The sequence below is a fragment of the Ornithodoros turicata genome, chromosome 3, assembly GCF_037126465.1.
Source record: "Ornithodoros turicata isolate Travis chromosome 3, ASM3712646v1, whole genome shotgun sequence".
In the NCBI taxonomy this organism is placed as follows: Eukaryota; Metazoa; Arthropoda; class Arachnida; order Ixodida; family Argasidae; genus Ornithodoros; species Ornithodoros turicata.
In genome coordinates, this window is record NC_088203.1 from 74406252 (window position 1) to 74694609 (window position 288358).

The following is a 288358-nucleotide window of genomic DNA, read 5'->3' on the forward strand; positions in this document are numbered from 1 at the left end:
TTAACAGCATATAAAACCTTAGTTCAACCTCGTTTAGTGTATGCATCTGCAATCTGGGTCACTACACATGCACGCTATCCGAAAAAATAGAGAAAGTACAAAGATCTGCTGCCCTGCTTATCTTGTCTAGGTTTCGAAGGACTTCTTCGGTTACATGTCTGTTGCAAGAACTAAATTTAGATTCACCTGCACATAGGCGAAAAGTAAATAAACTAAAACTGTTCTTTCTCCTATACAATGGTCAGTTGATTGTCAGAAACAATAATACATTGTTAAAATTTATCCACATTCAACAGGAATAAATAATCGAAAAATGTCATTAATTTATTTTTTATTTATTTGCCAAGAATGTTTAATACTTGAAATCAATTATTATTTGACAAAGTGGGTTAGCATGAGGAATGTGTTTACGAGCAAACGGGTTACACGCAGTTAAATGTTGCTTAGGATAACGGCATTTAGAACTCCGGCGTTCAACACTCCAAGTGAACCAATAAAAAATCGATCAAACGACCGCTGCCGTTTCGATCTTCGATTAAATGTCTTTCGACCAAATCATATGTCGGCACAGTTCCTATAGAAGTCGACCAGGATGCACATTCCCCAAGGCCGTCAGTCATGACGTTGCCCACCTCTGTGAGGCCAACAACGGCGAGACCTTTCATCGTCACCACAGTGAATTAAATTCGCCTACCTGAGGCATTAAGGCCCTACATTAAACTGAATATATGTTAGAGGTTCAACGATAACACCCAGTGAGCTTGAACTAGCGGTGCAGGAAGGAGGATTGACGCTGCACAGCGTCGCAGTCAGGCACTGGCGTCATCGAATGGTTCTGTAGCATTCGCTACAGTTCCACAGTATAAAGTCTGCGTCGTGAAGCGTACATTAGAAGTAGTTTTGGCATGTGCTACAACGTGTCTGTTTTTGCATGTTCTTGCCTGTTTAGGTTTTTTTTTTGTCTAAATATCTGTCTATTTTCATGGTTTTGGCACGTAAATTTCCGAGTTCTACTTATAAGAGGAAATAATGTTGTTCTTGAATGCCTAAAACGGTGAGCAAACAGAAATGAGTTGAAAACCAATCATCCAAAGAACCAAACCAGTCATCTTCCAGACCGAAGGTAGAATAACTATAGGAGCGAGAATGTGTAGAGCATGTTGGATGGAGTTTCGGAAAAAAATAGTCCCGGAAAAGTTCGTCCCGGAAAAATTTGTCCCTGGTTGCGCGCGGTTCCGTGCGCCCAAAAATACAGGAGCGTCGTTGTGGACATCTGATAAACCAAATCATAGCCAATAAAGTGCTATCATTCGCACTCCTCATTTGTTCGAAATTGGAAGACATGCTTTTTTAAATTAGCATTAATCTTAATGAACAATAAATGCTCTACGCCATTTAATGAGGAACATAAAAGCGGTTCCATTTGCTGCACCGCTTGTATTGTACAAATTGCGTCTGTTCTTTCTGTTCCTCTCTTTATTTTGCGGAGTACAGACAACGCGACAAGATCATGAAGCAGTTCTGCAATGTCTGCTACCTTCTCCTAAAAGTGAAAAAAAAAAAAAAAAAAAGGAAGAGTCGTCTTTCTGCAGAACGAAAATTCAAATCTCAGTTCTTTCTTATTCTCACTGATCAGGCCATATCTTCTGTTTTGTCAACCAACTCGTGGAGTGGTAAAAGTTGTTTGGATTTCTGTAAAACGCTAACAACTTGGGGCAGCGTCAATGGGAACTTGAACTGGAGAATCGCAGCAAAATTTTTGAAGTAAAAATGGTAGACATCGATGCCAGCGAACTTATAATGGAATATCCTTTTGTGTCATTGAGAAAAAGAGAGGACGCCAAACAAAGAGACGCCAAACAATTTTTAACGTACACGATGCATTTGCGTCAGCACTCTATTTTCTGACCACACCAGCTACTGTCGCTGATGCTGAAAGAAGTCTCAGCACAATGAAAGTGACCGATCAAGAATATCCTGTGCTCAATTAACCATAAGAGATGTCAGGCTTTCTGAGTTCGTAGTCAACCGAAAACATGGTTATCATATCTCTGGACTATGATGCATTGATTAACCAACTTGCGAAGAACAAGGCTCGAAAGAAGGATGAAAGATGAAAGTCACTGAAAAGGTTGGCCAGCTGTAGGGATCGAACCCACATCTTCTGGATTACCTTCCTGGTTTCTCTCTTGTTCGAAAGAAGGGTTTTGCGCAAATGTTCACTGCAGGCCTATGTATGCATAATATAAACCCTATATAAATATCGTATTCCAACTTCTGCACTGTAAGTGAACCCGGACATATGTTCGGAGGGGACCACGCTTTTTGTTGCTACAGCCCTGGGAGCCGAGTGCCTTTCGAGCTAGAATCATGTCTTTTGTCCTGGGCTGCCTCCATGTCTATGAAAATAAAGCTCAAATTGAAATCCATAAACGAGAAGGCGCTATTCGTTCTGGCTACATACAAGCAGGACCAAGCTGTTACATAACCTTCAAACTGACACATTAAGCGGTCTTGGTAATCGCCATTCATTCCACCTTTCTCACCCTATGACCTTGTTCCAAATGCGGGAGAGGAAGACCCGGCCTTTGTGGTCGCCCGCCTTTCGGTGCATATGAGCATTCGGATGTTCTGGACGTTTGGTGCTTATGAGCAGCTACTCCCCTCCTGCTCATTTCCACCAAACGCTCAAAACCACCAACTTTTTTTCGGTGCATATGAGCGTTCGGAGGTTTTGAGCGTTTGGAGGTTATGAGCATTTGGTGCATATGAGGCACAACCCTCAAATAACAAGTGTTATTTTGTTGTTGTTGTTGTTGCCGACACAGCAGTGGTTCGCAGCAACACTGCGTGTTACAGATCTGCATTCCCCGTACAACGTTGCATAGTTGCTACGTTGCGACGTCAGGTACACGCTGTACTCGTTCACTCATCGTATACACTCTTTAATACCCTGGTCAGGGCAGGGTGTCGAACCGAAACGTTTTTCGTTCCGGTTTTCGTTCCGGTTATATCATAAACGATCCGGTACCGGTTCTGCTCCGGAGCAAAAAAATAACGGTTCATACCGGTTTTTAACCGGTTCCGCTTCTGCTGCGAATATTCATCCCCCCAACAAAAAATAAATGTTACAAAATGTAAGCCCGTTTATTCCGCATACATGGTATTTAATATTAATAGACAGCTGTGAAATTGGTAGCTCCTGGTTCCTGTAGGTTACTGTCTGTTCAAATGGGCTTTCTCCTTTCTTGAAGCGCATGCTACAAACGGACTTGTTTGTCGTGATGTCATACGTAAAGTACTTTCTTGCTGGGTTGGAGCGATCGCGTCCCATCCGTCTGTTGCTACTGTCTAGCCAGCAAGCACCACCGCACGAGTACGACGCAAATCGAGGAACACCTTCACTCACAAACGCGCTCGACGGCTCCGTTTTATTTTCTTCGTGTCCTGTCCACAAAAGAGTTGCCACTTCGCACGGGCTTGCCCTCGCGTATACGTAAATGTATTCAACTTAGCTGCTCTCAAACAAGGGACGCGTTGCGCGACATTACCGATAAAGAAGCCGCTATGCAGCCCTATTGGGTCCAGTGATTTCCCCAGAAATTCACTGCTGAGGGGGTGCCGAGCTTTCAAGGGGGGGGGGGTATGCTTGGTGAAGGTTCCACTTGCGGAATTTTTCTTTGACACGGAAATAATCGTGGCACAATGCTGACATATCTGGACAGCTTTCCCGCTTTATTTGTACATGTTATTACGTTAGAACACAGTATATTAGAATACAGATTCATTATGAACGGCATTTCAACATTAAGATGCATAATCACACGACCGACAAAGAAAAAAGACCAGCGCCTTGTCTCACGAAGCTCAATGAATACCTAATAGATAGAATGAATACCTAATAATAGAGTTTGAGGGGATCATATTAAAACGAACACTACGGCACATTGCGAGAGAGTCACATGTACCTCTAAGTCTGTGTGCGTGCGCGAACGATAAACCATTACAAAGAGAGCCTAAGGGTCATAGTATACCGACATACATTTCACCGTAACCGTAACCCTCGTATAGTATTCATGACATGACTTCAGAGCACACGACGTCTGTTTCATTAGCCTATCCGTAGTTGAAACCAGCGAAGTTTTTTCTTGTACCGAAAACCGTTAAATATATTTTTCGGTTTCCCTCCTGAGCGAAAAAAACGTATACGGTTTCGATTCCGTTCCGGTTCGCATCAAAATAGCGGTTTTTTTCGGTTTTCGGTTCCGGTTTTCGGTTCGCTCCGACACCCTGGGTCAGGGACTGGCCGTTATTTTCACAGCCCAAAATATTATTTACAGAATAAGAGAATTATGACAATGTTTTAGCGCTGTCCTTCACGGCAAGTGTTCGTCAGCGGAGCTAACGGTCACTGACCTCACAAGAACAAGAAACAAAAGCAACTTCGTAATCGCAACTGTGCCACCTAACATCACCTAGTGTGCACGCTCAGTGTTGGCTCAGGCCCGTTGAACCAAACGGCGAATTCCTGAACGCGCAGTCAAACGCTACTTTTTCTCCTTTGGGAGCAAGAAATTTGACTCGCCATAGCACGATCCCCAACACAATTGTGTTTATGATGTCATTTGGGATGTCATACCTCGCGCACTTAGATTGCAGTTTTGTTTTGTTCAATTTAGGTTTCGAATTTGTTTGGCAACGCGGCTCAATCCGCTGTGTAAATCCTAGTTCTGATCTCCCACAACGCACATTACGTCTGAACCGTTTCGCGAACCTGTAATCGACGTAATTTTTTTTCGGTTCAGTCCCGGTTCAACATGACAAAAATATTTTGGTTCGGTTCAGTTCCGGTTCAACGAAAAACGTGGGTTTTTAGGGGTTTTCGGTTCGGGTTCTGTTTCAGCTCCGATCCCTGTTTGAGACCGTGCACATCCAGGAACGAAATATACAAAAGATGCAAATCCGCGATCTGGTCATCGCCTTTTGGAAATACAAATAAAGAGGCACACGTCCCCCAAGCGGTAACATACACAGAAATTCGGCGTATCTTGTTGACAACAAAAATCATTTATTGCTCAGTGGAACGCGAAAATCATGAGCTGCCACATATGCGCATGAATACGCAAACAGCGAACCAATTTAGGATGAAGGCAGGGCTCCGACCATTTGAACCCTATCGATATCATTTGTGATGTCCTGAAAATTAACAACATTGAACGTATAATGGGCCCTTCACAGCTCCATTTTACGTCCGAGCTCAAAGTTCCGTCGTACGACCTGCTGGTTGGAAGGTCTTGCAACAGCCATGGGGTCCCGTTGGAGTTAAGTTCTATGAGTACCCCGAGCTGTGGATGCCTGTTGGGGAGTTGGTCCCGAAGTATATTACACCATCCATAAACGACATTTGTCGTTCGAGGACCAACTTCCCCGAACTGAGTTCTGGAAGTATGCAGAGAAGCATTGGAGCTGACCATCAGCCACGGCCTTCCAGTTCTGTGATGTGCACTGATTAGGTCACGAGCGTAGTGCAGCCTGAATAGGCGATTTCAGATATTGCCCTTGTGCTCCGCACGGGGGCCCTCCGTCGCCCAAGTCACGCGTATCGCGCAATGCGTCGTGGGAAATGGTTTACATTCGTGCTCGTCTGCCTGTTGCTCGAAGGTGCTGGAGGTGAAGGAGAGAGAAAACCGAAACCGTTTGCGCTCTTCTTCTTCTCTCTGACTCATGAAAACTAAATCCCAAGGTGCAGCGGGGCTTTCGCAACACTGCGCTCCCTGGTGGGCCATCCATGCAATTTCTGAAACCGTCTATTCATATGGCACGAACAAAAGGTTCCGTACCCGTGAGAACCACAACAATCATGTCTCCTCTATGCGGTGGTTTATTAGGTAAAATTTCATATGGATTAAAAAAAAAATGATGAAGCGCCGTGTTCAATTTCGATGTGGTACTAAGTGCTATGTGTAACGCAAAGTGCTTGTTTATTAGATAAGACGATTTATTGCTCTTTTTTCCTTACAAACAAACAAACAAACAGACAGACAGACAGACGAACGAACGAACGAACGAACGAACGAACGAACGAACGAACGAACGAACGAACGAACGAACGAACGAACGAACGAACGAACGAACGAACGAACGAACGAACGAACGAACGAACGAACGAACGAACGAACGAATTATTGCCCTACATGTCTTATATCCTCTCACTCCAAGCGCGAGCCCGGACATTTCAAATTTCGGATGGATAAAAAAATGATGAAGGGAATAAATACCGGTTTCTGGATGATGGTGAATGACCAAGCCGGATGGATGACACGGCACGGTGGATGATGCATCCTGTTGGATGACCTTGCACGATGGATGAGGTGGCACGGTGGAAGACCTGGCATGTCGTCTAATCAGCTCAGAATGGATGAGGCAGCTCGATGGACAAAACGACACGATGGATGATATGGCACGGTGGATGAGGTGGCACGAAATTGGATGAGGTGGCACGGTGGATGAGATGGCACGTTGGATGAGGCGGCCACAAACGACCACAAAGGCACGGTCTTCCTCTCCCGCATTTGAAAGAAGGTCATAGGGTGAGAAAGGTGGAATGAATGGCGACTACCAAGGTCGCTTAATGTGTCAGTTGGAAGTTTATGTAAAAGCTTGGTCCTGGGGGCTTGTATGTAGTCAGAACGAATTTTTATGGAAGTTTATTTTTATCTTTATAAACGAAGTTTATGAAGTTCGAATTTGACTGAATGTGTGGGTTGAATGAGGTTATCGTGAGTCAATGGGTGTTTGAACGTGACAAACACGTCCGCCGTGGTGTCCGCCCATTTGGACGAACGCCGTTTGATCGAAGGCGTTTGATCGAATGCCGCTTGGTCGAAAACCGTTTGATCGAAAGCCGTTTGTTCGAAAGCAGTTCAAAACTGCATGCACTGTGTCATCCGCACCTCTTGTTCTGTAACTTTTGACTCGAGCATACGAAGCGGACAATCAGTGTCCTCTGCTTTTTTAATTTTTATTATTATTATTATTTTATTTTTTTGCAGGGAGACCACTGGTTATTTGCAGATGTTTGTCATTTACGAACCAGTAGGACATATGTTAAAGAAAGTTGCCCCAAGTTGGGAGCAGCCGATAGTCTGTGCTTCTTCTGGGCACCCTTCTCATTGCTGGTGACATATTTAAAGGAAACGGTCTGAAACGGGATAGCCATATGTGCGCGAAAGCCACTCGAATATCTGTGGATGCTAAGAAGGAAATTTCCCCATGGCACAACGAAAGATATTAAATTAACAGCATATAAAACCTTAGTTCGACCTCGTTTAGTGTATGTATCTGCAGTCTGGAGTCACTACACATGCACGCTATCCGAAAAAATAGAGAAACACAGATCTGCTGCCCTGCTTACCTTATCTAGGTTTCGAAGGACTTCCCCTAAACGGAACAAAACTTCCCATTGTGTTCCTGGGGATATTTCCCTTTCCCGGAAATTCGGATCTCCCTGGGAGACAGACATTTTTCCGGCGGAGGTCCCCTACATCTCCGGGTGGCCACGGTTTGGACTTCCCACAAATATCCGTCGTTTGTCCTAACAGGAAGTTACACGGAGATACCCGGACGTTGCACGGACTTACTTGCGTACGTGCTCAGGGCCCTGTATTTTCTCATTATTATTCATACTGCTTTATTGAGTTGCCGCGTAAGTGGACGGAGTTTTACTAGGCCCGTAGGTGTTTTTTCCGTAGGTGTTGTTTCGGGTTCGGCCACTGCATCGTCGCTCCTTTCAGTTTTTTTCTCGTATTTCCGTTAAGGATAATGAGCATGAAGTTTTAAAAAGCAAAAATAATGGCGTACATATACAATCTCCTAGATTCATGAAGTGGGCAGTGGCATACCTTTCCAGGCGAAAACAGGTACTATATTGCTTGTCTCGCGAGCTTCCACAAATTCGAAAGTCCAGTTTGCCTGCGAGTCAAACTAAAAGGGTGGGGGGGGGGGGGGTGTTTAAGTTTAACGTGATTGCGTATACCAATAACAGTGGACTGAAGAACTGTTTTGCGCATTAACTCATTTTCATGCAACATTTGTGTTTCTTACTCCTTTTGGTGTAAAGCGTTTAGTTCGTTCATCGAAAGTCGAACTCACGCCGCGATGCGCCTTGCCATGTTTCTCTCTCTCCTGTGATAATGTTCCACGTAACATCCCGTCAGGGACCCTATTTGGACAATTCTTCAACCTGCACACAGGCGAAAAATAAATAAAACTCATTATAAAAACTCATATATATAAAACTCAAAGTCATTAATTTATTTTTTATTTATTTGCCAAAAATGTTTAATACTTGAAATAAATTATTATTTGACAAAGGGTTGGGGGATTAACATGTACGGCATGTTTAGTCACTATGTGTCAGAGCGGAAAAGCCTATCAGGTTGTCGAACGGGCTAGCGCGCAACATGGGCCCTTGGACCGCTTCTTGGACACGAAAAACTGGGTTAGCATGAGGAATGTGCTTACGATTAAGCGGGTTGCACATAGTTAAATGTTGCTTAGGATAACGGCATTTAGAACTCCGGCTTTGTTTTTTGTTCTTGTTTTCTTTTTTCTTTCTTTTTTTCTTTTTCAACACTCCAAGTGAACCAATAAAAAATTCGATCAAACGGCCGCTGCCGTTTCGATCTTCGATGAAATGCCTTTCGACCAAATCATATGTCGGCACAGTTCCTTTAGAAGTCGGCCAGGATACACATTCCCCCAGGCCGTCAGTCGTGACGTTGCCCACCTCTGCGAGGCCAACAACGGCGAGACCTTTCATCGCCATTACAGTGAATTAAATTCGCCTACCTGAGGTAGAGTGTGGCTGACAAAACGTCTAAGAGAAAATGTGGCCGATGGACGGATATCAACATGGAACGCCGTCTACTCCAGTGCCTAAAGCAACATAAACGAGTAAACCTAAGAGAAAACGAGTAGTAAGAAACTGAAGAAATAAACTGAAATAAAATTAAACTGAATACATACACTCTTAAAAATGAACTTCACCGCGTAGCACGCTCCTAGTCAACCATAATCTCGAATGATATCGTTATCTGCCTTGATTTGTTGAAAACGGGAGGCGTACGCCTTTTTTGTGACACTTATGCTGTTCATAATTGTCACAAAAACTGCGTATGCCTCCTGTTTTCAAGCGGAAGCGGAAGTCTGTCTGTCAGGTAGGTATAGCGTCACGCGCGAAAATGTGACCGACCCTTTATAGCACCTACTCTGTAGTAGTCTGTACTTAGCGCGTTAGTCAAATTACATCTTTACTGGCTGCGTCCACCTCTCTGTGAGTGCCTCTTCCGATTGACACTAAGCACAGCAGGGCTTATAATCTAGGCACGAATTGTTAGCTTACGTCAACAACGTTTCGAACTGCGGCAAAATCACTTCCACAAATGTAACCAAACCTGTAACCTGTGCCATAGGCGCCGACTGTATGGGGCCTCGGTGTCCCCAGCCCTCAGACCCCCCCGGAACTTTCACATGGGGGGCCTGGCCCCCTCCGAGAAGTTTACCCTGCTGACAGTCAAGGTGAACGTTATGATAGATAGCAGACAAATTGTATGCTTCGTGCGAATAAACATTTACAAAAAAAGAAAAGAAAAGCCTAATGACACGGAATCCCATACACCCCGTTTGACCCCTGTGCATGAAGTGGGGGCTATGCTTAGCGCCGCTGTACGATTCATGGCTCACTTCATTCGGTGAAACCCATGTTTTGTCTTGATTTATCCTTTACGTGTATCCTGTACTGCAGAAGATCCAGGATTTTTTCTGAGGGTAGGGCACCGATCTTGGACAACATGCTATACGAATGTGCTACCTAAGGCCAATTGAAGCGCTATTTATCGACAGAAACTGAGGGGGACCAGGCCATGCACCCCTCTTAGGTCCACCCCTGATTCGTGTACGAAGCAATTCAGAAATGTAAAAATCAACCCGATAGTAGCATTATTTCTTGATACAGTCGTTTTAGTTGATTGTTCCAGACATGCGTCTACGAACTGCCTGCTTCTTAAATACATACGTTTCATTGGCTATCTAAATTAGAAAACACATATTCTTATAACAGCTTATGGAATGCGATATATTCCTGGAATCTGCCATTCGAGTTTCTCTCTCTGCAGTGTGCGACAGACTCAGATGGTGTGAACCTTCCCATACGAACATGATGATAGCGATGTCCATTCTATGACAGAGTTGCCTCCGATGTAAAGAGTTTTCTCTTCTTCTTGAAATCTGTGTGAGTTCATCTTCAGATTTGGTTTGGCTGACCTAACCTAATTCCCAACTACACCCAACCTAGCCTAGAAAGCCACGAGAAAAAGCGAACGTGCTATGGGCATTTGTGAGGTAGACTTCACACCGACATGTTTGTCGTCTTTCTTTCTCCCACTTTTTACTCCGTGTTTGACAGTGCACTCCTCGAAGCATCATTTGCTAGCGATGCCAATACCATTGCTGCTGAGAGCTGAAGCTCCAGTTGGCCATAATAAGTAACTGCATGGTCTATGGGACAGTTGCAATACTATTCCCAAGTACTCATGTTTTCACCCTGTCAGCTTGTAAAATCTGCAGGAAAAAATTAAAATTTCGTTCATCGACAGCGGCGCGCCGACCAGCCGAACCAGCGGCATAGCGATTCAAGGAACTCGGCGGCAGCGGCGTGGCGCATATCTCTGCATATCTCTAAGACCGAAACCGGAACCACCCTCAACACTACTTGGCTTGGAGACTGCAAGTTCAGAGGTTCTGTGGATGTGACTTTGTTTGGGATCCAATCCAAAGTCTAATCCGGCGTGCGGGTCGTTGTGGAAGGCATGGCGTTTCTGTCCATGTGCGCGAAGTTCGCTTTTGCACCGAAGTGCTGTGAAAGAATTACGGTGTGTCACATCTGTGTTGTAAGAACGTGATGAACTGTGTGCGGAGCTTTCTAGAACCTCACAATGCAATTTGGGTGTATGTCAAACTGTTACACTTTTCTAGAACGTTGCGCGTCCTCCGTGTCGTCGCACATAAGCCAGATTAGGCCGAAGTTTTTTGCCCGTCCTTTTATGCTTCGGGAGATCAGAGTGCACGGAAATCTTTTGCCAGATTTCCAAACGGAACAGAATGTGGAAACTAAACTAGCAGAAGTGAGTGCCAGTACATTTTCTCGCTTTGGGATAGCTGGGTAGAGGAAACATTGGACTATCGCGCAAATGTCAACTTTAACTGTCAGCACGGCTGTGCATGGAGAATGTTCAGTAGTCTGCGCAAAGATACTGATGTATAGCTCATATTGCCATTTTTTAAGTCTCCTGTTTCCACTTCACGCTCACTTTCAGTCCTTTCAGTGGCCCCTGCTCTCTCTTCTTTTTAGCGATTCTGCCTGGGAACAAAAGCCATCAATCAAATGGGGTAACACTTTGCCTGACGTGTACCTTTGAATTGCACTTCGGTTGCCAATCCAACCATATCCTGGAGTTGGATTTGGTGGGCCTTTGGGCTCATATTGTTAAGATTTTCGTGATAAGGGCCCCAAGGATATCCTCCTGAGGTTTAGCATCCGTTTTTCTTTTTTTGTTTTCGAATTGGCTTACGCTTAACTTAGCATGCTCACTAACTCACTAATGTAAATGCCAACTAGCAGTAACCTTTGAAAGTGTGTTTCCTAACTATTTGTAGTTCAAGCGTTATAATTTTGTCTATCGTGTCTTTTAACTGGCATCATATTTATTTCTAAGTAGTTGCAATTTCACCACAGTTTTGGCTCACTATGACCGTAGTTGTCTGTGTGCCAAAAAAAAGAAAAAAGAAAAACCAGTCATCATCTTCTGACACATAATCCAGTAATGGGATAATGATGAATTTGTTGAGTTTGCATCTGTTATGTCATCTTGAATTTGTAACATTATTTTATGGTACAGAGGCATCTTTGCAAGTTATTTCATGTACTGCATGCAGTGCGGTTGTCTTAAATCAGCACTCCTTGGTTTACCCCATCTCAAAATCTCAAGCTCTTTCTCTCTCAAGGTGGTGCAAGATCATTTATTTCAAGTACGAAACATTTTCAGCATATGGTCCGCCTTTAAACACAATATTGGCACAACGTCTTCGATGGCAGCCAAGGGATATTTGCTGCAGAACTACGTCAGGCGATTTCAAACAACCGTGTCGCAAGCAGTACAAACTTGATAAACAAGGTTTTAATGAACATGTCAATTATAATGGCTGATATTCAGCTGTTGAAGTCTATACAGGGTGTCCACGCTAAGTGTGAACAGAATTTTTAAAAATATATATAACACTTTTTCCAAGATGAAATCAATTGCAATATAGCATATGCTAAAGGGCACTCCCTAGCAGGGCATTAGCAAAGTCCAAAGGCAATGTCTTAATTAACTTTCATTAATTAACTTTTTAATTATAAAAGCTACAAAGTTGTCCCAATGAGAACATCTGTTCCTTTCGGTCACCTGATATCGTAGCCGTTTTCAGAACAAAAATCCGTTCGATAGATCGCCCGCAAAAAATTCGTGAAGGAACGCCATTTTTTCTTTGTTTTGTTAATTGCGCTTCTTAGAAGACGCGTCTTTCTTTCACCCCCAATGTGAGAGGGAGAAAGAGCACACTATCGCCTCGCGTCCTGGAAAAAGATTAAAAGGAAACAGAAAATGCATCCCAAGATAAGGCCAGTTCCGATAGAGTCACCCGATACATTTGTTTTTGTTTTGTTTCCGCAAGTTAAAGCTCATCTTCGACGCATGAGGCGGCACTGTGCTCCTTCCCCCTCTCCCGTCGGGGATGAAGGAAATACGCGTCTTCTAAGAAGCGCAATGAACAAAATAACGAAAGAAATGGCGTTCCTTCACGAATTTTTTACGGGCGATCTATCGAACGGATTTTTGTTCTGAAAACGGCTACGATATCAGGTGACCGAACGGAACAGATGTTCTCATTGGGACAACTTTGTATCTTTTATAATTAAAAAGTTAATTAATGAAAGTTAATTAAGACATTGCCTTTGGACTTTGCTAATGCCCTGCTAGGGAGTGCCCTTCAGCATATGCTATATTGCAATTGATTTCATCTTGGAAAAAGTGTTATATATACAGGGTGTGTGCAGAAAAACATGACCCGCATTTTTACATGTAACTCGTTTTCTACTTAGCCGAGGAACTTCCGGTGGCGCACGACGGCGCATTTATGCGTGCGAAACCTGTAGAAAAATTGTGGAAGCCATACCCAGCTTAAAAAATAAACGGAACAACGAAAACGTCGGCTTCCGTGCATCAGAATAGGGCAACATGGTGGACAATAGGGTGTATGTGAAAGGGCAACGTGGTGCACGTAGGAGAGTTGTGTTCAAGTACCGCTAGGGGAGCTATCGGTGCATAAATCGAAACGATGTCCCACATGGATGCTCATCGGCAGTACCCCTAGCGGTGCCTGCACATAACTCTCATGAGACCGAAATGCACTACCATGCACTGTCATGACCGCCCTATTCTAATGCATGGAAGCCCATGTTTTCGCGCTCAGTAATTTTTTTACACTGAGTATGGCTTCCAGGATTTTTCTGTAGCTTTCGCACGCATAAATACGCCGTCTTGCGCCACCGGAAGTTCCTCGGCTAAGTAGACAACGAGTTACATGTAAAAATGCGGGTCATGTTTTTCTGCACACACCCTGTATTTTTGAAAAATCTGTTCACACTTAGCATGGACACCCTGTATACACTTTACTTGCATTCGTACATGAACAGTGTCAGTAGCGGGTCAAATACCAGATACCATTATTAGTGCACACACACTAGCATATTTCGAGGAAATACATTCTCGAAACAGCTGACACTCTTCGTTATGTACAACATACTTTTGTGGTGTGTACTCCTTCAGACACAGGTCATGTATTTTATTTACCTCTTAATAATGTCTTCTACAACTACTGCTTTGAAGTAAAATGAACTTTGTTGGTCACATCAAAAATAACTTTTCAGATTTAGACCTGAATAATTACCTTCTATATTTAATAAATAACATTTGTTCTAATGAACGTTGTAGCCTACAAGCATAACAGTGTTATTGTTCGACAAAGCCCAGCAATGTATGTTGAGTTGAGTACATATAGTCTGTGAATATGTGTACGCAGTGCGCCTTCAGTCCTGTTTTTATTTATCTAGTCTAACCTCTGCCTTACGTGCCTCTAAAAATTGCACAGCTGGAAGCCAGCCTCGAGGTGTTTGGGGTTCAAACCAGACTGAGGGTATCAGCAACTTGGTGGTGAGGTAAAAGTTGCTCTCACGTGCATCGTCCCGTGAGGGACGTAAATATGGTGTGCCATTGTGCCAAGGGTTCGTTGTATGTTAGAGAGACCTCTGGTGGGCAAAATCAATCCACAGACCGACCACTGTGATGTCGCTCATGATCATCATTGTCTCGCAACATAACGCAGCAAATTATTCTGAATTATTATCGTTGCAGATAAATACGCACTAAGAACTCTGGAGATACGCATGCAACTATGCACTAGAAATGTATGTAGTATATATGCAGTGCAATATATGCAGTGTTTTTCCTCATTCTTTGTATGAAAGCAGGGCATTGAATGCATATTTGACAAGATTTTAGCACTCTATTAGGGATCACACGGTAAAATAAAGCCTCATTCTGTAAGAGCACATAAGAAGGATAACTTGCGCAGCAGGTCTTAAATTACACCGCTGAAGGCCGCACTGCGTCACTGACTAAAATACGAAAGCTGCCTGTCATGATAACGGTACAGAAAGCAACTTAGGCAAACTACGGCATTATTGACGACTGCGTGAAGGCTTCAGGGCTTGAGCCCCCTCATCCCCCACACAGCGATTTCCTGTGGGGGGATGGGGGGCAGGCCCTCTCTGAGAAGTCTACCCAGCAGACACTCAAGGTGAACATCATGAGGGATATCCGAAACATAGCATGCTTGATGCGAATGACCATCACAATATCGTGAAAATTTGCCTGATGCACAGAATACCAAACACCCTGTTGGACCTTCGTGCCTGAAACAGGGAGGTTGTGCCCCAGCCACATCCAGCAGATGGAAAACTCTCCGCCTATGAAGTACGGCCTGTCGAACATGCAATGAACATACGCCAATGCAGGACAATGCTGGACGTACCCTTGAGTGCAGAGCTGCGACGTGGCGGCTGAACACCACAACCATTTGAAATATAGAAAATGTTCCACTTTGACTGTAATTTTTGCGAAACGAAATGAAAGAAAAGAGGACGCAAGCTTTCGCACCAGCCCATAGGGAAACGGGGTTTTGATTTTGACGTTGAACGTAACAAAAAAAAAGGAGAAACTGAATTAATCATGACACAACTTCTGCTGCTACCATAATGAGCCCCTAGATGAATGAACCCCACAAAATGGAAAAAGCGAAGGAAATAGAAATATATCTCCCATCCCTCTGCATCCCGAACTGCATGTGCACAAGCATATCTGTATTCCCTACAAGTGAACAGAATCGTGACAAACTAAAACTGGAACAAGGAACTCCACGACAGATGCCTAGCACGTGGGTTTCCACAGGGTTTACTAGGTTGTCTGGACGACGCCTTTTTCCTCCGAGCGCCGCCCTCGTGCCCCTCCACTTAGAGGTCGACATTGTGCCTCCGGAGCCTCTGCAGCTGTGGAAGCAGTGCCGATCTTCAAATCAGTTTATTTAATATCTAAGCACATAGATGGGTTTCCGGATGCAACCGTCCCTTTAATTCCCCTGTCACATGGCAAACCGAATGGCATACCCAGCAAATGACAGTTGCACCAAACATCATTCGCTTGTCTTACATCGAGCTACACGAAGAAACAGAATGTCATTCGCAAATGACGTCAGTGACGATAATTAAGACATCAGGCCTGAACATATGAAGCATTATACAGGTATTTTAGTTATATTTTTATTTCTTTTGCTCGAAACTATCGAAACATTAGATTATTTCACAAAATCGTTGGTTCTTCAAAGACATTTATGGCTGAGTACCACAAGCAAAGACAACTAAAAAGCCTATCTGCACCGCACTTGGCATCATGGTGACTGGGAACGAGGGTAGTTCTCCGAAAAACAGTCTTTGGCCTTTCTACCTTGGTATCAAAAGTGATCAAATTCGTGATAAAATATTGGAGTACAACTTTTCATTCGTCTTTCATTTCTTCAAAAGGTTTATCGTGGTTGTCTTTGCTACCTCTCTACTGCGAGGGTACGCTGTCGGTGCGAGAGGGAAAAGCAAATGAGTTCCTCGAACTCATTCGCTGGGAGAACATCATTCGCATGTATTGCCATTTGATTTCATTGTGTGACACGAAACAAATGTCGTTCAGTGCGAATATCATTCGCTGGGAATGACATTCAGTTTGCCGTGTGACAGGGGTATAAGGCACTTAAGGAATGGTACCAGTTCCCATGGCTTACTGGATAAGATAAGCTTACCGCACCGTGGCTGGGAGGTGACCTGGGTTTAAATTGCGGCATACAGTTTTATACTTGGAATGACATATTCCATTTATGAAATGATGACATAAAACTGAAATTATTTTATATTATGTTCCTCATTCGTATCCTTAGGTAACGTCCTGTTCTGCAGTATGTGTAATCCACGCGTGTGAGCAGCTGTAAAACACTTCAAATTGAGTGATACCACGTTAAAGACCAGACCTTCAGTGCTGAGTGTGATGTCTTTATCATTCTTCAGTGGCAACATGGGTGATTGAATTTGCACTTCAGAGAGTTTCGTTTCCGGCTGTTTTCAGGCTTTATCACACCTGCCAAGGATGCAAATCAAAGGAGTGTGTTTGGGGATAGGTGGGAGTGAAAACAGGCTTTACCAGGTTCAACCCTAAAATGCAGGGCACTACACCCACTCAACCCCCCACTCACCATCATTCCTGTAATGTGGTTTTTATCTCATTTTAGTGCGCTAACGGACTGCGAAGTACAAGACCTCTAAAGAAAAGTGTGGTGAAGTAAAAAGGTCACCGTCCATCGTAATCATATTTCACTCATTGGATGATTATGTTGAACGACAACTGACTCACTTTGGAAACTTCGGAGAAAGTCAACACTACGGATGGACACAGAGGGCCAACTTCTGTGACACCCACGTGAGTATGTCTCCTTCTGTCAGTCTCTAAGACTGCAGCCTGCAAAATTTGGGAGTTTTCATAGTGAGGAGGTCTTTGAGCTCTGCCATCCCTCTGAGGAAGCTTTGAGAAAGCGACTTTCTCAGAAAGAAAGAAAATTTGAAAAAAAAGCAATAACCCAATTAAGCGGGCATACCAGCTCTATGTCCCAATGTATTTCCTACAGAACATATTTTATGCTTTTTCTCGACAACCACTGCGCAGATTTAAACGCGCGTGGTTTCACTCTAAGGAGGAAGACAAGATGAATTAAATAACGCATAAACATTGCCGATACATGTCGTATGTATTTTAAGGCGACGTCACGAATGTGAAAAAGTACACAATTTTCCTCGTCCCTCTCTGAACAGGTTTTTATTAAATTTCTGTAGCCATTTCTAAAAAAACTTCCGATTTAATTTCTCTCAAAATATTTCAGGGATCGATACACACGAAATTTATATGTCTACCAGTTTTCGATTTTAGAAAAAAGCATGAAATATGAGTACATACACACACCGACCGAAAGCCCAATGAACCATGTCACTCTGTGGCGCCATCTGCTGTTGCACAGGAAAAACTGCGCGGACCGTATCCACCTGCCTAGCAAGCGCTACGCACGCGCAGCATAGTGCTGGCGGGTGCCAATAGTGCTCGTATGGGTGGCGTGGGGGTGTGGATGACATCATGCTGGTTCCTGCATCCTCTTTCTCTCTCTCTCCTCTTTACTTTGATGGCACACTGACTTAGGATGGCATAGCATGCCCTTGGAGACCAGTACAAAAGGTTGCTTAGCTGCTCGTAAAGGGATTATCTTCTGCGCCTGCATAGTCATGGCCTGTGTAATGTAAAGAGAAAAGACACTGAGACCAACAACCCTCTGCTTTTTTTCTCTCTCTTTGCGCACGGTGTGAGCATTTATTAGCTTCACGTGAAACATCAATTTGCCCGATTTTGCCGGTTCCAGTTTGTGCAAGTTCAGGAACTGTTTGAACTGCCTCATAAGGCTAACAAGAATCTCTCGTATTTCCGGTTAGTGCAAGCGGGGCTTTACAGCCATTCCAGTAACATTCAACAAAACTGTCCTGTAATCTTCGTAATGCTGAAGTTCTTAGAAATACTACCGTCGCTTCCCATAATAATAATTCGCAGTTTTCTGTTCTTTTTGCTTAGAGTGCATGCCTCAAATAGTTCCGAACCTCTGAAGCTTTCAGGAGGACCTCGATGTTCCCGGTTGCGAAATCCCCGATCTCGAAAAGTGGTCCCTGGTTGTGTTGACGGAAAAAATGGTACTGCAAGCACCTGCGGTGTCAAAAATACAAGGGCATAGCTGCAGATAGCCGAGGAAGCACATCACAGCCAATCGAGTGTTATAATCGAGAAATCGCTAAAAAATCAATATAATTCGCTGCACTAGTTCGCTAGTGATATCGCCCTGTGGATGTTAGTATTTTTCTACAGCTAGCCACGCACAGATTTGAGAGTTGTCCCCTGCATCTTTTTTATGTCGATTTATTTTTTGTTTCATGGCGTACAACTCCGCTTCTGCTGAAGATATGGCTCATCGAGATAGAAAGTACTAGAGAATAGGTGGAGATTTGGGCAAATTGGTACATAACTACGTAAAAACGTAATGAAAGTAAAGCTTCAGTTGCTAGTCAGTGCTCTGTGTGTGCACTTCTTTCTTCTTCGTGTCCCGTCTCTGCGCTGTTTTTGCGTTGTATTAGAGAACAACTGCAAAGTCTGTGTCTGAACAAGAATAGGAAAATACGATACAGGAGATATGATATGCGATATAGGAGTATCACTCAGTGAGCATAATCCAGAGATGTCATTTATTTATTTGTCAAAAATATTTATTACTTAATTTATTTAAGTAATAAATATATAACTCATTAATATTTATTACTTGATATCAGTATTTATCAGTTATTACTTGGAAAAAGGGTTGGGGATTAGGGATGAAAGACATGTATGGCATGTTTAGGGTTATTCGTTTTTGGGTTTTATGATTTTTCAAATTCGGGATGGAAAAATCGGGTGCTACGATCTCTATCTCTGTTTGATATGTCATCGAGGAATTTTTCAGGTGAAACGAAAGTCATATGAAACAAGCTGCTGGTGTGACACTGGGACGAGAGACAAGAATCTTTATATATTTGTGCTCGGAACTGGAGCAGTGAATGACCCTAATATTGAAACACTGGGCCGAGCTCCATAACAGCTCGCCTATGAACTCCTGCGGCAGGGGATTATAAAAGGAGGACAAATAGGTTGTCACAAATAGCTCTCTTTGCTGATATTATGATTCACTTTTCGGACAGTTTACCCCGAGCGACAAGTTGAAGGACTGCAAGGATTTCTTGTAGATATCGGGATTTACCCGAATTCTTGAAAATTTGTTCGGAGGGGAACTATCGTGAAAAATTGAGTTTAACCTGAAAACAAAGAACCCTAGGCCTGTTTAGTCACTATGTGTCAGAGCGCGAAAACCTATCAAGTTGCCGAATGGGCTATGGTGAACAACCGGGCCCTTGGACCGCTTTCTGGGTGCGAAAAAGGGGGTTAGCATGAGGAATGTGTTTACGAGCAAGTGGATTACACACAGATAAATGTTCCTTCCTCCATTTACAGCTGCAGCTTTCTTCGTTTTCCTCTTTGTTTCTTTTTTTCTTTTTCATCGTCGCTCCAGGTGAACCAATAAGAAAAATCAATCACGTGACCACTGCTGTTTCGATCAGAAGGCTTTTGATCAAATGGCTTTCGACCAGATGTCCCGCGTTCGATCAAATGGCTCGTGTCATAGTCAAGATTTATTTTTTGTTGGAGAATTGCTTCCTAATCTTGCCGAGTTGTCTGTACCGTAATTTCACGCATATAAGCCGCACCGCAGATAAGCCGCAGGACGCGTTTTTAGGAACGTTTTGAAAATTTTCTGGCAGATAAGCTGTACTGGCAGATAAGCCGCAGGCAATACGAGACGACTGGTTTGTGTGACAAGGGAGCCCATAGAGAAGGCCATAAACCCTGTGGTCCATACTCCGGGGTCGGCATATTGTATAACAAAGCAGGTCAGCTCTAGAGTTCTACCAATATCGGATTGTGCCCTTTTTGGGTGTTTTTCATGGATTGATGGGTCAGTGGTCTTCCAGAAGACGTGAATCACTGTCACCACAATAATATAGAGGGAGAGAGGAACAGAAAGAACAGATGCAATCTGCACAAGACAAGCGGCGCAGCGAATGTAACCACTTTTATATTTGTCGTTCAATGGCTTGCAGCTTTTATTTTTCATTAAAATCAATGTTCATTAAAAAAGCCTCTGTCCCAATTTCAACAAATAAAGAGGGCAAACATAGCACTTGATCGTGTATGATCTGTTCCCTCAGTTGTTCACAATGATGCTCCTGTATTTTTCGGCCGACCAAAAGGCCGAAAAATCATAACGTCGAACTATTAGAAGGCCGAAAGCCAAAAGCCCGGAAAATCGTAACGGCAAACTATCAGAAGGCCGAAAGCCAAAAGACTGAAAAATCATAACGCCGAACTGTCAGAAGGCCAAACAGCAGAAGGCTGGCAGTGGAAAGGCCAAAGAGACACAGGGTGAACACCCCAGTGAATGACCACTGAATGGGATGGTGTAGATTATGAAAAAGTTTTGTGGCTGTTGTATTAGAAATCAAATAACTGGAACGCATAGCATTTCGTGCTCGGAAATAAACTAGCCAGAGAAGATAAAAAAATAAAAATAATAATCTGCAACATGTGTACTACGAAAAGAAAGTGTTTGGTGGGTGAATGGCAAGCCACTGAATGAACTGTAGAGGAGATTGTGTTTCTCTGCATTTGTGAGTTCCCGAACGTGAATTGAACAAGTAACCGTCTGAATCGCTTGCTCTACAAAATAAACTTGCATAGGATCTCTATGACAAGATCTGTAGGTTTTGTGTTTTTTTTTTTTCTTTTCTTTTTTTTTTTGCTTCGCCTGCAACTTTCTGTAACATTCAGTTTCAACAAGTGTATAATGACCATGCTGGTCCCCTGACACAGGAGCACATATTTGATTTCTTCCAGAATGACAATTCACTTGTCCCAGGTCATTCACTCAGCTGCTCACCCTACTTATTGAAAGGCGGAACAATTAGGTGCGGTTTTGAGTCGGAGCTGATGATACGGAACTAGTTCTAGGAATGTCCTCAGTTGAAGCTGTTGTTGAAAATGGGATGAAAATGGGAATTGTCGTCGGATAGCTCATAATTTTTCATTTTAGCGTAGTGCCGTTGTGTACAATAACACAGTGGTTCGTATGTTTCCTCCTCCTCCCAAGTGATCGAAAGCACGTTATTAACGCGAGGTTCGGCGAAATAATTTATTTGCTGTATTAATTCACAAGAAGTTTATCCTACTTAATTTGCTAATTTGCTAATTTATCCTACTTAAGAGCTAATTTTTAATTGCACTTGGAATAACAGTTTCCGTATCTTGAGTTCTTTATTTTTCGGCCTTTCGATAAATCAGTTTTCTGACTTTTCGGTCTTCTGATAGCTCGATTTTCTGAATTTTTGGCCGTGGGATTGTTCAGTATATTGATTTTTCGGCATTTTCAGTTTTGGCCTTCTGGTAATTCTGCCTTATGACTGTCAGCCTTATGAATGCCACCCTACATTTTTTTACTTTTTTTTTCTTTTCGTGTTAGCACCGTGAAGCAACTGTGGCTATGAGCGACGTACAGGAGTGCGGACAGATGGAGAAAGGACAGATGGAAGGAGTATGGGACAGAGGGGTTAGTATCCTACCTGGGCTGACTTCAGGGAGAACTGTGCCGACATTCGTCTGGAAAGTCTTCGGTAGACCCAGGGAAAACCTCAGACAGCACAGCCAGTGCTTCCCACAAAGATTGCTTTGTGCCTGCTCTTTTATTGGTTTGCGCTTGTTGGCAACACAGTTTTTAATACCGTGTACACACTGTGTTCACTAAAGTGCGGGTAATTGTGCACTAAAAGTCCCTGAAATATAGATGCAACTGCACTGAACTGAAATCTAGACAGCCGATGAAGTACATCACAGCCGACCGCGTGTTATCATTCGCTCTGCGGATTTGTTGAAATTGGGAGACCTGGGGTTTTCCATTTCTTTTTTTCATGTGTGAATGAATAATTAAATCGACATTCCATTCAATGAGCAAATATATAAAGTCGATATAATTGGTTGCATTAGTTCGCTAGCGATATCGTTCGCTGGATGCTAGTACAGTCGACCCCCGTTTATCTGGACTTCATTTATCCGGATCCCGCGGTATCCGGACAAAAGGCACGGGAACAGATTTTCCTCCATGTATTTTGTTCTCGTTTATCCGGACTTCAGCTTCCGAACTCGGACAAGAATTCCAAGGAACGAAAGTCGAAAATTCTTGTAATCCTGCTTCAGTTATCCGGACTACCGTGAGTAAGATGAGACTCTGACCCCGCTTCGTCACTCTTTTCGCTGTGTTGGTGTTATTCCCATCACACGTCAGGGACCTACATTCCTCCGAAGGGGAGACAACCGTGCACGGTGGCCCCCTTTTCTATTTGTGTGCGTTGGGTCACGTTGACCAGTCGAGTCATTTGGAAATATCTCCAGCAACTGTCCGGTTCTAGAGGGGAAAACTCCAACCCGAGGGCTTGCAGCTTACGGCCCGTTGGCCGATGAAGACATTCCCCTAGCTGAGCTGCGATCCCTGACGCCGAGGCTCACTGCGACTGCCGTAGATGATGCTGCGGTTTCTGACTACGTTGACGTTGACAAGGATGATGACGCATGTGCAGCTATGGCTGATGACGGTGTGAGTGTGATTGCTGCTGTTGCCTCCGATTATGTGCAGCAAGACGGTGCCGATGACGCCAGTGAGAAACAAGGCTCCGACATGGACACTTTGCGTCCGCACTGACATTCTTCGAGCAGCGCAACAGCGTGGCTCAACTCTACGCAATTAGCAAAAGTTTGCAGGAATCGAGTGCCTACACTACTATGTTACAGCTGTCATTGACGAGATTTCTGTGTTTTAATTAAACCTTGCTCTGTAGGACGTTTCTATTCGGTCGTTTCATTTATCCGGATGCCCTGGTATCCGGACGATTTCGCCGGGAACGGCACCGTCTGGATAAACGGCGGTCGACTGTATTTCTACTGTTGGTCAGACACAGGTTTTACAGTTGTCTCCTGCATCTTTTCTGTGTTGATGTTTATGGGTTATAAAAGCTCTACACCCACTTATTCAGTTGTTTTATTGCCCTTACAACTCTGCTTCAGTTGACAATACAGTTAGAGACATAGACAAGATAGAAAGTATTAGAGAATAACTACAACATCACTGTCTTACCAACAACAGCAAAAAAAAAACTATATATGAAAGTACTAGTATTCCGGTTGAGTTGGGAACTACATCCAATGACATCCACGTTCAGTGAGTGTAAAGTCAGAGCCTCAGGATAGTGAGCATATGCGTTTCATTTCATTGGTACGAATAGAGAAGGTAATGTGTCTGTGGCGACCACCTACCGTCGACGACGACGATGTCCATCGCAATAGTGGGCACGCGCTACGCGCCCGAATAAACAGTTGACCTCTGGGCTTCCTCCTGTGTGGCTGCCTGCTAGCTAGTTCCCACAGTTGGTGACCCGAACATTCGAACACCTCGGACTATTCGGCCTTCTTACCACAGATGTAATCCTCGCAATGCAAGCGGTGCTGCAGGTGTAACCTCATTTCTGTTCCTCATTCAATGGCGTTACAGTCAAACTCCTTTATAGTGAACACCTTTTTAACGAAAATACCACTACAGCAAATTCTTTTGCGGCCCCGCTGGAGCCCTATAGGTCCAATAATGGACATCCTTTTTAACGAAAATACCTTTACTGCGAATTTTTTTTTGCTGTCCCCTGAGTTTCGTTGTAAAGGAGTTTGACTGTACTATTCATTAACATGAAATCCCACCTCCCAACTTAAACAAATAATGTGGGCAAATGATAGCACTTGATCGGCTATGGTCCGTTTCCTCAGCTGTTCGCAATGGCGTTTCTGTAATTTTCGGCACATGAAACCACGCGGGACCATTATTTCTGCCCATGTAATCAGGGACGATTTTTTTCTGGAACCCAAATTCATGTTCCAGAAACAAGGCAAATCAATGAGAATGCTCGATTGCTTCAGAGGATTATATGCCGTGTTTAAAAATCCAACATCACTATTTACCACATTCATTTCACGGAATTTCGATGTCTGTCCAAGCATATGTAGGACAGTCGTCGTTTGTCGCATGAAGGAAGGTGGTACCCCAAAGCGTAACTCTGGATCGACCTTGATCGATTATATGAAATAACTTCTCCATGATCATTCCTTCAGTTGGCAGTTGACTAGCGCTCAGATTCATCTCTTGAAACCCCCATTTTGTAATTCTGTCTGTGTCTGTGTTGCCCACTTGACCTACAAGAATAGTGATTCGCCTAAAACGCGTAAACTTGGCTCACAAGGTGTCCCATTCTTCAGCTTTTTCCACGACCGAATTACACGTTTTCAGGTTTGCATTGAATTAACTGAGACATCAGCATCCAACATGACGAAATCTGGAGGAAAAAATTTACGCTTCAGGAGTTCTTTTACAAAAAAAGGAAGAAGCTTTTCCACATGAAATATAAGGAGGTCAAACTGAAATGTTTCCTACACTGAAACAACATGTTATGTTGTCAAGTGACCGTTATTACTATTTTTTTGCTCAATGTCCTTGTCGCATGTCCTTGTTGTATTATTTGTCGCATTGTTCTTCTTGGTGTCCAAGGGGGCAAAAGATAAGTCTGTGTTGGAAATATCACGACTCCCGCTGCGAGGCCCCACCATTCAACCTTTGCTGGTTTCGTGTTGTGGGTTGGCTCTGCTGCGTTAGCAGTGGGTGTGTTTTTACAGCCAGGAACGTAACAGCATGTTCCACACGACATGATGGTGTCAGTACTCACACTCGCAGGTGAAAGTCTGCGTACTTACTGAGAACTGTTCACTTAGAAAGAAAGAAGACTGTTGAGAGCATCTAAATTTTAATGAGATGAGGCTTTCATGCAGCCGGCTGCACTTCAGGTCTGACATCAAGTTACAAAATTCCAGAACATATAAGACATTAACGAAGAAAGATGGAAGTCACTGAAAAGGGTATGCCAGCTGTAGGACTTGAACCCACATCTTCTGGATTACCGGTTCAGGGCTCTACCAATTGAGATAAGCTAACTCACCTCTCCAGCGACTTGCAAGGGCGCATCATCTGAAGCAACAAACCAACCACTCTCTCTCTCACTCATCCTCCTTTCACTCTTACATTTTTCTCACTCATACACACATACGACAGGATCGACGCAAGTGGCATCTGTTGAACATGAGACACTTGAACATGAGAGGACATGTTGTAAGGTAGAGAGCAAGAATTGGTACGAGCATGAAAACAAAAATACAAACATATACAGGGTGTCCCAGCTGAATGCGAACATATTTTTGAGATATAGATATAACTTTTCCCAAGATGAAAACAGTTGCAATATAGCATATGCTGAAGGGCACTCCTTAGCAGGGCATTAGCAAACTGCAAAGGCAATGTCTTAATTAGCTTTCAATAAACTTTTTAATTATAAAAGCTACAAAGTTGTCCTAATGAGAACACCTGGTCCCTTCGGTTACCTGATACCGAAGCCGTTTTCAGAACAAAAATCCGTTCGACAGGTTGTCCACAAAAAATTTGTGAAAGAACATCTTTTTTTTTTTTCTTCTCTATTTTGTTTATCGTGCATCTTCGGAGACGCGTCTTTCGTTCACCCCAATGTGAGAGGGTGAAAGAGCACACTATCGCGTCTTGCGTCCTGGAAGAAGGTTAAAAGAAAGCAGAAAATGCAACCCAAGATAAGGGCAGTTCCGACAGAGTCTCCCGATAAATTTCTTTTTGTTTTGTTTCTGCAAGCTAAAGCTCATCTTCAACGCATGAGGCGGCACTGTGTTTCTTCACCCTCTCACATTGAGGGTGAAGGAAAGACGCGACTCCCAAGATGCGCAATGAACAAAATAAAGAAAAAAATGCTGTTCCTTCAAAAAAAATTTGCGAATGATCTATCGAACATATTTTTGTTCTTAACAAGGCTCTTGTATCATGTGACCGAAGGGACCAAATGTTCTCATTGGGACAACTTCGTAGCTTTTATAATTAAAAAGTTAATTATTTGAAAGTTAATTAAGACATTGCCTTAGGAGTCTTCTAATGCCCTTCTATGGGAAGCCCTTCAGCATGTGCTATATTGCAATTGATTTCATCTTGGAAAAAGTAATATATATATTCTTAAAAAATATGTTTGCATTTAGCTGGGACACCCTGTATAATTAAAAGGGGTATGACTCCATTAGTCTCAGTCGAGGGATGAGTTGACAAGACACTGTAGCATAATACATGAATGGCCACAGTGGCGAGGTCAGTACTTGGCACAAAAGGCATTCATGTGTGACTTTCAGGGAAACAGGGCTTAAGATGTGTGGAAATGAGGACACATAACCTACCTGGCATTCTGTGAATCTGTTCACCGTGGGGGAATGGAGCAGTTACATGCAAAACGTAGGGAATGAAAAGAAAAATAAATATAGCTAAATCGGTGTGGCAGTGATCAAATGGTAGAAAATATTGGAGAAAAGAAGGAAAGACTATGTGTGTGTGAGGTGGGTTTGGCAGACATGAAAGCTAAAGTTTGAAGGACCGTAATGGGCCACCAAGAGAGTTCATTTCGTGTTGTCGCAGCATCGCGAATTTGGAAATAAAGTAAGCTTCTCTGTTCCTTTGTTTGATGTCATTGATGGTCCCAGATTCTAATATGACAATGGTTAAAGGGACTATCGCATCTGTCCTGGTCTATTCTGGAACTGTAGTGCCGTTTTACTCCGCGTTCATCACTGATAATAACGCCGAAACCCCGACGCGAATTGGTGGCATTGTTCCTGTGCAGTTTGCTATAACATTTGGCAAGAGCAGACGATGCATTCTGGGATTCCCTCTTTGGAAACATCACACGGACGAGGCCAATCACTGCGTGCCCTTTGGCGCGGAGGAGACCAATCATGGAGCGGCCAGAGGAATCTTGGTAGCCTTGGCGACCGACAGACAGGCGGGCGAACGAGACGGAATTCTAGGGGTCGGCGTCTTTGATGTGATCGGCTCGCAGAATGTTGTTCCTGGTTAGCGTCGAACGTGGTCGTACAGCCAGGAGCGTAACACTGTGTTTCACGCAACATGGTTGCGTCAGGACTCACACTGGTTAGCGAAAGTCAGCGTATTCACCGATGACTCATTGCGATGCGAACGCCAAGCAGACACCCTTGGAGACAATCGCCTCCACTGCGCTCCCATTCGTGTGCCTGGCTTATGTCATCATCATGTTGGCTGCAGATGGAATGCGAACCTTTAAAACTCGTTTATTTAATATGTAAGCTGTTTGTGGGAGAGAAGTTTGACCAAATTGATTCTGAAGTGGTGACAAACATTACCCTATCGGTATCATATATGCGTTCCCGAATGCGATAGTCCCTTTAAATTAGAGTTTAGGTCATGACCTGGTAGGTTGAAATGTACAGATATTGGGGTCATGCGATTGTCAACAATGCCTCATTTATGACCATATAATCTTCCACGAATGGTGTTGCATGTTTCGCCGATGTGTTGCTTGTTACATAGTTTACACGCAATTAGATAGCAAAGATTAAAGAAGTTGCAGTGTAAAGCTTGTCTAATTTGGAAGCTAAAGTGATTAACAGGGATGGAGATAACGGTGGATGGTGGAATAATATGGCAGGTTTGGCAGCGATTACTGTTGCAAAGCGTGCAGCCAGAAATAGGCTGGCTGCAGTGGGAGGAGGTGAGTAAGTCCCGTATATTGCATGACCTACGGAATATGATCCCTGGAGCATCAGGGAAAATTTCTTTCAGTTTTTTGCCACCGTGCAATATGTCGATGTGATGTTTAAATATAAACCTCACGTTACCCCCCCACCCCCCCACCCCCCCAGCCACACCCAAGCACAAACACGTAGTGGTTTCCTTGTTCCCTTTGATATCTACCATTTGGTCACTGCCTCTTTTTTTCTCCTTCACTCTCTACATTTCTCATGTAACTCCATACAGTCGATCAACACTGTTCAATTGCTCCACTTTTAACCCATGTAATGACCCTTGTGGTCTTTTAGGTATTTTGTATAATAATAATAATGATAATAATAATACCAATCCCCCAAGTTCAACAGATTTATGGAATGCCAAGTGGGTTATGTGTCCTGATTTCCACACCCTTGAGCCCTGTTTTTCCTGAATGTTGCGCTTAAATGCCTTTTGTACCAAGTACTGAGCTCACCACCGTGGTCATTCATGTATTATGATCCAGTGCCTAGTAAACTCATCCTTTATCTTTTTGAAACTGATGAAGTTATACTCCCTCTTTATTATATATGTTCATGTTTTTATTTTTGTTTGTACCAACCCATGCTAACTAACTAACTAGTACTAACTACTGCTAACATGTCATATATATTATGGAATTTTGTAACTTGATGTTAAACCTGAAGAAGTGCAGCCCTCTGCATGAAAGAACACGACGAAACACGCAACACTTCCCCTGCCTTCGTTGAAACATAACCCGACCCAGAACAAGAGCAGGGCTCTATTAATCTAGAGCTAGATAGAATGATTTTATGCTATAAACATATGTACATGATCAGTGGCATTCTACTTTGTTGACATGGTCCTAGAGTAATACAGTCAAACTCCTTTATAATGAAACTCAGGAGACTGAGAACAAAATTCATTCTCAAAGTAATTTTGTTAAAGATGATACGGACTCGATGAAGGTTCATATCAGCAGGTAAAGAGGACCGTGATTCGTGCTAAGCTATCTCAATTACAGTAGCGTGTCTTGCGTGTGACATTAGATCTGCAGAAAACGACTATATATGGTGCACAAAATGAAGTTTCACAAGTGCATCACAAAGCTCACACAAGAGCAACAAAAGAAAAATGAGCCCTACTTTTCTGCTATTTTGAGTTACAGATAGTCTTACAGTTACAAATATAGTCTAAACGTTACAAAATAAAGCTTGTAAGTCACACAAAATGCTGTCAAAGTGCACCCATTGTATCGCTACCAATGAAATGACGGCATTATTTGTTTTGTTTACGACGGTATTGCACAAATACAAAGACTGGTGGCACTAGCGTCACCCGTAGTGGTTTCGGTATCATAGAATTAGACATGGATTTCAAAAGAATCAGGAGAGTGCTCGTTTTGCCTATGCACATTTATTTGCATGTGAAGAATTCAGTTAACTTTTTCTGCACCAGGACCCTGACAGCGCTTTGCGTGCAGAGCATTCTCAAACTGCCCAAGTTTCTAAACTGCGCTTCAGGAATGCCAGGGCAGGAGGAAAAAAGACACTGCAGTTTTTCAATTAGTCGGGCAGCTTCCACTGCAAATACCATTACTGGTTCCAATTCTTCATCATCATCACTTTCTTCATCGTGATTTTCTTCCGCTGGTCGTGCTTTTCCACCTCCACCTTTTTCCACCTCCGCAAAAATGTCCGCATCCGATATTTGTGGGCGCACAATCACATGGTCGTCCGCAGCTGCGAAGACCTCCGGAGCGATTGTTTGCGTAATGTAGAAAGCACTTGCGTAGGTTCCCCGTGTCTCAAGAAAGGATTCATTGTTGTCAGGGCACAAGGCTTCTTCCTGTGGTGACTCCTCCAGTGGCGATGGCAGTACGAATCCAGCCTTCCGCCAACAGTTTTGTATAACCTCCCTCTTTACACTTCACCAAGCACCAGTTATCATTTACATTGCTTGTTTGACGTCGATCTTGGTAGGCTTGGAGACCTTGCAGTTGATGTTGAGCAAGACCCTGCCGATCATCCGCCATCTGTAGTGAGACATCGCTGAGCAGATTATGTCCTGGTCGAGTGGTTGGAGAATAGAAGTGCAGTTCGGAGGAAAAAGCAGCACTTTCACATGGCTCATTTTTGGAAGCTTGGAATGGGCAGAGCAATTGTCCACGATGAGCATGATGTGTTTGCTCTTGGCTTTCATCGTCTGGTCCAGTTGAATCAGCCATTCCGTGAAGATCGATGCCGTCATCGACACATTCTTGTTGAAGAAATAGTCAGCGGGTCGACTGTGCATGTTCCTGAAGCAGTGCGGTTTGCCGGCTCTTCTGACCACATGAGGCCTCAACTTAACTGTCCCAGTCATATTGCAGTGAAGTAGAACTGTTATCCTATCCCTACACTTCTTGCCGCCTTTACACTTATCCCACTTGACCGTCAGTGTCCGCTTGGGTAGGAGCTTGAAGAAAAGCGCGGTCTCGTTGGCGTTGAAGATGTCATCAGCGTCACATTCAGACAGTATCTTCACCCTTTTCTTTCTCTCCAGCCCGGGGCAAAGTCTTGTGGAGCTGATTTTTCTTCACCGCTAACTCCTTTGAATATGACATCATGCCTTAAACCTATCGTCCACGCCATAGATGACAGCGAAGTCTTTTGCCTTTGCGCAAAGCATGGGACCAGGTACGGGGGTGTCCTGAGCTCTTACCTCTAAAAACCACTTGAACTTGGCCTTCTCAACATCTTCAAAGTTTGCAGCTCTTATTCTTTTCCGTGTGGGCGCACCGTCATCCTTTTCGTAGTACTCTCGCTACATCTTGCCACGGTCCTTGATGAATGTTGACAGCATAGATGCACTTATGCCAAAGTCCTTGGCAATGTCACCTTTTTTTCTGTCTGCTGTCCACTTCCTTGACGATGGAAACCTTTTCTCCCAGGGTAAACTGTCGCCGCTTCGCAGTCGTCCTGGAGTAATAGCAGCCATAATGCCTTCAGGTCTCACAGAAGGGTCCAACTTGTCCCAGCATGTCGTCCAGAAATGTGCTTTCAGTGTTGCATGGGGTCTTATAGTGGCCACATGACAGCATGCACAGACCTATGTCTTACGACGTCATGTTACAGACGCCAAGGTCAAGAACGCCTAATTTACGGGTCACCTCGTTGTGGGGGTCAGTGCGCCCGGGAAGGCTGCTCCCAGCGTTCGCGTATCTCGGATTAACGGAGCGCGTGGGGACCATTATTATCCACAAAAGTAAGGAAAGTTTTCGTTATATGGGTTAAAACTTAGTGGAACAGACTGTGAAATCAGTTCGTTAAATCAGTACGTTCGATCTAAAGAGGTTCGTTGTAAATTACATTAGTACCCATGGGAGCATTACAAGACTGAAAAAAAATTCGTTGTAGCAGTTTTTTCGTTAAAAGGGAGTTCGTTCTAAAGGAGTCTGTCTGTACTCTGATACTATAACAATTGGAGTTCGCGTTTCCATCAGTGTCATTATAACATGCTTGACTGTTGCTCATGAAATGTATGATCGAAACAATGCAAAATTGTTTTTGGTATCCTCCAATGATTACTACATTTGTCCATGCACTATTTTACTAACCTTGAGTGATAGTACCTTGTCTTTTTCAGTATACCACAAGGGCCAGTGTAGCGCGGACAGTACTGGTGGTTGTGCTGTGCAGTGTGGACAGCTGAAACTTTTTTATGAGGAACATTGTGCCACATCACCATGGCTGGATACTTTACGTGTGTTTCGTGCTACCTATACATCATGCGAAATTAACATGGAAATCTTACTGAAGAATGGAAAAGGTAAGTGCAACAGCCTACCGTGCCTCTTGTTCTGTCAAGCACTATTACCAATGAGCAGCTTCCTTGAACTGTTTCGTAACAGTAACTGTACATATTCTGAAATTCTGGAATGCAGCCACAAGCAGGCTTGCAGAGCAAACCAAACCGAAAACTGGAAAAAAAATTATCTTTGGGTGAACCGGAATGGAGTGACAACCAAAACAAAATGTTACGTTTCGGAGAGAAACTGAAAATGTTTTCAGAAACAAAACACAGAACAAAAAAACCTTTCGGTTCAACACCCTGGCCACAAGTCTTACAGTGGACGGCTAAATGTCCTGAGTGTGTTCCTGTTAGGACGGCATGGTGTTGTCTCGGCCTAATGTTGAGACACCTTCCTGTCTGCCCCTCATACTTTTTCCCACATGGCAGAGGGATGGAATATACTGTACATTGTTCTTACAACCTACAAACTTACTCATTTGCTTGATCTGACACTCCCTCAGTGAAGCTGTACTGTTTACAACTGAACATAGCCTGCCCAATTTTTTTAGTGCCAAAAACATCACTGGTACCTGGAACTTGTTGGCCACCTTTGATATTGTGCACTGTCCACTATTTAAGATAGCTTGGGCAATGCTGTCTACCAGACATGTTATGTACTCAGCGTTCTGTGATCTTCCAACTTGCTTCGGAAATGTGGCTTCCGTAACGTGTACACAGGAACGATTTCATGCAGCGTTTAGGCAGGAGTTCAGAATACCTTTCTTTGCCGTCTTCGAATGGGCAAATCTAAATGGGAGTCAGTGATTTTTCCTGTGTCAGTCGTGTCTTGTGCTTTTCTCTTGTCTGTGTTCTTCACGCTGTATTCCCATAGATGCATTACACCAACACACCCAGATCAACACGCTGATCAAGGTAGCAGTCCACTTTGTGTGTGACAGCCGTTGTTGCAGTGGGAGAGTTTGACTTACCTGAAATGATAAATGAAAGGATGAACTTCATTCATCTTTGTTTTTGTCACGATCACAGCTCTGCTAGTACAGACTGGCATAGTATATCCTGACAAGTTTTTGCCGTGGGTGAGCGCTGAACTTCATAAATCTGGTGCGTTGGATGAAAGGCACCACACACTTGTGAAAACGTTGGTGCTCTCTGCATATGTCCAATCTACCCGTTCCACTTGCAGTGGAGATTGAACTGGGGCGGGAACCGACTGGTGAGATGAGGGCAGGAGGAAATGTTCTACCCTTGAGTCTTGTTGACTCTGCGGTTCACACCCAGTAAGAAGGCATTAATACTGCTACAATTTGGATACTCCAGCTGCCAATCTGGAAAGTCAGGGGTACGTGCCAGAGTTTTTTCCACTACGTGGGTGGAACTTCTGCGCTGTAGGGCACTCTGAGGTAGACATCCAGCTTATTCTCTTTCCGGCAGTGAACAGTGACAAGCCCCCTTGGAATATCCACCACGTGTCACCCTAGAAGGTATTGCACAAAGCTTCAGGTCACCAGAATTAACAGTTTGTACCAGAATATTTATTGCGCAGATAAAATATTGCACTCTGCTATTTGCTATACTTATATGTACACTGAAACCACATTCTGGAGCTTTTCAGTCATCTAGCGGAATTCTTGGCAAAATAAATTCTTTGAAAAAGCTGGTGATTTTCTCAATGTTAACACCAAAACTCCTCATCTTTGTAGTAACATCCCTCCATGCTCAACAAACATATAGAAAAAAATAGCACTGTTCAGTTGTGTAGGGGTTGCGATGCAATTGTGTTTGCAGCTTATAATAATACCTCTGCGACTTCTTTAGTGTGCTTTCATGGGAGAGGCAAACGCTAGCTTCTTTCTGCCCTTCTACAACCAAGACTGCAGGTTCAACATCCCTCAGTCTATGCAAGCACTTGTGGGATTCCGCCCCCTTTAATCCCACGCGGGGTTGAATCCAACCCGTCTCTCCCTAATACCACACCCAGGTACACTAACAGCCAGTTGCTAGAAAACCGTTTAATGCCAACTTAATTCCAACAAACAACTTACATCGTGGTGCGCGATCTCTCCCGCTCGTTCGCTCACCTCCTCTCTCTCCCCACGACCACCGAACATCCGCTTATCACTGCTTCCCTCAGCATTACAGGCATGCAACGCAACATACTCAACATTATTCAACATGCGCACCCTCTCAGGCACGTTACATAACACGGACGCCCTCCTTGGGTCCCTGTCGCCGAGCGTGACACCACACACTTCACTTCTGCCGTCATTGGGGAGTGACAGTCACACTCGCAAAGTCTGTCAGGGCTGCACGTCAGGAATGGAAAGGTTCGGTCTATCATGAGCCCGCATCATGACAATCTTGCATTTACATGTGAAGGTCACAGAATGTCGACCAGCCTCTCTTTTGCATTATTTTCATTTTCTATTCCGTACTTTACACAGCCAAGGCATTAATCACACCAGGCCGCAAAATTTTCTTTGTCAGAGACTGTGCCTTTTTTATGCGTGATGCACACACATTAGACCTGCGCGAATAGCAAAATTTCCATTGCAAATACTGTACAAATATATCACTTGCACTGCAAATCGATTAATATCTTCAAACGGCAAATCGAATTTAACTAATCAGAAAAGACCAAATTCAAATAATTTTGAATACCTCATGGTGTGGTGCTGTGCTTGTTTGATGATGCTCTGCTCCAAACTTGTTAGGCTTTTCACCCAGCATAACATATAATTTGAGAAGGGTCTTTCTGCGTTGTGTGTGGTAGACTACATTAGTGGGATGAACTGCACTGAGAGTTAGTCAACATGTTCCATGCAATAAAAAGAAAGAAAGCGAGCTGGTGGCAGATATCTAATGAAAACCCGAGATCAGGGGAGAATAAATAAAAGTAGAAAAGGACGCTATTTTTGTTGTTGTTCTTGTATTTATTTGCCAAAAAATTGCTACACTTAGCAAGGGAGTCCCTGTGGCAGAGCTAGAAGAGGGGCCTCCGAGCACTAGACACAGTAAACACTGGTCAATACAAATACAATGTGAAGACAAGAAACATAGCAACACGTGAAATGATGGCAGGTGACAACGTACGTTTCAGGCAGTAGAAGAAAAACAACATCACAAAGGCACAAACAGTGTAAGGAATTGTGAGTCTATGACACAGCAGGATGTGAATATGAAATGTTTGAGAACAAATAGTTTTTTCAGGGAGGAACGAAAATGATGAGAGATCCCTGACGTTTTTATAACTCACTCTCTGAGGCATGCTTGCGGCAACATAAATAAGTGAGTGAACAATCTCTTCAACCATAACGGAGGGATGCGGATCCAGGAATCGCAAATGTTGTAGCAACATGTTAATGAGTGGTAACTGTTTTAACATTTTTAGCAGGTGCTTCGTAGTCGTAACATAGAATGCTTTAACAGCAGCCCTAAAAGCTTGGGGGGACCAGTTGCACATTTCTTCTCCTGTTTCAAGCCCCACTTCAGGAACTTGCTTCAGGCCCTCGGCCACTCTAACATCAAGCTGTTGAAGTTCCGCACCAGTCACTGTTGCATACACCTCATGCCTTATGAAGCGACTCAGCAGCATTTTGACTAGGCAAAGGGATTGTAAGTGGACGATGTGGATGAGCGGTTCTTGTTTCGGGAAGAGTGCCTGGAACCCAGCAAACAGTTCAGCTGTGTTCCTAAGGAACAGCATTTCAGCTAGCATCTTTTTGTCTACAAATGTGGCTGCCAACCGTTTTTGAAGGACAGAGCATGTTGGTCTGACATCCACCTCGGTATGAAAGTAAGCTTTCAGGGCAGTGTACTCCTCTAGCAGTCGTTCGAGGCTCTCTTGAAAGGTTAGCCACCTGTTGCTAACGTGCCGAAGAAGGACATGCTCCAGGATACCAAGAATCTTCTGCTGCACCGGAAGATGGGATGATCAAACAGCATACTTAGAAATATAATAAATGTCGATGACTAGTTGCTCCACATCACTGCCAAAGGCATTCAGGCCTGCCTGAACCGAAGACATTGTGCACTTTGTGGAGGTTGCATTCTCCAATGTCCAAAAGCTTCGAATTGACAGACTCCTTCAGTTTTTTTAAACACTTTTCATTGTATTGGGTCCAAGAAACTACACATGGAGCCTTTATTAAGTTCATGGTACATACACATGTCTATAAAATGCCCAACCTCAATCATTCAAAAATGCTATAGAAATACACTTCCGAGCGTGAACTTGGACTGTGTTACCGTATCATGCGGGGTGCACGCGTACATAATTTACGTGGTCACGGCACGGCTAACCGAACTATTTCAGTGGTAGTTTCACACTAAAGTGTCGGGCCCCACAAAAATGCTCTACCAATATTGATTTTCATAGTGTATCATATGGTGGAGTTTGAGTATGTGCATTGAGTGGAGCCAACCAGACAGCAGGGACACTCGCTCGATTGGATCCGTCAACAGCATGTAAACGTGGTCGGGTCATTTTGCGGCTGCCACGTTTGCGACCTAGATCAGAAACACTAATCAACGACAGCCCCACTATTACAATTCTACTGGACACAGGACGATCGGCGATCGACACCCACCAAGTTCCCTTAAAAACAGTTGGGTTAAGTTCAAATCCAGTTGACACTCGGCTTGACCCACTCGTGCAGAGCCCACGTAAGCAGAGCTGCTGAATACTACTAAACCGTAAAACAGACAAGCAGTGACGTCCCTATCTGTTGGTAATCCAAAACAGTGTGCAACTACAGGCCTTCGAGAATGTACACAATGATTACACAATAATCCCATTTTCCATGCTAAGTACTTCAGTCTGGATGATTGATACACAAGATTATGTAAGTTGCACTATCTTTGCCATACTACAAAACGGTGCACATTGCGTGTACCGATGCACATTATAAACAAGGGAGGAACTTTTTTTCGTCGCGTCCACACACTCTCTGCTCGAAGGGCTCAAGTCGTTTTCAAGTCGTGGATCGAATTGGCAGTAACAGGAACGCACAGACGAGCGTGCTCATGCAAGCATCGCATATGATGAAGAAAGGAGGAAATCTCACCCTCTCTCCAGTCAGTGCCCTCCAGTGGCTCCATCCGCTGGCAGCTGCTGGCAGCCACAATTGGCCAGATGTGAGAAGGCGAAGCTTGAAGCACACAGATAGCAGACCTCGTCGATGCTCCGTTTTCAGCACTTTGGCGCAAAATTAAAGATTTTTATCAGAATGGCACAAGAAATACCGCTTGGCGCGAAATGGCGCATTTGACGCAGGAGTGATGGTGTGAGGAGTGAGGTGTTGGTCTGTTTTTACACCTATAAAAGTAACAGTATGTGTAGGCCTTTCGTTTTCATTATTCAAATTTAGATTAGACATGGCTGGTAATTTCTTATGTCAACTGTGGGAAATTATGAACTCTGTTTTATTCGTGTTACTTTTTAGTTTATTTCTGTCGCACCAGCTCGCAACATTGCTGACGTTAGCATTAGGCTTATTGAGTAGTGACACTCAATATCTCTGACAGATAAATAAATGGATGTATCATTGGCGTACAAGATACAATCGGAGTATCAAAGAGAACTAGGGAGATAATTAATGTATACAAGGCATGGAATGGATAGATCCCTGTGGGACACCATGATTAGAGACAACTGGTTTAGAAAGGTTATTATTGATGTTTACTATCTGATGTGTATTAGAAAGGTAACTCGCTATTAAAGGAGCATGGAAGTAACATCTAACATGGCTTGAAACCCTGCTTCATCTGTGAAGCTGTCCACCAGGAGTCGCCATGCAAAATATTTTTGCTCTGTAGTGTATTGTCACTGCACAATAAAATTTACAAGAGACAGTGGATGAGAGAGACGGGCCTCGCGCGATGTTGAAACTGCTCAGTGCCTTTTTCTCTTTGTTTTTTTCTTCTCGGCTCATGCACCACTTACACATGCTTGAGCCATGCTGTTGGACGTCACTGGTCACGTGCCGGAGCCCGTGATATGTCATGTCGTCTTCTCGTTCACCGATGCGCTCTTTGCATGCGTTCTTTAAAGGTGTGCGGAACAGAGCCTTGCGCATGCTCTATGGGTCACCTGCGCTTATTGTTCTTTCGCAGGAGCTCGTTTTATTCGTTGCACAGGATGCCGCAGCGAAAGACCAAAATATTTTAGGGGTGACTTCCATTCCCCTTTAAACAATTTGCAGGATCACAAACGCGGTAACTATTTAGCTTGGACAAAAGGGTGGCAAGATTTGTAGTGTCGAATGCCCTACTAAGATCTATTAGCACGGCAGTGGTGACCGACTGAGAATTAATTGCATTTCTAAACTTCTCGATGAGTTCTAACGCAGCGGATTTTGTGGAGAAATTCTTCCTAAAGCTGAATTGATATGGTGTAAGTAAATTAAATTTATTAAAGTAACCTTCAAGGCGAAGTGCCAGGTGCTTTTCGGATACCTTGCTAAAATATGGAAGAATAGCAATAGGGCGACAGTTCTCAATCTGTGATCGAATACCTTTTTCATGAACCGGGGTAACCTTAGCAAGTTTCAGGGCTGATGGGAAAGTGCCCGATTTGAACATGAGATTGTAAATGTGTGATAAAACAGGATATGCTTTGCAAGCTTAATGTGTGGAGAGTTGAGGCCGTCTAAGCCTGGAGTCATGTCACACATACCCGATACTGTATCTAGAACCTCGTCAGGGGGTGTGGGACGCAGGAAAAATGAATGACAAAATCTAGGTATGTGTGGAACAGTCATAGGCGGAGTCTCGAGCTAGATGCCTGTGCAAAGTGGGAACAGAAAGCATGATCCTTTTCTTTGTCATCCTTATATACATTGTTACCAAAGGTCATTACAGTAGGAAATGATTCAGTATTGTTTTTGCCAAAAAATCTGTTTATGAAATTCCAGTTCTTTTTGGAGTTACTTGTATTTTTTTTTGCTTTCGCACTAAAATAGTATTCGCATTTGCACGCTTGAGCAGCAAGGCTAGACAATTCGAGAATCTTTGTTATTCTTCTTCCAAGCTTGCATTATGTGGATAATGCTTAGCCTTGTTGTAAAGATAGCTTTTCGTTCTAATGGAATTTAGGAGGCTCGGTGTAATCCAGGAATTAATAGGGGAGGAGTACCTGCTCTGGAATGACTTAGCAGTAGTAGTGACTGATAGAACACTGATAATGCGAGTAAAACTTATCAGCTAGGCCAATCTATGCCGCGAAGCATGTCGCAGAACTGATGCTCATCAAGGGATGCCCTCATGGCAGGCTGGTGGACGTGATTCAGATGACCAAAGACTTAGTGAAGATGGGATAGTGATCAGTGATGCCGTGAAGTGCCATTCCTGAAATGAGATCTCCATTAAAGTTTGTGAAGTTGTGATCGATGCTGCTGCTTCAGGTATCAGTTACTCGAGTTGGAACATTGATTAAAAGGGTTGAGACAGGTCATCCCACATTAACAAAGATAAAACGTAAAGGATGGTTCTTTGCATCAATATAAACCTGCATTAAAAGTTTAACAGCGAAAAGAGTAATAGGAGCGGAGAAAATGGGCACTGTGAATACTGAAACTCATGCGGCTCTGGCATCACAGCACACGAGAAGTCACGTGCTTACAGCTGCCAATGAGAATGGACGCAACTGTGAGCACTCTGACGTCGGCTCTTTGCTGGGGAGTGTGTTGGAGAGCTTGTATCTCGCTAAGTAAGATAGAGTTGGGTCGTTCGCAAATGATTCGTTCGCAGCGAACGAATCATAAGAGTGAATCACGGGAACCGCTTCTTCGTCCCGCAAATCCTCGTTCAGTTAGGTTAGAGCACTAGGTTCAGTAGTTACACCGCGCCATGTATCGGCGCTCCTCTGAAGCTTGAACCAATCGTCGTCCGGCAGCAGACAGCGCCACTACGCCAACTAAGCACTCAATCGCCTGTGGCTGTGGAGCAGTGGAAGGACACAACCCAGAGGACAGAGGGGAACAAACACACTGACGACACTGCGGGTGGGTGAGGGGGGATTCGACGGCACCTTGGAGCAGGGGCGGATCCAGGGAAGATCCTCGGGGGGGGGTGGGGGGGTCGCCATGTAAAACGGCGAGCTGCTCTGCTTTCATTTCACACCAGAACTTTATTTATGATCTACATGTTGCAAAGCTTAGCAAGCTGTAGAGGAACGCCACCTTAGACCCTTACAGAAACATGCTCTTAGTCTGTTCAAAACAACGCATAACTGAAGGTGCTTTCTTCCTAATTATGAAGTCAGCTTATTAGAGATACAATGGCAGCCTCCGCTTCGCACCGTGAGCGAACCGATCAATTACGTTGTACGTTCACGCAAATATCCCGATGAGCCGCCAGCAAGGCAAGACCGAGCAACCGCTCTTCGCACATGGTTCACCGTATCCACGTTTTCAGCCTCCGTAGTGTAGAGAAGGACCTCTCGGCTGTCGCGACGCTGATCGGCAGTGTTGCCAACAGTTTTCGCAGAACGTGGAGGGTAGGAAACATGTCCTTGTCACAAGCACTCAACGCGTCGAGGGCCGTCGGCGGAAGTGTTGTGCCACGTTTCTCTTCTCGGCACCACTTTGTAGCCCAGATTTGGAGCTCACCGCGGAGAGCCTTTTCAGCACCAGTTTCTGCCACGCCAAGGACGCGGCCATACCTCTTCGCAAGGTTCTTACAAATTCGGCTAGTTTTTGACGTGTTGTGAGCATTTGCTGATGCTGAAGAAGGTAGCAAAGCAAAAAGGTTAAATATGTCCAGCGTTTGAGACGGAAATCTTTGAGCGATGTCTTCGAGGGTGTTGTCCAACATGGGCAAGTAGACAGTTTGCCTGAAGTTAGCAGGAATATCACTCGTGGACAAATTTTGGCAGCAGGCTTGTCGTTTTGCTACACGTTGTAGCCGAATTTCAGTCCCCATCTCACAAGCGAGAGTAGTGGCCTCTTTGAAAAGATCAGCAAATTCATTTTCGCTGTTACATCGCTTCTCACGCAGGACAGACAACGTGTCCCTCACAGCTGCCTGGGCCGTTGGAAGGTCTATCGATGTTTTCTGGAATGCCTTGCTCAGTGGATAGGTGTGAGACAATAAATCATGTAATGATACCAGCTACAATGAAGTGACTGTCAGAGACCGCAGTGAGGAGTGTCATAGCCTTGGGGGTACTTTGTCTTTCCCTCCAGTGGCTGATCTCTTCCAACGCTTCGGCTATCTTTGGAAGAGCTGTGCGGAATTGCTCAACACAATGATGGCGTTCCACCCATCTATTTTCACAGAGGCTCGTGAGTTGCTTTGCGAGTATTTGTTTCAGGATCACATTTCTTTTAGACGAAGCTGTGAAGAACGTACCACTTGCACTTGAACTCCATGCTTGCAACGGACATCGCCGCTTTGAAGGTTAATGTTCTAACGGGCATTGTGGTCGCTGCTCCTTAGAATGACGGCAAATAGTGATAGCTTGTTGTTTCATTTAGCGGGATAACGGGACGGCGGTAAAAAGGACACACTTAAATACATCGATGTTTTCTTTATTCAGAAATAAATGTTACACACGCAATATATGTATATGTACAAACTCAATATGTAAATAAACTCGTGCACTAATTGATAGCAAGTAAGAGTAACAAACAGAACAAACCAAATCAATATATTCAAGAGGTTAATAAAAGCAAACCGAGGAAACAAGTGAAAGGTTAATATGGTTAGCAAAATATAATAACGGAAAAGCTGCTTTCTGTGCAGGTAAATTTACATCACTGCATGTTTGCATCCAGAAATAGCACTTTCGAAACCTTGCTGTGCCCAAGGCGGTTTCTTCTCTCCGTCACGATTTGTCCAGCTTTCGAGAAGATTCTTTCACATGGGACTGACGTTGCGACGACACACAGCCTACTCTTCATTACTTCAAAACGACGTCACGACCGCGACGTGAAGCTGCGACGACGAGGTCAAGAATGCGGTCCCATCATGACTGCTACGCCGATAAAGATTTCTACACTGCTGGCATCCAAGCCCTCGTGAAACGCTGGCACAAGTGCATTAGTGCAGCTGGAGATTATGTTGAAACATAAACCTAATTTTTCGCCTGTAAGTTCATTTTACCCATGAAGAAGACCGAGAAACACGGACACAGAAGACGACACACGTAGGTTCTCAGACACAGCAATAAAATTTATTAGTTCATCTCAACTTAAAAGCTAAAAATCTTCGAAGGGGTGCGAGAGGGATAAAAGACGCATTGCTAACTACGTTTCCCCTGGTGGCAATCTCCAAGGATTCCCGAAACAACCTTCGGTGTGCGTAGGGTTCCCACGCAAGCACTGTAGTGTCCTTGAAGCAAGGCTGGCAACCTCTACAATCCCGTAAATGATCTACCAGTTCCGAAGACCCGGCCATTCTTTCAACATTTGCTGCATGTTCCCTAATCCGGTCATTGAGGCACCGGCGCGTCTGGCCAACGTACACAAAGCTGCACTCAAGGGGAATAGAATACACAACGTTCTGCTTGCAAGGAACAAAAGGCTTCCTGTGCCTCACGCCACAAGATTCAGATTTAGAGCTGAAGGGGGTCAAACGACTTAATTTAAAGGCATTGGAAAAAACAACTTTGATATTATAGTATTTAGCGCAGCAAGAATGTTGTGAGCAACTGCATGAAAATAGGGAATAACAACTACATTACGAGAGTTTCCATCATTCCATGGTCTACACTGTGAACTTTCAAGCAATTTCATGGCCCTCTTCGCAATCAATTGGTTGTCATACCCGGCCTGCGTGAGTCTTCACATTGCTTCCGCAAACTACTCCAAACAAAATGAAAACAGCTTTTCTTCGTTGCAGCATTCAAGAGGGATGTACAAACACCGAACTTAACAAGTTTAGAATGTGCGCTTGAGTAGGGCAGGACCGGCTTGCAGTTTTCTTTTCCATATGACCAACAAAAACCCGGGTTACAATGAAATGTGAGGTCCAGGAACCTCAGCATCCCATGAGAGGGTTGCTCTACACAAAACTTTAACTCGGGTGCTACTGTACTAACGGCCTGTAAGGTAGAATCCACACATATAGAACCAGCATCAGAGATAACAATGATATCATCAACAAACCGACGAATCAAAACACGCTTTTGACTCCCATAACTCGTAAGCTTGCCCAGCTCAATGTCCAAGGTATTTAGATAAATTTCTGATAAGACAGGAGCGACCGCGGATCCAATGCATACACCATTTTTCTGAACGAACAAACAATTGTCAACAGAGATAACCGTAGATTTCAAATAACACTCTAGAATACTGAGAAAATCATCACAGGAAAGACGAACTTCAGACTGAAAAACAACCAACTGATCTTCAATAGAATGTTTGACTGTCCTGAGTAGAACCTTTACGTTCAGCGAGTAATACAAATCTTTTATATCAAGGGAAAACATAGTTACCAGAGCACCGTGGAAGGGCTCTAAGTAGAGCGCTGCACCATCCGCGGATGGAAGCGGATATCCGCGGATATCCGCAATATACTTGCGGATTCGGATGAAAATTTAGCACTTTCTGCGGTGTGCGGATCGGATGCGGATGGCTCGAGGTCGGATGCGGATCGGATGCGGATACGAAGGCAGCGGATCGGTAGCGGATCGGATGCGGTTATACCGCGTGCTGTCATTTTTCCACCCGCAATTTATTTGTATTGCGCGCCGACAGCCGACAGCGAGCGCATGCTCTGGTTCACCTCTGACCATGCACGGCGCCAAGACGGGAGAGGAGGCATTCAGGCGTCTCGAACCGCGCGAGCACCGACGAGGTAGCGTTCCACGCGTTCCAAAAGTCTCTCCATATCCCGTTTGTTGAAAGGTTTACCTTTGCGTGTCGTCATGACTGAGTCCTTCCGTGACAGCATGGAGGCATCCGAAATTATACCAACATGCTTCCGGCGGTCTTTACGCGTCTTTCGAAATGTGCGGATTTTTGCGGATCGGATGCGGATGGTGCGTTTTGCTCAGCGGATCGGATGCGGATGTAAACTGTTGTGTCTGGTTGCGGATGCGGTCGGATGCGGATAACGTGTGCGCGGATGCGGGTCGGATGCGGATGCCAAAAACCTCATCCGCGCAGGGCTCTAGCTCTAAGCTCTCGATCAGTTCCTCAGAATTCCGTAGCGAGAGAGAACCAGGAAGCTGTAGAACTTTTAGTCCGCGTTGGACAAATTTTACTTTTACGAAAAATGAAAAGTCCCAGTTTGTCTTGAACACCCCTCGTATACTTATATCACTGCATGTTTGCATTCAGAAATAGCACTTTCGAAACCTTGCAGTGCCAAGGCGATTTCTTCTCTCCGTCACGATTTGTCCAGCTTTCGAGAAGATTCTTTCACATGGGACTGACGTTGCGACGATACACAGCCTACTCTTCATTACTTCAAAACGACGTTATGGTTACTAGAAGGGGGAGGTTTGAAAACCGCCGGAGCAAAGCTGGCCCCAGCGCGCGAGCCTGCCGCGTTGTGGCGCTGCTCACAGCGGCGCCGTCACTTCTGTGCGGAGGCACTGCCGGCGAAGCGTGAAGTTCGCCGTTTCTTGGTTATTTCTTTGCATCAAAAACAAAAAAGGACGTTCGCGCTTCCGAATACCGAATGCCATGGCAAGTCATTGAAATTAGAACGTGGGCTGATCATTTTCTTCCGTTTGTTTCAGCCGCCCAAACGGGAAGCTATCGGTGGCTGTGTTGTTAGACACATTGAAGACATCAAGTGATGTGTCCTTGAAATAATTATATTGCTTTTAATGTTTACCTATAAATCAAAAGTCATTTGCCAAGTAATGCATAAACACAGAATGCTTAATTTATTTACAGTTTATTTACAAAAATACACAAGTCTTAATTCTACAGGTAGGGCTCCGGGTTCTCAGTGCTTTTTTTATATATACACAACGGCAGAAAAATAGTGAAAACTGAAAACCCTGTCTAAGGGCATCAAAGGGCGCTCTCTACAGGGCATCGAAAAAATGGTATATGCACTACAGCACGCACGGTTTAGCCCTTTCGGATTTCCTTTCATTTTCTTTCTGGTTTTGGCCTTTAAAGGTACTGTAAAGCAGTAGACAAGCATGATATGCCGGTGATGTGACTAGAGACTTTGTTGCTTCTAAATACCATATGCGGAACCATACGACCGACAACGCGCTATAAATATTTTTAACTTGCCATGAAAAATGCGGCGTAGTGGAGCGGTGGGACGCCTGGTGTCAGACAACACCCTGTACAGCGGGCAACACTGAAAATTGGTATTACAGACTATTTCATCGGAACTTCGTTATTTTATCAAAATGGCAGAATGGGCCTGTTGGTACATGACTGAATTAAAACCGGAGCACGGAACACGGACAAGAACACACAGACGACACTTGCTCCACTATCAACACATTTTTTAATGGCAGCAATCCTTAAATAGGGGTTGCCGAAGGGAAAGGGGGAAAACCACCGTGGACGACAGCGAATTTCCCACTGAAGCAGCAGTAGTGGTTATGGACCATGCTGGATATGCAGAACAATGCAGTGATGCACGTTTAGTGTATTACATTGCAGGATACGTGTCCAGGAAACGTGTGCTTCCAACAAACTGGCTTTCCCCCTTTCCCCTCGGCAACCCCTATTTAAGGATTGCTGCCATTAAAAAATGTGTTGATAGTGGAGCAAGTGTCGTCTGCGTGTTCTTGTCCGTGTTCCGTGCTCCGGTTTTAATTCATTCGTTATTTTAGTAACCATATTATTACGAAAGGAAAGTTAGGTAGCAAGCGAGCTGGAGGTGCCGTTCCATGACTTGAAAACCCGAGACGAGGTAGGGACAAAAACAGACAAACAATTTTGTCCATACCTCGTCTCGGGTTTTCAAGTCATGGACCATATTATTAGTTTCCCTGTTTACTTATGCATTCTGAAACCCCTGTTAACTGTTTTTTGCGAAGTAACCCAGCGCTGGCCGCTGTTCGATGGAGGTTCTCTCTACTTCTCTGCTGCGCAGTGCCGGATTTAGGGGAGGGCAGACGGGGCACTTGCCCCGGTGCCCCCACCACAAAGGCCCCCACCAGTAAAGGTCTTGTCCAAGGGAAATCTGTTTTGCATGCCTGAAACGCGTCCCTGAAACGGAAACTTGGTAAGAATCTGTCCTGCGTCCACGCATATCGACCCCGAATAACACATTGGATAGACATAGAATACACGAGGGAGCCCCACAGCACAGTGACCCGGGGCCCCCACCACAGTAAATCCGGCACTGCTGCTGCGCCTGCGCACTCTTTCTGTTCGCGGCCCCTTTCGAAAGAACAAACTCTCTCTGTGAACCTCTGTGAACAAACAAGTCCCGACGCTGTCTGACTTCTTTAACGTCTGTCACATTTTTTTCAACGGCTCAGCATTTCATTTCAGTTTGCTTATCCGTTTATCCTCAGATGTGGATCGTTGTGTGGATTGCAAGGGCGGATTTTATGGTGGATTGCTATGTCGGGCCCAGTGTTATACGCACGCAATGTGGTTGCCGCCGTATGTGGCAGGAGTACGGATTCATTTCGAATACCTAATACAGTGTTGTCCGTAATCTTTAATTGTAATTTTCTAATTAATTCCACCGTCGATTGGAATGAAACCTGCGCAGTTTTTGTCCTGGTGGCTTGGACTATCGAATAGCCACACTAAATGACATTTGATCGATGCTGCTTTACGGTACCTTGAAGGAAAAAATGTATTCGTGTGATGCAGAAAAAAACGTGAAACTGACTTGGTGAGTTCAGGAGAGTGCATGTCACAACCAATCTGCAGAAAATTGCCTATAAGCAGCAATATATCAGTAACGGCTTTAGCGTGCAGCCGCGTGGTGCTAAACGAATGCGTTATCCTGTTTTCTAGTGTCACAATTAGAGCATACAGTGATGGAGATGGGTATAGCAGTCCACCCATGTCCCACTGTTTACAGGCTTCTGCAGCCAGTTCCTCTGAGGCACATTCCCTTGTCACAATACAGGCGTTCTTGCATTCTTGGCAGTTTGTTGAAAGCACACGTTTCCTGGACACGTATACTGCAATGTAATACACTAAACGTGCATCACTGCATTGTCCTGCATATCCAGCATGGTCCCTAACCACTTCTGCTGTTTCAGTGGGAAATTCGCTGTCTTCCACGGTGGGATCCTCGTCCTCATTTTCTTGTTCGTGTAGTAGCCGTTCCACGGAGAGTAGGGACTCCAAAAGACCCTGCGACACGTTTGCATCCTTTGGGCTCTTAGCTAAGCTGTAGAAACTGATGCACCTGCAGGCAGCAAAGTATCATCACAATTTCATCAGCAAGTTCCCTCCGGGTTGCTTCTATGGCTCAATAACGCAGAGACCTATAGGAATACCTGATGATGATGAGAAATTGCGCAGGAGTTGGGTGATCATTTGCGCCACTGGCCTGTCGCACAATGCCAAAAGATCGTTCCCGGCAGTCTTGACTGAGGTGACTGGTCATCAGGTAACTGAACCTGACCTTTTCAGTAAGGTAAATCAAAAGGTCCTTTGTTGAATGAATTGTGACACGTAGGCCATCTGCAATACTCTTGCTGAGGAAGCCAAGTCCCTTTGCGTGTGCCTCCCACTCATCCAGGAAAGTTAGGACCATGTCAAGCTCAGCTTCTTTAGCACTGCCCCGCCTGAAAATACACATGAGGGAGAAGAATGAGGCCTGGCCGACGTAAGAGGAGAGCGGTTTTATTTCGCGATCAGCGCGACCGGCTGGTCTAGACTGTGCGCTCAACGGAACTGATTACCGAGCGTGGCGCGCGGTAGCGATGTTGATGAGGCTGGCCGCGTTGCGTAGGCATCGTCGTCACGACATGGCTCCCCCCTTGACTGGACCGAGTCCTTGGGGTAAAAGTGGCTGGTCACCAGGTGGGTCGACCAGTGCACGTGAGGTCGCCTGGATTTGCATGGTAGGGTGGGAGCGGCAGGGGGAACGGGGTGGTGCAGAGGGGCTGACGAGGTCACAGTAGCCAGAGGTGGTGGGTCTGCGATGTAAGCTGGCTTCAGCCTGTCGATAGCGATGACGTCGTGACGGCGTCCGACGTCGACGACGTATGTCTTGATGTTACGCTTGACGACGAGGTAAGGGCCATCGTAGCGAGGATCGAGGGGCTTCCGGAAGGCATCGCGGCGCACAAAGACATGGGTGCACGTCTTCAGGTCTTGACTGACGAAAACGTGGGTGGCAGGTGGTGTCCGGGGGGGTACAGGGCGTAGTTTGGACATGGTGTCACGGAGGGCCTCGGCGTACTGCTGCGGGTCGGGAAGGCCGGTGCAGAGTCGCGGTGAAGAGCTTTGGAAGAATTCTCCGGGTAAACGTATGGTGTCACCGTATACTAATTCGGCTGACGAGCATTGGAGGTCGGTCTTCAAGGCGGACCGAATACCAAGGAGGACCATTGGCAAGGTCTCGGTCCAACGAGTTGAGTGGTGTGCGCGGAGAGAGGTTTTCAACTGACGGTGAAAACGTTCCACCATCCCGTTGGCTGCAGGGTGGTAGGCAGTCGTGCGTACTCGAGTTATTCCTAGGGTCTTCATGAGGTCGGCGAATAGGCGAGACTCGAACTGACGTCCGCGATCTGTAATGATGGTGGTGGGGACGCCAAAACGCGCTATCCAACCGGCGACGAAAGCTTGAGCGACGACTGCTGCAGTGATGTCCTGTATGGGGAACGCTTCGGGCCAACGGGTGAACCTGTGTACGCAAGTAAGGAGGTACGTGAACCCGTTGGATGGTGGTAGGGGGCCCACAAGGTCCAGATGAATGTGGTCAAAACGACGTGTGGGAAGCGGTATGTTTGACACAGGTGTGGTGGTGTGGCGCTGAATTTTCGTTTGCTGACAGTGAATACATGCTCGTGTCCAGGCTCTGATGTCGGCGTTCATCTTGGACCAAACAAATCGTGCGGTGATGAGCTTTTGAGTGGCCCGAACTCCTGGGTGAGACAGACCATGAAGGGCGTCGAAAATGAGACGACGGAACTTGTGCGGGACAAATGGTCGTGGAGAGCCGGTGGACGTGTCGCAGACGAGACGGGTGTCTTAATATGGGACAGAACGTTCTTCGGAACGTAAGGAGGATGACGAACGTAGGTCAGCGAGCTCCTGACATTCCTGATGGGGAGCCATGACAGCGAAATCGACTCGGAGGAGGCCAGGAACGTGGAGGCTGTTGATGTGGACGCGAGAGAGAGCGTCGGCGACAGCATTGTCCCGTCCATGAACGTGACGGATGTCTGAAGTGAACTCGGAAATAAAGGCGAGTTGTCGGAGTTCACGAGGAGAGTAACCAACTGCATTAGTTGACAGAGCGAAGGTGAGCGGTTTGTGATCTGTGAGCACGAAAAATGGGCGGCCTTCAACGAAAAATCTGAACTGCTTGATGGCGAGGTAGATAGCGAGGAGTTCCCTGCCGAAGGTACTGTAGCGGACTTGTCTTGGTGATAGTGATTTAGAGAAGAACTCGAGCGGGGACCATTGACCTTCTAGGTGTTGTTGCAGGACAGCGCCTACAGCGGTGTTCGACGCATCAACCATGATGCTTGTGGGAGCGTCCGGTTTCGGGTGGACGAGAAGCGTGGCACGAGATAGCTTGTCCTTGAGTTCAGCGAATGCAGCGGCGGCAGAGTCCGTCCAGGTGAAAGTAGGGGCTGCCGCGCGTTTGTGGCGGAGAAGGTCGTGCAATGGCTGTAAAATCTGCGCACATCCAGGAATAAACCGGCGGTAAAAATTTACCAGCCCTAGAAATTCCCGCAGCTGCCAAAGGTTGGTTGGGGCGGGGAACTTCTGGATGGCTTACACTTTGCACTGGAGAGGGGTGATACCGTGCCTGTCGACGTGGTGGCCGAGAAAGTCGAGTTGTGAGACTGCAAATTTACTCTTGGAAATGTTAATGACAATGCCATGAGCGTCGAGTCGTTCGCAGAGCAACCGGAGGTGCTGTTCATGCTCTGCTTCGGATGTGCTTGCGATGAGAATGTCGTCCAAATATGCGAAGCAGAAATCCAGGCCGCGAAGTACTTGGTAGACAAAACGCTGAAATGATTGGGCGGCGTTGCGGAGACCGAATGGCATGCGAACGAACTCAAATAGCCCAAATGGGGTGATGATCGCCGTTTTTGGGATGTCTTCGGGAGCTACAGGGATTTGATGATACGCGCGCACAAGATCGATTTTTGAGAAGCAGGTTGCACCATGTAGGTTGGCTGCAAAGTCTCGGAGATTGGGCAGCGGGTAACGGTCTGGGATGGTTACTTTGTTCAGGGCTCTATAATCGCCACACGGGCGCCAATCTCCGGTCTTTTTCGGAACGAGGTGGAGTGGAGATGCCCAAGTGCTGGATGACGGTCGAATCAGTCCACGGTCCAGCATATGTTGAAATTCCTGCCGAGCGACGCGAAGCTTCTCAGGAGCGAGGCGGCGAGCTCGAGCGTATACCGGAGGCCCTGTCGTAGCAATGTAATGCTGGACGTCGTGCTTGACTGGGCGTTCGGTGTTGGGGGACGGCGCGAGGTTTGGGAAACTTCGGACGATAGCTTCAAATCTAGATTTGGGAGCTGGGCGGACCAGTACGGGACTTAGCAGAGATGGAGAAGACTGAATGCCATACACTGTAAGGTTCGTCTGAGTGTCCAAAAGGCGGCGTCTGTTCATATCGACGAGAAGGCAAAAATGTGCCAAAAAATCGGCGCCAATGATGGGATGCTTAACCTGGGCAACAAGAAACACCCATCGAAAGTTTCGACGGAGACCAAGGTCAAGGGTACCCAAGCGCTCGCCGTATGTGGGGATGGGACAGCCGTTGGCGGCTTCGAGAAATTTCATTTCCTCCTGACGATTTTAAAGGGACTCTGACCAGAAGTTCGACAAATATTTCGTTTGCATCTATTACGAAGGTATAATATGCCTCCAAGCCACACGCGAAATATTTTGGCTGTGCGCGGAGGCAAAGTTTGCCAAACAGGGAGCTGAAAACCGGCTTCGCTTTTCCCCCTCAACTCGCGCAATCGGGGCCGAAATCTAGCCTCTTTGCAGTGGACATCCGCCAATTTCCGTGTGTGTGACGAAGTCACGAGGGCCACGTTTCATTGGGCGCCCGGACCGGAAGTTCTGTTGTTAGTGAGTTTGTGAGAGCGCCGGCATCCGTCCGGAAAGCGATCTTCAATATGGACGTCGAAGGCAGAAATGCGGAGACTTCGAGCCCGGAACTTCTTTCTGACCTTTCTGCGATCGAGACATCGAGAAGAAAATTCTGCGTGCTGAACAGCTCGGTAGGCTTTCGAAACGTCGCCGATGCCGCGAATGCGAGACGAAGTTAGAGCTCTACGAACATCAGTTACAGATGAAGCAAACAGCATGAGTCGACTGTCTTCAGGTAAGCGATGAGCTTTTTAACGCACACTGTGATCGAACATGTAAACGTTCTCAGAAATTTCGTGTTCTGATATCTAATGCGCACTTGCTGTTCATGGTGCTGGTGTGTCATAATGCCGAAGGAGATCGAATGCTTGTGCTGCAAGGAGCTCGAAAACACTGCCGAATGACTGCAGTATGAGTGCATTACAACCCACAAAGATTTCCAACTTCTATTCTTCAATATGACTGTCCTGAAGGTCGCATATTGAACTCCGTGGGCAGCGCGAACCTATGAGCGACTGTATTCACAAGTAAGTCACATGTGTCCTTGTCGAACGATGTTAAAATTTGGGCGTCCAAACCGGGTTTGGTCCTGCAATAGAGTCGTTAAAAACTCCAGTACAGGGCGCAGCACATAAAAAGGCTATACAGTACACGACTCTGAACTGGAGAAAACCAATATAGGCAGTTTTGTAATTGTCAGTGTGCTGTGTCCTGAGCCACGTTTTTTATGTATTGCCCTGTGCATAAGGTTTTAGCGTAGGTTTTTAGCGATATTGAGTGTTCTTAATTGTCGATTCAGTGAAAAGCAAAACAATTTTGGGTTCTAAAAGAACACAGCATGTGTAGTAATGTACAAGGTGTGGGCAGGTAAACTGCAGTTACTCTCAGGTACATGTACAAATGACAATGCACACACACTGTACTGTAACCGGTTACCTATTTGCCTAAACTATATTTTATGTACATCTGTGTAGACGATGCAGATACACTGCGTATCGCCAGTTTGCAAGGTGAGTATGGCACAAGCTTGGAAAAAACAAGATCATGGTCATCCCAGCCTGTGCAGTGAAGAGGGTCTGGCAAGCCTTTCCCACAGAAAATGCCACAGGCTTCAAGTACCCAAGATCCTAACTGGGGGTACCTCTTCGCACAGCTCGTCTATCACATTTAAAATAATTCAGCATCTGTATTTAGGATGATCTATAGCTCTCAGGATGATGCATGGTTCATGAGTTCAACATGTTGTGTTGAAACACAACACTAGTCCTTTTTAATGAGTCTTGCGGAACGATAGATGAGCACTCCTTTCGTGACATTGTGTACCATTGCTACAGTGAACAATTTCTTGAGCAAGACTGATGAACAAACAAAAAATAGAGTCTTGTCTTCCAAATATGTATGTTCCTTGTAACTTCCGTATTTGTTAAGTGACCCATGTTGATGTCCCCCCTCATGTAATGCTAGCAATGGCCTTTGAGACATATTCATAAATAAATAAATATCAAAACCGGAAAAAGATGTAACACGTATCCTCTCTTTGTGTGAATGATACATAGACATTCTCAGAAGATTTGTACATAGTCACACTTTGCCTCATTTTGCATAAAGCCTAGTTCCACCTCTTACATCATCTCCACAATCTCCAAAGCAGTACAAGGCTAAAGTAATCAGCTACTACATAAAAAGAAGGGGGGGAGGAAAACAAATGCTGGCACATCTAAAATTCGAAGAAACCCTGGTACTTTCACGGGGCTACTCACGGCTCAGTGCTGGATCAGATCCCGATGGAAAACAGCTTTTCTGAGCCTCAGTGATTGATTCCCTTGATTGCACTGACTGTGAGGCACATCTCATTGACTTGGTGGCAAGTGGGCTTGCGTCTGATAGTAAGATTTGGAAGAAAGGGAGCAAGGAACATCTCTCTACGGTCTTAAGAAGGATATCAACGTTACCTGTCAAGGTACAGCATTTCATGTTGCTTTCAGTAAGTACAACACTCCTCATAGCAGTTACCATTCGTGTTGAGAAAGCATGCTGAAGTTAGCTCAGGCAGTGCATCCAGAACTGTGAATCGGGTTCATAGAGAGCACCTGGTGAGAGGGACAGCAACAGTGTCCAGTAAAGACTCTCCAGGAATTTTGTGCAGGTTTGGGGGTCACACCTTTTAATAGTGTTGATGGAAAGCAGGGTGTGTGAAACACTGACTTCTGGTAGATGAATTCTTGTTATTTATAACCAGGTACCCATGTTCTAGTAATCTAGAAAAAGCCTTGGCTCTCTTAGAGGAAATTGCTAATGAATCTGAGTGTCTTTTGTGGAAACAGGTTGTAACTGCCTTTCTATCCACCCTTCTTAGTTGCCCTAGCAAAAGCAAATATGTAATGCTGTACACCATATCTGATGCTAGCACACTAATTGCTTTGAGTGTTCTCAGGCTTCTGAAATGGAGCTACCTCGTACATACGCTGTGCCATGTCGGCAAGAACATAAATCAGACTGCCTTTACTTTTTAAATTGGCCCTTCAGTGCTTCATGTGACTGCTAGAATGGCACCCCCAAAACAATAGGGAACAAGAATGATTTCTGCAATGTATTGAGCTTTGTAAAACAACGACTTTATTTGAAAATATATTCCAAAAGCCGGGTGACAACCTCATAATGTAGCGTCCTTTACTGCAAACACCGCTCAACACAACGAATAAAAACAGAGCGTAAACGTTTTGTCGCCTATCCGGGTGGCATCATCAGTACAACAGAGGCCAAAGATGAGCACATCAGCCTATCTAAGAGGGAATCTTACACACCCGATAGGGGGCCACGGTATGTATTACAGGCTGAAGCATTAAGCCTGATAAAGCAGGATTCTAAGAACTTTCTAGGGTCCCATCGCTAGTCATGAGCAAAGGTTACTGCACCATCAAAATATATGTCCCCTAGGACAGCAGTGGTAGACTGATTCGGTCCTGTTTAGTTAAGCTAAGCATTAGTAGCCCTGGCAACTGGCTCTTTTAGTCTTGTCCCGAGTCTTTTGTCTATCTCGCCAATGTAGGTTGCATCAGATTCTATGCACTCAACTTGATATGCACAGTCAAAATGCCTGATGTGCACAGTGCCCTCCAAATAGCGTATGAAATACATTGGATGAAAGGAATGCGGACCACCGATTTGACTCCTTTGATGTTGTTTTTGATTGTTCTCTGTTGGAGGGATGATGCCACCTGGATAGGCAATGAAACGTTTACTCTCTTTATTCTTAATTGTTGTGTTAAGCCAGTGTTCTGAGTAAAGCATTTTACATTATGAACTTTGTTTGAATGATGATTAGTGGCGAGCTTCATACCCTGGGCCACTACTCTAACAATTGCTTGTGGTAGTGTGGCGAAATGGAATAACGAGCCTTGTAGACAATTTACTTGGCAATATATTTATTTCTCTCTCATAGGTTGAAGAACCCAGTGTGGTGTTACATAACGGAGGGGCACGTAATTATACAAGACCGATCACCAAAAGGCCTTGCTTTTGACTAGATTAAAATGTGAAGCGATTGTAATATAACAAATGCTGCATGGTGGCGATATGATAGGTTCTCCTCACGAGATGTCGCCACAGTTACGGTTAGTTGAGAAACTGCATATCCAGGTAGCAGGATCAAATTTTAATTAGGCTACTTTGGCCAACACGCGAGCGTAGAGCACAGTGTCAAAAGCCCTTACAAAATAAAAAGAATACTACATCTACATGGACCCAGAAATCAAGACAGTTTGAAATGCTGTGAACGTGTAGAGGAGGTGGTGTCCCTCTACATGAGTCCTGACCGGCGATGATGGAATGTCCCAGCGGGCAGATGGACGTGGCCTCACGCTAGGACGGTGCAGGTAGAACTGCCGTGCCAGCGCCGTAGCGCGTGGCAGCAGAGGCACGTCTTCGTCATCACACACGGGCCGCCACATCACTCCCCCCCTCAGACGCGGAGCGGTGTAGAGCTGGCGGTTGAGATTCCGCGTCGATACAGGAAGAGGAGGAAGACGGGCGACACGCAGTACAGGGACGGCTGGTCTTGCGTCTTGTGATGAGTGGGCAGAAGTGGCGGGCTGAACGGTGCGGACAAGAACTGGCCGGGAGGGTTCCAGCGGCGGGCCAAAGCGGAGAGCATGCATGTAGGCCGAAGTGATAAGAGAGTGGGGCGACAGAACCGCGACGTGTTCGTGAGCGTTGAGCTCGTAGTGTTGTCACCACGGAGAGTGCGGGGGAGGACCATCGTGAAGCACGTGGAGACCGGGAGTAAAACTCACTGTGGCCTCCGTGCGTGTCCCCGGTGGAACGTTGGTCCCGGAGCCTCTTGACCGCATCTGGACGAGCTGCCAGTGTCTTGTATGGAAGCCTGGTGGGAAGGCGAGGCGGGCAGGGTTCTTGGACCGCAAGCGTAGCGGATGCGTGTGGGGCGGTCGACAGCAGCGTACCGCGACCGGTACAGGAGCGTGATGCTCGGGAAGGTGCCGCTGGTGGAAGCCCGAGGAGTGCCATCACGAAGCGTGTGGCGACGTGATGTGGAGTGTGGGACCATTGCGACGTGAGCTGGGTAGATGGGTACAACCACGGTGTTTCGCGGCCGGGCGTTGCGATGAGTAGAGCCGCGGTGAATTGACGTCGTAGCCTAGCGGTTCCTCGGTAGAACGTTGCACCGTACCTTCGGAGGTGGGCTTGCAGTAATTTGGGATGGTGCTTGGCCGAATTATGCCGAACATGGTGTTCGTTGTTCGGGTCACCAAATGTAGAGGAGGTGGTGTCCCTCTACATGAGTCCTGACCGGCGATGATGGAATGTCCCAGCGGGCAGATGGACGTGGCCTCACGCTAGGACGGTGCCGGTAGAACTGCCGTGCCAGCGCCGTAGCGCGTGGAAGCAGAGGCACGTCTTTGTCATCACACACGGGCCGCCACATCACTCCCCCCCTCAGACGCGGAGCGGTGTAGAGCTGGCGGTTGAGATTCCGCGTCGATACAGGAAGAGGAGGAAGACGGGCGACACGCAGTACAGGGACGGCTGGTCTTGCGTCTTGTGATGAGTGGGCAGAAGTGGCGGGCTGAACGGTGCGGACAAGAACTGGCCGGGAGGGTTCCAGCGGCGGGCCAAAGCGGAGAGCATGCATGTAGGCCGAAGTGATAAGAGAGTGGGGCGACAGAACCGCGACGTGTTCGTGAGCGTTGAGCTCGTAGTGTTGTCACCACGGAGAGTGCGGGGGAGGACCATCGTGAAGCACGTGGAGACCGGGAGTAAAACTCACTGTGGCCTCCGTGCGTGTCCCCGGTGGAACGTTGGTCCCGGAGCCTCTTGACCGCATCTGGACGAGCTGCCAGTGTCTTGTATGGAAGCCTGGTGGGAAGGCGAGGCGGGCAGGGTTCTTGGACCGCAAGCGTAGCGGATGCGTGTGGGGCGGTCGACAGCGGCGTACCGCGACCGGTACAGGAGCGTGATGCTCGGGAAGGTGCCGCTGGTGGAAGCCCGAGGAGTGCCATCACGAAGCGTGTGGCGACGTGACGTGGAGTGTGGGACCATTGCGACGTGAGCTGGGTAGATGGGTACAACCACGGTGTTTCGCGGCCGGGCGTTGCGATGAGTAGAGCCGCGGTGAATTGACGTCGTAGCCTAGCGGTTCCTCGGTAGAACGTTGCACCGTACCTTCGGAGGTGGGCTTGCAGTAATTTGGGATGGTGCTTGGCCGAATTCTGCCGAACATGGTGTTCGTTGTTCGGGTCACCAAATGTAGAGGAGGTGGTGTCCCTCTACATGAGTCCTGACCGGCGATGATGGAATGTCCCAGCGGGCAGATGGACGTGGCCTCACGCTAGGACGGTGCCGGTAGAACTGCCGTGCCAGCGCCGTAGCGCGTGGCAGCAGAGGCACGTCTTCGTCATCACACACGGGCCGCCACAAACGAATTCCACTACGTTAGTTTTGCCTGAATACCCTTTTCTAAAGCCATGCTGGAATTTAAAAAAAAGAAATTGACAGAGTCAACTTGGTTGACAACGTGGTAGTACATGATGTGCTCCATTAGTTTACAGGGAACCCTAAAAAGTGGAGCTGGTTAATAGATAGAAGGAGCATAGTTGTCACCTCTTCTGAAGACAGGAATAAGCTTGAGACCTATGTCCTCGACTCGCACACATACTAAGAACCTTTGACACAGATTAACGTATCTTCATTCCAGCTCTTTCACTTTCAGATGTTCATCTCTGTTGAGTGGTCTGTCATTCTGTAATACAGATTGGAATTGAAATGCAGGTGCATAAGGGATGCTCTGAAAGAAAAGTTTTTGGTTTTAGTCCTCTTAATGTTTCTGAAAACGAAAACAAACTTCACGGTGACTATTCTTCTGAAATGAGCAATTCCAGGATGACAGCAAAAAAATATATCTTGCCATATCATTATATCCACCTGGCACTTCAATTGAATAATGGCAGTTGAAGATGACGATGATTCAATTTAATGACGCATAAGCAACTCGGGCTATAGTGTGCCAAAACCATGGTAAAACTGTGACTTGTTAAATATCAGACGATTATACTAAAATAATATACTTTGTTGGTTGGTAAATTGAGATATAGACAAAAACATGATATGATAAAAATAAGCAATTGAAGAAAAGGCAATTGTTGGCTTTGTGTGACTGACGTCGAGTTTGCCACACTACGTGTTGAATAATAATGTACGCTGATACGCTGTAGCATATAAAGTACAATCATACACACGCTCAATATGTGGTGGATATGTGAAACCAATATACACATACTTACATTTCAAACTTTCTTGAAAAAGGCAGTCCAAGTCTGTCGGATATGCCAGACACTACACAAAGCCAGTAAGCACAGTGTGGAACGACTGATTCATCTTTCGAAGGCAGAGGTGCAGCTAGCACGACGCTTCGTCATCTCAATGCTTCGGAGCGGCATAGCCTAGTAAGAAGCCATCAGAAGGATCTCATAACGATAACTTGGTCGAAAAAGTGGAGGGTTCTATGGGATATGTAAGAAAGCATACGCGTTACACAACAGCTACGAGAATGATCGACTGCACCTGCATGGTTTTCAGTACGTAGACTTGGAACTGAAAAATAAATGTGCTAACCTTGTTGATACTACTTTTCCGTCAGGACCACACGAGAGCACATTTGGTTTCTTTAGTTGAAGGTATCATCAGGTCCCCATGCTCCTTTGAGATGCAGCAGACAGAAGTTCGCTGAGGCGAGTGACTGCCGTTGCGATTCGTCGCTTCGTCGCTTCGCAGCAGATCAAAAACAGTACACCGCAACGATAGGTGAAACGTTCAGAATATGGTGACCAACTCCAACACCAACCCAATGACCCGAACAAAGAGGATGAACCGGGAGTCACACAAGTTCGCAGTTCGCAAGCTCGGTATACGGCATCCATTACAGCTGACCGGATACGGAAGCATATATCGAACGCCGTGTACAGATTGAAAAGAAAATCGTAGAAACTGTTGCAGGTGATAAATGCAGGGTATATTTTTCTTTTTGAGGCTCTGTAACAAAAACATATTAACGTAGAAATGCCATTTCATGAAGGAAATTGACAGATATTGCGTGACCACGTGACGCGTTTGAGCCAATTGTGGGTGTTGCGAGTGGCCCCCGTGTTGACGTCATCTTGATGGTGGACCGGGGTGGATATTCTATATAAACGTATGTTTTCTCGGTTTGACGCTAGGCGTGCTGCACTCGGATGAAGTCGAATGTTTAAAATTCGAGTTTAGAGAAACCGTGGGGTTTTAATGCGTGAATTTTCGCATGGAGAGTCCTTGTTGGGTGCTTTATCGACTACAGGTACGAAAGAGCTCCCACAGTTTCTGGTCAGAGTCCCTTTAAGCACACGTACTTCAAGGCTTCTGCCGGGAACCTCAATGTCATGGCTTGAATTATCTGAGCCATCATATCGACGAAGGTCCTTGTTGGCTCCAGGTTGGGATACTGTACCTCGATTTGTTCCTTATATAAAGGTTCATGCCGTGCACAACTGCAGCACTGAAAACGTTGAAGGCAAGATTGACCCTCATTTTCTCAAATCCATTGGGATATATGTGGGATCTCGTCAGCTTAGGTGCCACTTTCAAGGTGACTGCATCGTTGTCAAGCATCCACATTGTTGCGACATGTTCCCAAGTAGCCTGCGCAATAATAGTACATTGTTAGAAATTAGCTATGTCGTTATTATTTCAGGAGAAGGTAATGCAGCAAACATACACGGTCTCTGTGCGTGTTGAAGCCATGCTTTACCACAGAGCGTCGAACCGAAACGTTTTCCGGTTCAGGTTCGGGTTCGGGTCGGCTGTAACGGTTAGGTTCCGGTTCAGTTCCGGATTTCACATATACCGGTTCGATTAACCGGTTCGGAGGCAATAAACCGGCTCGGAACCGGTTCGCTGATCAAATATACTGCAGAATTATAGTCAGGACTTAAAATGATACAAGGTCTCTCAATTACGTTTTTCATGCATTTATTCTTGTTTTTCCACCAACAGGATGTGATTTAAATTGCGAAAAATAAAAATAAACATGAAGCCATACACCGAAAGAATAACGACAACACATCGTCTATAAGTGAAATGTTCGTGTAACTACTGACCAGAGCCTGAAATATACCTTATACTTAGTAGCACAATATCAACGTGTAGCCATACACTGTGCTTACACTCTCAGTGACAGCAAAAGCATGATATCATCTAGTGTGTCCGTGCAAAGACATCCTCTTTGTGGAGACAGGATGTATCTCAGTCCAGAGAAAGCTCTTTCGACGCTTACTTGCGTTGCAGGAACAGCCAGCGCGACTCCAGCTAACTGAAAGAGTTGTGGCGTTTTAAACTCTTTTCCAGTATTCTAGAATGTTTACCTCCTTCTTGATGCGCGCCTCGCACGAGAACAGCTCCAGAAGGTGCATAAGCTTCTTCGTCTCACTTGTCAGGGAACGTCAACCCACGGCAGCTGACTGTTCCTGCTCGTTCAGGAAAACCTCAAGCTCGTCGGAATGGGAAGTTCCTGGCTGTGGCGTATCAGACGCTTCCGCTGGTGCTCCAGATGAATCCTGAACTACCCGCTTCATAGTGCTCCAAACGCTACAGAGACGCTGCTTTGCCCTTTCTTTCTCGATATCCGTTAACAGGACTCGGTACCGAGAATCAAGGAATACCGCAGAGCAGAAGATGTCGTTTTTCAACAAGGTCTTTTGACGTTTATCCATGGACGATGCCAGCGCAGTAGCCAGCGGTGTTGCCATCTTAGCAGATTCAATGCGGCATTTCAGCCACACTCCCAGGAAATCTCCCATTAAAAGCTGCTCGCTTTGTAGACGCTTGGTTGCCTCTTCTGCTGGAGCCAGCGCATGGATAATACATTCTGCGTTAGTCCAGTCATCCGATGTGAACGAGTTGGGCTGAGTGAGCAAGTCGTCGCATAGTTCCAACAACCGTCTTATTCCCTTAGTTCCAACAACCGTCTTATCATTCGCGACGTTGACATCCATCGGGTCGGGGTGTCAATGACCGGCTTCTTCAGTTGCAGTTTTCGGATCAAGGACATCATTGTCTGCGTCCGCAGCAGTTTTGTGAGCGCGCGGCACTTTCCAACTGTTTCTTGGGCCTCTTCATTTTTCAAAGCGTCGTGAACAGCCAGCTGTAACGTGTGTGCGGCACACCTCACGCCTTGTACTAGTGGCTCATCGCTATTCGCAGACCCAGCTTGGTCAAGATCGCTTAAGTAATCCCCTGTTTGTGCAGAATCTTCTTCCTCGTCATCATTTGCTAGTAGAGCGGTCTCTTCAAGCTCCTCCTCTCTCAGAAGCTCGACAGCCTTGATCATGTTGGCACCATTGTCGGTCGTTATGCTGTATACCTGCACGGCTCGAACTCCGTACATGGACAGCACATCCAAGACCTCCGACTTCAGGTATTTCCCAGTGTGGCGTTCTAAAAGCTCTCTCATTGCAAGTGTCTGGAGCACCAATTTTCCGTCCTCTATGTACTGGACATTCACTCCCAAGACGGTTTGCGCAGTCTATTTTTAGGGATATCAGCCGATCCTGTAGCTTATGCGCAAGAACCTTTCTAGCATCACTAGCTTCTTGAGTGACACAGTTTTTAATCATTTCCGCGTTAATTCGAAGTTTTCCACCAAATGCTTTCAGAATTGGATCCAGAATTTTTCTGAAACCAGAGTCCTCAACCGCTGCAAAAGGCCGCCCATTTTTTGTGACCATTTCAACACATTCTTGGATCACATCATTTTCTTGAATTTGGACGTTGGCAGACAATCCCTGCATGTGATCAATCCGCTTTGCCGGCGCAGCGCCTTTCACGTCGCTTCCACCGCGCTCGTTGCTGTTGGCCTTTTGTGCTTGAAGTTCAGCGTACTCATCTTTATGGTGACGCTACATGTGCCGCTCCAAGTTGGCTGCATGATTTCCTGCTATGGTTGTCCCACAACCACCAATACGACACGTTGATTTATTTGTTGCAACGTTGTACGTAAAAGAGTTCCGAACTGGGTTTTCTTTAGGTCGTCAAATCTTTAGCGTACCTGCCCAAGGGTGGAAACACCAAACCTTAGTAGCAGATCAGCAATGAGCACGGACACGAAGAAAGAATGTCAGAGCCATACGGAGCTTCTGGGATTTTCTAATGTCGCACCCTCGTAGGGCAAATGAACTACATAGTCACAATATTGCTCAAAGAAATCTTCCACCACTCCGCCGAAGTATCGAAATAGTTGGAGGGATTTCACTCACCGAAAGTGGCATTCACCTTCCTCTTCCTTGGTGTCAAGCGTTCTGACAGACTGCCAGAACTTCGGCCAGCGTCTGCCAACTCTAAAACCGAAACTATTGAGGTGCGCCCAGTGGGTGCGCCGCTGTCGGCGCCGAGACGCTTGGGAGAGCCGAGGCGTTTGGCTGTGCCATTTCTTCGCGGGATTCTTGAATAGGGTCGTCCTTTACCCTGTTCCCATGTTGGCTTTTTTTTCCATCTGGCCTTGGTATAATTCTTGATTTGATTTGATTTGATCTTTTCTTCAAGGTAAAAAGTCACAAAAACTGAGTGGTCCCTTAGCAGAGGCTAGTGATGGGTCCACTAAAGACGTTCATCAATGACATTGGCAACAGTGACAGCAAAAAAGAAAGAAAGAAATGTCTAGAAAAATCACTGTAAAGTACAGCACATAACCACAAAATACAGCACATAGCCACAAAATACAGTCACTGTAAAATAGAGCAACCATTCGTTGTAATCGGCATATTACGGATTTACCATATATGTATTCGATCCTCCGACAGAATGAAGTCCTGTAATGAATTTGAGAACAGCTGGGTGTTTCTTACTTCTAACGGCAACTGGTTCCAAATGCGCACTCCCAAATGCTGAAGAGTCCTGGTACCATAGACATTTTTAGCACTTGAAATGATAAGCTTTTTATCTGTTTGCCTCCTAGTTGGTCTACGCGGTTTCTGCAAGCTGGAAACGTCAATTGGAATGTTGGTTCTGATTACGTTATTCATTATTTGAGCCCATCGTTGAACCACTAACTGCTCCAAAGTAAGAAACTGCAGGGTATTGAAAAGTACCTTGGACGGGCAACGGTTATTGGTACCTGTTATAATCCTAACCGCACGTGTTTCTGTAACGTTATTAGTACCCTTAGATATGTGTGGTATGTACTACCCCATGTTTCCAAACAGTAGGTGAGGTGACTCTGACCGAGCATACATCCTGCATACTTAACAACCTCGGTAGGTGCTGTACGTGAACAAGCCTCCCTCGTGAGCTTACAGATACAGTCGTGTCTTGTGTAATGACAACAGCCTTATTCACATTCACTACGCCACCGGCCTCTTCCAGCAGCTAAAAGATGATCGATCCTTCGCCATGCTTCACAGACCATGATTCAAACATCGAGCGCGCCTGCATCTCAGCAAACCAGGACTGACATTCGAGCATGGCACCTGGGTCTCTACTCGTGTCAACATCGACGTCTTCCCCCGCTTGCTCGTCCTCCTCGTTTTCTGGTTTGGAAGTGACTGTACTACTCACTCGTTCTTTTGGCGGTTTCTTCCGACGTTTTGTGCTGGTTGGCTTTGAGAGATAAGACGGATTGTTCGGAAATAGACGGGGCACAGCGCCCTTTCTCAGTGTCCATCTGTCTCGCGGAATTCTCACTACCTGACCTTCAGTGACGTGCTCGTAGTGGGTCAGTATGTCCTCTGCCTCAAAGTGAAGATCACAGATGTACGTCTTGGCTGTAACCATCAAATTCTTGCGTGGAATGGCACATTCCCACGCTTTGAGAACGTCGGGCTCGTTTGTAGGCTTAAAGAAATGCCGTGGCACAGAAGTTTCCCCTGCTGACTTGTAGCCGCTTTTGCAACCGGGAGCACAGAATGTCGGCATGGTACTTCACCACCGTTACCTTCATACAGGAAGAAATCACAACTGCCGAAACAAAACTCGCTCCATACGACGCAGCTCCGTAAGCAGCGAATACGAGAAGCCGGCGACCTCGATCTCAAAGCGCTGTCAGCGACATCCCGCGGAGAGCCAATGAAAAGGGGCCGCCTCAGGCGCCGAGTTTCCCAACTGTGTAGAAGTAAGGAGGCCGATCTCTCCCCGAGCGCTGTTAGGAGAGTTTCGTACCTAATTCATCTAATATTTGTGGCCGTGTGGCGGCGCTCGCGAACTGACTGAGGCTGGCACAGCGGCCCCTCCCGTAGTTACGCCTTGGTTAGCGCTATTTATTCCGGTTACGAAAAAAAACCTTCGAAACAAGAGCTCAAGGATAGCTTAATGACGAAACACGTCCATCTTGTGTCCATGCAATTTTCAATCTACGCCTTTTGTCTCGCGATGCATTTTATTTAACTCGCAATACCTTTTTCTGTGCGCCTTGTGGGAAAGCCGCCGTTACGGGACTCGCAGAGGTGTGTAGAGTGTGTAGAACAGCTAAGGGGGGGGGGGGGGTCAACTGAAACAGCCTCGGTGAGCTTCATTTCATCCATGAGTAAAGCACCTGTAATTTTTTGGGTTAAGGATTTTTTTCCCTTTTTGTCGCTAACTTATTTGTTCTTTTTAATTTATGGTAGGTTGCCCTGTATCAAGGCAGTCATCTTTAGATGTTGCTTCACTTTACATTGAATACGTCAAAACAAACTGTATTTTAGAGCCTCCAATTGCTACAGTTGGCGTGGTCCAAGCCATACTGAGCACCGGAAGAAATGGGTTTAAGTCACAAAGTTGAAATAACAAGCAGAACTGCTAAAAGCTGGATAGTTTTCACCATCACAGTAGTTATTGGAAGCTTGAGCAAAATGTTTGCTCCAGTTCATGGTGTTAGTTATCACTGGAACACATATGCCACGTAACACATCGTCAGTGGCACTTTTTTGAATACACAACTAGCTTCGTGAAAAACGAGTAACATAGCGTGCCTTTCTTCTGAGGCCATACTGCTTGCTTTCACTCTGATGCACTCAAAAATGCTATCTTGAAAGCCATAGATGCCTTTAAGCTCGCTGATGTAGGCATTGATTGTATCTACACAAGGCAGGGGAAGGATTTCACGAGCCCTCAGATGCTTGTAGAGTTTTGGGCTTTTGATTTTCGTCAAAAGGCATTCAGAGATCCATTCTACTATATAGCGACGTCCCTTAGGGCCCTTTCTCCTTGAAGCATCAAAGCACTGTCTCACTGCTTCTTTCTGTGCTTCAGGAAGGTCACGGAGCAATTCTTCGATAGCCTGGGCCTTCATTTCGGCACATTTTGCTTTTATTTTGTTGACGTTCTGCTTCAGCTTGAGTACCTTCAGGGCAAAAAGAACGAGGAGAGAGAGCTGTTTATATTAAACATACACAGGGGTCGTGCTCATTGTCCTATGGCTCTTGCATATGATTACCATTTTTCTGAGGTAGTGCCTGCTCCTAACTACATTCCTTTTACTGTGCTTTGCAGGCCTCCCTCTTTTTGCACTCTTTGCGTGGCTGCTTTGGCGTGCTCTGTCGCGGCTCCGTTTGCCGTTTTGCCTCCAGTAGAAGCACCTTGATATCTTGGGCCCGGGTTCCTTATCATCCTTCTCCGTGTAGAAGCCAAGACATTGTTCTGAACGGCTGTGAATGAACAAAATCTGTACGCAATTCCACTGTTCCGCTTAGTGATGTACAGTGGTGTTCAGCCTAGAGCTGTTGCTTTTCCTCGTACTGTAGCGTATTCCTGGGCATGGAAGAAGGCCATCCATACACTGCAAAATTGCCACAATGTCATGTTTAGACTGGGGAAGGATGACTAGATGCTTTGGCAGTTGCACAGGCTTATCTTCTACGAATACTTTCACTTCAAGCTGGTGTGTGATTATCAGACGTTTTGTCACGTTGTAGTCCCTCGCTATGTACACAAAAGCTACAAAGTGTTTTGTCAACATCTACTGCGGCAGCCCACTAACTGTTTGGCCTCTGTATGCTTTTTACATCACTCAAGAGCACATTAGACAGTGGTTCTTCTTGCCTTGGGTCGTCGTCATCATCTGGCATTTCCTCAAAGTCTCCTAAGGTATATGGCATGTCCTCAAAGTCTCGTAAGCTGACGGAATCAGGATCATCATGTGAGCAGCTGGGTATTGGCTCATCGCTTGGCTTGAGAGCTGTGGTCGACTTCCTCTTTGCTGCACTTTTCTCTGCAGCTGCATCTCGGTCAATTGGGGCTTTTCGCTTTTTCGTAGAGGAGCTTAGGTAGGATGGAAGACCAGGAAACACGGATGGGATAGCACTTGGCTTTAAAATGGGCCGTGTCCTTTCAATCCTTTCCACAGTCCCGTCTTTAAGGGAGATGGTATAGAACCGTTCAATATCGTCCTCTTGGAAGTGCTGCTCACACACTTTGTCCTTTTCTGTGTACTCCCTGTCCTTCCGTGGGATTTTCTGTCGCCATTTTTCAAAGACATTGGGGTCTTGTGAAGCCAATATTAACATTTAGAATGTGCTCCTTACTGATAATGATGTCACTTCAGCTTCAGCAACTGTACATGTGTCAAGTTCTGTTTTAGCCAACGGGAGGCAGAGTCAAAGCAGTAAGCACAGGCCATAAAAATTATTTTTCATACTCTTGTCAGGTGTCTGCACTATACTTTTTCCAACAACAAAAAGTTAACTGCTGAGTACACATACAACAGTGAAATAAGAAAGAGAGAAGGGTGTACTGACATCGGTGGTGGGAGTAAAAAGGGAGGTTCGGGGGCCGGGACGTTTTGAGCACCAAGCTCTTATTCGTACGGGAAACGAATAAAGAAAGGGAGTGAGGACGGCATGGTCTGCTAGGGGGCCAGGACTTGTGGTTGTGCCGCCATGCACCGCGATCCTCCAAAGGAAAAAGAAACTGATCACAAACCGAAAAGTAACCTATCGTTGAGTCCCCAGGATGACTAGAGACAGGAAGGTAGATAAGACGACTGTCGTTTGATTATTGAATCCTGATCTAATCGCAACTTTAAACAGCCGGGAGCCTCACAGGGGAATGCACCACTTTGCTGTAACCAGTCTGGCGTCTGCAGTCGGCTATGGACCAAAAGGGGCCTTAGGATCTGAGGTTGTGTAAGGGTTATAGCAGCAAGTTTAGAGACATGCCCGGCAGCAGCAAGATCTGACACACTGAATGTAATTTGCCTAAGCAAGGGGAGGGTGGAGGGGTGGAACTCTGCTACAAGAGGAAGTGTAGCACCCCTGTCTAAGGAAGACGGATTTTTTATCCTTGTTTTTCTTAGGACTGGAGCGCATGCTTTCACAACCGCACGTGCAAGTGCTGGCCCCCTAGCCGACCATGCTGTCGCCATCCTCACACCTTTCTTTATTCGTTTCCCGTCCGAAGGAGAGCTTGGTGCTCGAAACGTCAAGGCCCCTGATCCCCCCTTTTTACTCTCACCACCCATGCTAGTGCACCCTTCTCTCTTTTTTATTCCACTATATTTTTTCCACCAGTGTTCCATCACTTACTGATCTCCAACATACTGGAAGGAAATAAAATGGGGGGATATGTTTATTAAAGAAAAATAAAAATAAAATAAAATGGTCAAAGCACATTATAGGCGTAATTGAAACTCCATTAACAATTCGGTTTAACAACAGTCGCTCCTGAACACCGCGATGCATCTATGATCTCCACTAACCTTACTTATTATTGTTGCCTTCATTCATTACTATATCACTATGCGTACAGCAGCGTTTTCACCTAACTGCGTCCGTATCGTCAAGTGTCTGAACAGACGTGTGAAATGGATAATCTGGTGTTGTAGTTCTTTACATTCTCCCAACCACAGTAAGCTGATTTGGAAACTGATGCTGTCAACTGGAAAGCAACATCAGCGACAGTTGTTCCCGAACACGAAGTGTAAACAGTCTCTCCCACTTCCGTATGTTTCTGGCCCGCTGTGTTTCTGTTCCCTTTATAGATTTTGAGTCTAGGGTCGAAATCTTCTTGATCGAGTTTGTTTTCACTTTTTTGAAACGGATGTACCTGTACATTCAAGCTGCTGCTAGTGCTGCTAGATGCTGCTACCGGTTGACGTTGTGTCCATACTTTATCCTGTGCTGAAAGGTCCGCAGGACGCGTCTTCCTTTGGTTAAAAAAGCATTCGTGCGTTTAGCTAGCTTTTCGGCAACTGCGTTGCTGACCAAAGAGTAGTAGTGGACTTGGATGAACGGGTACATTCCAAATGAAGCGGGATGCCTCTACCGTCAACGAACTCCAGCCCGTTATTGTTGCACTGAGCTTGGAGGTTGTCGTTGCACAGCTGGATCATGTGGAGGATGTCTCGGCCCATGTGTGTGACTTCTGGGACGGTGCATATCTGGATGGATGCGTCCGGGAAGGTCATGGCTAAGGCTCTTATTTCATACTGGACACTTTCAGGGTCGTTCATGTTGAGGATGTCATTCAATCCTCCATGTACACTGATTGATATGTTTTCACCGGCTTCCTTGAGGGATGACTCTCTGCTCAGCGTGTCGCGGACGGATTTTAGGCCTTTTCCCGGCAGGGCGATGACTTTCACATCTTGTTGGTGATAGTGTTGCCCGAGGTATCTGTTTAAGCGCTTCACGTTCGAGTCGCCGATGATAATGGCCCTTCTCGGAGTAGGTCTTTTGGGTAGTGTTGGTACCGCTTGCGATCCGTGCTGTTGGTCCTCCGCGGTTGGTGTCGCTGTACTGTTTTCATTCCCGGGACCCACTTGCACGATAGCTGTGTTTTCCACTTGGGGTTCCTCCGCTGGCTTATCATTACTTGTTGTGTGTTCGGGTTGCGATGCGTCTCCTGCTCGCCGTTGTTCGTTCACCATCGGCGGCGGGCGTTTTCTACCACAAGATTCAACAGGAGAGTGCGCGAAAACGAATGTGGTTCGAAACACTCGGTTATTAGATATAGCAGTCGTGTCGTGTGTGCTGAATTCATTTTGCTGCCCATGACTACGAATATGCCGTAGAAGGCGAATTGCGAAGACGTAACGAAGCACACTGATGCTCAGTACCCAGTGATTTTGGTTCACCGAGGTGACGAGTTCAACACAACGTCTTAGGTACGTACAGGCGTCACACATGTATAAATTATAATATTGCAATGACGTATTCCATTTAACTTATGTTATCCTACTTGTCCCGTACACAACATCGACAAATTTAATTTTAGGGGTCTTCCGGTGTTGAAGTGGCGCAAGACTGCTTCGTGTGTGTGTGATCCAGGCACTCAAGTTGACATGACAGAAATAGCTGAAAGCAGGTATACAAAGTCCACATATGGAAGCACTAGATTTGTTATGTGTTGCAGACTTTGTGACAGTTTTTTGGAGTCTTTGGACAGGTGCAGAACATTAGTATGACGTCAACAATAGGAGAAGAAACCGATGAGTACTACTAGCTTGTTTGAAGGGTACAAGAATACTTCCTGTTGAGGTGTAGGTATGACTTTATGACTAAGGAACGCTAATTAATTTTCTAGAGATGCATCCTCTACACTTGACTGCCCAATGAAACAACGAACGTTCATTGTCTTTGAAGCCACACTACTGGCATTGTTCAATGTGTGTCAGAGCTGTAGTGAGCCATGCAAGATTACCACATCATATTGGTCCTAAATTTGCAGAGTTCCCCTATCTGGGACGCAACTGTCATTTCTCTTTATTGCTCTTCCGATCCAACCTTCTCAGAGATCAGTGTGGCTCACCATACACTGCATGGGCACTGCCTTTCTCTACTCATGCTTTCGGTTTCTTGTTCTGTTGAATAAATCTTCACTTGAGTTTGCAGCCATCACGCTGTCTAGTGTGTTTGCCGCTCATCTATATTGATGTGCTATAACGATATAGCACATCAACATGCCAACAACCTACCAACAACTTCCAAACAACCTTGCCTAGTCCTACTTTTGGATGGAAACTACACGATGTGGTAACATCCACATACAGGGTGTCCAAGCTAAGTGTATACAGATTTTAAAAAAATATATATAACACTTTTTCCAAGATGAAATCAATTGATATATAGCATATGCTGAAGGGCACTCCCTAAGAGGGCGTTAGCAAGGTCCAAAGGCAATGTCTTAATTAACTTTCATTAATTAACTTGTTAATTATAAAAGCTACAAAGTTGTCCCAATGAGAGCATCTGTTCATTTCGGTCACCTGATATCGTAGCCGTTTTCAGAACAAAAATCCGTTCCATAGATCGCCCGCAAAAAAATCGTGAAGGAACGCCATTTTTTTTCTTTATTTTGTTCATTGCGCATCTTCGCAGACGCGTATTTCCTTCATCCCCAACATGAGAGGGGGAAGGAGCAGAGTGCCGCCTCATGCGTCGAAGATGACCTTTAACTTGCGGAAACAAAACAAAAACAAATGTATCAGGTGACGCTATCGGAACTGGCCTTATCTTGGGTTGCATGTTCTGTTTCCTTTTAATCTTTTTCTAGGACGCGAGAGGCGATAATGTGCTCTTTCTCCCTCTCACATTAGGGATGAAGGAAAGACGCGTTTTCTAAGACGCGCAATGAACAGAATAAAGAAAAAAAATGGCGTTCCTTCACGAATTTTTTGCGGGCGATCTATCGAACGGATTTTTGTTCTGGAAACGGCTACGATATCAGGTGACCGAAAGGAACAGATGTTCTCATCGGGACAACTTTGTAGCTTTTATAATTAACAAGTTAATTAAGAGATTGCCTTTGGACTTTGTAAAAAAAAAAGTGTATACACTTAGCTGGGACACCCTGTATATAAATTTTTAGTCGACTGAGATTTGCTGTTTTTGTACAACCTTCATTGTACATTTCTTTTGTTTCACTTAGCATGCCTGAAGAAATGCTCTCATCTTCATCAAGATGACAGGTCATTGTTTGATCTGCAGCATTATTGTTCCCGTAATCTTTTCACCAACAGTATACAAAAGCGAACAAATGGTAAAATATAACTAGCTTGTTAAATTCAAAAGCAAAAGGCAAAACTGTTTACACGCCTCTTGTTTAGTTTGTTGCAGGTTTTACAACTCTATCAAGTACGTCAAAACATCAGAAGGCAGGAAGTCCTACTCTGTTTCCTAAATCCCTGGACGATAAAAAAGAAAGATATAGTGACAAAACGTTGCGTCTGCTCTTTTATTATATTTCAGTCAAATGTTCAGTGATGCATTTGTAGTGTACACTGAAGCCAGTTTCAATTTGCAGGGCAGTCAAAAGTACTTTACAAAAGTACATCTCAATTACAGTAACAGAGAACTTATGCAATAAAATATTTAGCCATTTTGGAGTACTATGTACACCAATGGTGCATGGTTAACTTTGAACCCAGATAAAGGGTTAAGAGGGGATACGAGTGAGGCGGCATCTCCGATTCACGATTTTTTCGCTCGTAGGTGGCGCCACACGAACATACGGGTCTCAGCCTGGAGGAAGCTGTAACCATTACCCTTAGTACAAATAACTCACTCCTCCGCAGGATTGTGTAGTCCCAAAAACACGTGTGACCTCCTTGACTATTGAGATGCAGGGATCTCACGTCATGTTTGGGTTGCCAAGGTCAACTCAGCTACAAAGAAAGAAGGAGGTCTCGACGAAAGCCAATTCTTCCCTTTTGTCCCTTTGTGGATTGCATCTGGTGACTTCTTGATGTTTTGCTATCTTAGCTTGTCTGACTTTCTTGACGCAGCGCGGAGTCCAAATGTTATATTTCGTTGGCCCTCGCTTATTTATATTCACCTGCTGATTTTTCTTTGGCGCCGAGTTCTCACACTAGAACATTTTGCGGACGCGTTTTGTATTTAACTGACTATTCTGATTTAGTGTAGTTACCTTGCGTTTGTGTGCAAGTGAATCGGAATTTATTTGTCGCTACAAACATTAACCGAATAAGTCCTCCGAAACCTAGACAAGATAAGCCGTGCAGCAGACCTTTGCATTTTGTCTTCTTTATTTGTTTTTTTTTTTCTCGGACAGCGTGGATGTGCAGAGATCCAAGACTGCAGATGCATACTCTAAATGAGGGGAACTAATGTTTTGATTGTAGATGGGTAGAAATCCAGCGAACCGGTAGAGATGTAGGAAGGGAGTTGCCTCAGGACAGCAGCCGCCGATATTTCGAACAGAGACTGTTGAAGAAGAACAGTCTCAGAAGAACAGAAGAAGAACAGTCTCTGTTCGAAATATCGGCGGCTTCTGTCCTGAGGCAACTCCCCTCCTAGTGTTTTGATTGATTGATTTGTAAAAGAAAAAAATTGAGATGTTAGTCCCGAGCCACTCGGAACTAATGCTTTATATGCTGTTAATTTAATATGTTTTGTTGTACCATGGCGAAATTTCCTTCTTATAGTTTCCACAGACGAGCGGCTTTCGCACACACATGGATATCCGATTTCAGAACTTTCCCTTTAAATTTGCCGCCAGCAATGAGAAGGGTGCCCAGAAGAAGCACAGACTGTCGGCTGCTCCCAACGTCAGGCCATATTCTTCAATATGTGCAATCCGTCGGATTGTACCCACTTTTCTGTTCAGCTGTGTTGTTCGTAAATGACAAAGGTCTTAAAATAACCAGTGGCCTCCCCTCTTTGGCTGAACAAAGCAACCAAATAAATAAAAAAGCAGAGGACACTGATTGCCTGCACCGTATGCTCGAATCAAAACTTACGGAAAAACAGGTGCGTACGTTTCACTCCACGGAGCATTGAACTCCTTTCAAAACAAACGCCTTTCCAACAAACGGCGTCGATCAAACGGCATTCGACCAAACGATTTTCGATGAAATGGGCGGACACCCAGTTTTAGTTTATTTACTTTGCGCCTATTAGCAGGTGAACCTAAATTTGGTCCTTACAACATACATGTATCCTTCGAAACCTAGACAAGATATCAGAAGGTCGAAACTTAAAAGGCCGAAAAATTAAAACATCGAACGATCAGAAGGCTGAAAATTCAGAAAACCGAACTATCAGCAGGCCGGAAAGCCAGAAAACCGAATTACCGTAAAGTCGAAAAGTAAGGAAGCCAAGATACGGAAATTGTTATTCCAACTGCGATAAAAAATGAGCTCTACAAAGTAAGTAGAATAGAATTGTTGAGAATTAATACAGGGAATAAATCGTTTCACCAAACTTCCCTTTAGATAACGTACTTTCGATCACTTAGGCAGAAAACAAAAAGTAAAAGTAGAGATGTCTGTGTTATTGCAAGTGTTTATTGTACACGACGACAATCACGTTCGGGTTGCCAAATATATAGAGCGACACCATCTCCTCTAAAATTCATTGAGTGGGTAGTACAAGTCATTCACTGGCAATCACCCACCAGGCACTTTCTTTTTGTAAACATGTCCCCAAGAGTATAGGCAGCTAAGACGCTCAGACTTGCAAATGCAGGTTGCAGTACATCAGTGCAAATAGTGTTCCGTGAATTTTGGGAACAAGCCTTTTTTTTTTTCAGAACTTGCCATTTTTTGAGTCAATATACCCAATAAGCACCCTTCTTTTGGGTGTAATATGTGACACCCCTGTTACACCCATCATTTGACCCCGAGCCCGAGAACTCGGAAGACTCAACTATCGAAAGGCAGAGGCCACCAAGAAAGGAAAAATATATATTCGACAAGTTACATCTGCTACATCAGGTAGATCCACAACGCTGTGCTCAGAACAGGTATTGGGAATTAATGTGCTAAATGCTTTTTATGCATGCCAGCGCATGCCACTTTTTGGCAGCATCCCTCGTGTACTGGGGTTGATCTTACAGCTGTGAAAGAGCTTCTTTTGAAAAAGTTCTGTTAAAAAGTGAATTTCTACGTGGAGTCTTTTTCAACGTTTTATTCATAAATTATTTATTTCGCAGACATCCTCTTGGAATTCCTTATTTTTCGGCCTTTCCATAATCCAGTCTTTGACTGTTTGATATTACGTCATTAAGAAAAGAAAGAGAACTGTCTTCCAATTTCAACACATCGGGAGAGCGAATGATAACACCACTCGGTCTCACTGTGCCTCACCTCCCCTAACCCTACCGTTCTTTTTACTGCATGCGATGCGAGACGAATATTGTGTGGCTGTGTAGCAAAGCTTTCCTGGTCTATGCCGCCTATTCTCCCTATTCTCACTCAAGGCCTTCCCATTATTTTGCGACGACCTACTCAACGTGGATCTCTTCAGACAGGTTTCACGACCTCAATTTCGCGCTTCCGCTGCCTGGGAAACCCCTTCTGGGATAGGGTGCCAGAACAGTGACTGCATTCCGCGGAACGATATGAAGTTCTCTTCTGACCAGCAATGTGGCGCTACTGTACGATGGCAAGACGGGGCAGTTCACGGAGCCGTACATACTTTAAGTTTTTTCAATATTGTAAACAACTGGAGGCATGGACAGATATGACATGGACACGTAAATATTCAAGAAAGAATTCCGCGTAAATGCTACTGATTACATTTCACATATGTGCTACATTAAACGAGCTACGAACTTCCAAAAGCGAGAGACGGAACTTACAAATTTTTTTGCAGCTTTCGTAAGGTTTTTAAAAACTTCTGAAAAAAAAATTGCAAATGTCTCCAATGCGAATTTTTTGAAATTCTAAAATCTATCGAACAAGGCCATTTTGGTCCAAATCGGTTCAGTATTAGCTGCAAAAGATCGCATTGTTTCGCCCATAGAGAATACATGGGGCCGCCGGAGGTCGTATCCCCTCTTAATAATAATTGAAGTCAGCCTTCAAGTCCTTCTTTACAAATGTTAGTTGGTGACGTGATAATGAATCAGTTACAAGTACTCCGTTTAGTAAAACAGAGTTAATTAAGCGTTAAATCCCAATCTTGGTTCAAATGTTAATTGACATTTGGAAACGTGGTCACTAAGCAGTACACTAAAAGGTTATGAACACAGTTCAACTGAATGACACTGATGAAAATTATCTTACTTACTCGTCACATATAGAATTGAGACATGAGTATAACCTACAAATACATCTATGCCCACAGGTTACTTAACCCTCCAGGAACAAACTAGTAATTATAATATGCTGTGACGGCAGAGAAAAAGCAAGGAGAAAAACTTGCAGCAAGCACGAAATGAAAATATGCTGACATCAACATTTCTACAAGTCTGCGCACTGATGGGAAAGCATCCCTAATTGCATGCATGACGCAGATCGAGATCCAGTGGAGTATTTTCTATTGTATTTTCTCGGAGCACCCGATATCCCTCTTGTGAATGGAAGACAGGTGGTATAACGGAATTTCCTGCAGAAATAAGGGTTTTCCGTCCAGTTTGCCTTCAAGTACCGCGTAAAGACCACACGGCGTTGCCGTGTATGTTGCCATCCACTTCGGTTTCTCGAATGTATGTATAAGGCACTTGCAGTACTTCGGTGTCAAGGCACAGTATTTCGAAATATTCGTTAGTTCTGACGCAATTGTCTGTCTGCCTTCCACACGCATTCTCTACCTCTCGACAGCAAAAACCGTAGTATCCATCCGTAGTATCCGTCGGTTTGCATTTCACACATGAACACCTGCACGACGAAAAAACAGCACTTGTTTCGGCTTACACAAGTGCTTCTTCCTGATACATGGAAATTTCACAAAGCAGTTCATGTTCACGGCACGGTGAGCTACTGCTGAGGACGAATGTGACTCCGACTAATCTCCAGACGAGGAATCTTCTGCTGCGAAGAACACACTTTCCACCACGCTAACGCACGAACAACAGTTCTGTGTGAGCGACAGTCCTCGAATGCGGAATTCCAGCGCACTAGTGTTCAAGAGGCTCGACATTCTCGACGTAGAGAATGGTCACAAACAGGTCCCCCAAGGTCGCCATTTTCCCGTGTGTTTGTTCCTATCCCGATGCGTGCAATGCCAGAGGCCGCCCTTAGATACCCCATTGTTACCAGACGTTGGCTTGCGTTGAATTGTAGCGCGCTAAAGATCCAGTTGAAGCACAATCCAAGCCAGGCCAAGTCGCCAAAGGAGAAATGGACGACTGCGCCTGCGGCGCCTGGTACGACAGGTACGCTATGTGATGCACGCAGCCGTGCACTAGATCCTTCCGATCGCTCAACACGTTTAAAAACGGGGCCAGAAAGTGAAACACGGCACAGAAAGTTGTTATACGCGTTTTATTTGGACGTATAAAGACTAGATTCATTCGCAGAAACAACAAAAACATTTTGCCGCTAAACTTAGCGCGCTGAAGTGATCCGGAACGGGGCAACAGTGGGGTATCTAGTGGCGGCCTTCTTCGTTGCACGCTTTACCGAAGTGAGTTTGGGGGACCTGGTCACAAATGCCAACTGCCATTTTCGTTTTCGCCGGATTAGCGCCCGGAAGTGCGCGTATTAGTTAGTTAGTTCCAGTTCCTATTCCCTTTTGCGACAGGGCGGGCGTTCTTTTTAGAACGCCTCAGGAAAAAAAAAAAAAAAACACGCACACACGATACAAAAAACACTACACTATCTTGAACACTAACATATAGTCTTTGCAGTCCCAGTTCCTCTCTTCAAGGATTGTGTTGTTCTGTCCCACTCTCACAGATGGCGCTTGGTGTGGTGGATGGGGTGAGTGGGGCGCTGAGGGGAAGGCGGCGCGCGGGGGCTCCGGTCTCCACAGCTTTCCAATGGCACTGTATCACATTCGTTGTTCGTTGAGGTGCAAGGAGCGGCGTCCGTTACGATTGGGCGAAAGTCACTGAAACCCAAAAGCATGGCTTTATTCTCCTGATGTTTGAGGAGTTCCCCTCGGGTGTCCAGGCTGTTTAATGCGTCGCATCGGAATAAAATATGGTCGATGTCTTCCTCCTCTTTGCCGCAGAGGAGGCACACAGGGTCCCCCCTCTCCGAAGAGCTCAAAGATCCTCTTTTGGGTAAGGAGGGATCCTGTCCTTGCCTGGAAGAGCAGAGCGCTGTCCCTATCGCCTCTATACTCCGCTGCTGGGGCCGGGATCTCCTTGCAAGCTGCGTAGTTGTCCAGGCTCTTTCTTTTCCAGTGACTCGCGCCAGAGTATCTGTTCTTTTGCTCGTACTTCCTTCTTTACCTTCCGAGACCATTCCTTTTCGGACTTAGACAGGTGTCGCGTGGTGCCCGCGCTATAGGTTCTGTCCAGGGCGGCTATCCTTCGGACGCAGTTTGTCCTCACGCCGCGGTATCTTACGTGCCGGTGAATTCTGGTGGCATAGTTACGGTCTGGCAGGTGAGTCAGCCTGCCGAGGTACGTCAGCTTCGACCGAGCGTCGCGCTCCCCGAATGTCGACGAGCCCACCTCGCCCGTCACCGCCAGTCGAGCTGTCGCGAAATTGCCGCCAAGAACCCACCGGCCAAGGTCATACTGGTGTCTATCCAGAGCTTTCAGTGTTGGGGGCTGGTATACCAGCACGTCATTTGCGTGGGTGGCACCTGGGACGGCCACTGTCTTCCAGAGGATGCGTCCAACCGTGTACGGGTTATAGGAATTTCTGGCCAGGTTCCAGGTGTACCCTTTCAATTGAATTGACTTAAGTACTAAATTCCTCTCATGGGCGTCTGAGTATTGCGGTTCATTCGTGATCGTGACCCCGAGGTACTTGTACGAAGTGCACGTTACAACGGTCTTTTCTTGTAGTAGCAAGGTTGGTTGGTCAACAACGTTGAAACCCATCCATTGGGACTTCTCCTGGCTGAATCTAAATCCATCCTCCCCGGCTACAGTTGTGTAGATGTCTAACAGCTCTTGCATGTTTCTTTCTGTGCTCGAGAGAAGTACGATATCGCCTGCGAACGCTAGACATGGTATCCTTGTCGTCTCGAGCTTGTTGTCTTTGGTAACTGTGGAAAATAGGAGACCTGGGCCGGTTGTTTCGAGCGCCGTTAACAGGTCGTCCATGTATATATTAAACAGCGTCGGTGAAAGGGGGCAGCCCTGCCTTAGTCCTGTGGTAATAGGCAGTTCCTTTGTGGTGTAATCTCCTAAGCAGTAAATACCCGTGCAGTCAGAATAAACATTCCGTAGCAAGTCGACGGTGTTGCGGTCGAGGCCGATTGCAAGTAGTTTGCTCCAGAGTCTGTTGTGCGGAATTCGATCATAGGCCTTTTCTAGATCTAAGAATGTGAGATGGAGTTGGGATTTGTCAGCCAACGACAACTCGATCACCTGCGTTAGTGTGAAGATATTGTCTGAGCCCCGACGGCCTCTCCTAAAACCATTTTGGGCCTCACTGAAGACGCCTTTTTGTTGACACCAGTCTCTGATCCTTTCGTTTAGGATGCACATGAAGAGCTTATAGATGTTGCTTAACAGCGCTATCGGTCTATACGAGTCCAGTTTTCTGCTGTCTTTGCCGTTTCCTTTGTGTATCAGTTTGACCCTTGTCTTCTTCCAATCCCGTGGACACTGTTTTGTGGCTAGTACAGCGTTGAGTTGGGTCCTGAGAGCGTTCACGGTGCACGGGCTCAGGGACTTCAATATTTCGTTTGGTACCTCATCTGTACCCGTGGCTTTCCCGCATGCGAGCTTCGCGATATGGCGATTTATCTCGCGCGCACTTATCGGAGCCTTAAGGGGGGAGGAGTGGTTCTGTTGGTCTTGGATAGGCCTTGCTGTACGTTCGGGACGTTTACCGTTAAGCGTTGTTGAAGGTTCCGGTAGAAGTCGGTCATGTATGACTCTATTTCGGCTTGGCTTTCCAGAGGTACTGCGCCAGTGTCGACAATGCTTGGGTTCGCCGGCTCAGGCTCGTCTTGCGTGGAACGGAAATAGTTCCAGAACTTGTTACCAGCCTTTCTTTCTGCCGCCAGTATATCCTCTTCCTGCTTCTTATGTCCTTCTTGTACCTTGCGTCCAACCAGCTCTCGCACTTTTTCCTTCTGCCTCTTTTATGCTTCCCATAGATCATCCGCTCCTCTTCTTTTTGCAGCCCTGTGGTCCCTGTTCAGTTTTCTTCGTATGTGAATTTCCTCTTTCAATTCCTTGTCGAACCAGAAGCAGGTTTTCTTTCGCGTCCTCCCTCTACTTCTGCCAATTATTCGCTCAGCGGTTTCGGCTAGTCTGGAGTAAAATTCATCGTACGTTGTTGTTGGCTTAGTCTCGATCATCTTATCAAATTCAGAGGCGAAGAGCTCTAATTTTTCTTGGTTCCCAACCTTCCATGACCCTCTTGTCTGTCGTTTTCTGGTAATCCTAGGGTTTCTCCGCTTGCTTCCGACAGAAGGCTTATCTTTACGCGGTTATGATCGCTGCCGCAACTTTTTATCCCGTCTTCGTCAATGTTCACCCTTACTGACAGCGTATTACATGCGTCCTCGACAGATGGCGCGGGGTCATGCAATTGTTGACAGACTGCTCGGTTTCCTACTAGGTCCCTGGACATGCAATTATGGAAAATTCGATTACAAAAAAACTACAGCGATTTCAGCGGAGTTCTTTGATATTTGAACTTTTGAAGGTTCAAGCTTTTCGCTGAACATAAAGTTTCGATAGGTTTATATTCACTTTTCAGTCCCTTTAAAAGAGGCCCACCATTTGTGCGCATCGCACTTTTGGCGTCACTGTCGAATTCGATAGATATTGGCTATATGCTGATATTAGCTTATTTAGATGATTGGTATTACAGCTTAATGTATTACAGCGTTGTATTAGCCTCATTTAAAGAAAACTGGTAAGGAATGGGCGTGAGCTGATGGGAAATAAGCTGCATAATACATGAGTGAACTCAGCTGCTTTTCGTGCTTCAGTTGGTGAATTGGCTGTTGGTGAATTGGCTTCAGTTGGCTGTTTCTGTTAGAGTTTTCTCTCTGTGCTACAACATAATTTATGTTGTAGCACAGAAAGAAAACTATGCCATACACTGAATCTAACAAAACCAATGCAATGGCTCCACTACTCAAAGGCTCATCATGAACAACGGCTCAGCTTCATGTGTAGTTTCTTTTTCCGTCGCGTTTCTCGTGGTTGGTCGAGGCCTTTTACATAAAAATGCAGTCTTGCTATAACATAAAACTTGACTGGTTCTGTCGTCAGTACATCTGTATGTTCACCACAGCCTAAAGCATAAGCAAAGCGTGATTTCACCAGCATCGTCACGTCAATTATACTGTCCCTGCGCAGCTTCTCTTCACCGAAGAATGACGTAAATATATCTTCCAGTTCTTTTGCTGCTGGGAGAAGAGTTTCAGACGGATACAACAGTCTGTCTTTGTCACAAAGTACTGTGTACTCTGCGTCCTTGCTCTTCTCAGGACTGTTCTCCAAAAGAAAGTCGCGGCACTCTGAGCAGTTGTTGCGAGAAAGAAATTTGCGGGCCACGTAGCCTGCCATGTAGTGGATTACTCGACCATCACCCTTCTGTTTCACATAGCCTCTGTGTTCTGTAGGAATGCCATCAAGCATGCTTTCTGCAGATTCAAGGTTCCCCGCCTCGATGAACCTGTCGAGGTTAACTTGTAGGCTGGGGCCGTCACATGCATCAAGCAAGGAATTAATTTCTTCACTCAGTTATGCATTGCCAGAGGTCACTCTCTTTGCTAGGTTATAAAATGACAAGCAATTCACAACAAGCAAGAACTGTGTTGGTGTTGGGTGATCATTTGCGCCACACGATTGCCTGACGATAAAAAAAAAAAAATCATGGAGATCCTGCCTCAGTCGAGATGTCATAAGATACTTAAAGCCTTGTGTTGAAAGGTAGTCCAAGAGTGCCAAGGTGCTACACTGTTAGAAAAATCTATACCTTTTAAGGTGTAAACGGCTTGTCCCAGGGCACATACATTTTGAGGTATAAACGCTATACCCCCTTCGAGGTATAGTAACTTTATACCTGCAAGAAGGTATATTATTTGCACCTCGTGGTATAAACATATATCCCCTTCAGGGTATATTTTAAAACCCGGGGTGTAATCTTCGAAAACTGGAATATTCGATTATTTCAGCACTACGTACGAGTGGCACTTTCCTGATGCAGCTCGTCTCGGAGTTAGAAACAAAATGATATTTAGCGACAAGTGATTTAATAACAACAACTACCGTGAGAAGGAAAGAAAGAAAGAAAATATCTGGACACGCACGCACACAAACGTACCCACAAACTCATATTCACTAAGTGCAAAGTCTAAATGTAGAGGAGAGCTCATGCAGATTACTCGCCACGCAAGAAGCAACGTGGGAGGATTTGGTGGAGAACAGATACTGATATAATACATCGTGGCTTCGCAAAATGTGGGGCGCCTTCGCCCGGCGAGCAACTATATTAGTGAGGACGAGAAGATTTGGTCACTTCACTTCAGGAACAAATATCACGCTGCTATAAACCATTCCCCCTATTACTGACTGTGTATTACTGACTGTGTTTCCTAATTAAATTACTGCTTAGCTGCGATGGTACTGTCTCCACCACAAATTAATGTGGTACCACAGGTTCGTATCTAAAAGTATACAAAATACCGAAGGTATAAACGTAAGAGAGAAGTACCTTATTATACCCTCAACTGGCGTGGGAGGTACACTCAGAGAAAAATCTATACCTTTAGAGGTATAGATCGCCTGGTCAATAACTTAGCCCTTCTTAGGTATTATTTTATACCTCGCTTACAGGTATAAAAAAATATTCCTCAACAAAGGGCTATGTGTCATACCTTTAGGGGTACAGCTCTACACCAATGTGAGCGTCGGCAAGAGTACCATCATGGTATTAAATCACACCTAGGCATAGGCATTTTTAGAGGAGGAAACTAGAAAAATCACCTTTGGAGGGAAGAAAAGTCTTTGACATACACGCACAAACGTACTACAAACACACGCGAACGCATATGGTTGTGAAGTAGAAAGCAAAGCTCGTGCACATTACCCTCCATGTAAAAAAAAAGATTAAAATATTAAGTTAAAAACTAAAGAACATTTTCGAGGAGCAGGATCGCTCCGCGCAGTCATCAAGTGTGCATCGCGATGTATCGCGAGATAGATATTTACAGAGCAACAAATACTGATATACCGGTGTCGGCTTGGCAACATGTGGAGCAGCTTTCGTCTGGTACGCAACCCTAAGGGTGAGGACGTCTAGATTCAACATTCCAGCAATACAGATGTTATACAGCCATAAACTAACCATGTGGATTCAGATAGTACTGTACTGATGTCTGTGTTTCTTAATTAAATATCCGTTTAACTCAGCTGATACCGTCTCAAGAAAAAATAATAATGATGTGATACAGCACGTTGCGGAAGTAAAGGTATAAAAAACCATAAAGGTATAAAGAAACAGAAGGTATAGCAGCCTCATCTATACCGTGAAAGGCATAGCCTGGTGATATATATTCCAGGTACCGGATATAAACGCGTGGTGATGAGGCATAAATATGGTACATTAGCCCTCCTTTACACCTCTTTCATACCCTTGAGAAGGGTTGGAGGTATAAATAGGAAATTTGTACCTCTTCTATACCCTCCAAAGGTATATATCTGAAGCAGAAGGTATAAAAGAGGTATAAGAGCACATTATTATACCTTATTTATACCTTTTTTTCTAACAGTATAGCCTCAGCGATTTATACCTCCCACATTGTTTAAACGGAGGTTGTTGACGAGGTATAAATATGGTGGTTTAGTCCTGGTTTATACCTTTGTTATACCTCTTTACCTTTTCTTCTAATAGTGTAGATATAGTAACCCTAAGGCCATCTGCTGTTGAACTACTCAAAAATCCCCCTACTCCTTTCACATGAGACTCCCAACGAGACAAAAACTCAAAGAAGTCCTTCAGGTTCTGCACATCCTTGAAGCCTGGCCGCAAGGCTTTCGCAGTGAAGCGTGATGTCATTATCTTAATCAGGGAGTTGATGGTCCTGAAAGGAAAGATACATGTGTACTGAAGCTCTTCCTTTTTTAGGGAAGGTTAAGATAGGACCAATAGTTCAGTGGTTTGCACTGGGACAATGCATGAAAAATAAGCCAGTTGCGGCTTTCAATGTACCTGAAAAAGCATGTTGTTGCATCAATGTTACCCCACGATGTCTCCTACTGATGCTCGTAAAACTGCAGGCCGTTGAGAACTCGATCTCCAAAAAGTTGAAAGCATAGGTCACCGCCATCTTTTCAAAGTTATTCAGCTGCCAATCAAACTTTGCGTAATAAAATCGTTAGCAACGAACTTCGATCCCTGTATTTCCAATGGGATGTTGGCAGTGTAGCACAGTTGCATCGCCCTATCGGTGGGGGTACCACTCATGCAAAAACCAAATGAGATCTGGTACATCTAGTGGTAGCTAGACGCAACTGTGCCGTATTGCCATATTGACTTCTGCATAGGAAAATCGATATGCACGGAGAGCAGTGTTTGTATGGATAACGTTTTTGCCATGTGGAGTTTGGTTACTACTAGTAGGGCGCTATCGCACGCAGCAACCACTTTTTTCTTATCCAATAGAAGCCAATTCTAAGTCAGTTCTAAGCCAAAATCCAGTTCTAATCCAACACAATCCAGTTCTAATTCAACACAAGTCAATTGTAAGCCACCTGAATGGTCGATCGTAGTTCCGCCCCTTTATGCTAATGAGCTGGCTTGGCTCCGCCCATTCACGCTGATTGGTCCGCTCCAAACCTACTGACCGTTGATTGGTTGGCCATAGCTCCACCTCTTATGCTAATGAGCTGGCTTAGCTATGCCCCGTCGCGCTCATTGTTCCACTGCAGGCCCGCCACTTTATGCTAATGAGCGGGCGTGGCTCCACCCCTTCATGCTGATTGGTCCATGCCAAGCATACTGATCGCTGATTGGCTGGTCGTAGTTCCCCCCTTTTTACTAGCTCCGCCCACTTCATGCTGATTGGTCCATTCTAAGCATAACCATCACCCTCAACATCTTCTAGACTTATAAGCCCTGTGATTGGTCCACACTAAGCCTACTGATTGCCCCTTCACACTGATTGGTTGGCCATAGCTCCACCTCTTATGCTAATGAGCTGGCTTAGCTATGCCCCGTCGCACTCATTATTCCACTGCAGGCCCGCCACTTTACGCTAATGAGCGGGCATGGCTCCACCCCTTCATGCTGATTGGTCCATGCCAAGCATACTGATCGCTGATTCGCTGGTCGTAGTTCCCCCTTTTTACTAGCTCCGCCCACTTCATGCTGATTGGTCCATTCTAAGCCTACCGATCGCTGGCCCTGTTATTGTTCTGCCTCTTCAAGCTGATTGGTCCACGCTAAGCCTACTGAACATTGATTGGCTAGCCTGCATTTGTCACTCTTAAGCCGGTACGGCATAGGTTCCACCCAGGCTGCTGGGCAGCAGCTTAGACAAGACACGAGATAAGACACAGATCTCTACATGAGATAAGTTTAGCCAGGGTTATTGGAACATTCTTCCATAAGACAAGTTTAGTGGTGGTCATTGGAACTTTGTGCCCAATTGGTTCACATGTCTAGACGGTCACTTTCACTTACATTGAGATTTCTACTTCACTGTTTATTGATTCATACTTCTAGCCTGTCCCTTCCATGATCTCTAGAGCTCCCTCTTAGGCGGGTAGACTCCAACTGCTATTGGCCCATGCTAACTGCCTGCCACTCAATTGGCCACATCTCTAAGTTCCAAGAATCCCGGCGCCGGCTGTGCTGTCTGGGGTTTTTCCTGGACTTCCATGAGACACTTTCAGACTCATGTCGGCATGGTTCCCTTAGAAGTCGGCCCAGGACACACATCCTCCCAGGGCGTCAGTCGTGATGTTGCCCACCGATGTGAAGCTGACCACGGCGAGCCCTTTCACCAGCAGCACCACCACTACAGTTCCTACCCAGCTGCTCACTGGTTCACAGTGGGCCTTCTTCACAATGCTTCTGCGCATGCTCTGCGGCCCGACGAAGACGGTTCCCCACGTGTTCAATACATGGGGTCAACTGTAGGGTGTCTCGATACTACTGCAAAGAAGGCTAAGGCGCTCTAGCTGGCTGTGTTTTGGCGCGCGCCGATCGTGTTTCGCCGGACAGCCGCTAGGATACGACGTGTGTTTTAAAAAGGAGCTCCATTCTAACTGCAAGCCACTCATTTGTTACTCATTTCTACCCAACTGCTCATTGGTTCATACTTCTAGCTAGAGAGCCGGTCACTTCCACAGCGTTAGAAGGCTAAACCGCTGCTGAACAATACAAACAATAAAATAGCTTACGTCAACGTGTTTGGTGCTGCTGCCTGAAGGTAGCCACCTTCCTGCTGTTCACACTGCTCATAGCCCCAGTTGCTTCGTGGTGTTAAAGGGAAATTAAAAAACATGTTCAGGTACGACGTGTACATCTCAAAACACACTATCCATCTCTCCATTGAACACAAGAACATGTGCATGGGGAAGCCGACCTCTGGGAACAAGCTTAGGATTGTTATAGTGTGTGCTGTGAATTTCATCATAAAAATGTTGTTTTCATCATGTTTTTGTTTGAAGTTTATTCTGAAGATACAAACATTCAAAAGCGTGCCTTCTATATCACGATCTACTTTTCGGCATGAAAAGGTCCAAAACATGTCACACAGAGTGGGACCTGGCACAACTTGGAGATGAAAGTGTCCTCATCTCTCTTTCCTTTGTGGAGCACCATTTGCACCTCCGGCGGCTTGCGACCATTTGGGGGTGGTGATCAGCTCCCTGGAACCTCACCTCCTCAGGCACAGTTACCATTTTTTGCCCACTTTGGCGATCGCGCTTTCTCCCCAGAAAAGCCTGTGTTGTCTTCTTCTGTTTGAATGTGTTTCCATAATCAGCTGTCTGCCAAGCTGCAACCTGTACCACATGTATCCATTCTTGTGTTCTTGTGTTAGAAAATTGAATGAATCAGTTCACAACTGCTGCGTCAAGCAAGTAGTAAAACATTCTGTACCACCACTTTTTTTACCTTCGGTCTGACACGTACGAGTTCCTTTTCTGATCAGAGGTCAACGCCCCCCATGTATTTGTTGTAATCAGATACAACCTTGGGGCATGTTACACCAACCTTTGCGCCACTTGCAAGTGTACGGGACACCTCAACCACTTCATTCGGATCTTGAAAATTTGACATCATGAGAACATTTCGGTTGTCCCGCTACATGTATGCCGAGAGAGATTCCTTCGCCATCCGAACGTAGTCTCTTCGTTGCAGCTTCTGGGCCTGCGTTTACTTCTTTAGGAACATCCTTACGGTTTTGGCGGAGGGTTCCTGCAGCTAGGATGTTTTTGTGTTTTAGCTTCTGCAACAGCTTCGTTGTGGTAAAGAAGTTATCGAAGGAAACTTCGGTCTCTGGTTCCACATTCTCGCACAGTGAAAGGACAACGTGCTCGCCCAGTGTTAGGTCAGAAGGGCGATCGGAAGCCTTCCCTTCGTAGATCCTGAATTCGCAGAGGTAGCCGGTTGCAGAGTCAGCCCTGCACCAAACTTTATACCCTCTCTTGATGGGTTTCATTGGACAATACTGCTTCAGGGCTGACCTCCCCTTGAACCGTATCATGCTTTCATCAATGGCCTGGTGATTTGATGGCTTGTACTCTTCCAGGAAGTGCTTGTTCAAGGCGTCCACCAGCGGCCTTACTTTCGCTAACCTGTCATATCCATCCTCTCCTCTCTTTTTTTGCGGCTTCATTGTCGGCAATGTGAAGGCAGTTCATGATCGCCTGGAACCTTTTGAATGTCATCACTGTTGAGATCTCTTCAACATTGAAGAGTTTGTCTGCACTCCAGTACAGGTACAAATGATGGGACGGGTTGACGCTCATCAGAAACAAAATGCCCATGTACGCTTTTAGTGCATCCTTGGTGATATCATACCACCCAGATCGTTTCTCCTGGACTGCGTATCTGTTAGTTTCTCTCACGATCATGTCGAGCACGTCATCATCAAAGTAGAGTCCGAACGCGTCACTACCCTTAGCTGACGGTCCCAGCTTATTCGAGTACTGTGGCTCTCGGCTGTCCACACTACGACTGACCGCATGCGGTGGAGTGTCCGTCCATGATCCCTCTGATGAGATGGACGTTGCGTTGCCCAGGTCTGCGGCCGCCTCCGCTTCATCGTCCTCTTCCGTCACGGGACGAACGACATGACGTTTACGTCGGTTTGGCTTTTTCCTGACATACGATTTCTTCCGTTTTTTTTTTTGTTGCCGTGCTCGTTGACGGTACATCAGCATCAGACCCCGAGTCTTGCTGCGCCGGCGCTAGCTCCGGCACGAAGTCTTCATCAATGTCTGAATCATCGCAGATATCGCTCTCTGCTGGGTCGTCCGGAAGGGTGAACAGAAGTTCAACGACCTCCTCTGAGGAGAGGGACCTCCCTGCAAGGTGTTTCAAAAAAGAAAATCACATTCACTGCCTCTTTGTTACCGTGGTCAGCCTCAAGTAACAGCCGTAAAACAAGGCACTTCTTACAGCGAACAAGATTCCTTATAACTAACGCTGTGGAGAGGCCTCAAAAGTTGGCAGAAGCATGTTGAAAGCTTACTGAACAATAAATAAAAATCCGCAACTTACTTGTCATGCCTGATATTCACACGAGAACCCCAAAAACAGGCGAAGTTACACGGCGAACTGAAAGTTGCGGAACAAACTTCGGCGACGTCTCACCCGTTGCCATCTGGTGTGCGACAGCGCGACGAGTAGTAAACCGCTTCTATAAACATCCAAGAGGTGGCAGAACACTTTAAAGCGGGGCACGGATATCCCACTGCTGCACAAGGACACATTTTCCGAAAAGGACATGTAAAAGGATATGTCCCGCTGTCCCACAAAGGGCTACAAACTGATCGAGTAAGCTCACAGCGGTTGGTGCTGTGCAGTGAAGCTCCGCACGTACTCAATCTTAAAAAGAATTGTACTCAACCCAAGCTGAGTATGAAGAAACACAATTTCACATTGCCTTCAGAGCTATATCCCAGAACATTCTGTGCGTGCATCACAAACATATCGAGTGTATATTTCATGCAACACACCTCTTTTCGACGTGATCTGCACACGTTCCTTCAAACCAGTACGCAAGGCACTACTGAACAGTAAGAAGCACCACCACGAATAGGATGCCAGAGAAACACAATGAAGCAATTCCAATCTGCGTGCGTCGTAGCACAGGCGTCGGAAGTGCTGCATTACGTCAGCACGTAATAGGGCATCCGTTTTCAGGTACAATGCATTATAATCCCTCAGATTCGAGCATCCAAAACTCTCAAATACGTGCAGCGCATACTGGTAGTCTTCGTCGCTTATATCTTCCCCCGTCAGATCGTTTCGGAAGGCAGATTTTGCCAGCAGAGGCCATTCATCGTACACCTCGAAAGAATTAACGTGTTTGCACAGAAATACAGCTTTATGAAGCTAGATTTCGTAGTCGTCTCCAAATACCTGCCTCAGGCATTGGAATGCCTGTGCCCCCATGGATTTGACGGTTTCCACGAGCTCTCCCAGCGATGAATTTAGGTACTGCATGTTATTCCTGAATGGGAAGGTGCCAATTTGGAGCGTTCGAATTTTTTCCATGGAACTGGACACGATAAATGGAGCTCGCTTCCGCCCGAGAACACGGATATCTTGTTTTTGTATTCGAATTCATCCAGATCAGAGTAGGAAATGGGGAAGCGGCTAGGCCACCAGTACCCTGCTGCGTAGTTTTTATATTTTTTGCCATCTATTCCTTTCCTGCGGGTGCAGGAGGGTGAGTGTATTGTATTTAAAACACTCGCCATCGTTACGCGTTATTAAAGGGACATTTGTTAGGACGTTCCGGCAATTAGCCAAATGAGCAGCAAGTACCCCATTGCATCCGCATTTTTTAGTTTTCACATTTGAATGTTTTGGACGTTGGTGGATACGAACCCACTTCCTTCCCCCTGATAATTTTCGACGGGCTCTTTGGGCACTTGAATCACGTCCATAAAAGTATTTGCGATAGCTCCGGCGCTGTGGACTTCACGAGCGATCGCCATAAAGTGGGCGATGCGCGCAATCATCTCCCCTCGAATTTTTTTTATCATTAAAACATCTAAACAAATGCAAAACCTAAAGGGTTTTACTCTGCGCTCTCAGTATAGCGACCATACTATTCATTGTGAAAATGAATAATTAAATATTGTCGCAAGTCTTCTACTCCCTGATCGTGAACAGATGCCAATAGCATGAACCTTTTGACGATCCATGACGAAAACCCGAGACTGGGAAAAAGACGAAAAACAGACGACACAACACAAAGTCTCAAACACAGCTAGAGTTTAATCGACAACTGCACACTTTTAACACATCTTAGCCACCAGCTCGCTTGCGTTTTAACCATTTTATCTTTTGACGATACCTCTAAGTGCGCTGTCACTCTGGAAAAAGGGCAGGAAGGATATATATCCACATCGGGGTGTGATCGCATCACATGAGCAGACAGTGTAGTAGGTGCGCCTCCCGAGAATCGTCTTCGGTCAGTAAAGTAGAATACACACCTAGGCACTGAAAATAAAAGAAACAGTAAGAAATGTGCAGCAAGTGAGGGCAATAACTTACTTTTGAAGCGAGTTGTGGCTCGAAGCAAACTGTTCCCCCCTGAGGCACTCCTGCTGCTTATAAATCATCAACCATGTTGCATGTCGTAACAGGTTGGGGCCATCTGTTTTATGTCAAAGCTCACTTGTTTTCATGTGCCCATTCATGCCTTCAAAAAAAAAAAAAAGACTCTCACCCGCTCTAGATGTCCGATAAATCCTGGCCAAAATGAGGTTACAGAACTTTGCGGCGGCCTTTGTTTTAGAGTATATCCCAATTGAAAAAATGTTGCATGTGTTTCAAGATGGTGTGTGTGTGTGTGTAAACAGAATGCGGAAGACTTACTTTCGACACCTTAGATACCCGCAGTCTATAATTAACCCTCTATCGACCACATTTAGTTGCTGGGGAAAAATATTTTTTTTATTATGTTAAAATATTTCTATAGGGCTCGAATATGTGGTTTATGGAACGAAAATTCCACGTCCATATCGTTCGGGTGTAGATGCAGAGCCGTACACTCCAGTATACACTGAGTGTCAATGACTTCCGTTAGCAGTGGTATGTAACGAAGCAGCTGCGTTCGGGCACAAAGCAGAGGTGAACATTGCACTTTGTGCACGTCACTTTTGTCAGTGCATGGTTCTGTCGACATCGCAGTTTCCTGGAATCATATTTGGGCCAGTGAGTAACTCTGTCCTTCGTGACGTCTGTGTTTGTCATGCACAGAGGTTGCAGCACGCTGTTTACTTTTGATTCGCCGCTCGGCCTGCCACGCTTGCGCGGCTGTGAATTCATAAAGCAAAGTGCCTCTGCGATGGATGTTTTGAATTCGAACAGTGGGGGAATCTTCTACCTTCTTAGATAGATGGCAGTCTCCTGCAGCCCTCTTGTACCAGAGCCATGCGGTAACACATATGAAGTCCAGCATGTGGAAAAATATCCTCATGTAATACTTTTTTGATTGGATCCGCATCCTGTAGAGTCCATTTAGAAAATCCAAAGGATCAACTCTGCCCATGAACTTGTTATGCTCACACACTGCAGCGGGGCATGTGACGAGTATTTTCTGTATTGCCTTTTGTTCCACCGCTGAACTTGTGAGGTCGGATGTGTGAGGACCCCATGAATGTGCTGAGGTGATGCACGGACCTGTTGTTCATCCAGTTCACCAATTTCAGTCACACGTTGGCCACGGATGCACTTTTCTCTTGCAAGACACCTCTACCAGCTGTCTTAATTTCGTTATCAGACATCGTCGTAACTCCGGAGACCCTATTTGGGCGCACAGTAGCCAGTGACTGAATTCCCTGAAGTGCAAGAGCAACTTGGCGAGACGGACAGGAAGACCAGTTGTCATAAAATAATTGGTAATACTAATCTTGTGGCACCGACAGTGGAGGTGGTAGCAGAACATTTCAGTTAGCGCTGATGTGTGTCACGTGGTCGGGGTGCTCAGCTTTTCCAGCGTAAAATTCGAAATCGTATAGAATTCCGATGGCACGGCATACGACGAACATTTTATAGCGCCATTTCTTTTTTTGTTGTTGTTGTACTGTTTGAGCCTACTGCCTCCTTTGAACGGGATTACCTGCTCTTCGACACTGCCCCATTGGTATTTTGTGCAAGTTCTTTCGTACAGAATCAATCAGTGGTGCCACTTTGCTGACGCCACCACATTGGTTCAGCGAGTTGTCTGAGAAGTGCAGATAGCGCTTCAGCTCCTCGAATTTCTTCCTTGATAGAGCAGCCTGAACTTGCGCAATCCCACAGCGAGTGCTCCAATACCTCTTCGAACTAGGCATCTCGCAGAGGTCCATGTGTAGGTACGTCCCCATAAACCGCTGAATGCTGTCAGAATCGTCTGTGAAATTCATGCGAATGTCCCTCTGCCTTGCGTAGAGGTTGCTTTGTCGTACAATGTCATCAACAAGGTCCTTGTCAAAAAGCTCAGAGAAATATTGATGTGGTGTCTTCACGCAGCACGTCACTCTTCTGGCCTCCTGCTCCTACTCTGTCACTCCTCTGGCTATGGTGTCTTCACAGTCACTCTTCTCATCGAACTCTTCCAGCCTTCCTACTCCTTTCGCCATAATGTTGCTGGTTAACTTCTGCTTGTTTTGAGATTGAGATTGACTTGAACGTTCTTTTCGAACAGGTGATGAGTAGGCCTACCTTGCAATAAGTAGCTGTAAGTAATGCTGCGTTCACTTTTCCTGTGGCTGTTAAGGGTTCAGATACCCCCACATCGTCCCTAATTGTTGTAACCTGTAGCTATAGTAATACAACGACAGCAACCAGGATCTTGCTGTGAGAAGCCCCACGTTTATTCCTATCAAGAACAGAACGACATTGCACGCACCTTTGGACTGCGCTGAAACGGTAGAAGACTTTTTATTCTGGCTTTAAAGGTCAGCTACGCCGATTTCCCGATGTGTTGAAACGGCTGTGATATTCAGAACGAGCACATCCAACTGCCCCCGAAATGCACCTTCGTTTCTCAATTTTGTCTTCCTATTACGAAAATTAATTCATCAAAGAAACCAAAACAAGGCATGGGCGCAGCCATTTTTGTGACGTAGATGGGATAAACCTGCTCCATCTACGTAGATAGAGAATCGTGCGTCTGATTGGATGAAAGCTGAGGCTTTCTCTGACTTCCCTGGCGTCTTCTCCCGTTTGCGAGGAAATCCAGTTATGGCCGCCGGCTACGATGAGCGTTTCGTCCGAGGTAATCCCGAGAACTATTGAACGATGGAAACAACAACCGCGAACCCACCTCAACATCATTTTCGGCGTGAAACTGTGAATATATGCTCGAGAACTTCGCAGTTCAACCGTTCAGCTGCCATTCACGTCAACCCGTTTGCTGCTTTTACTACAAGTGCAGGAATGGGAGCGATTGAGCAACAACGTGAGACTTGGTGATCGTTTGAGCATATACCTGCAGAGGACTGGTCTTCAAAGAAAGAAGGCCGTATTTCTGCCCATGCACATCGTGCGATTGCCAGGCTTGTTACACGAGATACATATATTGTGCAGCATCATAGCGCGACTGCAATGAACGACGTAGGAATGTATCGTGACCACTCGAACTGCATTCGTTGAACCATTCGTCGGTTATATGAAAGTGCTCATTAGAGTTGCCCCGCACAAAAAGTGTTGGATGTAGTTTTGTAGTGTGTTGTTTATCTCGTAGAGCGCATCGCGGCATGTAGGTCGAGAGCCCTTATACATATTTTTTGCATGTTGGGTGGATGGATGGATTGTTGGTGCACCCCTACTTTACTTGAGTGTGCGCATTGTTCTATACCACACAGGCCATATTTCATTCATAATAGTTTCGCAAATAAACACGTACGGGTCGATCTCATATTGCTTTTGAGTTAGGCATAGTGTCTTCAGATCAGGGTATGGGTATCCTGTTTGCTGGGCCCAACAGATGTTATTAAGGGTAGTGCAACATTTCCCACTTCTTCAACCATGCAAACATTGCCAGAATAAGGAACATTACACTGTGCTGTGTATTCCACACTCAGTTGTCTCGCGACGTAAACCCCCAATTATTATATTGGGTACTCCACATGTTCAACCAGTCAGCAGTTCCCATATCCTATTTTTTTTTAAACATGTGCTTAAAATTGCACAACTGCCACTCAAGTAACTTTGCCACCAAATTAGTCAGTGACAAAAGGTATATGTACTTTATCACAAATTTAATAACCATGGTGGAAATGGTTGATGGTGTCCTCTGCCTTGTACGGTGCACTTCATAGCAAAATACACAATAGTCCAAATGTTTTCCTTGTCCACAAATGCCCTGTCAAAGCTGAAAGACTCTTATCAAAATGGGGAAGCAGGCTTGCTTATCCAGAGAAACAAATATGAAACTGTAGTGCTCAACGTAAATAACTGCATGCTCAGCAACTAAGGCTGTTGATGCCAAAGACGTAATATTTCTAGGTTAAAAGGAACAAAGGAGAGAAGACCACTGCAGCATATTAATGTTGTTTCAAAAGTATAACACCACAAAATTTGTGAGAGTCAGTTGGTGTATTTAGTTATGTTGGTCACCTCCTGCACCAATTTTTAATAGGATTCAAATGCGTTGCTACCAACCAGGACCTAAGCCTGACCTATGATCTAATAATAATAATAGTATCTATCTATGACCTATATGGACCTTCACCACTAGTTTGGTCTAGGTTTCACACGTGGCTTCTAGTGAAATTCGAAGCTGCTCTGTAGAGCTGACAGGAGACTTGCAGAGTAGAGAATTTTTTATTTATATTTTCCAAAGAACATGTAAAACACAATGTGCTGTACCAACTGTATTCAAAGAAATACAAATATACTTTGTTTTAGCTATGTGCATATTAGCAGATTACAGGTGACCGATGACACACAATGGGCGTCAAGTGTGAGAACACAAGAATACTACCACTGCAGGCACTGTCCTGAACTTCTAAGTCACCATTTGTCAGAAAGCAATGACCACGCACAGCCTAAGGATCATATTGAGCTCCTTTCATTATTCGTTTTATTGACAGCATGTTGGCTGCCGTCCAGTCCATGAAAGTGACCCTTGTCGTTGAAAGAACGGTTCAACAGCAAGCGAGCTGGTGATAGTGTCCATGATGGCGAGACCTGAAGAGGAGATACAAGAAGGGACATAAACACGCTATGTTGAGACATTGTGTATGTCCCTTCCTATCCCTCGTCTCAGGGTTTTTGACTATGGACCTTCATGATGTTTTCTTCGGCAAACTTTACGTATTTTTATGTAGAATTGTGAAGGTACAGCCAGGCGCTGTTAGCAAATCACACAGTACTTTTCTTGAATCAAGAATACATAGAAGGTACACAGTCATCTTCAGCATTGCACACATCTATGGGACATGTTAATCACTTTGGAATGTCACAGACATGTCATGGAGGCTGGCACATGATTAGTGGTGCTGAACAGACAACTATTTGTCATAGTTTATGCATAAAAAGCAGTTTTGTCACCTGCATGTTGGGACAGATGTATCTCTACATACTTTGCCATGACACAAATATATGAAGCAACAAATGTACCCTCTACTTTATTATGGTTATTAGTCAACACTGCCAAGAATGTGGGAACACAGTCTTGTACCACCTACACTCTTCAAAATGACCTCCACACACGACACATTGTAGGTCAACGAGACTCCAGAATGATGTCCTCTCCCTCCCCGTTAGCTGAAAACATTTTTCTACAACCTTGCATAAGGGGAAGTTAGCACAAGAAACGCACACATTCCTTTTTTGAGCAAATCAGTAGTAGAGCGTTACCATACTGTGGTAGGCCTGCAGTGCATTACGTGGTACAGCACACACTGTAAAAATTATCACCGTAGAACATGTCCCCCATTCTAATGACAGTCTTCTCCAGTTTTTCAAACTGCCATTTCCCATAGTGCTTTATGGTATGACACAGTATTTCTAAATCTTTACTGTACCCAGACAGAACAAACTGATCCCACGGAGGTCCCACGGATGTCTTAAACGGGATCTCAAGACATCCTGCGGAAAGGGTCTAGTGGGACAAAAGACGTCCCACGGACACCGTTTTGTCAGCTCCTCGAACATCCCAGTTACTTCCCACGGCGGTCCCATTTGAAAATGCGGGATGCGTGACGGACGACGGACGGAAGTACTCTTTCATGTCGAAATTTAAATGTTTTGTTGATTTTTAACCATTATATTAATTAAGATATAGAAATCACTATAAAGGACAGAAGTGATTTATTTTTACGCATGATACACGTACAGTAAGGCATTTGTATTGCAATGACGCTTACACCCCACAGCAGTACCGTCCACCAGAATATGTGCTGCAATATACACGCGAAAAATTGTGGAAAAGTTATGTCCAGTCTCATGCGGCACAGAAAATGAATTTGTCCAATGTCTGTACAGCACAGAGAAGTAATGTTATGAATATTGCCGAAACTAAGCCTGAAACGTTTCAGGGAAATGTGTCGTGCAATGACAACACGACAGAGTGGTCGGTGGCGTAAGTCGGAAGGTCTGCCTTTGAGTGTCGCGGGATGTTCCTGGGCAGACTTTACAAGTAATTAATATATTTTTCCTCGAGCACTTGTGCAACCATGATATAAAAACATGCAAATTCTCATGCGGGCACCCATACGCTCCATTTGTGCACGAGTTGTAAATTTGACTAAAAAAAATTTCCATTTTACAAAAATCATGAGGACAGTTACTCACAAAGCTACACTATTATAGAGCATAAGGTATAGGTACACGAATATTTTACAGCCCCGTATAAACGCCAAACTTGGACAAATTCCACAGAATATCGAACAATTAATCATAAAAAGACAACGTTTGAATAGGCCTTTTCTCAGAGCGTGGGAACTCTCAGACAGGTAAGAGAACAACATACAGCAGCAGAACTATATTCCCAGAGCACATATGTCACATATTTTTGCGGTCCCACACACAGACATATGCGTAGAATGTTCAGTAAAGAAAATCATAATCGACTGCAAATACTACCTCAACGTATCCCAAATTGAATCTGTGCAAAGTATAATGTGAGCTGACTCAGAACGAATGAAAAAATTGTAGCACTTCCAAACGATATCTTGATATTATGCTAGATCATGAACATGCTCTTGGATCTTTTGGAATGAAACAAAATCAGTTTGTGGAAAATGAAATGCTTAATGTATACTAAACCCTAAGCATCAATTCCCTGAATACACCCAAATTATCAGAGCGAAAGTATGTTCTAAATTCGCCAGAAGTAAATAATTTACGAGCGATTCGAAGGATGTTTGGATGGGGCAAAACGATTGGAGTAATCAACATGCAACGCAAATGTTCCTCTGTACACACACACAACTCACAGACACATGAATACGTTTTGCAACAGTCTTTTCAATTTGCGCAGCATGGTGCTTCCTTGCAGGCAACTCATCAAATCTATCGCGACAAGTGTTCTGATGCATCCTGTAAACCACGACTTGATTGCTTCTTCGTTGCGTTGTACTTTGTGCAGAAAATCTTGTCGCCATGCCAGGTGAAGCAACCTAAACATCAAAGGAAAGTAGACTTTGCTTGAGATTGTACATTTATTGTTGGCAAATTGAGCTTCAAAGGACATGCGTGTCATACACATTGTCAAATCTGAAGCACATGCACTTATATTCCTCCAAAGTTGTAGATTGGGACATAATTAACTTAATCAGTGTGCCAAAATCTCACTTTTTCTTACGTTGCTTCAGATCGGAAGAGAGAGGAGACGCTGTTCGCCATAAGCACTAAAATCATACTGCAGTACCCTTGAATCATGCGCCACATGAGCCTTGGAGTATGATCTTCCTATAGAAGAAATACAAGGAAAATCGAAGCAAATAAAAGATAACACCACCATGAAGTTCGGCATAACTGACATTAAAAACAGCAACTGATGGTGTAAGGCAGGCCACTAAGGCAGGTGTTCAGAATAAACTTGACCACCACAAAACATTACACCAAACTGATCTACCTTAGCAGTTTTGAAGTAGGTTCTTTTCTTTGTGGTGTAAGCTTCGCAACACAGACAGATAACCTGACAAGGAATCGAGAGTCGCTCGTGTGGCATGAAATCACTCAAACGGCACATGGATGCTAGCGGAAAAAAACTCACCTGAATTGCAAGACTGAAAAGCGGATTCCGGAATACATCGGTTCAATTACATTGAAAATCAGGTCGTCCGATCCTCATTTCCACGGCAGACGCAGAGACCGCTTCTACATCGCACCTCAAACCCATTCAAACCGCACGGGCGGTTAGTCTGCGTTTAGCGGAACACAGCAAGCACAAGTTTCGTACTCACGATATTTGCAAATGCGAAACGTGTGCGCAGACACATAGTAATAATATCTATTCGTATTCCAGCATGGCGTATTGCAAAATAAGCTAAAAAACGCCAAAAAACTGAATCCAGCCCTCTACCACTACAATTTAAATTCCGAAACTACACGCAGATTAGGCCCTGCGGCATCGTTGCGATTGCACAATGATTGCACTTCACAGTGCAACGTGCAACGACCGTTGCGACCGGGCGACGCGGCGCAGGTGCGTCCGTTTCCAGTCCTGGACGGATCATCGCCGGACAGCTTGAACACGGCCTTTGAAGGTGAAATATTCACATCCTCATGGGACTTCCCTGGGACATCTGCCCAGGATGCGGACATGGATGATCGATTTGGGAATATTATGGGACACAGTGTTCTGTCTGGGTAGTTTACTGGTTGTAGCAGAAAAAAGACACCACTGTTTCCGATCACAGGACGCAAGCCATAAGTGCTATACGAAAACAGTACATGCTGCTCTCTAGCAGTTGTTCGTGTTTGGACATGGTATGGTGCATGCAGGGTAAATTCCATGGTTAAAATATCCAAACGTGAACAACTGTTAGATTACATGATGTAGAATGCTCTATAGTACAGTAAAACCTCCAAAGTTGGACACCTCCCTACCTCGGACAACTCCCCATGATTTCATTGCACGGGCAGGCTCCCATTGAAACTACATGGGGACGAAATTCTCTATGTCGGACATCTCCCTATCTTGGAAGTAGGATAGGGTTTTTCCTGCAAAGTCGGACAAAACCCTGGCCAAATTACCTCAATATCGGCCCATGTTTGCACCAAAAAGACCCAAAATGAGCCAGTGGCCTTGACTTTTGCCCCTTTTTTCCCCTATACTGGTCTCAGCATTTTGTTGCTTTAGTTTTTAGAGTCCAAAAATAAGTGCTGTCAGTCTACATTGTAATTCTTTATGTGAGCACTTGTCTTCAGTTTGTCTAGAGCCTTTGAACGAGCACTGCACCAAAGCTATGAGAAGTGGGCTGACGCTTCTGAGACAAGTCCTTGCTGCTCGAAAAGCTCCAGAGGTTATGCCATTGAGTAGAATCTGAACGGAATTGAATATACTAAAATCAGTAATAATTATCAGTGAAGAGTGGGTAGAGGTACCACTACCAGGCACCACCACCACGTACCACTAAGGACCTTAAATTGAAGAAGGGGGACATTTCTCACAGCTGTGATCTCTTCCATTTGTTGTTGCCGTCATATTCTGTAACTCGGACACCTCTATAAGTAGGAGACGGTTCGGCTGCACCGGGGGTCTCCAACATAGGAAGGTTTCACTGTATTTATGTTCCGTGTCATGTGACCACAAACAATATATGCTTTTGCTCATGCTGCACAGCACAGGCGAATTGAGCTACATGTGAGGATAATAACATGAAACCCGAGGCGCGGAGGAAAAGGCATGACTTTACGGTCTCTGTGTCAGTTGTTTCATGTTGTAATTGTTGTTACCAGCTGGCCTGTACCTGAGAATAGGTTTGATGCATTGTACACGCACCATAGACATGCAGTATGTGGTGTGTTGTGATAGTAATGCCACTGCCAATTGAAGAATAATGCTCCAGGTGGATTGTTTCGGTACAATCTTGAACTATGTATACAAAGGGGTAGGGCATCTGCGTGACAGGTTTACCTGGAAGTAAGAATGTAAATGTTAGCTGAAGTCATTGAATAATTAACATTATCAATATACTGCTGCAGATGATACAAACAATAGCACACACGATGCTCCGATATGTTCTGCAGGAATGTCTCTGTACTCACAATATTAGTACAGCAGCTACAGAAAGGCATAAAACAAGTTTTTGTATACATGATACCACTTGAATGCAACACAAGCTTGTGCTGCACTGCCAGAACACCACGGCGGACAGATTTACCTTACTTCACCTGAGAAAAGGTATGTACTGTTGCACACATGAAACTGCTTGAACTGCCCTTGAACGCTCTGGAAGAACACCTTATTTGTGACCAAAATACAACAGCTGAGCCAACATTGAATTTATACCTTACTCAAAATACACAAGATGTGCTGCCGTGCATATGATACGATGATACTGCTTAAATGTACTCTGAAAGCGCTGGCACCCCAGGCATGGTTTCTCTAAGCTAGCGAGCAACAGCAAGGGTATACGAACACAAGAAGTCGAGCACAAGTGATGGAATGCACTTGATTAATCAGAAAATGAAATGTCTCAGTACCAGGTGTCACTGTTCCGTCAACAAAAACAGAAGAACTTTGAAGGGGCGTCTGGTTGGCATGGCACTGGTGACAGCCTTCAGCTTGAAACCCCGACGGTGGTAATTGAGACGTGGAGTGCAAGCTTTTCGGTGGTGCCAGAATGCCTGCGAAATCATTTAACAAATAAGGCAATGCCAAATCTGTACTGAGAATACACCCGCTGGGGCGTAATCTCTAAAAGACGAAGCAGTAACTGACAGATAGCGTATTTTTCTCTTCTACGTGATGCAATTTGCACCGCATGACTGACTTGTCTAACATTACGCGTCTTACCTTTATCTGCTGCCTAGTCCTGCCTCTGCAATCTCCTGCTGCAGATAAGGTTGGCACAGCATCCCGGACGAGACATCTTCGGCTTCTTGTGAAACAAGTTGCGCATTGCTTCCGTAACATTCGTATGAATCAGATGAACAGATCAAATCACTGCTTTCGAAGGTGGCACCCAGTCGGAGTTGTAACCGATTGTTGCAGTCAATAGATTTCTCTTTCGCCTTTCGGAAAATTGTGGTTTGAAACATTGGAACTGCATGCTGAAGTGTTCTTGCAGACGGGAGCAAAACGCTCACGCATTCTCGGCACGCAGCACAGAACACGAATCACACCAGAAAGTCTGTACTGGCCTAGCAAATGCTTTGCAGTCGAAGGAAGCAAAACTCACGTTCCTCGTGGGTTTAGTGAAGTCCAGAAATGTACTGGCTCCCTAATAGCGAACTGTTTATCACTTCCCCAATGTGAATCTGCGCAGCAGACGGCTCGGCTGGCTCGGCTGGCTCGGCAGAAGAAACTGGCTTGCTTGGCGGAAGAAACCAAGCCAAAAGTCATGTCAAGCCGGAGCGCGGGCAGACCACGAATGTGTCGTCGACACAGGGTTTGCGAGCCACAAGACGGGATGTCAGTGAAACTAAAAATTCACTTTTTCGTAAAACCGCGAGGAGTTTGGGATAACTATTTTGCATACATAATCAGTGTTCCCTTTTGAACACATCGTGTGAGTACCATTCCATTCTGTAACACTCGAAAATCGGCGTAGCTGAGCTTTAAAGCAGTTGGCAAGCTAGTGCGATTTCAAAGTATTCTTGAACAATGCATTACGAGACAGATCCGTTACGGGACTTCGATGCGATGATACACTGAGATTATCAACAGAGAACTTGACGTTTGAAATGTTGTAAACTATCAAAAGAAAAGGAACTTGTGGCAAAACAGACTGCTCTTATGCATTCGACGCCCGCAGCTAGCATATACACACTCAGACAAGAACAAATGTGGAAGATTCCGTCCGGAAATCAAGTCGAAGGGAAGCGGGGTAAGAAACCGCAGACTGAGTGTCATCGCTGTGGAAGAATGCATGACCCAGCATGGTGTTGGTTCAGGACCCACCGGTGTGCGAAATATTAAAAAAAGGGACATTAAAAAAATAAGTGCTGCACGAAATCAAGCAGGGTAAACGTGAAATGTGTGTAAGAAAGTGAAGAGGAATCCAGTGAGGACACTTTCACGATTTATACGGCAGGTGCTATTGGAAGTGGTTACCGAATAACAGTGGAGATAAAAAACAAGACAATGCCAATGCTAGTGCGCACTGGAGCGGTGGTGCCAATCATACCGACAAAAGTTTATGATGAAAACTTCAGTATGATACAGTGTGACCCATCAAGAATCATAGTCTGCACATACAACGGACAGAAGCTCAAACTGATCAGACAACTGAATGTACAAGTCGAATATAAGGCAAGACACTGCCGCTCTTAGTCGTCGAAGATGAAGGCCGAGACCTTCCAGTCTTACTCTGAGGAAACTGGATGCATATTTTAGAGCTGAACTGGAATGCAATGGCACAGTCAATGACTTCCTCTCTACTGAAAAAGAGCAAGCTTGACGAGCTTACACAAAAATACAAGGCGGTTTTTGAGGATGCGCCTGGAGAAGTGCGCAACTTTGAAGCACAGATTGTCGTTAGAGAAGGGAGCACGTCGATATTCTGCGAGGGCCGGACAGTGCCGTTTGTGATATGCGACAAAGTTGCTCAAGAGCTACGTACCCTTGAGGAAGCTGGAATCTTGAAACCAGTAACATACAGTGAGTGGGCGTCACCTTTGGTATGTGTACCTAAGATGTCTGGACCAGGGCTCCGTCTCTGCGTGTATTACAAAAGCACAGTCAATCCGGTATTAAACACAGACCATTACCCTTTACCGCACCCCGAGGAACTGTTCATGAAGCTTCTGGGAGGCAAGATCTTCTGTGTACTGGACGTCTCTACTGCGTACCAACAAATGAAGTTAAGTCCTTCATCACGACCGTTGTTTACTCTAAATACCCCATTGGGACTTTACGAGTACCAGAGGCTTCCGTTCAGTTCGGCATAGCAAGTGCACCGGCGATATTCCAGTCGCTGATGGACAGAATACTTAAGGATGTCCCACGAGTCGGATGGTACATCGACGACGTCATAATTGCTGAACAAGATGAGGAAGACCTGGAAGGCCTTCCGTGCTATCAAATGTCGAGTATGAACTATACTCCTGACGACGAAATGATCTTTCTCTGGAACAAGGCTGCATCACGTGGGGAACTCCTGTAATAATTCCTTCCAACCTGAGACTGACTGACTACAGCTACTGCATGAAGAGCATCCTGGTACAAGTAGGATGAAGATGTTTGCCGGAGGAGTCTTTTTGATGGCGTATCGAAACACGCCTTCTGCGGTAATGGGAAAGTCACCCACCGAAAGAGGTCACCTCGGACAAAGCTATCACTACTCTGACCAAGTTTCGTCCATGACATGCAAAGAAAACGAGAGAAAAGTTTGCAGACACACCAAGCCATCACGCAAGCTGTTTTAGGAAGGCGATTCGGTGTTCGTGAAGATACTACGGGGAGAAGAGGTGTCCTGGGAAAGAGGCACCATTGTGCAGGCTATCAGCCCACTGGTAAAAAGTGGCAACAACGTACGGTTCATGTGCACGCAGTGACCATCTGAGACCACGTCATGTTTTTGACTCCACGACGTCTGGGACACCAGCTTTTCGTTGGGAGCTGAAGGAAGATGGTAAACAAGTTCAGTCTGAACTGTCAGGGGAGGCCTCCGATCAGGATAGGTCCAGGTCATCATCACAGGAATGGGCGGGGCCACCGTCTTGCGCTGATGTCGACCATCCGGTTCCTCCAGCACAGCAAACTGCAGGCAACCGCCATCAAGGGGGCGGGGCAACTCGCAGAAATGTGTGTACATGACGAAGTCCTGAGCGCTATCAGTCAGAGGACTTCCACAGATGAACATTGGGAGTGATTTTCAATATGACAGCGCAGTAAACCATTGACGTCCTGCGGACGTCCACACGATATCCGTTCGTGGATATTTGGACGTCGCGGGGACATTGCCAGAGATCCCGTTGACGTACTTCGGACGTCCCTGCGATTAGGATTTCTTCCGCTTTCTCACATCGCATAGACGTCACTTAAGGACATTTAACCATGGCTTCAGCGCGAGCAAACGCAGCATTTAATAGGTATTCTGCATGGTTGCAATGCAGCATTTAATAGGTATTAGGCATGCATTGATGTACAGCTCCCCATCAGACTTAACACACGTGGTCTCGCCGCCAAACACGATCCAACCTAGCAGGGCCTAGCTGGCCCCAGAGCATATTAACTGAACAGAACCTTTGACTTGGCCTATCCCATTGACTATGCTCAATTAACATTTCCGAAACGGTATCACACGGTGGCAGTGCTCATGCTCGGCGATGAGGCTGTCTCTAAGTAAAGTGTGACTGGAGTAGTACTACACTTCCCAGAACAGGCTACCAGAACAGACTATCTGCATACATCATTATTTTGTCATCTTTATTTGTCATTAAATACTATTTCATCTTTATTTAGCACTTCCTTTGCACCAAATAGAATGATGCTTGTCAATGCAGTACGTTATGAGTAGTAAACAATAATGGAACAGAGCTTAAAGAAACAAATGCGAATGAAGTAAGTCTGGGCCTCTCCTTGGACTGTAGGTTACATTTCACCGCTGCTGTCGGTGTCAACTGCTGCTGGCACTTGTGGACGAGCTGGAAGAGAACAGCAACAGTTAAAGAATACTCATTCGAATGTCTCTTCTACATGTCGCAAATTTGTCCCAAAGCAGGGCAAATGCAAATCTTTTTACATGACTAGTCGCACGTATACATCTGTTGGAGGTTCATCAAACGTAATGAAAAAGGAAAGACTATAGGGTAAAGGTTGGTAAGCATAAGAGCAAACCCAATGTTGCTCTGGAACCTCTTGTTAACTTGTTAGAGAGGAAGTTCCTTGCAATGGGGATGAAACTGGATAGACAGACCAATCGGTGAAACTCTAGCTCTTGTAAAATTGTTTAAGTATTTGTAAGTGGTATCCATGGTACACTACAAGGGAGCACAATCTATGCGGCTGCTGCTTACATGTATCTGCGCTTCGCGCAACTCGCTTTGCTCTTTCCGGTGCATGACAGAGCCAATCTTTTATTTGTGCCTCCACTTCAAAACTTGTCGCCTGTGCAAGTTTCTTTTGTGCATGTAGTGCGCCTGCGACATAACAAGATTTTTGCAAAACCATGTCACAAACAAGCTTGACCATCAGAAAAGAAAATTATAGACGCAGTAAAAGAGCGGTGCAACTGCAATAGATAGCCATTAGCACAATTTCTGGTATTAACTGGAGGCTAATCGCAGAGGCTCACATGAGCGGTTGCAGCTTAAATTAATCTAAGCTCATTACTGACAAAAAAAAGCAAAAGGAGAAACTGTTGCATTGTAACCGGCTCATATGAACAACGAAGAGGCCTGAGACAAGATGTACTACGCTGAGGAAAGAAACAATCATTTACACTTTCATTTCTACGAGGGGTATTCAAGTCAAACCAGGACTTTTCATTTTTCGCAAAAGCAAAATGAAATTACAGGCGAGAAATTAGTTTTATTTTTCAACGTAATCTCCAGCTGCACTTGTCCCAGCGTTTCACGAGGGCTTGGATTGCAGCAGCGTAGAAATCCTTACCGGCGCGTAGCAGCCATGATCGGACCGCATTCTTGACCTCGTCGTCGCAGCCGAAGTGGCAGCCCCCAAGGAACGGCTTCAGTTGCCTGAAGAGATGGGAATCGCTGTGGGCGAGGTCTGGACTGTAAGGGGGATGTGGCAGCAACTCCCAGCCAGGTTCCTGTAAAGTGCGTGTCGTGAGATGCGCGGTATGTGGGCGTGCATTGTGCCGAGCAGAAAGAACGGCTCGTCGGGCAGGGCAACTGACGGACATTCTGGAATACCGCAGGATGAAAGCTAAAGTAACACGAGAACTTAAGAAAGAGGACAGGAAGCCTTGGCGTAAGTTTTGCAACCACCTTTCACCGTTTGATCCGGCCACGAAGATCTGGCGGACAATCCGATCTCTGAAGGAGGTGCCCCCTCAAAAGAATCCTCGCGCGGCCTTGGCTATCATTAAAGGAAGCATTGGACAGCATTCTCAGGAAGCAAGGAAGCATTCTCAGCCCGACACTCTTTAACGTGGTGATGGCCGGCCTACAATCAGTAATTACTCGTAAAGTGTCGTTTTCCGTGTATGCAAATGACGTCGCGCTTTGGACAGTAGGCAAATCACGCCCAGCCATACCGCGCCGCCTGCAGCTCGGTTTAAATAATATTCATACGTACCTCACGCACCTTGGGATGGACCTTTCACCCGAAAAATGTGTCGAGCTTCCTTTCACGCACAAAGCTATGGCCAAATTCCCTCTTTGGCTTGTTACAAAGAAGCTTGAGCCGGTATGCTTCCACCGCTTCCTTGGCGTGGTAGTCGACTCGGACTTGCGCTGGGCTCGGCACAATAAACACCTTGAAACTAAAGTGCAGCGTTGTCTCCCTGCAATTCAACATCTTTCTGGCTCAGGATGGGGCTGTGATCAGCGTTCCCTGCTTACGGTTCACGCGGCATTGGTGAGGGCGACTGTGCTTTACAGCCTTCCTATTCTGCACAGGATATCAACCACTTCATTAAATACACTTCGGTCCCTGTTTGCTTGAAGCCTTCGTCGATGCCTCGGAGTTCCAAGAATGGCTGAAACACGGCAAGTACTGGCTGAAGCTGGTGAGCTCCCGATTGAGGTTCTCCGTGAACGGGAAACGGCTCGGCACTACCTCCGTTTGCGTGCTCACATTCCCCGCCACCCGCTCCTCAGGAAAATTCGATACCGCCCTGAAAGCGACTTCTATCGAGTAGCGCAGAGGACACGCCAGACTCTTGCTGGCTTCATAACTAACGACACTATACTGCCGGAAGCCCCCTGGTCTCTACTGGTACCGCCCACTTTTGTACGCCTTCCAAACGTTCTGGAAAGAAGAGATCAGGTCCCCCCCTCAAGTCCTCCGAGCCCATTTTCATGCTCTGGTAGACTAGAAGTTTTCTACGTTTACGGCAGCATATACTGATGGCGCATCCTGAAACAAGAAGTCTGCCTCAGCATTCGCCATACCATCCGAAGGCGTAGTGCACGGAAGACGCCTTTCACATCCAACCTCCTCCACAGCTGCGGAACTCTACGCCATTCTTTTCTTTCTACAACACATTGCTGATTTTACACCGCGGGAATGGGCAGTCTTCACAAAATCCAAATCTGCACTTCAAGCAATTGAAAATTCCGGCATACGAGGCCCATCCACACCCCTAGTCACAGATGTGTTAATGGCTTACCACACTATCTACGCAGCAGGCCACAGGCTAGTTCTCCAGTGGGTTCCAGCCCATTGTGGTGTCGTGGGGAACGAACAGGCCGACAGCGCCACAGAAGCAGCACTTTCGTATCGAAAACGGACCAGCATTGTTCTGCTGAGAGGAGACCGCCGTTCAATTCTCCAACGCCTAGTGACACCCCTTGCTTCCCGCCAATGGACATCCGACATTCTTCGCCCCTCTATGTTGAGCAGAGTTGATCCAACGCTCGCTTTCCGCATGCCACGAAACACCTCTCGTCAAGATGCTGCATTAATGCACCGAATGCGCCTGGATGTGGCCTTTACAGCTCAGTGTCATTACCGCTTGAGACAACTTGACTCTCCCACCTGCTGCCACTGTGGTGTTCTTGAGGATCTGGAGCATATTCTTCTTCATTGCTCCCACTACCAACCTTCCCGAACCACACTCTCCGAGTCTCTTCGTCAGCTGGACTCTCGCCCCTTCTCCCTATCGATATTGCTTGGTCCCTGGCCTAATCCAGCCCAGCAACGCCCTGCGCTCAATGGTCTTCTGACATTTCTGGGCACCATCGGACTTCGATCGTTATTGCGAAGGGGCTCGTTATGTTATTCCCACCAGCAATGGGGTAAAGTATCGCCTGTGGCGATGAAGCTCCCCACTCTCCAAAGTCGAAATAAAGTTGTTGTTATACTCGTGAAAAAACGTTGTCACTTCGTGCCTGGCGTGGTCTCTGTCATGTAGATGCAACTCGAAGCGTTTCATGTAATTTCGTAGTGTGCAGAGAGTCTCACAAAATGGTATGCAGTGTGCGTGGAGCTCATCAACGTTTGCCAGATGAATTTGGAGTCCCTCTGCTGTTGCATAGTACTGACGCTTGCATTGAGGACATAAGTGACAGGTCATCATGATGTGAAGAGAAGTGTCTCAGGATGAGAGCCGCCGATATGTCAATGTATCATCACTTTTTCTTCCTATGAGTGAATAGAATGTCAGGGGAAGCAACTCTCTTGCGATGCTTGAATCGCTCCTTTTTCACAATTTTAAGATTTGGCAGTTGTCTCATCTCCTCTAGATCGTCTTCTGTCAAACGCTTAAAGCGACTAAGAAGGTAGACATTTACACGTTCGTCATTCTCCATCAACACTTTCACATACACTGCTTCGCCGTACACCGTGTCAGTCTTTCGCAAATCCAAGACCTCCAGCTTTTCATTCTTCAGTAGGGTGCTCATTTTCTGAATATCTCTATCTCCAGGTTTCTTGAGTTTATCGAGCTTATCCAAAATAGATGTCATACCTTCTCGTTCTCGTGACTTCTCACTCTGACTCACTGATTCTTTTCTACACACAGACTGAAACTGAAAATAAGAATAAATATAAGCACACTTTCCCACATGTCGAAGAGAAAGAAAAAAAAGTGCGACGTACCCTTCCTGCTGTGAGGATCTATGCAAAGAATCGCCATGGAGGGCAGTCTTATATACCGCTTTGCAAACACTGCATGCATAGACATGTTTGACTTTGTTGGCTACCTTTCTCTGACGTAACCAGTCACATGCTCATCACATGTCTAGACAAGTTTGAACATGTAAGACCTTGAAGAAGAAGAAAACAGTTCTAGAACAGGCTTGTTCTGAAACAAAAAGAAGAAAAACTCGCACTCACATCGAGTTTGCATCGGGCTCACTGCGAGTTTGCACAAACTGAAAGTGCCAGATCTTGAGAATGCTGTACTGACTTGCTCTGCAAGATATACAGATATGAGTTTCTCAGCTCCCATATCCAATATAGACAAGTCCTGGCAAACAAAAAGGACTACATAAAGGTTAAGTGTTGTTTGTCATTTATCGTTTTGAAAAAAAAAAAAAAGCAACGACAGACATGTTTGAAAAAAAAAAGAGAGTAAAAGTCATATGTAATGTGCTATTTATGTCAATCTTCACTTACTTGGAAAAGATGAGTGATGTTAGTCCGTATAGGTTTATCACTCCTAGCTGTCTCAATGACTATATTTGCTTTTTTCAGCTGTTTGATGGCTTCTAAGCGCGTGAGCTTGTGATAATGCCAGTACCGATCCACTCCACCCAACATTTTCTCCTTGCTCTTTCTATAGGGCCCCATGTTTGCTCCAGAGAGCAATTAGGAGTATTTTCAGAGAGCTTGTAATTTTCTATACTTTTTTGTACCAACTGGGTTTCTTGATGACATGCTACGAAGTGCTAAGTAGCTCACGAGAGCTACAATGTTTGAGCGGTTGATTCGCTTCCCCCTATATAGTAGCACATTGTCTGTCTGCCTGCCAGGTGAAAACTCTCTTCAATTCTTGTAGCACAGCTTTCGTGCGTGCTTTAACGACGCCAGCGGGTAGAAGATTAGTTATATTTAGTTACGTTAGTTATATTTTAATAAATTAGCATTAGATGTGGGCATTTCGACCATTGCGCTTCCTACGCAGTTTGACGCCACGTATCGTCATAGCTATTTCACATATTCAGCTGAATTGTTTTCCACGTATTGTCTGGGGTGTGCAGCTTTGCATCCTAAATACTGAAGATCCTAGGGTTTCCCTTTGAGGAGATAAAAAATCGCAAAGCTGCTTCATTTGTAAAAAAATGGTACGGGATCCAGCTGTCGAATTTACGCATGTTTCGTAGACATCCCTCACAAAAAGACTGTGGGGGGGGGGGGGGGCGTTGCCCTAATTCACAATACGACGTACTAGCTATGTGAAGAAAGGGCATTTCGAGACGAACACAATGATGTAGGTTACTTTGGCGTATCACAACTGGGGAACGAGTTCTGAGGTTCCCAAAATGTACCATATTTTATAAATGAGGCAACTTTGCGATTTTTTATCTCCTCAAAGGGAAAGCTTAGGATCTTCAGAACTTAGGATGCAGTGCTACCCACCACAGATAATACGTAAAAAAAAGAAAAAAATCAGCTGAATATGTCAAACAGTTATGAAGATACGTGGCGTCAAACTGCGTAGGAAGCACAATGGTCGAAATGCCCACACCTGAATGATAATTTATTAAAAAATAACCACCAATTATTTTCAACTACTTTCAGCGCCAATATGTCTCCTAGGGACAAGGCTTTAATATATGTTTGAAAGCAAATAAAGAAAAAAAATGGAGATGTTGATTGGCCCACCCTGCCGGATCCGGCGTGAAATCACCCAGGACTGGATTATTGGGAATGCCTACTATCGACACACTGCACTGAACATACCTTTTTGGCATCCCATCTGAAAGCTGCAACACAGTACAGAAACATGGGGATATTCTCAGGAATTTTTCCAGGGGGGAGGGGGGCAAGCGTGCAACTCCCCCCACCTAGTTATCACGAAGCAAAGTCTATGGTGTCTTAGGTTAGTTTAATGATAAGTAAGGTTAGATAAATGGGGCCATGGCAGCTTGCCTTACCCCACCAAAGCAGTTTCGATAATGAGGTAAAGCCGGCTCGTAGAATGGGGACGCCAACCAAAAGAAAACAGAAACCAGTCTTACGGCACCGTGTGTGTTGAACTTTTCATGAATTGAGCTTGTGCACGGCACTTATCTTGAGCACAGCACTTGCATTTTTTCCCCTGCTTTTTTTAACGCAGTGGGTTCACGGAGTCTTAAGGTTGGCTTTCAGCCCACACAAATAAATGAATGGAAAAGTTCCGCAAAATTTACAAACTTACAGTTAAGCAACTGTGAGCGTTCCTTGAAGTGGACTTGACCGCAGTACACGAAAGTGTTAGGTGAATACCTAGTGCCCGTTGCAATTGTGCGCCCTTTAGCCAATTGGAGGTTTCCCAGTAGCGAACCTGATCACGGGTCTGCCGTCCACTGCGCATCGTCTCGTCGGATAATGTCTTTTGCGCTATGCCTATTTCGCTCATCGGTGTTCTCGTCTTTTTCCTCCAGGCAGTGATGTCCATGTATATAACGTGTTCGTATATCTGGTTAGCGAGGTCAGATTCAGGTGTAGTTCGTAGTCTTTGTTCATACGAGATTTTCGCGACCACTTTCCTGGCTCGAAAGCTAGTCCATCCCAGGTCACCCTGGATGACAGTGTTTTGTGCACATCTGTGTGTCCTTAAAGCTGTTTTGCCTGTCTCGGTTTGCTCCCTCTCGAGGAACCGGGTCGTGGCTGCTGGTATTAAAAGAACTGCGTTGCCGTATGTGAGGCTCGGAACCGCCACAGTTTTCGAGAGTTCACGTGGCACTCCGAATCTGTTGAAAGACCACAAAGCCTGTGCTCGAAGCATACCTGCCGATCTGCTTGCCATTGTTGTTTAGTCCTGCTTCATGTTCCTTTAGGTAGTGGCGTTTTTAATTAATTAATTATTACCGTAATTACCGGTCCTAGGTATTTCATTTGGTTTATGATTTCCACAGGTCTTCATTGTAGGGTGAGTTGTGTGTAGTCTTCCTGGTGTGCAATTTGTCCAAAACATCGCTTTGGTCTTCTCAGCACTGAACCTTAGGGCCCGCCGTTCTACACTCTGGGTGTTGATATTCACCAGGCAGTGTAGTTCTTCTCTGTTGTTTGCTAGTGATAGTATGGCGTCAGCATATATGATACCAGGTACCAGTTGTTCTGTGATTTTGCCCTCCTTCCAATATGAGATGTCAAAATCCATATTTGACTTTGCTAGGTTTCTTTCCAGTTGTACTAGTATGTAGAGCATAAAGAGGAGTGGTGAGGCTGGACATCCTTGGCGTAACCTTTTGATTACCTTAATATCATCCGTTTTTGTGCCCTCCGCCCAGCAGCCATTGATGGCATTTCCGGTGTAGATGTGCTTCTGAAGGTCCACAATGTTCTTTTCTATGCAACATTCTTCCATCTGATGCCAGAGAACCTCATGTGCAACGTTGTCGTACGCCTTTTCTATGTCCATAGGTTTCTCTTTTCGATGCTAGCCATTCCAATGCACTGAGTGAGTATAAAAAGGTTGTCTTCAATCTGCTTGCTTGGTCTGAAATCAAATTGTAGGTTCCCAATGATTCTTTTTTCCTCAAACTGTTCTTCCAGTCTATTTTTGATAATTCGCACGAATATTCTGTATACCACTGATGTTACTGTGATCGGCCTATAAGACGTCAGGCAATTTCTTCTCCTTTTCCTTTGTAGATGAGAGTCACTCGGCTGATTTTCCAGCTTTTGGGAATGTTTCTTTCTTGTAACATGCGGTTGAAGAAGCTTCTCAACTCCTCGAATGCTTTGCCTGTGAGGTTTTTGAGTACACATGCAGGAATGCCATCCGGACCCGTCGCTGTATTAGCTGGTGTATTTCGTATTGCCCTTTTAAGTACCTCCTCTGAAACTGGTTCGATCACATCATTGCTTGCTTTTGTCATATGGTCATTGGTGAGTTTTTCTGGCTGCTGGCTCCAGGTTGTTTGTGCATTATCTGAGAAAAGGCAGGTGAAGTGATGTGTTCCCTTAGCTCTTCAACAGTTTTCAATTGCGGAAAACTTATTTTTGTCAACTGACCTTTCAAAATTGCCATGCGAACCTCACTTTTTTTTACAGAAGTGTGAAGTCCTCCACGGATAACCGCAGACCCAACAAAAACTGTGCAGAGCATCCCAACAGAAACAGTAAAGAAAAAAAAAAAGGCTAAAATCACGCTTTAGCCCTTAGCTTGATTTTCGTAAATTAGCGCACGCCAAATATGCGTCTAAAGGAGGAGGTGTCTCCGCCCTTTGCATTCTTTGTGATAAGACCGTTGTTTCGTTTTCTTTGTGATAAGACGGTTCTCGCCAGCATCAAGGTCAAACCATCCAAGAAAGGTAAAACAAGAGGCGGGAACACTTCCTCCTCTCCTCGCATCTCCCGTGCACTCTTCTTTGCGACAATCGAGCAGGCGGGGCTAAGGCGGAACTTTTACAAATTTGTTTCGACTATTTCTGTTGTGATACTGTGCATGGTTTTTGTCGGCTTGGCTGTGGTTATCCGCGAAGGACTTCATATTTCTGTAGAAAAAAGTGAGATTCGCTTGGCAATTTTTAAAGCTTAATTGAAAAAGTAAATTTCCCGCAATTAAAAATTGTCCAAAGTGGTGAATCATAGACGAGAGTGCTTGCCCGCACCTATCGCACTTAGTGTGTGCTTAACATGTGTTGGCAAAATTTATCATGCTGCAGTTTTCCGGATATTAAAGTGACCGCACACCAAAGTTCAGGCAGTTGAGAACAGTCTTACTGGTGTTGGTCGTTGTTGACCGCAAAATTTTTCGAAATTCAACAGCAGGCACCTGTGTTGCCCTTCAGCAAACACTGATCTTCATATTGTCTGTGAAGAAAGAATTACTAGTCGTGAAATTTAGAATGATATGCCTGCTCTAGCAAACGAACAAAAATCTAACCTTGTCGTTTGAATTATTTTGAGTGACAGATACTCAGCGCTGTCACGATCGGCGTCCCTATTTTGAATGGGGAAGTGCTGAAATTTCAAACGCTTCCCAGTTTCGTTGTCAACAACGCTCTCAATGAACAAAGCAACAATATCTCCTGTTGTGACCATCCTTCGTTGACACTTTTTAGTGCTGGGATCTGTGTTTTCTATTGCCCCACACTGCCACCATATGTCAACCACCTGCCCAGCTTGAGACGGCCTTCACGGGAGGGGGCGCTACCAGTACTCCGAAACTGCAGTGCACGGAGCCTATAGAGGCGGCACTCCACAGACATACTTAGGACTCAGTAGCAAGGCTCACCTTCATAGGCTGCCGCTGCCAGTGAATGTGGGCTGATCGTATCTAGTTTGCTAGGTGAAGCCCCTCTTTCTGCTGCAGTAACTGTTATCTTCATCAATGAAATATTTGAAATGTGAAAGGGCATTTCTTTTTAATTTAAGCATCTGACATGTGTTGAGGAATATAAATATGGGTTCTGCAGTGTTCGGATGGGGGAGGCTCGTTCTTAGATCGTTGGACTGTAGGCAGCAACCAAGGTTCTGCAGCATGGAAAGGTTAGCTGCAGCACCATCACAGGTAAGCGACGCAACTGTTATTCCAGCTTTGTGGGCAACTGCCAAGGCTTCGTTCACAAGGTTACGTCGCTGTTCCCCGGAGGTGCCATCTATTAGGAAATAGCCGATGGGTAACTTCTTCCACTGCTCTTGTAGCTAGGGAAACAAGAAGGATGACAAATGCCTCCTTAACCTGTGTGCGAGTATCTTCAGAACTTGGTCCCACACTTACGTAGCCATAGGTTCTTCCATCCCACTGTATGTACCGCGGTATAGCCATTTCGTCAACCATAAGGCTGCACACAGCTGACACTCCTTTTTGTTTGCTGCGCATTGCCTTTATGTGTAATGCTGCAGGTTCCTCCTTTGTGAAGCCAGGCTCACCGTCGACAAACTGGTGCCACCTCTTAATGGTAAGGAAGGCATGAGACAAAAGCGTGACGTACGTAATCATACCCACATGGTGAAAAATAGTGAATAGTAACAGCCAAAGCACAGAGTTCTGAGCTGTACAGTTTTGGCAAGGTAGTGCCTGCGGCATTAGCTGCCTGTCGCATAAGATATTTGTTTGCACCAGCAATATTTTTAAACATCTTGCTTGTTCTTCCAGCAAAGTGTCCTTGGATGTGAGATCGCTATTATCGCTGGTCAAAAATCCAGCTGACCTTGTGGTGCTGTGAAACCCGTCTACACCCTGTGGGCCCTACAATAACATACATGCCTTATGGGCCCTACAAGAACCTTCATGCCTTGTGGGTCCTACAAAACGTCCATACCCTGCAGGACCCGCAAATGAGATCATGCCCTCTGGGTTTCACGCGTGTTTGCATACTGGATGACAAGCACTACCCTGCTGTCCTCTTGAGGTGACCTAACCTTGTACACCGATAGCTTGCAGCTCTGCATGCCTATTTGCACCTTATCTAGCAGAACTCTTAACAAATAAATCCTGTATCAGTGAAGCTCGCTAGCAGAAATAAGTATAGAGGGAATCGGAAATGTACCTGCTCACTTTCCTGCGGGCCTCTTGTACAGACTTGTCACAAGCCCCCTCTTCACGCAGCATTCTCTTGGGGCACTCTGTAAACATGAGATATTGTAGTTACACATCGGGAAAAAAATGTAAGCCTACACAATAAAGGCCACATTTGCGATGGTTGATTGGGAATTTCCTGACCTGAATGTTACGTTGACTGATTTTGCTAATTGAACTGAGAAAATTGCTAATGAAAGATTCCGGAGCACGTTTCAAATTTTTATGTCAGCTCACTTGTTCAAGAGGTTGGAGACAATCATTCGCACAAAGCATGCTATATTTCCTATTCAGTCTTACTGATAACGCAGTACAGTAATGTGCTCACACCCACACGGCATATGATGATGCACTGCAAAGTACTTGCTGACAATGCCGTGGAAGCCACCCAAAGGTCCCGTGCAGTGGTGACTAAGTTATTCCAAAAGGTAACTAAGCTAAAGCGTTTTGAAGACACAATTACAGTTACTTTATCACAGGCCAGTGGTCCTGTCTGGCCGACCTTGTCTAGGAGATGACGAATGAGGCACCATATCAAACCAGATAATGCTTGGCATCTCATTCGAATGTCTGTTGATAATTAAACCCAATGAAAACAAATTTCATACGTGGCAGGCACATTTTTGTTACAACAGTAAAATGCTATTCTCTTTATACATAGTTTGCAACAAATTGTAATGTATAGTGACGGTCGGCATACGCTAGGCCTAGGCAGCTGGTGGTTTCAGTAAATCGGCATCGAGTTACCAAACGAAGCAGGAATCTAATATTTGGCAAATATTTGGCTGCACCCGTACCCTTCCGAAGAAGGCGGGGATCTTGCGGACGAAACCTAATACTTTGCGAGCCGGATGCGGTCGGAAATAGAACCCGGATATGCGGATCGGTTGCGGGTGATCAAAACTTCATCTGCGCAGGGTTCTAGTGCACGGCGTTCCGTACTGTGCACGTTCTAAATTATCTCAATGATTTGCAACTCTTTGTTTTACACGTCGCTGTGGCTGTTGCAGAGCCTTAACCCTCTTCTCGGTGATGATGCGAAGGTTTCCTATCCGTTTTACTTGTTTTTGAGGAGAGCCTTTACAGGTGTATCCTCAGATGATGGTTCCTAAGATAGTATTTAACATTTATGTATACCAAAAAATCTCCCGGCTACTTTGGGTATAAATGACAGCAATATGGCCATGCAGCTAACTTATGTCATGCGCCAATTGTTGCTTTTCTATTTTGCTTTAATTGAATATTAGCTGTTGGGCTGCTTGCGCTTTATGAAATGCAAGGGGAAGTTCGTTGTATAGAAATGGTTCTTCCTTGAACTAACAGTGCACAGTCTGAGTACAAGGACCTTGACTTTTGGCTAATTTGAACACTGCATGCAGTGGAACTCTACATCATGATAACCTAACAAACTCGTATCGTTCTGAACACATATAACGATACAGAGTACAGGAGTGCTGCACTATTGAATCGTAGTCGCCACAACAGGTGACAGAGAATCAGACGTGTACATCTCAGGAGGTCCACCCCTGTGGGAGGACTAATTTAAGCTTTATCTCCTGAAATATGTACAATTCATTGTGGTTTGTGTTAGTTGGAAATAATCGACAACATGCAGAAAGTGATATGCAGTGGATAATTTGCATTAAAGTGAATGAAACTGAGTATCCAACCGAATATCTTATGAAATCTTGACTGTAATGCTCACGTTTACATTGGTAATGTAGTCATTTTAGTGCGTTGCCAATCCCTCACTGTTCTATAAATGCTTGAAACATATTTTTTCCCTCCGTTTGAACGTTTTCACTAACTTTCATTAATTTCTCTCTGGTCAAAATTCCTATAGTTACCTGTAGGATTATGAAACCCTACAGGACCTATAGGCCCTACATGTCCCTACAGGACCCACTGAACGTATAAGAACCATGGGTTCCTCAAGAGTCCATGAGGCACACACCCTTGTCCATGCCCTCTACGCAGGATTACTCAAACAGTTCCTACATTCCCACGCGTACATCTGAAGCCAACCTTTGAATGTATACTGGGCACTTTTCCGCATCATGCAACACTGACTTGTCTGTGTGTTGATGTAGGTCCTGACTATGCAGAGAAAAGACCCCGTATAACAAAGAAAATCAATCTATTCTATGTACTTCTCACTTTGCGTGATACTTTGCATTCTTTGGGGTTCTGCTGTCGTCGCAGGTGCTACACCCACGGTCTCCAGCTTTCGCTTCAGCGATGCTAGAACACAAGTACCGGTGTCAGCGCGGACATAGCGTGACCACAGTTATGACAGTAATAATAATAACTCAATTCAGCCCTATTGCAAATCAGAAAAATAGCACTAGAAACTGGGCCTGCCTAAGCCTTCAAGGCTTGTGAGCTTGGACCGGCGAGAACATACGATAGGCATAGCAAATACAGCGTTCACAAATATAAACTTCAGGGCAGAGTTCTACGTAACTCGTTACCCAGTAGCCAGTTACTTTTTTGGTAAAGAAGTAACGACCTAGTTACTTTCCTAAAAATTGTAACTAATAACGTATTCAGTTACAAAAATGGGTAACTCGTTACTCACGTTACTCGTTCCTTTCCTTCGTTTCAGGTTTTTTCTTCAACATGAAGGTTGAAGGTTTCAGGCTTCAACATGAACATTGTTAATTACTATGTGGGAATTCCCAAAATTCCGTACGATTGTAACACGAGGTTACCTGACCTAGATGTTCAGTTCCTGGGAGCCTCTGGTCGACTGTCAATATTTTGTTGAGTCCTAAGGTGGTCGGCATGACGAATGCCGCAACGCTTTCGGGTCGTGTCATCGACCATGAACGCATTCTCGGAAAAAATACCAAGGATTTCTTTTTGTGTGTGTGGGTTTGTGTTTGTTGTCTCACAGCTGCAGCCAATGGACATACTACAGTAACTAAACTCGCCTAAACTCGGATCCTGGGATGGCATTGCCATTCTCTGCGGATTTGCCGTATTGTTGTAGAGTGTGTTCGCCTGACCTGGACGACGAGATCACGGATTTACGTATTATATGCGGCTGGCGCGTGCCATTAGCCTAGCAGCGTGTCCCGGGAAGAAACCTTAGTCCCTATATTTTCTCTCCCAGCTCCACACTTGTGGGCTTCAGTGAGGATCACTCGTTGGATTATAAGATGGCACAGATGATAACCACGTCAGTGTGGCCTGGGTTTGGACAATATGTTCAGGGTGATGGCCGCAAAAAGTGACGGGAGTGTAGTATTTTAGTGTGTTCTTCGCCTTCCCAAATCAAAATGACTCAACGCATCCCACACGTCGTATTCGAATTTGAAGAAGCGTGGTCAGGTAAACGTCATCGATATTTTTGATATCTGTATCAGTTACCGTGTCGATTATACGTTAAATGAACTGCTTGTCACTAATCAATCGAATACCTCGCGGAGCCAATGCTGTGTAGTGAGGAGGTGGCTCGGGAACTTTGGCTGATTTGATGGTTTACATCGGGGGGCAGGGGGATATTTTATAAAAAAAAAGTTTAGCCATGCAAAGAATCTGCTTATATAGCGGCTTATAGACGCTGGTGTAGCGTTTTTCATTCACATACACGCACAATCGCACAGACGTCGTGTAACCTCCTAACAGTGATACAAAAATCAGGCAATAAAAGCAGCTGTTGATCTTTAATTTACAGAAAGAAGAAAAAAAAAAAGGAAAATCAGCCTCGTTACTCATCAGGCGCATCCTATTTCTAGTACCTGCATCAAACAAAGGTGGCCGTATTTGATGCAGCCATGCCTTTCCACGGCAATTTTTCGCTCTTGCCATAGAGGCTCTCTCGAGGAAACGCACCAAAAATCACCGAAGCCCATTTCGAGAACCAACTATTCTTCAAATCGAATTCCATGTAAATTGTCGGACGAAATAAGTCATGCAGGTGTCAATTTTTATCTTGACATGGTTGTGGCTCTGGTAAGAGTAACTCGTTACTGTAGAGTAACGGGAACGCGTTCCTTTTGTTGATTTGGTAACGGGTAACGTATTTAGTTCCCTTTTTTTTTCGTGGTAACGAGTAACGGTATTTAGTTCATTTTTTTCGGTAACGTGTACAAGTCCGCTTCAGGGTTTATAACAACGCTAAAACAAATAGCAACAGTATTAGGAAGCTAAAGTATATGTTAGAGGAATATGCGTCAATGTTGCACGATACACTAGCAAAAAGTGCACCTTGTGTACTTGCTTAGTGCCCATTTAAGTTCTATTATACCAATTCTTATGAAATGAACTAAAAAATTTGCAAAGAAAATGTGTCTTTTTACCCAACCATTGTGAAGTGCGTGCTAAATTTACTGAAATTCATGATAATTATTAAGAGTATTGATGAGCTACCCCATCTAAAAAATTGCCGAACATCATGGTTTCCAGAGTATAGCTGTAGATGACTTTTTCAGTGCAATCGTTGTCCGTGCGACGAAAGGAGGTTGCAAATCTAGCCCACAGAGGAGTAGTAGAAAAAGCGACATTGAAAATTTGGAGAGGTAAGCCATGATCTCAGTCAGAAGCCAAACGAGATAAGCCATACCCTTATTTCATTCTACTGTTCCCATGTGGCAAGCACGCTCCAAGCACGGATAGCAAGGTTCTTTTGTCAGAGAAGTGCGCACAAAAACAAGCTAGGCCTTGGGTCATTTGAAAAGGAGGGTGCATGGCTACTTTTTCCAATGAAAATCTCAATGGCAGTTTTAATTATCATGAACTTCAGTGGATTCGACACGCAATTCACACTTGCGGAGTAAAAAGTGACCTCTACTCTGCAATATTTTTAGGATATCGGTAAAAATTGGTGTAATTAAGGAAGTTTCAAAAACCTAGTAACAACAAATGCCGTTGACGGGATGATTCTAAGTTGCACTAGGTAACTTTTTTTAATTATAACTGAATGACATTACCTGGGACGCCCTGCATGTGACCAAAAACAACCAAGGCAATGTTGAATTCATGACGTCTGCATACCTTTGATAAATTCCACCTTCCTAGGTGTCAGACGAGGTCGTGGAGTGGAGTTGCCTCCACGTTGATTATTACTGATCACACTGGTGGAGGAGGAGGAGGAGGAGTGTCGTTGGGAGGAACCCGAGAGGTCTGCCTGCCTCATTAGGCGGCATGTTTCTCGGGAAGGGAAAGGTGGTGGAGAGGAGGAGAGGAAAGGGTGAAGTGGAAGACCGAGCGGAATCCGCTCGGGGAACTGTGCCGGCATACGCCTATTACACATCTGAGGGAAACCCAGGAAAAACCCCAGACGGCACAGCCGGCCCGCGGATTCGAACCGCGGACCTCCCAGTCTCCAAGCGCACGCGTTACCGCTGCGCCACCGGAGCTGGTGATCACACTGGTGCACCCCTCATTAGGGGCGTTCCACTGCACCTTCAGGGGACTCATATATGCGACGGGCAAGTACACCACAAAAGGAGCCGTGGCGACACGCTTTTTTCTTACAGTGTACGTTTATGTCCGACAATTTGAACGCTTTGCATCTTGCTCCCTGTGGGCGCACAATAATTCAGCTTAATTTCAATGGTAGCGGTTCTTATTTCCTGAATAGAATACTTTCATTGATTAAATATCACGTTCTGTGGCATAAAATGCCATGAAAGAACCAGAGAGAAAGCAAGAAAATAAGTGGACGTGAGTGAAAAGCAAATCAAACGTAAATTGGAACTTAGCTGAAGTTACTTTGGCAAAGTTACCTGAAAAAGAAACGAGTTCCTCTGAAAGTTCCCACGACGCAAAAGTACCGAGTTAAGTTACAAGTTACCAAAAAACGAAACTTAGTTTTACAGTAACGAGTTACCTCGAACTCTGTAACAAACCCCAGCATTAATGCTACCCCACAAAGGAATATATGAAGAGGCAAGCAGGTGTTTCTAGTTAATTTCTTTGAGATTGGGGACACAGCAGACATGGTTAACGCCATCCACGACAACACGACAACAACAATGGCTTTGCGGGATATCGCTGATGGAGGGTACATCTGTAGTGTCAAAAATTACCCCTTTACCATATGTTTGCTTCCCGAAACCACACTTTCAAACACTTCCAGCTCTTTGACAAGCAATCCCACATTATTCTCTTGTTGAGGAATAAGGTATGAAAAGAAGGCCAGTCATTGGTCTTCTTTGCTCGGGTGTATGCGACACTGTGGGAAATTGTCCCATTGCATACCGTCCTCGAGAACACTGACAGAAGTGGCGGAATAACTCCAATGTTAGAACGAATACAGTTCTTTCCAGGTTGCCTAAATGTGGGAGCCCCTTCCTTGTAGTGACACACCTGCAACGCGCTCAGCAAATGCAACTCTCACCATTTTTCAACACAAATGCATATCGTTTCACAGCTGATGAGCCAGCCTCTTGAACATATATGTACATAAACTGCCTCAACATGGTCTTGTGCAGCACCTGCTCTGGTTCACTACGGTTCCCCTTCACTGATTTGACCTACACCTCACTGTAAGATTCAAAAACAAATGTCGAATGTGCCCACAGGGGTCCCCAGTTTGCAACAGACTTGGCAACATGGAGCAAGATATGAGTGCTGTATACCACGTTGTAGTCTCCGTAAAGCATATTGTATTTTACTACAAACTCAGAAGATCTTGTGCCGTGTTGACATAAAGAAGTCTGTGGTTTATGGCCTGGCACATGTGACACATGCATGATATCCCTTTGCATTTGCACGGCATGAGCCTCACGAAAATCATTTAACTATTGTGTCATTCCCCATAGACATTTTTTTTTGCCTGTCTAGAGGTATTGTGAACAGTTTCTCAAGCTCACTGTAAAAGGGAAGTGGTGAACTAGTAGCATGGTGAAGGTTTTGACGAATAAATGCCCTCACGTTTTCTCTCATACTGTTAAACTGTTCATACTTAAACATACTGACGATAAACTGTTCTTTATCTGTATTGTGCTGGTGTCAAAGTTACCGCACACATAACCTGTAAAGAGAAAAAAAAATCAAGCGTTCAATAACACTCGTGGCACTAAGAACATCACAGTATGCAATTAAAAAAGCATGCAGCAATGTGTAACAGCTGGACCTTCCACAAAGCTGTATAAATCTTCAAAATGCTTGACCATCAGACACAAAGTGTTTGGGATGACACTCTAAAGCCAAACAGGTCCCACCACCTATGTGATAATAACTAATGTCACCTTTATGTAATTAGACTGAATAATCAAAGGAGCAGACGACAGACGTTGAGGATGTGGCGGAATTTTCTCTATAAAACCAGAGAAAATGTCACTCTGACAAGAACGGATGCCAGTGTGGAGCCCAGAGACGTGAGGGAATGAAGTGAAGAGCGCTATAAGGCACGGAGCATCAGTATGGAAGGTGGAGAATGATATAATGTTTCGGAGTGACGTCACATTGCTCTTATTGTCGCACAGCTCTGACCTTCCAAAACTCAGTTCCTCGACATCTAACAAACTTTTTACGGTGAAAGTTTTTACGGTGAACGATGAAAGTATTTAAACACCAAAAAAACACACTGAATCTGCCCAAAAATTTAAAACAAAAAGCGTGGAACCTAGACACTGTTACGTATAAAAGTTGGTTGCAGAGTAGCGTTGAAACAGATTGAGCATTTCTATCTCCTCATGTCAGACTCACAAATGATCGAAAGTATGTACGTTGTGTGTCGAACCCAGCAAAACGCTTACAAAACCCTTGCCTTGAACCACTGTTCTAAGGAATAAGATACATGTTAGTACATACCAATGATGGCATTAACCCGCACTGGGTCGAGCGCCTCTTTCACTGGGGCATCCTTCTTGGCATTGCTGCCCCTGCCAAACAGGGACCTATCCCTGAGTTCCTCAGGGCTGAAAATACTGCGAAGCAGGTTCCTCGCAAACTTCGCAGGTGCTCCCCTGCAGTGTGCGTGGAGGCGGCTCAGGACGGTTTTCTCTACAAGAACACCTCCACCAATGTTCACCTGCATAAATAAGAATGCTTATACAAGGTGCTCAAAATTAAGCTTCCAGGATTTTTAAAAAATAGGTACATAATTTTTTTTAGACCGAACTGACCGTGATATAGTATACGCTGACAGGCGCTACGAGGGCATGAGCAATGGCCTAAGGTGATGTCCTAATTAACTTTTTAATTATGAAAGCTACAAGATGGCCTAATTGGGACATCTGATTGCTTTGGCCCGAAACCACTGCTGTGTTCAGACTGAAAAACTGTCCCTCATGTCATTAAAAAAAACACGAAATGAAAGGACACCACTTTTCCCTTCATTTTGTTCATTGCATGCTTTGACATGCCGCATTTACTTCACCCCAATGTGTGATGGGGGGAGGAGCCTCATTAAAAGAAAAGGAAAAATGCAGCCCCAGACAAATTCAGTTCTGGCAGTACCATCCTTCTATAACTCCTCTCCTTAACACTACTGACTGAGCACACATATTCACATTCATGCACATACAAGTCCTATCACATAAGCTTCCAGAACCTCTTTTTAGCTTTGTCTGTGCAGTTGCCACTGCCTCTGTTGAGGTCATTTTCCAAAATTATACTACCTGCAACATCCCTATTATGTACCAATAATGCTGCATTACTTTAATTAGCCTTATTGCATTGCAAGGTTATCCAAACAGGATGGGAATATCAGAGGTAGTACTTCTGGTGCGTGGTTGCTCCAGGCACGTGTGCATAGATGAGGATGCAAACTACTCATCTTTTACGTAGGCAGAGGAACCTGCACTTAACCAGCTGGCCACAATCTATTTTTAGTTTTATGTGCATAAAACCTGTTTTTGAAATAGCCCTAGCAACTGTGATTATAGAGCACAATATCAAATTATCCTCAGGAGCTCCAATGAAAGCTGCTTTACCTTTTCCGCCTCCACGCTGCTGGACGCTTCCATCTTGGAAACTATCTTTCTCAACTTCCTCACCATTGAGTATGAGTCTAGAAAAGGTAAAGTAGGATAAGAAACCAACCAACTGTCACAGTGTGACAACTCTGAACATATATTTGTTTGTCACTGGTCAAAATGGTCACTGGGGGGGGGGGGGGGGGGCTGTAGAAGGGAACAAGGAGTCTTGGATTCTGTTACCCACGTTAAGACAGGAATAACATATCGAGAAACGCAAAGCTGGGGCTTGGACGAAGAAGCTAACACAAATAAGGAATTGAGAAAAAATACTAACGATAACTGTTGACCCTACGTGTAAAACTCTGGATTCCACAGCCATCGCTGATAGCAATATGCAATCCATTCAAACTTATGCGTCTCTCAACATCAATTTTTACCATCGTGTGTAACACTCAATTCAGGCAATTGCTTACATAACGTACCCTTTGAGTTTTTTCTGTGCATGTATGTTATATTGTAATCTATGGGTGACCCTGAACGACAGCTCATTCAATGAGGGGCCCGTGACTACTAAAAGATCAGGAACTACATGACTGCTATCGCCATAAATACAGCGGTTTGCCTAACATTCACTAAATGACACAATGGCATATGCTGCAACAACGTCAGCTTTTGTAGTGTAGTGCATAAGATTATGTGTGGCAGCACCCAAATACCCAGATATCATATTATCAACCATGTCCATCTTGTACACTATATTTACACTTCTGTGGAATCTTTGCCAATGCCCATTTACCTTATCACGGTTTGCTCCACAAATTTACATGGCATACCACAAAAATCAGATTAATCACATGATTTTGTTTACCTTCATCAACCACAGGCAGGGTTGCAGAATGAATTTAATGACAGGACACTTCAGCTTCAATAAACAGGGAAACCTTCCCATAGTTGTTCTCAGATATTTCCAAACGTTTCTCTAAGGTGTTGACCTTGTCCTCCAGTTCTGCTACTCGCTGTTCAGCAGGGCAACCACATTCACCTGTGACCTGCAGAAAAGGCTTCTAATCGGCGTAATCAAATAAATGGTGCAGACGCAGTGGTCGAAGAATTTCATAACTGAAAAGGACTAAATTCAGACATAAGACGACACAATCTCAGCTTGTCAGTGTGTCGTTTTCTGGTTTGCCCACACCTAGACTTTTTCATGTACAGAATTAGTAAATAGTTTAAGCTACATCTGTAGCCACAACAAAATAGTATCAACTGCATTTGCAATTACATTTCCAAGTAAATATGGAACAATGCAGCTATGACACACTCGTCGCAAATGAGAAGACCTTGAGACTATATGACTAGATGAGATAGCAGGTCAGAATTAAGAGTAAGGTTTTTAATGAAGAATACGACAAAGATGGCCTTTTTGATCATCTGGCGTCTAAAATGCACGAATTTTCGCTAAAACAAAAAAAAAAAACTTTTTTTTTTGTCCTGACGAAGACAGTGCCACTGTCGAAACGTCGACCCCTTGCCCTTTTTAACCTCTCCCTATGTAATAAACTAGTGTTTGTAACTTCCCTAAAATCTGTTTCCGCGTCTTTTTTTGAACTTCTGTAAAACTTCGTGGCCGTTTGATAATCCTTTTACCTCACCCTATATATATATATATATATATATATATATATATTCTTGAAGGTCTTGAAGATTCAGACGGCGCCGTATTAATACACAGAAGAAATAAGTTCGCACAGAGCACCACCAAAGGAATATTTTCAGATGACTTCATTTAATTCATTTTGAAATTACACAGACACGACGTTTCGAACGGTGGACCGTTCTTTTTCAAGTGAAAAGATATAATGAGTTGGTCAAACAGAAAACACTCACTTTCGTGTGCTTCGACAGTGGCGGGGGAAGGGAAATCGCAGTGCGTTGAGGTTGCCGAAGGGAGGTCATAAATTCTGTGTGCGGGGTCCTGTCGAGTGTGTTTCGCACGTGGGTGGGGGGTTTTGGGGGGGGGGTCTTTCCCTAAGACGCATTTGTGTGGAAATGACTCGTTTGCGTCGCGTAAACGGGTGTAGCTTCTTGTTGTGTTGTAGGCGTTATTATTTCTTCATGTTTTTCACAGTGGACAGCGATCCCGGGTGTTCGTTTAGTGCCGGATTGAATTTATGTATTAGAAATGATTCCTTCATTTCACGATCCCTATCGCTCTTGAATCCGGATTGTAATATGGCAATAGAGAGTTTCTCAATCGCATGTTCTGGAAGGGCCATATGCCTAGACAGCGGGAGTTCCGGTTTTGTTTTGGTGTGGGACTTGTGGTTGTTGAAGCGAATTCTGAATGATGTGCAGGTTTGTCCAATGTATTGAGCTTGGCATATGGTGCAATGTAGAAGGTATATTACGTTTTGAGTCCCACAGTCAAAAGTGCCATTGATATGGAATTTGAAGTTTGTGGTGGTGCTGGTAACATCCCGTGCTGACAACATGAGGGGACAAATTTTGCAGCGGGGTTTTTTGCAAGGCCTGCAGCCAAGGAATTCTTTTTGTTCCCTCGTGACTTTTGAGTTCACCAGTACGTCCCGTAAGTTTCGCGGTCGTCTATAAACAATCTTGGGAGCCTCTGGGAAGACTTCCCGAATATGTTCAGATTGGTGCAGAATATTGAGATGGCGTTTCAGAATGGATCCGATGCCAGCTACATTTTGATTGTAGGTTAAAGTTAAGCTCGGCGCGCAGTACTCATCGGTTTTTGAGGAAGCTGTGGGCTGGTTGGGACCTAAACGGCGAGCTTTTTCAAATGCTTGACTATAAGGTAGAGAGAGTTTGCAGTGCTCACACCCCCGTCACTGCAAACTCTCTCTACCTTATAGTCAAGCATGCAGATACCGGCGTATCTGCACAGAGGACAGCGACCTCGAACAAAACCTAGGTGATCTACGGCACGCATTCACCAATCGCAACTACCCTCCCGATGTCGTTAATGACGCAATTGAAAAAGCTCGCCGTTTAGGTCCCAACCAGCCCACAGCTTCCTCAAAAACCGATGAGTACTGCGCGCCGAGCTTAACTTTAACCTACAATCAAAATGTAGCTGGCATCGGATCCATTCTGAAACGCCATCTCAATATTCTGCACCAATCTGAACATCTTCGGGAAGTCTTCCCAGAGGCTCCCAAGATTGTTTATAGACGACCGCGAAACTTACGGGACGTACTGGTGAACTCAAAAGTCACGAGGGAACAAAAAGAATTCCTTGGCTGCAGGCCTTGCAAAAAACCCCGCTGCAAAATTTGTCCCCTCATGTTGTCAGCACGGGATGTTACCAGCACCACCACAAACTTCAAATTCCATATCAATGGCACTTTTGACTGTGGGACTCAAAACGTAATATACCTTCTACATTGCACCATATGCCAAGCTCAATACATTGGACAAACCTGCACATCATTCAGAATTCGCTTCAACAACCACAAGTCCCACACCAAAACAAAACCGGAACTCCCGCTGTCTAGGCATATGGCCCTTCCAGAACATGCGATTGAGAAACTCTCTATTGCCATATTACAATCCGGATTCAAGAGCGATAGGGATCGTGAAATGAAGGAATCATTTCTAATACATAAATTCAATCCGGCACTAAACGAACACCCGGGATCGCTGTCCACTGTGAAAAACATGAAGAAATAATAACGCCTACAACACAACAAGAAGCTACACCCGTTTACGCGACGCAAACGAGTCATTTCCACACAAATGCGTCTTAGGGAAAGACCCCCCCCCCCAAAACCCCCCACCCACGTGCGAAACACACTCGACAGGACCCCGCACACAGAATTTATGACCTCCCTTCGGCAACCTCAACGCACTGCGATTTCCCTTCCCCCGCCACTGTCGAAGCACACGAAAGTGAGTGTTTTCTGTTTGACCAACTCATTATATCTTTTCACTTGAAAAAGAACGGTCCACCGTTCGAAACGTCGTGTCTGTGTAATTTCAAAATGAATTAAATGAAGTCATCTGAAAATATTCCTTTGGTGGTGCTCTGTGCGAACTTATTTCTTCTGTTATATATATATATATATATATATATATATATCAAATGTTTATTTGTGTGCAGTTCCCATTATTATTCTTAATATAGTATGTATGTGTTGTTAACTATGTATAGATTACGGATTCTTGCGACATTCTTGTCTGAAAGGTGGTGCAAATAAACAATACCATGTTATCTGCTGTGCTGCTCTATTCTTTACAGTACTAAAAGTACTTCATCTTCATGTTGGCACATGATACGATACAAAAAGCTTCCATGTTTACCACTGGCTCTGTGCGTAAATATCGACTGCTCCTAACCTCAGATGACTTGACTGACTTCTTCAGCTTGTGCAAATAACAAATATTTTAATAAAATATCAAACAAATATACAAAACATTTTAACAAACAAAATGACAAATATTTTCTTGCTGTTTTCACCAGTGATTTCTCTAAATATTACTCAATGGTGTTCTCCCACTCTATGGTTCCACACTTCATGCTGTATCACAGCCCTGGCACAACGGCAAATTATATCCTACAATTTTAGGTCAATATGAGTTCACGAGTAAACTCACCAGACTTCTTATTGAGCAATCGTGCTTACGTATTTTTACATTTCGATTTCTACAAGAAAACTAAAGACCTTTGACAACAGAAAACTTGATGTGGATTCTCAGAAGAATTGTTGTTGCTGATCTGTTGTGAATGCACATCAGGCATAGAATTTCTTGTGCATTTCTGATGAGTCATCAAGAACACATTAAGATCAAACCAGAAATTCAATTACTATTTTTGTAAGGGATGCGCCGAAGTTGAGAGGGCAGAGCAGCATATCCTGAATACCTGCATAACGGAAAATGAAATGTTCCAGATATTTTGTTTGAACACGAGAATACTTGACGTTGAACTCCAGAAAGTCCGGTATTTTACGCCATCAGCTCTGCTTGGGGCAAACAGTGACAAAAACAGGTGAGGATAAAGCAATGTAGGAAATATAGCAATGGTGTGTCACAGAAATAAGCCAACAAGGAATCTTGTTACAGCAATGATTTATGTTAATATCCCTATTGTGATCAAAGAAATTACATATTTCATAAATAATTCACTCTGCAAATTGTAAACAAACTGCATTGCAACCATTTGACACCGAGCTGTGGAGTACACCATATCGGGTAGTCTTTGGTCAGCGCTAAATGAACTTCACTCAGAAATAGAAATCTATAAAAGTAAATAAGAGTAACCTGTCTGTTCTTTTGCTTCCTCTCATGTTGAATTTGTTGAACAGGCAATACAGACATGGGGCATACCAGCAGTTCACCTGGTGGGTGCATGGACGCTTGGGCCGAGGAGTTAGGGTACCACTTCCCAGTTGCGTAGTGACTGCAGTGAGAGCTAGGTTTCCATCAGTGACATACAATGGATTTCAGTTTGCATAGCTAGACATATGCTCAGTATTTTTCTGCAACATGAATTATGGCACCATCGACACATGTACAAATGTCAGTTTCAGTACCTAGTATATTTCCATAGAGAGATAGTTTACAAGCATCACGATAACAAATGAAGGGGCAAAACAGATACACGTGATATGTTATGTACGCATCAGGGATCGTACACATCGGGGAAGTTTGCTGTGTCATTTCAACTGGCAGTCTATTTGCAGTGCACGTGCAGTTAGGAGCGATGCGTAAATAATAGATGTGTTTATTACTTTTGTCTTCACTAGCTTCCATGAAAGATTTTTCACCTGAAACGTTTATTTCATACCTTCCTCTTATAACTGCGCGCAATGACTGTAAGGTCGATTTCATGTAGAAAACTTACTACCGGTGAACCGGTTAAGCCAGGTCCGAAAAAAGTAACAGTTTAAATAGTGCCCCAACCTTTGACCACGTTTCTTCTTTTCTTTCGTTTCTCCCTGAGCTGAACTGAACTGATATTCCTAAACCAGTTCAATCTGATAATTTCAGTCCAGTGAACCTGTACTGAACCAACATATCTGGACCCGAACCGATCAGGAAACAATGTAGCAGTTCCGATCCCTGGTAAAGATTGCTGCAGAGGGGAAGATACGAACTTAAAATATCTGACCAGATGAAACAGCACTATGTCTTGGAATGCGTATCACAGTTATTCCTTTACTAGTTTGGTTCTGCAAAGTACTAGCTATGCTCCAATGTCGTAAAGATGAAATTGTTTGTGACATGACAAAGCAGGGGGTCTACCAACCTGGAAAGAAGGGAATTGTCAGGGAGCTTTGACATGTCTGGAAAAGTCAGGGAATTGTCAAAATTCCTTCAAAAGTCAGGGAAAATTACTAATTTTGACTTGCCGCAGCGTCCCGGTTTGCGGGACGTCGTGTCGTATGCACTTTTCCCACTAGTGCTTCCTACGGATGTGCGTAGCCTAAGTGTGAAGAAAAGTTGGAACTGAGCAAGAACAAGGAAAGCTGAGGCAGAAAGGGAGTCAGCAAAATCTTGCTTTGCATGCCTTCAGTAAACTGTATTGTTTTCTAAGCGGTGTCGGATATAGGACAGCACTGCATTATGCTGTGATGGTTAGGAAAACCTGGACAAAAAAGGGGACTGGAAACGTAAAATTTGGTAGACCCCCCTTCAAGTGCATATTTCCTGGATGAAAATTCCTCCCAGCCTCCTCGCTGTCCTCCAACACATTCAGGGGAACGAATGTCATGCTATTCATTTTCACTGGGTGAGATTTCTTCTGGGAACCTTGTCCTCTGGATGCGCTGGAGCTCCTGCTTTGAGACGCGGCTGTATTGGCTGCTCAATGGTGGTGGTGACACGGTGTCATCCTTGTCCGCTTTTGCCTTTTCATACGATGGCAGCTCGATAGATCTCTTGAAGGCCTCAGTGAGGAGGTTATCAACGTAAGCTGCAGGAATATGAATTTTAATATATTGCCATTCAATCAAAGGTAAGCAGTTAGCAAATGTATTCTCAACACCCCTGCATATGCTTCAAGCAGTTACAGTGACAGAAAATTTCTGTGCCATGACAACAACCCAAACACCTATTTATGTGGCATTACTTGACAATTTCATGCAATGTGACCCAGCACAGAGGCATATCCCAGATGGGCCCATTACCATATGTGCTTGATGTTTTCAGTGGACGTAGCACAGCCTTCCCATGCTGACTTTTTGGGTAGGCTACCTTGTAGCGTAACTTTCCGGTACATGACGTGGCCTGTGATCTGTTCATTGTGATCAATTTTCATTGAAATGGAGTGCAGCCAAGAGCGACCTGCACATATTTCTGTTACATAAGAGTAGGTTCCACAACGTCCGAATACAGTTATACCCTTGTCACACGGATAGCCTGAACCACCGTTACACTTATCAGTGGACGAAACAACAGTTGTATATACATGCGCAGTGGAGCCTGAAATTCGCCTTTGTTTCCACGACGGAAACTTGGTGGTGCACGTGTCACCGGCATTTCGACACCCGTCTGCAGCACAACGAATTTTCGATTTGCATGAAATTTGTTTTGAACGAAATCTGCACAAATTTTTGTCCAAGTCGTTGGATATTTTGTGTCGCAATAGCAATATTTCGGTGTATTCGGGTTATGTTCGTTGCAATTTGCCAGGACGTGGGAGGGGAAGTTTGAGTTGAACCAAAGTTTGGCGAATTTCGTTTGGGGGCAAATAGCGGGCGGATTTGGGTCCGAAAAAGTCAAACACTACTAACAAAACAGGAAATATTCAGCCATCCTTGTATTATTACGGCATCACCAACCTGGCCTGCATTCCTATCATCGAGTACGCCAGCAGTTTGGGGAGGAAGTGAAGCAGGAGGCTATGGTAGACCTCAACAGCGTAAGTCTACCCAATAGACGACAGTTGCCCAATGTCACTCAAGAGTAGCTTGGCACACACTATGCTCTTGAATTTCTGATGAGCCTCTGTACCTATTTAGCAAGAAACAGAGTTGGTGCATGATACAACTCAGTGGCTACTACTGCTTTTGTGCACCCTACCTTCACCCATCCATAGCCGCCTTGGGAGATAACCATGCTCACATTGTCGATGAAGTGCATTCTCATGGACATGTACGTTTGTAACGTGGTTGGCCATGGATGCCCACTTTGCCAGTAGTAGTTTGCGGTCTTCAGTACTAGTCATTGCGCGCCAGTACACATGTGCAACAACCGTCGGTACCCAGGCTCCAATAACAGAGCAGTGCTTGCCCTTTGCAGCAGCCAGCAGCTTCTTTTTTAGCCCTGAAATCGAAACATGCGTGTAACCAACTGAACACGAAGGAAATTACGAAGATGACAAACCCTTTGCAACGTGCCAACAGTCATACAAGTGCGAGATGGCAGGATGACATGATGTCAGGTATTTTTTTATCTGAGAGTGGCGGTCCGTAATGACTGTTCCAACAATGCAGTCTTTTTCCTTCGTCAGGAATTCCAAACTTCGGTGGAGGCCCTCTTTCTCCATGGCGTGGCTTCCACTGACCTCGTTGCTCTGAGCAAGAACATGATATAAATACTGAACATGGGTGCACCCAGTTACACACTGTTTCGAAAACAGCAGTGAACAAATATGGGTAATAAGCAACGGATTACCTGCACCACCTCCACGTGAACTATCTTCTTTTCGTTGACGTCTAGGAACGTGTAGTTGCCCTATTTAGCGCAGTGCCTGGGAGAGTCTGCCCTTCCATCTACAGCTAGGCAAAGCTACTGCGTGCAATGTGCCAGCAAGGAATCTTGTTGCCGCTGCCATACCTTATGCACAAAGAAACATAAAACGCATGGTGTTCAGCTGTCTAGGCCACAAGATAAATGAACATACAGCTTGTGTTGCAGGCCAGAGGTAGGCATCCTGAAGTCTATGAAAGGTCGACAAGCCAATTGTGGCCATTCCAATTTGCTGCAGCATTCGTAGAGTTTTTGTTGGACAGTTACCTGAAAACAAAATCCCTGCAGCAAGCAGGACATTGCTAAATGGCTTCTGTCGAGGTAACGGTTGGCTTGACCACACAAATATGTGGTTATTGCTGCAGGTTGCACGCACTGTCACACATGTCCCTGACCGAGTTAGTCTTGTCGATCATGGCATGAGACAAACACGGCATGCTTCAAACAAAGGCAGCAGGTACTGTTCAAAAACAAGGTATTTCGTATCCTTGATTGACTCTTCTTCGGCTGGCCTCTTGCTCAGGTCCACAAAAGAGCTGCAAGTCATAGTCACATCATCATCTACATTACAGGAAACAATGTGAGAAGGCACTAACCTGCCATTCACTGACCCCATGGAGGGGACATAGCCGACATCCATGAGAGAGGGCTCAGGCTCAGACTCTGACTCATTGTCACTACCGACCGGTGTAGAAGTAACTGGAAAAGTCACATCCGTCTGTGCCGAAGAGGCGACAGTGACTGCAACCTCCTCAGTCTGGGTGACTGGAAATTAATATGTCACTGTAACTTGTAATGTACAATGCGTAACACACAGGATCAGCTTCGTCATTTAGAATATTGGGTAAAGCGGGTAGAGATGCCATGTGGGTATAAGAGATGACTTTTTTCTAATTTTAGAACTACTGCGGAGATGGCACCATGAGTCTGTGTGACGGTTCCTTCTGGGCACATGTCTGGAGCCAAAGAGCCATTGGGGCCAAGGAATTAAGAGCACCTCTGTGGATGAAAGCAACTTTCAGCAGCGGCAAAAATGTTTCCAAATCTGCATATGGATTGCCTGCTACTCCATTTCGTGCTTAGAAAACGTGCTTTGTTACGGTTTAAACATTGCCTGTGTGATGGTAGACATGCGTATAAACCAAGGACGCGAAGCTGGATGCACTCAATAATCTAACGGGGGAAAAGAGGACCTACTAAGCGTCCAGGGCGGTATCGGGTGAGACGGCCGATCTTGTTCTAGATGCACACTCAGTCATTTAAATGGGATAACTGTGAACAAATAACAGAATGGACAGTAGGAAAGTAAGTATAAGTAAAAAAAAATGTTGTGGAGTGCTAACAACAAATGTTTGAAGCATGGCACATTGTTTCATAACACTTTGAATGTACGTCCTATCCTAATTCTTATCTTATGAACGTTGTAAACAGTGCGGGAGGGGTGTTAAATAATTTTGTGAAAAAAGGGAGCTGAGATAGGTCAAAACGCGTTTGGCCATCTCATTCCCCGGTTCGGGGGACACGTTGCACAACGAGGTGGTGTTACTAACATGTCCATACCACCATTGCGTTGTTCCCACATAGTGTTTTGTTTTGATCTTTTGCAGAGCGCAGCAGGGGGTTCTAAAGAATAGCCACATGTTCGGCTTTTTGAAAATGTGGCGCAGCTCTGGTCTGAGGGATGGAAATGTCAACGCATGCGGCATCGCTACCGACTTTACGGTAACTGCATGTTCCTTTAAAGTGAGAGCTGAGTCACTACCTGCGTCTCTCACTGCGACAACTCGAAATGGCAGGCTCACTGCTGTGTACTGCCCAAATAATGGCATCCCGCTGCCAGTTACAGTTCCTTGGTTGTTTATTGCACCCGTAGCACTTCGTGGCACTGCACAATTGAAAACTTGAGTGGTTCAAGAAGAAAAGAAGAAGCTATCTTTGAAATACGTATATGGGTCTGAAGGTGGCGTAATACTTGACCGCCGTCCAGTGTGGTTACCTTAAAATAAATTAATGAAAGATATCATTACAAGTACGTCAGAGCACAGAAAGTACACACAACACACCAGAGTGGAATGGCTGGGTAGCAACTTTGACCACACACTCAGATTGATGGGAAAGTGCTGATGATGCAGAGAGCTTACCTGATGACGGTGACAGTAGTTCACACACTCTGGTTCCCACCTCGTCTTCCTGGTAAACCGCTTGTTTGAAGAGCGCGACATCATTATGGGGATCTACAAATATGTGGACGTGACATATGTATATTGCACGAGCAGCTAGGTTCTATAGCAATGCGTTGATAATGCCGAGCGCTTACCTGGACATGGTGACAGCAATTCAGGGTCACTAGCTGCCACGTTGTCTTCGTGGTCGACCACTTCTTTGGACGTGTGGCATCATCATGGGATTCTACAAATATTTCGACATGACATACTGCATGGGCAGCTACGGCTGGTGATAATATGTTGATAATTCGGGGGGCTTACCTGAAGATTGTGAAAGCAATCCAAACCCTCTGGTTTCCACCTCATCTTCCTGGCTGGCATTACGGGTGGCATCTGAAATTTGCATGTTCATGTGCTCAGTCTCAATCTCGGCGCGCATAGCGATCGCTACAGCTGATTTTCCAACTTCTTCCACAACTATGCGCAGTGGCTACAAGCTACACAGGTGCGCCCTGCACCCGGTGCCAACTTCGCGCGTTCACAGCAGCAGGCGCATTGACCATCGCCCGGGCAGCGCGAGCGTTTGTGTAGCAAAAGGTTCTAGTACCAGGAGTGATGATGAGCGTGAAATGAACGCTGGCATTGGTATCGGGAGAAACGAACGAAACCAGTGAGATGTATGAGATCATGGTCGGTGGAACACATTTGAAATGCTGACAGATTATTCAAGCCCAGAAACATACCTGCATCTGACGCTGCAACCAAACGTCCCTCCTGCGGACACAGACAATGGACCGGTCAGTTAATTTATAACAAAAGGCGCTATTACTCCTAACACTGATGATATCTGAACGCGCATCTCACCTCCGTTCCATCGGCTTTTCGTTTAGTCGGTGGTTCCGTTTAGTCGGCGAACATGTGTCGGTGGTGCTGGGCAGAAATATTGTGGGCACAGCATTTGGATTCAGGTGACTGGCCTTCACCGATAGTCCGACCTTCGCTTTAATGTCGACGTTGTAGTTGTAGGAGCCAGTTGTGAAGTGATCTGAACACAGCTACTGCCTCGCGTTCGCGCGTTCGACACGTTTGCCGTGTTCCGACAACGCTTGTATCCATTTTTCACGCACATGTGTACCCGCCGGTAACTTGTGGAACCTGAGCAATGGGTTTTTCGGATTAGTCTTTTCACAATAGAGGCACCTTTGACCTGGCATTGGTAGAATGCGCTTAGGTGCCAAACCTAGACTCAAATTGCTCGAGCACTCCAAGCACGAAAGCAGACAAAATGCAGGATGACACAGACGTAGAAATAGCAGAAAACAACGCAAACAAACTTCGGCGGTAAATCGCGTGCATCCGCAATGGACAGAGACGACTCGAGACGGCTCAGGCATAGTCTTTGGCTCCAATACTGGCACAGCGGCCAGAACATCAACAACGTTACCAGCTGAGGATAAGCAGACGATACCTGGCTGTATACTCTGACGTCACACGTCTCGAATTTTAAAAAATCGATTTGCATAATTTTCGTGGTGACCAAGGGCTCAATCATTTGAGAGAATGAACTGTGCCACGTATACAATCCAGGGACATAAAAAATATCCCATTCTGAAACAGCAAAATTAACTGTGGGGGGTCACTTTAAGTCACGGTGACAAGCTGAATCTTGATGCTGCCAATGGTCTGAGGTAGAAGATCAAAGTGCAGGAATCCTCATGTTCTTTCTTCCTTGTAGGTAACATTTCCAGCAGTCAATCTTACAATACAGTCTAACATGTGGGCGGATATGCAGCTGCAAAAAGACATGCATTTTGTAAAAAATCTCGCCGTAGCACTCTGGGGCTCTGATGTTCTTGCATCACAGAGAGTGTCTGTACACCCAGAAGAGAGTACCACCGCGCTCCGTTGCAGGTAGCGTTCGTACCCCCCGAAAGGGTGTGCCAGTACACCAAGAAGGGCGTACTGGTACACCCCATTGCAGGGAATGTCTGTACGCAGAGAAGGGAGTACCAGTGCACCCTCTTGCAGGTGGTGTTCATACGCCCACAAGGGTGCGAGTACGCTCAGAATGGCGTACCAGTAGATTCCACGACAGGGAGTGTCTGTCCACTCACGGTGGTGTACTGGTACGCCCTTGCATGGGAATACGAATGGGCGTACCCGTACACCAGTAAGAGCATACCAGTGCTCTCTGTCTGATGGTGTACAACTATGCCCTTTGTGGAGTGTACCTACGCGCCGTCTGATTGGATAAAGTAGTGCACTCATGTGCAACAGTTAGGTGCGACAAGATTTGAAATGTGCCATGGAATGCCCTTCCCTCTGGGACCCTCCGAAGCGTCGTGTAACATGTTCTGGAAAACAGTCAAAAGGTAATTTTGTGAACAGTTTATTATACATGCAGTTACAAGTATGGCACTGATGATAATAATAAAAAACAAGAGCTCCTGCAGGCAAGTGCATTGCTAACTTGAAAGTTGTATCTAAAACATATATATTCAAGATTCAAACTGATAATAATGAAAGCAAGGGCTCCTACACACAAGTGTGCTGATAACTGGGCAACCGAATTTGAAATGTGTGCAAGTGTAATAATGTGGGGCAAGGGACCTAGGAGACTCAGGGGCGAATTTTTGAACTCTACTTTCCTTTCCTGTTCCCCTTTCCTTTCGAAAGGCGGCCTGTCGCTAATTTTGAGCCAGTCCTTTCGTTACGGCAAAGGACGACCTATAGATAGTGGGTAGGATGCTACCTTTCGCTGGCAACTTCGTCGTCGTCGCTCTTTCCAGATGGCGGCTTCTCACCAGTCATTCGTAGAGTGCCTGGACTTTATTGACTTTGCTTTCCCAGCTAGTGACTTATTATGCCGCCGAGATGACGACTGGAATGTTTCTCCGAACCGCCGTCAGTTGCTGGATCGGTAAAACCCTATGGAGCTTTATTCGGACGTAGAGTTTCTGCAGCGATTCCGGTTCACGAAGAACGCCGTGCTCTCCGTACTGAGCCAGCTGTCCCTCCCAGACGTTACGGACAACAGAGGTCACCCCCTGCCTCCAATGCTGAAACTGCTGGTGACTCTTCGGTTTTACGGTGCTGGGGCATTTCAGACCGGTATCGGTGATCTCGTCAAAATATCGCAGCCAGCTACATGTAATGCAATTTGGGCAGTGACGAGGAGCATAGCTTCGGAGCTTTACCCAAAATACGTGAAATTCCCTTCTGCGTCCGAAGCACCGTCAGTTATGGCTCGATTTCACTCCATTGCCGGATTTCAAAGGGTGACAGGCTGTATTGACTGCACTCACGTACCCATAAACAGCCCTGGAGGAAGTGACGCTGAGGTTTACAGAAATAGGAAAGGCGTGTTCTCCATCAACGTGCAGGTATGGTATGCACAAGACTACGTACCACAACGTCCACAGTTTTTATAGGTGCTATCTTCCTACCTACACAGGCAATCACTGGCCCGGAACTTCAGTTTTTCGACATCGTTGCCAGCTGGCCGGGGTCAGTTCATGATAGCCGCATATTTGAAAACAGCAGAGTACGAGTTCTGTATGAGGAAGGCAGGATTCCTGGCATTTTGCTCGGGGATAAAGGATACCCGTGTTCGCCGTTTCTGTTGACGCCACTCAGCAATCCCAGAACCCCGCCAGAGAGGAGGTATAGATATTGACAGATTTTTAACGTATTATTCCTTCCTCGTGCCCCTTTACTGTCTGACGGTTACCTGTCATTCAGTTCGAAACAGTAGTCGTTCCTCTCGCCATTCCTTTCGCAGCGACGAAAGGATGGCCTACCGTTAGGTTGCTGGGGCGCGACCTTTCGCCTCCACTTACGCTCGAATTACCAGGCTCGTACAAAGGCCATATGGCAAATAGAAAAGAACAGAAAGAGAGGCGGACCTGTTGCCAGTCAAGCGCACTATTGTATTATGTGCGCAACCTGTATTTCGAAGCGAACTAATCTTTTTTATCCACCCTCTGTAGGTATAACACGAGTCACATAAAAACACGCAACTCCGTGGAAAGAACGTTCGGAGTTTGGAAAAGGAGGTTCCCGTGTCTCCGTATGAAGTTGCAAAACAAGATAGAGAGATCTGCTGCTATCGTCTGCGCTTGCGCAGCGCTCCACAACGTCGCCTGCGCGCTGAATGACCCGTGCCCGAATGATGGAACAGATGCATCGGAAGACGACTTCAGTGTTCCTGCCAATCGCGGAGATAGCCTCTTGGGAGCGCAGATACGACGTAGTCTTATACAGACCGATTTTTCTGGTGTGCACCAGAGCAATCTGGATATTGCTTGATCACACCATGCTGACATAAAACTTTATTTTTGAGCAGTGCATTTTATTTTGACTTTTTCACGTCTCATGAGCCGAATCACCACGGGCCAACTGCTGTTCGAGTTTTTCTGTTTCAGTTGTAGCACCTTGAGTTTTTCCCTTTCGCATTTGACTTGCAGTCTATGCAAAATGCGCATGTTACGTATTTTCGTCTCATGCTCTTCTTGCATCAGTTTCATTTTCAAGACATGCTCCTTTTCCTTTCGTGTGCTGTCCTCTTGCATAGCCTGCTTTCGAGCCTCCAATTCTGCAGACAGAGCAGACTCAAGAACAGCGTTTCTGCCTCTATAAGGTCTCACTCTCCGCCCAGTCGACGTACTCTGAACAACGCCTGTTGGCAGTACGACGTTGCTAGATGCGCGGTTTGATTGCGCAGGAGTCTGCGACGTCGAGGTGTGGGCAGGAGGCTCCTCATGGTGCTTATCAGCGAGATAATTTTGAGAAGCACGCTGCTCTTGACCGTCACAACAGAACTCCTCAGTAGATTCACTGTTGGCGTACGTCTCCTGCGGGTGCCCTGCATACAAGTGCGCGGTTAGTTAATGGGTGCGAGTGCTCCAACGATGAAACGGAAATAAAAGTAGAAAATTCAGTGAAGCAATGTGGCTGTGAGGACAAGACCGAGTACTTGCCATGTTCAATATCTCTTTCGTCGCGACGTGCTTACACTATGGGGAGCAGAAGGTCATCTACCTCAGCAGACTGACGGTCCCCATCGTAAGGGTTATGCACCCTTGTTGCAATATAGGGGACCAAAGACTGTACCTGCTCCAAAAGCGGGTCCATTGGTGAGGGAGGGCCACCACCACCTGAAGAAAAAACAAAACAAAAGAGAACCGAAAAGTTGGATGAATGGCAGGTCCCAATCGCGAAAAAATCGTACACCGCTCACCAGTTGACATAGTTTTTCTGACGCCCTCTGCTGTCTTCTTCTTCCACTTGGTCTTTAAATTGTCCCAGGCTTTCCGAAGCTGCCTTGAATTTCTGCGGACAACGCCGGGCATGCTGTTGAACTGGGACGTAAGCCTTTCCCAGGTGTCCTGTTTTGCCTTCGTTGACACACTGAGAAAAAACTCGAACTCTTCGTACGCAAACCAAGCACCTTTTGGTAGTAGAGGCTTGCCCAATCATTACCGACTGCCATCTGTGGGAGCATGTTGGTCGCAACTGTGGATCATGCTGCTATGGAGTCGACCCCTGAGTTGCTACACTAAGCAACCAGAGGGCCACATCGCAGGATCGTAAAGGTGATCAAAGGCCGCGTCGTCAGTTGAGATGTGGAACGAGGCGTAGGTTTCGAAACGTAATTTCAACTTTGCACTTGACCTCTGAGGAGGGAGTTTTGTTCGCGACGAATGCACTCATGTCATCTATAGTTGTTGCAGGCAGGAGTCTGGTGATGAACAGCGCCTCGTTGGCGCGGCGCCAAGGCACACGAGGCCTCCGGAAGTCGATGTACCAAACCAAGCTGTGGTCTCAGGTACACGTACGTTGGACACTTCAGCCGGCGACATCACAGCGTTAGAAGGACTGTGCGAAGCGTCACATACAGGTGGTTTAGTGGCCTGTGCCGCAAACGTGACCCCCGACATTCGAGTCATATCTTTATGGGGAGTCGAAATAGTAAAGGAGGCCGGTTGCGAAGACGCCAGATTTGCACGAAAACTTGGAGGGACAGCAGTGCCCCTACGAAGAAAATCTTTTTGTAGTTCAGCTCGCAGAGAGTTGATCTGGATCACCATTGCCGAAGTAGATTTGTGAAACTCCTTTGAGCTGGGCGTTATCACGGCAGAGGGCGGCCACCTTGGTTCGGCATTAAATTCCCTGAAGGGCAGCTTGGAGGAGGGAGGCGAGGTCAAGGCACGGTTGGGCCAGGTAGGATCCCGTTGGGGAAGATGGGGCAGATAGCAGGTTAGGCTCGTTAGGCTTAGTGGTCACCAAAGGCGATGCCACTGAGTCAGGGCGGGCATTAAAAAGCACTTACGACCTCCGGATGTTTCGCGTCCTCCGAGGTAAAATGCATTCATTTAGCATGCACCCGTTTCTTGCACTTTGTACATATCAGAATAGACTGTTCACCATAGAAAGGCAGAGCCTTAGTAGAGCCTTAATGAACAAAATTAAAATAAAAAAATTAAAAAATAAATGTTTTATTGGTGCCACAGGGGCCATAGTATTGGTGCACATAACATAAGCTACATTATTAATGCAATTCAGTACAGTACGATACAAGACAAGAATGATACAACAAATGTATGTTAAAATATAAAAACAGAAATAGACGAGGCAAAAAAATATTTGACGTTACAAGAGACACTTTGTTACATCTGATTTGAAGGACTCATAGTAAGGAGAAAAAATGTGACAGGACTTGGAAATCTAGTTAGGCAACATTTCACAACCTATAATAGGATCAAATAGATGGAATCTATCTACATAAAATGATGGTGGATTGCAAACCACAGCTCGAGGAGGACAAAAGCATAGGCGACTTATTATAAAAGAAGAGTCAACAAATAAATATACATACTTGTACCTGAATAGAGTGTCAGCAGTATTATGTCGTGCATTCAGTGAGGTCAACTTGAAATGCTTTAACAAACCATGATGATCATGCAACTTAAAGATTGGAATGTGCCGCAGAAAGAAACAGTGAATGATGTGACGAGCTCTTCTGAGTAGCTTCGAGGCGATTGACATCAGTCATACAGAGAGAGTTCACACAACTGACACATGCTCGAGTGTAGGAAGAACACGAGATTTATAAAGTCAAAGGTACTGGGAGACATTTTGCATTTATAGGTTAAAAGACCAAGAACCCACAGTGCTAAGGATACAACCGCCGTGACATGTTAGCGGAAATGAAGTGTAGAGTCAAAAGCTACATCAAGATCACGAATAGTGTTCACAGACATATCTCACCAATGCAAGAGTATGGAAAAGGTAGTAACATTCTTTTTACGAGTGAACGATGCCACCTTAGTTTTTGTGGTAGTAAGTTTAAGATGATTATGAGAGAACCAAGATATGGCGTTCGACACATCCTCATGTAGCAGTACACAGTCAGAGTGAGAAGATATTACTTTCATAATACTAATAATGCATAATACACTTACAGAATGCATAATTACTTTCATTACTTTATGATCATCAACATACTGCAGTATCGTGGAATGCTCAATATATGATGCTGCCACGGATGGAGACCGACGAGCGAGACGGCGAATAACTGGCGAACGCATTATTCAGATGCTTAGCTGGGTAACACAAGAGCGGTAGCTCTCAAACGGAACTGAGGTAAAGAATGCTCCGGCTGGGAGCTCACAAGCTTTTATACACAGCGGTGAACATTGTAGAATACGCGCGTCGGTGAAGAAGAGGAAATAGAGAAGTTTCTCCAAGGTCGTCGATCCGTCCTTGAGATTGATGCGAGCGAAGGAACAGACGCTTCTGGAAGCATCGCTCGCTAATCAGCGCGGCGTGTCGTGGATTTTAGCCCGTCGTTCGATGCCTCGTTGCCCGTTGTTGCTGTTCCGTGTGGTCGCTTCAAAGATGATACGTGGCAATACAATATCATTTACAAATATATTGAACAGTAATCGTCCAAGATTTGATCCCTGAGCAACCCCAGAGATGGGCAAGTACACGTTCACATACACGCCATCGACGCAGACAGAATGGGAACGATGACGTAAGTGCAAATGAAAAGGCACACAAAAGAGTCACAAACACCATATGATCCTTACCTACACAGAAGGAGATCATGATGCATTAAATGAAACACTTCATAAACATCAAAGTATGTAACATCGACTTGACCACGCGAATTGACGGAGAAAACAAATGACATGAAGGATGCCAAATTAGTAATGGCCATTATGTGCCTCAAAGCCATGCGGAGCTTCCACAATTTTAGGTTTCAAAAATTAGGAATATGTACATATAGTTTGCTCGAGCGCTTTCACAGGTGCACATAGTATGCTGACTGGTGTGTAGATGTTCACAAACTGCACACTAGCAGACTTGTGGAATGAAACAATCAAGGAAGACTTGCACAGAATAGAAAATGTATTGCATTTGAGCGACAAGTGTGGGATTCCACTCCCTTAACCCCACCAGGCTTTCCCCGCTGTCCTGTCCTGCAGCCTCCCGAGAACATGGACACAACCAATATATTGCAAGACAACTCTTTATTGCTTACATGGAAGAACAAGAAGAGCGGTGATCATCCGTAGTTTCCTGCGCAACGGCTCTTATAAGGTACAGTTGGGGACACGGTTGTCTAAAATCTCCAGCCCGTGGCGGAGCGAATCCCTATCGGCGATGTCGCGCACGAAGGAACCATACCAATACGTTCCCCGAGGGGAGGCCGCGCTGAACTGCTGTCCCCAGCAGACGACGCTGAGAATGCGATGGTACTCACTCCCGACAGGTGACGCTGCGTGGCCTTACCTTGGAGACTGTAATGGTATAGTTCCTTCGCGCACGACATCGCTGATAGGGGACTGCTCGGCCACTGGCTGGAGATTTTAGACAACCATGTCCCCAAGAGTACAACCTTTGTAAGGTTCACTGTGTAGAAGGTACGGCCGATAGACGGTTCGGAGTACAAGCGTTACACATACTATGAGGTACGCTAAGTGTCAGGTACGGTGTATAAGGATCACACATCGTATGAGGTATGCCAAGCATCAGTTACATTCCGTATCTGATACGCTCTACATAAGGTACCGTACCTGAAGGATACTTAATGTGTGCGATGCGATGTATGCGATGTACATCTTTTTGCCGGTAGATTGTCCGATGCATTTGATGGAACATAAACACATCAAACAGAAATATGTAGCTGTGGGAATTTTATTGCAGTACCACACTTTCCATTTGTCTAGTGCCTTGGCTGTCTCTACGCCTTCGCAAAGTCCTTGTCGCCTATGACATGTAACAGCAGAATGCCTTGGAGCTGGTCGAATGCAGTAGGTCACATCAAGTTCGTGACACAATACACAGTTGCACAGCAAAGCGGAGTCATTTCGAGTGTGTCTCCCAGCTCCATCTCGACAGTGTGTCCTTCCTGTTGAACCAGATGAACCGCTCGTCCCAGCAAAAAGGCATTTGGCCAAGGAGAGAGAATTCCACCTCATGAACTTTGATATATAAAGATATCGAACACTAAACAGCCCTAAAATACTATACTGATAGCAAATAGCGAGGTGGAACAATGTGGTAGCTGAGACTGGTGCCTGCATTGGCCATAGTGTGTCCCAGGTTAGGTTGGATGAATGTGAAATAGATTATTTGCATTTACATCAAACTGCGTTTTGCAGCACAAGGGGTAACAGACACAGAGAAAACTGATACTGTCAATATTGAAATGTCAAAAGTTAATGCAGGGCTTGCTCCACACTAAGTACGACACATGGAAAAATAACTTCTCCTCAATGCTCTGTCAATACTCACTATTTTGAGATTCTTGATGATGATACACAGACTGTTATGCAGTACAATGCATGCATGATGTAATAAGTACCAAACTGCCCTTGCGCCATTAAACTCCGAATCATCATCATCATCATGTAATAAGTACAAATGTGCCACAAAGTTTTAAAATGACAAAAGGTAAAATACAAGATAAAAAGAAAGCAATAGTAAAGAAATAGTACAAAGTCGTGCCTCGTTAATATGGACATCTTCGTCCCCGGCCAAAATCGTGCATATTATCTGTTACCGTTAGCTGGGCGTTGTGGAGGTCGTCGATGCCACAGCCTGACAACTTGCCTTAACAACTGCCTCTGTTCTGGTAAGCCGCGGAGTGACTGCACGACGTTTAACTAATGACATCCGTGGACGTCTTCGGAACAATAATGTCGTCATGCAGGATCTTCCAGGCTCTTCATGTTCACAATTTACCCCTCTTTCCTCTTATAGTTGTCGTGGACAGCTGTGAAGAGGGAATAGCTCCCTTTGTGCAACGAACGTCTTACTTTAAAAAGTTCTCCTGTAGAATGTGGGGATAGGCTTGCCTCCATACCGATAGCGTACATAACAACGAGACAAAAATACATGGACTACATATGATTTGTACTTTGCTGAACCGTCCATTGTTCAAAAACAGTTTCCATGTTAACGAGACGAAAATGCATTGAAAAAGTTTGGTCCTCACAAGAATCTTCCGTAACTCGAGTTGTCCAAACCATGCTCAATAGTAACGAGGCACGACTGTATACATAAAACTGCTGCCTAGCTTCCATGGGACTGCTCCTGTATTACTACAAAACAAAAACAGAAACAATCTTGGCCACACACTGTTTAGGGTTGCGGATTGCCTGTGACTTTTGGAATGACGTTCTCATAAGCAAAAAACTGAAGTCTGTCCACTAGCTCTACAAAATATGCATCGCTGAAAGGAACTGCAATCTGCTTTGGTTCACCTTGCCTTACATAGACATATAGTACTGCAGACAACACCTTCGTTATTCCCATCTGCATCTGGATCTGTGTTTAGTAGTGGCTTGTGCATTTTAGTTTTTCATCTTTTAGTCCCTTCTTTGAGAAGGTCCCAATATCAAGTGGGCACTTTATTTCGAGTACCCTTAGACCACAGCAATCACACTCAATCAATGCATCAGGTGTAGCACTAAGAAACGGGTGCTGCTCAGATAAGAAAAGTCTGCAGGCTTTCAGGGTGAGGTTCACATGATCTCGATTACTGGCTACAAATGACTGCTTCTCTTCACCCTCAAGCTCAAGTCCAGCTTTCATTGCATATGTCTGCCTGACCTGTTTCCCTAGCAGTGTTCTCAGCAGAGATTCTGGACTATTTTCTTTGGTTTTGTTCTGATGTGTGTACACTCATGTGAAAACTATGTGTGCAGTGGAGGCAGTGATCACACCCTCTCGGTAGCTGTGCCAGAGCTGGCAGGTGCTCTGGTCGCGTATCTTTCCTTCTATGAGACTGATGTCATCTCTTGTGTACGTGACGTGTGTCTTGTTTTCACGCACAAGTTCCATCCACCTCTGTGGAAGGATTTCTGAACTACTTGGTCCAGGGGGCTGAATGCTCTCTGGTGTGAAGTCTTGGCATTCTAACGCATCTGCCAAACAATCTAGCTCGTTACTTTTCAGCGCACCATGTAAGTTTATGAGGTGCAGCGGCGAAAGCTTGAAGTGGTCATCGGTGAGAGAAGAGTAACCTCCTCCTTTTTTCGCAGTGGAGTGGGGCTGGCTTATGCGCTCTGTCGTGTCTATAACAAACTTGATGAGATGAAACTGCTTTGTGATGACTTTCGGATTCCTTGGGCTGTACCATATTCTTTCAGTCTCTGTGCATGAAACTTCTTGAGGCACCTGCTTCATGTCATGTGCGGCTATGTACATCAAGCCGTACAGCATACAACAAACGTGCTTGCAGACGCCTCCGTTGCCGGCAACACACGTACAGTGCCCTGCTATCACAGCACCGGTGGCTTTTGAAAGCTTTGCCTTAACATTGTATTGTGTTTTGGTTGCCATTGATGCCAGTACAGTGGCTCTGGCATGAGTTTCACTGGACACTTTTCCAGAGAATTCCATCTTCTGTAGATGTCCTGAAGTAAACAAGCGCAGACCAGCTTCACCATGTTTTGTTGCCCAGTGTGCCTCTATATACCTAAATCGATTAACAAACGTTAGCAACACTTTGGTGGTAGCTGTTTCACTTACACCTCATATGCATGACACAGGCATAAGACGCGATGTATAACTGAGAACGAGCAGAAATTGGCAGATTGGCGCCTGTGATAGCCTTCTGGACGACAAATTGACTAAATGCGAGTTCTAAGGGTGCAGCAAGGGCAACAGCTACGGTCCGCAGACGATATACAGACTAAATAATTTTATAACGATGCCGTCAATATCAAGTTGGTATCAAGAGTTATTACAATCTAAAATAGAGGAAATTGACAATTTGGCGCCAGTGAGTGCCACTTGGGCGACGATTTGACAAAATGTCTGAAGTATATAGATTGGGCTGGTTGGTGTAAATCCACAAGCGACCAAAGAACAATCACGAAACAACAACAGAGCGACTTGTGTGTGATCGTGTCTGCTGTTTGTTCTTTGGTCGCTTGAAAATGAACGATTTGACCAAACGCTACTTTGCAGGCTATAGCAAGGGAAACAAATTTATGGAAACAAAAGGTATGGGCTGTGGACTTATAGCTATTAAGCATGGATATACAGAATACGTACGTAATTAAATAATGACGTCTTCGATATCACGTTTATATCAAGAGTTATTACGAAATGAAATGAAAGATAAATGGAAGGACTAAAGGCTGATACCAGCCGTTTGAATTCAGCATGAGAGAGACGCAACGATATGGCAAGGAAAAAACTTGCCAAGATACGAGGCACAAAAGTGAACTTGCATGATAAATCGCCGGCAGTCCGGACATTTACACGGCAGCAGACACCTGCGGACAATTTTGCGTCTGCGAGAGCTATCTTGGCAATGATTTGATCAAACGCGACTTCGTTGAACCAGAAATTTTGGTGCATATCTAAATACATTCAGAATCGAAGGCGTGTATATTCCCAAATCCCTGCAGTGGCTAGGAATACAGAAGGTCGCCGACAGACGAGACGGTGAAGAAGTAGAGAACATTCAGTGAATTTTATTTTAATGTATTTACAATACTGTTTACCCATACTTGTAGGTATAGTCGCAGGTGCATAGGTCACAGGGCAATTTACAACAACACAAGACCAGACAATTACAGTATATGTTGCAGTTTCTATCTTCAAGCCCCATGTAAGATTTTGCCTTCCGAAGGTAGGAAAATTTGATTGGCTTAAGTGTGGGAAAGGAAAATCAGTGACTAAACCAAACATGAAAATGAGATTGTTTGTGGGGGTCCATTTTGAAACGCGTTCAGTGGTGTGTTGTCGCATCCCTGAATGACAAGGCACGTCTGCCACCGCCCCCCGCGCCTGGAAAGGGAACATTATCGCGACGTGATCCATCGGGTGATAGTACTTTTACCGAGGCGACATTCGTCCCTTACAGCTACAAATGTAGAGTGCACCGGATGAATCGTACGGAGCTTGTTGTGTTCAGTTTTTTTTTCTAACTGCGTGTTAGCGCCGTGAAGTACAGACGTAGACAGATGTCTGTTGTATTCAGGAGTATAGTTATGCGTGGAAAATATAAGGTGCTCCAAAACTAAATTGGACAGCAGTCAACGAGTTTTGATAAGCTCGAAACGAAACAACAACAACGCGGTCTGATTGTGCGACCCCTTCCTTCAATTCCAGCCTATAACAACTTGATCTCCAATGTTTATTGTAGATTTCCAATCACCATTTGTATGTATCCATTGTATGAAGACTGGCATCGGATTGGGTATAGGGTAGTAGAGACTGGAACAGGGCAGAATACCGCCGGTGGCGATTAAAGTGAAGTTTTTATTTGAGGACCAATAATGAAGAATTCGGAAAGAAACCAGGTTTTCAAGCCTTGTTTACCCTTGCTCGATGTAGTGCTGCTCCTGTCGATGTTAGGAAGTAGTTACACATCCGAGCAGTTCTTGTGACCTCAACAAGGAGTTATAGTGACCTGGTCTGAACATGCATTTTGATAAACTACACTGTAAGTAATATGAAAATTAAGAAGTAATAGTGAATATGTGCAATAGGGAAGAATAGTGAGAATGGCATCATCTTAATTATTACACTATGTTTATGGGCTTGCAGCATAGCAGCAGCCTCTCAGAATATCATGCGCGAAACACTATACGGAACACAGAGAGGCGCAGAGAAAACAAGCAAAGAAAAAATAGAGATGGAGCAGTTATGTACGTGGGTCGTTGTGTGAAAATTTTCAATTATTTCTCCTTCTCTTATTTTGTATTTTTCACGTTGAAAATGTAAGCAAAATCTACAATATATTGTGTAAACCGACAATTTCAGTGCTCCTGAACGTTGGGTGATAATCGCTCGTGAAGAACTATGTACGAAGAACTTGAAACGCCCTTCAAATTTTCAGTGTCTCATTTGGAAAGGCAGCTCAGCAAACTTGTGCCCGTTACCAAAAAAAAAAAGGAACTTAATACCGTTACCCGTTACTTCAGAAAAAAGTAACTAAATACGTTACTCGTTACCAACGTACAAAAGTAACGAGTTCTCGTTACTCACAGGTAACGAGTTACTGTTATGTTACCGCCGCATATTTAAAGGAGCCAACAAACATGCCGTCAGTTGCCTTCAACTCTTTATTAATGAGGAATTACACTTCAGAAAAAGCTGATACTCGAAATTTGTCGTCCGTCCTTCATGTTCCGTGTCTCTCGGCCCCTTACCATGAGTCCATATAAGTTTGCATGGACCCTCTCCCTTTTTTCCGAAGTGGGAGTGATCGGAGATTATGAAAACACAAGAAAAAAAGCACCATTTTCGTGCCACCGATCACCAACGGTTCCCAAAAACAGACGAAGGACTGCGTCATAATTAGGGCGCTCAGAAGCTTAGCAAAGACAAGAAAAGGCTAGAAGTCGAAACTCGTTTTTCTGTACCCATAGCACAATTGGTGACCATTCTTGGGAAGGAGTGATGGTCGGAAATTACGGAAACAAGAGAAAAGACAACAACACATCCAGAGAGGCATTGCAATAATACGTGGTCGTGGGTCACGCAGGTCAAATCAGCACGCATTGCGCCACACGGAGTGCCGAAATGCGCTCCCCGCGCTGAAGAAAAGGAACGAGTAACGTCATTAACGAGTTACCAATTTTTGTAACTGATTCCGTTACTATTACAATTTTTTAAAAAGTAACGGAATCGTTACTTCGTTACCAAAAAAAGTAACCGTTACCAAGTAACGAGTTACTTGTAACGAGTTAGGCACAACTCTGCAGCTCAGTTGTTTCTGTTGGTGTGTCAAGTGAAGGCTTTCATTGGTGAATTGTATACACGAATGCCTAATGACTATACGGCTCAGCTGTTTCTTTTCTATATTTTTTTACGCTAAGGTACTTTGCTACAACTGCGGTCATTTCCAAGCGTTTCATTCCCCCCCCCCCCGCTGAAATTCCAGAGATTGCCTAATACAGCTTGGCCACCAGTGAATATACTCATAGATATGTATCCATAAACATATACCCCCCCTATGGTTCTCTCCACTCGAAATCGCGCAGACATCTTATCACGTCGGGTCCCGCATCTTGGCTTCTGTACGCATTCATGATAGTGCTTGCCCCAACAAATTGAGAAAGAAGAAATTGTCGTTGCTCTTCGGTGCTGATACGAGTTGTGCAACGGACTAAAGGCTGATACCTTCCGTTTGAATTCAACATGACAGAGCCGTGACGATATGACAAGGAAAAAAAACTTGCCAAGATACGGGGCACAAAAGTGAACTTGCACGGCAAATCGCAAGCAGTCCGAATATTTACACGGCAGCAGACACCTACGAGCACTGGTGCTAAAATCTGAGGAAAAGACATCATACATGAACATACATATCCTTTACGCAGCCTTTTGAATTTCACTGTTCATGGTAATCCAATTTGTCACCAATTTTTCTCGAAGTGCAGCACGCATAGAGAAGTCCATGCTTTGCTGGCACGTCTACCTGCAAGAAATGACCCACAGTCTTCTTCTGAAACATTGCATCACTTGCCAAGTTCTTTGCGAAAAGTAAAAAAAAAAAGTAACCTTCCTGCAACCCCGATCACGGCAAGGAATACACCACAAAGAGTCACTGATGTATTCTGCACGGCGAAGCAATTATCAACAACTTATGCTATAGACCCTTGTACTAGGATTTTAACAGTGGAAATTGGAAAAGGCGCCAGCATAACCCTTTAAAACGGGCGAAACCCTTTGTATCATGATGCCGAAGGCATATACGTGTCGACTTATGCTATTGCCCTTCCCACTGGGATTGTAACGGAGGCGACCGCAAAATCCGTAAAAGACTGCAGCAGAGCCCTTGAGAACGGGCGAAACCTCTTTAATCATGGTTCCAAACAGACACTATCAACGGCTTATGATGCTCTTCTACTGATATTGCAACAGAAGCGACCACAAAATTTGGAAAAGGCAGTAGCAGAGTCCTGTAAAACGTATGAACCCCTTGTATCATGGCAAAGCATATTCATCACGGCTTATGATATGCCTTTCTACTGGGATTGCGTAAAAGGGGGCCGCAAAATTCGGATACGGCGGCAGCAGGGCCTTTTAAAACGGGCGACGCTTCCTGTATCATGGAGCGAAAGAAAGAATGTCATCAGTGGCTTGGTGCAATGCTATTCTGCTGGGGTTATATTATAACACAGGCGATCGCCAAATTCGGAAAATGTCTCAGCAGAACCCTCTTAAACGAGCAAAACCCCTTGTGTCATGCTGCGAAGGACTTATTACCAACAACCTATACTATGCCATTCTACCGAGATCATACCACAGGCGACCGCAAATGTCGGAAAAGGATGCAGCATAGCCCTTCAAAACGGGCGAGGCCCCTTGTATCATGTTGCCAAAGACATGTGACCAATGGCCTGTGCCATGCCCTTCTACTGGGATTGTAACAGAGGCTACCGCAAAATACGGAACATGCGGCGGCAGAGCGCTTTAAAACGGTCGATACCCCTTGTATCATAGTTCCAAAGCCATATACATATTCGCAACGGCTTAAGTTATTGCACTTCTACTGGAATTATAATGGACGCGACAGCAAACTCCATAAAGGCTGCAGCAGAGCCCTTTGAAACAGGCAAAATCCCCTTTAATCATGGTGGCAAAGCCATATTATACACATACAAAGACGCGACGGCTTACGTTATGCCCCTCTCCTCTGATTGTATCGGAGACTACCGCAAAATTTGGAAAAGGCGGCAGCAGGGTCCTTTACAATGACCCAAACGACTTGCATCATCATGGTGCCAAAAAGATACTATGAACGGCTTGTACTTGGATTGTAACAAGAGCTACAGCAACGTTCGGCAGCAGATCGAGCCCTTTAAAACGAAAGGCCCCTTTAATCGTAGTGCCAGGGCGTACCTGTTTCTCCTGTACATGGAGAGGTCGCGTTTCAGGAAACTGCTTCCAAAACGGCACTCGCGAAGGTTTAATATGATCTGATATCAAAATATTGAAAATGTCTTCAGCTGGTTTTACAGAATGCATACGTGAAATTCAGATTTCGGAGTTTGAGCCCCGTAGAATTTTCCCCTTTTGCATCCTGCGTTTGACAAAATCGCCTCCAAAACGGCACTCGAAATGGCCAAATTCAACTTTGGGGCTTAGTATAATTTGATATAACAATAGTGATGTCCTAAGCTGATTTTGTAATATGTATATCTGAAAGTAAGATCACGGGGTTTGAACCCCGTACCTTGTTCCCCTGTTGCACCCTGAGAGGTCGCGTTTGACAAAATCGCTTCCACAACGGCACTCGAAATGGCCAAATGGTCAATTTCATCAACTTCAGGGCATAATATCATTTGATATAGCAATAATATTAAAGATGTCCTAAGCTGATTTTGTAATATGTATATCTGAAACTAAGATCACGAGGTTTGAACCGCGTACCAGGTTCCCCTGTTGCACCCTGAGACAGGGGCGCCGGAACAGGGGGAGCAGGGGGAGCGACGGCTCCCCCACATTTACGAATGGGGGAGTACGGCTCCCCCAGTGTCAGCCCAGCGTCGTATTCTTCTACGGTGTAACGGAAAGGCCCGTGCATGTGTACTTTCGGCGGCCATAAATTTAGAGAGCAATAAACAGAGAGCCTACCACTGTCACTGTGCGGAGACCGTTTGAGAAGAGCTACATACCAAAGGTGTCAGGTTCACAGGGTTCTGGAGTTGACCATGGCAAGGTTTGTGGTACGAAGTGCACTGTCGAAGTTTCGAAGTGCAATAAATCAGTCCGAAAGTGTGTGCCGGGAGGCGCGAGCATTACCAGACTCAATCCACGGGGTGGGGTGGGGGGATAGAGGCGCAAACGGGAATCGCGAAAGGCACGCAAGACACAAGACATCTGGGGGAAATAAGGATACAAAGATACCGCCCGGTTGAAGGTTGTTATAGGGGCGGTTTGCCAGGTGCAGCCACATATTTCAGTCGGTTGTGACCAGGGTGCCCACTTCGAGCTGGCGTGTGAGACCTGTAGTACGACAATAAGTGCGATTGACTGAGACGAAACGTCGCACCGGTGTTGTGTTCACGTGTCTGATTCCAACGGCAACGTCGAGGGAGCGCCATCAAGTTGTCGCCTGCAGCAGCGTTACATGATTATCAAACGCCATAGACATCGGAGAAGCCCAGAGATAGGTATCGCAGCTTGTTTGTTGTCTTCATATTATGTATATATATGTTCACTTGTCATAGTGAAATATTCTACCTGTTAACCGGATTGCTGGCTCCTCACTTTCCACCGTACTGATGTCCAAAACTACCCGCTGTTGTCATTTACCCGGCTTTTCCTATTGAGTCGCCCTGGACTGATAACGACAGCGTGACACCCAGTCAAAGAGCTGGGTGTCAAAGGGACACATTCTTGCTGAGCTACAGACCGCCCCAGGAAATTGTGGTTTCTTCGCAGAAGGCTTGCGGATCGGACGATATTCGCTTCCAGTCGCGGCACGCGTACATGCCGCGACGACGGTTCCCGGGGACAAGTCCCCGAAGTTCCTTACACATTACTTGTCAGAGGTCTAGGCACTGCGCAGAAGTAAAAAAAGCCGGACGCACTGAACTCATACCAACTAGCCCACCACCAAGCGCTATTTCATTACAATACTTCTGCAATGCTATTTTAGATCTACTGTACAAATATGCAGATGTCGTTTGCCTGGAGCACGTTTACCGTTTGTGTAGCAACCCTGTATAACGCCAGCATGAGCCCTCAAGGAAAATAAGTGATGATGATGATGATGATTATGTTTATGGTAGCACTTTTTTTTCGCTCCCCCACTGGAAAAATAGTTCCGACGCCACTGCCCTGAGAGGTCGCGTTTGACAAAACTGCTTCCACAACGGCACTCGTAATGGCCAAATGGCCAATTTCATCAAATTTGTGGCTTAATATAATTTCATATAACAATAATATTACAGGTGTCCTAAGCTGATTTTGTAATATGTATATCTGAAAGTAACATCACGGCGTGTGAACCCCCTACCTTGTTCCCCTATTGCACCTTGAGAGGTCGGGTTTGACAAAATCACCTCCAAAACGGCACTCGAAATGGCCAATTTCATCAACTTCAGGGCATAATATCATTTGATATAGCAATAATATTAAAGATGTCCTAAGCTGATTTTGTAATATGTATATCTGAAAGTGAGATCACGGGGTTTGAAGCCCGTACCTTATTCCCCTGTTGCACCCTGAGAGGTCGAGTTTGACAAAATCGCTTCCACAACGGCCCGAATGGTCAATTTCATCAACTTTGGGCCTTAATATCATTTGATATAGCAATAATATTAAAGATGTCCTAAGCTGATTTTGTAATATGTATATCTGAAAGATCATGGTTTTTGAACCCCGTACCTTGTTCTCCTGTTGCACCCTGAGAGGTCGCGTTTGATAAAATCGCTTCCACAACGGCACTCGAAATGGCCAAATGTCCCACTTCATCAACTTTAGGGCATAATATCATTTGATATAGCAATAATATTAAAGATGTCCTAAGCTGATCTTGTAATATGTCTATCTGAAACTAAGATCACGGGGTTTGAACCGCGTACCAGGTTCCTTTGTCACCCTGAGAGGTCGCGTTTGACAAAACTGCTTCCACAACGGCACTCGTAATGGCCAAATGGCCAATTTCATCAACTTTGTGGCTTGATATAATTTGATATAACATCAATATTACAGGTGTCCTAAGCTGATTTTGTAATATGTATATCTGAAAGTAACATCACGGGGTGTGAACCCCGTACCTTATATCCCTATTGCACCTTGAGAGGTCGGGTTTGACAAAATCACCTCCAAAACGGCACTCGAAATGGCCAATTTCATCAACTTCAGGGCATAATATCATTTGATATAGCATGTGGGAACCCAAGGGTTCCCACTCCCGGGGCGTCGGCCCGTCCGTTCAGCGACCCAGGAAAACGCAGCACAGTCAAATGAACAACAGAACAGAAAGGTTTATTACCTTCAGTAGAATAAGTCGTGGCCTCCAGCCCGTACAACCGTTGGAAACTCAACTCCCGTTTTCGGGAAACCTGCTCCCTTTTAAAGGGCTAACAGCAGCGCCCTCACGGCGTTGCTAAAACACGTGCCTTCAGAAACGTTATCTATCCCGTTATCGTACGGCCTCGAAATGCATTTTCACACATGTAAACAAACTCACAACACTCCCCCACCCAGAAACATGACTCTGGGGTTATAAGATAAAAGTTCACAAAATGTTCACATGGTTCACTGAAAAGTGTTCAAATCGCATAACTGTTCTGTGCAACTGGCACACACTAAGCGAAACAACGCTGTATTAATGGAAAATTAGTATAACATAAATAAACGAATGATTCCACGTCGCCAACTTGCTTCCTTGCCTTCTCTTCGCTCAAAGGTCATCGTCGGATGGCATTTCGAGGATGATGTCCTCCGGGCTAGGCTCGAGTTGAGGGGGCGGAAGGTCAGAGTCTCCGCTCTCGGAGGTGGTAAGGTTTCAGGTCCGAGATGTGCACTGGCCCAGTTGCTTCGCCCGTGTCACAGCGACGAAGCCTGTAAGTGAGGCCGGAGGAGCACGCACTTACCTCGAAGGGGCCATCCCACCTATCTGCAAGTGAGGCTGCAAAGCCGCGTGCCGCATCACTTAGCGGGTGAGTTCGTCGAAGGACGAGGTCACCGACGCTGTAGGTGAGGTTCCGTCGTCCTCGGTTGTACTGGCGAGCCTGATCCAACCGTGCGACGTCCAGATTCTCCCGAGCCGTCCGAGCTGCATCGTCTAGTCGACTCCGGAGTTCCTCAGCGAACCTTGAATAAGGAGGCTGGGTGCTGTCATCCCGGAGGCGTAGAGCATTCTCCACTGGAAAAGGTGCCTCTCGTCCTAAGTTCAGGAACGCCGGGGTGAAGCCTGTAGATCTGTTTACTGTTGTCCGTGTAGCGAACGCCAGTTCAGCCAGGCGAAGATCCCAATCACGGTGGTGCTGACTAGTAAAAGCAACCAACATCATTTTCAGGTTCCGATTAACACGTTCGGTAATGTTAGCCTGAGGGTGATATGGGGAAGTCTTCTTGTGCTGAATGCCTAAGACGGCGCAAGAATCTGAGAACACCTTACTTGTAAAGTAGGTAGCGTTATCTGTGATGAGCTGAGCAGGAAACCCGAACCGGCAAAAGGTGTCGAGTAGTCTTTCCCACACTCTCTGGGAAGTCAGCGTCCTGAGAGGAAACAGCTCAACCCATTTCGTGAAATGATCAGTAACCACAAACAAATACTGGTTACCTCTAGGACTACGTGGAAACGGTCCCATCACATCACAAGCAACTATCTGCCAGGGCCTATTACTCTGAATAGGCTGTAAGCGCCCAGGGGGTGGACCACCACGAGGTTTTGCTCTCTGGCATACGGGACAAGTACGAACATACTTTGTTACATCCTGCCTCATTCCTGGCCATGTCGCAACACGACATAACTTTTCATAAGTTTTCCTGCCACCGCTGTGACCTGCCAAGGCCGAATCATGAAAGTAACGTATGAAAGACTTACGCAACTTCCGTGGCACCACGACTCTGAATGGGGATAAGCCGTCATCGTCATCCGCCTGGGGTATGTATCTGAACAGGATGCCATCCTCGCCCAGCAGATAGGAGTCGTGCCGTCCGTCAGTCGTTCCGGTGCCTGCCGAGTCCTGCTCAGCTAACCATTGAGACACCCGCTGACAAAGGCCGTCCGCTCTCTGAGCGTCTAGGAGCTGCTCTCTGCTCACGACCGTGCCCCAAGACGAAGATACGTCTCGTGCCACTTGCGCTGCTGCCAGGAGCTGGGAAGGCGCATCGGTGCCTTCCTCTCCCCCCTCCGGTAGAGGCGCACGGGAAAGCGCGTCTGCTACCACGTTCGTCGAGCCCCGCCTGTACTCCACGTTGAAGGAGTAGCCTTGTAGCGTCAGGGCCCACCTGGCAAGACGTCCAGATGGGTTGTGGAGCCGCTGCAGCCAGGAAAGTGCCTGGTGGTCAGTCTGGACGGTGAAAGTGGTGCCGTCCAGGTACAGATCAAACTTCCTGAGAGCGAAGATGATCGCCAAGCATTCCTTTTCCGTGACGGAGTAATTCCGTTCTGCCGGATTCAGCGTGCGACTTGCAAAAGCCACTGGACAGAGAATAGCGTCATGCTCCTGCAAGAGAACTGCGCCAACACCATAATCGCTAGCATCTGTTTGCACTACAAACGGTTTGTTCAGGTCAGGCAAATATAGCCTGGCCGTATTAGCGATTGCGTGAGAAAGAGCTCGAAATGATCGTTCGTGCTCCTCTGCCCACTGCCAGGGTGTATCGTTGCGCAACAATCGGTTGAGCGGCTGCGCTAACTCAGCGCAATTAGGAATGAATTGTCTGTAGAAACCAACCATACCCAAGAAACGCTGCAAGGCTTTTACGTTACCGGGAACCGGATACTCCATGATCGCCTTTAGCTTGTCATCGCTAGGACCGATGGTTCCTCCGTCCACCATGAAGCCGAGAAGGCTGATCCTAGGCGATGCCAGCTGCACCTTGCGGGGGTTGATGGTTAGCCCCGCCTGCTTCATCCTTGCAAGGACGACTGACAGGTGTTCCAAGTGTTCCTGAAAGTTTCTGGAAAACACTACGACATCATCCATGTACGCCATCGCGAAGTTATACTTCGCATCTCCCAATACGGTATCCATCAGCCGTTGGAAACTGGCGGGAGAGTTAGACAGACCGAAAGGCATCCGTACAAACTCAAACAAACCCCTATGACAGGTAAAGGCTGTTTTCGGGACATCCTCCGGGGCAACTTGGATTTGCAAAAACCCTCTACTACAATCAAGCGTTGAAAACACTGTAGCGTTGCCCAGGGAATACATAATAGACTCGATGGACGGAAAGGGGTAAGAGTCCCTTACAGTTACTGCGTTAAGTCGACGGTAGTCGACGCATAACCTAGCCGTACCATCACGTTTCGGAGCCAGGACAACGGGAAATGCCCAAGGGCTCTGGGACCTTTGAACTGCACCGGTTTGGAGCATTTCATCAAGAGCAGCGTCTAACAAAGCACGCTTATGCACACTCAATGGCCTCGGATTACAACGCCAAGGCCTAGCGTTACCCGTGTCTATGCTATGCTGTAACACAGACGACTTACCGGGTTTTTCCGTGAAGACACCGTCAAACTGCCGCAGTACTTGTTCAAGCTGACGGCGTTCCTCCTCAGGACCATGGAATGACCCCAAGACAGTCGGGAACGGAGACTGTTCAACGGAAGTCGCAGCAGCTTGCTGAGCTGAACTGTTTTCCTGTGCCACGGCGAAGGGAAAAAATCCTGCCGATCCGTGGTAAACGTATCCTCCATTGGGCAGGTCCAGCGCCAACTTCTGCCGGATGATGAAGTCCCTGCCCAGGATAATAGGCACTGCGAGGCCGGGAAGGTGGACGAAGCGCTGCTTTCGTCGTCTGCCATCGAAGCACAACCAGAGTGCTACTGCAGTCTGTGCTGGAATGACGTCATCGGAAGCAAGGCGTAGGGAAACTTCCGTGGTCTGCAGGTGCACGTGTCTAGATAGGCAGTGCTCGTAAACGCAGTCACCGATAAGCGAGAGCGTAGCTCCAGTGTCGATAAGGGCGATGTAATCTTTACCCAAAATTCGAACAGCAATGTTTGGTTCTATATCCTGAATGTTATCCCGGACAGAAAAAGCAAAAGGAGCTAAAGCGTCTCCATTTTTTATCTTGCTGCTTGTAAAGCCAGCTTTAGAATGATTAGGGCCAGTGGTAACTGCCGACGTCGCTGAGCGGGTGTTCAGTGACGTCGGCTTCGGTCGTTTCCCGTTTGCAAATTACGGGAATTCCGTCTGTCCCGCGGGCAGTCCCGACGAAAATGGTCGGGGCTGCCGCAGCTCCAACAGCCAGCGGACGTTCTGCGCTCTTGTCGCGGAAGGTACCGCTGTTCTTGGGCTCCCGTGCGCTGCTCCCCAAAGCTTCGGGTCGCGCCAGGTCTAGCAGGATGCAGTCCTGCTGGGGTCACCCTTCGTTCATAACGAAAGGGGTCAAGTTGCCGGTGGGATGACTCCGCAATGTAAGGGTTACGGTAGCTGTCATCCAGACTCACCGCAGGTGAGTGCTCAACCGGGGCCACACCCGCCGACCACGCGCAACGCGGTTCCAAGACCTCTTCGGGTGGTGGCGGGGGCCGATACTCGGCTTCTGCCAGGAGGTCGCCTTGTATAGTACGAGCCTCCTGGGCCAACGCTTCTAGACTGTTGAAGCGCTGGGCTCGGAGATAGGGCCGGAAGCGCGGGTGGCATTGTCGGATTGCCCGTGCCACCCGTCGTTCCTCTGGAGCGGAGGGATCTGCTCTCTTGTACAGTTCTTGTAAGGCCCGAACGAATTCCAATAGGCTCTCATTAGGGTGTTGAGTTCGCCTATGTAATTCCTCTAGGATACGGTATTCGTAATCCGGTGGGAGGAATTCGTTCTTGAACCGCTGCTGGAAGTCCCGCAGGGACTTAAACTTCGACTGCAACCGAAGCCAGCGTGCGGCATCTCCGATTAGGGCAACCTGCAGGACGCGTTCAAGCAGAACTTCCTCCGAGATTCCCATGCCAGTCTGATAGGCTGTCAGGTCATCTAGGAAGTCTGCGACCGACTTTTTGTCTGAGTACCCGGAAAAGGTGGGGACGGGTACAGAGAGTCGTAATGGCGCTTGAGCCTGTGGCTGCGAAACAAACCCGGCTGCAAGGCGTTGCGTCGTCAACGTACAGAGCTCTGTTATGCGTGTCAGTAGCTCTGTCGTTACTGCAGGGTTTGGCTGTGGCATTGCAGATACCTCAGCCGACGTACCTTGTGGCTGCACCCCCGCCGGTGCTGTCCCATCACCGACCGGTCCTGTCGGCTGGACTTGTTCTGGGAGTCCGTAGCGGGCACCGCTACGTAGAAGGTGTCCGCGCGGCGGGGAATGCTCCATTTCCAAGCGTTGAGAGGAACTGAAAAACACTCAAAAGACGACACAAAAACAAGGCACTAACGTGCAACTCCCCCAAAACAAGTTGATAACAGATGAAATGAACACTCCCATGCCGATGAACACTAGGCACCGAGAACGTCTGGGCTGCGTGCCCCCCGCCACCGAACGGACGACCCGGTTCCGAAAACGTTGGGCGCCAATTGTGGGAACCCAAGGGTTCCCACTCCCGGGGCGTCGGCCCGTCCGTTCAGCGACCCAGGAAAACGCAGCACAGTCAAATGAACAACAGAACAGAAAGGTTTATTACCTTCAGTAGAATAAGTCGTGGCCTCCAGCCCGTACAACCGTTGGAAACTCAACTCCCGTTTTCGGGAAACCTGCTCCCTTTTAAAGGGCTAACAGCAGCGCCCTCACGGCGTTGCTAAAACACGTGCCTTCAGAAACGTTATCTATCCCGTTATCGTACGGCCTCGAAATGCATTTTCACACATGTAAACAAACTCACAACAAGCAATAATATTAAAGATGTCCTAAGCTGATTTTGTAATATGTATATCTGAAACTAAGATCACGAGGTTTGAACCGCGTACCAGGTTCCCCTGTTGCACCCTGAGAGGTCGCGTTTGACGAAACTGCTTCCACAACGGCACTCGTAATGGCCAAATGGCCAATTTCATCAAATTTGTGGCTTAATATAATTTCATATAACAATAATATTACAGGTGTCCTAAGCTGATTTTGTAATATGTATATCTGAAAGTAACATCACGGCGTGTGAACCCCCTACCTTGTTCCCCTATTGCACCTTGAGAGGTCGGGTTTGACAAAATCACCTCCAAAACGGCACTCGAAATGGCCAATTTCATCAACTTCAGGGCATAATATCATTTGATATAGCAATAATATTAAAGATGTCCTAAGCTGATTTTGTAATATGTATATCTGAAAGTGAGATCACGGGGTTTGAAGCCCGTACCTTATTCCCCTGTTGCACCCTGAGAGGTCGAGTTTGACAAAATCGCTTCCACAACGGCCCGAATGGTCAATTTCATCAACTTTGGGCCTTAATATCATTTGATATAGCAATAATATTAAAGATGTCCTAAGCTGATTTTGTAATATGTATATCTGAAAGATCATGGTTTTTGAACCCCGTACCTTGTTCTCCTGTTGCACCCTGAGAGGTCGCGTTTGATAAAATCGCTTCCACAACGGCACTCGAAATGGCCAAATGTCCCACTTCATCAACTTTAGGGCATAATATCATTTGATATAGCAATAATATTAAAGATGTCCTAAGCTGATCTTGTAATATGTCTATCTGAAACTAAGATCACGGGGTTTGAACCGCGTACCAGGTTCCTTTGTCACCCTGAGAGGTCGCGTTTGACAAAACTGCTTCCACAACGGCACTCGTAATGGCCAAATGGCCAATTTCATCAACTTTGTGGCTTGATATAATTTGATATAACATCAATATTACAGGTGTCCTAAGCTGATTTTGTAATATGTATATCTGAAAGTAACATCACGGGGTGTGAACCCCGTACCTTATATCCCTATTGCACCTTGAGAGGTCGGGTTTGACAAAATCGCCTCTAAAACGGCACTCGAAATGGCCAATTTCATCAACTTTGGGGCTTAATATAATTTAAATATAACAATAATAGCAAAGATGTCCTAAGCTGATTTTGTAATTTGTATATCTGAAAGTAAGATCACATGATTGAACCCCGTACCTTGTTCCCCTGTTGCACCCTGAGAGGTCGCGTTTGACAAAATCGCCTCCAAAACCACACTCGAAATGGCCAAATGACCAATTTCATCGACTTTGGGGCTTAATATCATTTGATATCAAATATTAATGTTGTCCTAAGCTGATTTTGTAATGTGCATGCGTGAAAGAAAGATCACGGGGTTTGAACACCGTCACTTGTTCCCCTCATGTATGAAAATCAGTTTCTAATTTCTAAAGAAAATGCACCCATTACTTTACAAGTCAACTGTTACATTTGTATACAATATTGTCCTAGTTCCATTGAAGTTTATTAGAATAATTGGAAGCATGATTCGTTACAGATTGGATAGAGGAAAAAGGAATATCGCTTGTACAGAAGTGCGTTAGAAATTCCCCACGCAGTGGACACTATTTTCGATGTACCTTTTACAAAGATTGCAGGAAGGACAGATAGCCTATAGAAAATGACAGAAAACTCGATCGAGCAGAAGTTGAAAAATCACAAGAAAAGAATCTCAATTTTATCAGTTTTTAATGCATTTCCGCGCTGCCAAGGAACTTAATTTTTATACAAACTGTAAGTGGAAACATCATCATTAAACTGAAACAAATGTCAGAATAAATTAGAGCACGAAGTGGGCACGACTGCGGAATTTACGCGTACTGAAGCTTCACCCATAGAAAAAAAAAAAAATCAACCTGCACACTATTAACAACCATGAGACCAAGTTTACAGGATAGCATTCTTTATTGAATTGTCAGAAACGTCCGTAGGCCGTCGTGAACTAAAATTGCCGTTTAAAGCGACCTGCTTCTACGAAAATAAAAATGGCTCCTGAGCTGGTCTTCACGTTCTTTTTGGGTGAGAAGCATTGCTGCTAAGCTTTTTTTCAGGGGGGTCGAAGAGGTCCCAAACCTGCTTGAGGTATAATCTGGAAAAGAAGAGAAATTCCTGTCCACAAGACAAAATTGGTGCCTGTCAGCACGTTGTAGCGCAGAATCTCTAGACCTTACGAAAGACACGGAGAGGACAAGAACACGAGCCAATCGCTACAAAGCAGCTGTTCATAAATGGAAAGAGCACGAATACCCACGGAGAATAGCGTCCGATCCTTGTCCGATCCAGTCGCGGCTTGGTCGGGGCCCCTTTTTTGACATTTGACTGTATGCCGTACAATGAATGATCCCTGAGTTCCTCGGTGGTGAAGAGTAGCCTTAGTAAGTTGCGCGCAAACCTGGACGGGTTCCCCTGGAAGGTGTTGTGAAGCCTGTCCAGTGTGGCCTTGTTCACCAAAATTCCATTTCCAATGTCCTCCTGCGAAATACAACGTTTGTTACTCAGCCACCAAGCAAGTGAAACAATGACATCCGAAAATTCTTGGTTCCGTTCGCCACATGCAGTTTCTTGCGGTACGGCTTGAAGAATACTCACTTGAATTTGCTCTACAGCTTGTGGTTGATTGCATTGAACTTTGGACATTATTTTCCTCAAGCGCTTCACCATATTTGCGGCTTCTGCGGAAAACAAATATACAAAGAAAGTACGCCCCTAAAGTTGTATACGGACATATAGGACGAAAGTATAGGAATGTATTTCAAAGTGCAAAATCCTCAGTCCTGCCTCTTGCTAGCGACGTACTTGACATTAAAATAAATATAGTTGAAGAATGCGGACAAAATTAACGAAAGGCAGGAAAGTCTTTGTCGTCTGTCTGTGTTTCGTTCGTTTTGTCCGCCTTTTTCTAACTATGTTAACTGCTAACCTACGTGTAGGTCTACTCGTCCTGTTCACATACCATGTCTGTTTTCAGATTCACATAGCCATTCTTCCAAGTCTTTAACTTCCTTGCGGAGCCGCTTGACCTCTGATTTGTGTGTGCAGCATCTTTCGCTCTGCAGAGGAGATATTAAAAATTTAAACGACATTACGTACCAGTGAACTTGCATGCGACAGGTGTGGTGGGTCACGGCCCCTCGATCGCTCTCAGGAGCGATCGATCGAGGGGCCGTGGGTGGGTAATGGGCACTGGCAGACGACAATCATGCTTGGGTAGTACTGCAGCAGTCGGAGGGTAACAAAGCGGGAAACCGCGGCTCGGAAACGTGCCTCAGTAAAGTGACTGAAACGGGGTTCGAGACTGGCTTCCTGGATCGTAGACGTCCGCTCACTACAGCTGTTCGACATGACCCTGTAATGCAGGTGATTGTCCCATCTGTGGTCAGCAATTCTGAGACAGGAGGCAGCAAAGATGACCTGCCGATTGCAGGACATGCCGAAATTGTGATGTGGGGACTGCCGCGACAAGTAGTTTGAGCTAGCAGCGCCTGCTGAAGCTGCCATGACTGAGAGCAACGCGCCCTGGTGTCACTTTGCAGTGCGAATTCAACACTGGGAACACACCATACACACAGCAAGATCAGAAATTCTGGAATGCTAACGTGTTTCGATGAATGCTGCTCTGACGACGACGCTGTCACTGGCTCGTGCCCTCCTGGCAAAGCTTGTTCGGCCATCTCGGTCCGTAACTTTTCCATCTTCTTGTGTTCACCTATCGAGACACGCAACAGCCATATAACTGCCATGAACAGGGCTTATTTATAAAAAGACTCGAAATCATGGAACGAAATAATGTGAGGCGGTGTTGCGAGTGACAGCAAAACGAATACGCTTAAAAAGCCAAATTTAGCTGCACGTTTCAATCCATCTCTTCAACACAGCAAAGTTTATACCACCTAACGTGGCTTATCGTGTCATACCAAAGTTAGCTTTATGAGGTAGCAAACGAGCACAAAGCGAATGCCCTCGTACGGTAAAAGCTACGATGTTTTGGGGAACTGAGATTTAGACGGAAATATTAATGTCGTCATCCTCTGTTCCAGTCCCCTCCAACAAGCTGCCTGCTATAATATCCCTGCGCATAGATGGGGGAAGACAACCTGGGAATCCCTGATATACGCATCCAAGAACACAAACTACCGAATGACATGGATGACGAAATATAGAACCACTCTTCCCATTCAGTTTTAGTGGTTTCCACGAAAGGTTGCGACTAGTGGACGAGGTTATCAGCTACAGGTTCGCGTGTTCGCGTCGTAAATCTCACGACAGCACCAGCAGCTTCAGCTTGAACTATAACCTGGAGCAGAAAATTCGTAATGGACGCAAGGAACATGTGAAATTAATGTACTGACGTAACTCATCACGATCGGCCGCGGAAAGAGTGGAAAAATTAAACGAACAGGTTGTTACGACTGAGCACTACCAAAAGAAACAGCTAACGATATTAAAGTAAAATGCTGCACATTCTCGTTCAACTCGTTTGTCACAGTACAAAGACGACGGCTTTAGAATTGTCACACGCTACGAAGCGTAGCTTTTTTTCCCAGCAATCTGGACCCAAACCGGGGACAACGGAAAAAAGTTCACCTACCAGCGGCTACTAGATAAGCTGGTGCCGGTTCCTTGGAAGAGTCCCATTTGATGTGGAACACTTTTCCTGTGAAGCCACCAACCAATGATGGCTTCTTGGCAATGGTTGCAGAAACTTTCTTATCCATCAGGCACGTGACAGGGTAAACGTCAGCAGCTCCGGTGGCGCAGCGGTAACGCGTGCGCTTGGAGACTGGGAGGTCCGCGGTTCGAATCCGCGGGCCGGCTGTGCCGTCTGGGGTTTTTCCTGGGTTTCCCTCAGATGTGTAATAGGCGTATGCCGGCACAGTTCCCCTGAAGTCGGCCCATGGACGCAGCTATCCTCCCCCGAGCGGATTCCGCTCGGTCTTCCACTTCACCCTTTCCTCCTCTCCACCATCTTTCCCTTCCCGAGAAACATGCCGCCTAATCAGGCAGGCAGACCTCTCGGGTTCCTCCCAACGACACTCCTCCTCCTCCTCCTCGGGTAAACGTCCCACCCCAAGCAGCACAATGTACTTAAAGTCGAGTGCAATAGGGGTGGACGGCATGTGTCTTATCAATGTTCTTTAGTTTCACAAGCCTGTTCAAGGCCTTCCACATACCCGTCCACTCGACTTTGCGTTGCACTCGACTTTTAGTACATTGTGCTCCTTGGGACGCCTCTTGAGATGTTAACCAAAACGTGGCTCATATAGACTATTAGGTAATGTCGCGTGTGCGGAAACAGTAAATTCTGTGCAAAGTATCACAGGAAACGGACGCGGTAACTCGAAGTAGATTAGATGCTGAACAGGCCAGAAGTGCCGTCGCGACTGCTTCTATCGCCACACGGAATCGCTGCGAGAGAACGCGAGCCGCACATTATTTATCAAAACGTTTGTTCCCTTTCCTCCTTTCTGGCTGTATAGCTCCTTTATCTTCTAGTTTGCTATCAGCCCGACGAGCTACTTCAATTCCAGCGCAATATCAAACACACTCTCCCCTCACAACGGAAAGAACGAGTATACACACCCATACAGTATTGGCAACTTGGTGGCAGAACTAGATCGAAGGCTGTGCGCCTTGCAACCGATTTGGGAATTCTCACGATTCCCCCGATTTGGGAATTCCCCCGATCGTTGGAAACACCCCAGTATTGCAAAGCCTCAGAATGGAGGAACTGGCGTTTATTTTATTCGCCTGTTGTTTTGTGTGGGCTGTTGCCAGCCCCGTACTACAAGAACTGGCTGAAGTTTGTCAAACTCACGCACTTTTTTCTTGCGCGGTCTGTTCCCCTCTATCATTTACGCCAAACACGTAAGGAGATGCGATCATTTCTGAGGGAGTATCAAACCCTGTATGGCGTAGAAAACATGACGTACAACGCGCACTTGTTGAATCACGTTGTGGATTCTGTGGAAACGTGGGGTCCGCTTTGGAACTACTCGGCTTATCCCTTTGAAAACTTGAACAGCAAGTTGATAAGTCTTATCAACGGAACAAGACATGCCGAAACGCAGGTTATCGAAAAATTTTGTCTTGTGACATCACTTCCACGAATTTCGATTGCTTGTTCTCGTTCTCAAAGGGATCCTTCCATCGAAAAGTTAATGAATTACTTTCTTAAAGGTTATAAGCTAAGGAAACACTATTTGGCCAATTCCGGTGTTGTACTCTACCGGAAGGGCCAAATGAGTTCACAGGGCGTACTCTATAAAAAGGCTGACGTAGATGAATTCAGTTATTGTGTAAGCATGTCTGACAAGTCACGCCGATTGAACTCCTACTTCGAAATTGATGGGAAGTTTGGTAGGCTTCTTAGCATTATCTGGACATGCAAGGAGAACTGCGGCATTTGTTGTAGTTGCCCAAAAGAGGCGGTGTTTCAGTTCGTCAAGCTCGAACCTCGACGCGTGCTGTTGGACGACGTTTGTGCCAGGGTTGAGGTTGCAGGAATTGTAGAAGTTGTTGAAAGCGAATCCATCATGGAATTGCCAGCAAAGAATGTCGAGAAATGCATCGCACTCAAAGCCGATGACAAGGTCTTCTTGTGCCGTGTTCACAAGGCTCTCGCTTTCGAGGCAAGGTGAACGGAGGGATAGCCTGACTGTATCTTTGCCGTGTTTTAGCTGAGGTAAGAGTCCGAATTCAGTGTCTGTTTCTCTACGTCTGTATATATTTCGATTTCCTGGAGTTTGTGAATAAAGTATGTTCTTGTACTCGGACTCGTATGCGCTTTGACGAAAAAAAATGAAGTTTTTCGCCGATTAACACCTTAATATAACAATAATACAACTGAGATGTCATAACAAATTAAGAATAGAAAACAACAACATATTAACAGATATATCACCACCATGAAAACGAAGACAACAAGACAAACTTTTCTGAGCCTTTTCTCCCTTGCCTAATGAATTTTTTACCATCAGAAATGGAGAATGAAAAAGATGCAAAGTCATACGAATTTTCAGTTACAGATATCTGAGTTATGTATATTTTGCTTTGAATCCTACAGTTGTTGTATAGGAATAATCATATCCCACCAACTGAAGTACATTTCCTTTTGTAGATTGTTGGAAACACACACAATAGAGTGCGTAAACAAGTTGGCGTATAACGTTTGTTTAAAAGTTGTATACATTTCTCAACCTAAAACGCAAACCTAACTTTAATGCATTTTCAATCTACAACATTGGTAATGGTCAAACTACATAGGTACTACATAAAAGTTGTATACAAAGGCGGAACCAATTTTCATACGGGCTGTTGCCTGGTGAGAGGTCGCGTTTGACAAAATCGCTTTTAAAACGGCCCTCGAAACAGGCAGTTTGATCAAGTTGTATAGTTTAATATAAAAGCGATATAAAATACAAAACGGTATCATTTATGTATTACTCACTCAACGCAAAGTTGTCTATTCTGTCAGCCCTTTGGAGTTCCGAAAAAAAAAAAAAAAAATGACCGTCCGCCTTTCGAACTCCTTGAGACCGGCCGTACAGTCTCAGCGCATGCGTATTACGATAATACTGGGACTTAGTCCGTCGAGCGCCTTGGAGGGGAACCGTGTCTGAGTCGCAACTTTTTCTGAGAATTCCAAAAGCCTTCTTTCTGCATTTCTGTGCACTTTTGTACAGAGAGAAGGCTTTTGGCATTCTAAATAAACCTTCTGTTCTGTAGTATTCCGCACTACCCGGTCCTCCCTCGGGTTTATCATATCCCCCCATAAGTCGACCACGCTATTGAGGCTTGTTGCTGCTGCTGAGGCTCACTAGATTTGGGCAAGGAAATAGGACACAATAGTTTCGAGACTTTTGGGAACAGGAAGGTTTCTCTCCTGTCTTATGTTGCAACAAATACTTGGCAAGTTCATAAATGGACGAGTGCCTGATGGGCTTGCCCGACACGGAGACACAACCCTCTTGATCCCAGGGGATGACCTTTTCAGTTCCAAGACGACACCCTGCACTTCCTCTTCGTAGACGTTTGGGGAGAGGAGCGAATTCTCAAAGTAATTTGTAGCGTCGGACGTCTCGGTTTTATTGTCGTAGTGATCGAATCCGAACTGCTTGAGAATGCAATAGAGTGCCTGCAGATTGAGCTTCACTTTGATGTTGTCATTCTCCTTCGAGGAAAGAATGTTTCCGATGGAGCTGGTCACATCAATTCTCTTGGCCATTGGAGTGGGTGGCGAAAAGGTCCAACACGGCAGAAAGCAGGAGACTAACCACCGAGGAAAGAACGGCCACTCCTTGCTGCAGAGACACATAGCGCTCCAAATGTGGCGGATTCTTTTGAATCTTTTTGTAGGCGAGCTGTTGTAAAAAGTTTGTGCTTCTTCAAACGCGCAAAATGTATCTGGAGCTAAAGACATCTTTCCGTTCAACTCATTGGGACAAATTTCAGAGAGGCGTTTGATGCTGGGCGATGAACACCTCAAGACGTGGTGACAGCCCGTAGGGGGAGTGGATAGCACTTCGAGTAAGGTGAGGTGAGGTAAGATATGTTGATGCTCTCCCAGAAAGATATTGCTGCGTAATCTGTGATTCTTGTACGTATAGTTGTGAATATCCACTAGGGAATAAGCGTGGGGCAACAGCATCGCTTGTTTATATGAAAATACTTCAATCTTTGGCGTTCAAGCTGTTGCCCAAAATGTTCCATCTGGCGAATGCTGCAAACGGCGCACCTCAGGACGACATAACTGGAGTTGTAGGATATAGTTATAAAATTAGTGCTGTTGAAAAAGATGTTTGGCACGTGTAAGGATGTTGATCCGTTGGCGTGGTGAGAACCCTGAATGAAAAGACCGGTAACCTTCTTCAAGGAATTGGCGTCGGTCATGCGATCGTTGACTACGATGAGCGTAGAGCGCGACTTGTCCTACTCGTGAGGTAGCTCCTTGGTAAATGTTACAGTCCCCAAATTTGTCCTGCATGCTCAGTGAAGCATATTTCTGCACATGGAATATTTGCGACAGAGGCTTGTCCACGACATCATTCAACGTGCTCAACGCGTTCGCCACGGATGTCGATTTACCACACATGGAGGGACCACCTAAAATACAATGAAAAGGGTGTCGGAAACGAAACGTTTGGGGAAAGTCGTGTACGCATTGAGCGAAGAAAAAGAGGAGTCCCAGTCTTGCAGAGAAATGTATCTCTTTTATTTACATATCGTACTCTAGATCCGAACTGTGTTCGCAATACAGATTATCCAGACTAAAGCTGGACTTCTTTTTCGACATTGTGTCTGCCGTTAATATGCTAAGATGCTGTCTTCCCCTTGTCCTGATGCATTTCTGGACGTGCTTGCAACCATTCGAGACAGTGGACTTGAAAGGCTTCCTCAACGATGCCGCGAATAATTTCGTGACGTTCTTCGTTTTTTGTTTCTCCCCACTGCCGACGAGAGACTCAGGAGAATAAGTCACACAACATTTTTCACGTATAGACTTCCCCTTTTTGTAAACAAATTTAGTCATAGTGTTCGACAGCGCCACCAGTTTGGTGAACTATGCGCGAAGCTAGGGGTGACAAAGGTCACGCCCAAAAGCCACGGTCTTGAGGGGATTAGAGTGGTACCATTCTTTCAATAGGGGGCAGCGATGCGCACCCGGAAGAAGGAAGCGACGTTCACACATCCGCATTTCAGGCCGCTAAATTAAAACCTTGGAAAAGGCTGTCTCTGCATAGCAGCGTTTTGGCTGCTGATTTGCCCTCTAGTGCACTTTTTCTGGTGTTGCTGGGATGGCATTCCTTCGGAAAAACAGTCTTGGCCGTCGAAGTATCCAGCATACAAAAATGCGCGCGAGCCGAGTTCAGAAAACAGCAATCGAAATTCTTAGTCGTGTGCGCCCCATGCGGAGCGCCACGTCTTGTCGCCACTTCCCACTTCACTTTGCGTAGAAATCCGTAGAGCGCCACCTACTGGGGATGCAATAGGAGTGCTCCGAGGTGTTTACATGGTTTCTCCAAGCGAACCGTACCAACCCGATCCGTTCCTCAAAAGCGGACCAAGGTGCAAGTCCTAATTGATTGTCTGGTACCTGTCCAGAAAAAAGCCTTGCGTTTCGTATATAACCCATACGGGAGAGATACCTCGGTCACATCGTTGTATGAAGCGTCAGACCTGTTACCTTTAGCCTGCCGCAGACAAGTAAGGCGTCTTCATTTTTTTCATAGTATTGTACATGGTAAAAGCGGTCTTAAATTCGACGACTATCTTAAATTCAACGAGAGTCGTACCACCAGGCAGAAACACGCTAACCTCATCAGTGAGTTTCGTTGCAGAAAGCAAGTTGTTCAATTGTTCTTTTTTTCCTCGCACTACTCGCGAATGGAACAAGCTACCACCACACCTGACGTGCATTCCTGGCTCCGCAGCTTTTTCTAAGGAAGTTATTGACCAACTAAGCATGTTGAATTAGGCGATCACTTGTTTTCTTGAGCTATTTCAGTTATGTTAGGCTCTGTCTGTGCCAATTGATGCTGTGTCCCTGTGTTGCTCATTGTGCTCTCTCTGCCTTAGCCCTCAACTGATGGCCGGCAGTATTATCCAAATAAATAAATAAATAAACTCCCAGATGAGGAATTCTAGGTATGACAAAGGTGTATGCTCCAGGTAGAGTCACCTTCGGCGAATTCCAGATATGCGTAAGTCTCTCTCTATACATGTAGTTATCCATATCATTGGCCCACTGATGAATAATACTACAGTCTGTAGTAAACTTACAATCTGTATGTGTCCTTATTCAGTGTATCGTTTTCAGCACTGGTGTCAGTGTATAATAGTGGACCTGCCACACGTTGCCTACAAATTGCTACGGCTTGTGTAGCGGGAAGCTTCCCCTGTGGGCCAACGTTGTGGCTGTTCAGACACCAGTAGAGCCGGGTGCATCTTTTTGGGGATTCACGCCTTCAGATTTAGCTAAGGAAGTTACACAACGACTCATGCTTATACAAGGACGTTCATTCAAACCATAGAAATTAGTTTGGCCAAACGGACTTCGCGGAATACGTTACAAAACGTAAATTGACATCGTTGCACATGGGCAACGTTGAGGCTGCTGAGTCCTAAGCGCAACTCACCCAGAACCAATTATAACATTTAAGTGGCATTAAAATCCTTGCTAAATCACATACAAATAGCCATTTAGATGTGGAACATGAAAGAAAATACGTTGGAAACTTTAATGTCCAGTTGGGTTCCTTACAACACTAGAGCAAACAAAGAACGTCTCCGTTCCAGACGCTCAAACCGACTGACCTAAGTCAACCCAGTCAATTCTAAGTCAACTCTGGCAACCCAGACCAATACACAACAGAAACTAAAGTACCTCCTAGACCACGCTCTCGAATTCCCCAAACGCACAACTTAACAAAAGGGAGTAACATTACTGCCCTTCAGCACTGGAGCTGTTTGACTCTCTAGAGGGTCACACTACTCCATCGTAGCGTTGGAGCTGCTTGACTCCCTAGTGGAGTCGTGTTACTCTATCGTAGCACTGGAGCCATGACGCCCCCGGGGAAGTCGTCTGAATCGTTTGAATGACTCCCATAACTTTGGGAGTCATTTGTACCACGGTGTCGAACTGCAAAAAATACGGGTTTGGTTCGGGTTCGCGTTGGTTGGATTTCGTTCCGGTTCAGTTCCAGACTGGCCACTCCAAAAATGTAACTGGTTCGCAGCCCCAAACCGGTTGATCAAACCGGTGCTCTAACGTGTGATCTACAAACAGTAATACATCAGGACACTCACATGGCTTCCCACAAAAAAGACGTCAGGGGCTGTGGGCTTCTTGACACCGGCACAGATGATGCTGTTCAACGCTTCCATTTTTATATCTCCCATAAAACTGCGAGTCTAATAGCAGGAAGTAGTGGTCTATAGGTAGGAAATGCGTGCCTAATAGCTCACTGCTGTTGTCTGCATTGACGTTTTAATGGTCAGTACTCCCTCTAGCGAGAGAAAGGAGCTGAGAAAGAGCTGAGAATTGCTGATCAAGCGTTGTAGTCTTGCTGCATTCTGTTCCCAAAATATCTTCTTTTACGCAGAGCCAACTATATCCACCTAAAGGAAGCCTAATAATTCCTGCGACGAAATAGATTGAATTGAATTGAATGAATTGAATTCCTAATAATTGATTCCTGCGCGACGAAATTTTAGATCAGCTCCTAAGGATATGAAGATAACAGTTTACGAGTCGTAGGTTCGCCCGATCTCGGAATATTCTAGCGCAGTATGGGACCCGTCTGGTATTGGTCTTCGGAAGAAAATAGAAAGGGTACAAAATCAAGCTGAAAGGTTTGTTAGGAACAATTATTCTCAGGATGTCAGATCAGCAGATTTAAAAGCAGCCTTGGGCTGGACATCACTGGAAAATCGCCGCAAGGCGTCTCGCTTGAAACTTTTTGACGACATGTACTACGGGCACACGGGTGTTAGCCGATACCATTATTTGCGAAGTCCTCATTTTATCTTGAAACGGCTGGATCACACATGTAATGTCGAGCCGTATCGCCACCGGTCGTCGGTCTTTAAAGGGTCCCTGACCAGTCACCCCGCCTTACCTTGGGTCTTTTGTTATTATTGAAGTACATACAGACCCCATGAACCACGCGAGGTGCCATGAGTCAACGGTGAAGAAAACAATTAAAACCACGGCCCTGAAAATTGGTTCCGGTTTTCCCCCTCAACTCGGCAGATCTCTAGCCTGCTGCAAGTGTTCTTCCATGCAGGCTTCCATAGTGTGACGTCGAGACGTACTTGACTGCACTCTCGTCACAGCGAACCCAACGCAGGGAAACTTACTCTCGCACCCATTCGTGTTTGTTGTGTTTGTTACTCTGACAAAACGGCTGCCGAAGGGAGCGATCTTTTCGACAACCTATCTTCGAAGGAAAGGCAAATTTTGTTACGGGCGGCGGAATTTGGAAGCCTCGCCTTCGAAACGTCGCCGGCTCCGCGAGCTCAACGGGACGAGCATGTTGACGCGGCAGCGTGCGGGAGCAGCAGCCGCCTGAATTCCACAGACTGGTAAATAATGGCTGGCGATTCATTATCATATAGCGCAAGAAACGGATGATTCGTGCCGCGACGGATTCTCTAAGCACCTCTCGGTTACAGGTGCCGTTGTGGGTCATGCGTCGCCATGCCCACTAAAGAAGAGTGCCTCTGCTGTAAGGAGCTCCAGGGCACCGCTGAGCCACTGAGCTTCTCGTGTATCACGGAGCACGAAGATTTCAAATTATTATGCCTCAACGAAACCGTGCTTAAGGTGGCGTACTTTGAACTTCGGGGCCAGCGGGAACCGATGAGCGCACATATTCACAAGTAAGCATGATTTCAACTTTACGACCACGTTTGTTTCTGGTTATGATGTGTCCAATACGAAAGTGGCATTACATTTCTTCTCTCATTCTGTGTATTATTGCAGTACACAGCGTACCGCCAGTTCGTGAGGTGGGTGTGGCACAAGCTTGGAAAAAACAAGTGCATGGTGATTCCAGCTTGTGCTGTGAACACCATTCGCGAAGCCTTTCCATCAGAGTCAAGGACAGGCTTCAGATATGCAAGGTACTAAGCAAGGTGTGTATGTCGGTACAGTTTCTTGTCTAACCAGTGTACCCTGCTGGGTACAGGGCAGTAATAGCAGCTATCAAAGGCATTGTTGATGTTTGTAACGTGACGTACTGTAAAACCCTTAAATTTCGCGCCCCTTAGTTTTCGCGAATGGGTCATTGGGGTAGTTTCGCGACCGCTGAATTTCGCGAATTTCGGATTTTTCACTGTGTATCATGTGTACGTTAAAATTTTCGCGAAGTTCTTCAGTTTGCGAAATTAGCGAAAATTAACGGCGCGCGGAAATAAAGGGTTTTACAGGAAGCACTGCACAAAAAATTTGCAGGTGTCACGCTACTAATTCCTGACAGTATGCTCCCAACCATGCACTAAAACTGGAGCGAGACCACCAAGCGATGACACTGGATGATGGACTGCTACAAGTGTGCTGCAGTCATGGCAAGAACTGTTTGCAGTGTGCTCGTAAAGCAGTGTTGGGGATTGGACTGGTACAAATTGGACTCAAATCTCAACAGGAATGAAGGTAGAGCAAAATGAAATCGGGGCTGGATTTAAAATTGTAATGACAATTATTTTAGCTACTAGCAATTCGGAGGCGAGTACGGATTGCTTACGCTGGAAGGGACGTAAAGCCGTATGTGAGATTTCACGCGCGTTAAAGAACCCTGAGGTGGGCAGAATTAATCCACAGACTGACCACTGTGGCGTCGCTCTTGAGCATAGTTGTCTCGTGACGTAAACCCCGAATTATTATTATTTTACCTACCAGCAGGGTACGGATGGCTTAGGCGCGGAATGTTGATAACGGAATGCCATCCCGCCCGAGGTTTGAACCTTGTCGAGGAGGCTAGCAATTCGGTGGCTGGTAGGGGTTCTTTACACATGACGTGTCCAGGAGGGATGCTAAATGCTGTTTCCAGTGTGCATACACACACACGCTATAAAGGAAACCTCAGGTGGGCAAAATTAATTCACAGACGTGCTATGGCGTCACTGATAGTCATAGTTGTCCCGTGGCGTGAAACCCAAATTATTATAATTTTACAGAACGCCGTCTGCGAAGGTCTGTTCGCATGTTAAAAACTGGCACGAGGACGAAATTATCCACTGGTTGACCACTCTCGTGAAGCTCATGATCATGGTTGTCATGCGATGTAAAGCCACAAAATATTGTTAAAAAATTGATGGAACCCAATGGCAGGAGAGCAGTAGTGAGCGAGACCACGTTGAGAGCTTTCATTTGCTAAATGAACTCGGAAGCCGCAATTTTAAGGTGCAGATTCATATCCTCAACACTGCTCTCGGATGTGTGGCCAATCGTAAGTCCCCAATCTACTCAATCTCTGGCGAGGCAGTGAGCATCATAAAAGTACAACATGAAGACTCTACAACGACCAGATGCTTCAATCCACGTTGTTGGTGCATCTTCCATGGGCACGCAACTGATTACAGATGTGGCTGATTGCAGTGCTTTGCCAGACTGCGGTTATGGGACAACAGTGACAAAAATAAAAGGTTCCTTTGAATGAAATGCCTGAGTGCAACTGTGTGTAGGTGTGACTGGGTGCAGTGATGCAGTATTTGACGTTAGAATGCAGAGCATCAAGAACTCATGCAGAGCATCAAGGACTTGCTCGTTAATAAGTAGGCCTTCTCCAGCCTGAAGAAGCACTTCTATGCCCACAGCTCCATGTCATGCTGGTTCACGCAAGATGTGGATTGACATACAAGGTAAATTGTGGTGTACTGCTTGCCTATAACGCCAACTTGTTTCTTCATTATCTACTTTTGCCCACGTGTATGCCAGACTAATATGAAAAATGAGACATAAAGCAGACTTAATACATTCAAACATGCAAAACCTCTCAACTGACTCATCACCTATTTGTTGAGGCATGTAACAAGTACAACAGCAAAGCAAGGCAACTAAGAACGTAATTTTTCATTTTATGATGGTGAGGAAAAAGGGCCAAATATGGTTTGTGCCACAAACTTCGTGTTACATAACACCTAACTCCATGGCCATGGTGTATTCTAATAGCACATTACAGGAAATGCACAAAATGAACACAGGTGCATCACACTGCATGTCCAAATACCCACAAGAATTTTATACAAAAGAAAGTATTACTGATTACAAAGTACAGCTGCCATCTCGCATATAACAACAAAAGTGTAGTACATCATCTTTGCCACCACTATTGTGACATCATATGTGGCAGATTTCACAAAAATGCTACAATGAAACGTAATGAGTGTGCGAAATTATTACGTGCCAGGCTTGTACATACTGAGTAACTACATTACATTTCACCAATTACTTTGATCAGTATGTTATTTGGGCTTCAGGAGATTAATTTTTCCAGTTTTTGTGCTTCTAAGAAACATTTGTAAAATTTTGAGTGAACGATTAAACTTTGAAAAAGTATTGACTCTGCAGAAAGCATTTTCCGCAGACTCAGCACACTGACTTGTGATTCTAAAGTGCATTTTGAGCACATATATTGAGGAACTCCTATGTATGTTTGCATGCCTATTGAACCATCCAATAAAGTAGCACAGAAGTCATTTTTAACACCCAATTTTCTTCCTATAAAACTGTTAAGTAGGCCAGTAAGATGCACCATGCGAAGTAATTTACACCACAGATTCATAATTATCGCAGAAATTGAATTTAAAATACGCCGCAAAGAGCGACCGTGCGCAACGGTGGTGAAGAGCAGTACCAGCCTGTGATCTGCCTGGAACCTGGCGTTGACGCTATAAGGAGAACGCTCGGATCTTAGAAGTGTCTCGTCGAGTAGGATGTCAACGTAACCTGCGAATAAGCACAAAATTCCACATGTTCACAAGTGAGTTGCTGTTCAACAGAACACACCAGGGAGTTGCTAGTGCCTTGGGCTTCGCATACTCACTGAATGTTGCATCCTCCTTCGCTGGGCATGCAATGATGTGCCCTCCCCTGCCTTTTGGCACCTTGAGTCTGTGCTTGTTTCCGGTAGGAATTTTCATTGAAGTGGAGAATGGCGAGGGACGTTCTGACGGAGAAAGTTTTATTCACAGTTAACAATATATTTTTATATTGCATAGGCACATCAAGAGAACTACAGTAGACTGTCGTTAATTCAAACTTGAGGGGACCAGCACTTTTTGTCTGAATTATCAGAAGTTTGAATTATCAGAGATCCACCAAGATATATACCGCATGTCCGACGAAAATCTCCACAGCCCATTGTACGCATAGATCGATAAACGAAAAACAGAGGCGACCACTGTGGTACTTGAGTTAGAAACAGGTTCTACTCGTGGTGTAGAACCTGTTTCTAAGTCAAGTACAACTAACAGCGCCTCAGTTTTCCGTTTATCAATCTATCCGTACAATGGGCTGCGGAGATTTTCGTTGGACACGCGGTATATTCGTACCATCCTTTGTGCTTCCAGTCACTGATACAAATCACACAAACTATAGTATCTCTTCACAAAGTGCATCTATAAGCATTTAGGTGCAAAATATGATAATAACCAATGCACTGCTTCCCTGCTTCTCTCATTTGTTTTGCGTATTGTGAAGCCTCTGTCCGCCGTAGCAACTTTGAATGTAATTGTGAACAGTGGCCTCTGTTTATGAATTTACTGCATCTCTCGCCACACTGGAACACATACTTGAATTTTTGCGCTGGTAAACAGATTTCTTTTTTGTTGTTGAACAAAACAATTATGCAAGCGTAAAATTATCACCACTTCTGGTTAATCAGTGCATCCAAAGTGCGCCTGTAAGGTTGGCTTCCCGCTAGTCGCGTGCACTAGGTAAAGCCTACTTTACAGGCAGAACAACTGCGGAAATATTCGAAAATTATTCGAATTTCCGAATATCGCTATTCGATTTCGATTCGGCAGAGCAGTGGTCTTCGGTGTCACCTGCCTTAGAGGCCACAAGAGGCTGCAACTGCGAATTAACCGAAGTTTGAAGGGTAAGGGTAAGCGGTGGGTAAGTTATTGTAGAAGAAAGATGAAAGTCACTGAAAAGGTTAGCCAGCTGTAGGGATCGAACCCAACAAGTTATTGTAGTTATGTTAGACTCCCACATGTCATTCCGAAGCTTCTGCGTTACCGCTGCAGGACAATCAAAAGCCCATATCCATGAGCGATCAACCTTCTTGATAGAGCTGTCACCAGACAAGACTTTAGCACGCCATGCATGAAGATCGCGGTCTCTTGAGATAGCTGCCCGTAGGATTCGATGTGCTTTTCCCGTACCAAACTTGGCTGTCAGCATCAGATCCCTTACACTACGTGCTGTCAGGAATTGAGTCAATAGCTCGTCAACGACTTGGAAGATTGAACAGTTGTAGAGGGCGGCAAACGCTTTTGCAGGCCAATGATCACACGTGTCAAGGATGTTGACGAATTCATCCAGGTGTGCCCGATTACCTAGTGTGAACAAACTGACAACATCCGGATTCCGAACATGGAGCTCCAATACTCGCCGTGTTATGCACTTCAAAAACTGTCCTGCTGTCAAGGGAAGAGAGAGTGGTAGGCTGTATGGGTCCTGCAACAGTTGTGTTTTCTTCACATCGCCCACTGGCTGACATAAAAAGCGGTACATGACTGGCCAGTATGGTGAGTCATGCTTCTTAAGATGCATGAGCAATCCTACGAAGGCGGGTAGTAGGTCAGACTCTGCTCTGACAAACATGTTGTGTAGATAGATAATAGGCAGTCCTCCCACTACTGATGGAGTTAATGTAAGAGCTACCAATTCTCGTGGTAGTAAGAGCCGATATGCAGGGTGTTTCAGCAGTGCATCAAACGTCCACCACAGAGCTACTATGTAGCATGGTACAAAGTTTACAGTAGCTGCACATGAGCTGTGAGCATTCGAATAGCTAGCAGCTATGCAGTCGTGAAGCACAGGTAGAAACGCATTGTTCACCCCGTAGGTTTTTTGGATCTTCCGTAGGGCATACGGGAGTGTCGTATTGTCAATATATATCGTCTTGGAAAATGTGAACAGGGCCTCAGAGGTGTAGGAGTCGGTGACCTTGATCTCATGTCCGAACTGTTGTGCTGCTGCTGCAACTCTTGTTTTCAGATCATGAATTACTTCAGGCATCCGTTCTGATGGATAGGAGTCTTCAAGGATTGCAACGCAGACTCGAAGGTCATCTCCCTTGACAAGATAGTGTGTGGCGTACTCTATGCCTTGAAACGCATACTTAATCTGAGCCAAATAGACTGCAACCCATGAATCCTGGTTTAGACCTTCAATTCCTCCTCGCTGTCCGTACCAATACGTGGTGGTTTGTTGATCCGGGATGTAGATCAACGTTCTTTCATATGAAGCTTGCGTCTTTCTGTAGAGAAGATCCGATCTAGTGTTACTGCAAGAGGCCTATCTGTGGTATCTCGCCGGAATCTGTTGTTCCGTCCTTTTGCATCGAAGTTGATCATGACAATTCTATGATGCGGGTACAACGTTCTGAGGTTCCGATATGCATAAATCTTCTTTGCAAGTGCTAGCTCAGATAACGTCATAGCCTGTTCATCACTTGTCAGATCCAGATACCTCATGGCATTTGTCTCCTGCACTATTGATCGAATACGATCCATATAGGTCTTGCATCCGAATCCTCTATGCCGTCTTCAGTTCCTTCTCCTTCGGAACAACCCTGATCACAAGGTAATCAAGGACATCATCCAGAGTGTCTTGGTCACCCATGTACTTTGTTAGGTATGACACATGGTCGGTTTGGGCAGGGGATGAGAATAAGTAGAAGAGAAGTAGACGTGTCTCTTTTGGGTCGAGCCGAGGGCCTTCATGGTCTAGGTAAGCCTGTACTACTCGACTCCTCATTGTCGATGTGGCCTTGTCTTTCAAGAAAGGTATGATGTTCTCAGCATAGGAGAACTTATACTCTTGGTCAAGTTCAACATATGCCCAATCTTCATTAGTGAGTTGACCATACTTGGTAGTGACTTCTCGTGCCAATGGGTCTAGAAACCTGTCCTTTGCATAGACTATTGCCGGATGCGGTCGGCCAGGGAGTATATGGCAGGCTGGCCATCTATGATAACGTGCAATGAAATTGCGAACATAGTTGCATTGCATTGAGTTTATGCATGATGCCACTGCTCCGATGTTCACCGGGAAATTCTCCTGGACCCTGTCGTACAGCTTGGTGTTTCAGCCTGCATGTCAACAAACGGATGTCCAGAGAGTTTTACAAGACATGAAAGTTCAGCAAGTAGAGGGTTGGAAACAGCCCGTAACACGTCCATTATCGGGTGCTCATCAAGGCGGATCTTAGAGCTTTCACATATGTTGTCTATCAGGGTCGTGTACAACTCAACATTTATCCAATCTTCAGTTCGATAAAGCAATAAGCTGACTACAAGTCCCTCGATGGTTTTTGCAACTTCAAAGAACTTGTCTGGATAGATAGTCTTTTTTTCCCCGGGCCAGCAGAGGGCGGCAGACGCTTTTGCAGGCTAATGATCACACGTGTCAAGGATGTTGACGAATTCATCCAGGTGTGCCCGATTACCTAGTGTGAACATCCGGATTCCGAACATGGCGCTCCAATACCTGCCGTGTTATGCGCTTCAAAAACTGTCCTGCAGTCAAGGGAAGAGAGAGTGGTAGGCTGTATGGGTCCTGCAACAGTTGTGTTTTCTTCACATCGCCCACCGGCTGACATAAAAAGCGGTACATGACTGGCCAGTATGGTGAGTCATGCTTTTTAAGATGCATGAGCAATCCTACGAAGGCGGATAGTAGGTCAGACTCTGCTCTGACAAACATGTTGTGTAGATAGATAATAGGCAGTCCTCCCACTACTGATGGAGTTAATGTAAGAGCTACCAATTCTCGTGGTAGTTAGAGCCGATATGCAGGGTGTTTCAGCAGTGCATCAAACGTCCACCACAGAGCTACTATGTAGCATGGTACAAAGTTTACAGTAGCTGCACATGAGCTGTGAGCATTCGAATAGCTAGCAGCTATGCAGTCGTGAAGCACAGGTAGAAACGCATTGTTCACCCCGTAGGTTTTTTGGATCTTCCGTAGGGCATACGAGAGTGTCGTATTGTCAATATATATCGTCTTGGAAAATGTGAACAGGGCCTCAGAGGTGTAGGAGTCGGTGACCTTGATCTCATGTCCGAACTGTTGTGCTGCTGCTGCAACTCTTGTTTTCAGATCATGAATTACTTCAGGCATCCGTTCTGATGGATAGGAGTTTTCAGGGATTGCAACGCAGACTCGAAGGTCATCTCCCTTGACAAGATAGTGTGTGGCGTACTCTATGCATTGAAACGCATACTTAATCTTTACTTAATAGACTGCAACCCATGAATCCTGGTTTAGACCTTCAGTTTCAGTTTATTTATTTTTTAGCAATGCACAATACACATATGATGCAATGGGGACTGCGAGGTTGACCCTGTAATGCAGTCCCGTTTACAAACACTTGTTCTAGCACAGTAACAATGGTCATGTGGAGCATGTACAGTCAAGGGCACATGGATAATATTTCTTAAACAAAAAAACAAAAAAAGACAATTAACTTTTGCGTCACAACAGAATAGATAAGGTAACAGCTACACGCCGTTTACACGCACACCTTTTACAAACACTTGTTCCAGCACAGTAACATTGGTCGTGTGGAGCATCTACAGTCAAGGTCACTTATAATATTTCTTAAACAACAAAGAACAATTAACTAAGTTATAACAGAATTGATAAGGAAGCGGCTATACGAATGAGGTGTAAAAGCAGCATGCCGACTGTATCGCGATATGCAAAGTAACAAAATAATGTAATCGGTGCCTATGATAAGGCGCACAAGTGTGCTTCCAGACGTCTACTAAATTCACTTAAATTTGTGGAAGCCCGTATGTCGTAAGGTAAGGAATTCCATACTTTTGGCCCCTGGCAAGCAATAGAGTACAACAAATAGTTTGTTCTTGGAGTGGGAACAGTAAGGGTATATGGATCTTTTCGCAATAAATAGGGTGAGGTATATAAAGAAACCTGCACGTGCTGAATGTTCATGCCATGAAATATCTTAAATATCAAAACGCACAATCTTTGCTCTGCCAACTTATATACATCAAACAAAGACAATGCATTAAACGCGAACGTGACGCTGTCATTAAAATGTAAGGAAAGAATTACACGTAACGCACGTTCTTGCAAAATGTAGATTGGCCGCAATATAGTCTGATACGCAAGTCCATAAACTTCTATTGCGTATCTGATATGAGATTCAATTAATGATTTATATGTTAACAGCAAAAGTTGAACAGGAAAAAGAGACCTTAGCATCGATAAGGCATAAATCCCTGATGTAATTTTTGTCTCACGTGGGAGACATGATCCCGCCAAGATAGGTGTTGGTGGAGTACAACTCCAAGGAACTTTATCGAAGTAACACGGGGTACGATGTGGTTTGATAGCTTAAGACAATGGTACTGTGTGTCAATGGGTTTCGACGTTGCAGAAAAGAGAATGTAATTTGTTTTGTTAATATTGGGAACAAGTTTATTTGAAGATAACCACTGTACACATCTTTCAAGTGTTGTATTAGCTTTGATAAAGAGAGCATTTATTGACTTATCTTCAACAAATATATTGGTGTCATCTGCGTAGAGTATTGATGTCGACGTACCGGCTAAATAATCAGGGAGATCATTTATAAATAAAAGAAAAAGGAAAGGGCCCAGAATTGAACCCTGGGGGACACCAAGTGAAATCGAGGACATGTATGAGTGGTTGCCATCCAGGCTAACGTATTGGAGTCGGTTACTTAAATAACTTTCCATAAGCTGCAAGGGGGTACCACGTACGCCATACCGATCAAGTTTTCTGAGTAAGAGCTGATGGTTAATTAAATCAAACGCCTTACTGAGATCTACAAATATTCCCATCGTATATACCTTCGAGTCAATATTCGTCCTAATTTTTTCTGTAATAGCAGCGAGCGCGGTGGTGGTGGATCCCCCTCTTCGAAATCCGTATTGGGATGCAGAGAGAAGTCTGTTGGCGATGAAGAAGCTTTCTAGTCTATTTAGTATGATCCTTTCCATAACCTTGCTTAAAGCAGGGAGGACCGCGATCGGTCTGTAATTATTAGCCATTTGTCGATTACCTTTCTTGTAGACAGGTACAACTTTCGCGATTTTCAGCTCGTGCGGGAATATTCCTTCTTGAAACAGGCCGTTCATTACTTCCGCCAATGGCGTTGATATCCAATAGGAAATGCGCTTTAGTAGTGAGATTGGAATATTATCGTGTCCGATTGATTTAGTTTGTTTCAGGCTTCTAATAACAGTGTCTACTTCTGTAGGATCTGTCGGAGTCAGAAAGAAGGTCACGGGATTGCGACAAGGAAACTGGGGGCTGTTATGATCACATGGCAGAAATGATATCTTATCAGTGATGTGTGTAAAATGTTGATTAAAAGCATCCGCTATCTGGCCGGGCTCCGTAGCCAAGTCGCCTTTCTCATCAATTAGGGAGTTGATCTGAGTTCCTGTATGCCCTCTGTTTAAGGCAAGGTGGATTGCACTCCAAATTTTTTTGCCATCATTTCCTGCATCTTGCAAAGTTTTTTCAAAGTACCTTTCCTTAGCTTCCTTTAAAAGTTTCTTTAAAATGTTGCTATACACTGCGTGTCTATGTCGCAAGGATGAGTTCAGTGGATATCAACTTCAATTCCTCCTCGCTGTCCGTACCAATACGTGGTGGTTTGTTGATCCGGGGTGTAGATCAACGTTCTTTCATATGAAGCTTGCGTCTTTCTGTAGAGAAGATCCGATCTAGTGTTACTGCAAGAGGCCTATCTGTGGTATCTCGCCGGAATCTGTTGTTCCGTCCTTTTGCATCGAAGTTGATCATGACAATTCTATGATGCGGGTACAACGTTCTGAGGTTCCGATATGCATAAATCTTCTTTGCAAGTGCTAGCTCAGATAACGTCATAGCCTGTTCATCACTTGTCAGATCCAGATACCTCATGGCATTTGTCTCCTGCACTATTGATCGAATACGATCCATATAGGTCTTGCATCCGAATCCTCTGTATGCCGTCTTCAGTTCCTTCTCCTTCGGAACAACCCTGATCACAAGGTAATCAAGGACATCATCCAGAGTGTCTTGGTCACCCATGTACTTTGTTAGGTATGACACATGGTCGGTTTGGGCAGGGGATGAGAATAAGTAGAAGAGAAGTAGACGTGTCTGTTTTGGGTCGAGCCGAGGGCCTTCATGGTCTAACTAAGCCTGTACTACTCGACTCCTCATTGTCGATATGGCCTTGTCTTTCAAGAAAGGTATGATGTTCTCAGCATAGGAGAACTTATACTCTTGGTCAAGTTCAACATATGCCCAATCTTCATTAGTGAGTTGACCATACTTGGTAGTGACTTCCCGTGCCAATGGGTCTAGAAACCTGTCCTTTGCATAGAGTATTGCTGGATGCGGTCGGCCAGGGAGTATATGGCAGGCTGGCCATCTATGATAACGTGCAATGAAATTGCGAACATAGTTGCATTTCATTGAGTTTATGCATGATGCCACTGCTCCGATGTTCACCGCGAAATCCTCCTGGACCCTGTCGTACAGCTTGGTGTTTCAGCCTGCATGTCAACAAACGGATGTCCTGAATGTTCTGCAAGTAGAGGGTTGGAAACAGCCCGTAACACGTCCATTATCGGGTGCTCATCAAGGCGGATCTTAGAGCTTTCATATATGTCGTCTATCAGGGTCGTGTACAACTCAGCATTTATCCAATCTTCAGTTCGATAAAGCAATAAGCTGACTACAAGTCCCTCGATGGTTTTTGAAACTTCAAAGAACTTGTCTGGATAGATAGTCTTTTTTTTTCCCGGGCCAGCAGAAAGGGCCCGGAGTTCCGAAACTACGACGGAATCAGTTTCCGTCGCACGAAAAGAGCGCTTGATTGCAGCGCTTTCTCACGGGCGCTTGACGAAAAAGCATTGATGCCGTCCGTTCCGCCTATGCTGTTATCTGTCACGGGTGCGGGGACACCAGCAAGGTCACTGCGGCGCTTTATCTCTTGATTCTTTGTTTTTTAGGCGTGAAGCGACACAAAACGCGGGAAGCGGAAGATATCTGCTCACGGCTTACCTTGAACCACGAGCGCGAGATTATTAAATCAATAAGAAAGAAAGAAAAGCTGTGGGCTATCACTGTGCCGACATTCTTTGTTGAACGCTCTGAGGGACAAACAATGGCCTACTTCAACGAACAGAAAGCGGACATGGTCCTTGCCCTAGGTGCTGCAGGGGGCAAAAAGAAAAGGGCAGTCAAGATATGTCAGAGGTGGCATCCTGGCACAAGACCACACCCATCGACCGTTGTCCGTCAATACGAGGCGCTGAAGCAATATGGCACGTTCACCAAGGAGCGTTGCAGGCCAGCGGAGCTGTCAGACGATGTTCGCATCAACATCTTGGCATTTTTTGAGGCCTACCCTGAAGCTAGCCTCCGCGAGGCGAGCAGGCAGACAGACGTCCCGTTGTCCACGGTATTCAGAGTGGTAAAACAAGCAGGCCTCCATCCATACCACATACAACGTCACCAACAGTTGGAACAAAAGGACTTTGAAAGGCGGTTGCACTACGCCAACTGGCCTTTGCAGATCGTCGATGAGAACCCCCAATTTCTAAGAAATGTCATATGGACTGACGAGGCAAATTTCTCTCGTGACGCACAGGTGAACTTGCATAACGCTCATTACTGGAGCGCTACTAATCCGCATTGGCTTGGAAGGACGCGCCACCAGTATAAGTGGTCGCTCAACGTGTGGTGCGGCATCTGCGACGGAGCTCTCACTGGCCCCGTCTTCCTCGATGGGACACTGACCGCGGTGAGGTACCTCAATGAGATTCTATTGGGCCCCGTGGAAGAGTTCTGCGCCAACGTTCCACTGGCACGGCTTGGCAAGCTGTGGTTTCAGCACAATGGCGCACCCGCCCACAGCTCTAGCCAAGCTGGTGCCTATCTCGACAGGGCACTTCCTAGCCGATGGATAGGAAGGTACGGACCTGTGTCGTGGCCTGCGAGGTCCCCAGACCTGACGCCGTTAGATTTCTTTCTGTGGGGATATCTGAAGGATCGCGTGTACGACCAGGAGACAACAACACCTGACGCCCTTAAGGCAAGGATCACGGAAGTGTGCCGTGGAATCCCCGCGGCCACGTTGCGGAGGGCAACGGAGGACACAATTAAGAGATGCATGTTTTGTGTGACTGAGGAAGGCGATCTCTTCGAACACCTACTCTGAATGTACATAGTATTGTTTCGGTCATGTTAAAATACCTGTGCAATGTTCTGTAAAATAAGTTGGATGAAAAAGAAGGCATGCTATTTTTATCTACTCGTTTAATTCTTTGTTTGCTTGAACAAACTTCGGTTGCCAGTTTGAAAAAAAAGACGATGGCTTGGTTAATAGCGTTTCCTCCTTCCATTCCCAAGGTCGCGTGCTCTGAAGGCGGGCGGAGACGCAAGCAATTTGTTTGAAGGCACGGATTGCTTAGGCATGCCGTCTCCGGGTGTGACTTACTACGATCTCCCGTGTGTAAGATTCCACCCACGTTAGAGAACTCCAAGTGGGCAAAATTTCACAGGCCGACTACCGTGGCGTCGGTCATGATCACCGTTGTCTCCCCTATAGTCATAAACCCCCCAATTATTATTGTTATTATTTACGTGCTCGCTTGCTTCCTTCCTTTCTTGCTTGCCCTGTGCAGCATCTAGGACAAGCATCGTACCTACTGTCTCTTCGTTGGAAAAGACATAACTTGTTCTACAACGCAGAGAGTGGGTTCAAATGAAAAGGTGTAAAAGAGTGGCTTCATAAATTTCATAGCCCACAGCTTTTCTTTCTTTCTTATTGATTTATAATCTTGCGCTCGTGGTTCAAGGTAAGCCGTGAGCAGATATCTTCCGCTTCCCGTGTTTCGTGTCGCTTCACGCCTAATAAACAAAGAATCAAGAGATAAAGCGCCGCAGTGACCTTGCTGGTGTCCCCGCACCCGTGACAGATAACAGCATAGGCGGAACTGACGGCATCAATGCTTGTTCGTCAAGCGCTCGTGAGAAAGCGCTGCAATCAAGCGCTCTTTTCGCGCGACGGAAACTGATTCCGTCGTAGTTTCGGCACTCCGGGCCCTTTCTGCTGGCCCGAAAAAAAAAAAGACTCTTATGAGCTAGAGAGTTGCAACAAACTGCATTCGCTTTCTCATGTCAACGCCCACAACTTCACAATTGACATCTCCGGTGTAATCCTCCTAATTAAAAAGTTAGAAAATTAAATTAATTAATTAATCAGTTAATTGCGCGACAAAAAACACTATTAAATGCTCCAGGTCACTGTAACACTATGCACTTGGGTTTCATTCTTCTCCGATGAGTCATTATTTTTTAAAGGTGGGGTCAATCTTAAACGGAACACCCTGTATATCAGAATGGAATGGCTTTCCACGGGACCCAGTTGCCTCCAACTGTATCGGTTATGTAAACAGGTTATCGAGAAATCTTTAGTTATTGATGTCTGAATCTTCCTGATACTTAGAAGGCAATGAGTTTGTGTTAGCTAGATACAGTGATTGACATTCTTGTTATCAGTTGTATTTCCCTCTCCCTGCGCAATTCCACAGGAAGTGGAGAAGTTGGGTAGTTTGAAATACTTTGAATAAATAAATAATAAGATGGACAGCATTTTACATTTACTTGCCGGTACACTGTATTCGCAGACTGAATCGATCTGAAGCGTGTTGAAACTAGGTCTGCCAAGGCTCTGTCCGACCTCACAGCAGTGTACCAGTTAATCCACAACGCAAAGGCAATGTGACTCAACACAATTACACTACCGCTAAGCAGAACTGCATTTACTTTTCAAACCATGATCAATCAAACAGGCACCATTCTGCATTTTCTCCTTCTCCACTTCTCACTTGTTTCTTGTCTCTTTCTGACTTGTTTAATTTCTACTGGTTACGCGTAAAGAGAAACAATGGGCGCTTGCTTATCACATATTGGTCCTATAGAGCTACACAACTCGCCTACTCCATTCCTGTCCATACGTCTCTGTCACATACGTCTCTAAGCATGCCAGTCACACGTTTGCATCAAATATCAATTGTGTCAGTTTTCCGAGTATCAATTGTCTCTTGTGCATATCTGAACATCATTACGTAGTGCTCTACTTGTTGTGAATACTTGAGTAAAATGCTGCAAGCATAATGAGCAATGTGTGTAATTTGGGGGTCTGTGACAACCCTACATCTAGGCATGAATTTTACTGTCGCTAGGCATGTACTAGGCATGAATTTTACATGAAAATGTCACTGCACAATCAAGTTCTGTATGCGCACCCCGTCTTGTGGTGCTTGTTGTGGCTCTTGTTCATCAGAGTCATACTGAAGCTCTCTGGCTCAGCTCTGTCGTCAGGAATTCCTAGCTGCTTTCCCAGATTGTGGAGGATGCAGCACGCAACGACAATGCCACAGCAACGTTCAGGTGCCATTCGAAGTTCTCGATGGAGGCAAGCGAGCCTTCTCTTCAGCTGACCAATTGCTAGGGACATAGCATAATCCATAAAGGTGTTTACCAAACTGATGTAGATTGCTTATCTTATGATCTTTGTTGTCAATGCGCCATTAAACTCCCAATCATCATCATAATCATTATCGTCAGATTGCTTATCGTTCCACAACTGACCGTGAGGTTTTGTGCGTCTCATTGTAGATCTCGTGGGCACGCCCATTTGGTCTCAGAAACGGTGTCATGAGCCACGGCCTGCACGGGTACCCACTGTCGCTGAGCAGCCTGCGTCGAATGTGGCCACTTTCAAAGCAGTGTCCGATGCTGCAGCTTGGAAAGATTCGAGGGTCATGAACGCTGCCTGATCACTTAGCCACGACATTTGTAATGTACGAATTGATTGAAATTCGTACCTGAAATTCGTAAATTCCTGAACGTTCAAGACGTAGTGCACACCAAATTTTTTCACACCCCTCTTGGTGTAAGTTGGGTGTGCCATAACTAGCACCCTTTTCAGTGTTGCACCAACACCTCACGTCCGGGGTGTAACCGAGCTGCAAGCATATAAATCAGCTGTGGCAGTCAACCAATGCAATGTTGCAGTCCATGGCTCGGTAGCTGATTGCTTGTAGCCCAGTTACATCCCTGTACTGCAGAAGCGCACCATAAATTACTGAACCTGAAAGAAAATGAAGAGAATGGGAGACCACTTGCATATTCAAAGCATTTACTTCAGGCATTTATTCAGAAAAGTTATGGCAACAGACTTCATTCCTGAGACCCTTGCTGAGAGGCATAACCTCTCCAAAAGGCATGCTGAATTGTACACATCTTTTGGATATACGATGGGGAAAATGAAGAACGCAGACATTACCGTCGCAAGCCCCTCCTCAGCATTTATCACACTGAACATTCGAAGCCTGTCCACATACAGATGCATTTCCTGAGCAGTGGGAAGGTCGTCCCCATCATAAGTGATGCATGGTGTGATTGGCACATCTGCCTGTAAGGTTAAAAAAGGAAACTGCATATATAGGAAACTAGGCCGGTTACTTAAAGGGACTGTCGCATCCGGAGCCGTGGTTACGAATTCAATACCAATGTGTTCGGTACACTACCACGAGCTATATGCCAAATTTTCTCCTTCCAAAACGGACCGGGTGATGAGGAATCGAATTTAAAAGATCCGGTTTCGTTTTGATCCTCGAAAGCGCCAGCGCCAACATCGCGTGACGCAAGGTGGAACCTGGCTAATCCGCTGTGAAGGACGCTGTCGTCTGCCGCCAAGTCTGGGGCTGCTTTGTTTTTTTCCGGCACGTCGCCCGTGTTCACATGTGACACTTTCTAGTGACGCGGATACTATCTCTACGCTTGCATCCTTCGCGTGAGATGTCGTTTGGAAACGGACGCAGCGTTCCTGACTCCAGGAAAACTTCCTTCGAAAACCTCGATATTTGATTTCGCACGCCATGGATTCAGCTACAGCCAGACCCCAGACGAAGCGAAAGTTGGAAGCAGCTACATCACTAGCGGATATCCAGATGAAGCAAGGAGTGTTCATGCTGTCCGTGTATGCTCCTCGCATTTCACCGATAATGTGTTCACCGATAATGAGCTGCAGGCAGCTCGACAGGGTCAAGCGCAAGTGGTACGTATATTACTTAAATACATATAATGTGTTTACAATTTTTGGACACAAAACAATTCGCAAACTATGAACCCCGATCACTAAAAGCAATAACTGACGCTGTTTGTGTCCTTGTGTTAGAAACAGGCACGATATACAAACAGTACCTCTGTCCGTAACATAAGCGCCATAAACCACTTCCCAGTTTCCTTTTATCTCTCTTTATAGCCTTAGTTGCTCATGCGCCATAAAAACCCGAATCATCATCATCATCATCATTTTATCTCTCTCTTTGTGAACTGTTTGTGTGCTGTAGGGCGGCGGATTTTGCGGTTGTCGTAGCCAACTTGAGGTGCACTTTTGAGGTTCTGTGTTATAGAAGGACCAGGTGCTGCTGATCAAAGTCCCATCCATCCATGAAACGGCATCAAACAATGTACGTGTGTGCACGGCAATCTTGCTGAGAGACCTGGTTTTTACACTAATGTCTTTACGACGCCCCTGACAAATTAGGATCTTCCAGAACAGTGCTTTCTTCATCCAAGTTCAAGAAGTAAAGAGAATGACTTCATGGCTTCTACTGACATCTCACAGCTACATGCCAAGACAAAACAACTTGAAAACAGGAAATGAAAAAACAAAAAAGAAAAAGGTCCGTTTCAGGTCCACTCAAATCTTTGTGCAGAGGCTGACAACAACAACGTTATTGTGAGATGATGAATGATGCTGATGCAGCGTTGAGATTAAGCCCTTGTTTCCTTTTTTGCAATGCTATACATTACTGCTGGTTAAATGTAAAATGATGCACCTACCTCCAGACATTAAAGGGGCTACCAGAGATGTAGTGTCAATTCAACAGAAAAGCTGCATGTTCTACGAGGCACTGTCAAATCAGCATTAGCCAAATTTGCTGTCCTGTGAGCTTTGATAGGGTATGCCGTAGATAGTAAGAGGCCTCTTAAGTCCAGTTCTCACATACGACAACGGCGCACGGCAACAGCAACGGTGACGTGCCGTTGCCGCCGCCGTGCGTGTCGCCGTCGCTCCACCTCGCCGTGCTGCCGTGTTCACGTGATGTCGAACGTCACGAGCCGCGGCGAGCAAAGATGGATTTCCACGTGTTCTCCTTGCACGTGTTCTCTGTGTATACTTAAAATCAGGATGCGACAAATCATACAAATAAGGAAACCTTCTCACAAGTTCAATTAATTTCTCGGCATCAAGCTGAGAAGCCGCCATCTTCATTGGTGCGGGCCGTTCATTGGTTGGATGTGATGTGGGCGGGACCACGGCACGGCAGAAGTTGAGCATGGCTCAACTTCCTTTTGCCGTGAGACGGCGGCCAGAACGGCGCCATTACGGCGTCGGAACGACACAATTTGCCGTGCCGTTCGCCGTTGCCGTGCGCCGTTGTCGTATGTGAGAACTAGGCTTTACTGTAAAAGGGAGGTGCATTATTCGAGTAGTGGGGTCTGAGGCATGAGGGTCATTTCAGGATGTACTAACCCTTCCAAAATTTTACACTTGGTTGTGCCCAGAGATCGATCCAGATCCCCCCTCAACACCCCGAGATTTTTTTCCTGTGTACCACTGTTATAATGAAACCGTCCAATTTACTGTCCAACCGTCCCGTTTTCATTGCAATTGAAGTACTTGAATGAAGTACTTGAGTGAATTGACTTACGAAACTGTTTATTTTATTTTTTATTTTTGTGAGTCCCTGCTTCAGATCCCAAGGGACATTGCCAGTGTGGTGCACGCTGATAACTGTCTGTGCATAGCAAATAATAAATATCTTTTAGTGAAGAGTTGGATGTGGACTTGTGCAATGGCTCTTGAATGGACAACACTCAGTCAACACAAAGATTTATTCACATTTGCATAACTTATTGCCTGTCATTATAATAATTATTATAATACATAGACAAGAGGTAATGCTCTGCCAAGGATATCTGAAGTTACAGTCTTGAAAGCTGTTTTCAAAACAGTGGTGCTAAAAAAATTGCATCAATGGCAGGTATCAAAATTTGTTTTGCTGTATCAAGGCAGGACAATCTTCCGTGGGAATTACAAATTGTGGACATTCCCAGACAGATGTATCACTTACTATGATAATGAGGTGTAACTGTACCATTAGTGAGTTATGAAACGTTACCTGAAATTATTTGACGTGTTATATCCCTCACATGCTATAATATTGCCAACGATAAGAAGCATTACACTGCCATTAAAAGTATAACTGTCACTTATGGCCAGGTAGTTTATTGCTCCTGCCTATTCCTTTGCACTTCTCGGGATTACTGTGGTAACACAGATTGTGTTTCACACTTCTCAATTGGAAACTACGCAAGTTTATTATGGTGTAGGTGTGAACAGGAAATGAGGCACACTAAAGATGATAGTCTTGATAGGACTAGGATGGAAAAACGTTGGCGAATCATGCGGACGACACACCCAAGTATCTGTCGTCTGTTTCTCGGTCCAAGGAATCTCCAAACTCAGCTTGTAAACACACAATAAGCATTGAACTTGACGTAGATGTAAAAAGAAAGGACACTTTCCTAAACACCTAATTTCCTAATTTCCTGACAATCATTCTGAATTCTAACCCGGCCCTTGAGTTGCACAGTTGGTTAGAGCCTTCGTAACTTTCATGGGGCATTCCTCGTGTGTGCAAACAACGACGACAACTACGAAAATAAGGATTGCTCGACGTGCCTATCTATCGTGGGTACAGTAGGCGAAGACTGTGATCGTCTCTGCAATACTGCGGTGGATACACCACCAGAAGTTCTGGCCGATGACAGAGAGCTGGGAACAAAGTGTGGTGCGTGCCGTCATTGCACAACTCTGCTACTTCACCAGCACTGCAGCATATAGGTACTCATCCGGTTCCTGGGGAGCACAGACGCCGCACAAACACTTGGATTGTTTCCTGCGTCGTAGTGTGAATGTCACGGGATTAAGTATTGAGCACTCAATCATGAACGTACCTAAAGTAGTGGTCCTGAGGCTCGTTCTGTTGCGCTAACGCAGCGGCGGCACTTACATCAATAGCGACTTGCAGAAGAAGCGGATCCGTCGAATATGGGCCGTCATCAAACATGTATATTCGTCACGGGAGCTATTACTAAAGGCATTTGAACAGCACGATTCGCCACTTCCGTGTTCCGAGTCCGCCACCTCCGTATGTGCCTTCGCCTTCGTTTCCCTGACCTTGCTCATGCAAGCTGAGGACTTTCGGAGTCGGTGAAGGACGGGGAATCTCATTTCACTGTGGTTTCGGAATCGATCTGTGGTCGATGCGACTGTCCCTTTAAGACAGCTGTCTCTACAAGCTCAACACTGTGCAGTCAGTAGTCTCTGCCATGAATGTTAGAGGACAGTGCTCAAACGTGTGATGTACAAACAGTAATGCTTCAGGAGACTCACATGCCTTCCCACAAAAAAGACGTCAGGGGCTGTGGGCTCCTTGACACCGGCACAGATGATGTGGAAAGCATATACCGCTAGGAGGTCTGAAATAACGTACAGCATTTCCTGAAAAAACTCTGCAGATGTCCACAGTGCAGGGGTGTGTGTATACTTACGTCTCCTACGTGTTTCTCCCAGGGAAGGGTCGGCACTTCGTTTATCTTCTCTATAAGTTCTGGGGTGCATTTGATCTTTTTTGCAGTGGCAAGTTCTCGTATCTTAAGCAGGCCCTGTGTCGTTTGCTCCAGAGGGTTGTTACCCTGCATCCTTTCGTATTCCTTGCAGAATTGGAAAATAAAAGGGCAGACACGATACAGCACAAAATCTGCCTAATAAATTATGAACTGATTGTAACTTGAGCTTTGTAATTAGAAACACATACCCTTTTGATGTCCGTCATGTATGGATTCTGCTGCCTAACAGTGGATATTAGAGGGCACAATGCAAGTGCTGCTGCTCTTCTCTTGTATGTCGCATCCATGCGGGCTTGTATTTGAATTTCGTCTGGATTCGGCTGTTTCATTTCTTTCATCTGCCATTCCTCATGGCACTTCACAGTGGACTCGTCCTCTGCTCCCGGAACACACATGTCGTGCTGTCAAAAGAACTTACTCATGGCACTTCTGTTCCTCCTCATGCCTAAGGAAATCCTACAACCATCAGTTTATCATTCTTCCCATCCAGAAGCCTAGTGGAGGCCTTGCGATCCACAATTTTTTACAACAGTGACATTTCTGGTAAATTAGGTATAACCTTTGAAAAACAGGAGGTTCCATAACAAGCTGAGGGACTAGGATTGATGGCCTCAAACATTTGTTGCCTGCTGTATGATACATCACATGTTACAGAGGACAAGGAAAAAATTTTAGGACAAGTGCTTACCGAGATCATTTTGTTCTGCAGCACACCCTCAGAGGTGCTGTCCGTCCCAAGCTCTCGTGCTTGCTTTCTGGACGCTGCAAACGGCTCCCTCGCCTTGTTTATCCTTGTGTCACACTATTTTGCGGCGCTGATTTTTAAATTTATTACGTAGTGCAACTATCCAGGAGTCCTGCCAGAGAACAAAAGAATGTTGAACATATTCAAATAGCAAAAAGGATGTCCACACTAAAAAAGTGCACTGAGCCTGCAAAGGATGTCCCTGAAAAAAAAAAGCTAAAACCACATTCCAATTAATTAGGAATATTGTTCAAAAGTTGGTGCAGAAAACTAAACACAGCCTGCACCCCTGTAATATCAAAGACCAGTCCCACCTGCCCTTCCTTATCGGGATAAACACCTGTCAAACTGTAGTTTCCTTTTTTTTTTACTGCATAGAATATGGGTTCTATATGAGGGATAAGGTTAGGAACACTGGAGAGCATGGACATTGATGGTGATTTCACAGTTATGGTGAAAGAAGGAGCAGAAGCAAAGCCCTGTTGAGTAAAAGCACACAAAACTGGCAACATGTATGCAGACTATTATGCACTGCATTGACTTACACCAATTCCCTGTTTCACACGCTCCCTTCAAAAAAAGAAAACTGGCCTTTAGACACTGTTCTTTGCAGGTGTTGCTGATAACTATGGTCGGACTTTTTCGGATAAAACCCGATATCACACGAATTTACCCCCCCCCCCCCCCGCCGAATGACGCACCAAGCGCTCGGGGATAAAGCCGGTGTCCCGTAGCCTCGATTTGAGCAGCAGCAGTAGAGCAACAGCAGAGGTGCAGCGACACGAGCGGTCCCATAGCACTGGGCGAGTGCAGCAGCGCTGCCGAGCTGCAGAAATTCCCTGCTGCTCTCGTATCCGAATTTTTGGTTGCTGTGGCGCCCTGTTGCTCTGCAGCCTGAGCAGCCGGTCTCGAAAGCCAATCAGGAGGCTGGTTGGTATTGTTTTCGTTCGACGGTGTTTAGGGTTAGCAGGGAAGTGCGTGACGGCAGAAGGTTTGTGTCTGGTTGTTCTGTGATTTGTTTCTGAAGACCTGGATACGCTTCTGATTGCCAGTAGTTTGGAGCGAGTGTTCAACCATCGGGACTGCGTGAAGTGCGCTTTCAGGACATAATTCAGTTCATAAAGTTCAATAAAGTGTTCGACCGAACCTACGTGATACATATGTTGTGTACCAGTTGTAGCTACATGTTCGCTTGTTTTCTGGAAAGTACTTCAACACCCGTGACCTGATAATGTACAGAATGTGTAGAAGAATGCAATCCACACAAAGTGCATTCATGTGGTTTATGTTCTCAGAAAAATGGGGTACACACTTGTACAACTGTCCCTACAAAGTGCTTATGAAAGTGGCACATATTTTTACCACAGACGTTATCAAGGTCTTTATGCATCTGTGAAATGCAACAAAATATGTCAGGAAATTGCACTCATTCCAGACATAGTTTGTGCGCATTTGTTTCTTCTTGCTGGAGCACCATCGACAACGCCTCCTGCTGTCTACACGTCGTGGATGGTGATGCTGTCCAATTTACCTGACTTCTTCTGGTACTACACCTACCATTTGGCGACCTCCTTCGTTTCCACTCTTTTTGCTCTTGTAGACGTTCAATGTCTTGTTTAACCGCAATGTCTTCCCAGCAATTAGCTGTCGCCCAGGTGCAAGACGGTCCTGCAAGAACGTTGTGGTGTGCTGAGAGGCGTACTGAAAAAATGCGTTCACAGCAGCTGCATCAAGCAGACAATAAAATATCCTCTGCCACCATTTCTTGGAGCGCCTGTCACCAGGGTAACTGTTTCGCTTTTGATCAAACCTATCGACCAACTCTGGAACCACTTTTAAGCCTTCGCTCACTTCAGAAATCTCACTTGGATTGTGAAAATTTGACAGCATGTGGACATTCTTGCCTTCCACTGGTATGCAGAAAGTCTACCTTTGGACCTCCGTAAGAATTCATCTTTTTGCAACTTGTTGTCTTTTTTCACTTCGCTTGGAAGGTTAGGCCTGTATATTTGAAACTGGACTAGGTAGCCAGTTTCAGAGTCGGCACGACACCAGATTTTGTATCCTCTCTTGATTGGTTTGATTGGCATATACTGCTTGAGGGATGATCTTCCTTTGAATGGGCTCATACTGTCATCTATAGTCTGGTGCGCTGAAGGCTGCACTGAGAAAAATTTCTCTGTTGTTTTAACAGGAAAGTGCTCGAAAAAAATAGTCCAGGAGTCCTGTAAAAATTTACATGTACCAGTTTAAATGAATTTACAGGCCTGCTGATATAACCAGTCTGATCTGTTAGAGCAACAGGTTTTCTGTCTTGGACGTAGAACAGGTTAATGTAAATTTTACAGGGTCCCTGTTTATATTACATGGTAGTCCTGTATGTCATAATTACAGCACCCCTGTACCTGTACATTTTTTTTCTGCAGTTTAATAAATATTTAATAAAAGTGACTAAGTACACGACAACCATCAGTTCTAAACGCATGTCTTTATTAACAGTTTTCCTGGACACTTGTAACCATACATTAACTGTTATATGCAGAGGGGCTACACTGCATATCTGTATGTATATATACATACAGGGTGTTTCAAAAAACGTGTCATTCGGACTTTATAAAAAAAACGGGGCGACGGAAAAATACGCGGTAAACGGCATTTGTGTGGCAACTGAATTTGCCACCTTGAAAAAATATTTTCATTTGATTTTAATTAAAATAAATTGAATTTCTTTAATTGAACTCCAAAATTTCCCAAGTCAACCTAACGTTTTTTTTTAGAGAATTAGAGAGCCCGTAGCGAACTTGGTCAGATCGACTTAGAAATCCGCTCGATATTGCAAATGGAACTGCAAAAAAAAAAAAAAAAAATCCCGAAATTGAGGCTTCAAAGTTTTGGGTATTCAACGGCGCACCAAATCAGACGCAAAGATTCGTAGAGAGGAGGACATGCTCCTGCCCCCATAAAAGATAGAAGGTCGAAAAAACACAGGGCGGGAAAAAAGAGGCGGAATCATTTTTGTTTGCCGCTTATCAGCGTATGGTGGAATGTCACCTGTCTTGTTATCTGCGCGCCTTGTGCTGCACGCCGGTCCGGCGATTTCTAGCTTCATGGGGGCAGGAGCATGTCCTGCCCTCCGCGCATTTTTCCGACTGATTTGGTGCGCTGTTGGATACCCGAAACTCTGAAGCCTCAACTTCGGGATTTTTTTTTTTGCAGTTCCATTTGCAATATCGAGCGGATTTCTTGGTGGGTCTGACTAAGTTCGCTACGGGCTCTCTAATTCTGTAAAAAAAAGCGTTAGGTTGACTTGGGAAATTTTGGAGTTCAATTAAAGAAATTCAATTTATTTTAATTAAAATGAAATGAAAATATTTTTTCAAGGTGGCAAATTCAGTTGCCACACAAATGCCGTTTACAACGTATTTTTCCGTCGCCCCGTTTTTTTATAAAGTCCGAATGACACGTTTTTTGAAACACCCTGTATATAATATACATATTGAAGACATATTTTAATGATGTTTATCAAAATGGTAAGTAAAGTGCCAATATTTGAGCACTCTTGTCCTGTGCTGCACAACGTAGATACTTGCAGAACATATACACGAATGTCTATTCAACAATCCAGGTGTTCGGCTGATGTAGCTTGATGCCTTCAACGAAAGAAAGGACCTTTTCTGTCACAGTGCTCGGACCATGTCTCTTGCGCCTTGTTTTAGCTCCGACTGGTGGATTTATCTCGAGGAAGCATCTGAAATGTAGTCCCCATCCAAAGTACTGCATTAATAACAGCAAGCAGCACAAATGACAATGCCACAGTACAACTGTGAGACCAGGCATGTGTTCTACATATGAGGCGAACATTGTTCTTCCAGCATAGTCCCAGGATACCCAAGTCAAGTGGGCGTCCTGTTACATAGTACAGTTTTTATCCTGTGCGTTATATTTTAGCGGAAAAAAAAATCGTGCATGATTCATACATTGGAATAGTGAGAACCTTCCTCAGCACGTTCTACAACTTTGCAAAGCACACCTATGCCCTACAATAAATAATTCAGAAAGGCAAATTAATCATGTATAATTATTCAATAGGACACAACGGAAAACAATATGAGTGGACCACTACACATGAGGAACCTTTAAGAGGTCTCAATTTTTGTCGAATGGTCTACTTTTACGCAGCGATGCATTAACTGGGACATCACTTAATTTCTACAGCTGTTGCTACTGCAATGGACTGATAGCGGCATCCATTCTGTGCACACCATTAATCAAGGATATTCAGTGACATATATTCCCGCTGCAGTTTTACGCTTCATGCACGAGGATGTTTTATTTAGGCTTCTCCAGAAGCTAAATAATGCTCACATATCGAAGCTACTGCTTTCATGCATGCGGACGCCACATTGCAGAAACACCACAGTTTACTGGCATCCTAAAGTGACACATATTGCTTGGGAATAATTTAAAAACATTTGTTGCACTGACCTTTGTACAAAATCAAGTGTAGCTTCTACTTCAGGTGGATATGCGATATGAAAAACGAAGTAGGTAGCCATCAAGGAACTCAGCGCAGAAGCCATGTCATTGATGCCCAACATCACAACCTGCTGATCTGCAGCAATCATAAATGACCTACAGACATATGGGCTTCCTGTTAGAAGAAGAAAGTATTGAGTTTGAAAATGAGCTTATAAGTAGTTATTACGAGGGCACCAAGGCTTACCAACAGATACTATGACTGGATTGGGCGGAAGTGCGACTGAAAAGCAGAGTGCATTACTATAGTGTTCTCCATGATGCACCAGAACACACGGCATCAACAGTGTTACCTCAGCATAGTGAACACCCACACTAGAAATTTAGCCCCTGTGCGCTCTAATATTTTAGCGGTACAGTGTTGGACAAAAGTTTACGGAACGCGCGAGCGGCGTATTTTCTCTGTGCAGAGACACCCTAGCGGCGAGCGGAAGCGGGCGAGTCCACTGGTTCAGAGGGATGGAAGAGTGCGCTTGTGGCGACCCACCGTGGTAGTAGTGGTAACTTTGCTTTTGAGTGTAACGAACGCCAAAATGGTTTCGTTTTCGGTCTACTGCACCGAGCGCGAGTGGCTATCGCGGGAAGGAAGTCTCTCCGCTATCGGAGAGAAAACAATGCGCTAAGATGAATTGAGATGACAACGGGCTCGCAGTGCCTAGCTTTTTTCTTTTTTGTTAGACAAAAACAGAAGAAAAGAGCGTATACCCTTGAACACACACACACACAAAAAAAAGAGGCAGGGGGAGACGATACTGTCTCAATACTTTGTCGGCCCCCTTTCGCAGCAATAACTGGGGCCATACGCACAGGAAGGGAAGCGTATAGCCGACGGACAAGGTCCACGTCTTCACGTACCAAGGGCCACTCTGCTTCTATAAATTCCCAGAGTGCGTCCTTGCTCCTTGTAGGCGTCCGTCTCTTGCTCATCCTATTCTTCAGGCTGCCCCAGATGTTTTCGATGATGTTTAAGTTCGGGCTCTGCGCAGGCCATGTCAGCTGCATTACGCTGAGGCGTAAAAAAAAAAAGAAAAAAGCTAGGCACTGCAGCCCGTTGTCACCTCAATTCATCTTAGCGCCCTGTTATCTCTCCAATAGCGGAGGGACTTCCACTCGCGCTCGGTGCAGCAGACCGAAAACGAAGCCACTTTGGCGTTCGTTACACTCAAAAGCAAAGTTACCACTACTACCACGGTGGGTCGCCAAGCGCACTCTTTCATCCCTCTGAACGCGTGGACTCGCCCGCTTCCGCTCGCCGCTAGGGTGTCTCTGCCCAGAGAAAATACGCCGCTCGCGCGTTCCGTTAACTTTTGTCCAGCACTGTACCTGCAGTTCCATAAGAAGGAACGACTGATCCTCCTCCATGCTGGCAATCGTGCCGAGTACCACAGCAACAGGGTCAGCGTACCGTGTGCCCGTCGTCCGAAAGGTCTGTTGGGCTTGCTCAACTATCTTCTAAACTTTTTCCTTGGGGGTTGCACTCAGATACTGAAGTATGGATCTTCCCTTTACGGTCATTGCTTCTGTAATTTTTTGTGGAGCATTCACTCCTGTGAGCCTTTCAAAGTTTCTGTACAGGTGCTCGATCGTCAACAGCCAAGGCCACTTTTCTTGCACCTCTGTCATGGACAGTCCAGCCTTAATGTGTTCACGCTGTAGGAAGTAAGTTTGCTGCATGAGATCTCTCACATCACTCAGGGAGGCATTCTGATCATGGAACATCTCGCTAAGTTGCGTGCGCGTCTTTTCTTGGGACTCATTCGTCTCATCTTCTGGAAGATCGCACGTCCATTCAACACAGCCATAACAGTCCCTTTCGCGTGGTCCGGCTCTTCTCTTTGGAGTACTTTCTGTGGCGGTGACATCTGACTGCCGATTCAAATTGTTAAGTCGATTTTCCGTTTTCACTCTCAGAGAGTCAAATCCTGACCCAATCACTGTCCCATCAAAAGTGTCTGATAGTGACTTGGGATATGCCTCAACAATTCGTTTAGCTATCTCTGCTAGTGCTGCTCGGCCTGGCCTTGGGCACACGCTGTGAATGTCCTGGCACACTATTCGTACAAACTCTAATAAGTGCTTCTTCTTTGGCACCTTTTCATGTTTCAGGTCCTCCTGGAAGCTAGGATTTGCCCGTTGAAATGGCACACAGAAAGTTGTCGTCCAGTCATGGCTCAATTGCAGTCGGGAACTGCTTGGCCTTGTAACACTTGAGTTCACAGGGGAGCAAGTGGAGAGTGCGTCACGTTGCGTGTCATCCATGACTGGAAATAGCCATCAATACAGAATTAATTTTCTTTACAAAACTGACATGGCTTATAAGTGGGCTTGATTGTTTAAAAAAAGCCTAAACAGTTTCCAAGTCAAGTATAAGCAATTTGTATTTGTCTGTGTAACTCTGCCTGTGGTGATCCCAAGGAAACAATCTGAGCGAAGAAGCCTGCTTCAGCAGCTGGCCTATGACATATCAACAATTTCGTTATACCCCTGGCCTTCTATCACAGCGGTATTGATCACTCCAGCATAATGGCGGTTTTGTTGAGTCACCCAATGCCTCAGGACACACAATGCACAGAGGCCAGTTTGAAGTTGATTTCATGAGTACAAGGAGCTCTGTCAAGTAGGTCAGAAGCAAGATAAGTGACTTAAATAAGAAGTAAAAGAAGTCAGGTAAAAGGTCAGAAGTAAGTGAATAAGTAAAAAGTAATCCTTTGTTCTTCGAATTGCTTTACTTAACCACTCACTCATCATGAGGTGTCAATTTTTCAATGAATTTCAGATAATCATCCCAGTTTTGAAGGAAGAAACTCCAAAAAACTCCTCGTGCATAAAAATGACTAAAAGAAAGTTCTCCAAATTTGCACATAAATACACTCTCAAAACTCGGTACCCTACATATACGTCCTATCAAGTCGCAGTTCTGAGAGCACGATGCAGTCAGCAAGTACATCACTGATAAATCTGAAATATTTAACATGGAAACAAAAGTTCTTACCATCATGCACTGTGTCACCATCTACTGCAGATTTCGAACCTTTCAGGACCACGCACACATTTAGTCATGGACCGTAACAAGATATACTCACAACACACACATACTTACAGCTTTTGCAGATGTGTAGAAGCTTTCTGCTTTGAATAGGGTTGAGGACTCCAGCAAGTTCCGTAGGTTGTACATACTGTATGTCAGAAAGGCTGCGCACTCCAAGGTCCCAGAGACAAAGATGCAGAGCAGAGGCTTCATCAGATGTCAGGTCAGGAAGCACATCACTGATTGTAACTTTAACAGTTTGTGGCAGATCGCACATCCTCTGCATTGTAGGTTTCCAAGGTGTGAGCATTACATTGTCAAACTAGTAATGAAAGTCATCAAAAATACCGTGCTTCAGCACGATCACTTTGTGATGCAGGCATTTGTATTCTGGAAGCGGGTAAAAGTTTAGTAGGTCAGTGATGCGTACACAGTAGGTTATGGAACTGGTGTGCGTGATAGCGAAAATGCCCAAGTCGTTTAGGTAGTTTGTTTCCACTTCTTTCAAGACCAAAAAAAAGTCCTGAAGTTCTGATACTACAACAGCTTCTATTAAGCCAAATATTACAGCTCCTTCCTTCCGACGCCATGCAACATATAGTCCTCGACTGTATTTTGTTCCACGAACTCAGCACATTTCAGCAGCTGAAAGGAACACTGAACAGCACTTCTGCATCGTGCACGCAACCCAGCAGGAACACTTTGTTCTTCAAAAATTTTTTTTGAAGTCATAGTGAGCTCATCTTTGAAAAGAGGCCCAGTTGATAAGTAACACCGGAGAAGTTCATGCTTTACAGCCAGCGTGTAAGTCAGGTTCACAAAATTGTTCGATACTCTTGCAACCTTCTTGGAGAATGAGTGTTTCGACTCGAAGCGCAGTGTCCAAAGCCACACTAGAGGCCCATACTTCACTATAAGATCTGGGTAGTGAAGAAGGAAGTGGTGTTTTGGCTTGAGCAGCACGTCGGGAAATGCATCTTTTATTTGTTCCTGGTACTGTTCAATGAGCTCTTTGAGGTATATTACCTGTGTCAATGAGATCTTGCGGGCACATACAAGTTCCACAATGCTTCGAAGCAGGAGCAGGAGTTGCCACACTTCGTCAGATGGTACTGCTATGTCTGCCAACAGAACAGGTAAAAACATCAAAAGCACCCAGTTTTGTGCTGCTTGTCCTCCAAGAGATTTCAATCCCTCCTTTAATTCTGGAGGTCTGTCTGCGGAATCATGGCCTCGCAAACACAACGCTCACAAACGGAAATTCAGTAGTTGTAATGAGAACCAGCCAGTGGCGTAGCCAGACCTCCAAGGTAGGGGGGGCTCGGTAAGAAATTCCCCCTCCCCCCACCCCGTTGATCCTGGGTGCGACAACACACACTACTTGATTACATCTATAGGCTGTCATGTATCATGTACAATAAGGTGGTGTGACGAGATTGGAAGGATTTTGAAAAGCTCATACTTTGAAAACCATTCAAGAGTGCTGCTTAGCTAGACGTCATGCACTGTAAGAACTTTCGTGATCGTCACACAGGTCCCCCCCCCCCAATATATTATTTTCTCTACGAATTTGCACGATTTGAGTGGGTCCGTCCGTGGCAGGTAGGGGGGGCTCGAGCCCCCCCTAGCCCCCCCGTGGCTACGCCACTGGAACCAGCCCTGCCTTTGAAAGTAACGGAGGAATAGTGGAACATCATAGCCAATGATCCCTTCAAATAGGTCATGGCCGACACATGGTGGCAGTCCTGTGCAAACATGAAATCCTGGAATCTCACTGAAGATAGACTCGCCCTTTATACCCTTGAAATGAGACGCTGCTGTATCACGGAGTTGCTGAACACACTCATCATAGTAATATGCAGTTCTCGTTTCACCACATGCTGTCATGCAGTCATGAAACTCTCGTCTCGTAATCAAACAGAATCTGCAGAAGTATTCAGCAGTGAAAGACTCCAAGAAGCCTCCGATTTGATGTGAACCAAGGTTGTCGCCCAGTATGCAGCCAGTCTCACTGTATAAAGCTGATCAGCAACAGTGATTCCTGAGGATACAAGGCTCTTGACTTCTGACACCAACTTCTGGAAGACCTTCCTTTGCCCGAATTTCTTTAGCAGTTTTTCTGTGCAAAACATCACAAGCTCCTTTGTTCGACAGTGTGGTTTCAGGTTTCCAAGTGTGAAGTACACAGCTAAGACTTTGTGCTTTTGCTTAGCTGATCCCAATGGATTAACTACTTCAAAAGAGTCCTGGCACAAAATCAACTGCAGTTCATTCTGCAGTGTGGACGTAGCGTGTTTGCTGAAGAATCTCCCATCAGTGAAGTCAGCAAAGGTATCACTAGGACCTGTCGTATGACGGAACTCCTTCAGCTGGGACACAACAGAAGCGTCACGCAATAAGCGTTGTAGAGTAGCTGCTAGCGGAACATAGTGATATACTCCAGGTTCTATGTCCGTGCCATCACCAACTGTAATAGCCATTGGTGTCACAAAGCCGAAGTGTTCCTTGAAGTATTTAATTTGGAGATGATGTGAGGACAAAGCTCCGTTGTTAGCACAGGTACGAAATGGGCTGTACTCAAGAATGTCTCTGGCTATATCTTCCTTTAGCTGACGTAAGACACTTCCGTCAGGGACCAGTCCCTGAAAACGATCACAAATCTTGTTAGTGAGCTGACTCATTCGGACCTGTACAATAGAAGCTATGTCGCTCAACAGACTACACATGATTGAGGACGGAACATGCAGTTTGCTCATTGCTTTTAAAAGAAGCCTTCCAATTAGCTCATCCTCACTAATGTCACTGCATTCAGTGTCCTCGTCAGCGTCGCTTAGTTCCATGTCGTCCTCACAGTGTGGAGCAGTAGAGTCGAGAGAAGCTGTCGATGCTACGTTTTGGTTAAGGTTACCGAAGGTTTCTACCGGAAATACCACCTGCGGTCGACGGTGGTATCTTGAAGCATGAACAGACGCAGCGTTTTTGGATTTCATTGTGCTTCGCTTGCCGCTCTGTGGATAAGGGCAGGGAGTAGGTTGTCCACTTGACACATGCTCCCGCAAATGATCGAAAATATCCTCCTCTTGACAGGATTTTCCACAGAACGGTGTCAGACACTGAAGGGCACCTTCCCTGAGCGGTTGGAGACTCTTCTTTTGAGCATGATTTCTTTGGCAGTGTGACGAGAAGGCCGAATATGAAGAAAATGTTGCATTGCATCCAGTCGCAAAACATGGAAACTTGTAGTTTTACTAATATTGAGATGTTTCTTTTGATGCTTAACATAACTGGTACGCGAAGTCATCGATGTTGCACATAGCTTACATCTATACGTCATGTCTGTGAGAAAAGGAAAAAAAAAACGCATAACTAATCCAACCAACAAGAATATTTATGAAACACTCAGTAAAAGCTGTGCATAGCATATTCATTGCAAAGAAAAACAACAAAGATCTGGACCGCAGGAACGCATCTTTGCTTTTGCTGCAGTGTGTGACGTGCAAATTAAATAATATAATAATTCGGGGCTTAACGTCGCGAGACAACTGAAATCATGAGCGACGCCATTGCGGCATGAGGGTTTTTTAACGTGCGATGAAACCTCAAACGGCGCACCGTATTTAACGTCCCTCGCGAAAGACTGCGTGTCTAAGCAACTTGTACCCTGCCGGCAAACAGCTGGCGCCCTCGGCCGGGTTCTGACCTCTAACCTCAGAATTCAAAAACTCTACCGACTGGGCCACCGAGGCCGGTACAAATTAAACTGTAGTTGATATAACCAAAAGTGCAAACTCTAATTCATCGCTTAACAGCCCCAGCCAACCGGAAAGGACGCGTTCAATATAGCATTACAATCAGATATTGGGCGCACTCAAAAATACAAGGCACGCCACCGCACATGTACGTCGTCTATGTTAGGCAGCCTTACGCTGCTTTCCACTTCTATTTTCGTATATATTCTCTCTGTGTTCTTGTGGTTTTCACCACGGACGTCAGAAAAGTGCAAAGAAGACGTAGCTGCCTTTAACCTAAACGCTTCACCGCCTGAGACACAAATATCCATTAAGGGAATCGAAATTGAGCTTAGAAATCTGTCAGAGTCAAGCCGCTGACAGATTTGACGCCGGCGCATTTTAACGCGCTTTCGTGTAATCACCAGTGATGGCCACTAACTACTTCTACAGTAGTTTAACTATAACTACTAACTACTTTGCCACTGAGTAGTTTAACTAGTAGTTCAACTACTTTTCAGGGGAGCAGTTAAAACTACTTCTTTAACTACTGCAATGTAGTTTAACTACATCTATCACTACTTAACGTTGTCCGTCAACACCAATCCCTCGTAGTGTTCTTGGACACCTAACTATGAATCACAACCAATGATAAACTTTGGCTCAAGCCATTGCTATGATCGTTAAATACAAAGCTTGTGGCGGGATTCTTTCTGTGCCTACGCAATAAACTAAGTTGCAGAATTATTTCACAGGCTTCACTAGACAAGCATTAAAAGGGAAGATTTAGTACACATGCACGACACAATTGCTCTGCACCTCCGTTCTCATCATACAAGTAGTTCAAGGTAAAAGTCGGAAGCACAGTCGTGCCGTAAAGCATGCGGCAAAACCGGAAGTAGTTGGTGCCTTCAGTAACCTAACTACTGTAGTGAACTACTTAAAATAGTAGTTTAACTAGTAGTTGCCACTACATTTCTGCAAGTAGTTGATAACTACTTTTTAACTACAATCAGGTAGTTTAACTAGTAGTTTAACTACATGTAGTTAACTACTGGCCATCACTGGTAATCACACACACACAGGCGAAAATAAATGGGCCGGGGGAGCTGACAGGCACGAAGAAAACGCCACTGCACATCGCACGAGTTCCATATTGTAAGCAATGTACGTGCCAATGAAGCAGTGGCTACGGCTCTACTAGCAATATATTGGCTATAATACACTTCTGGGGTAATGCTGAGAATATATAACACGTATTATACATACCAGTGTTTCGACAGGAAAAAAACAAAACAAAGATAAAACCAAGTGAAGATAGTGACGGCGTCCGCCGATACCTTCGCACGTAGATTCCTCGTGGTTCCGCGGCTTGTTCTGCGTGGTTGCCAGACCGATGCAAAAAATACTCCGACTCTTGACGGCGGAGCCTTCCCCAACAACCGTTTCTGTTTCGTTTTACCGAACAGTCCTGTTATAGCAGGTCCACAAACGGTTCTGTCAGATTTTACATAAACAGTTCATGTAATCTGTCTGTTTTTCAGCGAAATTTTTAGAGTGTGGTAGTGCTCAGAAAACGATGAGTTCACGACAGACGCTAGAGGGCGAACCTTTGCAAGTTGGTCGTGTTTAGCTTCACCTTTCTTCTTCTCTGTAGATCGATCGTTCAGGTGTAGGCAGTTTAGGATAGCTTGAAACCGCTTGAATGTCATTAGACGACATATTTCAGTAACTCTAAAAGAAGTATCACTGCTCCAATACATGATGGACTGTGTTTACACTCATCAAAAACAGCGTACCCAAAAAAGCCCTGAGGTCCTCTGCGGTAGTGTCGACCCACTCGTTGTGAGATTTCTGGTGAGCGCACCTGTTCGCTTCTGTCACAGTCATTTCAAGTACCTCACCGGCAAAATAGAGCTCAAACGCTTTCAGCGCAGTAGGAAGGGGACCAGGGTAATAAACTGGATCCCATGTCACTGGCTTAGCTATACAAACTCACTCGGGAGACCTTCACTCCACCCGCCACCAGGTTCTTCGACTCTTTCTTCTACATGCAAGGCTTCGCTGACATCATCATGATGACGCGCTTTCTTGGCTTTCTTTCGATATTTTGACGTACTTTACCGCTTCTTTTTGACACTTGTGGAGGCCTCCACTGGAGCCTCCGCGGAATCTCCGTCAACCTCGTCGTTTTCCGCTGGCGCGAGGTCTGGTGCGAAGCCCTCATTACTTGACCTGCCTGGCTCACCGTCACTGACGCAGGTGTCGTCTGGTAAGCTGAATAGCAGTTCAAGAACTTCATCTCGTGTGAGGCTACTGGCTATGAGAAATATAAAGGAACAAGACAGCAAAATGAGGAAGCTTTCGAGCTTCGAGCCCAAAACAGAAGAGAAGCCAGGCACTGTCACGATGACGTACGTACGTCTTCTAGCGATTTAGTGATCCATTGCTTCCACACTGAGATGATCTATCTTGTGTTTCAACGGGTGTGATAACTTGTAACTCCAAAGATGTTATGAAAGCGGAAACAAGTTATTCGGCCGCAGCTAGTCTCTGTATTCAGGTAAGATACGCCGCGGACATGGAGGACGACATGTTTTATGACGTCTTGCCGTGACGTTTATGAGTCACGTGTGTGGGCAACTAACCACAATGCCATGCGCGGGTCACAGCACGCTCGCTTGCATTGGGAGAGGCGCTTAGGGCATCTCCTTAGTTTCTTACCTCCATGGTTAGGGGGAGCACGCCTATGTTCAGCGCGGCCGGCTTATCTAGGCAGTCCTCTGACCTTGAGTCTCCCCACCGTTCCATTGTACCCAGCGTGTGGGTGTTGGGAGGGGACGACTGGGGCCTCGTAAAAGCTTTTTGAAACTGTCGTGCAAGACGACGAGTTGATCTGATTTCCGTGCTCTCGGGCTATGAGCTGTATGGTGCTGCCTGCCGCGTCCATGCCATGTGACGTGCAGTGTGTACATGAATTCCTCTCAAATGCAAGATGACGAAACAATCATAATAAAAAAGACATTGTAGTCAACAGCTTTTTGCTGTGGAGTTGCTTCTTTATGTGTTTTCACCTTTATTTCTATTATTTCAGCTTGAAATTATTAATTATAAATAATATTATAAATATATAAATAATAACATTAATATTATAAATAATATTATAATATTAATAATATAAATAATAATATTATAAATAATATTATTAATAATTATATAATAATTACCCTATGGAACCGAGCAGTCAGCTCACACTGCGCACGGAAACTGACCAGCATCAATGCCCGTAATACGGAAATGGCATAAACGAAGCAAAATAGGGAAATTGCGCGTTTTACTCCTAGACCTGTCTGTATTCCACACGGCAGCCGCGGTGACAGTACCACAATGGGCAGTGCTGTGCGGAGCGCTGCTGCTGTAGTCGCTAATCGCTATACATGATTTTCATTAGCTGAGGAGCGGTTGTGCTACGTTTCTAACCACTAGCGGAAAAGTAATTTCAGCCACAAAGCTTGGCAGCGGATTCGATGCTGCTACAGCTACTTTGTCGCTATTTCAGTGGGAAAAATGGAAAGAAGTATACCGTATCCCAGGGCGTTCCACTTCGACAAGGCGGAGCCGTGTCTTTAGCCCCACAATCCAACGTGATATGGTGACATTTTTCAATTTCTATGCCAACCTATTGTGTCTAGAATCCTGGTTTCAGGGCTGGTATCGACGATTTTCGTGCTCATTGCTCCTGATTATAGCAACATGTAGTCAAAATGGGTACGTGTTCGCCACAACGCGAATATATAATTATTAATTAGGAAGAGTGATATATCACACTATCGTTTAGAAATGAGTAGCGCCGCTTGTAATTGCGCTACTTTTTAGAGGAGTAGCGGGTAGCAGTAGTCCGCTACCTAAATTTGGTACTGGGCGCAGTTATTGCTTTATGTGATGGTAAGAGGTGTATCCTTTCTCAGAGTCAAGTCGCCGATTTCGCTACTTTAGTTCAGTCTTTTCCACCGCGTTAGTTTGCAGTGAAGTGATTGAAGTGATCGTCCTTCTTGCGAGCGAACAGAGGATCCCTCATGTAAACTTCAGAGTTCAGTTCAAGAAATTGGTTTCCATAAACTGATTTCAAGTAAAACAGCATCGCGTGGCGAAGGTTCCTCACAGCAAAATGCCTGCAACACCATGCCGTCCCCTTGTCTACAAAATGAATTTTATCCTGGTTCTTGGAGCACCCGATTCTTGAATTTGAACTTGTTCTTGGCGAGGAACGGCGCACTCGTGAATGACAGGGGGACGGCTCTTTCTCTTTTTTTTTTTTCTCTGGAAGGGTGGGGAGGGGTAGAAGGGAGCATGGTACCTTGCAATTGCAAACAAGGAAACGAAGAGAAAGCAAACTGAACCCAACAGAGAAGCGTGTTTGGAAGACAAAAGAAGCGAAGAAGTTGACCCACAGCTACCTGTCGTGATGAGGTGCCCTGGCTCCATACTCCAAGGGCGAGATTTTGCACGCACCCCTGAACGCGGTGTCTGCCGCACTGCTCATGTCGCTTCTCGAATTGGAACGCTGGCGATTTTTGCCTCGAACGGTATCTTTATTTTCGAAAGTAGCATGAGGTAGACATGTTTCAGATGGAATTATGCCCTGTGAAAGCTGCAACGTTTACCTCAGTGGAGCGGACAACGTCACGACCGAGTTGTACGTAACACGTGAAGATCGATTACTCGTTTAGTGAATTTGACTTCAATCAGTCTTCTGCGAGCAAGTAATTTTTCTAGGTAAAATGAATATAATTTTGAGTGATCAGTTACAAGACCAAGTGATTACTACGTTTTGCATAGTCTAAAGTTCCGCCAAGAGCCTCTCTCCCGCCATTCCAGGGCGAATATATTTGCTTTGAGTGTATTCCTCGATGCTGTTTGATCATCCTTGCTCCGGCGTGACCTGGTTATATCGTACACAACGACGTCGCGACGGGCACTGTTCTGATCACGTGGGCAGTAACGAAAGTAATGCGTTCCATCTTTATCTGGTAACGTACCACTCTCAACCACCTCGCTGATCTTTTTCTGGGTGCTGTCTACACACCCAACGGAGAATAATGCAACTCCTCAGCACGAAATTCAGCCAAACGGACACAATATAACCGTACGATCAACAAAAATACACGCGGCAGGAACCTGCGTATACGGAATCACGCACGGGGCCAACGTTTCGTAAGTCAGGGAGGTCAGAGAACCGCTACGTGATCAGCACATAGGAACCCGTGCCATCTCTCGGCAACCTCTTGCAACGCGAAGCTGCCGCTGGTTTCAAACGCGTACGGCAGATGGCCACATTTTCTGCGTTTCTGTGTATTTAGGTGTGCGATTTTGAACCACGCTAGTTTATTTATTATTCTCTCATTTGCGATAAAACTTTGGACATCACTCCTGCTGATAATTACCCGCCCGCTGATCATATTTTCAGCCGAGAATAAGAATAGCCTTTTATGGCACGTGTAAAAGTAGCGTTTTTTTTCTTAAATTTGATAGGCAATAATCAATTAATGACGCTTTACGCGAGTAAAAACGTTCTTGACTTTCCTTTGCATACTGTGCAACGTCACTTTGAAAAAAGATTGACAGCGCTATCTCTTTTCGTGTTCGCATCATCCTTGACTGAAAAACACCAAAAATGGAAGATATGGTCGTCCTTCTCGCTTTATAACGCCGCAGCTGATCATCACATAAAAAAACGAGTTCTTTGCTTAGCTTGCCCAAAGAAAAAGCTTTCCAACGGTACCAACATATTTCACGTTGGCAATGAGCCTATAGTACCTCACGCGAATGTTTTAAGGTTTTTAGATTGTATCAAGATCTTACAAAGTATATAAGTATTTTAGTCACCATTGATTTTTTACTTTTCACAAGACACCTCTAGAGATAAGTTTTACATATATGCTTATACTTTAATGTCTTCCTGATTTTAAACAAATCACTCATTAGTCATTACATAATCCATGAATTTTTTTCATCAGTGGCTTGGCGCTCTTTGGCCTAAGTAGCCATTGCGCCAGAAAACCTCTAACTACATACATACATATTTCACGTAAGTTGCCGAGAAGCCGTGTAACCTTTGACTGAAAATGACACTTTTCGGATGATGAGTGGGACCGTAGCCAAGCCACCACTGCAGAAATGTGCATGATAAGAAGAACATTTTTGGAACCTGATGTTCGAACAACAACTGGGAATTCAGAAGATCATACTGTGCGTGAAAGTACTAGCACACTCACAAATGTTTTGTAAATGTTTCGATGTTCATGCTCAGCAACTGAATTCCAATGTATGCTTGATTGCATTTATCTAGCATTTGTGACAAGTGAGGCAAAAGTCCTCAAGAAAGTTGGAATTAGAAATCATATCCACTGAGTTCTGCAATTAGGTCTCATCGAGCAAGTTTTGTAACCGGGATCTATTATGTAGGTTTTTATGGCACTTTCTGTTTGGTTCCACAGAGAACGGTAGCTCCACTCGCCATTATGTAATATCAACTCAATATATGCCAGTAAGATCACACAACCTGGTTGATTCATTTTATAAGGTTTTGCTTCACACCTCAAGGACGTCGTAGCTTTTCGGTAACTTCAGAAAGTGAACGCAATTGTCCATTTTTGGGCATTACTTACTTGGTTACTTGCAACTCAATATATACTTTTTACTTCTTGACCTGGCTATGGTTAATTCAGACCTTGATCACAATGTACGATGCAAGACGTTTCAACGTAACAAAAGAACAACAGTCCTGCTGTTGTTCGTCTAGGGGGAATCTGCCATTAGCCTGAGACCATATCAGTGACAGATATGTATTTGGCCCGGGCCACCTGGTACAGGAGGTCGTTTGCCACATTCATTGGGAAGGCATCGGACTCTGTGACATTGTTCAGTTTGAGGGTAATCCACGCATAACCTCATACCGCCGTCCCGTTTCGACACGCAGACGATTGGGAGAGCGTAGGCGCTCTCAGTGGGATAGAGTAGGTCCAGTTCTACCAGCTCTTGAACTTGTCGTTCAACTTCCTGTCTCAGCGCTACAGGCACCTTATAGGGATGATTTTTGCGGCTCCGCGCCTCCTTTCAGTTTGATTTTGTCCATGCCGACCTTACGTTTGTCTGGTTGCTCGCTGAACATAGTGCTGTGTCTATTAATTACAGCAACAACTCAGCCCTTTGTTTACAACTAAGATGTTGCAATGAATCAGTCACTCCCGCGTCTTGCGGTTTGCTATCATTCGGTGTAGTTGCCACCGTTCCAAAATCGTCGTCGTCCTCAAATATGGCTCCGACGGTCGCGACACGAGCGCGGTATGATCTAAGTTTGTGTACGTGAATATTGCCGTGCGTGCTGTCCTGGAGTTCAATTTCGCACGTGTGCGGGCGAAGCCGTCTCACGACCATTGCAGTACCAATTCACTTTTCCAAGAGCCGTCCAGCCTCTTCTGTTTCAAGCCAGAGTACCTTGTCGCCCTCAGCAAACTGTTTATCTTTGGACCTGAGATTGTATTGATTCTTATAAGTTTGTTGCGCAACATTAGAATTGCCTTTTTCCAGCTCGTAAACGTTCGCCAATCGGTCTCGCAACCCCTTCATGAACTTATCTGCCGATTTCCCCAACGAATCCGGAATTGCCTATTCTCCGGACCATGATTTTTCGAGAATGGATAGCGGTCCCAGTGGTTGTCTCCCATACATCATCTCGAATGGTGAGATTCCTGTTGCCGCGTTCGACACTTCACGGTACGCTCATAAAACATACGGGGCATATTTAGCGCATAGCGCATAGCAAGCATAGCTTTGAAGGTGCCGTTCTACCTCTCGACTAGCACGTTACGTTGTGGGTGGTCGGGGGTGGAGAATCGAGGTGTCGCACCCATTTTGGAGACGAATTCGCGGGTAAATTTTGCAGTGAAATTCGTCCCACAGTCCGATGTTATTACTTCCGGGAGTCCAAAGCGTGGGAAAATGCCCAACAAAACCTCACACGTCGCCTTCGCGTTCAGTGATCTCAGTAGCACTACCTCCGGCCACTTTGTGCACACATCCACGATGCACAGGGCGTACCGGTGTCCCCATGCCGAGGACGGGTCAGGTGGTCCAATGGACAGTCCATGTTCACGATCTGAAATGGAACTTCCGGTCGCGACAACGGCACAGTTGACACCTGGCCCAGTTTCTTCCCTTACAAAAAAAGTTTTCTACTCTCTATAGACATTCCAAAAACAAAACCCCTACAAATCTTTAGTCTGTCTATAGAGATCCTATACACATTCTTTAGACATTTGAATAGACAACGAACTGATAACTGGCACACCACATTCTGTAGAACGTCTATTTATTCGACAAATAGACAGTCTCATTCTTTAGACTGTATATATACGGTAAATACACAGCCAATATTAAAAATGGCAAGAATTTCTGACTACAATGGCACGCTAAACATGGAGACACACTAAACATGGAAACACTAAAACATTCGTTTGGCTTGTTGGTGACAGACTTTCATAACATTAAAGCGCTAAAAACAGGACGAACACAAGACACGCACAACATCGAGCACCCACTTTCAAAAACTTTACTGAAATGCCACATGGAAGGTGCTTGTAATCATTGCAACATGAACTCACTTTCAGGTAATAAAAATCTATGTTATGATAATAAAAATAACGAAAATGACATCACACCCGCACTCCCTGTGTATAAACAAGTTACCTTGTTTACTGTTTTTACAATTGTTATGTTCGTTAAGAGGGTGTTCATACATCATCTCGTTTGCCCTATCTTATGTACCATGCGCACAAGAAGTGCGTTATGAGCTTCCGTTCAGTTGTGGGAACAGCTATATAGGGCAAAGCTAAGATGTCTGAACACTTGCTTAAAAGAACATAAGAAACTTCTTTATACATACAAGGGAGTGCGGGAGGGAGGCATTTTCGATAAAACGGAGATAAGAGGGAAGCATAAAAAGCAGATATCGAGAGAGCTGGGAGGCCTGCCTGATCGAGAAAGCAGGCATCATGTGTGTTAGCTCGGAAAGTATGCTATTATCTGAAAGGGACTTCCTGTTGCAATGATTACAAGTACTTTCTATGTGGCATTTCAGTAAAGTTGTTGAAATGGGGCGCTCGATGTTGTGTGTGTCTTGTGTTCGTCCTGTTTTTAGCGCTTTTACGTTATGAAAGCACGTTACAAAGATTCCTTTCTGTGGATTCCTTACCACAGTAAATATAAAAATATAAAATTAGGATGTACATTTCTGAGTAGCTTGTACATGTGTTCTGCTTTAATCTTACTCCTCTTCACGTCCTTTTTTATTTTCCAAGACGAGAAGGAGCGACGCGAGACTCTTCTTTATTGATGCAGCTGAGATACCGAAGGTTCCACATGTGTAGTCTGTTTAATATGAAAAAAACGACCACTAATTACCAAAAATGGAAAGTCACAACAAGAACAACAATAATCAAGGCAATAAAACTTTCAAACTAGCCAACATTTCAAGTGTGAACCTTAGAAAACCGAATTCGAGTTTTACTGAAACTTCAACTAAATATTTCGGGATATTTGGGGTTACTGTCTGCTGCGGAAATCACAATTAGATCGTGTAGAGTGTTATAGCTTTCACGTACCATTTTGCAAATATAAAAAATATATAATGCTGCTTGTTTTCTCTATCTTCTATACCCTGTTTTCTGTTTTGTGAGATACCTGGGCCATTCCACGCCAAGTGATCAGGTGTCGCTCGAACCTCCCCCCTAAGAATTTTATGTGATTTTTTTTTTTGGTGGCTCCTTATGACTACCAAGGGAACAGAACATAAATCTTTTCTAATTAAATTGGGTCGGTACGGGCTTCTACAGCCGGACTGAATGGCTGCTTTGTTTGTTTGTTTGTGAATGGAGTGTGGAGGGGATTATGTGAAGGAAGTAATCTTGGTGTCCTCCCAATCTGCCGAATCTCAGTTGGCCGAATCCTTTGAAAGCCGGTGAAGCCACTACGACCTTTGACCTTGAAAGTTGGTCCCCAACCGGCCGAATGACCCCGAACCCGCTTTCCCAGTTCGCCGAGAAGGCTGATATATTTCATGGGATAATCCCCTTTTCCATTCTTTGTTCCTTAGTGAGCAGTGCTTCATTTTGGTAAAATGTTAGAGCTCTAAAGGCCTGCTGGGTTCCCCCACCATTCACATTACTGCGTTTCGGCGCTCCGTTCATCAATGATGAGCGACAGGGCGCTGGGAATATTTAACAAGGCTACACATATTAATTTATACCAGCTGCATCGTAGTTCCCCACCCACCCACCCTGTGCTTATTCCGCTTTGGGAGATGCCACTAAGATGACACTCGTGTGAGGTTTGGGTTATTGCGGGGCCAGTGCGAAGTAAATAAGGGCAGCAAAGGAAACATGTGCTGTGATTTCTGAAACGTCATTATGTGTATATTTATTCAAGATGGATAGCATACGCAATAGCATCAATGTATTGATGAACGGTTCGCAGGCCATCTGTCAGTTGCGCCTTCAGGACGTTTATCCTGCTGTTGAGGACCCTGTACCTCCTCCTCGGAGGTGGAACCACATGACCTGCCTGCAACATGAGCTGCTCCCGTTCATTCACTTGTTGATCTTTCTGGATCAGTTCCACAAGCTACACACTGTTTTTGGCGCTCTATGGCCTTTGTCGCTTTTGCGCCAAAAAACCCCAATCAATCAATCAATCAAGTTCCACAAGCTTGTAGATGTTCCCGTGACTGATATGGGAAGCGCCGTTAAGCTGAGAATGCCATCCTTCCACGTCATTGATTGTTCTTCTGCTGCCGTTGTCGAAGTGGTTCCAAATGGCTCTGAAACATTCAAAAAATATCAGCACCATCCTGAGGAGTGGTCTGTTAACATGTAGCTAGTATTACCTTGGGAACATTGCGCCCTCGTCTACCCAGGTGTCAACCATATAGTCGTGGAAGGCTTGGGCTTGTGGCAGTTCAGGTGACTGTTTCTGTATCCACATGTACACTTCATCGACGAATGGCAACGGAATGAAGGGTAGTGCCGCACACCTCCTTATCCACTCTCGGGCTTGTGCACTTTCCTTGTACGAGGCCACCAGGCCCAGACTTTCTCCACCTTTCTCCAGATACATTGAGAGTAGTGGAAGAAACATCCTTTTACTTCTGCCCGCGGAAACACGTCGTTCACTGCTCGAATAGCCGCCGCTTCGTAGTCACACACGACTCGCTCCGGGTTAAATTTGTAGCCATAGACGGCAGCCGCGATACATTGTAATCGTCGTTGTTCAACGTATGTAAAGACTTACCAGTATTTTATCTTCGGTACCATCATCGACGCGAAGATAATTCGCGTCGTCTAATGTTCTTCTCCAGCGGTCCTGAAGATTCACCTCGCTCCGAGATGGCGGCAAAGCAGGTAGATATTTGTTGCGCGTGCGGTAAAGCACCGACCTTACCGCAGTAAAGGATGGCATTCCTGCGGCGGCTTGGATATTGTCGACGAACCTTGACGTCTCCTCTCCAAAATATTAAGTGCAGAATGAGTATCCACTCGGTAATACAAATGGGCCGTGGCACTAACAAATCAACAGAGCATTCGAACAGAAAGAATGTCTTACCTGTAGAGCTGCAGAACGGGCGTCGTTGGTTGCCGCCGAACAGCGTCTTTCAAAGAGGCTGTATGACGGTAAGACGCGGCTCGTGCTTCTTCCGGCGCATGATCGTGGTCTCCGCGGTGGCTGCTGTACACGCCATCAAACAGCACAACGGTGGCACGACATCCTCTGGGGCATTTGTAATAACTTGACATATTAACTTTCTTTGATATGCGATAAATGTAGCCATCAAACAGCAAGTGTTTGCCCCCTCGTTCGGTATCAAGCAACTCTATGTGCTGCGTGTTTGCCATCCTCACCCGAACTAAGGTCTTGGGGTGAAAAACTGAGTGTGGCGGTTGTGGCAAACAATGCCCTTTGTGACTTAACTTTCTGACCTCATCCTTCCCTATAAACATATAGGTCAGTTAGCACTACTCCCATCTCGTCTAAGCTCTCGTGCTTTCCTTCCCAGCTCGCCGAACGTTCTTGACCTTCCCCCTCGCAGATAATCCGCTTATCTCCATTCGGCCAACTGAGATTCGGCAGATTGGGCTGTGACCGTGATCTTGGCTCCAGACCTGTTACAGAAATAGGAGGTTCACGAACACAGGGGCAAAACGGGACAACAGGCAAGAATTGGCAAACATGGCGAAAGATAAGGAGGTTAGTGGTTTTGTGGGGAAACCTCCAGAGCGAGCAAATCTTTTTTTTTATATATATATTTGTGATACAAAGTTGTGGCATGCAATAAAGAAAGCAAAAAGCAGCGGCCATGCAGAACATAACAGATGATAAAGGGGACAGAAGGGAATAGATATGAGCGTATTTTATTTGTGAAGTGTTTCTAGGGTGCCTTGTGATTTGTTGATACCAGAAGGGTGAAGAGCGTTGAACTTGTATATGAGATAAGACTCCCTATCACGTTTGTGACGTGTGGATCTGAACCCGGTTTCTAGAATATATAGTTTAATGTTGTCAAAATTGTGACCAGGAACGTTAAAATGTTCGGCGACTGCTTTGCTCGATACAAACCAATGGCTAGTCCTGGAATTCTACATGTGTCATTGACAAGGGTAAAGCAAGAAGAACACGCCTGTACTTTTGTTTTTACTATATTTTATGCCGTTTCTGAGCGGTGGAACAAACTTTCTCTATTGTCTTGCGCAGAAGTGATTCCCCCTCAATACTAAGTAGGAAACAATACTAACAGCAAAACATACAAAACGAGAGGAATTCACAAATCATCATAATTCTTGAAAGCTATAATAATAACATGAATGAAAATATAGTAGCAAAAAGCACATCTGAAAAGATGTATCTCATGGTGGCGTTTTCTCCTCCTTTTGGTGGAGAAAAGAGGCATATTCTTTGACATTGAAAATGTGGAATATTCGGACAGTACTAACTGCAGTACTGAAGATAAATCGGGCATGAACCAAACATTGCAGATTACGTGCATGAAATGACAACTTACCGTGGCGGGGGGCCGACCATTAGTAGAGCTGCTGACAGTACGTACGAAATTGCGGAGCTTTTTAACCATCTTCACAGCATCTGGGTGTAACAGTGCATGTTAATGTTACGAGCACTAATCAATGCCACCATACAGGGTGTTTCAGTTAAATCTCCAGGCTAAATAATTCGCGAACATGGGGCCCCAATCCAGAAACTTTCTTTTTTACAAGTATCTGTCCGATACCGCCTACAAGCTGTGCACCATGTGAATGTGTGGGAAGCGCTCATTATTTAAATAGAAATTCAACTGAATTTCGTCAAAAAGCATTATTTCTAAAGCAGGGTGCCATCGGTGTTGAAACGGGTACTACCCCTTTTGGGACCTTCAGTGGACACCTCTTAGAGAAAAATCGGCCACCGAAGCGGGTCATTTGTTCCTGCCATTAATTGGTTGCACTCCTCCGCAGGCAACTCAAGGTCTAACTCAACTCCTCACGCGCGCTGCACCTGCGTAATGCTATTTTGTGTCCGAAGTAACTTGGAAGTAACTCGTTCTTTTTTTTAAACAACTCAGTAACTGCGAGTTAGATTTCATGCCGAAGGACTTCGTTATTAACTTAGTTACATTTTGCATGCGGTAACTTAACCTGTAACGAGTTCTTTTTGACGGTTAACTTCTCAATCTATGGTTTGAACCCCTGGTTTGCCAATTCGGAACGATGCGCAGCTACCCAGAGCTGACGATCCGCAAACACGGCGAAACACGTGTCCTCTGGTGCTGTCGCATCGTTCCATGAGTATCTTATCTATGTTATATATGAGTAACTTATCCTATAGGCTAGAATGAAACAATACAAATTCTACAAGGTGTAGACATATTATGTACACGTGTTTTAGTCTCAGTAGATAGAAAATAGTCGAAGCCAGAAATTAGGAAAAGTATAAGATGTAGACACAATTTCTATACAAACATTGTAGACTCAGTAGATAGAATGTAGATAGCAGTCAGTAGAGAGTAGATTGCGTCTATAGAATGGAGAAAATATTTCTATAGACTCTTGGAAATCAATTTTTGTAAGGGCTAGCTGGAAACTGAATCTGACACTCGTGTCACATCCTGCAGTATTCCTTTCCGTCCGCTTTGAGAGTGGGCCAATGAAACGACAACCTAATGCGCTGAAGTGTCTTGCGTTCCCCAAAATGACCGTCAAATGGGGAGTCGTGCGCTACCCGAAGAACTTCTCCGCGTCGCTCTCGCGGTACGACCAATTGTTTGACGCTGCTTCCCGCGAGTGAGTCTTTATGGTTCAACAACCCGTCAATGACCATCATCCCGTGCGTTTCCGCGCTGCTCTGCTCCCAAGCCTCCCTTAACGTCTCGTCCTCCTTTTGTTGGTTCCGAAACATTTCAAACAAGTATAAATAAATAAAAAAAAAATATATATATAAATTGCAGAAGATGAAAAATCAAACAGCCGCGACGTGGAATATGAGCGAAAGGGAAGGGGACACAGCGACGGATTTCAGGTGTTAATAGAATATAAATAAAGGTTTATTTTGCATAATTAAAACATTATTTAGGAAATGGGGAAGAGTCGACGTTACGGAGGGAAGCTCCTCCTTCTTCGGGACAGAAGAGGCAACAAGACTGTCCACGGCCTTTATGGATTCAGTTTGCTGACGTAATCTTGTGTATTCGCGACACCTGGCGTTCGTCGATGAGTCACGTTTTGGAAGGTTCGTTTGTCGCTGTCCGGTGTGGTGTCACTGCCCTGACGTTCCGGTATCTTCAGAAGTCAGAGCTGCAGGTCATCGTCTTTCTTCCAAAGGCGTCGTGCGTGGTGAAATCATTATCTGGGACGGGAGTCCGGGGGTTAGGTCATCGTGTCTGGGAGCCTTAGGTGGCCTCCTCGGGAAGTCGTCGTTTGGGGCGTTGTTGTTCTCGTGGCCCTGTTGCTTCATCAATAGTCCATGTAAGGCGAAGTCATCTATCGGGTTTTTCCATAGCATTGTCCGTAATGCGGGGATATCCTCCAGTCATATCTGAAAGAGAAGAACAGGGCGAGACGGAGGATAGCTAATTGTTCTAACTGTTGACAGTACACCGGGATCTTCATTGATTGCGGATTGAAACTTACGAGTATAAATCAAATATGACTCGCGTTGCTCCCTGCATCTGTCAGAATTGAAATTTGATTGAAGGATAAAAAGAGAGACGTCATTTATTGAGTGTCCGGGCTGTTTGAAATGGCGGGAAACAGGAAGCTTCGGCTTCTTGCTAACGTCTGCTCTGTGGTTATTAAACCTGATTCTGAAGGATGTTTTACTTTGTCCAACATACTGATATTCACATGCTTTACACTGAATGACGTAGATGATGTTAGAGGAATTACAGTCAAAATCTCCGTTGATTTTGATGGAAAAATTTGAATTTGTACTTTTGACAATCTGGGTACTTTGCATTACCTTGCAGATTTGACATCTGCTGCCGCCGCAAGGGCGACAGCCGGCCAGAGAAGCAGCCGGTTTGTTAACTTTTGACCTAACTAGGCAATCCTGTAGGTTCAGAGCGCGCCTGTACGTAACGCGTGGCGGTTCGGGAAATATCTGCCCCATCCGCTCCGACTGGAGAAGGATACTGTGGTGGCGGCGGAGTATACCGTTAATACTTGGTATACCGGAGTATTATAAATAAATATATATATACATATATATAAACAATAAATATCCCACAATTGAAAATTGTCCAAAGCCGTCCTCAATGGTGGCAAAACTTTCCAGAAGGTAATTGTCGAAAGAACCGCAATCCTCTGGCGAGTACGTCGCAAGTTAGAATGTTTTATCACGTTATGTGAAACACCCTGTATAATGGATTCACTTGAACCCTCTACTACGTACGGTCTAAAGTTCAACGGAAATATCTAAAATGTCCAAAAGTGGTCATTTGGCTCAACCTCTTTTTCAGTACAGATGACCAAGGAAAGTACAATGACAAGTTTCAGACATAATTCCCCATTCCACACCACAATTTTCTGGCAAAAATGCACTCTTCATACAAATTTCACAAAGTTCTCCCCCACCGCTGCAAACGGGATACCGATCAAGGAAATTCAGCAGAGTGCGTGCTGCAGGAAGAAACATGAGATTGCCATCTCAAGGTTAGGTTAGGCTTTTCCATATTCATGAGTTCAGTGAGGGCAAAGTGCAGTTCACACGTGCTGCGTGTAAACCGCCATTGGCCCTAACTGGACTCTCGTGAACATGGAAAAGCCTAGCCTAACCTCGAGATGGCACTCGCAGGTTTCTTCTTTCAGCAGGCTTGGCCATCCGCCTGAGGCCTCCGCTGGATGGAACTTTCTTTTTTTTTTTCTTTTTTTCGCTTTAGGGCAACTATCCTGTATAGTATACCAACAATTTCACAGTCATCTGCCAGAAAAGAAATCAGAGCACAATAAGACTGATGCTCATAGTATAGTATAAGCTTGCCGCTCTCAGTACAAGTAGAAAAAAAATCTGTCAGTGTTTCGCCAGTGACTATGTTCACAATGTATAGGATACAGGCCTCCTCTCTGTGGCTGTGAAGCAGACTTGTACGTATCTTGAGTACGTACTCAAAATACAGTATTTTAAATACTTTTTCCGGTATTTTGGTACTCTACTCAATACTTTTTTGCGACAAGTATTTTTAATGTATTTAAAATACTTTTTGTGGTACTTGCTACTCAGTACTCAAAATACTTTCCTTCCTCGTCAAGCCATATCCAGCACGCTTCCCGCCGTGCCGAGATTTTCAGCTCACTGGAATTTAACCCCCTTTTTCTTCTTTTTTCTTTTTTTCGGGAATTCGGGAATCTCTCATTTATCCTCTTGTACAATAGGCTGGTCCCAAGCCTGGCCTTGCTTCTCAATAGCCAGCTTCGTCAGAAAACCGTTCCTATTCATATTGCCAGGTGAATCACCAGGGGATTAGGTACAAGATAATCCCGGCATTTATTTCCTTGGTCATCAAAGCAATAAACACGTGCCAGAGGTGGAAAGACCCGAACCGACATACAGGAGGGATTGCGAAGTTTTGGGTCAGAACATATCAACAAAATTTACTTGGGTTCACCAAAGTTCACCAAACATTACATGACACCAAGACGTTGCAAATGAAAGATATGCATGGCTGATGAAGTTTATTCCTTTCATTTGTAAGGCCACGTTCAGAATACGCGTTTCACTTACTGCTAATACTAAAGTACTTTAAAGAGTATCTTAAATACTTCTTAGAGTATTTAGTACTCTACTCAAAGTACTTTCAGTTTTGAGTATTTTGTACTTTATTTTAAATACTTTTTCCGTAGAGTATTTAGTATCTTATTTTAAATACTTTTGCGCAGTATTTTGTACAAGTCTGCTGTGAAGTGCTTGGACCATGCCCATAGATCTCCCGAGACGATGCCTCAGTGTCAGATATAACCCGTGAGACGAGGACACCATTTTTTTCTTCTGTCCACTGACCCGAAGAAGAACTCAAGAGCACTCAAGGTTCTTCGCAGTGGTGCACGCGGCGTATTTCAGATTGAACACATAGTAGAGCTCGAATGCGATGGCTACAGCGGAAATGGTGTCCTGTGCTGTATAGATGCTTCCCTCCACTACGACCTTACAGGGCTCCATCTTGAACGGGTCCTGTGAAACTATTGTTGGGTAGACTGCATTCTCTTCCTACAGAAAAATATGAAACATGTGAACCGAAAATATAACCTGACCAGTAAGATACATCCCATACTACTCTGAAGAATAACGCCGTTTAATTCCCGCTTTCCTGACCGCTCCAGCTCTTTCCTTCCACATTTAGATACATCCACTACCGAAAGTTTGCATCACCTGATACACCTCCCCAGCAGCACTCGTAACTGGAACAGCATTCTAAAATTTGAGAGGAGTAGTACATGCAAATACATTGGTTTCAAAGTTAATACTTGTCATCACAGTCAAAATCATCCAAAGACCATGATCGGAACCCAGTGGATAGCTTATGCTACATACAGGATGTCCAGCATAACTCTAGAAATATTGTTTAAACATAGTAAAGTCACCCTTTCTCTGTTTGAGGGCACAGGTAAGCTTCCTTGTCGACGCAGTAATTAACTTTCACTAAGTAACTTCTTAATTATAAGAGTTACAAGGTTTACGGAATGAGGACATCGGATCTTCCCGGTCGACTGATAACGCTGACTCTTTCAGCAAAAAAAAAAAAAAAAAGACAATCTTGGTGGTCATCTTCAACACCTGTCTCAAAGCACTTTTTCTTTTCTTTTTTTTTTTTCTGAATCGTTTCAACCTACGCGACAAAGAATAGCACCAGATGGCCTAGTTCGTCAGGAAATAGACGATCTAGTGGTTATTTGTGACGCGCGGCTAGAAACGAGGCGGAAAAAAGGTCACGCATTGAGACGAATGTAAAAAATGACCACCAGGTCGCCTTATTTTCAGGTCCTTTCCTGATGCTATGAGGAGCTCTATCATTTTGTTGAAAGCGTTATCAGGGGACCGAGAAGATCTCAAGTACTCATTTACTCAACCTCGTAACTCTTATAATTTAAAACTTAAGCAGTGAAAATTAATATACCGCATCAAGAAAGATGTTTGCCTTGCCCTCACAAGGGGGACTTTAAGGCGTAGAGTACATCCCTATGGGTTAAAACAGGAAAAATTAATTTTGCTATTTACAAAAATTACTTCTATAGTTCAGCTAGACACCCTGTGTTAGAACTCACTTGAGGCAGTGTTAGGGATAAATACTCAACTGCCCTCCATTCACACAGGGACAAAGTTTGCAACAAGCAGAAAAACATCAGCTTGTAAGAAAGTCTACATTTATACTACTGTAGGCAGCAAAAATAAAAAAAAATAAAAAAACTTGCTTACTCTGCTCTTTCTTACGTCGTCAAGTTTTTGAGTTCGTTGCAAAATTGGTCCTGAAGCAGGAAGTGGCAGGCAGGTGAATATTTTTCTGTAAATCCCCCTGAGATGATTTCTAATAGCATAGCTAGGTAGCCATCATGGATTTTAGGAATCGAACTGCCGGGAGTAGAGCATTAACTTTGGACGATTCCCCGTGAAATGGCCTTGCTTGAATGAGAAAGAGGCCACGACAAGGTCTAGAATTTTTAAATATCCTTTAGCATTGTAAACAGCATTTTTTTTTTTTTTGGTAACTACAAGAAAACGAAATTTCCGAGCACTGGGTGTTACAGAAGTCACTTCCTCCCCATCACACCACATGCTTTAAAATATGGTTGTTTGTTGCTCAACATGGGAAATAAGTGTGGGGAGATGCTATCTCCTCTTTCGGACAAGCGTCCATGTTGTAAGCTGGACATTGCAAGAAACGCAAAAGAAAATAAACACTTACAGAAGTGAAGCAGTCGCTCGCACTTTCCTTCAGAAGATGAGCAAGAGAGTGGATAACAGCAAGATATATAATCTGAAAATTATTTGTTTCTAACTGTTACTGCAATGAATGCATACTCTGTCTACTTGGAACATCTTATGGTGCCCTAGGGCTTATAGCAGAAGAGTGGGGCAATTACAATAACCAATAATGTGGACCTCAACAAACATTCAGTAATGTATCACACATCCATACTGAATTAACAAACCAGGCAAAAAGCATAATATGAATAAATTAAGTGTTTTTCAGTACATACCACATTGTAGCTCCAAAGAAAACTGCTTAGGACATGAAGTGCACAACTACACAGCACTGTAACCCTTAATCAGACACACACACACACAGAAAAAGAACGAGACAAAGTTGACAGACCCCGCCCCCACTATTGCAAACTAACATTGGCGTTCCTGAACAGTTTCATTCAGCAGTGAGATGACTTTGACCGCATTCTTTTTCCCTCTTGCAAGGTGCATGACCCTTTCTGCTTTGGTAGACAGGAAGTGCAGTTGCTCCCCTTCACAATTCTTTGTGGTGTATCTTACAAATTCTTCATTAATCTAGAATGGTTACAATATATCACTCCAGTTGTCTTAACAAAGTATCAGGAAATTTTTAGCCTTAAATAATCATGGCAATACTATGGTATAGCGTTAAAAGTGATATCGACTTGGTATTGGAAAAGTACCGACTCCGTCCGAAGTTCCCAGTATGGGATATTGGGTGATAGCCTCCAACACAGTTGGCTTATTGTTCGTTAGCCATGTCACCCTGTCTGAAAATGTGTCCTCCGCATTGTTCACTGCATGCTCCATCAGTGATGTGGCATTCTGCACCAACAGTAGCATATACGCGTTACAGGCAACACAAAATCAGGCATTTTGTGAAATGGCTGAAAACCGGTCAGGCATTTCATCAAATTTGATGCTAATCATGATCATGATCATCAAATCAATAATGATCATCAAATTTGACGCCTGCTTTGATTTTAGTAATTTTATAAACTGCCCAATTTTAGGTTCTGCCTGTAACATATATCTGATGAAGACAAATTTGATGCTGATAGTTCGTATGTTCTGCCTATTGCCAATGGCTTCTTGGTAATGTTACTGTTGACTTAGCAGGATGCTGTTTTTGAAACAATTGAAAACCACATAAAGCTAACTACTCGATACATAATATTTTCATACTGACATTTTTGCATGTCGAAATGTTCATGTGCTTAAATGGGCACTAAAATGCAAAAACAAGTTCACTTCAAATTATGTTATACGCTGTGTTAATTTTGTACATGTTATCATTACTCAAAACATTGATTCATTTACGGGGCTACAATCAAAATTATACCTGACTTTCTCTTACTTCGGTGCTAAGCAGCGCACGTCATTTCAGCTCGTGCATGGGTGTTCTTAGTCCATGCTGCGCGGGCATGCGCATGCCACACGACGGAGCGGTTCCCGTAAAAAGTATAGTGCACGTTGCGAAGCGGACTGGCATCGCTGTACGAAGGACATCAAGATAAATGTTGTCAGACGAACATACGCAAGAACTGTTGTGCGCCACAATTCAATGAATCGGTATTGAAAAATGCAGCATGCATCATGCTGCGCGCATATGGAACACTACAATAGGACCCGTTCCAAACCCGCACGTCCACGACAGGTATGCGCGCGTTTCTTCGGTTGTCTTATTGGATGCCGCCAATGTTTGCCTCCTGGGGATCCCATCCGTTGCCGCCAGAGACCTTCTTTTCGTTGCGTTTTTCTTATAAGCGCTAGCGTTGTGTGAACTGATTTTGTTTGGATTGGCACTAATTGAAACACGGACTTTCGTTTGAGGGCAAGTTGATTTTGCATTTTAGTGCCCCTTTAACAGTAGAAGACTAGCTGGTACATGCTGAACACTAAGGCTGAACCCGATACGGGGAAATTACGGACAGAGACGGACACGATTTTGTGACTGTCTCTGTCCATAATTTCCCTCTCTCGGGTTCACCCTTAGTCGCCAGTAGAAGACTACTCCAAGACATATACACACACTAAAACTTTTTACACCCTTCCTGATGTAAAAAGGGGTAACTCACCTCCTTTTTGGTGTAATAGTTACACCCTTTTGAAGGGTGTAACCAATGACACTCCAAGAGAGTGTGCATTACGTCACACCCTTGTGATAGATCTACACCCCTATTACACCAGATATTCCCCTAAACTGCGCCCCACGGGGTCTCAGGCATGCCTCGTGCTCCCCGTATGGAGAATGCAAACTAAAGCACATCAAAGGAATATTTATTGGGTGATTACTTGCTGCAGGCATTCAGAAATTTCAGAGCTGGTGACCCTAGCGGTGTTGCATCAGCACAAACGCTCAAGAACGCAAGCAGAATTAAGCGCGCTCTTGTTGTATTCAATATGAAATATGAAATGCGCCGCCATCATGACAGCTAGGCCCTCCCCAGCTTCGATGACACGGGAACGTTTCACCCGGTCAACATAAAGGTGCAGTTCCACTGCAGTGGGGAGATCTTCCCCGGCATATACAACACATGGCGTAGCTGGTACCTCCTTCTGTAAAAAAAGAGAAAGAAAAAGAAGAAGAATGACAAAGGTGTCAAAGTTAGCATGGCTACACACAGCCTGTGAAGGGATTGAGTTAGACAGGTAATGAATACTTACATCATGTCGCGCAGATAGGACATCCAATGCAGCTGCCTCTCTTACACGTTCACAGGCCACCATCAGGTCATACACCGCTTGCAGATGTGAAAGAACTGCTATATGCACTGCACTGAGCAGTATCGACTAAAAGACCAGTGGCTTTTGACATATCAGTAGAGAGGCTAACAGCAGCCCACAACATAGTGATCCCAGGAAGCAGCACTTACGTCTCTTGCGAGTTTCTCCGGGGGGCAGAGCTGGTATATGTCCTTTATTTTCTGGACAAGTTCTGGTCTGCACTGTATCTTTCCAGAGAGGGCAAGGCGCCTGACTTTGTCCATTCCCTGCTGCATGCAATCAATGGGATGCTTTCCCTGCAGTCTTTCATATTCCCTGCAAAACTAGGATACAAGAGACATCATGTAGTTGGACCAACAAGAGACATGACAAACCATGGAAAGTACTGCAATTACCATCACAACATTTCAGTAACGAAAGTCGGACGTTGTACAGAAAGTACCACGTACCCGTGTAGCTTCCATTAAATATGGAAACCATTGTCGTATTGTTTGTATGGAAGGTAGCGGCAACAGTGCCGCAGGTTTTTATTATGACTTTCCGACCATTGTGATATATGAATGTGTTTAACCGTTCATTTATCGGGATTATTTCTCTGATGATTGTATTTATACAATTTGAACCCTCACAAGAACGCTCTTGGTAACAAATAAAAAGAAGTCGCCGTTCCGAAGTGCCCCTGATTTAAGCCAGGATGATACAATAACAGTGATAGTTTCGAAGAGCAAGAAGAACATGATCGGACGCATTCTTGACCTCGTCGTCGCAGATGAAGTGGCAGCCCCCAAGGAACGCATTCGGTGGCCTGAAGAGATGGAAATCGCTAGGGGCGAGGTCTGGACTGTAATGGGGGTGTGGCAGCAACTCCCAGCCCAGTTCCTGTAAGGTGTGTGTCGTGAGGTGCGCGGTATGCGGGCGTGCAATGTCCTGTAGGAGGACGACTCCTTTGGTGATGAGGCCCGGCCGCTTTTGCTTCAGCGCCTTAGTAGCCAACCGCATGGAGCACTTTTGCCAACTGAATGGCAGTAGAACGTGAAATGAACGGTGACCTACTAAGCGAACAATAGACGACCGACCGATGCGCCGGTTTCTGCCAAGGATAGATATTTAGTCTGAGGGGTGGAAGTGACGCCACCCGACGGAACGGTGTGCGCCAGTGAAAACCCGCCTCACAGGAACTGCCACAATAAGCACGTGACAAAATCGCCGGTGACCACATTATTCTGTTGGCGTTTGCCCTCTTCGCATTGCCTACAGGGAGGACATGGCTCGTTGCGCGGACTTGGACGTCGATATTTTAATATCGGAAGTTTAAAAAGGCGTTAGAAAGTTAAACTTGTTAAATATAAGAACACCAACTTGAAATAGAGTCACGTTCTGAGTTCATACTAGGCGTTGCCAGCTACAGTGTGGTGGGTCGTGGATTAAACAACAAAACCTACGTCGAAAACATGCCTCGACGTCTTCCAACAAGCAACGGCGACGTGAGATCCGGAGAGAAACACCCACGACATCAGTTTCACCACAGCGTCACATCTCAAAATTACTTGTCAATACCTCGCTATTAGGTTGATTTCTAAACGCACCCTATTTTTTCAAGAATCGTTAAAACATAATTGATGGTACCAGACAATGCGTACAACAGTTTGCTAAACTACGCATTGCCACATAGCGTGCAATAAGAGGCGGCAAGCGCGAGGCCGAAGCTTCACCATGACAACCTCAACGTGGCGATTCTGCTCCATGCGGTTGCAACACTTCGCTTTCGTTCCGTTCACTCTCATCTCGTATCAGTTGGCGCTCCGTTGGTCGGGTTCAGTTGGCAAAAGTTGCTCCATGCGGTTACCGCCTTATGCGCATCCGTGAGAACCTGGCAGTAATATGCACTATTGATGGTCGTACCACTGGGCAGAAAATGAACATGAACAATGCCAGTCGTGTCCCAGAAAGCCGTGGCCATGACTTTACCCGCAGACGGAGTGCTTCGGAACTTCTTGGGAGCTGGCGAACCCGGATGCTTCCACTGTTTTGATGCGCGTTTAGACTCAGGAGTGAAATGGTGCACCCACGTTTCATCGCACGTGATGATCTGATCAAGGAACGGCTGTCCTTCAGTGTCGAAACGGTACCTTAGCTCTTCGGAGATTTCCAGTCTTCTCTGCCGGTCAAACACGGAGAGCTGCCTCGCGACCCAACGGGCACTAACTTTCCGAAACTGGAGGTGTTCACGAATGATAGTGTTCAACGTTCCCACAGAAAGGTCCGTCTTTCGAGCCAGTTCGAGACATGTTATCAGTCTGTCCTTGAGGATCAGGCGCTCCACAAGTTGGATGTTCTGAGGAACTCTGACACTGGGCTCTGAACCGCCCCGGTCGGGATCATTCTGCACTGATGTACGGGCGTCTCGGAACCGTTTGCACTACTCAAACGCTTTGCTGCGGCTAAGTGTATCGTGGCCATAATGAGCCTGAAGTCTTCTGTGGATTTCAGATGACTTTAGCCTTCATTCACGAGAAACTTCATGGCAATTCGCTGTTCGATCTGTGCGCTCACCCCATTGTCGGCCATCTTGTCCAGCACGTGTCTTCTGTTTTACACAAACTTTCGACCACCACGTGGTAGAACGCGGAGGCCTGTCGCGTGTGGAAATGACGAAAAAGAAGTAGCGCGAGCCATTTGTACACTCAAGCGGCAGAAAGTCCCGGTTTGACTTGAACACCCCTCGTATGACTCGAATTATGGTTTTCTGTCAACATAAAATCGTGGTAATAACCACATGGCCCACTATGCAGGGTGTTCTTCATGTACCTAAGAATAGTGGGCGTGCTTGTCCTCATTCAGATGGCTGCTCATTCCTTGCTGCGCGGCGCCTGTTGCTACGACCTCCCTGCCTGTCTTGTGCTCCGCAGAGCCACCGCTGTGTAACTTTCCTAGTCATGTGCATGGAGAAGCCATCAGGATAATGTGGTCTCAGGCACGCTGCAAAAGTGCGAAAAAAAAAAGCGTGAAACAACCCTACTGAAGTAAGATGTACAAATTCACTCTCACTTTTATATGTCAGGCTGCCATGAGCATTTATAACAACCCAACGTTGCATTACAATGTGACATGATACTAGAAGACACGCCCAGTACACTATAATGTCAATAGGAAAAGCGTTTCAGTGTAGGCAAAGGGGAATACTGCGAGCGAATAAAAGCCCCAGACAGCGAGCACAGCCACAAAACGCAGCACGATCTCGGACGCAGCAAACCACTCAACAATGAGAAAACACATGTCCCGACAGCCTTGTCATGTGCAGTGGCAGGAGTGAAATACAGTAAACACTAGCATAGCTGCTCCTGAGCTTCATGAATTCGAATGAGTCCTTGCCAAATGAGCCATACAAGCCCCAGAAGATTTTCACCATGCTGTCAACTGGTAGGGAATCTCCAGTATGGGTATCAGGAATCCATTTTGTATTCCAGTTCCAACAGTTTGTCTGTACCACATACCAAAGTCACAAGGAAAGAAATGTAACACATCAAGGCAATGAAATAGTGAGTGTCTCTTGGGAAATGTTGCACATACAATGGAGTAATGTATTAAATTCGTTTTGCTTCCAACATTTGCTGTGTAGGACAGACATGAAGATCTTTCAACATTAGACTAGAACACAAAAAGAACGCTGAAACATTCTCGCGTTCTAGAAGAAGGTCAAGCATTCTGTGGTATCTAAACTGATAGACAACCTGAAGGAATGTCATAAATGTGCCCTACTGCTATAAAAAAATTGTGATCGGAAAAAGGCGCATGGCTCGGTTGGCGGGATTTAGCAGAGTTCACGGAGACAGGGGAAGTGCTGGGGCAACTCTGTTAATATTCCCCCTGTTTTCCCCCATTCATGAGGCCTTTGTGTCGTTAAGGATTTGCTGGCTACGGTTGTTTTGTAGGCTTTTCCATAACTAACGGTTTTGCTGCATTTGAGACCGTGTCGTATTTGGTCTCCGTGCTTCCTGTATCAGCATTTTCTGTGTACCCACTACACTTTGGAAGAACACCTGCAAATTCGTTGGCACCTGCGAAGTCCAGCAAATTCATAACAATACTAGAATGAAAAACAGAGCCTAAAATCCAAGATCTATTTACCTATACAGTCTATTCACCAATGACCCAAGCACTTATACAGAATGAGCTAATTGATGTGGCAGAGGGCAGCAAATGCACGCTTCGTCCCTTTGTCCCAGCTAAACTGCAGAGCAGCCGATTTTGTCAGGAACGAGCGCAATAGTGTCCTCCCTCACAAGGTATTGAGGACATGCCCCACCAAATTTCGAGAAGTAGTCAACCTGCATATCAGTTGTCGGGGGGGGGGGGGGGGGAGCAGTCGGCTCCAGGACGATTCGATACAACTAACAAACTTTAATTGTACATCGGTACAGAATAACTGTGCGCGTTCGCGCCAAAAGAACAGGAAGATTATGAACAAAGATATTCGAAAGCACACACACAAAAAAAAAAGAAAGAAAAAACGTGTTCGTTCCTCTCCACCTCCAAACCACGTGTGTCCCATGGTTGCTGGGTCGCCATCGCCCTTACCGCTCGGTCGTCTCTCCTGCGCTTACACGGCTGCTGTTCAACATGTTGCATCCTCGCAACTGATGTCCGTAATGTAATCAGCTAGCCATCGAGGTGTAGCCGGTTGCGTGGTTGCCTTGCGACAGCTTCAGTGGCATGAACTTTCTGCTCCGGCTCTTCTGTGTCGTCGTGAAATAATGGCAACGTTGATTCGTGGAGAGTGTTTTCCGTGGGCGAAATTATGGAAGAAGTCGAAGTGGTGTCCTCTTGTTAGCTTTGGTCGGCCATTTAAAAAAAAGACACTGAGACTGGAGTCGCGGTCCAAACTGTATCGCTTGTGGTATCGCTTGATTGGCATGGCTGTGGCGAGCTTGCGTTCTACTTTTCCATTTGGCAATTGTCGCTCAATGATGTATGCGTTGTCAGCGATTTTCACGATAATGTACGGACCCTCAAATAAACTTCCCAGTTTGCCATGTCGAATGCCGTTGGAGAAGGGAAAGGGAAGGATAAAGGGTGAACCGCATGGCATGAAAAACTGTCCGAAAACTGGCCGAACCGAAATTGCAACGTCATCGTTGCTATGGTTCTCCTTCCGGCTGGATAGCCATTGGATGCTTCTATTTTTTCGGTTGGCGTCACTTCCCATTTTGGAGGAGAAATCTGGCTTGGCCAGATCGGGCCAAATTCGGCACAGAATCCTGTTATCCGAAAAATGTTCGGTCCCGAATTCGGTTCGGAAAGAATTCGGACGCTTTTCGTGCCATGCGGTTCACGCTTAACGGACGTTTTCGTTAGCGTTTCCATTTTCGTTAGTGCTATATTTTCGTTTCCGTTATCCGTTTCTGATACCAGCCTTTAAATTTCGTTTCCGTTACGTTTCCGTTGCTGTTTCCGGTAATGGAACGGTTTAACAGAACTGCGGGAGGACAGCCCGTTCGGCTCTGTCAGCACCCCGTTTTCCTCAAGTGCTGCTTCGGTGTCACGCGTACACACTACACAAGCAATTTTACGTCGTTGGGATGCGCACATATTGCAAGGTCTAAAAAAAATGTACGAACGTGTCTTTAGTTCTTCAATCACTCGGAGTCCAGGAACTCAAGATGGGCGTGACCTTCATCAAATGTCGCATTCATAAGCCGACGCTCTCATTAATAAATAATACTGCCATGCCACGGTGAAATAAAAAAAAAAGTAAAAATGAATAACTAAACAACGTAGGCTGTCATCCTCGTGCTGTGGTGGCGTACAGTGGTATGTTGATGTCATGGAGTTATGAGGACTGAGACGAGGTAAGCGGGGGATGTACCGTGTGCATCCCAGTGTGCATCCCATGCAGTTTTCAGCTTGACCGTTTGGCTTAGGTAAACGAGCGTAGAAATGCGGGGTAGTTGGTAACTGTACATAATGATAAACGGAACATGAAACACGGAAAATGTGTTGAGCAGCTAGTTTTTTCCATTTTGCTATTGTGATAAGGTGTTGTCACATTACTTGTGTCTTGTTTTTGTATTTAAATGTGTGTAGCAAGTAGATTTCTGTTAGTTGAGAGTCAGCAGTTCGTTTGTGCACTTCCTCGTCCGTGTCCCTGGCTGCGTTCCGTTTATCGTTACGTTAGGATGGTAAGGTGGCGTTCAAATGTGTCGTATGCCATCAGTTCTAAGAAGCTCAAGCTTCTTAAATTCAGCACTAGTGAACTGTGGTCCATTATCTGTGACCAGCTGTTCTGGAAGTCCTTGACGCAGGAACACTTCTTCAAACACTTTAACAATGTCACCCTCTGTTAGTCTCTTCACTTGGATGACCTCAGGCCATTTGCTGTAAGCATCGATCACTATTAAGGAATGATCCTTGCGGTACTCAGCGAAATCAGCGTGGAGTCTGCTCCAAAGACGTTCTGGACGCTCCCAACGGTGTAGGGGTACTTGTGGAGTGTCATCCGCTACTGAAGCACATGAGTCACAACGCTTAACCCTGGACTCTATGTCGTTATCAACCCCAGGTCACCAAGCGACCGATCTGGCGAGCAACTTCAATTTAGTTTGTCCAAGATGACCCTCGTGCAGGACATCCAAAGTCAAAGTGCGATACATCGTTGGAATTACTGTGTGCATGCCCAGTAAAATATAACCGTGAGAAATAGACAGCTCACTTTCCCGCTGCAGGTAAGGACGAAGCTCCGGCTTGTTCTCAGCAGTAGTCCGGCCTTCCAACAAAAAGCGGTTACTTCCGATAGCACTGGGTCTATCCGTCAGACAGCCTCGTCGCCGCTGTAACAGCCGTGACGCTGAAACCATAAAATAAGCACAAGACGTGAGGGTTCGTGCGGGAGCAGCGTTTTACTGTGGTACGATTAGCTGGATCAGCTGCTGTCGAACAGCTGATGGTCAGATGTGCGAGAGCCTCCAGCTGATGCCTGAGTCGTCGTCATCCACTACAGCTTGCTTGTACCACAACAGATACCACACGAGGTACCACAGCACGAGGGACACAAATCTCGTCGTTTCGTTGAGCGTACATGACTGTGCCGTTTACGAGTTAGTACGTGTCGATTGTTTGGGATGGACCATCACCAGGTTCGAGGTCGGCAATGATATGCTTGAGCTCTGGACCCTGTCGCTGCGCTTCGTTTGTCCGAGAATCATCCGCACGAATGGCCAGGATTGCTTGCACTTCCTCCGGAATCCGTGACAAGATGTCGGCTACCATGTTTTGTCTGCCAGGTGTGTGGAGAGTGGTGAAACTGTATTCCATTAGATCAAGCATGAGTCGTGCATACTGTCGGGTTGGCATCCGTTTAGTCATCAGATGGGTGACTGTCCAATTGTCGGTGAAGACGTCGAAATGTCAGAGACCTTGCAGACACCAGTGAAGCCTATCGATTATTGCCCAATGCAAGGCGAATGCTTCCAGGTCTGTCGAGTGTTTGTTCTGATCAGAGGCAGGGACCTTCTTGCTGGCATATTCGATGATTTTGGAGTCCCTTTCGTTTCGTTGCACTAGTACCGCTCCGAATGCCTTTTGTGACGCATCCACGTGGACTTCACTTGACAAGTCAGCACTGAACGTCGTTAGCATGGGCGCGTGCGTTAAACACCGTTTCAACTGCTCCATTGCCGTTTCACAGTTGCTTGTCCAGATGAACTGAGTGTCTTTCTTTGTTAAGTCAGTCAACGGTCGTGCGATCTTTGAGAGGTCCTTAATGTACTTTCTGTAGTAAGATGTCACTCCGAAGAATGATCGCACTTCGGTTTTGTCTCGCGGTCTTGGGTATTTGCGATCGCGCCTGTACGTTCATGGCGAATTGAAAGTCCTTGTCTTGAAACAATGAGGCCCAAGAATGATATCGAAGATGGCATGAACGAACACTTGGTGATGTCAATCCGCAAGCCCAGTGCACACAGACCATGCAGGGTGTCGTTGACTAGTTGGACGTGTTGATCAGTCTTGTCAGTATACACGCAGATGTCATCCATACAAACTTCGGCATGTCCGGTGTTCGTTAGGTGGTGTAAGCCGTCGTTCATGACGCTTTCCATTGTTGCGGGAGCGTTACACAAGCCAAAAAGCATGCGGATGAGCTCATAATGTCCGTTCGCTGTGACAAACGCGGCCTTTGATTTGTCAGATTCCTTCAGTCGAACATTTAGGAAGGCTTTCTTGATATCTGAGGGTGTTCGAGACAGTTGGTATCTACGAGAAAGTGATGAAAGTGGGAGGTGGCGACTAGCTGAACAGTCCTGGCCGGGCCTTCCAGGACCACCCGTCTATGGGAAGCAGGGGCCAAAGTGGTGTGTTGCTTTCCCAGAGGGGCCCCGAAGGGTCCAAAACAACCTCTGGGTCCACTCAAGTACCAGGACCCCCTTCCCTCAGACACAGGACAGCCACGCACAGCTATACGTGGGGGTCAACTCTCCCGCGGCGACCCTGTCGTGATTGCGGGAGAGGGCTATTGTGGCAACACTGCCGTGCAATGGGGACGCCACTTTCCCGACACCGGGAGATTGGGAAACAGGTAATTTACTGATGCACTTCACACATGATTATATGAGATAACACTTCCAAAGTGTAACGTTACTGTACAGAAACCAGGGTGTATTACAGTAAGAAAGGAAGAAATGGAAACAGTTCAATTTTCAAAAAGAAATATGTCTCAAAGAAGATGGAACAATGGGAAGAAAACACCCTTGCGGCCAAGCGGAATAAGCCGGCCCTTGCACACAGTATCAGAAAATAAAAATGTCTCGTTCGGACGAGCAGGCGACATATGAACAATGGTGATGACCGACCTAGATGAGCAAAAAGGTCACCCTCAATATTACAAAGCTTCTCCACAATGATTACGTTGCTCCCATCCACAAGAAAGTTTGATATAACAACAGCTCTGTTCCCAGTGTGAACAGTTGTCAGGTGCTCGAGGTGTTATAACTGCGTCTATCCAGACTGCTTTGTGGTACTGCCTCGAGTTAGGATAGGAGAGTGCAGAACCACTAGAATGCCATGACGATGGCAGTTGAGTATCCTCTTCATTTTCGACAACGGGCCACTCTTGCTGCTCCACAAGTCTGCTATAGAACTGCTGCAAGGGGTTATTCCCAGATCTCACAACTTTCTTAAGTTTTTCAAATAGTTCTCGAAAGGAAAGCAGCTGAAATCATCAGACTACCAAGGTGACTACAGTCATTGGCTAACTGAATAAGCCCATGCACTATTACATACCAGCGATTCCTTGCCGTAGACAGACTTACAGCGCAGCACAAAGCACAAAAACAAAACAGCAAGCACATACTGCTCAGCATAGTTGAGAAAGCACGTCAATGATTTACATGACAGAAGAGGAATGGCAACATGCAGGTGCAGAAAATGTATGTACACCGACTGCGGCAGGATTTTCCTCAGAACAACAGGACCCGAGTACAACAAAAATTGTCTGAATTCAGTAGCCTTCCAGCGCTCAAACAGTTCTGCTCAAACGGTGGTGCTGCTTTTGTCCGGTTTGCAAATGAGTCATCAAGACGAAGCGGGCGGGAAGAAATGAAAAAAAAAAGAAGAGGAACAACTCATCCTAATTTTCCACTAACACTGTGAATATCAACAAAATGACAAGCAAATTACAAAATAACAATAACAAACAGAAACAACTGTTGCATGCAGGCAAATCCATGTTTTCAGAAAGGAAAGCTTTATGTGCTGCTGTACAAGAAGGCAGCCACTTCAATTTAGAAACAATGCAATTTCGACACCAGTAGCTTTGCATGTTCACATGCACTAGCAACGCTCATCGTGCTGTGCACTAGCTTCATCGTCACTGTTCTTTGGGGAAATGAGTTGTCCTTTCATGTTACACATTCCCGCACACACCAGTACTATGCTGTCCGGCAACTTCTTATGGTGGATGGGAAGGGAGCTTTTGAGGATTCTGTATGTTTTGATCCTGTTGATAGCTCGCTCCACATGGATTCGCAGCTGCGATATCCTCCGTGACACAGCAGCTTTCATTTCAGGAAACTGGTGTCTACCTTTTAAAAAGTCTGGCATATTTAGTCTGACCCCCTTCTCTTTCATCGAAGCTATAAGTGCGAAACCCCTGTACGCCATAACCTCTTGGTTCTTGTGCTAGTAATAGGCCTTAGTAGCTGATGCGCCAATAAAACCCACCCGAATCAAATCAAATTGTGCTAGTAATCTGAAAATTGGGAGTCATCGACAATAAATTTGCCAGACGCCTATCCGCGAGACAAACATGATAAACCCACTCGAGGCTATTGCGACTAGGAACTTGACAGTGTTACAGCCCTTGTAGTTACTGTAACTTTGTCCCCGTGCGTAAATCGTCTTTGGCCGCTCCATCTGGACTTCAGTATAATCTACAGGGCAAGTTGTGTTGGCGTACCCACTGGCACTGAAATGAAATGGCATGGTTCTTAAAATTGTCTCGAATGGCAACCACACCACAACGTTTCGCATGATGCTGTTCAGAATGAGAACCATCCAACGAAAGACCCTCCAACTCTGGCGACACATATGCCAAACCTTATGGCTAGATGATAGTATAGCAGCTCATCCCGGAGCCTCATCAGGGTCAGTAACACCAGTGGGAGTTAAAGACACAGTAGTCACTAGCTTCGAAGACGCATCCAAAGAAAATGCAGTGTAAAAGTGGCACACTGAGTCCGAGAGGCCCTCAGTCAAAGAGTTCTCCTGCATGGTTTGTGTCTCGGAGCACACTGTCCTTACTTGCGGCGTGGATTATGAATGATCTTGTAACGCGCTCTCACAAGGAGCCTCCCACTGAACTCCAACAGAGCGTACACTAGGCTCGGCCTGGGAAGCCTGATCACACTTTTCATTTGTGCTATTCTCCGGATCTTGATGGTCACAGGTGCTGAGGTCAAGAGCAATAGCGTCAACGTCAGTAGCCCAGCTGTCGTCCGCCCACATGCTGTGCGGCTCACCGGAAGCAGGCGCAGGAGATGTAGTGTGGTGTCAACCACTGTCACCATGCTCTGTGAGGCCTCAGCAGAAGCAAACCATTTACGTGCATCACAAATGTTTGTCTGCACGGCTTGAGAAATGCTATGTTATTAACAGCCGCTGTTAACAATATATACTGATGTAACAGATAATGAAACACATTTTCTCTGCATGTATAGTCGTATCCATGGCTTGGTAACGTGAACTCTCTGTAACGAATAACCTTGTTTCAAATGGTCGTACCTGAGTGTTCACATCCTCTGGAGTTGTGTCTGACGCAGCACAAGCAACTGGATGGATGTGTCTGGTTATTGGCCTCCTTCCACGTGTGACTTGTGTGTTAAAGGTGACTGTACTTTAGTATCGACGAGACCACAGATAATTTTTGATAATCTATGTTCGTTTGTTGTTGCGCACTTGCCTTCTTTGCTTAGCCAAGCTGCAGCATGGGACACGGGTTGCGTTCAGTCTGTTTGGCGTAAACGAAGTGGATGGACCAACCCTGGTCCGAATTCCTATAAGGCCTTGTGGTGTTATGAAACCCTATAGGACTTGTAGGACTGATCCCCACAGGCCCCATAGGACCAATTGCTTCCTATAGGCCCCATAGGACCAATTGCTTCCTGTAGGCCCCATAGGCCCATATACGACCAAGTGGACATATAGGTCCATGTGGGTCCATCGTTGCTATAGGTAGTCTTCCGGTATAAGTAGAATCGTATAGGTCCCCCTAGGGCATTACTATGACATCATACACATGCAACGTGGCGCGGTGAGGTTAAAAGTCAGTCGAAATGAAACTTAACACTTTTATTCCGAAGGAATAGCAACTACTCTTCTTCCGGACTTTCGAATATCATTGATTTTCTCCTCCAGGAACCTGTTGACCGTTTCCTGGCTGCTTTCAAGCCTTGCTGGAAGATCATTTTCTGCCTCCAGCTTCCTCTTGTGGCTCCCTGACAAATAAAGCATGTTTGTACCTCTGTTTGTACGTATGTGTCACACATAATTTTTCTACATATTATGGTTATGCTTTCTGCACTTTTATTGTAGTTAACTTGTCTTTTTATGTTGAAGTGTACACGCAAATTTCCTTTTTAAGCTTGAAGTGTATATATTTGTAGATATATTTGTAAATATAACTTGCACTCCGTGTCTACTCGTGTGTGATTTTCATTCGAATGTCCCTTGGAGGCCGGAATCATTTGTTACAGGGCAACAACGTACCATTCTAAGGAAGGGTCTACCATTCTATGTGGCATAGCATATACCGTACGCGATACCATGTGGCATTTGCCAGATGGATGTCGGCACAGTTCCCACCAAAGTTGGCTCAGGATACACGCTTACCCCCTTCCTGCTGTCTTTCTCCATCTGTCAACGTGTGTACGCCGCTAACACATTTTTTAAGGAAGATCTGAACCGTCAATACGGCAAAGTGTTTCAATTTCACTTTATGGGACACTCTAGGTACCATGTTGCCCAGGATCTTACAGGACCTATAGGACCTACAGGTTCTATCTGTTAGTATGACTACCCATAAGATCCTACATGAACCCATTGGAGGCCCATAGGAACCCATTGTAGGAATATGTGGGAACGTCTATGGGTACCTGTGAGGCCCATGGGATCCACAGCTACCCACAGCACCCCATTGAAACCTGTAGGAAATCTCTATGGGTATTCGGACCAGGGAAACCTGTAAAACCAACAGACAGCCTGACGACAGACGTGCGTGACGCTGGTGCACAGATAAAATGGCATACATGCGGGCTAGCTGGTGCACGAACCCCAGAAAAACAAGCATGACCGTGGGCTTCGTGTTTGCACACTCTCAAGCTTGTTTCCTATGGTGGCACTGGTGCAGAGGAACGTGTAATGATTGACGTAAAGTACACTTACCCGTGCGTCTTTGCTAGGTTCGAAACCCTTCCTGTTGAGGACGACTACCCATTCTCTGCAGTCTTCGGGCGCAGCCGGAAACACGAATACACGAATAGCGAATACACGCCGCACATGCAGCTGCTCCTTTTGCCGTTGTGCACATCACGCATTTGTTCAAAGAGGAGCTTGTGCTTCCGTTGATTGTTCTTACAGCCAAAGACGGCGCAATGCTGTCCAGAAGAATACACCGTAGCAGGTGCGCTCAGGCGAACTGAACAGGTTGCCTACTAGAGCACCCGCGCATTCAACCCGCTGTTCACTCGCCGACTGATGGCGTCTGGTGTCGAGAGTATGAACTCGACTACGTCCTGCGACCGAGGCTAAAAGATTCTGGTGCATACTCCAAGAACTTCCTCCCAAACATGAAGCTGCTGCCACAGTCCTTCGTTACAATGTTTTCAACGACCACAGTTGTGCCATCGCTGAGTGCACAGCAACCATCACCTGTACCTGTCGATAACTGAAATGTCTGAAGCACTGCTGTGCGACATTGGTGGACATGTTCATTGCCAAAGCTGGGACCTTTGTCATGAGGCAATTTTAGTTCGATGAGTGCGTTGTGATCCTGAGGTAGTACATGTGTGCTTTGCAGTCCTGAGTTCTGCCACTCTATTTGAGAGCTGAGTAGAGGGTTTGATGGCGCAGTGATCAACTTTTTCAGGCTGCAGCTTTCAGACTTGAAAGCACTAAAATAGAACAAATGACCAAACACATAGCATCGTCGGCTAAATGCACGAGTCCATGTACAGTATAAGTGACATTGTGGTTACCTTATTAAGGTGCGGGAACTGTGCACCAAAATAGGCAAGTAACTCTTTAGCATACTGGTTCTGCTCCATGTACACATTGTGGTTGCAGAATATAGATATGGCGACATGAAGCAACAGGAATTGTGGTTCGTACATATCTTTCAGAAGACCTCTCGTGGCAACACGGCCAGTATACAGGATGAAGTGCCAGGACTCTGTCCCCTCCCACCTTCTTAAGGGTTCATGGTTTCCCAGCAAATTCCGAGCACACATTTTTATTTTTATTTTTTTCATGGTCGAGAAGCGATCTGACAATTGCTGGAAGTTACGAGTAGACAGTCGTCCTATGGATACAGGAGAAGTTGCGGACCAGAGATTGATGACTTTTCTGACAACACACGAACAAACCAAATGCATATACTCGTACGGAAATGCTGTGACAGGTCCTTTTGGGAGACCGGTTATGGGTGTGTGAGTCTTACGGTGGAGAGTTTGTGTTCTCTGGCGGAAGTCCTCATCTGTCCGAGGTGGAGCATCCGTTTCGAAGAAAACCTGGCGCCGCCAATTCGCCGTCCTTGCTGGTTACGTTTCCCAAAGCCGTAGTTGCCTGTGTATCGCTTTATCCCGAAAACGAAGCCCCTGACAGGGGCACCTAAAGTAAAGGTCTTAAGCTCAATCATAAAATGCGGCAATCGCAAAATGCGTGATATCTGCAGTGTATCCTTTCAGGAAATCATCACATAATGCGGGCTTTGAGTGTCTGTGATAGCATCCATTCAAAAGCGGAGAGCTATCAGGTATTTCTGGAATATAGCCAATAATTGGCCAGAACTGGCCGAGGCTACTCTTTGACAGGTTAACCCCGTCAGTGTAGATCATAAGCGATAATCCATTCGGAATGTCCCTTGTTGGCCATGGAAACGAAAATAGGTTTGCCAAGATGTGCGCCAGTGGCAAATCTCAATAATGGCCCAGCGAAACTATGTGCATGCGAGTTTGCCTTGGTGTAGCTAACAATGTTCCTGCGTCAGAGCAGCTGTAAAAGTGCCCTCTAGGTGATGCCATTTGATAATGACAAGTCGTTCAAGAATCTTCGAAGTCAGTCCTACTTTCGTCCTGCTGTTGCTCAGCCTCGGTGTTGTCATAAGGTGAAGGAAGAAGTGTAACTTCAGCTCTACTGCGTGAAAAGACCTGCTTTCTGGTGGGAGAGATGACACGCTTCCTTTCTCAATGTTCATTATTACATCGTCTTTGCAGGCACTTTATTCACTGTCACTTTCTTGAAGACTTCTGCAGGTTTCTTGGTCAGAATCTGTGTCTGACTGCTGAAGAACAGAAGCGATGTACTCCTTTTGCCGCCTGTATGTTTGAGTTCGTGATAGTTATTAACTGGTCGTTTTGACGTCTTCATTTCCAGGCTTCACAGTTCCTGCAACTACACACTGAAAAGAATGATGCCGCATCAACTGAAATTTCTTCATCAAACTGACGCTCGTGCTCTCATGTGCACGCTAGTGTAGTGCGTTCACTCATTGAGTATGGTGACTGATGTGGTCAAGGAATGAGCGAGTAGTCAACGTAGTATCCTCCTGAGGCCCAGCGTACATTTCCGCGATATTTTTTTGTTATAATGATTTTCCCAAGGTGAGGAAGTCATAGGGAAGAAAAGTGAAGCTCATTTTTTGTGCGATTCCAGTAGTTAATTCGCAGATGCATGTCAATTTCTGTGGACATTGGACCTCAGGTACCAGATCCTAACCAGGTAATCAATGATGTTGACCAATGTGATTAACACAGCAAAACACTCTTTTTTTATTATCTTTTATGGTTCATGCTTTCTTGGTGTGCGCCTCTTCGAAACAAGAACGCTCGCGTGTAACACAGTAATAGTTCTTACACTTCACACAGAAGAACTTTGTCTTTTTGGTGCACGACTTGTTACGGCACCTTGAACTGTGTGGTACTGATGCTAGTCTTGGCAAATGCTGGGCGGCCGTTGTCCTGACCTCTTCGGGTGGCACAGGAGCCCGTTTCTTAGGCTCCCATTCCTCATCGTCGTCGTCGTCTTCTGCATCGAACTCCTCTTGCTCACTTCCTTGTGCTATCAGTGTCCGTGCAACTGTCATTCGAAACTCCATGAGCTGCATAATCTCTTTTCTTCTTTTCTGCATCTTCATATTGTCTCATCGGTACTGGATCCATGCGTTGGAAAGGGAAATGTCAAACAGGTGAAACATCGTCCTGATCGTCCACTTGTTAACCCTGGAACTTATCCGATAGTAACTGATCACTCTGTCCGCCATGTCCACTCCGCCCATTGACTGGTTGTATTTTGACACAATGGCGGGTCTCTTAACTGCAATGTGCTCCATGGAGCTCGACGACCACCTTCTACACTCATCTTCTGGGTCCTTTTGATGCACTGATGACATGAGGATGATGGGTTTGTTATCGTACCACTGTACAACGCACATTCTACCATCACTCTTTGTCCACTGTTCAGACGTCCCCCGACCTTTAACCTTGAGGTCTTTCTTAGATGCTAGTTTTAGTCCTTTTGGAATTCGATTTTTCATTACGGTACCGGTTCCAGCTATTCCTTTTGCAGCAAGCTCATCGAGCAAGGAAGGCGATGTAAAGTAGCGATCAAAATACAGGTCTGTTCCAGGCGGTACTGTCTCAACCAGTCTCATAACTGCAGATCCTCTGACACCTAGACTCTTTTGTGCTCCATCTGGGAATGTGCCTTTTCCTTGGTAAATCTCGAAATCCATAATCAGACCTGCAGGGGAGGCCAACACAAAGTTTTTTAGTCCCTCAGGATTTGGTTTTCGAGGAACGTATTGACGGAGGGATGTCCTTCCTGTGAATGGAACCATCTGCTCGTCTATGCTTAGGCACAGCTCGCGTGGAAGACTGTGACAGCCTTGTAGTACTCGAGCCAGCAAGGGTCGGATCTTCCACAGCCTGTCTTTTTTCCTTTCATCAGGAGATATTTCGATATCCTTCACTACCTTTAGCCTGCTTCGAAGCTCGAAATAACGCTGTCTGGTGATGCTGCTGGAGATGATTGGGACTCTTGTCTCCTTCTCCCAATACATTCGTATTCTTTTGAATCCAAGACACGACATCCAGATCGTCACTCCGAAAAATTTCCTGAGTTCTTGTCCTGTTGTGTTCAGTGATTTCCCAGTAACCATCACGCTGGTGAAATTTGTTGCATCTGCCATAGCGTCAAGCATACCCTGGTCAATGTATTGTTCGAAGTACTGCAATGGAGTCCATTGCTTCCGGATATCCAGGGTGTCTGCCGTGGGCTGGTACACGGGTATCCAGGTAGTGCAGAGTCTGTGTTCAAGAAATTGGTGAGAGACTCGCCACAGAAAACTAATCTCTTTACCTCCTGCTTCGTCGCCATGTGGGGCATTCGTCGGACTCATGATCCTCGCTCTCAGACACTTCGTCATCGTCTGGATCATTGTCCTCGGCCTCCATACCTGGATCCACTGCATCGCCTTCATTTTCGCTCTCTGATAGCTCTAAATCCGATGCGTCATTTGCAGCTATCGCTTCCAGAATCTGCTCAGCAGTCTCAGTCCTTACAACCGCTCGTTCGGATCTCCTGGGCCCTAAAAGCGAACGAAAATCTGCTTTAGGCCCGGTTTCACCAACGCCGATTAACATTTGAAGCGAAATAAACCATCACCTAACCTAAATTTAACGCTGCTCGTCTGCTTCACAAACATTTCTTTTAACCCGGTTTCACCAACGCCGATCAACATTGGAACCAAGATCAATGGTCCCTAAACTTGAATTTAGCGGTTCACTCTGGTTCACTAATGGGCGCTATTGTTTTTGAAGCATTCATCAAGTCATGAATTACCATTTGCAAAAAATAGCCATGTGTTAACTAGAGGTTTTAGCAGCCCTTCATCTCGGTTTCAAATTAACCGGTGCTGGTGAAACCGGCCTACGTTCCTAAAGGGCATCACAGTGGACAACAATATTCGGCCTCTCTAGTTTTCGAAATGCAACACCAGTACAGACTATTTTCCCTTTCTCGGTGTGCCTGAGTAAATACTGCGCCTAATTACACATAATTTTTCACTCTAGAAATACATAAACTGCACAAAACGAACTTACTTTGCCTCGTGGTCCCGTAAAATTGCGTGGTTGCGAGTGCCGCCATGTTGAATGGTCATACGAAAACAATGTGCCATCCGATTGCCCATCATCAAACTGACGATTCTTCATCAAACTGACGCTCTCATGTGCACGCTAGTGTAGTACGTTCACTCATTGAGTATGGTGACTGATGTGGTCAAGGAATGAGCGAGTAGTCAACGTAGTATAGCTTCATCTCGTAAATTGGTACTCGTATGTCTCGCCGTACCTTCTACACTGGCATACCTGCTACACTAGCTTACCTGCTTAAAGATGCCCCGGGATAAGCCCCGGAAAAAAACTGGAAATTTTTTGGGGAAAATAGTTTTTTTCGGTTTTTTCCTCGTCTCCGGAAAAATTGACTAAAATTTCTTGTCGACAAAATTCAAAAATGTAAATTTTCGTGCTTTTGATGCGTTCCAGACCGCCAACAGTGCCTTAGGTGCCTCTAATCCGCCAACGACCACCAACTTATTGCTAACTTATTGCACCACCACTATGGCTATTCCAAGCGATCGCCATCGCGTTCACCTAATGTCGGAGTTCTGGTCGGAGTGGACGGGTTGTTCCAATTACCTATCGCTGAGTAGACAGCAGTCTCATCGAATGCTCTGCTCTGCATTTATGCCTAAAGGGTGAACACTACCATGGTTTCTAGCTCATTGTATGCTGTGGCTTGGCCGGCAATGGTTCGACTCAGCACTCAGCAGTAACCGGTTTTGTTTCCATTTCTTCCAATTTTTCGGGAAAAAAACCCGAAAAGAACCGGTTTTTTTTTTCGAGCGATCCAAAATTTCCGGAAATTTTGCATCTGTATACCTGCTACACTGGCATACTTGCTACACTGATATATCTGCTACACTGGCATATCTGCTACAACAGAATGTGTGCCATACATGAATGCTGTATCCCGGCGTCGGGAACTTGGCGCCCCCATCGCCCGGCAGCAGCCGCAGTAGCCCCCTCCTGCACTCACGGTTGGGTCGCCGCAGGAGGGAGACCCCCACGTGTAGCTGTGCGTGGCTTTCCCGTGTCTGGGGAAAGGGGGATCCTGGCAGTTGAGTGGACTCGGAGGTTGGTTTGGACCCTTGGGGGCCCCTCCGGGAAAACAACACACTGTTTTGGCCCCTGCTTCCCGTAGACGGGTGGTCCTGGAAGGCCCGGCCAGGACTATTCAGCTAGTCGCCATCTACTTTTCACTACCTTTTCTTTCTGCACTCTCCTCTCTTCCCCTTTCTCATTTCACCTTCTTTGGCGGCAAGGGTCAACCGTGTGCAGTTCTTTCACCTCTTGCGAAGCTGCACTTGGGTATAGTACGAACGTACGTGTTATCGCGTGGAGCGCGATCCCGTAGTTGGGTTCCGTGGTGGACGACAGGACATTTGCACAGAACATTGTATATTCTTTTACGGCATCACGTAACCCCAAAAGAAACGATCGGGACCGAAAACGGTTCCGCACCGAAGGACGAGTAATGGATTTTTTAGAAACACCTGCGGAAACGTGGTTTCCAAAGTTTTTGATAATTCATGCTGACAATGACACTAGTACTTTAGGCAAGTTATCACCATTTGTGACAGCCAAAGTTATCGAACAAGCAATAGGGAAGTCGTATCAGGCCAGGAAACTTCGTACAGGGGATATCCAGATTGAGGTGCAAACCAAGCAGCAGAGTACAGCTTTAGAGTCACTGAAACAGATTGGCGATATACCTGTGACGGTAACGCCTCACAGAACACTAAACACAGTGAAGGGCGTGATCTCCCAAGACGTGCTGCTGGACTGTTCAGAGTCTGAGATTGAGGACGGTTTGACGGAAGAGGGTGTTGTTTCTGCAAAAAGAATAACCATGCGCAGAGAGGGCAAAGAGATTCCCACAAAACATGTAATCCTTTCCTTCAGGCGTCACACACTCCCATCGACCATAAAAGCCGGCTATCTCAAATGTCACGTTAGACCTTTCATTCCCAACCCGAAGCGCTGTTTCAAATGCCAGCGCTTTGGGCATAGCTCCGAGAAGCCAACTGGAGTTTATTCAAAGAACAATCAGAGTTCACTCCAGTATCTTTTAATGGAATGTCGATCGACGACACCAACAATTTTATTACCAACGTTATGTTGGAAGCTGCTGTTCAGAGTATCCCGCAGACCTCCTCCCGTCCACCTAGGCATCCAAAGCCATGGTGGACAAAGGACTGCGAGGATACACGGAAGCAACAAAATCGTGCTTGGGGTGTCTTTCGTAGGTACCCCACACCACAGAACCTCTTAACTTTCAAAAAGGCACGTGGTAAGGCAAGGTGGACACGGCGCCAGGCCAAGCGGTCCTCCTGGCGCAATTTTGTCTCGTCTTTAACGCACAAGACCCCATCAAAGATAGTGTGGGACACAATCAGAAAGATCAAAGGAGAGTACAGAAGTTTTTCTGTCCCTCTGCTTGAGGTAAATGGAATTCCATGCCAGAGCCTAAATGAACAAGCTGATGTACTGGGTCAGCACTTTCACAATATATCAAATTTCTCCCATTACACAGACAAATTCTTAAGTGTCAAGCGACGTGAAGAACAGCGAATTGTCACAACAACGGGAGATCAGAACTGTGCATATAACCAACCTTTCACTGCCCGTGAGCTCCTGCAGGCACTATCATCAGTAAATGTTAGTGCTCCGGGCCCAGATTGAATCACCTACTCCATGCTTGTCCATTTGTCAGAAAAATCCAAAGAAGGTTTGCTCAAGTTTTTCAATGACGTCTGGGGTAGTGGGCAAATGCCGTCAGCATGGAAGGTCGCTACAGTAATTCCTCTCCTGAAACCAGGAAAGGACCCATCAAACCCTACAAGCTATAGGCCCATTGCTGTCACTAGTTGTATTGGGAAAGCTTTTGAGAGAATGGTTAATAACAGGCTGGTGTATTACCTCGAAGTGAATAACTGCCTAGACAATAATCAATGCGGTTTTCGAGCTGCGCGTTCTACTACAGATCATCTTGTCCGCTTGGAAACCGCAATCAGAGAGGCATTTGTCAGGCGGAGTCACTGTGTCTCGGTATTTTCTTACCTACAAAAAGCGTATGATACTGCATGGCGGTATGGTATCATACGAGATTTGCATTCCTTAGGCATAAGAGGCCGACTTTTACGTTGTGTCGTCAACTTTCTTCACGGGAGAACCTTCAGGGGACAGCTGGGTTCCACCCTGTCAAGGCCATTTGTTCAGGAAAACGGAGTACCTCAGGGTTCAGTTCTCAGTGTGACTCTTTCTATTGTGAAAATTAATTCAATAGTTACCGCAATTCCTCCTTCTGTGTCTTACTCGCTGTACGTCGATGATGTGCAAATCTCCTACTCCTCGACAAATTTGAATACATGTGAGAGGCAGCTGACGATAAACAGACTTGTCAGATGGGCTGACCAATATGGATTTAAGTTCTCCCCAGAAAAGACTGTGTGTGTCCTATTTTCCAGGAAAAGAGGACTACTTCCAAGCCCAACACTGTCCATCAATGGTCGGGACCTTGCAGTCCAGGACGAACACAAATTCCTGGGAAATTCTTTGACAAAAAACTCACTTTCTTGCCACACGTCAAAGAACTGAAGACAAAATGTATGAAATCGTTGGCTTTGATGAAGGTGACCAAGACCACACAAGACCAAGACCACACAAGACCAGGGGAGCAGACAGAGATATGCTGCACAAAATATACATCTCAGTAATTAGGTCAAAGATGGACTACGGTTCTGTAGTATATGGTTCAGCTCGACCGTCTGTCCTTAAATTGATTGACCCTATACATCATCAAGGGCTACGGTAAGCGCTTGGAGCTTCCCGAACCTCACCAGTGGAGAGTTTGTACGTAGAGTGCAACGAATGATCTTTGGAGAGACGTCGTTGCTACCTCAATATTCTCTACGCCCTTAAAATTAAAAGCTATCATGAACACCCTGCATTGTCTTGTGTCCAGGGCACACAGTTTTGTCGACTTTTCATAAGTAGATCATCAATTGTCCGTCCGTTCAGCATGAGGGTATCACACTATCAAGAACTCTATTATTTCTCTTGTCGGGATTCTTGGATCTTAGAATCCGGACTGGAAGTTCCCCTGTGGCAACCAAAACCTGGCTACAATTATTCCCTAACAAAGTATGACAAGAAGGCTACATTGCCCCTGGTTCTTAAACAGGAGTTTGAGGGATTGAAACACTCCTTTGGGGATCACGTGGAAATATACACAGATGGATCACGAACCTCTAGCAGTGTTTCGTGTGCCATGGTCTCTGCAGCAGTGACAAGGTCGCATTGCCTAAATCCAGTCGCATCTATTTTTACGGCCGAAGTGTACGCAATTATCGCAGAAAGGAGGTTTCGCAGCTGTGTCGTCATGGTGCCGAAGTGTTCTTCGCCCAAATGAGAAGTGTTGAGCATTGTCACAATTATGTTTCAACAACAACAACAACTGTATTTTCGGCCTTGGAGAGTGGGGAGTTTCATCGCAACAGGCGATACTCTACCCCAGTGCTTGGTGGGATGGGGGGAATAAAATAACGTGCCCCTTTACAATAACGATCGAAGTCCGATGGTGTCCAGAAATGTCAGAAGACCTTTGAGCGCAGAGCGTTGCTGGGCTGGATTGGGCCAGGGACCAAGCAATTTCGGTAGGGAGAAAGGGCGAGAGTCCAGCTGACGAAGAGACTCGGAGAGTGTGGTTCGGGAAGGTTCGTAGTGAGGGCAATGAAGAAGAATGTGCTCCAGATCCTCAAGAGCACCACAGTGGCAGCAGGTGGGAGAATCAATTTGTCTCAAGCGGTAACGCCACTGAGCTGTAAAGGCCACATCGAGGCGCATGCGGTGGATTAATGCAGCATCCTGACGAGATGTGTTTCGTGGCATGCGGAAAGCGAGCGTGGGATCAACTCTGTTCAACATAGAGGGGGGAAGAATGTCGGTTGTCCGTTGGCGGGAAGCCAGGGGTGTCACTAGACGTCGCAGAATTGAACGGCGGTCTCCTCTGAGCAGAACAATACGGGTCCGCTTCCGAGACGAGAGTGCTGCTTCTGCGGCGCTGTCGGCCTGCTCGTTCCCCACGAGCGAGCCCATTGCGAGATGTTAGATAGGCACAACAAAAAGAAGAGTGCCCAATGACAAACCAACGTGAACCACTCGTGCAGTTGTTCTGGTACATTATTTGAGAGCGATTTAAGTGAGGCAGGGGCCCGATGTTCAACTTGTCGTTATCCCATAACGAGCGTTAAATGCATCGCTTCGGCCGGTGGAGGTGGTGCTGGTGAAAGGGCTCGCCGTTGTCGGCCTCACAGAGGTGGGCAACGTCACGACTGACGCCTTGAGGGAATGTGCGTCCTGGGCCGACTTCTAAGGGAACTGTGCCGACACATGTCTGAAGGCCTCTGAGGAAAACCCCAGACAGCACAGTCGGCACAGGGATTCGAACCCGGGTACCTCCCAGTCTCGACGTGACGCCACGAGCTCTTGCGCAAGCCTACCACAGCAGCTTCGGAGCGCGCCAACTTTAAATGTAATGATAAAGATCAGTTCAGCATCGGGCCCCTGTTCTCCGTGCACAAGAGTAGAGCTGAGGGTCCGCGCAAAAGGCTGACCTTCTTGCATAGGGTATAGTCAAGTAGACTTATAATTCTGCTCTTTGTATTGTATCCCTATGGCCCTCGTTGCTAATGCGCCAAAAAAAAACTTAATCATCATCATCATCATCATTTGTATTGTATCCCTTCAGTGTGCATTCCTGATATCCCCTCTCCCTGATTTGTGCTTATGTGCCATATTGTAACTCTCTAAACATACATGTGTGAGCCTATACCACTTCTCCTGCACGTGACGAAGTGTGGTCCACCATGTGAAAGCTTGTAGATATTAAACCTAAACACCAACATCATTGTTTTGGAGTGTTCTGTATTTCATGTCAAGACCTGATAGCAGTAAAGAGAAAGAATAAGAGAATATACACTCAATTCCTAGAGCGCCCACCTTCTTTGGAGTGAGGCGCTTCTCCCTTCTACTCCGTCCTTTGCCAAGCGCCTGCAGGCCTCGCAAGTAACGCTCTGCTCCGAAAGTTCTGGGCTCCACAATGTCCTCGCCTTATCACCGCAAAAGAGAGAACCCTTTGTTGCGCCAAGGACCCACTCTAACTTTTCGGTTTTAATGGAGATGCCATCCTCGAGAGTCACCTCGCAAAAGAGAGCAGGATGTAGAAATCACTCCTGAGAAGCATCAGGAAAGCGACGCGATGGGAAGCAAGAGGGAGCTTCCAATGATTATCGATCAATGTCCCAGTTTTCTTTACATTTTCCTCTTTGCACTGCATTTAAAATATAACTGAGGCTTCAGAAACAAAACAAAAAAAAAAGAGAGAGAAGCAAAACACACAGCAAAGTAAAAGTGTTGGTTGCGTACCTCACTGCCAGCAAGGTCCAAGTTTGGTCAAGTTCGGGTACTGTTCGCACAGGACTGCCCCAAAAACGGACGCGGAGTGTGACTCTTGGCCTTGGCACGCCTTGCCTGTATACACAAAGGTGCACAGTGTTTTGGTTGACAGGTACCATGTTAAAGTAACGCAAAGAGACGCAGACAAAGAGTCTACAGTTTCAATAAACCATCTGCTACTGTAACGCTCTCGTGTCTGTGTGACCTCATCTCTTCGTGTTACTTTCACATGGTGCCTTGCGTGTATTTTTGGACTATCCTTTCGTTTCTCGACGAAGAGTGAGGGGGCTCCACCTCCTTGATGCAGAGGGCGGGCACTTCCCAAGTTCCCAAGAGATTGCGCAGCGTTCGAGCATGGGGTGTGCTTCGTGTGTGTGTGTGGCCAGCAGTCTACTACTTGCGGCGGCGCCTCCGGAAATCACACAAATTCAACATTGGACACGCTCAGATCTAGCACTGGGAACATGACTTTTCGAGACAGATGACCTGCATGTGAAAAATTCTCGCCCTCAAATATATTTCCGCACAAGACGCTGGGCAATGCAGCGGTCACTATCTCTCTTTGTGTGTGTGTGTGCATTTACAGTGATTCCTTGGCACTTTGCTGGGTGCCCAGCCACGTCGGGATACCCAGTAACGAGCTCGCGGACACAGCGGCTACCAAGGCACTCTCAGCTGACATAACCCCCTAAGACACTCCCACATATGCGCCAGCAATGTGGACCCTTGCGCGTCCTGATATCTGCTCCACCATCCCTGGACTTCAGCGCAAGCGTGACACTCCCGCACCTGTAGCCCTCCAACTCGCTCTCCATTGTTTGCATTCCACGTATCAGAATCATCGCCAGGTATACACGGACGGCTCAGTCACGGCAGACAGCTCGGGTGCTGCATTTTATATCCCTGATAGTGACTTTCAGCAAGCCGTTGTCCTCCCATACCCAATGTCTTCTATGGAAGCGGAACTCCTCGGCATCCTCTCTGCTCTACAGCACCTGCTAGGTCTGCCGGCTGCACAGTGGGTTGTTCTGACTGACAGCAAGGCTTCACTGGATTTGCTGCTCTCGTTTCGCCCCAGCACCATATGCACTCTCCACACGCTCATACTACAAGCTCTGACACAACTTGCGGTAACTGGCCATTCTGTGACGCTTCAATGGATCCCGGGACACGTAGGCCTTCTGGGTAACACCCGCGCAGACACAATAGCAAGAGACGCAACGTCTAACAGAGCTCTTCCTGCCACCCCTCTGCCCCTAACGATCTCTGTCTGCTCCCTGCACATTCGTCGGTGGCGTTATGTCCGTACCCGGCAGTTCCGAGCGGACTCTACCTCATATCATCATTTCGTACGCCTCATTGACCCCATGCAGGACTTCACTATTGCCTGCCGCTGCAATAGAGCTGAAGAATCACTCCTCCACCGCCTTCGAATGAATGTTGCACGGACACCCTCACTCCTGCATAAAATGCGCCAGACGAACTCCCCCGATTGCACAACTTGTTATGTGGAAGCCGACATCGAGCACTACCTCCTATCCTGTAACCGGTACCTCCCAGAAAGACTCGTCCTCCAACGCCACTTGCGACAACTTGGCTACCCTAACGTCTCTTTGGCCACCCTGCTCGGCCCGGTCCTGCACAACCAGGGGGCAGTTACGACTGCCCTCTTGAGCTTTCTCCGTGCAACCGGTCTCTCGACCAGCCTCTAAGGCCCTTTTGTGTATCTGTCTGTGTGTATGTGTGTGTCTATTCCGTTTTCTTTCCTTTTTTCGTTTCTTTCTTTTTTTTTTCGTTTCTTTCCTTTTTTTTCCTTTTTTAGTTTTCTTTCCTCTTTTTCGTTTCTTTCCCTTTTCTTTTCGTTTCTTTCTTTTTTTTCGTTTTCTTTCTTTTTTTTCGTTTTCTCTCTATTTTTTCGTTTTCTCTCTATTTTTTCGTTTTCTTTCCTCTATTTCGTTTTCTCCCTTTCGTTTTTTTTTTTCGTTTTCTTTCTTGCCGCCTTCTTTCCTTTTTTCGTTTTCTTCCTATCTTTTCGTCCCCTTTCCTTTTCCGTTCCTCTTTACGAAAGGAATAGCAAGTCGGCCTTTGCCTGACTAACCTTTCCTTGTTTTTCTTTTTTTTTTTCTCAATAAACATATCCCCCCCCCCCCTAAGACATACCAGCTCAGGATCTGAGGTTTGCCTTGCGTAGAGCAATTAAGTTAAAATGGCAACATGACTGGGACACACAGACAAATAATAAATTACACTTGATCAAGTGTAATGTAGGCAAGCCTGCAGGAGTTTCTAAAGATCGGCTTTATGAAGTAGTCATGTCTCGTTTACGTATCGGCCACACATTTCTCACACATGTTTTTTTAATTGTCCAGAAGGACCCACCTCAGTGTGTGCCCTGTGCTGAGCAGCTGTCTATTCTTCACATTCTCATCAGCTGCCCTCTCCAGGAACATCATCGCCAAACTCACTTTTCTGAGTTCTATCGGTATAGAATTCCTCTTCAGCCAGCCCTTTTGCTGAGCGATGAGCCGCTTGTCAGTTTTAGTGTTTACAAGCTTACAGTGACTCAGGAGCTTGTTCTTTTCCTGCACATTTGGGACACACCAGGTGTCCTCGGCACACTTGAGAACTGCGGCCAAAACGCTGGCACTTGAAACAACGGAGAGGATTAGGGATAAGTGGTCTCACATGACAGTTCACATACTCAGCTTTGATGCTCGAGGGAAGTTGGTGCAATTTAAAGGAAATGCCGATATACATTGTGGGTATTTCCTTGCCATCTTTTCGCATAACTATTCGCTTTGCGGAGACGACGCCTTGGTCTTTCAAACCCTCCTCAACATCCGATTCAGTGCAATCGATAAGCTCGTCTTCAGGGATGACTCCCTTGACAGTGTTGAGTGTACGATGTGCTGTGATGGACACTAGTATCGTTCCGATGTTCTTTAGTGACTGGAGTGCTGTACTTTGTGTTTTGTTATTTACTTCGACCTGAATGTCCCCTGTACTGAACTTCTTTGCCTTCTTTGCCTGAAAGGACTTTCCGATCACCTGTTCAAGTGACCTTGACACTATAAACGGAGGTACTTTAGACAAGGATTTTGCTTCATTACCTGAGTGAATAATCAGGAATTTTGCAAACCATGGTTCCGGAGAACTTATGTCGAAAAAAAAATCAATGATCGTTCCTCGGTGCGGCTCCGTTTTAGGTGCCAATCAGATCTTTTGGAGTTTGTAGTACCCATAAAAATATAGAGGTATATTCAATGCAGCAGGTGTGCCGCCCACCATCGAGCCCAACTGAGGGAGTGTGCCCTCAGAAAGACATACACTCCACCTCCTGTAACAGGAACCACAGTTTCACAATCCTCTTCCGTGGCGTCATTTTCACAGACGCCACCGTCATCATCACAAACTGTGGAGGCAAGCTCTATGGCTTGCGATGATGACACGAGCTCGCAAGGCTCATTCACGAGCGTGAGCTCACAATACCAAAGGAAGCCTAAGGGAGATATTTCACGGAGTGGCTCACTTCCTGATATATCTCCAAAAGAACTAGCGGCTGCTCGGAAGAAAACTCCGAGACAGCCAATAATGGCCCCAAAGAAAAAATAATGAAACTTTCCTCAAACAGTACACTCTTCTTCATAGTGCAGATATGTCTTGTACACATCTCCCTCATTTTCTCTATTATGGCGATCCTTGAGTGGAATTGTCGAGGGCTCCTCTCCAATTTTGACGATGTCAGTGATCTTTCGGACAGGTATGATGCACTCTGTTTTGCATTACAAGAGACCTATCTGAATCCACAACACACACATACATTCAGGCGATGGAACCTGTTCCGAAAAGATCGAGTTGGTGCAACACGTCCATCTGGTGGTGTTGCTATCCACACATCAAAGACCGTTCCTGCAAAACACCTTCCACTGAAAACAACACTTGAGGCAGTTGCTGTCCAGGTATGTCTTCACGGGGTCCTAACCATATGTTCCTTATATCTACCGCCGTCAGGCCTGGTAGGACAAAAACAACTCGAAAGTCCGATAGATGAGCTCCCACCACCCTTTCTTTTATTGGGAGATTTCAATGCCCATAACTGCTTGTGGGGCAGCACAAGGGCGGATAGTCGTGGCAGAATGTTAGGACGGCTATTACTCTCAAGGCCGGTGTGTCTACTCAATACTGGTACACCAACATATGTGAACACTGCAACACAGACATTCTCTGCAATAGATCTCTTTTTGTGTAGCCCATCCATTTTCCGAATGCTAGACTGGATAGTGGATGAAAATCCTCGTGGAAGTGACCACTTCCCAGTTACCTTAAAATTACACCTGCCTTCAAATACCCTTGCAACACGTCCACCTCGTTGGAAATTATCAGAGGCAGATTGGAGCGTGTTTCAGAGAGAAGCCGATCTTTCACGGTCTTCTACTCAAGGTATGGGTGTTGAACAAATGAGAAACATGATTACAGACACGATCATAAGGGCAGCCACTAATTCCATTCCGCAAACATCCGGTCGTCTCCCCAAGTGCCCAAAGCCTTGGTGGACGAGTGATTGCGAGGCAGCTCGTAAAGAACAAAATCATGCATGGGGTACCTTTCGAAGATACCCTACAACAACAAATTTAATTATATTTAAAAAAGCCAGGGCTAAAGCAAGGCGGATACGAAGAGAAGCTAAACGTGAATCGTGGAGAAATTTTGTGTCCTCTTTAAGTACGAAGACTCCCTCAAAAACTGTATGGGACACACTCAGGAAAATCAAGGGTGAATATGCCAGCTTTACTGTCCCATTGTTACAAATAAATGGCACAACGTGTCAGAACATGGATGAACAGGCCAATGCTCTGGGTGAGCATTTTCAGGGGGTTTCGAGCTCCTTGTATTATAGTAGCGACTTCTTAAAAATCAAACAACAGAAGGAGAAACAGAATTTTCCTAGTGGAGCTTACGACAAGTGTTCTTACAATATGCCTTTTACAATGATAGAATTGTTAAGGGCAATGTCATCATCAAAAATCACAGCGCCTGGACCAGATCGAATAACTTACTCCATGCTACAGCATTTGTCAAACACTTCTCTGGAAAGTCTTCTTGATTTCTTTAATACTATATGGCAAAGAAGACATATCCCTTCTCGCTGGAAGGTTGGAACCGTTATCCCGCTTTTAAAACCAGGAAAAGATGCATCAAATCCATCAAACTATAGGCCTGTAGCACTAACAAGTTGTCTCGGGAAGACTTTTGAGCGAATGGTGAATAACCGTCTCATACACTATCTTGAGGAAAATGAGTGCATTGACCAATATCAGTGCGGATTGCGGACGGGGTGTTCCACTACGGATCATCTTGTTCGTACATTCTCCAGACATTCACATTCACATTCTCGGAACATTCTCGGAACATTCACACGCGAAGCCTTTGTACGAAAACAACATTGTGTGTCTGTTTTTTTTTTCGACCTTGAAAAGGCCTATGATACCGCATGGCGATATGGAATCTTGCTTGATTCGCATTCATGTGGAATACGTGGTCGTATGTTCCACTGCATCGCCGACTTCCTTCAAGGACGATCGTTCAGGGTCCAACTCGGCACAACCCTTTCGCGTCCTTTTGTACAGGAGAATGGTGTTCCTCAAGGATGTGTTTTGAGCGTTACTCTATTTATTCTTAAAATGAACTCTATCGCTAAGGTTATACCCACCTCAGTCAAGTACTCGCTCTATGTTGATGATGTCCAAATATCTTATTCTTCCTGCAACCTAGCCATGTGCGAAAGACATCTGCAGCTCACAATTAACAGGCTAACTAAATGGTCCAGTGAAAATGGCTTTAAATTCTCCCCAGACAAGACCATATGTGTACCATTTTCAAGAGTTCGAGGAATGTCTCCCGAGCCATCACTTAAAATGAACGGCAGTGATCTTGTTGTAGGGACAGAATGTAAATTTCTAGGTCTAGTCTTTGACAAAAAGCTTACTTCCCTTCCCCACATAAAAATATTGAAGGCCAAACGCGTGAAATCTTTGAACCTTCCAAAAGTCCTGTCTCACAGTTCTTGGGGGGGCAGACAGAGAAACATTGTACAAGGTCTACATGTCTACAGTTCGGTTCAGGCTGGACTACGGATGTGCAGTTTATGGATCGACACGCCAATCTGTCCTAAAGTGCTTAGATCCTATACACCATCAGGGCTTGCGACTGGTCCTCGGAGCATTCCGAACGTCACCCGTTCAAAGCCTATACGTCGAATGCAATGAGTGGTCTCTAGGAAGGCGACGAGCTTATCTTAGTGTCATGTACGCACTCAAGATTCGTACTTATTCACAACATGCGGCGCTCTCATGCGTTACAAGGACGCCTTTTGAACAACTGTTCTTAAACAAGTCTTCAGTCGTTCCTCCTTTTAGTATGCGAGTTTCACGAGAAGTTGAATTTTATGATTTTACCCACTACAACACTCCGCTTTTGCAATCTGGCAACCACCACCACATTCCAACTCTTCACTGACCAAGTACAGAAAAAGCGACACTTCCACGGCTGTGCTGCAGCAGGAGTTCGAGGGTTTAAGAGAAAGCTTTGGAAAGCACGTGGCGTTTTACACGGACGGATCGAAGACTAATGCTGGTGTATCTTGCGCCATGGTAACTGGGACAGTCACAATAACTCACCGTTTACACAAAGTCATGTCGATATTCAGTGCAGAGGTTTATGCGATCATCATAACACTCAACTACATTTTACAACATTGCATTGTGTCATCAGTCATCTATACAGATTCCCTCAGCTTTTTGCAGGCAATATGTTCAATCCAAAAAACAAAAAAAAATTATTGTGCAGCGAGCACGACGTCTAGCTAATACAATAACTAACAGGGGCTATCGTTTAACCCTTTGCTGAGTGCCAAGCCATGTGGGCATACGGGGTAACGAAAATGCGGATCGTGCAGCTGCAGCTGCACTTTCAGCTGACATAACAGTCTTTGATGTCCCTGTTCAAAACCTCAGGTTATTTTTGATGAATGCTATCAACATGAAATGGCAGCAATTTTGGAGCACACAAGAGCAGAATAAGCTACACTTGGTGAAGCCTCAAACAGGAAATCGCTTACAAAGTCTTGAAAACAAGTTACACGATGTCTTAAGGTGCAGGTTAAGGATTGGACACACATACATGACTCACGGGTTTTTGCTACGTGGGGAGGACCCACCTGAGTGCGTGCGCTGCAGAGAGCCCCTTTCTGTCCAACACATTCTAATTACATGCCCATTACATGAAAGTTATCGTCAGCGTCATTTCACTGAATTTTATCGTTACTCTTTACCTCTTCATCCAGCTCTTTTGCTGGGTGATGAGGCTATTGTTCCTTTTACTGGAGCACATAATTTTTTAAAGAGCATTGGACATCTGAACAAACTGTGAACTTACAGTGAGCTCTTTTCTTACCCTTTCATGTTTTTTTATGCCACCACTAGCCAAGTTGTTTTAATATGAGCATTTCATTTTTTAACTGGGTTCATCACATTACCTTGTTGTTTGGCGCATTATAGCCTTAGCAGCTTTTGCGCCAAAAAAACCCAAATCGTCATCATCATCAACAATGTCCCTTGTCGAAAGAGCACACTTGGTGTACCCCCAACATTACAGTAGATACCTGGTCAGGTGAAGCTTTGTTCAATTTCGGCAGGAAATGAACTTTTTTGCGTACACAAACCTCGCAAGGCCGCAATAAACGCCGTCGCCGTGCAATAAGGTTGGGAGGAGAACAAAGAGAGGGCGCTGACCGCGCTGACAGTATTTTGGTATACTGTTTCTTCGATATTTTGAAGAATTGTCTCAGTAATTCTTGTGATTCTAAAAGTAGTGCTTATTGGAGATTAGTAGCCGGTCGTAAGTTCATTGTGTATTACTTAGGTATGACGTGACAGGAGTACTCCCATCATGACTTTTTTAGCTGTTACTGGGAGCAACCTACCGTCCCATTTAATTTTTCTAATTTATGTTGTGCAACAATTATCCCGCTTTTAGTGCTTATGCTCTATGTGAGGCATCACACAGGCAAACACTACCTGGTCGCACACAGAAACAGGGGGCTCAAATTTCACTTTACAGGTCCTTTAAACATAAAATGAGGAGCGATGTATGTATCTCTGTTATTTATAAAAACCTCGCGCGTCCATTATCACAAAAGCAGCTGTGTTTAAACTGCCACAAAAATATGCCGAGCGTCAATATATTGCGAAAGCCTATACGGGGTGCGTTATTAAAAGTTGACCAAAGCGCTTCACAAACAGGTCGACAGATGGAAACCAGAGGCTATGTTTGTGGCACTTGAGTTATAGAAATACATGCTGCATCAAAAGTAGCACGTTTTTAACTAAAGTACCACAAAGATATCCTCCGCTTTCCACCTACCATTCTCTTTGTGAAGGGCTCTGGTCGGTTTTTAATGACGCACCTGGATATAAAAAGATCACAAAAGCGCACGCTAGGCATTAGGAGTATCATGGCCAAACATTAATGCACATTTGCAGTGAGATTATCACAGGCACTTATCATGGAATTATGTCTAACAAGGCTGCCAGTTGTGGCTTTAGCCAACCTTTGTGGAAGTTCCGGTCCCTAAGCACCTTGATCTGCAGAAGGCCAAGTAACTGAGAGAATGCAGACGGATAGGTTAAGCTTTTCATGTAGTAGAAGCCCAAACAAAGGATCAGCGTCTCCTTCACTGCTGTGGACTCTCTCAGACTTATCTTCTGTTCCGGCTTTCCACCACAACGAATAAGCTTGTCTGTTCCATACACCACCATAGGTCCTGGCACAGCAGTCCCGCCTTCCTGCAGAAACAGGATATACAAAGTTACCTGTCTCATGCAGTAGAACTTGTTGCTTTTAAAATCGTCAATTAACTTCTATCCGGTGGTTGGGGACAACAGACGCAGTGGAATTGTAACCACTTAAAAGCCACCCTGGGCCATGAAAAAAGAGAGAGAGAGGAACCCAGTAAATACCATCTAATCCGGTGATCATTGAATACTGAGGCAGGAGGCCTGGCAGTGGGATTTGTGCTACTGAACAAAGCTGTAACCAAGAAAGGACTGGTTCAAGCAGGACAATAACTGGTCATTTGTTGCCTCATATTAGAAACCGTGGCATTTTCCACACTGATGGGCATACTTGTGTTTCAGTAGCAGCATTTGCAATTGTAATAAACTGTAAAACAACAAAGGACAACATCGGCAAGTGCAGCACACACTGTGACCATAACAGTTTCAGGAGCACCTGGAAAGACTGTCCAACTGTTTGTGACAAGTACGTATAAGCCTTCACACCTGTGGGGATGACCCGTGTCGGGTGAAAGGACTCCTGGTCCACGCGTCTGTTGTCAGAAGATGCAGTTGCAAATATAGACGTACCTGCAACGATACAACTCTGGTGTCATCAATAGGAAATGGAAACTTCCATTCGACAACAAAGTGTATCAACAACCCGTAAAGCACAATGTGTTTGATAGCACTCATCAACTAGCCTACTGATTGCGAAAATATGAGGTACATTTCAAAATTGAGGTAAATTTCCTGAAGGAAGAAGTACCAGGGCTTTTGCGCCAAAAAAACACCAATCAATAAATCAATCAGAAGTACCAGGACTGCCCAACATAGCACTGTTACGCTCAGGGAAAACTACCCTTAGACAGTTTGATTGCACAATTAATCTCCTTCAAAAGACACACAAAAAGAGAGAGAAAGCGCCTATTCGGTATTATCTCAAGTTCCTCTTCGAAGGAAATCTCCATTTCATGATCTGACCTCGCGGCCTCAGTTTCATGATCTGACAAAACAATGACATTTGAGCGGGGGGACTCAAACACATGCACTTAGAGCTGTCAACTGTACCTCGTATGGGATCTGCGTACGTCATACTGTTCATGTCCATTGCGCATGCAAAATGCATAAAATGTAAACAGTGCAATACAGTTACATGGGGCGAGAATAATAAAACTTCCAACAGAAGATATGGGACAGAGCAGTAAGCCACAGCAACGAACTCTACGTCAACGCTTTGAGTTCACCTACGGAGAAGTTCGTGCTCCGCTGGTGCATGACGGCAAATTAGACACCACCCCGTCGAGCATTCTGGATGACAAGAATCTTTGCGCGTGAAGAATCTACCACAAGTGCAGTCTGGATGGCTACTCGTACCCAGCGTTCCTCCTGAGAAGTCCACGTTCATTAGCCCAGGCGGCAGCGGCATGGCTGAGCCTGTGCTGTAACAGAAACGGACGCATACATGACAGTCGCTGCACCGTGCACAGTGTTAAAACGTGCCACGCTAGCTTAGCAGCTCACCTGCAACAGTGTCGTGCTTTAGAAACGCTGTTGGCCACAGAAGTAAATAGTCCTGCACGCTTTCAACAGTTCAACGTTCAACTCCCAAAGCGAAAAGGCGCCAAAACACAGTGTTGGCAGACGGTTAAGCGAAAGCGAAACCTTCTCCGCGCGCAACGCGTATTCTTTCTTACAATAGGTGGTTTTCATCATGGAGGAAAGCAAGGAGGGGCCCCTACGGCGTTTCTCTACGGGAGCGAGCGTGTCGGGCCGGCGGCGCTGCGCAAAGCATTGTGGGATCGTCTTGCAAAGCGGAAACATGGCGGCTCCCATGTCAAGGTGTTATAGGTGACATGCATAGTTGAGTACAAAAGCAGCATCTTCCTGAACGGTCGTAAATTTTGGTGTCCTACGAAGGGAAGATAGAAGAGTTTTAGTTGTGAACGCACAGCCTGGTTTCTTCGGAGAAGTGACTCTAAATGCCCTTTTGAGATGGTTTTCAGCCAAGTGACATGTGAGCCGGGCCCTGCGAACGTATTTTTGTTCGCTCGGCCCTTGATAATACGATTCCGTGGTACCATAGTTGTTGCAGCATTTCATCTTGAATATGCTAATACAGTGTAGCACCAGTACATCTCAACGTTGAGCCTCATTTGGATAACATAAAAGTTCTCGCTCGATATGTATATCATATCATATATGCATCATATCAACTGGGTGTTTGAGGAAGATACTTTCGACACTCTTTCGACATCAGTCAAGCGACGACCATCTGAAGTATTATTAAAACCACAATTTTGCATTGCAGTGGTTTGTTCAAATCGCGATGTGATGTATCGTACATAACAAACATCGTACTATATTTACAATCTGCACCAACAATAAGTCGAAATACGTCAATAGCATCAAATGAAACTACCACGAAGTAGCAAGCAAACATGATACACAAACATTGATGATAATGTAAACTTTGGTACAACAATATCCAGATGTAGGTAAATACAACAAGGCTGTAGTGGGATACTTGGGTATCATTAAGATCGAGGCAGCACAACAAACTTGAACTTGGGTGAAGTGCTGACAGAACAAATAGGTGTCTTGAAGTGGTTCTCCTGCAGTATGCTTGCAGCTTCAAGCACTCTACTAACACAATGGAAGATGTAATGTACATAAACGAGTAAAAGGTGAAAAAAAAAGTTAGCAGTTGTCATGGTCATTGTCCCTTGAATAGTGTCAGCTTCGTAAACATCTGGCGACACCTTTGTGAGTGGCGACTTGCTGTTGCAGACTTCGTGGCGTGATGAAGGCGGACATCTAAATACTTATGCGCTATGCATTTTATAAGATGAAAGTAATGGCTCTCTAGTGGCTCATGTTCAAGCATGTGATTGTCTTTAAGCACTGAGAAAACATTAGTCGTGATAATGCCAGCCATTACATCCATCAACATTTTCTTCAGTAGCCCTGTTGCCGACAAGGCTGAGGTAAGCATTGTTGACCTGAACACTTTCTCACACTTTTGGCACACACGGATAACGTCCTTTGAAGGATACACTAGCCAGCCCATACTTTTCTGACGAATTAGCGAGTGTTCAGGAAGACCTGCTGCTGGCACAGATAGTGCTTCCACACACGTTTCACATTTCAAACATTTTTGGAGGTAGCGAACTACAAATCCAGCTATGTATGTGACAATTCTGTGGGGTCTGGTAGATAGTCGTGGTCAGAAATTTGAAATGTGCTTTCTTCGTCGCTTGAACTTAATTCTCGTCTGCTTGCTGACCAGTTGATGACTTCTTCGGAACGAGGCTGTACCTCACTGGAAACGTTTAGGATGCTTATGTTTTCCAGGGGTAAGCAGTTACCAGTTGAAGCTGCACCAATCTCATTGTGGATGATCAGTCTCTTGAAAGCCGATGCTAACTGTCGAGCGGTAGGATTGTTATTGCATGCTCCGTGAGCGCGGATTGCTCCAAAAGAGAGCTCCAAGTGGTCTTGGCTCGCTTTATATGCGGGCAGGTACCGAATCTTTGACGTTTCTTCAACAAGGTTTTCGTAGAGTTGCAATATGCTGCGATGACAGATGAGGAACCCTATGAATCCCGTTTTCCTATTGGTGGTTACTAATAGCTGTCCTGTGTCAGATGTTCTTAGTGCTGCCAGATACGAGGATGCTTCATTGAGGAAAGTCCGGGCTCGTGAAATGTTCTCTGCACAAAGAGGCTTCTTCCAAGAGTGCTGTCGAATGTTTCTGGAGTTCAGAATGTCAAAAACATTGTTGATGACACGGAGGAACTTCTCTGTTGGCTCTGTTTCATTGAAACCTGGTAGCGACACTTGACGACAGTGCTGCAATGCATCTGCCACTGATGCACTCAGTAGCTGAGCAGCTAGTCTCACCTTCATGGGCTGTTTCTGCCACTGCAAGTGTGCCGCCCTCAGCCGGTTGCCAGCATGAATACCTTCTTTTTCTTGAGCGAGATGAAGCATTTCAATGTGGCTCCAACATATTTTCCCACCGTCACGATCAATAAAGCTCTGCTTCTGACAAAGTGCATTCCGCACGAGCTTCAGCATATGACAAGGGTCAAGGAAGACCACAACTGGCTTCATTGTGTCTGGGTGGGGAAAGCTTGTGTTGAGTCCAGCTTCGACATTCAAGGAGCGTCCTAAGATTCTCAACATTGCCATGTTTGATGCTGCTCCGTCACATGTTAGTGACACAATGTCTGCCCCAGCCTCGTTTGCAAGTGACGCCCCCTGTCTTACCCCTGTCTTACCCCTGTCTTACCAAATTAGTCTTCTGTTCTCCACATCGTCCATCAATTAGAAAGTAGCCTAATGGGATCTTCCACCTGCCATTCAGAGATACAATCATTAGAACGAAAGCCTCTTTTGCTACTGAACCATCACTACTGGCACCCATCCCGATGTCAACATAGCCATGTGATTTTTGTCCATCCCATTCAATGTGTTGGCGAATTGCCATTTCATCAACCATCGCAGTGCAGAGAGTTGGAATATCCTTCACTTGATTCTCTGCCACCTTCATTTTTAGTACGTTTAGTGCTTCTTTCGAAAATCCTGGTTGTCCATCAATTGTCTGGTACCATTTTCTAAGTGTACGAGGGTGGGGCAGGCACGTGTCAAAGGTCTTTCGCACATAACTGTATGCCTTCTGTGAGTAAAAATGCAATGTCAGTGCAAAAGCTCGCAGCTCTGTGCTGTACTTTCTGGGGAGGGCCTGCTTCTTTTTTGCCGTCTGTCGTAACAACAGATCTTTGTTGGCTCCTGCTATACTGGTTAATACATCCGCATTTTCTTGTAGAAGAATAGTTTTGGCCATCAGATCCTGAATCACATTTTCGAGCCTTGCAATTTTCTGTGTCATGCGACGTTGTCTTTCTTGCAAAGCCTTGATTTTCTTTTTGCTTTCCGTATGTAAATTTCCAATGCGCTTGACCTCCTTCTTCAAAAATGCTTTCACAGGTGTGTCTTTCATTGGTGAAGTTCCCTAGTGTAGTGGGTAATTGCATGATTGGTATAAGTCCTGACAAGTCGTAAGAAGAAACATTCTCTAATAGAACTGTTCACAGTCCAACTAGCTAAAGGGTATTTTGTTGTATACTATTATGTTACAGGTTATTGTGCACGAATATATTATGGTATTATAGTCCGAGAGTGGATACTGTTATTGCATTTGTTCCTGGTAGAGTGGTCTGCTTGCTACTATATTGCACGAGTGCACAAAGGCCACAGTCTGTTCATATTTGTTGAGTAAGTGCTTAGCGGCTTCAGGTGTAATGACTTTATTGATATTTCTGCTGAATTCACACAAATCAATCACACATGCTCATTGTCTGTTAGTGACCATGCCACATTGAAGATGGCATGCAGCCATGGAACTCAGATTCCTTAGTATGCCAACATGCCAAGTTTGTCACCTACCTGTTAACAACCATGCTCAACTTACGCTTATGAACACGTTCGCATGATCATGACTAAACCAAACTCAGTAGTGGCACCACTTTGAAGCTGGATTGCCGAGGTAGAAGTTGAACACATTAACCCTTTGATGCCCAAATTTTTATTTTTCAATGTAAAGATATACAGCGTAAAACTAGACTTCAAGAAGCCCCAAAGGCAACGTCTGGCGTCTCAAAAAAAATTTACCTTTACTCTGTCCCGTACAAACAAACGTTGCTCCCGAGCAACGTTGGGCACATATGGCTCAAGCAAGGAACTGTACTTCTGATGTTACTTCACGTGAAACAAGTGGAAACAGTTGCGATTTGGAAGGAGACAGAGGTGCATCTTGCACTTTCCGCAATAGAGAAACGTGTAGCCGGACTTGCAATACTTGCACCTGTTCTTCTTCTCGCCGTAAAGGGGCCAGTGATGTGCTCCATCGTACCTAACATCCTCATTTGGTCGTGGTGTCCTCGCGCGGCAAATAGTTTGGTTGGGAGGTGTCGCGCTTTCAGAACGACTCATTCGTGGCTTTGTCCCAACCAGCGCAAGGGCTTGCGCAACCTCACGTCGAAAAGCCAAGAGGGACATTTTTTTCCTAACAGAGAGCTGTGCACAGTGCCGCTTGTATAACAGCCATCCATTCACGATGGAGACATCAAGAATCCAGAAGAATATCCGCATGTACCATTTTTTCGATTTATGATCTGTGCGGTAAAGCTCAATCAGCATGTCTGCGAGGTCCACTCCCCCCATGAAGGTATTGTACTCCTTCACAGCAAAAGGACGCGACACTTCCACTGTCTGTTTCTCCTTACTGCTCCATCGCTTGCAAAAGTCACTTGGTTGGACCCCCGCATAGCTCGACACCAGACACACAGAGCTGTTGTCGAGCCATTTTATGACCACAGTGCCTGTTCTCTCGTCCATGCGGTAGTCAACAGCGCCTCTTCCTTTCTTCTTCATCTCTGTATCCGAAGCAAGGGGACACTTTTCAGTTCGGTCGCTCCTCACGGTTCCTACACAATGGATGCCTTTGGTCTTGAGCTCCTCGACGAGGCGCAGGCTCGTGAACCAGTTGTCAAAGTACAACTTGTGGTTCATGTGCTCAGGTAAATGCTTCACAAGGTCGATGACTATGTCCCCGGAGATTCCATACCCGTGGTCCTCTGCAGTGCCCTTGCCTTGATAAATGACAAAATCATGCATTATGCCTGACGAGCCAGCTCTCGTGAACACCTTGTAGCCCCATTTGTGTGGCTTCGATTTTATGTACTGTTTCATTTGTGATCGCCCTTTGAAGGGGATGATCTGCTCGTCCACACTCTGTCGTTCTTCAGGAGCAACACTCTTCATGTTGCTTTTCAGTTTGTCAACAAGTGGGCGAACCTTGAACAGACGGTCGTGGCTGTCCGAGTCACGGGGCTTTGCTTGAAGATTATCGTTCATGTGTAGGCACTGATGAATTGTTTCGAAGCGATTTCTGGTCATCAAGTCGGCAACAGGAGGGAAACGTGTGCCGCTCTGCCAATACATTCGAAAATGTGGCATTCGTGCTATACCCGATACAACCAGGATTGACAGATATTTTCTCATTTCTTCTGATGTCACGTTGGCGCATGTGCCATTCTTCTGTGTGGAATAAAGATTCGTCTGATAACACAGAATTTCAATCATCTCCTCGTCGAAGAAGGTTTTGAAATATTGGTACGAGCTAAGAACGTCATCAGGCGGACCTGGTAGCTGTCCTTTCCATGTTGTGTCCTGGATAGAAAAATCGTTCTTTTTCCATGTCCTTGCAGCCTTTTTCGGCGGTACTTTACGGCGCTTGGTGGGATGGACGCTGTCGGCAGGGACACTTGATGTAGATTCGCCAGTAACATTCTCTGTCCGCTCTTCGTCGGCTTCTTGACCACGAGGATCCTTTACAATCTCAAGAGGACAGAGTTCTGCAAACGTTCTATCGTCCCTTGGATCATAATCCGGATCATCCGGATCGCTGTCGAAGTCAACTTCCGATATTTCTCCGTCCGGTAGAAAAAGCATCTCAAGGATCTCGTTGTCCGTGAGCGCCTTTTTTGACGATGTAATGCTCATCTAGACAGATATGAAGTAGTATGTCAGTGGCCTGGTAACTATTCCCGCATAAATATGTGTCGAAGTTACGGCAGGAAAGTTGCAGTAAACAAACAGTTGTGTGCAGTCTATTGAAAAACAAATGTGTACTTCGTCTGTGAAGTCACATACAAAAATACCCATAGACGCCCGATGTTGCTCGTCGGCAACATATATTTTCCCCGCGGATTACATAATATCTCCGAAGTGTCAGTCAAATTTTGCACTGTCACACAATTGCCTAGATCAGTATCTCTTGTTTCTATTCACTCGATCGCAGAAATAACAAATACTGGCCACGAAACATGACGATTTGCTTACCTTGGTGAATCGCGTTCAAGAAAGGCGCGAAAACCGCAGAGTCACGTGGTTTAAATGCCCACGCGGGCGAGTGCTGCCATCTCTCCTTCGTTTCATGCGGTTCAAATTGTTGCTCCTGAGCAACATGGGGCATTTAGTACCCTGTATGACCCACTTGGGCGGAGAAAAAAAATATATTTTGGAGCGTTGCTCCACAGCAACGCTGGGCATCAAAGGGTTAACCACAAAAGAATCAGCACACATGCAAATTGTATCAAGAATTTATTGATATGGATAAAATTCATTGATATGATTTTCTTGTACAACGCAGGCAAGATCATTGGTCAACGCATTTCAAGTTCATTTTTTCATGTGCAGAATCACAGCATGCAGATCATCAATATACAGGGCCACCCAAGATAAACTCTGAGGTTTGTAATTCAAATAAATGCAATTAGAGTTGCCCTCGTAAGTTAAACTTTACGTTAGATGATGTATCATGTCCTAAAATTTCACGTGAGGTTGCTCACTGCAATAAATTCTTCGTGGATAAATCACGAAAACTAAAAAAATGCTGGCTCCTTAACATTTCCTATGCTGTATACCCACCATTCCAGCAGAATAGACCCCTGAGTTTATCTTTGGTGACCCTGTACATCCAAATCATTGCTTCAATTTCATTGCTTCATTTAGAATTCATTTGGTAACTGCATAATGCAGAAAATTGCAGTAATCCAGCAGAAAAACATAATGAAATGCAGCATTAAGTTACTTACTCCTCACCAGTTTGTCTCATGGTACAGATATATGGATTGTTGAGACCTTTCCAAAATAACAGTTGTTTGCTAGACCAGGAAGCCAAAGTGCAAGATTACTGCATTAACATGGAAATGGTTGCTAATTTTGCCTAACTATGTTAAATATTACTAAGTTAAATCAACAAATTGTCATAGGCTGTAACCTATGCATGAAGTAAGAGAAGGATCTCGAATCACTGATATTCATCACCCATTGCTGAATAGTTGAAGGTTTTTGAAAGTTGGATGTTTCCAACATGGGCATTATGTGCCATATTATGCATGGATGAATGTGTTGCGTGAAAAGCACATATGTATCATCCTGACTCTTACTAGTTGATTCCTTACCACAGCTGCATCTGCACTCTTGCTTGGGGTGCCACTCTTTTCCCCCTAAAACACAAAAGATTATAGCTGTTAAAATGGACGGGGAAGGCCATTATAAACTATGTGCAACACTAGTTCAACTCATTAGGGCAAATTCAACTTTGCTTTTTGGAAGCGCGGCTAAGAAAAAAGGTCAGGCGCATAGTGGAGTGCAGATATGTTTATTGGCCCGTGGGCACATGGAACCGCAATGAATGTCAATGGCTTGTGGTGGCAGAGGCCACTACATTTTTATTAACTTTTCATTATTATTAGTGAATAAAAGTGCGAGGAGTAGTGATTTGGATGATAGGATGCTGCAGCTGGGGCATTCTACAGGTTGTCTTTTTTTAGGCGATAAAAGAGAAATAGTCACTATGTTCCTACTATTTGAGTAACAAGCAGGTGCCGTGGCACTAGTATCACATGTTTGTAACTCAAGTAGCAAATAGTAACGCTCGTTTTTTTTATTGCTCACATCATGACGTGCTCTGTGTCGCCTAAAAAAAGACTGTATATTTTGTCAGAGGAACAACACGGAAGTTGCAATGTGAGAGCAACTGGTATAAAAGAAGAACATAAAATTATTTAGCCCCTTCTACTCAAAAAAAAAAAAAAAAAAAGGTACACACCGATGTAGTTGCCACATCAGCTGAGGTAGATGCTGAGCATTCCTGGTCCCAAGACGAAGCTGCATCGTGGCTATGTGGAAATCTAACCTGCCCACATACACTTGCAACAAAATACAGACTCACTGTGTGCAAAGACATTATGCCAGCTGTTTACTTACAATGTCTTTGAAAGGGTTCACTGATATACCGTCACAGCTGAACCCAGTGCTGCCCTGCAAGTATGGAAATGATAGGAAGGGCTTTGTTTTATCACATACATGTAGGCTGAGCGTGCAGCGTACACTGGAGCACTTACGTTAGAGCCCTCATCTGTGACCAAGGAGGGATTCTCTCTTGACGGGTTGGGTTCATTCATATCTTGATCAGTTGGCTCTTCCTGCACAGCATATCTTTCATTTGAAAAATCGCCCATGCATATCATTTTCCAGGATGCAAACAGTGCCCACATGTTTTTCTGCGTGAAACAGCTTAAAATTGGGTGGGGGAAAAGAGTAGGTTTGAATGGCCAAAAGCCGCATGCTTCAAACAAGGTACAGTTGGGCAAGCCTTACAGAAAGAAGGGACGAAGAAAACCAAGAAAACCCACAAAAAAGCAACGTCTTACGGATATGTTTCCAGACACTCCGGACGCAAGGGCAAGGCTACTTCCAACTTCCATGCTGGGGCCTGCTTCGCTACGCAGTTCATTCTGGTTGATATTGAGCACCCATTAGTCTGAAGAGCAACTAAAGTAACACGTTCTTGTTGTTTACCTCACTCCACGGAAATATCTGCGGCACAGCGCCCTTGCGAAGACGTACTCGAAGTGGCGAAGATCTGTCCAGATCCTCGGCGCGAAAGTGCTTTGAGCACAATTTACTGGTCCTGCTTTTCGGGGTCCAGCCAATTCTCCTAATTGCACTGACCCAGACATCCCTTTCGGAGCTGTTTAACGGGAACCTGCGTGAAATAAATTATATATAAACGTCACATACGGTTTCTGTGACAAATTTGCAGGGAGGATTGAAAATTAAGCGAGCGGCAGGTGAAGATATCCACAACTGGAAACACAAGAGGTACTACAAAACCATTACTACGTTTTCGGAAACCCGTTTCAGGTTGTCAGTCATAGATGTTCGCGCAATACACTTCTGAAACGTCGCGCATTTTCGAGTGTGGATGTAGGGAAAACTTACTCATGAAACGTGATTCCACCTTCTGTGCTGCGCCCGGAAGATCGACTCTGACATCCAGGGCACGAACAGGTGACCATAGTTGCGGTTGAGGACCATGTAGCATCAGCTGTTGGTAGTTGCACAATACTTCGCAACGCGAACCGTGCAGGTGCAGCGAAAGCGTCTGCTCGTCGGCGCAGGCGCAGTCTGGGCTATGACGTCATTGGGCAACACACTTACGCGAGCGACCGCCAGAGGAGTCCCATGGGCAACTAGACTTTTGGCCCCCTCCTTGCTTTCCTACCTCCATGGTTTTCATACGGACAGCCGCCCCTAAGCATGCTGGGAAATCGGACTTCCGGTTCGACGGGTCCGCGGCTGCCGTTGCCCCATACCAGTATACCGCGCTTTCTATGCCCCTTTTGCGATGGCTGCGTGTCATCAAACGGATATTTCAGCAAGGTAGGCAATTTTCGTAACCTTCAGCTTTATCTCCTGAGTGCTTGCACACCGTAATGTGCCGGGAATAATGTTTTTTTCGGGTCGGCCGTAGTGAACATGCCCGGCGAAGCAGCCGATGCATGCAGGTGTGGGGGCAGGCTCATATACTGAGATTCTTTCAATCTTTCGCAGCGACAAGCTTCTGGAGAACGTTAATTAGAAAGGCAGAAAGTACTGGCAGTGCCAGGAACTTTGGCCTACGATCAAAGAGGATGATATACGTGCCTACTTCGTCACCCGTGAGGGTCTCGACGGCAACGCGGTTGAAGCGCACAAATCAATGAATGCTTACTTATATGTGACATCAGGTAACTAGTAGATCCCCTTTGAAAGTGGCCCTCGGCGCAAATGCGCCAAAAAACCTTAATCATCATCATCATCATCACCCTTTGAAAGTGTATGTGTTCTGTAAATTCTGCTCCTTGATTAGGGAAGGCGCACAGCATCCACGTGTCCGCACCGGAGCCAGGACTGCTTGTTCTCAAAGGAACAGTAAGCCCATCCCAGAGGTCGTGTGACCCGTACGTGTGCTGGGCCCCCGCAGGGGGCACCGGCTTCGGCTGGTGTTTGGTGAGTGGCGCCACCACGGACCCCAGCCCCCAGTCCCAAGGTGTTATCCGTACCGTACCGAGGGGATGTAAGGCGAAGGGTAGAAACCTTGAACGGTGGCGGTTAGGGTCTCGGTCAGGCCCTGGCCGATGGGTTTTCTCAAAACTCCGGGACCTTCCCACATGTATGGGCATGAAGTGTGGGTGACCTTGAGGAATGCCTAGTTATCAAACCCGTATGGTTAAATATTTCTCTTCTTCTACGATCGGGGGCGGCAAACGTCCCCTGACCGAAGTTTCCAAACCAAATGAACAATCTTTCATGTCCAAATACATCGTGTTATCTTCCACTTCCTCGGAAGAAGAAAAACGTGTACCACTTGGGAAAATGTCACCCTTCTTTATTGAGAAGGCGGTGTCTTCCCTATCGAAAAACATCACCGAAATAAAAAAACTGCGATCTGATGACCTTCTTATCAAGTGTACGTCAGAGGCTGATTGCAAAAAGATCCTGAACACAAGAGAAATGCTTGATGTCCCGATATCTGCTTCCCTGCATAAGACCCTCAATACGTGTCGTGGTGTGGTAGCTATCGCGGAGTTGATGATGGACGTCCCAGTAGAGGAGATCCTTATGAACTTAAAGGAACAGGCTGTAATTGATGTTGGAAAGCTCAAGATTCGGAAAAATAATGAATATATCACCACCAGAAACGTAGTCCCTACCTTCGACCGACCCTCACTGCCCGATAAATTGAAAGTTGGGTATTTGTTTGCAGACGTCCGTCCATATATCCCGAACCCTCTTCGTTGCTTTAAGTGCAACCGCTTTGGGCACGCTGCTGACGCCTGCCGTGGGTCACCATGCTGTGCTCGGTTTGGCCAGCAGGGCCATGATACTAAAGAGTGTAGAGGGCCTGATTGTTGTGTGAACTGCACTAGTGATCACCCCTCTTACTCGAGATCCTGCCCTAAGTGGAAATTAGAGAAAGAGATTCTACGCATCAAGGTTCCTGAAAACATCAGCTACCCCGAAGCAAGGAAGAGAGTATCCCCTTTCATTACACAGAAATCTTTCTCAGCAGTGCTTCAACAGAAACCAAAGATGGTAATTGTACACACGCAAACAGACACTCCGCCTAGAACTCAACTATCAAGTGAAGACGGGGTGAAAATTAAGCCCCATGATGAAAATACGGTAGTGACTGCGAAAGCAGTCCTACCCTTGTCATCACCCTCCATGGAGGCGGGCCCTATGGAGTGTGATGATAATTCGAGCTCGGAGCTCTCCTTGCGCTCACCATTTCTGACGCCCGCAAGAGGAAACCTCTCGAGGAGTGGTTCTCTCCCCGAGATATCGGAGAAGGATTTAGCGGAGGCCAGAAGAAAACCCCGGAAGCCAAGGATTACTCCTCCCCAGAGGAGTAAGACCTAGGAGCCATAGGTAATGAAAATCCTTCTTTTTGGTTGACATAACAAATTGTTGTATGCACTTTTTTTCAGTTCTGTACTTCTGATGGGCCACACAATCCTCCAATGGAATTGTCGTGGGTTGCTTTCCATCTTGGACGATATTCATGATCTTTTTGAAAAGTACAATGCAACATGCTTTTGTGTCCAAGAAACATACCTAAATGCACATACACAAAATCCATTTCGAAGGTATAACATTTTCCGGAAAGATCGAACTGACACAACCCGTGCATCCGGTGGAGTAGCCATCATTACCCGTGGGGCTGTTCCAGCAAAAGAGGTCCCTTTGGTGACGGATCTGGAAGCTGTTGCAGTACAAATTTGCCTCTATAGAATTTTAACAATATGTTCAATTTATCTCCCACCTGCAACAGCAATTACGCAATTCCTTTTATTCTTGCTGGTGATTTTAATGCTCATAACCCCCTTTGGGGTGGTGCCACAGTTGATCCCAGAGGAAAGATGTTAGAAAGGATTCTATTCTCATCAACGCTTTGTCTACTGAACACAGGTTTATATACCTATGTACACTCTGTAACACAATCCTTTTCCTCTCTGGATCTTAGCTTCTGCAGTCCATCCCTCCCCCAAGATCTGACATGGACTGTAGAGGATAACCCTCACGGGAGTGACCATTTCCCTGTGGTTATGAAATTTTTGCATACTGTAAATTCTTTAACCAGTCGACCTCCCAGATGGAAACTTCGACATGCTGATTGGGGTAAGTTTTCAGAAAATTGTGACCTATCCTTAATTCCTTTTGATGAGATAAGGATTGAGGAAGCCAGTAACTTAATCACGAATATCATCCAACAAGCAGCTACTCAATCTATACCACAAACGTCTCACCATCTACAACGACGACCAAAGCCGTGGTGGACGAGTGAGTGTGAGGACACTCGAAAACTTCAAAACCGTGCATGGAATAGATTTCGGAGGTACCCCACTACCCAAAATCTGCTACTCTTCAAAAGAGCAAAAGCAAAAGCCAGATGGACAAGGAAACAAGCCAAGCGTTCCTCTTGGCAAAACTTTGTATTATCTTTATCACGCGATACCTCATCCAAGGTGGTTTGGGACAGGCTCAGAAAAATTAAAGGTGAATACGCAAATTTTTCCATTCCATTGCTGCAAATCAATGGCCGTTCATGTGAAAGCTTAGAAGAACAAGCAAATGTGCTTGGTCAACACTTTGAGAGCGTTTCGGGTTCTTCGCATTATAGTGCAGACTTCCTTAAACACAAAAACATTGCCGAGAAACAGAAAATTAGAATGAATGGTGGTGATGACCATTCATATAATCAGCCGTTCAGCATGGTGGAGTTTCTGCGAGCTTTATCCTCTGCAAAGGCCACTGCACCTGGCCCAGATATGTCATGTACCCTATGCTTCACCATCTGTCGGACGAGTCAAAGGCAATTTTGTTTTTTTAATCGGGTGTGGGTAGAAGGGACATTACCATCGTCTTGGAAAATCGCTACGGTTATTCCACTTCTAAAACCTGGCAAGGAACCATCTTGTCCTAGCAGTTACAGACCTATCGCTCTAACGAGCTGTCCCGGCGTCGGGAACTTGGCGCCCCCATCGCCCGGCAACAGCCGCAGTAGCCCCCTCCTGCACTCACGGTTGGGTCGCCGCAGGAGGGAGACCCCCACGTATAGCTGTGCGTGGCTTTCCCGTGTCTGGGGAAAGGGGGATCCTGGCGGTTGAGTGGACCCGGAGGTTGTTTAGGACCCTTCGGGGCCCCTCCGGGAAAGCAACACACCGCTTTGGCCCCTGCTTCCCATAGTCGGGTGGTCCTGGAAGACCCGGCCAGGATTATTCAGCTAGTCGCCATCTCCCTTTTCATTACTTTCTCTTCCTTGGTCTTCTTCTTTCTCTCCTTTTCCTCTTTTCACCTTCTTTGGCGGCAAGGGTCAACCTTGGGCAGTCTTTCACTCTCCAGAAGCTGCACTAGGGTATAGTGCAGAGGCAAGTGTTAGCGTGTGGGACACGTTCCCTGGTTGGGCTCGATGGTGGGCGACACACCTGCTGCACCGAACCACATCTTTTTTTGTATGGATACTTCACGTTCAAAAAAACATGATCAGCGCCATAAGCGGCGCTGCACCGAAGCACCAGTAAGCTCATTCAACCTGTCTCCAGAACCATGGTTTCCAAAATTTCTGGTACTCCATGCTGAAGATGAGACAAAGCCACTCACTAAGATATCACCTTTTGTCATTGCCAGAGAAATAGAGAAATTAATCGGAAGGACCTACAATGCAAAGAAACTGTCATCTGGGGACCTTCAAGTCGAGGTTCAAACCAGGGAGCAAAGCTTGGCCCTCCAAGCGGTCAAGAAAATTGGGGACATATCGGTGTCTATCGCAAAACACAGAAACCTCAATATTGTTAGAGGCGTGATCTCCGAAAGTGAGCTTCTCGAGTGCACCGATTCCGAGATTGAGGAAGGCCTGCTGGAAGAGGGTGTCGTGGCAGCAAAGCGAATAGTGATGCGTCGGGACGGTAAAGAAATTGCAACGAAGCACATTGTTCTATCCTTTCAACTGCACAAGATTCCTGCAACCATCAAGGCTGGTTACCTCAACTGTCACGTGCGACCCTATGTCCCTAATCCGCGGCGTTGTTTCAAGTGTCAGCGCTTCGGGCATGGGTCTCAGGTCTGCCGTGGACAGGAAACATGTCCCAAATGCTCTGGTAGAGACCACACAGCAGAATCCTGCCGAAATGAAGCGCGATGTGCAAATTGTAAAGGTGACCATCCTGTCTACTCCAGGTCATGCCCCCGATGGAAAGATGAAAAAGAAATCCTTAGAATCAAGGCAGAACAAAATATATCTTACAAAGATGCAAAGGCGCAAGCAGAGTTCAGGAAAAAGGGCACTTTCTCCGAAGTGGTGCGCAGGGGAGTGGCACCACAGAGGAGGTCTGTGGAGACCCAAACTGCTGGGCCTCCACCCCACACTCCCCCTCAGAGGGAGGGAGATACGGAAGTGTCTCCTTCTCCTTCTGGTCTCATTACTTCTTCTATGCCTGCAGCGGCCTCAGCTGAGGTTGCTTGCACGGCATCCGTCTGGGATGGATTGCTCAAAGATCCATCCCAGGTACCTGTTGTTAACATGGAGCTCGACGACGAAGACCGTGCTTCACAAAAGTCGTCTTCGAGTCTCCCAGGCACTTTCTCACAATCAAAAGAGAAACGCGAGAGATCGAGTGGTAGAGGCAGAGGCAACAGACCCACGGACCAGCAAAAACAGCCCCCACCAAGGGTGCTGCCTCCTTAAATGCACATAATGGTCAAAGTCTCTTTGTTTTTCTTAACCACAATCCTTTTCATGGGACAGGTCCTTCTGCAATGGAACTGTCGAGGCCTCTTCACCAACATAGATGACATACATGACCTTCTTGAAAAGTACAAAGCTGTCTGTTTCTGTTTGCAAGAGACATACCTGAACAAACAGAGTATAAACCCATTTCGAAGATATAATGTTTTTCGAAAGGATCGTACGGACACCTCACGTTCATCTGGGGGTGTGGCTCTGATTACTCCGCAGTCCATTCCTTCCAATTCTGTTCCACTTGTTACAGACCTTGAGGCTGTAGCTGCACAAATATGCCTCGACAGGGTCATTACAGTGTGTTCATTGTACCTGCCCCCTTCAGTAGTAATCCACCAAAGAGACTTTGAGCATCTTTGCGACCAGCTGCCTCAACCTTTCCTTATTCTTGGGGACCTGAATGCCCACAACCCCCTGTGGGGCAGCAGAAGGTTAGACGTAAGAGGAAAAATGCTGGAAAGGGTTTTGATGTCAAGGTCAATTTGCTTGCTCAACACGGGGCAAGCTACTTACGTCAATGCAGCGACACAAAGCTTTTCTTCTTTAGATATCTCGCTGTGCAGTCCCTCCCTGTTTAACTGTGTAGACTGGGCAGTTGAACACAATCCTCGAGGGAGTGACCACTTTCCTGTCATCGTGAAATTGTGTGGTGCTACAAATACACTCACAACACGACCACCCCGATGGAAACTAGCACAGGCTGACTGGAGTTTGTTCCAAAGGGAAGCCAACCTCCAGTCCTCTTCTTTTCAACACATGTCAGTGGAAGAGGCAAACACTTTTGTTACAAGCACAATCATAGATGCCGCCAAACAATCGGTCCCACAGACATTGGGTCGGCTCCCCAAGCGTCCAAAACCTTGGTGGACTGACGACTGCGCAAAAACTAGAAAGGAACAGAATCGTGCGTGGGGTACCTTTCGTAGATACCCCACATCACAGAATCTTCTTGCCTTCAAAAAAGCACGTGCCAAAGCAAGGTGGACGCGAAAGCAAGCAAAAAGGTCTTCTTGGCTCAACTTTGTTTCTTCTTTAACACATGGAACCCCATCAAAGAAAGTATGGGATAGGCTCCGGAAAATTAAAGGAGACTACCAGAGTTTCTCCATTCCCCTCCTTCAAGTCAATGGTGTTCCATGTCAGAGTTTAGACGAACAGGCGGACCTCCTAGGTGAACATTTTCAAAATGTTTCCAGTTCTGCACATTACAGCAAAACGTTCTTGTCTGTCAAAAACCGTGCAGAAAAACAAGTCATTTCAACTGTGGGTGGTGAAAATTATACATACAACCAGCCGTTCACAATGGTAGAGCTCCAGCGAGCATTGTCCTCAGTGAAGGTCAGTGCTCCTGGTCCAGACAGGGTCACCTATTCCATGATCACCCACTTATCAGAGGAATCCAAAGGGTGTCTTCTAAACTTCTTCAACGAAGTCTGGGATAAGGGGCAGATGCCAGCAGCATGGAAGGTAGCAACTGTAATTCCACTTCTCAAACCTGGCAAAGAAGCATCAAATCCCACCAGCTACAGGCCCATTGCCCTCACCAGCTGTTTGGGCAAAACATTCGAAAGAATGGTGAACAACCGACTAGTGTATTATCTTGAATGCAATAACTGTCTTGATAAGTACCAATGTGGATTCCGAGCTGCACGTTCAACGACCGACCATCTTGTTCGTTTGGAGACCACAATCCGAGAAGCGTTTGTCAGGCGGAGTCACTGTGCCTCTGTATTCTTCGATTTAGAAAAGGCATATGATACCGCTTGGAGGTATGGGATCATCCGGGATCTATACTTTTTAGGGATACGGGGACGGCTCTTACGCTGTATCATTAACTTTCTCCAAGATCGAACTTTCAGGGTCCAACTGGGTAGCACTCTATCACAACCATTTCTTCAGGAGAATGGAGTTCCTCAGGGCTCCGTGCTCAGTGTGACATTATTCATAGTGAAAATGAACTCCGTAGCCACTGCAATTCCACCGTCTATATCGTATTCGTTGTACGTTGATGACATTCAAATTTCATACTCCTCTGCAAATTTGGCAACTTGTGAGAGGCAACTACAACTGGCAATAAACAGACTGGTTAAATGGGCAGACCAGAACGGATTCAAGTTCTCCTCAGAAAAGACTATCAGTGTTCTGTTCACGAGAAAAAAGGGACTATTTCCGAACCCTACACTTTACATGAATGGTGAGAACATTGCTGTCCGAGAAGAACACAAATTTCTGGGACTGGTATTTGATAGAAAGCTTACATTTTTGCCGCACATCAGGCAACTAAAAGCAAAATGCATAAAGTCTTTAAGTCTCATGAAAGTTATCGCTCACAAGTCTTGGGGAGCAGACAGAACAACCCTCCACAAAATATATGCATCAATAATTCGGTCGAAGATGGACTATGGTTGTATTGTTTACAGTTCTGCTCGTACGTCAGTCCTCAGGTTAATTGACCCAGTACACCATCAGGGCCTCCGGTTAGCACTTGGAGCTTTCCGCACCTCACCAGTGGAAAGTTTGTACGTCGAGTCTAATGAGTGGTCTCTGGACAGACGACGGTCTTACCTTACCATTCTTTATGGTCTTAAAGTCAAAAGCCATTGTCGGAATCCCGCCATGCCTTGTGTGCAAGGCACACGACTTCAGCGACTATTTGTAAACAGACCATCAGTGGTACGGCCTTTTAGCATGCGAGCCTTGCAGTATCAAGAGTTCTATAACTTTTTGTATCAGGACTCTTGGATCCTAGAACAGGGTGACGAATGTGCTCCTTGGCAGTCACAGCCACAGTTTAACTACTCCTTAACTAAGTACAATAAAAAGGATACGTCGCCCCTAGCACTTCAGCAAGAGTTCTTCGAATTAAAACATTCCTTTGGTGACCACACTGAAATATACACAGATGGGTCACGGACTGCTGACAGCGTTTCCTGCGCCATGGTATCTGCAGCGGTGACGCGGTCACACCGTTTAAATCCAGCAGCATCCATTTTTACTGCTGAAGTATATGCACTCATCTTGGCGCTTAATTTTATATTGCAAACGCATGTTAAATCTGGAGTAATTTACACAGACTCTCTTAGCTCTCTGCATGCTATGAGTAGTCTGCAGCGGGCTAAGAACCTTCTAGTCCATAGAGCACGTTCTTTGGCCAGTAGGATAATAAACAGAGGTTATAACCTAACATTTTGCTGGGTGCCCAGTCACGTGGGTATCCCAGGAAATGAACTTGCAGACCGAGCCGCAGCAACAGCTCTTTCATCAGAAATTAGCCCATTCGACATCCCTTTCCATGACTTCAGACGTACATTAAAGAAGGCCATTAACGCAAAATGGCAGCAGTTCTGGGATGAGCAAGCTCTGAACAAGCTTCATCTCATAAAACCACACGTAGGGCTTAAAGGTCAGATATGCCGATTTTGAAGTGCCGCAGAACTGAGCGATACTCGCGCTGTGTGTTCATTACCGAACACTGAATATGTGTGCGAAATATCTTGCTCCAACTGTTCGTAGTTTTTTAGAAAACAGTTTTTTTAGTTCCCACGCCCGGCCGTCAGACCGTCGGCAAACCCTGCGCACGGGCGCACCGACGTCACTGCTCTCGGTTTATCTGTCTTTGGCTTGGCATGGGCTCTTGGCTTGGCCGCTTGGCTTCTTTCGTTTCGTCCTCTGTGCATCGTACATAAGCGAACAGCTGTTATGTTGTTGCTAAGCCGGAAACAAAGCATGTGAATATTTTTTTGGCACGGCGTCGTTTGGAAAGTGCACTTCCTTGTTCTGACCTTGCCTTTTATGGGTTGGAGCGATATGATACATAATATGCCACAGCGAAGTTGTCGAAGATACGACGGTGCTACGCTGTTAGAACAATTCATCGGAGCATTCAAGTGTTACCTATTATAAGCTGCCAAAAGTGCGAAGCTCTTGGCTGACAGTGGTGCCTGCTAATTTCCACTGCAAGGATTTCGTCCATGAACGTTATCATAGGTTACGCGCGTCTCCAGAGGCACTTTGGAATCTCGGCACGAAATCGTCTGATGAAAATCTCAGGTGCCCGACGCACAACGTTTTGAACGTGTCACGGAGGATCAAGGCAAAAAACGAGAGCAAAAAAGGTAAGTCGAGGTTCAGATATAAAAAATAGCAAGCTTAATGAATCGATTGTACAGCTGTCCGACTGCGCTTACTCTGATATAACCACGATTAGCAACACAATAGTATTGATAATCCAACTTCTGAATTACCACAGGTGCACGCTGAAGGCGGAAATGAAGCATGATCTGGCTTGTATCTGGTGCGTGAAGAAATGGCTGACACGTTAGTTGCAGTCTACCTCCACCAATAGGTATGACAATGTGATGTTATAATTTGAGTATTCACCTATGTTCAACTTTTCATGTGCGCTCGCATGCAGACATCTTGACACCACTTTTAAATCTGCCCTCAAAGTTACAACTTGTGTGCTTTCAGGGTGGAAAACAAAGGTCGCCATCCCGATTAGCTGCTATCTCCCAGTTCAAGCACTTTTGCTCTCTGGACACTGGTTCCTGTGGACGGGGTGTTACAAGCTTCACTGTCTGATATAGAAGGTATGTTAGATTAGTTCAGTTAATTTGTCTTTTGCACATTTTTGTTACTGTTAGCTGGATTACTGTTGGACATACAATCCTTTGGCACACCGAAGCTGATGTCGCCTCTGATAACGTTTTAGAATTTTCAGTGTCATCAACGTCCATTGAGGAAGGTGCCTTTACTATCTGTGAATCTTTAATTGAAGAATAGCCCAGAATTCATGTTAACATTGTCTACTCTTATTAATTCACTGTCTGTGTTCTGAGAGCTAAGAAAAATGGAAACTATTTATTTGTCACAACTTCACACTGGATGTGGTACTGGCTTGACATGTAAGCTAAAATACCAGGATTCTACAATAATTGTGTTCAACTTGGTGCATTACCGTGGGCAATGCCACATTCACTACATTTTTAGTGGGTCCGGTGCACAAATACTGTGTGCATACTGCATACATACATACTGTTCGATAGGCAAAAATACCTGAGCAGTGCTGTGTAGTCTTTTTGCCCAAAGTCCATACTCTTACTGCAAAGTCACAGTACGTAGAACAGCAATGTGCAGGTATGCTGCGATAGAGATTCACAACAGAAAGAAAACTGTTGAGAGCATCTAAATTTTAATGAGACGAGACGTTCGTGCACAAGGCTGCTCTTGTTAATGTCTAACATGAAGTTACAAAATCCCGGAATATATAAAACATGTGTAATGTAGAGAGCGAGGGTTGGTACAGACATAAAAATAATTATACAATCATATATAATAAAATAAAAAGGGGGTACAACTCCCCCCTCAACTCGACTCGACAACTCAATAACTCTACTTATTCTCTACCTTACAACATGTCATATATTCTGGAATTTTGTAACTTGATGTTAGACCTGAAGAAGCACATCCTTCTGTGCGAAAGTCTTCTTTCTGCTGTGCACAATCATTATACAGTAAATACGAATATCCATTTCTTGTCATTAAATGCTTTTTCTTTTCTTTTTTTTCTGCAGTGATGAGCATCGATAAGGACACATGCCAGAAAGGGAGTCTCTTCGGGATGACAAACCCTCATCACCTCATGAGGATACAATGGTTGACGAATGGTTCTCAAGCACATCGAAACTTCAACAAATAATTCATGAAAAAGCCAGTCAGTGCTAGCACCAGGAATTGAACGTGGACCGTCCTGCTACCAGTCAGAGATGTTACATTTCAGGCGCTCATTGACTTTTGGTGAATTACTTGTTGACTTTGTCCCAAGGTGGAGCTCGCCACAGCTCATTTGCTTATCTGTTAATGTTGTGGCGTGTGTTGCGTTTTTCTCTTTATGTGTTCCAGACTCAGAACGGTTAATTTGGATCAGGTCAGGTACGTTTCATTTAGACATGAAAAACATAAAAGTGGTGTTTCTCAACACAACTTAGCAATGGCCTTCATGCATTACTGCTACGGCCATTAAGCGTGAATGGAAAGCTGCACATTATGCATGATGTAAAACCCCCCAAGACTAGGGAGCACGAAGGGACAGACACAGACACATCCCTTTGTGTTCCCTAGTCTCGGGGTTTTACATGTGCATCATCTTCACCAGCTCGCTTGCTTCCTAGCCATTTTTTCTGCACATTATGTTCACTCTACTTTTATCGTGTGCTATATAATCTTGTTCAAGTTCTGTGAAACAACGTGTAATGCTATAAAAAAATTCAGAACACTGCTTATGTGGGTTGAATGGTAGCGCATGAATGCAGGAAGGAAACTGTCATGTTATGGCAAGTGTTTACGTATTGTACATTTAATTACTAATTTTATTGGTTAGCTTTTGCCGGCGTATCATGTCAAGCCATGTTATATTAATTTGGAACATGTTCTTCTTAGTAGCCAGAGCAGCTGATACACAGTGAGAACACAGCCCATGTGTGTTTGTCTTTTCCACCGCAGCCCTTGGGTTTCCTCCCTGATGGCTACACATGTCAGGGATAGGTTTCAGAACCGGTAGTTCCCGCCAAGTGTGAATTGCTTTTCAGGGGATCATCACGCTGGCAGATGAACCATATGGTTTAAATTATTTGCAGGACAGGAATTGCGTAGCTTCACACAAATAGTACTACTACGACGTAAGAGTGGTTTCAAATCTAGCTTTTTTGTGTTCCTGACATTATCGCACAATATGTGGTATCCACTATGATCCTTTATATGGGGGGTATGTACAGTGCAATCAACAGATGCTATTTACAAATCTGTGTTTTCTACTGCGTTGAAATGGGGTAGTTTGTATCTGAGAGCCATAGTGAAACACAGGCAGCCAAGGACAGACTTTTGATGCCCTCGAGAAACATGGCAACACATTGCAGGGACTCTGGATGCTGCCTAAATTTCCAGAACACACAGCTCAAGGCAGCGGTTAAATAACAAATGGTTTGAGAAATCCAAGACAGTTGCATGTGTAAGCAGTCCACTGTTGGATTAGCTTCTCTCCGAGATACGTTATCTCAAAGGGAACGCACGGGCACACTCAGAATGATACTAGGGCTGCCTGTGAAATAGAATGAGGAGAGGGGGAGATATATAACCCTTTTTTCTTGTCTGTTATTCTGTTGGTTAAATTGTCATTTGCTTAACAGCATATATGTGTATATTCCAGAGTCTGCTAATAAATATATCAGTTTAGAGCCAGCAGTCGCACTGTAGATGTCTCATCCTGCCCTTGGCTGCTTGTGTTTCACTATGGCCATGCTTGCTATTGCAAAAACAGAAAACGAAAAAGACAATAGAAAAACACGAAAAGAACGACCTAAAAAGCTGCCTGTTCTAGTGCTCACATGGAGGAAATGCAATGACGTAACATGTTCCATTCATGAACTGTGCATAGTAGTACATATCACAACGGCAACCAATTATTCAGATTTTTCTTGAAGTACTTTGTTTTTTGGAGCTTTGTTTGCACAGTCTATTATTGGAGCTTTATGTGATTCCCCTCTTGAGATACTTTAAGATTGCTGATGCTGTGCAGTTTGTTAATTTTGGAACTGTGCTGTGCTGAGGTACAAAAACATAATTGTCATATCTACATTTGAGCACATAGGAATAATTTGTAAGTACTTTCCTTGTTGACATTAATATTTGCACCAGGTCACAACATTGTTGATTGATGGAAAATGTAAATAAATATATTTATTTGCTTGCCAAACAATGCACAAATGTCTTCTTTTCTAGTGAGATATTCCCTGTTTACCAGACATAAATGTGGAAAAGTTAAAGGGGCACAATGATGGTAGAGTCTAGCGTTGCTTTTTGCCACTTCACATATATTCACTGTTATTCGTGTGCACATGTAGGAATAGGAAGGTAGAGCATGTGCTTAAAAAATTTCGTATGCAGCCACACATATGGTTCAGAAGATTAATTAGATGATGTCCAAGCATATATAATTGTACTTTATGTGCAATGGGTATGCTAACGGATTGCTTCCATGAAGCCTTTTCATTTATTTTTATAAGTTTTATTTTTTATTTCATATAAATTTTATATTACTTATTGTATACTTATTTTTTTATAAATCTTATAAATTAAAAAATCAAGTTACGCGGACCCTGTAGGAGTACCCTTTGCAAATGGTTTGGTAACGTGCCTCTAACTGTAAAGGTGAGGGGCAATCGAGAATGCTGCAGACAAGGTTGCAACTTACATATTGCTTATCATGTCCTACATACAAAGCGATTTGTACAATAATTCCTGAGCACGGAATTAATTCCAAGGCTGGCCAGTGATGTCACCCAGGACGACAAGTCACATAATTGCCTCTAACACTTTTACACCCCATGGGCTGCATTGTGAATTGAAAGAGCACTCTACAGAAGGATAAGGTGCACCTGATTTCTAGGATTTATGCTATGCCCTAACTCTTCAGACACCACATTTCTAAAAACACCATTTCTAAGAGGCAATATGTGCTCTGGTACTTCTTTTGCGTCTGCATAGTGTGCAACCACATGGCTACTGGAGCTTTCGTGTGCATGTTTTTGTGCGACGGTGCGATTACAAACAATATCCAGATGTTAGACATAAAATGCAGTAGTTTGTAGCGTGCCACACAACGCAGCGTGACATGGGAGTGTGTGATTCAAAGAAAGCTTCTGGAAAATGCACAGAATCTCACAAAAAGTTTAAAATGTGATTTGTATTTCGTTTTACGTCTCTCATCGTTACATACCATCGTCGACGCTGTTGCACATTGATAAATCGTACGTAAAACTTGTGCCATAGCAGTATGCGGTTTCTCAAATACATAGCACAATTTTTTCCTGCAGGAATAAAACGCTGTCGGCATTTTCTTGCTAACACGGCTGTCGAAACGTCAGTCTCTACAATGGGCAAGTGCTGTAAAGGGGCTAACGCAGACGCGACTTGATACAAATTGTACGTGCTCACAAAACACAAACGACGAATTCCAGTCACAACATCGCACAGAGGTTGGTTCGCGAATGAGTTCGCTGCTGCTGCACTGTTTACTTATCGCGGAACGGTGGAACCCGGCTGTCCGCCATCTTCAAGCACAGATACGTGAAGCCGTGAGAAGCCGTAGCTGAAATCCACTGACAAGTACGAAGGCGCGTACACGTCACAATGCCCGTTCGGGTGCATCTACGTCATAAAAATGGCTGCGCCCATGTGTGTTTCGGAATGAATTATCTATTTTTTTTACATGGTACTGTACCGAACTGAGAGAATGAAGGTGCATTTTGGGGAGAGCTGGATGTGGGCTTTCAGAATATCACAACCGTTTCGACTATTTGGGATATCGGCATAGCTGACCTTTAAGGTACATGCAATTCAACAACGTCTCCAGGAGGTGTTGAGACACAGGCTCAGAACTGGGCACACATACTTGTCGCACGGCCACCTACTTCGTGGAGAGGAGCCACCGTGGTGCACCAGTTGTAACAAACAACTCTCCATCCTTCACATTCTCATCACGTGCCCACAACACGAACATCATCGCCAGCGCTACTTCACAGAATGCTACAAGCATTGTACGCCTCTTCACCCAGCACTCTTGTTGGGTGATGAGCCTGTCATTTCTCTTGATAATGTTGAGAAGTTTTTTAGGGACATAGGCCTGTTTGGGAGCCTATAACTTTTTAGTTACTTTCCGCAAGAGAACTTTACGCACACTTCTTTTAATTATATCAGTATATTTTTAGGTTGAATTTCATTCACTTTTCTCTTATAACTTAATTTATCTGTGTTCATAACCATGGTTTGGCGCATTATGACCTTTGTAGTCGCTGCGCCAGAAAAATCCTAATCATCATCATCATCTAACGAGCTGTATAGGCAAGACCTTTGAACGAATGGTCAATGGTCGCCTTGTCCATTTTCTTGGGGAAACCAAATGTCTATCAACACTGCAATGTGGTTTCAGGGTGGGGCGCTCCACAATGGATCGTCTCATTCGTTTAGAAACGACCATTCGTGAAGCGTTTGTTAGAAGGCAGCACTGTTTATCCGTCTTTTTTTATTTAGAAAAGGCGTATGACACTGCATGGATGTATGGTATTCTTCAGGACATCCATTCTTTCGGCATAAGGGGACGCCTACTTAGATGCATTGCCGCTTTTCTTCAAAACAGAAAATTCATGGTCCGGCTGGGCACTGTGTTGTCTCGTCCTTTCTGTCAGGAGAATGGAGTCCCGCAGGGATCTGTTCTCAGTGTTGCTTTATTTTTAGTCAAAATCAACTCAGTGGCATACGTCATCCCACCTTCGATATCGTATTCTCTCTATGTAGATGACATACAAATAACTTGTTGTTCTGCAAACTTGACAATATGCGAAGGACAAGTGCAGCTAGCAATAAATAGGCTCAACAAGTGGTCATCTGAAAACGGGTTTAAATTCTCGGCTGAAAAAACTGTGTCAGTCCTGTTTTCGAGGATGAGAGGAATGTTCCCACCACCGTCTTTAAATCTGGGTGGTCGCGATATCCAGGTAAAATCCGAACACAAATTTCACAAGATTACACAAGATTTATGTTTCCACGGTACGCTCTAGACTGGATTACGCTTCAATTGTCTATGGATCTGCCCGCCAATCTGTACTAAAAATTCATGATCCGTTGCATCATCAAGCGCTGCGTTTGATAATTGGCGCTTTCCGTACGACACCAGTTGAAAGCCTTTATGTTGAAGGGAATGAGTGGTCCTTGGAGAGACGGAGGATGTACCTTTCAATATCGTATGCACTCAGAGTAAGCAGAGTAAGGGGTTACCCGAACCATCCAGCTCTGCCTTGTGTGAAGGAAACACGGTTCAAACAGCTTTTTCTTAGCAAG

At 45.3% G+C, this 288358-nt stretch overlaps 4 protein-coding genes and 2 long non-coding RNA genes across 6 annotated transcripts; 5 read left to right on the plus strand and 1 right to left on the minus strand.

The window, feature by feature from the left end:
- The first annotated feature begins 10865 nt into the window (after positions 1-10865).
- LOC135387340 (uncharacterized) lies at positions 10866-133268 on the plus strand. The gene is made up of 4 exons (XR_010421057.1): positions 10866-11183; positions 16990-17177; positions 31750-31932; positions 133183-133268. It is a non-coding gene; the product is annotated as an uncharacterized LOC135387340 (long non-coding RNA).
- LOC135387692 (uncharacterized) lies at positions 122947-128338 on the plus strand. Its single transcript, XM_064616791.1, has 3 exons — positions 122947-122961; positions 127702-127871; positions 128188-128338. The coding sequence occupies exons 1-3, from the start codon at positions 122947-122949 to the stop codon at positions 128336-128338; spliced, it is 336 nt and encodes a 111-aa protein (XP_064472861.1).
- A 3336-nt stretch (positions 133269-136604) lies between the features above and the next one.
- LOC135389666 (putative nuclease HARBI1) lies at positions 136605-138048 on the plus strand. The gene is made up of 3 exons (XM_064619699.1): positions 136605-137123; positions 137195-137403; positions 137730-138048. The coding sequence occupies exons 1-3, from the start codon at positions 136671-136673 to the stop codon at positions 138046-138048; spliced, it is 981 nt and encodes a 326-aa protein (XP_064475769.1). The 5' UTR covers positions 136605-136670.
- A 34276-nt stretch (positions 138049-172324) lies between these two features.
- Positions 172325-174103, plus strand: LOC135387341 (uncharacterized). Its single transcript, XR_010421058.1, has 4 exons — positions 172325-172878; positions 172969-173175; positions 173279-173430; positions 173750-174103. It is a non-coding gene; the product is annotated as an uncharacterized LOC135387341 (long non-coding RNA).
- A 69395-nt stretch (positions 174104-243498) lies between these two features.
- On the minus strand, positions 243499-245504 carry LOC135389667 (piggyBac transposable element-derived protein 3-like). The gene is made up of 3 exons (XM_064619700.1): positions 245459-245504; positions 244716-244944; positions 243499-244663 (listed from the first exon to the last, which is right to left on the minus strand). Exons 1-3 carry the CDS (start codon positions 245502-245504, stop codon positions 243499-243501), a joined length of 1440 nt encoding a protein of 479 aa, XP_064475770.1.
- Positions 245505-272889: 27385 nt separating this feature from the next.
- On the plus strand, positions 272890-274086 carry LOC135389668 (uncharacterized). Its single transcript, XM_064619701.1, has one exon. It carries the CDS (start codon positions 272890-272892, stop codon positions 274084-274086), a length of 1197 nt encoding a protein of 398 aa, XP_064475771.1.
- Positions 274087-288358: the final 14272 nt, after the last annotated feature.

What these genes read in the sequence shown, in the direction of transcription:
- LOC135389666 (XM_064619699.1), top strand. Translation starts at nt 136,671, where the DNA reads ATGGAGCTTTATTCGGACGTAGAGTTTCTGCAGCGATTCCGGTTCACG. An exon ending in TGTTCTCCATCAACGTGCAG is followed by an intron (nt 137,124 to 137,194) that starts GTATGGTATGCA and finishes CTACCTACACAG; the next exon opens with GCAATCACTGGCCCGGAACT. An exon ending in AGAACCCCGCCAGAGAGGAG is followed by an intron (nt 137,404 to 137,729) that starts GTATAGATATTG and finishes CACCCTCTGTAG; the next exon opens with GTATAACACGAGTCACATAA.
- LOC135389668 (XM_064619701.1), top strand. Translation starts at nt 272,890, where the DNA reads ATGGTTAAATATTTCTCTTCTTCTACGATCGGGGGCGGCAAACGTCCC.
- LOC135387692 (XM_064616791.1), top strand. An exon ending in GCAAACAGTGACAAAAACAG is followed by an intron (nt 127,872 to 128,187) that starts GTGAGGATAAAG and finishes TTTGTTGAACAG; the next exon opens with GCAATACAGACATGGGGCAT.
- LOC135389667 (XM_064619700.1), bottom strand. Translation starts at nt 245,504, where the DNA reads ATGGCGGCACTCGCAACCACGCAATTTTACGGGACCACGAGGCAAA. An exon ending in TTACGGGACCACGAGGCAAA is followed by an intron (nt 244,945 to 245,458) that starts GTAAGTTCGTTT and finishes GTTCGCTTTTAG; the next exon opens with GGCCCAGGAGATCCGAACGA. An exon ending in ACATGGCGACGAAGCAGGAG is followed by an intron (nt 244,664 to 244,715) that starts GTAAAGAGATTA and finishes TCTTGAACACAG; the next exon opens with ACTCTGCACTACCTGGATAC.